This window comes from Phodopus roborovskii, unplaced genomic scaffold (genome assembly GCF_943737965.1).
Source record: "Phodopus roborovskii unplaced genomic scaffold, PHOROB, whole genome shotgun sequence".
Taxonomy (NCBI): Eukaryota; Metazoa; Chordata; class Mammalia; order Rodentia; family Cricetidae; genus Phodopus; species Phodopus roborovskii.
In genome coordinates, this window is record NW_026126623.1 from 5,148,765 (window position 1) to 5,437,122 (window position 288,358).

General features: G+C 38.6%; 1 protein-coding gene across 1 annotated transcript; it reads right to left on the reverse strand.

Annotated features, from left to right (window-relative positions):
* Positions 1-48,908: 48,908 nt before the first annotated feature.
* Mctp2 (multiple C2 and transmembrane domain containing 2) lies at positions 48,909-219,714 on the reverse strand. Its single transcript, XM_051206493.1, has 22 exons — positions 219,183-219,714; positions 203,680-203,748; positions 202,025-202,133; positions 187,761-187,903; positions 186,895-186,971; positions 186,422-186,533; positions 182,506-182,541; positions 172,595-172,759; positions 170,297-170,427; positions 161,309-161,495; positions 158,945-159,038; positions 145,127-145,229; positions 143,444-143,546; positions 121,796-121,897; positions 120,435-120,509; positions 118,540-118,659; positions 89,544-89,666; positions 86,818-86,859; positions 70,071-70,180; positions 58,724-58,833; positions 52,290-52,387; positions 48,909-50,111 (listed from the first exon to the last, which is right to left on the reverse strand). Exons 1-22 carry the CDS (start codon positions 219,645-219,647, stop codon positions 50,043-50,045), a joined length of 2,643 nt encoding a protein of 880 aa, XP_051062450.1. The 5' UTR covers positions 219,648-219,714; the 3' UTR covers positions 48,909-50,042.
* Positions 219,715-288,358: the final 68,644 nt, after the last annotated feature.

The window sequence follows — 288,358 nt, forward strand, 5'->3', positions numbered from 1 at the left end:
CTAGCTTCTCTAGTTTGTGGATTGTAGGCTGGGTATCTTCTGCTTTATGTCTGGTACCTACTTATAAGTGAGTAATACTATATTTGTCTTTCTGGTTCTGGGTTACTTCACTCAGTATGGTTTTTTGGTTATGTTCATTTGCCTGCAAATGTTCCTTTGTCATTGTTTCTTATCATTGAGGAGTACTTCATTGCATAAATATACCAAATTTTCTTTATCCTTTCTTCTAGGTTGTTTGCAAGATCTGGCTATTACAAATAATATTGCTATGAACATATTTGAACAAATATTCCTCCAGATGATATATAGTTTGAGAAAGAAGTCAGAGAAATGTCATCTTTTACAATAGCCATAAATAACATAAAATATCTTGGGTAACTCTGACCAAACAACTGAAAGACCTTTATGACAAGAACTTCAAGTCTTTGAAGAAAGAAATTTAAGAAGATATCAGAAAATTGAAAGATCCCCCATGCATTTGGATAGGAAGGCTCAACAGAGTAAAGATGGCAATTCTACCAAAAGTAATATACAGATTCAGTGCAATCCCAATCAAAATATCAGCACATTTCTTCCCAGACATTGAAAAAACCAATACTCAAGTTCACATGGAAAAACAAAAAACAAAACAAAACAAACAAAACAGGGTAGCGAAAACAACCCTGTACAATAAAGGATCATCTGGGGGGCATCACCATCCCTAACTTAAAGTTCTACTACAGAGCTATAGTAAAGAAAGCAGCTTGGTATTGGCATGAAAACAGACAGGTAAACCAGAGGAATCAAATAAAAGAAACTGATAGCAACTCACATACTTATGAATACCTATTTTTTTGACAAAGAAATTAAAAATATAAAATAAGAAAAACAAAACCTATTCAACAAATGATTCTGGTATGACTGGCTCTCAACATGAAAATAGATTCATATCTATAGCCATGCATAAAACTCAAATCAAAATGGATCAAAGACCCCAATATAAATCTATCTGCACTGAACCTCATAGAGGAGAAAGTAGAAAATACACTTAAATGTATAGGCATGGGAGACCACTTCCTAAATAAAAAAAAAAACTAGTAGCACAGACACTGAGAGCAACAATTAATAAATGGGACTTCCCAACATTGATCAAACTTGCTCCCTACAGAATGGGAAAGATCTTCACCAACCCCACAACTGACAGAGGGCTGACCTCTAAATTATACAAAGAACTCAAGAAAGTAGAATTCAAACTACCAAATAATTCAATTAAAAAATGAGGTATTGATCTAAACAGAGAGTTCTCAGCAGAACAATCTCAAATGGTGGAAAGAAACTCAAGGAAATGTTCAGCATCCTTACAAATCAAAACCATTCTGATATTCCATCTTACACCAAACAGAACAGCTAAGATCAAAAACACCAATAACAGCTTATGTTGAGCTTATGTTGGAGAGGATGTAGAGACAGGGGAGCACTCTTCAATTGGTGGTGGGAGTGGAAACTTGTACAGCTTCTGTGGAAATCAGTATGGTGATTTCTCAGAAAATTAGGGATCAACATACCTCAAGAGCCTGCAATACCACTTTGGGGCATGTACCCAATGTTTAATGTTTAAGCAAGGTCTTTGCTTATTTACCATTTTCATTCCACGCCCCTCTCTAGTTGACAATACTGGCTTCAGAATGCCTGACTGGGCCTTGCTTCTCAGGTCTGTATTTTTCTCTTGGACAAGGACAACCATATAAGAACTGAGCCATGTTGTCTCCAGTAACCATACCAAATGGTCAGCAGGACGAACTGCATAAACTTTTTGGAGAAATGTGGTCACTACTAATGTCATCATCAAACTGTCCCTAAGAAATTCCCTCTGGCTTATAATGACACTGCTTTTGCTAAGAAGGCTAATATGATTTGAATGGTGGTAAGTGGTGATCTATGTAGTTTGTATTTATGGATAAAGTAGTGTCGAGAAAATATTTTGAAATGTATGCTAATGTTTTGCTAATGAGACAAAACAAACACTATGAAGCTTAAGTCATACCATGGCATATCAATATTTCATTGTCCCAGGACTTTAAAAATAATATAAGTGATATTGTAAGTGATATTCATTTTCACCATCTTCAATTTTAAGTTTTTGTTAACTTCTTACAAAAAAAAATTACTTCTGTGCTTCAAACCACATGATGATGTCCATTTAAACACAGCAATTATTTCTCCTCATCCGTAGCCAGCCTTGAAAGGAAAATGGGGCAGAATATGTGAAGCAGAATCAAATATATTTAAAAAGTTCAAGAGGGAGGATGCTAAAAATCATCCTGGTTGCTTGATTCCTACATAAAAAAATGGATTTGTTCTATAACCAATTTGGAGTTCTTTTTAAATTTCTAAAGTATGCAGAATTAAAATTCTATCTGGCACCGTAGATATCTCAGGATCCTATGAATTCAATGTGAGTAAAACCAAAATCCTCTCCTTTAAAATTCCAGGGAAATGAGTGATAGAGGAAGGGAGACATGGAGAGAAGAGAGAGAGAAAACAAAAGGTATGGTTATATGTTATATAATATTTCATTGGGTGATGTAAACAAATATCTATTCACCCCAGGAAAGTAGCACTCAACAGAACAAGAGACATTTCCACCCAAATCTAGCTTGGAAACAAAATAGTTTATTAGGAGTTATAACAAAAAAAAAAAATAAATAAATAAATGAATCAAAGGCAGATAGCACCGCCAAAAAAAAAAAGAAAAAAAAAAAAACAGAAAAAAAAGTTTATTTTGGTGCAGGTTTCATGAATCATGAAAGTTTCAGTCTTCAGTCTTCAACCTACCTTTCAACTTGCAGGTAGCTCCACCAGAGAGACTCTCTTCACTCTCACCCCAGAAATCTGGTGATTATATGCTTTGGATAAGGATATTGTGAATTTTGTAGCTTTCATTAACCATTAACTTCCTATCCCTTGTAAGTTTATTTAGCTTTCTGACACTCAGCTGGAGGGCCAATTTTGATTTCTAGGAAATAGCTATATAATAAAAGAGTTGAAAATTAAATACTGATTTTTGGAATGGCAGAAATTTTCCTCCTTCTAGTAAGAGAGATAATTTGCTGTTGAGTGCCTTCAGTAGTGTATGTAATTGATTGGGTTTCAATCTTCTTCCATCACTGACAGCAGACCTTGTCTCTGTCCTGCTCATAGCCTCCAGTTCCAGCCATTAGAGTACTCCAATGCTGTCCCACTACAAGGACTAACATCCAAGAATCTTCCCACAAGCTCTGTCATAAGACTCCAGAGTTATTAACCACTCTTGTAATCTAATACTCCCTGCCAGTAGCTTCCAACCAATAAGATATAGAAATTAGAATATAAAAGCTCTTGCTGTCTTATTCATTTCTCAAGTTACATAGCAAGATAGAACTCTAGTTCCCACAATGCCTTGCTCATTAATGTGTTTCTTTGGCTGCTCTTTTCTGTCTATTCCAACTTTAACTACCTGTGCTCTTGGCAAAATACCCAATCCTTGCCTTGGAATCTGCTTCTAGGAGAACCAAGCACAAGGCAGTAGTGAATCTAGACAAAGGAACTGAGCAAGGAGCTTTCTGTTTCTTTCATAATAATTACTAACTTTTGACAAAGCAAGTTCTTTAAGTAGAACAGGGCCCCAAACACCTCGGAGGCAGTGATTCAGTGGTAATAGATTTCTCCATGCTTACTTCTTTTAGCCTATTTTTTGAAGTCATAAACATATTGTTCTGAAGAGCTATATGATATTATCCTTCCTCAGACAACACTGTGTATGCTAATCAAGGATTAAGAATAGGACCAGGTTTACAGAAGTGCAAAAGAGGTCTCATTTCTTTTTCTTTCTTTCTTTCACATTCTTCTTTCCCCCTCTCCTCATTCTCTCCTCTCACATTCATACCTCGTTTTCTTTATATCAGTACTACTTTCTGTTTTGTTACCGGTCTAGTTTTTGTCTTCCTGACATTTCTCACAGTTTACTCTCTTTTGGAAACTTTCTTTGACCCAACATCACTGACAAAGGAGCTTCTTCAACATTATGTTTTCTTATTAAATGCCATACTGTGTTTGCCATACTGTGCTTTATTATCTACTGGTGTTCAAAGTCTATCTGCCTAGTTGTTACATCTCCTCACCCAGCAGTTTCTGGTCCATATTAGTGACATATAGTTAATCATATTAAGATAAGACACTCAACATGTCTCTTAAACATATGAATTAACACTTTTCTTGTCACAGCAAGACCAACCATAGCTCTAAGTAGTGTTTCTGTTTCCAACATGCCACAGGTAGATACATAGAGGCTAAATTATCTGGTAATAAGTGGAAGAGAGAGAATTCAGATCTTGATGCTATGATCTGGAGACAGTTTTCATATCATTGGCTGACAGAAAAAAGAGAGTTGGAATTCATTTCCACATGGCTACTTTACTGGGATATACCAGATCTAGGGAGTTAGCCTGAGACTTACGGCTCAAGAACTTATGCATTTAGACCTACCCTGTTCCTTATAATTTTACTTGTTTTAAAAGCAAATGCAATTTTGCTCTCTGTGGACCCAGTTTTAATAAGGCCATTTAAATATTCATAACTCAAATGTAAATTCCCCTGCTATGGCTTTCTGTGATTCACAGACTTCAATGAGTGTCCTCTGCTCTGGGCAGTAAGGACCCAGCGACCTGACCTGACCTGAGTATATCCTGCTTCCTGTATGATCAGACAGTCAGAACAGACTGCAGAGCCAATAGGGTAGAGTAATCTGTCAGTGCTTCCAAAATATTAATTGGATAGTAGTATTTCTGCTCTATAGGCAGCTGGTTCATAACCTCGCTGGGAAAGTACTAAATGGAGATTAAAAAGTGTCTTAATTCTGGGAGAAATGATAATGCCTCAGAATGTCTCAAGAGTTCACTCAGCTGGTCATTTTTTTTTCTCTTAATTTTCCAAAATTCATGTTCACTGAGCATCTGAGCATCATTGGATGGCTCAATAACACAAATCAAACCTGCCATTATCTGGTATTTCTGTTTTCTGTAGGCCTATCAAATACAAATGCTGATTTTAACTCTTAGGCTTTCTTATTTTTCTTTGATAAAAGTGTTCCTTAACTATTTCAGTTTGTGAAAAAAATTATATTAAATTATATATTCTCAGTGTCCAAATGAATATCACTCCCATATATTTTTAATTATCTTTCCTTAGTGAATGGGGGCATGAACTCTCTTGGTGTTCACCCTGCCCTCTGCTCTTTGAGGTAGATTCCCGTATATGTCACACTTGAAATCTAAGGTTCCTGCAGTTTTCCACATTTGTTTGTGTAGGAGGTCATCAGAAGCTGTGATTCTATTTACAAAAAACAATGAAAGTTATAATCTTAAGACACATTATCATATTTTTTGGTTGTGAGCTTAGCCTTTAATGGGTGAGCCATCACTCAAGCCCAAGAAAGAGAATCTCCTTCATGAAATTGATGCAAAATTACTCAGTAAATTACTGGCGAATTCAAGAAGACATCAGAAAAATCATCTACCATGATCAAATAGGATTCATCATAGTGATGCAGGGATGATTCAACATATGAAAATTCATCAATGTAATTCACCCCATAAACAAAATGAAAAATAAAAACCATGTGATCATCTTGCTAGATGCTGAAAAAGCCTTTGACAAAATCCAACAGCCCTTCATGATGAAGGTCTTGGAAAGATCAGGAATAACAGTAACATACCTAAACATGATAAAAGCAATATACAGAAGACCAACAGCCAACATCAAACTAAATGGGGAGAAGCTCAATGCAATTCCTCTAAACTCAGGAACAAGACAAGGCTGCCCATTTTTTCCATATCTCTTCAATATTGTACTTGAAGTTCTAGATAAAGCAATAAGACCACAAAAGGAGATCAAGGGGATACAAATTGGAAAGGAAGAATAAAACTTTCACTATTTGCAGATGATATAATTTACATAAGTGACTTCACTTCAGCAAAGTGGAAGGATACAAGAATATCAAAACAAAACAAAACAAAACAAAACAAACAAAAAAAAAAAAAACGGTAGTCCTATATACAGACAATAAAGGGGCTGAGAAAGAAATCAGAGAAACATTACCCTTTACACAAATAACATAAAATATCTTGGGGTAACACTAACCAAACAAGTGAAGGATCTATAAAATAAGAACTTTGAGTCTTTAAAGAAACAAATTAAAGAAGATACCAGGAAATGGAAAGATCTCCCAGCTAGGACCAGGAGAGCACAACTCTGGACCCTCTCTCTGTTAAGATAAAACCACATGGAAATACTTAGATTGATAGTAATGGGTTAATATTTAAGTCAGAGCTAGCCAATAAGAAATGCTAGTAACAGGCCAATAGCATTACATAAATACAGTGTCTCTGTCTGTTATTTGGGGCTGGAGCGGCTATGGGACCAGGCTGGCGGGAAAACTGCTCATAACAAAATGGTGCCGCATGGACCCAAGAACTTTCACTTAAAACTTAACAAAAGCTAAAAAAAAAAAAAAAAAAAAAAAAAAAAAGGTTTTTAGAAGAAAAAAGAACAGAGACAAGCAAGGCTTCTTAGTAACAGCAATTTTTTTCTTTTTTTGGGGGGGGGAGCTTAGGCTCTGTTTTGCTAGAGACAAGCAGAGATTTGTGCATCTCCTTTAAGGGAGGTTTCCTGATTCATAATTAGCGGCAAAAAACCCACATTTTTAAGAAGTGCTACTAACAATTCAATGATGTGAATGAGTAGCTGGAGAGAGTAGCTGGATATGGTGGCACACGCCTTTCATTCCAGCACTCAGGAGGCAGAGGCAAACAGATCTCTGTGATTTCAAATAAACCTGATGTATGGAATGAATTCCAGGGCAGCCAAAGTTACATGGAAAAAAAAAACTGTCTCAAAAAATAATAAAGTAAAAGTAGATGAAATAATCAAAAAGCCACGTAAAGATGGAAATCACAAAAAGATTCTGGATACTATATGCATTGATGTTATCTTTAAATTGCTCAATTGCTAAGGAAATACACTTAATTATCAGTGCTGCAAAATTATTCCAATTTATATATTTTACAAATGCTTTGAATTCAAAATTTAAGTAGAAGGACAAGTTACTGAGGAAAAGAATTTCTATTTTTGTTTACACAGAAAATGAAACATTGTAGATTCCTTCCAGACTAACATGGTTTGATCAAGCCAGACCCCCTGAAACTCGTCCCAGGTGATCCAACATTCAAAACAGCTGGGACAAGGCACCTTTGCAGACCACTATAGTCAAGATTTCTGCATCTTCTTAGGATCCTCATGACAACATCCCCTACCAGCAGGAAGCAGTTTGGAAAGAACAACACCCAAATTCCCAAATATTGTTTATAAATGTTTATTTTCATTTATATGGGGTTGGTTATAAATGGTTAATGACCACAACCAATCTCTTTAAAAGTAAAAAGGGGATTATGGTATAGATAGGAATATTTGCTTTGGAGTTGATTTTCATTTATTAATATAATTTAAGGTTAATGTGTTATATGTACATTTCTCCTCTTGTTTAGGTATGTTTACATAACTCATTAAAATGTAATGTATAATTTAGTATAGATTGTAGATAATTACCTATAATAGTCAAAACTTATAGTTAGGTGAGTTAGGTTTTCTAGATATATAGATATGTATTTAAGATGGATAGACATTCTTCAAACCTTTCAAAGACCTATAGAATATGGCATTTAAAATGGCTTAGGGTTTCTTGACAGTGAGACATAACTGCTCCTGGCAATACCACCTGATGGGAGATGTCATTATGTATATATGTTTCTTATACTGGTTAATGAATAGAGCACTGTTGGCCAATAAGAAAGGAAGGTAGGAGGGAGTAGGAGACAAGGAGGAAAGAGGAAGTAGGAAGAAAGGGTCAAGATGGAGAGTCTGGAGAAAGCTGAACCGCCGTTCCTCTGCTCTAGTTAAGACCACGTGGAAATACATAGAAATGGGTTAATAATTAAGACAGAGCTAGCCGATAAGAAACAAGTAACCGGGCCAACATCATTGTATCAAATACAGAGTCTCTGTGTATTATTTGGGGCTGGCGCGGAGGCGGGACAAGACTGGTGGCAGGAGGAAAAACCGTACACCTTACAAATGATGCCCACGTGGCTAATAAGAACTTCCACTTAAAATTTAACAAAAGCTTTAAAAAGGGTTTTAGAAACAAAAGAACAGAGACAAGCAAGGTTTCTTGGCAGCAGCATTTTTCTCGGTTGGACTCTGCTTTGCGAGAGACAAGCAGATATTTGCGCGGCTCCTTTAAGGGAAGGTTCCTGACTCAGCATAAGCGGCAAAAAAAAACACACGGCTTTTAAGAAGCACTGCTAACAATTTATTGGTGTGTATGAGAGATGGCAAAGGCAGTGACCACATCTCCAAGCCGGCAGCATCCTTGCTGGATGGCAGCAAGCAGACCAAGGTGGTGACCACAGCTCTCACTGCTGGCGGTAATATAGCCGCCGCCATGTTTGATAAACCGCCACAAAAACAACTATGGATTTCATTTTAGCAATGTTGTTGTTTACCAGAAAAAGACTCATGGCCAAAAAAAGATAAAAATTTACAGTAAAGACAGATTCACATTAAGAAAACCTCTAAAGGTTTACAGTGTGTTCTAAAATATATGTAGGCTTGGGAGAAAAAAAGAAATAAAATGGTTTTAAATAGACAAAGAGGAGCTGGGTTTGGTAGCACACACCTTTAATCCCAGCACTGAGGAGATAGAGGCAAGCAGATCTTGTGATTTCCAAGTAAACCTGGTATGCAGAATGAATTCCAGGACAGATAAAAGTTACACAGAAAAACCCTGTCTCAAAAAATAAAAAGTAAAAAAATACAGAGTAATAATAAAGCCACGTAAAGATGAAAAGCTCAGAGAGAATCTGGTTACTGTATGGTGTTATATTGTCTTTGTATCTTTTGACTGCTGAGGAAATAACAACAACTGTTAAAACAAATGCTGCTGAATCAATTCAATTTATATATTTTAAAAATGCTTTGACTCCAAAATTTAAGTTCAAGGACAAGTTACTGGGGAAAAGGATTTCTATTTTTATTTCCACAGAAAATGAAAATTTGTGGATTCCTTCCAGACTAATGTGGTTTGATCAAGCCAGACCCCCTGAAACAGAGTACCAGGTGATCCTACATTCAAAACAGCTGGACAAAGCAGCCTTGCAGACTACAGCCAGGATTTGTGCATCTTCTTAGAATCCCCCATGACAGCGCCCTTTACCAGCAGGAAGTAGTTTGGAAAGAATGATGCCCAAATTCCCAAATATTATTTATAAATGTTTGTTTTCATTTAAATGGGGTTGGTTATAAATGGTTAGTGATCACAGCCAAATCTTTTTAAAGGTAAAAAGGGGATTATATTATTCATATAGATATGAATACTTTGTTTTGGAATGGATTTTCATTTATTGATACAATTTAAGGTCAATCTTATGATGTGTATATTTCTCCTTTTGTTTAGGTATTGTGTTTATACAGCTCATTTAGAAATGTAATGTATACTTAAATGCAGATTATAGATAATTACCTATAATAGTCAAAACTTATAGTTAAGTTAGTTAGGATTTCTAGACATGTATTTAAGGTGAATAGATATTCTTCAAACCTTCCAAATACCTACAGAATATGGCATTTAAAATGGTTTAGGGTTTTTCTAGACAGTGAGACATGAATACTCCTGGCAACACCGTCTATGTCAGAAAGGAAGATGGACATCAAAGAAACATGTGTGGAGTTGGCTTCCAGTATGGCAAGACTAGCCATTTGTGCAAGATACTGCTCTTGTTGGACTGTTTGACTTTATGCTGTATAAACTGGATATGCAGGACCCACAGAAACGTGACTGTTGATGCAAAATGGACATTTCTACAGAGGTCCTGCTTCATGGAAGTGTCTACCAGTCTGCAGGACACAAAGAAAAGTGACTGACAAACAAGAAGACAGTTTAAAGTTCCCTGCTTTGCTGAAGAGTCTGCCAGACACACTATGGCCTATGGGCTGAAGATAGAAGATTACAAAAGAACTTTGGGTGACCAGGCAGTGAGTTGTCTCTAGAGTTTATATACTATTTCTAGAGTTTCTATACTATATATTTCTAGAGTTTATATACTATCCTTCTGTGGTCTTTGAAGGAGTTGAAGACAGATAGTTTTCCTTAGTTAGGAGTAAAGATAAGTTACATATAGGACTTTAGTCCAACAAATATAGGATAGATGATAGAATAGTTTCTTAAATCTTGCTAAATGTTAATGGACTAAATAGTGTTAACTGTGATTCTTATTTAATAACTGTTGTGTTATATATTTTGCTATGTTAAGGTTAAAACCCTTCTTTTTATTTAGACAGAAAAGAGGAGATGATGGGAGATGCCATTCTATATATATGTTTCTCATACTAGTTAATGAATAAAGCACTGTTGGCCAATAGGAAAGGAAGATAGGAGGGACTAGGAGACAAGGAGGAAAGAGGAAGTAGTAAGGAGGGGTCAAGATGGAGAGTCTGGAGAAAGCAGAATGCCGGCCGGCTCCCCGGTAAGAGAAATACATAGATCAACAGAAATGGGTTAATAATTAAGATAGAGCTAGCCGATAAGAAACTAGCACCTGGCCAACAGAATTATATCTAATACAGAGTCTCTGTGTATTAATTGAGGCTGCTGTGGTGGTGGGACAAGGCCAGCAGCGGGAGGAAAAACCGTACTCCTTACAACCACCTACATCAGAAAGAAAAATGGACATTGAAGAAATGCGTTATGATGTTTGCTTTCAATATGTAAAGACTAGCCATTTGGGCAAGATACTGCTTTTGTCTGGACTGTTTGACTTTATGCTGTATGAACTGGACATGCAGGACCCATAGAAAAATGAGTGCTGATACAAGATGGACATTGCTGCAAGGATCCTGCTTCATGGAAGATTCTGCCAGTCATTCTGCAGGACACAGAGAAAAATGACTGACAAACTGCCAATACAGATGGACAATTTAGTTTTCTGCTTTGCTGAGGAGTTGCCAGACACACTATGGCTTATAGACTGAAGATAAAATTTTACAGAAGAACTTTGGGTGAATGACCAGGTAGTGAGTTATCTCTGTCATTTCTAGCGTTTACATATTATCCTTCTGAGATCTTTGATGGAGCTGAAGACAGATAGTTATGGTTATAGTTTTCCTTAGTTAGGATTAAAGATAAGTTACATATAGGACATTAGACTCACAAAGATAGGATAGATGAAAATATTTTCTTTAAATCTTGCTGTTAATAAAATATTGTTAACTATGGCTCTTGTTTGATAACTGTTTTGTTATATATTTTGCTATGTTAAAGTTAAAGCTTCTCTTATTTTAGACAGAAAAGAGGAGATGATGGGAGATTTCATTCTGTAGATATGATTTTCATATTGGTTCATGAATAAAGCATGGTTGGCCAATAGGAAAGCAAGATAGGCAGGACTAGAAGACAAGGAAGAGAGAGGAAGAAGTATGAAGGAGATTTAACATGTAGGAATAGGAGAGCATGATTCCGGGCCCTCTCTCCAGTAAGATAAGACCACATGGAAATACTTAGATTGATAGAAATGGGTTAATATTTAAGACAGAGCTTGCCAATAAGAAATGCTAATAACAAGCCAAAAAAATTACATCAACACACTGTCACTGTGTGTTATTTGGGGCTGGCGCAGCTATGGGACCAGGCTGGTGGAAAAACTGCCCACAACACTCCCATGCTCTTGGATAGGTGTTAAGAGTAAGGTTTTTCCCGCCGGTCTGGTCCCCCAGATAGATAGGACATCTAAGAAGAATTTGTAGGAAAAGCATTTCCAAGACTAACACTCCAAGGAATGAATCAAACAGAAGGTCCCAGCCTTCTGAGTTATGTAGAAGGTGTGGCAAAGGCCGACACTTAACCAATGAATGTACATCGACTGGAGACAAGCAAGGAAAACCTTTACAATCAGGAAACTCCGTGGGGGGGTGTCTCTCAAAGGCCACCACGTCAAAGGTGGCCTGGACATTACCAGTAACTATGAAGGACAGTCTTCCCCAGGAGAATTAGAAAATCCAGTGCCTATTGAAAAAAAAAAAAAAAACAAAAAAAAAAAAAAAAATAGTGCTCCATATGACAAACTAGCTGTGGAATGTGAATTAAACATGAATGAAAAAAAAATATGTTTTGTCTAACTTCTATAAACAAAGCCTAGATTGATAGTTAAGATGAATAACAGACTGGTTAAGAGCATTGTTGCTCTGGCATATGTCTCCAACAACTTGAAACAGTTTTTTGAGTATTATAACATAAAGCACATAACCGGTATACCGCACAATCCTACAGGACAAGCAGTAGTTGAGAGATCTAATAGTACTTTAAACAAAATGTTCTATAAACAGGCAGGGAGAACAAAGAGACCAAACATAGATTATATAAGGCTTTATTAATATTAAACTTTCTTAAAGATAATGAGAAAGGAAAAACAGCTGCAGAAAGACTGCACAATAGAAAAAACTTCTGAACTAAACCAACAGGTGTACTTCAAGGATGTATTGACCTCAGTATGGAAACCAGGATGTGTGCTACATTGGGGTAGGGCTTTGCCTTTGTATCTACATAAGAAGAAAATCTATGGATACCATCTAAACTGATCAAGATCTGAGGTGAACAAGAGAAACATCTTAATAAAGAGAAATGACAAGTCATCTGCCAAAGTAGTTCCCGTGAATTGTGTGGAGACTTCTCAAAGTGTTTGTTCTTGTCTTTACAGGAAAATAGAAAACACCCATCTTCAAAGAGCCAAAAGACACTGAACATGTAGGTACCTACAGAAGAAAAGATAGCTCTCCAGAAAGAACCATCTAACAAAGAGGAATCTGATATATGGTACCTATATATTAATTGTAGTGAATTATTTCTATACAGGAATCTATTTCTCTTTACTTCCTAGTACTCCATTAGTCCCAGGGCATGTAAACCAATACTGGCTTTGAAGTTATATTTGGCTTTCCTTCCCTAAATTCAAGCACGTAGTTAAGATTAAATTCACGGTTTTGCCTTACATCAAGAAGCCAATTGTTGTAAGGCAGAAAACAAAATCTGGGAACTATCATTTTCCTATATTCGATTTTCACTCTAAAATCCTAATTTTCCTCATAAACACTTTCATGCTTATTTTTGTCTTTCCCAATATGCCTGGCCAGTGTTTCATAACTTTAGTCAAGCATTTCCTGCTACGCAGAGACTAGCTATAAATGTTAGGGCTGGTCCCCTTGAGAAATTTTGCTACTAATTTTTTTTTCCTACAGGATTCCATAATGTAATTGTCATCCCACTTCATCAGGAAGTAATCTTAAGATAATGATGCCCCCTTTCCCTACTATTGCCTTTTATGGATTATATTAATCTGCATAGGGTAGGTTTTAGTTACTTAGGGTTGGGTATAGAAGGTGATGCTCAGACTCAGGTATCTCTTTTAGATAGGTATAAGGTATGATTGGGAAAGGTGTGGTTTATATGAGATATAAGTAGATTAACTCATTTTCTTGTGTATTATATTAGTAATTATTAGTTACATAGAACCTTTCCATTTACAATATTTTGTGCACAATATCCTTATCATATTCTATGTATGTATACCTTTACTTAAGTTCAAGACATTTTGTTAATCAATACAATTTAGGATATTTTTATTATGCTGCATTATACAGTTCTACCTCTGGTCAAGACATTTCTACTCTACCTGTTTTAGAGCTTTATGTACATAGTTATATTGCTAAAGTAATTGACCTTGCTTTACTCAGGGAAATTTCAACCAATTTTATAGCTAGGTTCCTGAGTATTACAGATTATCTTCACCCATGTTTCTTATAACTATGAGATTAGTAAAACATAGACGCTTAATCTTCAAACACTTCACAGACCTGCAGAACATGGTATTTAAATGTTTTAATATTAGTACTCCGTTGACATGAGACTCTATAGCTCCTGACAGCACTGTGCTTTTCCCGAAAATATGTTGGTCACTGATGTCATTCCTTCTGAAGTCTATCCTCTCCTCAGCTAATGGCCTCTTGGGCAAAGAACTGCCCCAACCTTGACCACTGACTTGGATGTGCTGTCCTAACAGGCTTTCAGGAGACAAACAGAAGGTTGCTGAACCTTGCCAAGACAGGGTAAGACAGCCTTTGTACCTCCCTACCCAAAACTGGTTGCACCAATGTTGCTTTGAGAATTTGGGTGACTGTCTAGGTTGCCTGCTGTTTCTGTCCTTGATGCACCATTTGGAAGCTGCCCATCTTTACTTCCTGTCTACCCTAGTATCTTCCTTCCCAGATCTTTGATGAGGTTGAAGATTAGACTATCACAATTATTATTCTCTCTTCCTAGATAGAAATATTAGGTACTAGACTTAAACTTTCTAGCTTAGGACAAATCTATTGTAAATCCCTATTATGCCTTTACCCTAGGACTAGATATGTAGGTTTTAAGTTTGTCTGTTCTTGATTTTCCTTTTCTTAGAGCATACTTGATATTCACTGTCTTTGTATATAGTTTTGTGTCAAGCCTAAATCTTTTCTTTAGACCAAAAGGGGAATTATAGTGAGATGTTAACCCTGCACCTGTCACACTGACCACAACCATTGGAGGTGGGGACAGGGACAGACATGAAGTGGAAGAACTAGGTCTGGGGTCGGGAATCTGGGAGCTCTCACTTGCTTCCTGAATGGAGACAGAGAACATCCGGAAGCATCCTTGGGACTGGAACCTGCTTGCATTCATCTGTCTCTGTTGTAAGCCATTTCTCCCTGAATAAACATACACCTATTCAGCCTATCTTTTTTTCCCTGATCCTTATTTTTTCATGATAGGAAAGGGAGCTTGGGGGAAGTGGAGAGGGAATTAAGAGAAAGAGGAGGGGAGAAGAGGAGGAAAGAGGAGAGCACAAGGGAGCAGGAAGATTAAGTCAGAAAAAGAATAGAGGGGAGCAAGAAAAGAGATACCATAATAGAGTGAGTCATTATAGGTTTAAAGAGAAACCTAGCACTAGGGAAATGTTCAGACATCTGCAACAACACCCAACTAACCGTCTAAGCAGTAGTAGAGAGGCTACCTTAAATGCTCTTCCCCAATAATGAGATTGATAACCATCTTATATGCCATCCTAGAGCCTTCATCTACTAGCTGATGGAAGCAGAAGCAGACACTCACAGCTAATCACTTGGATGAACTCCTGAATACAGTTGCAGAGAGGGAGGAGTGATGGACAAAGGGGTCAAGACCAGGCTGAAGAAACCCATAGAAACAGCTTACCTGAACAAGGGCGAGCTCATAGACCCAAGTCTTGTAGCTGTGAAACCAACATAGGACCAACCCAGACTCCCTGTGTCTGTGTGTGTGTGTGTGTGTGTGTGTGTGTGTGTGTGTTAGTTAGGGGGACTGGGCAACCTAAGGAGTCTCTGGTAGTGGATCAGTATTTATCCCTAGTATATGAATGGACTTTGGGAGCTCATTCCGCATAAAGGGATACTCTCCTAGCCTAGACACATTGGGAGGGCCTAGGCCCTGCTGCAAATGATATGATAGACTTTGAAAATTCCCCATGGAAGGCCTCACACTCCATGGGGAGCAGAAAAGGAATGGGATGGGGTATGGTAAGGGGACAGGGGAGGAGGGAGGTGATGGAACTGGGATTGACACATAAAACAAGCTTGTTTCAAATCTAAATTTAAAACTTTGGGGGGGGGCTTCAAAACAGGGTTTCTCTGAATTGTTTTGGAACCTGTCCTGGAACTAGGTCTGTAGACCAGGCTGGCCTTAAAATCACAGAGATCTGCCTGCCTCTGTCTCCCAAGTGCTGGGATTAAAGGTATGTGCCACCAACGCCTGGCAATTTGAAACATTTTTAAAAGGACCCATGATCATGCACTTTTATTGTGGAGTTGTTATACATATGGACCACCAACATTTTTACTCTGCACCTACAATGGTCAGAAGTTAGTTTTCCTTGCTTTTTGCTTTTGGTTTCACACCTTTTCTGTGCCGGGACTTTGTCTGTTTCCTTCTGTCTTCTTTTTTGCACTGTGACTCACTTTCTATGTAGTCATTCCCAGGTTTTACCTTCTTCCACAAACTGTTCCTAAACCACCACATTCATTTATACAACTGACTAGAAGCTTTTCTTGTAGTGTTCATGAAATAAGGAAGTAGTCATTCCTGGAGGAACAATCTCAGGAATAAGGCTAATCAGTCAGTGAATATCTGAGAATCTAAAGAGAGCTGTTTTTCTAAAAATGCATTGCATGCAGGGAAGACTAACCCATCTGTATAAGTACCTAATCTAGCAGGAGCAAAGAACTGTATCTCTTATTCTAGGACCATCAATGTAACCAACCTGCTACCAAGTCATAGCAGGTTCTTCAAGCTTCTACATTAACAGGCAGAAAAGTGCCACTGCACTGTCTAGAATGACTAAACGGATAGGAAGTGAAATTGGGATGCTGTTGCACAATGGATACAAGAAGAATGTGTCTGTTGCACAGTGGATTGTTTAAGCATCTCTTGTACTACCATGTTCTATGATAAGAACAAATGAAAACCTACAGCAACCCAAATTAGGCGAAATTACTAATATTTAAGAATCATCATGAATTCTGGTGCCAGAGAATCTCCCAGGAATATACAAGGATGGCCCAAGCTAAGAGCCCTAGCAACAGAGGATGCATAGCCTAAACTGGCCATCTCCTGTGACCAGACTGGTGCCTACCTCAATTGTCATCAAAGAGGCTTCATTCAGCAACAGAGGGAAACAAATGCAGACTCACAGTCAAACATTAGGTGGGGTTTGGAACCCTGCAGAAGAGGAGGAGAAAGGATGGTAGGAGCCAGAGAGGTCAAGAAAACTAACAGAACCAACTACCTGGGCTCATCGCAGCTCATAGAAACTGAACTAGCAATCAGGGGTCTTGCATGGGACTGACCAAGTCACTCTGTATATATGTTACAGTTGTGTAGCTTGCACCTCTTGTGGGACTCCTAACAATGCGAACAGGAGCTGTCTCCAACTCTTTTTTTACTGAGGGTTGGAACCCTACGCCCCATACTGGGTCACCTTGCCCAACCTTAATACATGAGGAGGTGTTTTGTCTTACTGCAACTTGATATGCAATGTTTTGTTAATATTCATGGGAGACCTGACCTTTCCTTGCACGGAGAGAGAGGAGTAGATTCATGGATGGGAACAGACTGGGAGTAGGAAAACGACTGGGAGGAGAGGGGGCAGGGAAAACTATGGCTGGGCTGTAAAATAAATAAGCAAATTTGGGTGGAAAAAGGAATCATCATTTGGAAAGGCAGATCTGGTTCCTCCTGTAATAACTATCTTAGAGACTTCACCTGATAACAATGGGACTATCAAAGCATAGCATCAGAAGGTTGTTATTATTTGAGTATGAAAGATGCCTACCTGAAATGGCTTGAGTGCAGAAGTCTTGGTCCCTGGCTGGTAGTGTCATTGAGAAGCCATCTGAGCACAAGAGTAGTAACTTTATCAATAAGTCAACACTGTGATGAGGACATAGTGAATTAGTTGTTAGGAGGCTAGGACTAATTGAAAGTGGATCACTGTAGGGGAAGATAATACCCTGGGTCTCTCTGCCTCTACTTCCCCCCACAGACATCTTTTACCTCCATGACATAAGAAGCCTTGTCTACTACTTGCCCTATGCCATGATGTGCCATATCTTATAGCTAAAATCCAATGGAGCCTGTCTACTACAGACTGAAAACTCTGAAACTATAAATCAAAACAAACATCTCATCTACAAGGCGTGTCTCATGTATTTTGTCACCTCATTTAAAAGCTGAATAACAGAAGCAGTTATAAATGCTAACTGGGGGAGGGCAGGTGACTCAGCAGATAAGAGTGTTTACTGTGCAAGCATAAGGACATGATCTCAAATCCCAGTACCCACCTAAAACGACTTGTGAGTCCATGAATATGTAACAGTTGCACTGGGAAAGTGCAGAGACAGTAGGCTACCAGTCTAGCTCCTAGGCTCAGTGAGAGATGATATCGCAAGTGTATCCTCTTCTGGCCACTAAATGCATGCATACAAACACTCCCATATATAACTCACATAAAAGATAATAAATGCTAACTGTGATCAAAAGATAAATTTTGAAGAGATAGATATGATTCAACAATTAAGAGTACCTGTTTCCCTTCTAGAAGACAGTAGCAGTTCCCAGAGCTTACATGGTGGCTCACAATCATCTGGATCCCAAATTTTAGGGAACCTGACATATCTTTCTGGATCCCTGGGGGCACTGTGTACATGTGTTGCACTTGCATACATATGAGCAAAACACTTAAGCACACAAAATCCAAAAGTTAGGACTTACTAATTATGTGTATCCCTTCCTTGTTCTGCTAGTGAATGTGCCTGTTCATGAATCTGCCACCAGTTTTTTGTTTTCTCCCCTCACTGATTTACCATTATCATAAGAGAGTTTAACAATTGTTAACTTTATATATTAATATTCATCAGGGATTAGCAAATGAAAAATAAAATGGCCTTTCTCTAGGATACTTCATGGTTTGAGAGGAGGCTTGGGATGCCTTTAACCATATGTCCATCCTCACAATTGATCTGGTATCACGGTCAGCATTTATTATTGTCTTTTATGTGAGTGATTCTTTTAGCAGGGTAGCGCTGTAATATGTGAAAGAACAAATTCTAATCCTTAATGGAGAATAGATATGACCTAAACATATTTCTGGGTACCATGTTGACAAGATTTGGACTATTATGATCTTTTTAATATGTTCATTTGACTGTGAGACAGTTGATAGTTATTCAGTCAACACTAATCTTATTTGTTATTATGGCATTTGGTGGGTTGCTTCAATTCCATAATCAACAGACATGAAATACTAGTGACTCCCTAGGTGATCTTTCTTTTAGTGGCTGTAATACTTGGGGATTCTGGTTCAGTCAGGTTCAGTCAGATGCAAACTTCAAAACAGACACCAGGCTTCCTTCAAGGGAGTTCTGCTGGTGAGAGAGAGCAATGTTAACTGTTGGTAAAAGAATCTGTCTCTCCTGAATACCAACCCTCTGAACTCTAATTTCTGACAAATTCCTAAATGTAAGTCTTCTGATGATTTCTCTAGTTACATCCCCAATTATATGTTCTTAACCCAACTTAAAACCCAACTGTGAACTAGAATTATTTCTTTTACATTGGTACCTCCCTCTGTTACCCCTCTACATGTCATACTAGTACCACCTCTACAACATGCAGGGAACGAATCATTCATGGCCCCAGTAGTTCAGTCAATGATATAGTATGAACTAAGTTAGTTTTCTATTTCAGATTCATAAATATGTTCTTGCTATATTTTTGTTTATCCCCAAACTCAAATTGTTTTAACCCATTTTCCCCTGAGGATCACTATTTATACATTTATGTATACTCTCAAAAGCTGAGAAACAAACCAAACAATAGCAAGTAATCCTGAGATCCTAAAATGCTTCTTATATGAGATGCATCTATCAATGTTTCCATATCAAATATTAAAGCAAATCACTTTAATATGCAGATATTAAAAATGATGCATGAAAAATGCATAGTTGATTGTCATTATTATACTTTAAATAATTAGCAAAGAAAATAAGATCACAGCTTTTATTGATGTCTTTAATACCTGGAGTATTAGAAGATATCAGGGATCTGGTTTGGGTTTTGCTATTGTTGTTGCTGTTAGATTATAATGTATTGTTTTGGCTGAAACATACAAAAGGTTTAACCACTTATTTCAGAAAAGGAAGAAGGTTATGGAAACCTCTTTAATATTTCTGATAAAATTTGACAAATGGTAGCTTCATAAAAGTGTGTTGAAATATGGAAACTGAACTTTAAAATCCATTTCTTTTAGATTTTACTAAATAGTTACCCATGCTTGATTCTGTAATATCTTACTGTGTCTTTTAAAAAAATGTTAATTTACTATATTAGAGAAATATGTCAAATCTTGGTATGTTTCCTATATAAACTAAAATGTCATGTTGTATTAACAGCACAAATCTCATCATAAAGATACTCAAATATTCATTATGGAAGATACATGTTTTTTGGGATTCCATTGTCTTTTCAGAGTTACTGTTATTGAGAGTAAAAATACTATTTCCTTTACTGGCCATTTTAGCTGGTAACTTAAATCACAAGTACTTTTCTTAAAATAATTATTCTATTTTCATATGGAACAGAAGTAATATATGTGAACTTCGTGTTTTAGTATCAGAATATCATAATTAATAAGAATAAAATTTATTTTTCTTAAATGTATTTAAGTGACATTGCCTTCTGCTATTTTATTTATTTATCTGCTTATTTTATAATATAAGGAGATAATAAAAGCAATGTCTCATTGGATCTAATTGATGTGTATAACAGTTTTACCTGCCGTTGTTTTGTGAGATTAGTTCAAACATCAACAAAAGGAAATAATCAAGAAATACAGACTGCTCTGGTTAAGCAAGCACTGGGCAAGCATGTGGGTCCAACATCCTCTCCACCTCCGCAGAATTTCCTGGATCTGTTCTGAGCATATTGGACCCACCTAATCACATGAGATCTCCCTGAGTGCCTGCCTGCCTGATCTTTGACCCCCATTCCTGGCCTTTGCCAGAGGTGAGTCTGGGATGAGATCATGCTGAATACTCCCCACACACACCCTTCCCTGGGAAATCCCTGGGTTAGCACCAAATTTCGCTCCCCCCCATATCCTGTCCCTAGATAGTACAATCCTACTACTGTGATCCACAAACCACCCTACCAAGAACCTGCCCTCCCCACACCCTGTGCCTTCCTGGTCCCTCTACTCCACTGCTCTGGTTGAGCACTAGGCCAGAGTGTGGGTCCAACAATCCCTCCACTTCCAGAGAACTTTCTGGATTTGCTCTGAGCATACTAGACCTACCTAGCCACAAGAGACCACACTGAGTCCCTGCCTACCTGAACTTTGACCCCCCATCGCCAGGCCTCTGCAGGAGGAGAGACCTCCTAGAGAGCTTGGACCATCCAAAGTTACAGACATCAAATTCCTGACTCACCTACACCCACAAGGAGAATAGAGGAGAGAGAGAGAGACAGAGAGAGAGAGAGAGAGAAAGAGAGAGAGAGAGAGACTCCATTTGCAACCACTGGAAGAAGCCATGAGATGAGAACATGCCAATACACAAAAACCCCCAAAAATAGACAGACAAGCATGACACTATCAGAATCTAGGGACTCTACATGAAGTAGATCTGAACACACAAAACCAAATGAAGCAGAAGAGAACAACTTAAAAAAATAACTTCATAAAAATGATAGAGGCCCTCAAAGACTATAAGAGAAAAATCCCTTAAAGAAATGGAAGAAAAAACAAACAAAAAATTAGAAGAAATGAACAAATATCTTAAAGAAAGTAAGGAAAGCCAGGAAAACACAATCAAACAGATAAAGGAAACAATTCAAACAGTTCAAGGCTTGAAAACTGAAATAGAGGCAATAAAGAAAACAAACTGAAGGAATGCTAGAAACAGAAAAACTGGGCAAATGGTCAGGAACAATAAATGCAAGCATAACCAACAGAATACAAGAGCTCAAAGAGAAAATCTCAGGCGCTGAAGATAAACTATAAGAAATAGATTCATCGACCAAAGAAAATCTTAAATCCAACAAATCTTTAATGCAAAACATCCAGGAAATGTGGGACCCTGTGAAAATGCCAAACCTAAGAATAATGGACATAGACAAAGGCGAAGAAGCCCAGCTCAAAGGTGTAAAAAACATATTCAACAAAATCATTGAAGAAAACTTTCCCAATCTGAATAAAGACATGCCTATGAAAGTGCAAGAAGTATACTGAACACCAAATAGACTGGACCAAAGAAAAAGATCCCTCAACAAATAATAATCAAAACACCTATTATAAGAAGAATAAAGAAATTATATTGACAGGAACAAAGGAAAAAGGCCAGATAACAGATAAAGGCAGACCTAAAAAAATTACACCTGATTCCTCCATGGAAACTCTGAAGGACAGAAGGTCCTAGATAGATGTTGTACCAGTATTAAGAGTACATGGATGCCAGCCCAGGATACTATACCCAGCAAAACTCTCAATCACTATAGACGGAGAAAACAAGATATTTAATGACAAAGCCAGATTTTCACAATATGTATTTACAAATCCATCCCTTGATTTGAAAGTTCTGGAAGGAAAACTCCAACCCAAGGAAGTTAACTAAGCTCACAAAGACATAGGCAATAGATAATCCCACTTCACCAGAACCCAAGGGTAAAGCAGGGCAAATATCTTCACAATACCACTGCCAACAACAAATCTAAAACACACAAGCATTAACAATCAATGGTCCTTACTTTCCCTCAACATTAATGGTCTTAACTAGCCTATAAAAAGATACAGGCTAACAGAATGGATACGAAGACAGAATCCATCCTTTTGCTGCATACAAGAAACACATCTAAGCTTCAAAGACAGACATTACCTCAGGGTAAATGGTTGGGAAAAGATCTTCCAATCAAATGGACCCAAGAAGCAAGCAGGTGTAGCTATCCTAATATCTAACAAGTTTGACTTCAAACCAAAATCAATCAAAAAAGATGAAGAAGGTCATTTCGTATTCATCACAGGAGAAATCCATCAGCACAAAGTCTCAATTTTGAACATCTATGCCCCAAATACAAAGGCACCCACATTCGTAAAAGAAACGCTACTAAAACTCAAACCTCACATAAAACCTCACACACTCATAGTGGGAGACTTCAACACCCCACTGTTACCACTAGACAAGGCCACCAGACAGAAACTTAACAAAGAAACAAAAGAACTAACTGAAATTATGTCTCAATTGGGTTTAACAGACATCTATAGAGCATTCCAACCAAACACAAAAGAATATACCTTCTTCTCTGTTCTACATGGAACCTTCTCTAAAATCGACCACATAGTAGGCAAAATAACAAACCTCAACAGATTAAAAAAAAATTGGAACAGTCCCCTGTATCTTATTAGACCACCATGCTTTAAAGTTGGAATTAAACAACAACACAAATGGCAGAAACCCTACAAACTCATGGAAACTGAACAATGTGCAATTGCACCATACCCGTGCCTAAGAAAAAATAAAGAAAAAATTAAGGACTTCCTAGAATTCGAGAATGAGGACACAACATACCCAAACTTATGAGACACCTTGAAAGCAGTGTTATGAAAGAAGTTCATTGCACTAAGTGCCCATATGAAGAAAACAGAGGACAGTCACATTGGAGAATTAATAGTACAGTTGAAAGCCTTAGAACAAAAAGAAGCGAACTCACCCTAGAGGAGTAAACACCAGGAAATAATCAATTTAAGGGCGGAAATCAATAAAATAGAAACCAGGAAAACAATACAAAAAAAAAAAATCAATGCAACACAGAGTTGTTTTTTCTAGAAAATCAAGATAGACAAACCTTTATCCATGCTAACGAAAAAGCAGAGAGAGTGAGCAGGCAAATTAACAAAATCAGAAACGAAAAGGGGGACATAACAATGGACACTGATGAAGTCCAGACAATTTTCAAGTCATACTTTGATAACCTGTACTCCACAAAATTTGAAAATTCAAAGGAAATGAACAAATTTCTGGATTACTATCACTAACCAAAATCAAATCAAGAACAGATGGGCACCTTAAATAGACCTATAACCCCTAATAAAAAAGAGGTAGTCATCAAAAGCCTCCCACCCCCCCCCAAAAAAAAAGAAGCCCAGGGCCAGATGGCTTCAGTGCAGAATTCTACCAGAAATTCAAAGAAGAGCTAATACCAATACTCCTCAAATTGTTCCACACAATAGAAGCAGAAGGTTCATTACCAAACTCTTTTTACGAGGCTACAATTATGTTGGTACCCAAGCCACACAAAGACACAACTAAGAAAGAAAACTACAGACCAATATCCCTCATGAACATTGATGCAAAAATACTTAATAAAATACTGGCAAACTTAATCCAAAAACACATCAGAGAAATCATCCACCATGACCAAGTAGGCTTCATCCCTAGGTCTCAAGGATGGTTCAACATATGAAAATCTATCAATGTGATCCACCATATAAACAAACTGAAAAAGAAAAGCCACATGATCATGGTACTAGGTGCTGAAAAAGTCTTTGACAAAATTCAACAACCTTGGAGAGATCAGGGTAATAGTAACATACCTAAACATAATAAGAGCAATATACAGTAAGCCAACAGACAACATCAAACTGAAGGGAGAGAAGCTTAAGGCGATTCCTCTAAAATCAGGAACAAGACAAGGCTGCCCTCTCTCTCCATATCTCAATATTGTACATGAAGTTCTAGCTAAGTTCTAAAAAGTCCATAAAGTCCAAATTATCACCATAAAATAGGAGATATTTATTTTTTCATGTAATCTTTTATTTTAATTTTTATTTATTTATTTATTTTTCTTATTTATATAACATCCCAATGCCTTCAAGATGCCCAAACACTACTATTTAAGAACCTTTGTTATAAGATGTGCCTAGATATGCACCTCTACCTCCATGGTACTTCCAATTCCATGGAAAACTGATGGGAGATGTCATTCTGTAAATGTTTCTCATGCTGGTTAATGAATAAAGCACTGTTGGCCAATAGGAAAGGAAGATAGGCAGGACTGGGAGACAAGGAGGAAAGAGTAAGTAGTAAGGAGAGCCAAGATGGAGAGTCGGGAGAAAGCAGAATGCCGGCCGGCTCCCTGGTAAGAGAAATACATAGATCAGCAGAAATGGGTTAATAATTAAGGCAGAGATAGCCAATAAGAAACAAGTAACTGGGCCAACAGCATTATATCAAATACAGAGTCTCTGTGTATTATTTGGGGCTGGCGCGGCGACAGGACAAGACCATGCGGTGGGAGGAAACCGTACACCTTACAGAAAACTTGGGCACTAATAAATTGGAGTAAGAAGGAACTTGTCATACTGACTCCACTGTGCTCATATATAGAAAGCTAAGTGCATAAATTCTGTCTTCTAACTGTTGAGCATAAATAAATACTATGTTCTCTATAGGTTAATTTTGATATAATTCCTCTACAACTCTTTAATTCATTGGACACTGTTTTTGTCCTATTACAATAACATAATGGTTACCAATAATACATTTATATTGACCCAAGTGGCTTGCACATTGTGATAGCTTTCTTGCTGCCCAGACCCTAAAGCATCAGAGAGAAGAGGTAGAGCAAGTCCTTGTGCTTGTATATGCTCTGCTCTTTCTCCTCCCTCTTACAAATATCCATGGATTCAATAATTGGTTTCTGCCCTATGACCTCACCTAATACTGTCTCCTCTCAAAGGACCAACCTCTAAATACAACATGGGGATTAAATGTCCACACTTGGAGTTCACACTCATACCTTGTCAAAATCATTATAGCGAGCTGTTAATCAGGGTTCTCCAGAGGATAAGGAGTTTGTGTGCATCTCTGTGCCTATGAATAAAAGATCTATTCTGAAATCATTGGCTCACACAGTTTTGAAGACTGACAAATGCAAACTGTGCTTTGTGGACTGAGAGTGAAAGTCCAGGAAAAGTTGATACAGCTTAAGTTCCACAGTCTTCTACTAGTACTATTCCACCTGGTTTCAAGGCAGGAAATATGTTCTGTGATGACCTTCAACTGATCAGGTTAGGACCCCTCTCTCCCTGTTGTGTAATGAGGCCAATGTTTCTGAGTCTACTAATGGAAATGGAAATCTCATCCAAAAGCATCCTCACAGTATACTGGAGAATACTTGACCACCCATCTGTGTCTTAATCAAAATGGTGTAGCATTTATGTCACTTGTCCATCTATTTGTCAGAACTTTGACTGTGACCACAGTTTTAAGTGGCGTCATTGTACACAATATCAGATCATCATGGCGGGCTGTAATATATGGTGACATAGGTAGGCATTGGGGTGATATGTTTAAGCCAAGGAATGCCTGCTTTTGCCAGCAGTATCCAAAGCTAAGAGAATTACATAGAGCCAGTTTTCTATGACAAAAAGAGAAGCTGGGGAGGGAACACAGAGTGGGGGAGGGAGGAAGGAGGACCTGAACTTGAGGACATCATGATTTTGAACAACTACCTCTATGATTTTTGAGGGAATTGATTTCTGTTTTAGTCTATCTAGTGTGCAGCCACTAATTATAGAATGCCTAATAAATGAATATGATTGTATACTACCATGTGGCTTAAAGTTTGCTAATAAATAAGACAAAACCTTTACTTGGGCACAAATTAATAAGCAATCAGGATTTTTCCCAAACGGGTTGGAGAGCAGAGAGAAGGCCCCTGCCTGGCATGTGCTCAGTGACCTGAAGTATGAAAAGAGAGAGACAAAGCTGGGGACTGAGCAAGGAGCCCAGAGAGCAGGGAGGACAGCAGTGATATTGAACAGAACCAGCTGGAGACGCCAACAAAACAGCGTGCCAATCCAGGGCTCGGGGCAGAAGGGTCGGCTATGCTTTAGTAAGCTTCCCTTTTTGACTCAGGTATGTGTCCTGGGGAGCTTTTCAGAACGATATCTAAGAGTCACTCAAAGGGTGCTGATGTTGCCTCCTGTAAAATTAGGAGTAAGAAAGAGGAGAGAAAGGAAAGCCAGAGGGGTGGCGGGAAGAGCCGGCCCTACTATCTCTCTGGAAAGGAAAAGAAAGTGTCAGGTCGCAGCTGGTAAATAAGATGTTACAGCGAAGCTTGAAAAGCCAGGCTCTTTCTCCTTTCTAAAGGCTCTACCTGTGTAACATGAAGGAGCTCAGTGACAGACACATTAAAACACCATTAAACTGTGAAATAGAACACAGTGTGAAAATAGATTTAACCTTCACGGCGTATCGATCTCTCCCCCGCGCCGTGCCCAAGTTCTTGGACAACTGTTTTATAATAGGTTTTACTTATTTTCCTGTTGCTATTCTGACTTCCTCAGAGGAGGGTGTTATTTCTAAAAGCCCCTGACAGCTGAAAGAAGCAGGCTTGCTTCTCAGGGAGCGCCTGGCCTTGGAATGCTCCTGCCAGCTGCTCCATAAACAGAAACCAGTTTTGTGAAAGTGAGGAATGATTTTTGCACTGGCTGCTGGGATGACAGACACCCAAGGATGCAGGGGAGAACCCTGCCAGGTTCTCAGGGAGTGTGGTGGAGAGCAGGTTGCATCCCTGCAACTCTAGCTAATGACAAAGTGGATACATAAGCTTCATGACTGCATTTAGGCACCAAGGGACTGAAGGTACTATCCTCTTCTGGGATGAATCTTAGTTTTCATTTATACTTTCAATGTGGACATATATGTATGTATGTATGTATGTATGTATATTCGTGAAATAGGGAACAAAAGAGGTTGAGTTCTCTATACCAAAACATGTAAGTGAAAATAGTCATCATCAAAAATATGTAGAACATACATGGATAGTGCTATTATGTTACATGTTGAGAGACTTAATAGTCTGAATTGTGAAGGGAGCAGATTACACAAAAACACTTCATGAATGTAATTAACTTCCAGCTGGGTGCTTTTAGGGTGGGTTAAGAAAACTTACTTTATTATGTGAGAAAAAAATCTATTTTCGATAAAAGGCAAAAAAAAAAAAATCTTCCCAGAGTTCATGTTCTGCTAATTGTATAGCGGCTGGGGGGATGTCAAGGTGGCAAAGGTACTTGTGCAGCATGTGTGAGATCTTGTGTGTGAATCACCAGTATCCCCATTGAAAGCACATGCTCAGAACTCCAATATTGTGGGGCAGAGGCAGATGGATCTCCAGAGCTCCCTGGCTAGGCAGCCTAGCAAAGTGGTGAAGATCCTGTTCACTAAGAGACAGGGATGCTCCAGAGATCCACCTGGACAGTGCTAGATAGCTTAAAGGAGTAGAGATGATGAGGGAAAGATTGTGGACTGACCAACAAAGCCCTGGGATAGTCCAGAATCAGAGCCATGAGATTGCCCACCCCAACATCCACCCTATCTGTGAACTATGAGAGCATGTGAAGGGGATGAACCTACCATCCAAAACATCAGGATCTCCAAGATACAGGACTACAGTATATCCAGGGGGGGAGCCCCAGTGGGACCTCATTATCAGTGTTATAGCATAAGCCACAGGCCTCAAACAAGACCAATGACCGCTGGCATTGAACACTTCCAAGAAAAACATGAATGGACTAAAGGGTCAACTGTGTGACTCAATGGGCCACACTACAGCTTCTGCTACAAGATTCTCTCTCTGTGTCTCCCTCTCTCTCTCTGTCGCTCTCTCTCATTTTGTTTTTGGCTCTGTTTTATTTCTTTGTTTTGCTTGGTTTTTCTTTAAATTTGGTTTTGTTTTGGGGGGGATGTTGGTAGGACAGATGTGAGAGGGAGGAGAGATAAGTGGGATCAGAATGCATGATATGACATCTACAAAGAATCAACAAAAGCTTAAAAAATAAAAATAAAAAATATATTTAAAAAAAGAGAGACCCTTTCTCACCATAGAAACAGATGAATCAAGATTTCTGATGTCCTGTTCTGGATTCCACAGATGTTCACATGTTCCACATACATGACACATAACACATCAAAAGAATAAGGTAATATAGATTCAAATTGGGGAATTTGAATACGAAGAATAATATTCATGCTCATGGCAGGTGTTTGTGTGGCTAAACATGGTCCTTACATATAAGGAAATTACTATCTAGTATAAGGGACTGAGAAGAAAAATAAATAAAAATACCTGCATTCAGAAGCATCTAATTACATGTGGCAATGTTATCAAAGAAATCTGTGGGTAATAGAGAGCAGGGTCTGGCATGGCAAATTATTCTTTGTCCAAATTAAAAAGTATCATTCACACTGACAGGCATATAAGTGGTCTTTTTATAAGGAGTGAGTGTTAAGGTGCGGTCAGTGATGGAAGGGTAAGAGAATTCTCAGCATATAATGGCCTGAGGGGTCCTATAACAGGAAGATCTTGCCAGTTTGTGAATAAAAAGGGAACCCAGTCTTGACATGGAACTCCACAGGCAGATGTGTGATGAGAGTGGAGGGCAGGGTCAATGGGAACCACAGATATACCAAGTTAGACAGGCTTCTTTCTAAATCATCCCAACAGGGAAGGGACAGGACAAAAATCCGTTAACAGTAACAAGTGGTTCAGGTTTTCCTTCCCTAGTGTGTAGAGATAGGCCTGGCAGAGATTAAGTGTAGACATGAACAGAATAAAGAGTGAGCCTGATGTGACTTCAGGAGTGTGACTATCTGGGCAGTGGACACTGGAGATAGAAAACAAAGGGTCTTGAAAGGGATGTGGAAACTAGAATTGTTGAGAATGGGGGACAGAGTGGGAGACAAAAGATCTAAAAAAGCTGACATAGCTTCCTTCTTGGTATGAAAACAGGTATTTCTATCACTAGACTAGAAAAAGAACACCAGGAATATACAAAATCATGAAATAAAATAGCATTTATAATTTTAATTATACGTGCTATTTTATTTCATGAAATCTATTTAGGTAATTGGCTAACTTTATCACAAATTATAACAAATCAAAATAAAGAATTAAAATGCTAGCAGACTGTATATGTATATAATTTCATTTTATTTCCCTTTTTGTCATTTTTGGATATCATTTATATTGAACTTACAATTTAAAATACTCTTGATTCTTGGCTTTCTCAATTGGTGCAACATACTATCTTACCACTTTATTTGTTTGTCTCCCTGCTCTCTGTTATCATAGACTCCAACCCCATTAATTACCAGCTCTAATGCCTGTGATGATAATACTATTTGGGGTAACGAGAGATTTATATGTTAATACACTGTGCTATTTTTTTTAATTTGGGTTCAGTGTGTAACCAAGAAATTCAAATACTAAAACCCAAGTTCCAGTGGGATGATGGTGACAGACAGAAAACTCTTGAGACTTGGACCCTGGTAGAAAGTAATTAGGCCATTAGAGGCATCACAGTCAGAGCAGAACATAGTTCTTCAAGGACTAAATGAGCTATTATGCAAAGAGCAGGCTCAGACCCCAGATACCTAGCTTTCTGAAATTTGGTGTGATTCCCAGTTCCAAGGTCTTCAGCCATTAATTATGCCAGGTTATGGAACATCCAGAAGGCACTCAGCAAACCTCTGGGCTGTCTAATCATACAATTTCAGATTCCAAAACTGTGGAAGCAAAATAGATCTCTGTTTAAAATAAATTACTCAACTTTGAATATATTATGGTAGCAAGCAAAAACAAAGTAAAATGCATGAGAAGCCCTAAAGACATCTAATGAATAATGGTCAATATAAAGTGATTTGCAGATTATTCTCTCCCACCACCTTCTCTTATTTTCCCAACATTAGTATCATATATGTGTATGTGTACATATATATATATATATATATATGTGTGTGTGTGTGTGTGTGTGTGTGTGTGTCTGTGTGCATGTGTGAGTATATATACATATAAACACACACATATCCTCTTTTAGCTAGAATATAGGGCTAGGACATAGGACATACTTTTCCCACCTGTTCTTTACCACACTGTTTAAAATACATGCTAAGTACTGGAAAATGAAAGTACTTATAAATGGAAATCATGTGATGAGAAATTGATAAAGACATATTTTGTGATTTTAAAAAGGAAGTTTATGATTTAGTTGTTCATCCATCAAAGAAGCATCTGTTCATTTACTTAGACATTTCTTTTTTCTATTTTTAAAATCAATGAAGGAATGTTTTTTTGTATACATGTTTCTCTTATTGGTTGATGAATAAAACACTGATTGGCCAGCAGCCAGGCAGAAAGTATAGGCGGGGCTAGTAGATGAGAATCCTGGGGAGAGAAAACAGAGAGGTTTCGAGAGACATGCCATGTAACTTCCAGGAAGATAGGAGGCCAGAATTCTTCGGTAAGATAAGGTCATGTAGAAATACATTGCTTAATAGTAATGGGTCATAATTAAGAGAGAGTTAGACAGTAAGAAACTTAAGTCATTGACCAAACAGTTTATAATTAATATAAATCTTTATGTATTTATTTGAGGCTAAATAGCTGAGGGACCTTGCTGGACCGAAATTCTGACTGCATAAATTATTTTTATTTCTCCATTTGAATTATTATTCCCAGTATAGACAGATGCTTCTTATTTTTAAGTTTTATTTTGAAAGCTGAATTTTAAACACTTCTGGATTAGGAAGTACACTTATAAGCAGAATGCCAAAACGCAGGATGCACAAGGAAAACATTTGTTTGCTAAGAAAACCTGTCACAGTCAAAGGATGGTTGACAGTCTGGGAAAAAATATTTGTTACATATATGGCATTTGAAAGGGCTAGTATTCTAAATATACAAAAAGTTACTATAAAACAAAAAGAAAAATTGTCAAATATGAGCAAATACCACAAAGAAAAAGTTTAAAAGAGAAGAAATAGTCATATCCAACAAACATAAATATGTCTTCAGTCTTTTAAACAACCAAAGACTGATAAATTAGTAGAAGTAGGCAGTTTTATATGATCAAATGTGATAATTAGAATTCTGCTGTGGAGAAGGGAAGTCAACACAGTATAAATTATGCAGAAGGAGAGTTTACTGGATCATTTCAGGGATATCTTGGAAGGGTTCTTAGTACAGTGCCAGGCAACACCAAGAACTCCCAACTCAGTCCTTGTCTCTGCTGTTTTGCATCCTACCAGCTGATTCTGTTCACTTGGTAGACAAGATACCAGTGATCCGCTTCTTCCAACCTTTCAAGTTGAATAAAAACCAGACAGCTCTTTTCAAAGTCTGTATGTGAAACTCCTGAAAGGTTGTGTTCTCATTCACATCACTTGCTTATGCTAACCCAATCATAGTCACTGAGAGTTGGCACATGAGGGTAGCTTAGCTTAAGTCAAACATGCCCTGTGGCTATTTGCCACTCTCAATGGTCAGTGATGCTCTTGCTCTTTATAAAAATACAATTTTCAATTCCTGGAGATTTGCCCATCACTCTTCGAAGAGCAGCATTCAGCCCTACCAACCACCCCATGCAGTATCACCCTCATTCACCCTGAGCCCAATTTTAATTAAGATTTTTAATCATGCATCCAATGCAGATGATAAGTATTCTTACTATCACATATGTGGTCATCGTCCTTCCTATCATGAAGGTCACAGTTAAATCTGAAAGGAAGGGGCAAACTAACAAAAGAAAAGCTTGACAATTATTTAGTCACAATTTTATATGACATGGGATCATATTTACTGTTCTATTGCAGTGAAAAAACACCATGAACAAGGCAACTCATAAAGAAAAGCACTAAATTAAGGCTTGCTTACAGTTCCAGATTTGAGTCCATTACTATCATGGTGGCACACATGGCAGTGCTGGATAAGTAATTGAGAGCTACATCCTAATCCACAAGTGGTGGGGGAGAGGGATTAAGGCATGGGCTTTTGAAACTTCAAAGCCACTCCTAATGGCACACGTCTTCCAACCGAGCCACACTCCTATTCCTTCTAATCTTTTCAAGAGTTCTACTCCCTGGTGACTAAGTTTTCAAATATGAGAGCCTATGGGAGCCATTTTTATTCAAATAGCCACACATGGGAACCTTTTAAATGCAGATAAAAGGCACAAGACAATGTATATTTTATGCTTAAATTATTTGAAGCATAGACAACCATATATGAATATGGTTAGCAAAAATATTGATCTTATAATCCTGAGTAGGGATATCTAGTGGGTCTTTGGTGGTCACCTTCTTCCTGCTTTTTCTGTTGGGACATTTCTTATCTTTGAGTTAAGCGGTAGGATCTTGCTGGATTAGGTCATACAGTCAGCTTCTAGATAGAAAGACATGGTGAAGATATGCAGGTTAGAACTAGAACATGAAGTTTGATGCCTAGCTTGAACGGAAAGGAGGCCTGGTGTCTATAGCCAAGTTACATCAAGCGAGAATATAGGAGGGACATCATAATCTTGATTTTGGAGCCTCTTTATGTCCTTTAATTAGGAGTACTAAACCTCCATACTGGGAGTGTCTATGCCTGTTACCAGAGCACTCCTTTCCTCTGTCAAGAGGACTCACCTCTTTCTTACAATATCAAGTTTGCATGATGAACATGGAGCTCTTACATTGCTCCATTCACATGTCACTCCCTCGGTCAAGGAACAACAGTTGAACAAATAGAAAGAAGAGCTTTTATTCTGACACTTGGCTTGATTCAGATTTTATTTTAGAGTATGCAGTTCCCTATAGAAACTATACCTGTTTTATCAGGGCAAGGCAACTAAAGCAAAAATCTTTCATGTAGTGGAAAGCCGGTATGTGAATGTTTAAGTAACTTTCTGAAATTGGATGCCCAAGTTTGTTGCCAATAGTACCTTGAAAACTCAGAGCCTCTGAGATCACTGGGACCAAGTGCAGTTAGAATTATAGGACATGACTGAAGAAGTGGGAGGGGTTGAGCCCAGCTTCTGGACAGGAGTGTCTGAATAGCAGCAGAACTTAAAAGGAAGTAGGGGTAGAGCCCAGTGAAAATGGAAAAACAATTAAAAATATATTGAAAGTAGAAAGAGAAAGAAATCATTCCTAATTAATTCTAGTGCCCTACTCAACCCTAGCTTCTTTGTAATCCTACTGGGAACATCTTTATTGATCCTTGGGTCCTACAGCAGGCTCTCGATGCTTATCTCAGCATAAAAAGAGGCTCTTGTGATGAGCAGTGATTTAATTACATGACAATCACTGCTAACAATGCGTGGCAAATACCAGAAACATATGCATAGCAAGAATGGCATTGATAAATGCATAGGAGTGGCACTGACTATCAGGAAACCTCCTGGCTCACACTCCTGACACTTCTTTCACAGGAAACCCTATCCAGGGTCCTGGATATCTGAAAGCTCACTTCATTGGCTTGTATTTGGGTGTTGATAAGAAATGTGCAAAATTCAAATATATTAGAAACAATCTTTTCTAAAACCTGTGAAGTATATGATTGTTAAAGCTTCCGCAAAGTTGTGATAGAACTTGTCTTGGGTACCCTGGCTTCCTTCAGTGTTCATGTCATGATCAATATGAGATAATTTTGGAAAACAACCATGAAATGCAACCACATTTCACAGTAATATCCTTCCATAACAAAACTTAAAGCTAGTTCACATATGATTTATATAATTCATTTTTATATATAGAGAAATGCAAACATAATTCTAAGTATATGGAAAGTAATAAAATAGTTGCAATCTTCACCACTAGACTAAGGAGGAACAGTTGAAACAGGGCTCTAATTTAAAAGGATATGTCACAAAGTTAATCAGTGTAGCTTGATTTAAAACAATGTAGTAGAAAGTATGGGAATATAGGCTGCAAATTGTACTTAGTTCAGATTTCTTAAAATCTAGTTAACTGATCCTGGTAGCTCTCTGTTTTCTCATGAGAAGCCAATAAATGGCAGAATTATGTGAAAGGGAATATATACACAAAAGTGAAGAGTGTAAATGAGAGAATGCACAGACGAACTCTGGAGAAGGGCAAGGATGGATGGAGCAGACCCGAAGCAGTGCAGAATGGGGAGGAGCAGCAAGTGGCTTTGCCTTTGATGATCCTTGAAAGTCTTAAGCCTGAACTCAGTGATCGATGAAAAGGCAATGGCTAAGACCAGGAAGATTCACCAACAGTTCACATGGAGGCACATAGCTAATGAGACCCTGGTTTATAAAACTATGGGTCACTTCTTTTGAAAATGTCAATGGCATTTTTGAAAAGAGTTGTAGCAGAACTGGAAGGTCAGGTACACAAGTATAATTTGCTTAGCATCACAGCAATGCTGCCCAATTGTGCAAGACCTTGAATAGCTGGCTTAACCACTTTGTCTTAGTTTCTGTTCTTATAAAAAGGGAGGGGTGTAATAATGGTATGATTTGTGTTAAATAATTATTTTTCAATTTAATTAGGATATAACTGGCAAGGAAAAATTATATATAAGTACATATATAGTTTATATTTATGATATTCTAAAGCATATATCATGATGTTTTTGACTATAAATAATTCCTAAAATAATTGCCACAGTTTATCTATGTACCATATAAATGAACTCATATGCCTGTGTGTGTACATAGTGAGATGATGGTACTTAATTTTGACTTTATGAACAAAATCAAATATTCACTTCATTATTGTGAACTTTAAGTACAATATTACACATTAGGCTCTCCATAACTCAATCATGTTATAACTACTAAAAGTTTCTATGCTCATTACTAACATTTCTTATTTCCCAAAACCTCAGCCTCCCTCCACACACACATATCTCTGATTACCACCATTCCATACTCTGAATTTACATTTTCTAAATTCTACATATAAAAGTATTAAAGAAATTTTACCATATTTTTTCTCTGTTTGGCATATTTCACTTAGTTTAACATTCTCCCAATTTATTTGTGTTGTCACAAATGGCATATTTCCATCTTTGTGGTCAAATAATAATCTATGTCTTTATCTGTTTATCTGCAAACGGCAAATGACATTAAAGTTGATAGCATCTTGCTTTTCTTTTCTTCCATTTTGTATGTGTGCAGGTGGCTGACTCCAAGGCCTTGTATGTTATAAGCATCCTTTATCACTGCAATAAACTCACAGCCTCTCTGTACTTGACTATGACCAATGCAGCTGTAAAGAACATGTAAAGTGATAGCTCTCATTTCATACAGTGTCCAGATGGATAGCCAGAAACTGGCTTGCTGGATCCTGTAATGGTGCTACTTTTCCATTCATGACAATTCCACATGCCATTTTCCATAATGACTTCCCATTTTTATACCCTCAGTGATGGGCAAGAGTTCACTTTCCTCTTCATGAAATCAATACTTGAAAGCTTTTGGCTTTTACATAGTACATTTCTGTAAGTATCAACTGATACCTCATGTGGGTATTGATTGCATTTCCCTGATTATTATTGGTGCTTATTAATGATTATTATTGGTATTATTAATGGTTTATGGGAACACAATCAATCATAAAGGGGAGGCATGGAAGCATCCTTATAAGCAGCTGGTTGTCCTAAAATAATTTTATGCCTGTTCATCTAATTTACTATTTACCTCTTCCTCATTCATGAAACAGTTTCTGTAGATATTTTTTATTTATGTATGAGTATATTTTATATAAGAAGTCAGTATGAGTATATTTTAACCCAACTGAAAAATCACAGTCTTTCATTTCTTTCATTTTTTATTGCTGTCAGCAGAACCCATATTTGCATCAGCAGTTCATGAAGGTGCTGTGTGACCTTCCCATCATGTGTCAATAGACTCTACAGAGATGAGCACTGATGTTGTTGGGTCCTGGGATGATAGACACCATAAACTCTGTGGTGGGAGATGCAGAGGGGATCTATCCCTTGAGGCACATATAAGAAATTCCACAAATGTGCCACCAGAAGCTATGGTCACTGAGCTACAAAATGTGACTAAGACATTTCCAGGACTGTCAAGTGGAATCTAAGAGATCTTGGAGTTCTTAGCATCAGAAAGTACTATGTGGAGAAAGGAGATAGAATGAGGCCTTCTTTGAAACCAAGGGAATCTGTAAAGGAGTTGCTTGGATCTGTATAACTGGGTAACCTTGAACTTTGGTTGTAGATACGAAAGAGAGCTGTCTTCCTCTGGGATAACTATGCTTGGTTTGGGGAGCTTGTGATACTATTGGACACTCTTTGGGGGCTGTGAGATTACAATGATAAATTCTCAGTGCCTAATGAGTCAAAGCAAGCAGTATAAACGTTTTGGTTACTAGCAGCTCTGGTCCTATCTTGAAAAGCTGAGGCGGAACTTTAGTAATCTCCTATGGCAGATGCAGGTATCCAGGCTGGTGGTGCTGGTACACAGCCTTCTTGGGGAACAGAATGTTGAATATGCCTTACCCAAGCTCCCTGAGCTAAGCATTAGTGAAGTAGATGAAGGGGAAGAAGCAAGGACAGAGAGCCTTTGATGGCCTGTGAACACTGTAGAAATAGCTTCCCCTGATATGAGACAGCTCAACTTTATTCCAGTGTCCAGGGAATATATAAGATTAGGGTAGTAACCACCCAGGCCCACAGCAGGACCTTGGATTGGCCCACCCTAATATCTTCCCCATCTAGGACCTGTTGGAGCTCCTGAAGGGACTGGTCCTGTGAAATAGTACTGGCATGATCTCCAAGACTCGGGGCAGCCACGGGATATCCCAGAGGGGTTCAGTGATGAGAGTGTACCAAAAACCAGAGTTCATCAACTAGACCATTGGCACATTTCAATGAACAGTAAAGCTTATAGGACAAAAGAGCATACTATATAACACACTAAAGCCCCCAATGCCACCAGGTCAAATAGAGGTGTTGGAGGGTCAAGAAAGAAGGAGTAGTAAACAGGTTTTCTGTTTTTGTTTTTGTTTGGTTTGTTCTTGTTTTTTATTTGTTTGCTCTCTAGAATGCTATATATGTGTGTGGGGGAAAACTGCAGGGGTGACGTGAGGACATAGAGGGACTTGGAAGTGAGCAGAATTGGGATGCGTAGTGCATCAATGCATCCCAATGCATCAATAAAGAAGTTATATTTTAAAAGAGAAAAAATTGGGGTGATAGCTAGGACAAACTCTAATTTGCTTTAGGTGACCATGCTTTGAATAAATTAACTAGAGCACGTTACTTAATTACCATGTGGGCATCAGGAGAAGAGCATGTTCAGGGAATTCTTCATCCTTGAGGTATGTCAAGCATCCTGACCTAGAGACATCCTCCAGATAAGGTCAGGTAAAGACGAGAAAGCCTCTGTTGGGCCAGATGAGGGAGTCCTCCATATTGTGCTGAGCCTGGGAGAGTTGCTAAGCAACAGTAGACTGCAACCTCTGACCAGCATGACTTCCCAACAACCACTCACATAACTCTATTGCTTGGAAGCAACCTCTGACCAGCGTGACTTCCCAACAACCACTCACATAACTCTATTGCTTGGAACACACGGAAATATCTGGAGGTGAATTTGAAGTTTAGGGTCATAATTTAGTAGAGGAAGTATCACTTGCTTCTGATCGGTAGCTTTCAGGGATCCCACTATACTGCTGTCTTTTATTGATTCACAATGAAAATTTATCTATTCTTTTTTTAAAAAAAAAAAACTCTCCATCTCTTTGAGTGGCTTAAACTATCATAAGGCCAAATGATTTATATGCAATGGATACTTATTTTCCACAGTTCTTCAGGTCATGGAGTCTATGATCAAGGTACCTGAGAGTACAGTGTCTTGTGAGGGGTCTCCTCCTCGAGGGCAGCCCTCTTTTCACCCCAACTTTGAATGCTAGGAAAGATAAGCAAAAATTTTCTTACATTTACTAATCTTATTTATCAGAACTGTACTTCATAACCCCATCATGCTAATTCCATAAGAATGAATTTTTAAAAGTATTTGAGAAAGATTTCTTATTTTAATTTAATATATACAAGAAAGTATATACATGTTTATAAATGTTTATGCATATCACAGTTCCAGAGAAAGAACACATTCTGCATGACAATGTCATGAGTCATTTTATCATCCAGTGCTATAGCCTCCACACTAGAAATGAATAAACTGGGGCTCTAGGAAGTTAACCCTGTTGTTCAGTAATAATTAAACGCCATGGGATTAAAGCCTGCACTGGAACCTTTACCTTTCTGGCTCCTGGTCTTTGTGGTCAGCCAAACTCCTAGGAGTAACAGTCAACTACTAATGCATGGCAGCTGTAGATGGGAAAACTCATTTCTATTGCCTCATAAGCCTAATTTGGTATTGACCATCGCTCTGACATTTTCTCCCTTAAATTGCAAAATGCAAAAGATCTATTGTCTGACTCTAGAGAAGACAGTGGATATCAGATAAAATTAGGTGAAAGATGTGAAGTAATAGTGAAATCATAGATCTTTCGACTATTTGGAAAGACATATGAAATTACAAAGCTTAAACTATAATGGAAAGTTTTAAGAATGTGTATGAATTACATCCATAATATTCACACTGGATTATGAATTGCCAAAACCTCTCATGAAAACCAAGGGTTTGGAGAACAGGCATTTATTATTACTAAGAAAGAGATACTATTTGTTTGGAAATCTTCCACAAAATGCCAACAAAATTAACAGATAGAAGTAGACATCTCAACAACTTTGTAAGAAGCCGTTGATGAGAAGGAAGGGAAAAGACTATAAGGAAAAGTCGTCCTTAAAATATCAGTCATTCTAAAACTACCCAAGTCTAAGAGTGTTCTTCCACTCCTACGATGCTCATAAAAGCAAACTCAAATTCCTATGTCCAGCCATACAATGCTGATTATTTAAAATAATTGTATACTTGATGACAACTATGATTCAAAGTCCCCAATGTAAATGACTGTCACTGAGTGGTAATCATCCAGGTGACTATAACAGGACCCTCACACACATAAAACGTGAATTTTGAAGTGGAGTTGGGTAGAGTGTTTGCTGCTCAGGAGTAAGAACCTTGGTTTGAATTCCTAGAATATACATACAACCAGGTATAACAAAAGAAATCTATAGCCTCAGTATTTATGTGATGAGATGAGAGACAAATAGGAAATCCTTGGGTGTTCACAATACTCTAAGTAGTCCACCCTTTCACCTTGGCACCCCCACATGCTTACACACATGGTCACATGATGTGGCATGCCCTTCAGTACACTGCAAATATGTGTTGATTTTATTGGTTGATGAATAAAGCTGCTTTGACCTATGTCAAGACAGTATAGAATGAGACAAGAAATCCAAGCAAAGATATAGAAGGGCGGAGTGTGTGAGATACCAGCAGTCACCAGAGGATTAAGATGACAGAGCATTACCTAAGTCACAGGCCTCATGGTGATTCACAAATTAATAGAAACAAGTTGCTTTATGTGTAAGAGCTAGTTAGTAATAAGCTGGAGCCACTGACCCACTAATTATGATTAATATGAAGCCTCTGAAATATTATTTTATAAGTGACTGCTGGACTGGCAAGTCCAACAGAAAAGCTCTGGCTATGGTCACATATATATACGCACTCGAATGCCATATACAGACACAAATTATGAATCTTGAGATCAGCGAGTGGGGCAGTAGGATGAGGAGGCAGTTACTGAAGCAAGCATAGTCTGTGTGTTTCTTCAAATAAAGAAGATTTAGTGATATCACATCACATTAAAACTCTTTACTGAAATAAAAAAGAGAAAGTGATGGGCTGAAAACTATTCATATTTGTAATGTGGCACTAAGGATAAATAATAGTAAATCCAGTCAAAGAAAGATCTGCTAACCTTATCCAACATCGTTATTAATGACGTTAAAGACAGGTCTTAAGGCACAAATGTGCAGTATATATGTCTACACACATATAGATTTATAGATATGTCTATATTACAGTCTATGATGAGATGGTAGAGAGTCAAAAGAATCCTTAGAAGCTCACAGATCAGTTACCCTGGAGTACATGGTAGAGGGACAGAGACAGACAGACAGACAGACACATACACACAGACACACACACACACACACAGAGAGAGAGAGAGAGAGAGAGAGAGAGAGAGAGAGAGCAGAAAGAATAGGAAATTGATGGGAGAATCTTATCTGACTTTGTGTAGTCACAATATTTGCTGCACTTGAGGATGACAATAATCACATCCAAGGGCTGTGGAGTCTGGGACAACATAGACACTGAGCTGAACTCCCCACACAGAGAACCCGTGCTCTGTCAAACACCCACAGACACTGTCTTCTGTTTGTCATACCAAATCCCACTGCAGAGGCCTCCTGCCTGGACCTGACCTGGGCAACATGAATAAAATGAATGAATCTCAACACCTATGAGCTCACTCAACAATGCAAAGAATATTTCACTTGCTCTTTATAATTCAGTCTTTGGGAGGAAGGGGTTAAATGAACAAAGTAAAACCAGATATTTAGCAGTATTTAGCACATAATAGTCATCACAGGATGGTGGCATGCTTTCTCTGTTATGCAGTTAAGCAAATGTCATGTATGTTTTGTTTTCTGAACCAGTCGTTTTGATGTAATAATGTGAACATGGGAAACAGACAAAATTGTCTCCCAGTGAATTAGAAGAGCTGAAGTCTCGGGATTTGTCGGGTGTAAAGAGTATCATATAATAAAGTAATCCTCAAGAGAAAGAAGCTGGCTGGAATAATGACGCGTTACCTTCTGGCATTGAGTGCCTAGTGAGGTTGAGCTGCGGGTAAGGTTTGAAAGGCAGCAAAAGGCAAATTGAGTATTTCTTCAGAAAATTTAGATTCTTGATATTTCTACTTGTAGTCATGAATTCGTTCTTTTTGGAAATGTGAAAAATTATAAAAACTATGAATATATGTGTAGAAAAAACAGGTGTGTCTTGTATATGTTTATGGGTATGTATGTCTACCAGTTTGTCCTGTGTAATATATTTCTCCCTACAGGAGAAAATGAAAAAGAGCATAGCCTTCCTCAGACACTCAACAAGGTTTATAGCCTTGTTGCTGGACACACTTTGGTGGCTGAAAAGGTGGGGAAGGGGATGGAATGAGTCACACATAAGAGAGATAAAGTCCCCAGAATGCCATGCTATGTGATCATACCTACAACCTATAAAACTGAATGTTTCTGGAACACATCAGATCCTCAAGTTTTATAAGCTAATTTGCACATGTTAAGCAACAGTGAACTCTGTCCCCAGATCAAGAAAGGATTTTTGTGTTCCAGTGCTGGACATGCAACTAAGGGCCTTGGGCCTGCTAAGTGAGTGCTCTGTCATTGAACTACATCATAATCCCCCCCACCTCCACCCCACCCTACCCTACCCCCATTACAGTGTGTAGTGGGTACTTAGCTAGGAGAAGTCACTTTAATAATCCTGACAGTGAATATCTGAAAATGAAAAAATAAATTGTGTTAGCAATGGAACTATATATACAAACACAGGTTAAGATTGTAAGTCCCATGAAGAGCACAGAAAATTAAAATGTATTGAAATGTGTATTTGCATTGGTCACTTGAAAATACATTCAAATAGAAGAGCTAAAACTGGCTCTCCTTTCATGTTCTAAATACTTATGGTTGGTCCCAGTTCAACTGTGAAATGGGGATAACATAATACTATAAATTCTTATAATAAAACTAGAAGTGCAGACATTATGTCTTAAGTGTGCAAATCATCAAATTTTATACAGCAAATAGGTTTATGCAACAAGAACAGAATCCAAACTAATGGAACAATTAATACTCAAGAGCCATAGACTCAGTCAGTTATTACATCCCTGGCATCCCAACTCCACTTTCCAACTTCTGTGCTCTGGAGTGTTTTGCCTGTGTCTTAACTTTATTTAACCAAAACCGTACTTTGTATCTCTATCTTTGAGCCTCCTGGGCTAGCAGTTGAGAAGTGGATTTATACTGTTACATGTAAGAACAGTTCAGTTAATTTCTGCCTATTCCATTTTATAGTTATAATCTACTCAACATAATAAAGGAAAGAGTCTTCCTCATTTATGAAAAAGGAAAGTAGTGGCCCAATCAAATTCCCAGGTAGCTATTTTATATAGTTATGTTTGATAATTTAAATTTTTCTTACCTGATAACTAAAAGTGTAAGTCAATTTTTATGCTTGTTAGCCATTTGGGTAAGCACTTCCCAGGAAACATCTGTTCACATTTTTCTTTTGAGATACTTGACTTTTAGTATTCTCTATCCAAGTCATTTATTAGGCCACATATAAATGTAATATAGGTAATATTATTTGGCATATAATAATATGTAAATAATAGAACATAAAGACCCACTCTTGTATGTATACGTCTTTTCACCCTTATTTTTGAAAAGTTTAATCCTACTCTTCTTTAAAGAAATATTTTATTCCCTTTGAATTAACATTTTGCTTATAGTTTAAGACATTTTTGCTTGTATTATATAGTATAAAATATTTTCTTATGTTTCTTTTGGAATTTTTATTTTGCCTTCCACTTTCATAAATAATAAATCGATATTCGTATATGAGACAAAGAAATCGTTCAATATTTTATCTGCATTAATACTAAGACAACCCAGTACCATTTTACATGAAGATTTTTTTGTATGCATTGAAAAGATATAACCTAAGACAAAGTGTTTACCATGTATATGGGTATCAGCAGCATCCAGGTTTTGACTTCTCTATTTTTCAATTCTTGGGACCATGACATGTTATTTTAGTTACAGTGGGCTTACCAGTTAGCATTAACTTTTATAATATTGACTTATCTATTCTTGAAATCCTGCATTTCCATATAGTCTTTGAATCCATTAATCAATTTCTACATTTTTTATTAGAAGTGCATTCAATATTTTGACATTTACATATACTCAGTTCTCTATTATATGATTCCCTTCATATATCTTCCCTCGTGTTTCTTGTGCAGTGGCGTCTATATCTTCTACCCCAAATCTATGCCCATAGGGGAATTTGATTAATACTTTTTTATTCTAAAGTAGGGAATGAGAATTATACTCTCTTTATATCATGGGTAATTGTTATACTTTTATCTGTGTTATCATATAGGGAACCTTGAATAAAATTAGTGTTTTTCCATCTTAATGTTTAGCAGGAATTCTGACAGTTTTTATATCTATGTTTATTAAATTTAGCACCTCATTGACATTTAATGTATTCTCTGGAATATAAACATTTTATGTCCTGGAACACGCATCATTTCCATGTAAAGAAAGTTCAGCAAGTTCCATGCAAAGAAGAGTATGCTTTAAACCATTGCTCTGGAATTTCAGCTTCTGTTCAATCATCAGTAAGCTGCTCACCATACTTTCAGGAGCTGTTATTTTTAGCTATACTGTTTCTGTAAGTGAGTGGATGTGTTAAGGATGGGTAAACTGTAACAGACCATCTCAGATACCTTAGAATGCTTAACATTGCCACACACCTATTAATGTTTTTGTTGTCGCTACTAATTGGTGAACATAGAGCAAATTTTTTTCTTCACAAGAATCATCATTGAATCTAATCATTGCTTCTCTCTCTCTCTCTTTCTTTCTCTGTCTCTCTCTCTCTCTGTGTATACATGTATGAGAATGCATGTGTTTGGAGGCCACAAGTCCACATTGGGTAACTACTTCTATTGTTGACCCCTACTACAGTTTAGCCACATGTATTTACTGTGTGCGTTGGTAAGCCCAGGTGTGACACACTATAAATGTGGAGGCCTGAGAAGAGATTATAGAAGTTGCTTTTTCTCCTTCTATGATGTATGTCCTAGGATGAATTCATGTCAGCATGCTTGGCAATACACACCTTCATTTGCTGAACTATCTCACTAACTCCATTCATCTTTACTCTTGGAAACAGCATCTCTCAATGAATCTGCTACTCACCCAATTTCTGGAACTGGCTACCCTGTCAACTTCAAGGATCCACCTATCTCTATTTCCAAGCACTAGACTGATAGATGTGGACTACCATACCCTACTCTATTGTGGGAGGTGGGAATCCAAATTCTGGTCCTCATACAGGAGCAGTAGGTGTTTTACCAAATAAGGCAGCTTCATTATTCACACTCGTAACCACCTCATGATTACATGTCTGAATGTGATCTTCACAATTCATTTTCTGAAAGAGCAAGTCTGCACTGTTTGAGTAAGTCCTGATGTGTATTTCTCCTAGAGATGGAGTGTATCTTTGAGCACTTCACATAGTGTTACCTCTTTATTATTCCCATTGGAAACTCTGCAGGCTCCCCAACCTCAACACTGACTCCCATAGTCCTTCCATGGTTCCCACAGATGTTTCTCCTCTACCTGATTCTGTACTTATTTCCACAACAAAAGGCAACACCACTTCCCTAGACTTGGACTATACATTATTAACATTTTATTTCCTTGACTTGAATAGCCATCTTTGACTCTTCTCTCACTTCCCAATCAAGTAAATGCTGATGTCAATTTCTTATCATTTTTTCTTACAATCTCCCAATCATACTTTTATATTTGCTCTCACTGTACAATTGATACGGAAGTCTAGGGTACCACCAGTTTATATTAGGAACACTGCAAATTACTTAGAACTATTCTCTAACCATTCCTAATTGCTAAACCACCCACTGGAAACTAGAACTAGAATGCAAGTTTTATGAAACTTCAATCAGCTGCTTGAAAGTAGTTATTGATTACCTGGCTCTGCCAAGGGATTGTTGCCTATTTGCTTATGTGTATTAATATGTGTTCAATATGTTAACTGCTAAGTTACAAGAAGACAAAAGAAGTATCAAAAAGTCATTTTATAGTACACAAATATTACATTTTCTATTGCCATGTAAATGTAAGAATTTCTCCAAATATAAGGCATTGTATAACTGAATGGTTTGTCATTGACATAGCCAGAAATATATATATATATATATATATATATGTGTGTGTGTGTGTGTGTGTGTGTGTATACATATATATATATATATATATATATATATATATATTATAAAATTTGCTCTCTACTTCATGCAAGTAATTATTGCCCAGGATCTGAACAATAATCTGTCATGATTTAATCCCTTTTTCCAATAGCAACATGTGAAAAGACACAAAAACCAATGCCCTGTGATTGGCTGCTAGGCATGTGATTCTGAGTGGCTTACATGCTGATGTGTCCAGTAGAGAATAGTAGGGTCAAGTCCGTTGGAAACCCTGACCTAAAGCAGACATAGCAAAGATTTTTTTTGATGTTTTGGTGAATCCCCTGGAATCCACTTCTTCAAACCTTCAAATTGCTGGATAATGGTATTTGAAAGTGGGGAATTTGGAAGGTTATTAGGATGAAGCCACTTCACGATGGCAATGGTGGTTTTGTAAGAGATGTGCATTAACACTTTGTAAGTCACCATTTGATGCCCTCAATAGGTTATGCTGCAGTAGGAAGTGGAAACTCATACATCACAAAGACAAAGGCAACATCATCAAAGCAGGAGAATTTCAAATGGTTTGAAGAATAGACTCTACTTAGTCAGACAATTTAAGGGAAGGTATCTCAAGAGAAAGGGATAATATGAATGAAGACTAATCTAGATTAATGTCATTGCTACCATTTCCATGATATGTAAGATACTGTGTGGCCAGTTGACTTACAGAGTGGCAATGGCCATCAGGATGGAAACAATACACATTGACCTTGACTGACTAGATTTAATGGGTTTGGATATGACACAAAAGCAAAAAGAACAAAAACAAGTGTATCCAAGAGGATCCCTGGCCCTCCAGGAAACAAGACTTTAAAATAATTTGCAGTGTTATAAATGTGAGTATGGGGTTAAGATGAACCATGTACACGTCACACAACTATAACATTCCCACTTAATTATCTTGAAGTCCAGTAGTGTGACTATGTAACCACCAAATTTCTACAAAATAATTAAGTGGATTTCACACACTCTGACTAATGTTCCCTGGATGTGATTCAACCTCTGTTCAGAGTATAAATTCACACTGTACATGCTACCTGCCTGTTAGTTACAAAGTAGTTACCATGCAAATCAACATAGACAGTGAGGTACTAATAAAATAATTTACTAACACACAAATATATAATTTATTGAAATATACTCCAATAAAGCAGTGAATGAATTTCTATAGAGAGACAATCATGCCCAACTCAGAGAAACAGATGGAAGTTGTGTTATTGGAAGTATAAGAGAAGTTACTTAGTCTTTTCATCATGGGTCTCTTGTGTTGGTCCATATCTTAGGGGACAAGTGAAGCTCTTGGTACCACCTGCACGCTAGTTTTATAACAATATTCATGTTCCAAAGACTGGCTGGTAAAAAAATCCAGTCTTTCTCTTTCCACAAGCCAGTTCCCAGATAATGTCCTGAGGACTTCTTATTAATTATGAAAGCTCAGCCTATATGTTAGGCTTGTTCCTAACTAGGTCTTACAATTTAAACTAACCCATAATTTTTCATCTATGTTCTGCAATATGGCATTATCTTTCTTCCCTCTTGTGCCTCCCATTTCCTCTCCATGTCTGGCTGATGATGCTGCCTTTTTCTTCCCAGAGTCCTCCCTATTCCTGGAGGTCCCACCTATACCTCCTGCCTAGCTATTAAAGCTTTGTATCACACTAATCATAGCAATTTCACATAATGTATAAATAATCCCATAACGTGGGCCTTTTGTGCATAGCACTTGTGAGTGTTTAGGGGTTAGGCTCCAAATGTCTGTGTAAGACAATTGGGGTCACTAGGGAGCCAGCTCCAGACACTCAAGTCTGGACTGTGGAGATGTGGGAATTTTGCTTTCATTTGGTTCTTCTGTCTTTAGAGCTATCAGACTCACTGCTATGGTACTGCATTGCTTTCATTTTAGTAGAATGCATTTTATTCAATACTGGTCTCAGAATTACCAATCGCCATGCTGGCAAACCCAAACAGGCCAAAGGACTGCTTTCTAGAAGTGTAAATTGTAAATATTCTCAGGAAGAAGAAGAAGAAGAAGTAAATTCTAGAAGTTGCTAAGATCTTGGGATAGGACAAATCTTCCTTTTGTATATTAAATTGTGGAAGAAAGAAAAGGAAATTCATGCTAGTTTTGGTGTTACACATACAAGGAAGGACAATAGTTCTGCCCACAGTATGTAACAGGTGCTTCTTCAAGATGGAATAAAGTATTAAATTATAGTGCTTGTCTTTCTCTGAGATCCTTGGCTAAGATAGACTCTGTAAGAATCAGACCTGTACAACTATAATAATGACATAATTCTTAACATTTCACTTCCAATAAACACTCATTTTCTCACATGCACTGTCAATTTAATCAACTAGCAATTGTCTTCAGTAGAGAGTTTAGGAAAAGTTGGCCCTGTCCTGCTCTCAAATACCAGCTGGCATTTGTGTCCTGAATTTAATGCTGTGAGTTCTATTTGGGCTACAGAGTGAAAAAGTTTCCCTAATGATACCTTCTTGTCAGGAGAATTATTTCATTTAGAAATTCTAAAGCAAAAGAACAGCTATGAAGGATGGGATCCACATTTAAATAAATAAGGGGTTATTTTGCTCCCAAAAGTTTTCATTCCAATTACTGATCAGATCTCACACATCAGCTTAAAGATGTCTGCCTTGGGTCGTTACCAAATGACAGACTGTGATAAACTGGATGACAAGAGCAAGACAATGTGGTATTGTTTACACAGAAGATTGAGTAACTGGTTAGACAAAAGTTCTTGGGTATCTATTGTATGTACAACTAACAGATTTACTGGGGCTTTAAAATCTCTTCAAGGCTCTTTTTCAGCCAGCTTCATTAACTTGAAGTAAATCAAATCAAGCAGAAATCGGGCTCTGCCACAAAGAAACCAGGAAGAATAAGAAACACAAACCTGAGATGATAAAGTTTAGAATATTTGGCATTTTCATAAAAAAATTTGTTAGAAGATTATTAAATGACAATGCAAAAGCAAAGAAAGAAGTAAACACAAGTAAATTCTAGCTTTTCACCTGAGCTTTTCTTTACTATATATATATATATATATATATATATATGTATGTATGTATGTATGTATGTATGCACATTATATATATATGCACATTACAGGTGTGTGTAGATGAAATATAGATTTTTAAAACTTAAATATAATTTTAACACAAAGATATCTGTACATACTTTTTACATGCACAAAATTAATTGATTTGAAATTGGCAAGGTGTGCCATGGAGTTGTTGGGAACTCAAGACTCAGACCCTATGTTCAAAGGACTTTTTAGTGGTTGTTTTGTATGAACAAGGCTTTGAATTAAGCTTTTATTATTTACATCTTATTTTGACTCTCAGAAAGACAAAAGACAAATTTGTACAAACAAAGCCATTTTAACTGTCTGCTCACAACATCAGGTAACTAGAACAATTATATTTCACCAAGAGGCTGTAACTAAGACCCTTCATACTTTTATATTCCCAAGTACTTTCTGATATTATTAGCCAGTCTCCTCTCATCCCACCATTTCTCTGAGGATGTATATCGACATCTCATTTTGGTAATAAACAAAATGTGAAATTGGAAGAAATAACATTTTACAGCAATGAAATACTATCATGAAATCCCTCCTCTTCAAATGAGTGACTCCTTGGGACCTTCAATGACACCCCTTGTCAACAACAGCTGAGATACAATACAAACTGGCATCCAATGCTAACATGTCACCAAAAACAAACATGTCTTGAGTAATCACAGTTTGATTCCAAACTATTTGTATTAATTCTGGAAGTCATTAAATATTCATTTTCTAATGTACATTATCTGGATGGATATAGATGTTGACAAAATATTCTGCAATGAATGGCGGGATTGAGACTGGAAATAACTGCACCTCTGTTGATGACTGCATTTTATGACAGAGCTTTGCAATGGAGCAGAGGCTGACATGATACAGCTCCTGAGATGGCACTGAGCTTGTGACTGTCCTGCTTTGGCCTCTTCATTGCTGGGATTACACATGTGAGCCACCAGCTCCAGATGGAAATTACTGAATCTTAGTGAAATTCTGCTGACGGTACTGAAATAAGTTTAGCATGATCCTGGAATCAAGTGGTTTGGCTGTTCTCAAGGATAGTGTTCAGATACACGGACACCTGGTTTTAATGTCCTACCGACAAATGGATGAGAGACTCTCACGGTCTCAGACTTGATGCCTTTTGCTGGGTTAAATGTCTAGGCATCAGGGATATTCATGCTTGGAGACTTGTGTGCAGGTGTGTGTACATCTGTATATGTGCAGTCAGTGGAGAATGATGAGGGCTGCACAGAGCACCCATTTCAGCACACGTCAGTACCACTGGAGCAGCCAGGACAGAGGTCTGATCAGCTACACATAGGATGCTGTGGTCCTCAGTCAGTGTGATCCCTAGACAGTGTTCCGCTTCTTCCGAAGTGGGCTGTGGCTGCTGCAGAGCTTCAGCTCTGCATACTGCACCTGTGAAAACAAACAGGCGTGATACTGGCAGTTAGGTAACCCTAGCTTACCACAGAGTGTGTTAATGGCTCCCCAAGGACAGGGAGGCAAAGGAAAGAAGGTTCAAAGGTAATGAATCATTTTCTAAACACACAGAGAGGCAGGGAGGGGGGAGGGAGGAGGGGAATTAATTGCAGGAAGGGTTTCAGACGTCATGCATCATTTCTTGAATCCAAAGTATTAAATGTAGATTTTTTTTCTAACGAGATGCATGGGCTTCTATGGGCTTCTACTTAATTCACCACTGCTGCCCAATCTTGATCTTGCTTACACCATCTTTCAACCGTAAATAACCTAATAATTGCTTCTTGGGATTGTTGATCTTATGACACAATAGCTTACTGAGTATTATTCATTTCAAAGTACCTCCAATGATGGGGGAAATTTGGCCTCTTACAGTCATTAACTTTACCTAAGAGGGGGAAAAACATTGAAATGGATACTAGGCCTCAAACTTTTGTAGATGTCATTTAAAATTAATTCCACTTAAAGGGTAATGGCTAGAACATCTGTGATAACCCTGAACACTTGGGGAGTCCCCAGAGGCAAACTGTCATTGTCATTAAAAAGCACCCTGAATGGGAAAGGGAGACTAAAGCTAATGAATGGAGCATATTGTTTCAAATGTTTTGGCATCTGTATCTCTTTGTGAATACACCAAATATACCTGGGTGAACACTCTGAGGGCTGTTGCCAGGACCTTGAAGAGAGGGGATTGATGGGACATTTCTAGTCACAGATGCTATATGAACTCACACTGTAACTCAAGTAATGGTACACTGTAAGCATAATGTTTTCATGTGTAGCTCTGGTAGGCTGGGGGTAGAATGCATGTGTGTTATTGGTCACACATGCTCCCTAATTTTAGCATTTCTGCCAAATCCCCCAAGGATGTTATACCTAGTCCCACATTAGGCTACATGTTGCCAAAACCATATAAACAAAAAGAAAAGCATATCCTTCCCATTTTGTGTTCTGCAAAAGTCCTCCAGGATAACTGTAAATCTTAAATTCACAACAAACAAAGACCAGGTCATTATTTCTTGATTATGTCGTGTTAATACTGGAGAGTACATATATCTTTATAGAATTTATTTAAAGAGTTTGTCATAACGTAAAAGGGTTTTGTTGTTGTTGTTATTTGTAAGCAACACAGAGTCCATTTTAATCTCTGGAATGTGGAATGGAGGGGGGAAAGGACCCTTGAGACCTTTAGCCCCATGTGTCTATAATCCACCTAAAGATGCCTGGAAACCAATTATGCTACATTGGCCCTATGATGAGAATCGATACTTGATTTGGGGTTCCCTCAGACAATAAAAGACTGTGCCTTTGATCATCCTGATGATGCTTCATGCCATGATATCCCCCTTTACCTATTCAGTGGTCACTTTTCTCCATTAGCAGAAATCACTGCCTGCCTGCCTTCCTCTGGCTTTGGTGCAGGTAAGTCTGCAGGGCACTGATGGGGCCATTCTTTGGGACTTTGCACTATTGTTGCCTTTGTTAATCTCTGTGCATCCACAAAATTGAGACGCTGTTGGACTAAGTGAGCATTACCTGTGAAAAATACTTGGGATTGATCGCAAATTTGATTTCCTACAACCTCTTCTTCTGTGTATATCAGAGTAAGCAGGGGCTTTGCCCTCAGCATTCCTAAGTCCTCAGGGGAAAGAGGATAGAGGGCAGGCTGAAGAGATAATTGGAGCAAGAAAGGAATAGAAAGAATAATCCTCTTGTCTCCTCCTTCCACTAAAATGCCTGCCATCTGGAGAATGAAGAAAATAAGCAATGCCCCTCAGCACTGGATCTCATGAAACTCCTCCTAGCTTGTCTCACTCTCTTCAGGGAGGCAAGCAATCAAAAGGGGGACCAACACTGCAGCCCCGTAGCTGCTCAGTATGAGTTCCCGCTTCATTCCTAAGTAGCTCTTTTGCAGGATAATTTCCCCCAATCATTATATACTTTGAATGAAGGGCTGGATCTTCTCCCTACCACCTCCCAGAAAGAACTCTAGGGATTTTCTGACTCCTTATCTCAATTACTCACACAAGCACAGCCATGTGTCCTTCCAAATCTCTAGAGCTGCTAAGAGCTCAGTGCTGGTGCCTCTGTGGGTGGTGAGCAATCATCACCTACCTTCTGAACATCCGAGGGCACCCTGGAGAGAAAGTCCAGGAGCTCGTTATTGTCGATGGAATAAGGATTTCGAAGCTTCTTAGTAAATTTATTTATGCCTGCAAAACAAAAATATGATGTTTTTATTGTTCATATCTATCTATCTATCATCTATCTATTCTCTATCTGCCTGTCTATCATCTATCTTTGAAATCATGCCTGAGTGGGGGGAAAGAGATATTCACAACTGAAAATTAGTGTGAAAACAATTACTGCACTTCCACTCGTGCACATGTTGCTGTCATGTGGCATCATTCACAAGAACCGTTTCCTGAAATGAAGTAGGTCATGCAGTAGAAAGAGGACTCTGCCTTCTTCAGCTGTGAACATCCCAATACAGCCCCAGCCGAAGGGCTGCAGAAACTTGGGCTACTAAAGGGGGACCAATTGTCTCTTTCGGTAGCCACTGACTAAGAGCCTCCTGTGCTATTGAAACGAATGTGCCACATGGGAAAAGGCCTTTACTAGTCCAAACAAGTCACTGTGTGGACACTCTGAACAAAACATAGCTGTGGGGAGAGGAGGGTTGGAGCTTTGGTGGGTAGAGAGAAACTGTAGCAATTGCTCTTCCTCTACTCATTTTCACAGGATCCTCTGCTCTCGCTGCAGAACAGAACTTGACATGTTGATTGTACGTTGCTGGCAGAAACTGTGAAAAGTTATTATTGGAAAATTATCAGACTGTGGTGACTAACTTCATTTGTGGACTGCAACACTGGCACACGTGTTTGTCCAAGCAAGAGTCTGCACTCACTTAAAATGGGGACAGTAGTAATAAGAATAAGGTTCCATGTTCAAGGTGCCAGGTTACCAGGGAGCATCTGTCAATCTTCGGTTGTGCATGTGGAGTTCCTGGGCATGCCCAGAACATGGATTCCTCTGCAAAGATAGATTCCTCCCAACTTTCTTTTGTCTTCTACTCTGCTCCTTAGGGCGCTTTTGCCTTATCCAGATCTCATAAGCTATAGTCTTTTCACCAAATGTCAACCCCCCCCCCTTTTTTTTTTTTTCATGTTGAGTTTTAGAAGCAGAAAGACTAGGTGGCCTTCTGAAGTTTTGCCACAGGGTGCTTGTTTAACAAGGATCATATCTGAAGGCCCTCCTGTCCCAATGATGCTGAATGAATGTTCAGCTTAGTTGTACTCTGAATGGCTCCTACTCAGAAGCCAAGTTCAACAGTCCCCATCACATAAAAGGTTTGATGTTTCCCTTTGTTCATTAAATATGACTTTGCTTTCATCTAAGGAGTCGACTTCCTGCATGGCATTGTACCTGACACAATGACAACCTCCAGTCCTTTCTTTGGGGGGTCAGATTTACATCTGCTTTGCAAATGGGAACCAGCCATTGTTCATGAGTAAATGGTGGCTTGGTGGTTGGCTGGGGAAGGATCTCAGTAATGCTCCCCTTTCCTTCAAGTCAAAGCTGCACTCTGCCTTTCTTCCCTCTACCCCCACAGCAAGCTTCGTGTTTGGAACGAAAATTCCCCCCAGAGTCCCTTTAAACTAAAATACTCTCACTGTGTTATTCTAAAGACATTTAATTGTAGCATGGGCTTTTTGGCAAAAGAAAAACAGACAAGGCAAAATGATGAAGGGAGACAAAGACCTATTGAGAAAAGATGTATCTCCTATTGTTAATTATATATAGTGTGCGCATCTGGAGCCTTTACAACAAACGGCAAGGCAGGGATAATATCACAGCCGATCAAAACACTGAATTCTTAGTCACTGAGAAGATTACAAACCTGCACAGCGGCTCAGACTCACCCATAAAGACAGAAGTAGTCCACAATGCAGTGAGACTGACTATGTTTCAAAAACTTGGAATAAAAATCACAAGGTATTCAGCTTGCACGCCTCAGAGGCATAGCTTATTTCTAAGGCATCTTAGGGTTGACAGTTTCAGGTATTCTGCTAAATTAGCTATTATGTGAGATCAAGTATGAAGAGAACACTATAGACTCCTTGGTCAACTTTAGTGGATAATAGGGCAATAGAAAGGTATAGGTGTACCTGAACTCCCATTTTAGTTTTATAATATAAAACTGTGATTTTAGGAATATCACTTAACCTTCCTGGGCCCAAGATTTCTGAAAATGCAATCTTTTTAAATAAAAACTATCCCTCTGTAGTTTCCAGGGTTGATGATAGAATCATGTTGAGTAATATAGGCAAGGATTTTATAATCTGCAATCACTCAACAATAGAGGATAACTGGAGTCGCCATTGTACATGCCACTTAGGTAGTACCATAAGGACGTAGTGATGAAAGAGGTCTTTGTGCTATTATGCATCTCACATGTACTGTTTTGAAAACACATATCCAAACACAGAAGTTGTAATTTGATCCAGTGAATACTAGTCATAACTTTAGACTTTTTAAAAACTAAAATGATGCAGATAGTTATCTGTTGTTAATATTGTTAGCCAAGACAAGAAGTGTCAATACAAATGCAAATCACTGGGTAGAACATTTGATAATGAAATTATTGGAGAGTGGTCCCAGGCCATACAGCATACAGATCAGTTAATGGTGCTGCTAAGGCCTCCAATAAAGGGAAAAATCACTTGGAGAAATTATGTGTCTGCTTTGCATTTTTGTAACACTGTATCATCCACATGGCATAGAAAGACACTGTCCATCAGTACTTGAGTACATTGTGTACAGTTCCAAGTACATCACTTTGGTTGAGTGTAAGACAGAGAAGCCATGCTTGTCCTGTCAAATCCTGAGTTTCTTTCTTGTAACGATACCATGATCTCAAATGGAAATGCAAGGTGAATGGCATAGTAACTTCTTACAAAAATCTCAAAATGTGACACGAGGAGTATCCATGTATGTATGTATGTATGTATGTATGTATGTGTGTGTATGTATATATGTATGTATTATCTATCTATCTATCTATCTATCTATCTATCTATCTATCTGAGACCAGACTTGATAGATGAGAACATCCATGATAAAGAATTGAATCAAAGGAATCAAGGGAAACATCTCCATAGAAGTGTCTGAGACCAGAACTGATAATGACTACATTGTGTAATGATGGAAGTGTCTGAGACCAGTATCAGTAGATAATGCTGAGAACATCCATGACAAAAAAACAGATTCAAAGGAATTAAGGGAAAAATCTCAAAAGGGGGAAGAAAAGCATGTATTGGACTAAATAGTGGAATTGTGTGCCGTACAGAAATGAAAAGATCACACAGATGAGCAAAGTTCCATAGAGACTTCTAGAAATGTGGGTATCATTCAAGTTAGCAAAGTCTGGTAGAAAAAGCTTCCTAAGGAATTTCAGAATTTCTTTAACATTAATCCTCTGTGGGAATTCCCAAAGTCACTCTCCCAAAATAAAGAAGTGGTAGGTGCCACAGCAGGTCACCTTTATGGAAGACAACTATGAGTATTCAGAGTCAATTGCTTATATTTCCAACTATTTCTTACATTCTGTTTACACCCAGATGCCTACACTACACACTACAGAGCCCAAGAGCAAAGATAGTGTGCCACCTGTCAAAACTTCATGGTGAATTTTTGAGTTCAGCAGTATTTCCCATGAGAATTCTGAAGTTAAGTTTCTATTATAAGTTTATGTCAAAAAATGTCTAAGGTTGACATGCATCTACAAAAAGTGTTTACTGTATAAAATATGAGATATAGTGCATAAAATTTGGTTAATTTTTTCAAAGGGTTTAAGCCATCAGTTCGTTTTTGATCCTAATTCATCTGGTTTATCAATCAACAAAAATTATCAGGTAATGTGTAGAATAAACCATCAAAACCTTAACACAGTTAAAAGGAGCAACAAAAGTTTTAGGCATATACATGTAACTTTTTCTAGGTGACAAGGTGGGATTCTACAGATGATAGAATAATTTAAGGGATATGCAAGCTTATTCTCTGTAATTATGCTAATAACCAATTCACTTAGGGAAAGGAGAGGTCATAATAGAATTGCAGAATATATCTCAAATTGCATTATCTGTTTTGCATGAGAGGAAGCAAGTAACCATGTGTTGATGGTTAAGGATTAGACTCCATTACCAATTAGTAAATTCATCAATAAGCTGTCAACTGTTGTCTAGAGTGTAGAACTAAGGAACCAGAGGGAAAGACTGAGAAGGTATGTTTAGGCCAATGAGAGAAGAATGAACTCCACACTGTTTAAAAATATCAGCCACAAACTAAAAAACAAGTAGAGAAATGTTTTATTAAGTTTATATAAAGAGATATTAGAAAGCTGCTAAGATGCAGAAAGATAAAACACAAGTCAGAGTGATTTGGGAGAGTAAAAAAAGAGGCACTGGTATGCCAAAATAGACAACCAGAAGAGAAGTGCAGTTTCCATATCTGATCTCCATATCTCTGTATTAGACAGTCAGGGGTCAAAAATATTAGAAAAAAAGTCTGTGCAGAACTTAGGCTGACTTTCCTTTTGCCAGTCCCTAAAACCAGATCTTGGCAACTGTTTATCATAGTTTTATATAATTTATATATTAGTGACCTAGGGGATTACTATTGTTATAAAGTAGAGAGGAGTGTGTGCACAGGTTAGAGGCAAATACTATGTCAGTGCATACGGGACTTAATCATGTAAGCGCTAGAAGTAAATGGAAATTGGATCGGAAAATAAATTCACATAAAAATGAAAGAAAAAAGTTACTGGGGAAAAGGATTTCTATTTTTGTTTCCACAGGGGGAAAAATGAAAGAAAAATAAAATTGTTTTTGTTGTGCAATGCAGCTGTGTTTCAAACTTCATACGTGATTCTTATTGATTCCTAATATTTTTTAAGTGAAAACTCCATGAAGATGAAATTAGAATATGTTCTTCCTCTGACTGGCTACAATGGAGAGAGACTTCTTTAAGATTTCATCTCCTTCCTAGGACACAAGGAGAGCATGCCCCCCAGAGTCAACTAAGCATGGCTCATGGGGGACTCACAGAAACTGAAGCAGTAATCATGGAGCCTGCATTAGTCTGCAGTAGGTTCTCTGTATACACGTTACTGTTGTTGGCTTGGTGTTTGGGGTGGGGGTGCTGGCCTCCTGACAGGGAGCAAGAGCTGTTTGTGACTCTTTGACCTGCTTTTGGGACCCTTGCCCTCCTACTGGGTTACTCACCCAGCCTTGATGTGAGTGTTTGTGCCTGATCTTATTGTATTTGGTCATGCCAAATTTATTTGATATCACTGGGAAGCCTGCTCTTTTCTGGTAGGAAATTGGGACTGGCAGTGGTTCTTGGGGAGAGAGGAGGTGAGGAAGGGTCCTGGGAGGAGTGGAGGAAGGAGAAGCTGTGGTCAGTCTGTATGATATGAGAGAATAATAAAAATTTTTAAAAGGCACTTTCACCTCCTAAGTAACAGAGAATGGCCAAGTTACCCTCCCCCATCCATGCTGTTCTGTGTTCTTATGAGTGATTTCATTTCTCTGGTAACTTCTCTCATTTCCTAATGTCCACATGGGTTTTTTCATCAGCATGTTCCTTCCATTGCCACCATTTTGATAGAATTTCTTGAGGCCTCAAAAAAAGATGTAGCTTTTATCTTCATTTCCCGGTTCTCTGCTGCTAATTACAAGGGAACACACCTCAGGACTTCTCTGAGTAACCTGATGCACAAGATCCCACGAAACCATGAGGATGGGGGATTCAGCAACAGGCTTAAGACAGGCTGCTGGCTTCTCCATCAATGACTTGAGTACGCACCTAGTACATTCTCGTTGTCATACCAGTAAAAACATGGACATTCACAAAGATGCTTCCATTTTGTCCAGTTGCTTTCTTAACTATGAAAACTAGTCAGGACATATGTGTCAACTTGACCATTTTTCTTGTTGCATTCTCAAAGTGGCTAAACTTTATGCAGGCAAGCCAAGGCACCTGCAAACAGTAGCTTCCTCCTCTTTCATGCACTGCTTAGGTAGTCCCAGATGCTTCTGGACTTGACTATGAGGTTAGCTTGTTTCTTGCAGTTGAGATGAAGTGTCAGAAACAGTGGGGCAGTGGCCCCATTTTTACTGTCTACAAAGGGCAAGATGCAGGTGTTTGCCCACCATTTGAACCACAGTGTTTCTGGAAAGTTACTAGGCCACAGCCATATATTATTCAAAGCAATTTATGGCCAGGAAAGCCTAAAGGGAAATAGGAAGCCTGATCACAGGTTCATTTGATTGTGATTCTGCACAGGGCTTATAAATATCCATGTTGAGCCCTTATGCAACTGGCCTTTGCAGAAAGGTCCTGGAAGTTTTCATTCCCCAAATGCTTTCCTTAATCTCATGCTTAATTGGTAACAAGAGCACAATTAAAGTTTATGGTTGTACTTTAAAAATGAATCATTTGTTCTTACCTGGAACTGCCTGCTAGCAAAACGATCATGTCAGACTTACCCCAGAGAAGAACAATATACCGGAGAGGGATGAAATACAAAACCACAGTGGCAATGGCCAGAATCAAACAGGCCAGCAGCGAAAGGAAGGGGACCGTCCAGTTAAACATGCTGTGAACAAACCACATAAGTGTCAGTTCATCTGATGCTAAGAAACTGCCAGTCATCCCATCATGGGTATTTCTGGGATAGCTACATACTAGGACCATTTTACAAAGTTCCTTCAAAGCACTATATATATATATATAGATAGATAGATAGATAGATAGATAGATAGATAGATAGATAGATATGTGTGTGTGTGTGTGTGTGTGTGTGTGTGTGTGTGTGTGTGTGTGTGCATGTGTAACTCTCAGAGATAAAACTTGAAGATAAAATTCTCCTAAACTGTGCACACCCAACGGGGCACCTGAGAAATCTCAATGAGGAGACTATCAGTAGACCAGTTTGCACTGAACTTATCAGAAAATCAGTAACACTGGCTTCCTCGAACCATCGGTCTCCAACCAAAACACTGCACCATGACTAAGAATGGCACTCCTGCCATAATGACATAATTCCTCCATCTCTTAAAACTAATCATTCGTGAAGTCATTTCTAAGCTGACATTTCTCTCTCAGACAGTGAACAGACAGTGGCTAGAAAATGTGGAGAAAAGGGAGATTATTATTTCTGGGTTTTTCATGCTCTCATGTGCAAATAGGGCGTTAGAACCTGGGCTACAGAAGTGAATGCAGTGTGAGCCGCACTGAGCAGTTATTAAAACCCGCCTACCTCCTGAGCACCCAGCTGTGCCTAGGCTTTCCTACCTCTTGTTTTCCTGTCACGTATAAAGGATTTGACAATATACCTCCTTGTACTAGGAGGACATAGAACATTTTTCTGTTGTCTTTGTTTGGAGGGAATGATGAGAAATACTGGATCATTTCAGAGGAAGCAAAATAAGCTAGCCCTCGGGCCATTAAGTGTCATATATTATGTTCATGCATTTGGACTGCAGCACTCTTAGTAATTCTGCCATTTAGGTACCAATCACATATTACAGATGATCAAATTGAGGCTGACGTTTGTAAATAATCAATATTCAGGGCTGAGAACGTGACTGAGTAGGTAAACCTTCATGCTATGCAAGCATGAGGACCTGAATTCAGATTCCCAGTCCCAGCATTAGAGAAAAAAAAAAAACACCCACAACAAACAAGAAGAAGGAGACCAAACAGGCACAGCTATATGCTTTACAATTTTACAATCCCACTGGGGAAGGACTAGGGCTTGGTTCCCAGCCTGTCTCAACAGAATAGAGAGCCAGAGAGCAGGACACCTGACATCTTTCTGTCCATGGAATGCCTGTTTCTTTATGAGCACATGCACCCACAATACTCAATGCACATGTGTTTGTATACCATATACACACACCAAAATTTAATTAATATTGACTCCACCAATAATGATGAAATGCAGGTAGCTCATCCTATCTTTCGGATTATTATCAATATTTCTTAAATCCATTCAGAAGTATAATATTTATTATGTGCAACTTGAAGTTCTTCATATTAAGCAAATTTGTATGCTTTTTGGAAAAATCTACAGGGCAACTTTATTAAAGTTTAAGAAAAATCCAGGCAACCACCAGGAGGAGAGATGGAAGGAAATTCACTTTTCTAAGTTCAGCTTGGAATTTAAATAGTGTCTGCTAAATAAAACAGGCATTAGATAATTAATTTGATCACAGGCTCCTAACTCTGAATCTTCATATATCTACGTAGTCCTCAGCCCTCATCAAGAAACTTCTCTTTACAACAGGTAGAGATCATTAAAGAAAGTCACAACCATTCAAAGTTCAGAATTGTTGAGTCCAGTCCCAATGGATACAGCTAGAAAACACTCCCACACTTAAGCCCAGGAAACAGTGAGGACGAGAGAACAGAAAGATTTTAAGAGCCAGAAGAACAGGGAGTTTGCTGTTGAGACAGTGTCTTCTAGTAAAGTCAAAATCTACACTCATGACGTCTCACCTTCATGACTGCCAAAACAGGACATCATCAAGGCCAGCAATGATAGACATGCTAAAGTGGACAAGGGAAATCCCACAGGCCTCAACCTACACAAAGAACTACCAGGGCATTAAGGAATACTGAACACTGAGAGTAGGAGAAACAGTTTTCCCCAGGGGAGAGCACACCAACTGTTTGGTCAAAACCAAATGTTCAACCCTGAAAACATAGACAGACAAGAGACATTATACAAATTGAACAGGTTGTATTTTGGGAGATGTGTGTGTGTGCACGCAACAATTAACAAAAAATGAGGCCATGAATTGGGGGGGTGAATATGTAAAGGTTTTGGATGGAAGAAAGAATAGGAGAGAAATGATATAGCTATAATTTAAAAAATTAAAAAAAGTACTTTAAGAATGAAGGAGCACTACTACAAATGTAAATGGGCCACTGAGCTGAGAAAAAGTCCTAAAAGCCAAATTTTTATAGCTTTTAGATTGACTGTTGACTATCTTATGCTATATATTACCAATGAAGGTTTATTTTTCCCCTTGCCTGTACTCAGTTTAGAAAAAGAATTTATATTTCAGTAGCTAGTTACTTACTTGGCATCTTAAATTTAAGCCTATTTATAAATTTTAAATAAAAATATACATTTTGTTCTTGTTTTCCTTGTCAATTTATAGATTTGGTAAGGCATCCTACTTTTATCTGTTGTTTAGTTTTTGAGACACAGTATCATACTAGACTGGAACTCAATATACAAGATGGCATCCAACTCATGGTGATACTCCTGTCTTATTCTTGCCGACGTTGGTACTGTTCCACCTGTGATGAAGCTCAGAGTGGAAATAAATTAATGAGTAGTCTTACCTAAGGACACAGAGTCACTACATGAATGGTTACCAAAGCAGTTCCTAGCACTTACTTTTCAGAAGATCACCTCACCATTAGTAACAAAGAGATATTTCAATAAAATGTATAATCTAACAAACAGGTGTATCTCTGAGTTTGAGGCCAGCCTGGTCTATAGAACAAGCTCCCACACAGCCATGACTACACAGACAAACCCTGTCTCAAAAACAAAAAACAATAACAACAAAAGTCAGTGGTGGTGGTCGTGCATGGTGTCCTGAATGCCTTTGATTCTCGCACCCAGGAAGCAGAGGCAGGCAGATATCTGTGAATTCAAGGCCAGCCTGGTCTGCAGAGCTAGTTCTAGGACAGGCAAGAATACACAAAGAAACCCTATCTCCAAAACTAAAAACAAACAAACATTGAATTATATTTTGATTCCGCAACATCATATATATTTAGAAAACAATGACACCACACAAAGACTACATATTCCATCCCTAAGCATGGAGATTCAAAAATAGCAAATAAAAATATAGATATCAGTAAATCTATAAAATTATTACTGGATTTGCCCATGTGCAGGAACTATCTCTAATAGATGTTTCTACTGCAATAGACACCAAACAGTTAATGGTAACTAAGTGGGGTAGAGTTTAGAAAAGATGTACAGAATGCAATGGGAGATTATTTCATTGGCCATGTTTGAGTTTTTTAATGGCTACATTGTGAAACTTAAAAAAAAAAAAAAACCTAAGGAAAAGTGAATTTCAAACCATAATTTTGCATACTTTTTAATAATGGAAACAAAATTAGCAGACCACCTTACACGGACCGTCACAATAAGAGATGAACATATGACCTTTGAACCTTTGCAGATTATGTGTTAGTACTGTGAAGTTAAAAAACTATTTTCTGTTCTAATATTCTTTATCCAAAAGTAATACCATAAGTAATGCAGCCAACCTCTTTCTGTTTCAGTCCCATTATATAGATGCAAAACTGACAATCTTCATCGACCTTGCAGTGATATTCAGATGGGTTGATGACTATAAAGCACTTAAAACACAATATGGTGCAGTACTTAATACGTTTTAGCTACTGCATTGTTTTGCTATCATGAAAACATGACATAAATATCAGAAGAAGTCTAATTATATCAGCTATCAGTCTGAAGATAATAAAACATTTTAAAATACATGAATTCCTTTTTTAGGAAGAGATGAAAATCATGGTTCCCTTTCTAGACATAGTATTCTTAAAATAGTAAAATGGTAGAAGAATGATCCTAAAAATTTTTTTGGAAAGAAACTAGGCCATCATTCAGCTCACGTGAAATTAAGAAAATAGTATACTGGCAAAAAATTAAAATTAATATAAAATGCTAGGATTTAACTCAAATCTAAGTCATTATTCTACCATTTTTTAAAAATTTCTCTCAAGGGTTTTAGTTTGTTTCTGTTATCTGAGTGAGGGACAGAAAAAAAAAGCCTAGGATCTCCCTAAAATCAAGAATTAAACAGGATATCATGGCATAAAGCACACATATTTACAGTAAGGATGAGTGAGGAACAGAATAAATGAAAGGTAGAAGAACAGAAAGAAAATCCATGTAAGTGGAAAGGAAGGATTAGATATTATCAGGACCTGGAGTCCAGGAAGACAGGACTGCCATCCGAGGTTAGGTTACCTGTACAGGTTGAAAAGATTTGAGGAAAAAAAAAAGATTCTCAAATATTTGCCCAAGGTGACCTATGGGAAAATCTCTTCCAACAATGACTACAACCAATCCAAGCATCTGAGCACCCCAACACAGCAATCCAAGGAATAAAAGTTCACAGCTCACGCCAAAGGGAACCTGACTCCATGAATAGGAACCAGCAGGAACACCAGAAAACAAATTCTGATCTGAGATAGCCAATTTCAGTTGTTGAGACAAACTTCACATGTTATACAACCATATTTAATACAAAAAGTCATTTAAAAATAACAAGCCATTAAAAAATGAAGTCATTAAAAATCAAGAATAAATAGGGTACTTACAAATCAGAGGTTTAAATCTAAACCTCTTAGAAACATGCTATAATGGGAACATATCAAATGTTAGATGCAAGAGAGAGATCAGAAACAATTCCAGGTAGGTTGAAAGAAAATAAGCAAACATGGATCATGAAACTAACAAAGGAACGTTGGCATAGCTATAACCAGGTAAGTCAGCAAGATAGTAAGATTTCATTAGTAGTAAATAGGTAACTTCTTAATTATTAATAAGGTAATTCATAAAATAACAATTTCAACCTGTAAAAACAAAGAATAGAATAGCAAGGATATAGAAAGCCAAAAGCAACAAAATCTAGAAAGAGATAGTTCCTAATCAGAGAAGGTTGTTTTGACAGATCTCTAAGTACTTATTTGAACAAATCTATCAAAAACCAAAGAGAACATATAATATTTGACTGTAGCAATTTGAATTTAGGAACATTGTGGTATAATACACTCAATCTACTCACTAAGCTTCCATAAAAAAAAGTACGAAAGTAAGCTATTGTTGAGCCAATATCTTCAGAGCATAAAGGAATGAAATGACAATCTAGAAACAAAAAGATGTACAGAAAATTTCCATAGTAACCTAAATTAAGCAACACACTTCTTGGCCAGGGAGGAAATCAAGATAAAAATCAGAAAACAGCGTTAGCTAAATGTAAGTGATTATTGTTACAATTCAAAATGTCTGTCAGGGAATTAAAGCTGTGATTACAGGAAAATGTAGAAGAATCAATCTTTACATTAACAAAAAAGATTGACAGTAAGTGATGTAACTGCCAAGTGGCAGAAAAATAACAATAAATGAAAGTTATAGAAAATTGATGAGGAAATGTAGGCAATGAAAGAGAAACAGGAAGCAGAGACTGATGAAAGCAAACAAGTGTTCCTTCTAAAGACTAATATAAAAGATAAACCTTTGTCAAGAAAGGAAAGAAGGAAAAACAACATCAACTATAGTGGCATATCTAACTAACATGTATAAAAGTAGAACACACAGTAACTAAAAGTGCTTGTTGGACCACATAGGGGCCTGAGTTCAAGTCCCCAGTACCCATGTAAAAAGCTAGGCATAGCTGCATGTGCCTGTAACCCCAGACTTGTGCAAAGACAGGAAGATCCCCAGAGTTTGCTGGCCAACCAGCCTAGCAGAAACAGCAAGCTTGCAGTTCAGTGGCCGGCCCTGTTCAAAGCAATAAGGAGGTGAGACATAGAGGAAGACATAGAATATTCTGCTGTCCTGTGCATATGACATCCCTCTACACATATGCATACAGGACACACATTTATGAACACACAAAAAATACAAAATAGTAGAATATTCAAATTAAGTAAAGTAAACTCTAAGGGTTACAATTTATAGAAACATAAATTCTTACAGAAATATAAATTATAGAAAAAACAGAATATATATATATATATATATATATATATGGAGATGAATAATTAATTTAAAAACCTTAAGGGAAAAAAACTATATCTCATATGCCTCAATAACAAATTCTCTCAATATGAAGAGAATTGACAATTCTCCACCTGCATCAAACACTTCCCGAGAATAGAGGAGGCTAAACACAAGTGGAGCCTTTTATTCATAAAGAGTTTTGAAGAACAGAAAACTAACTGGCCACAGTATTAATTACAGCTGTAAAATCCAAGGCATGTGTGTATTATCATAAAATCCAGCAATAAAGAGGCAAAAAGTAACATATGAGAGCACTGGGACACAAAGCACAGGGGGTTTATTCCAGAGTGGCGAGCTTAGTGTCCTGTCTAAAAATCAACCACAATACTTCAATACATTAGCAAAAAGAAAGGAGTGGGCACATGACTCATCCCCATGAATATGCAGGAAGAAATGTCTGACAAACTCAATTCATGTGGGCAATGAAATCAAGAGACAGGGAGGCACCAACAGAATACTTCTCAACTTTACAAAAACCTAGAGAAGAAGTCCTCCCTAGGGGTGCTCTTTTGGAAGCTTTCACTCTGAGACAGAGGAAGCAATCTCCACCAAACATGTTCTGATCAGAGTTGTCTTGTAGCCAGGAGCAATGCTCCATACCATACTAAAATGCACAGGGACTGGCGTGAGAAGATGAAAAAGTTTCCTATGATAGGCAGATCTTACAGAAAATCCAAAATTCTTTTCGTACAAGAACCGCAGTAACAAAACATACCAAGGTCATTAGAAATGAAGTCAGTGGGGAGAAAAAAAAAACAAAACCAAATAAAACAAAACGTATTTTGCTTCTAAAAAGCAGAAAGGAACAGGTAGAAATAAATCCTTTTTTTTTTTTTAAAAAAAATGTAATTAAAATTATAACAAAAATTTCAAGAACTTGAGAATCAATCTCTCACACACTTAAGTGTCAAAACTCTAAGATAGAAATGAAGATGGTTCAGAAAGATGGAAGAAGCCACCAAATCATGTGACCCTAACATATGAGGGCCAGTGGAAGGTATGAAATGTGTATGTATGCCAAAGGCCAGGGTTCTTCTGGTGGGAGTCTCCTATAGCACACCCAACACTGAATAACCTTGGTCAACACAGCTTTCCCACCTAGAAATCATATAATGAATGAGACATTTTCATAGACTTGTGTCCTTTTCCTGAGTTGGGAGCTCTCCAAATTCTTGTCATGGTGGATGGGAAAAAAATAAACAAACAAAAAACCTTATCATTCTTAACATGAACTCACCACCATGTGAGGATACTATTTTGTAAATTTCAAGGCACTTAGCAAACATGATTAGGACACTACCCAGGAAGGTAAGTGCAGGTCGTTCCTGTGGCCCTACTCCATGCTGTGTTGGGTGAATTCAGGACAAATTCAATGGCTTCAAATGAAGCCCTCGGATCCCTCCTCTCTTAGAAACAAAAACTACTGGCCACATGTTCCTGTAAATGTTTTTATGGCATATTCAACAATATGGTCTCCCTCAGCATTGCATTGTCCTCATGATACCTTGCTAATGCTCTTGTAGGCTTTTGTCCATTACTCTTTGTCCCCTTTAGCATGCTTTTCTCAAGGTAAACCCAAAATAGGCAACTGATATTCTGCTGAATTCACTCTGATTTTAACTGTATTTAACTTGCTTCCTCAACACTCCTTTCAAGTGAGTACAGTCCTACTTTATACATTTACGTGTCTATGTGTCATTTACACACTAGATTTGTAGTTCTCAACCTGTGGGTTGTGACCCCTTTGGGAGTTGAATAACCCCTTAATAGGGGTCACCTAGGACCATCAGATGACATAGATAATTACATTAAAACTCATAATAGTAGCTAAATTACAGTTATGAAGTAGCAAGGAAAATAATTTTATGGTTGGGGGTCACCACAACATGCAAAGCTGTGTTAAAGTGGCGCAGCATTAAGAAGGTTGAGAACCACTGCTCTAGGCCTTCTGCAGGAATGAATCCCTATCTTGCTAGGCTCCTTCAATCCTACCACCTCTTTGTAGCTTTGCCTAGGTGCTCAAGAACATGCAGCTGGGGGTTGGAACCATCTGTAGGAGTGACCAAGACTTTCAATATGCTGTGTATACCTGTTTAAAATTTGCATGTATTAGAAAAAGTAATCAGCTAAGAAAAAGCAGGAAGGATAAAATACTGTTTTTCCCATATATATATATATATATATATATATATATATATATATAAAATTTTTCTGACAGTAGGATGGAAGTCTTGCTCTTAAGAGCTTCATGTAAAATATTCTTTGTTGCCAAAAGCTGGGTAGACGTTTTCCTGGTTTGTAAGCATAGAATTACAATAGAATTCCAAGAGTGTGACACATGACATCCCACTTGAATGGCCTGCAGAGACTTTAAGGTCACTGTAATAATGAATGTAAGAATTAATAGGAGTTAAGCCCATTGAGCCTTCCTGTGTTGCAGCTGGGCACAACAGCGCTCTGTTCATTGCCTGTAAACACATTCTGGGCATGGCCACCACAGCTGTGTTAGGCACAGCTGCCCCTCAAAAACTCTGTAGAGATGGGAGACTGCTTAAGTCACTCAGCCCTCTTCTCCCATCAGACACATTTCCTTTTTACATTATCAGCTACACAACAGCTACATTTGTGTTCTAGAGATATTTAAGAATGGAGGCAGTTGTACCAAACACCATCTTCCTTCCTTGGCCTTGCCCCCACTCTACATCCTCTTATCCTCCTGACTTCCAGTACATTCTTCACTCTTTTTTTTTTTTTCATACTTTTTTTCTGTCTGCTCAAGGCCTTTTGTGATGTGCCTTGCCTTCAAGCATCACCACTTTTCTCCCTATCCCATGTACATATTGCTTCCCCTGTATCTTCTCCAACAGTGGTCTTCAACCTATGAGTTTTGTCCCCCAAAAGACCATTGGAAAGCACAGTTATTTATACTATAGTTCATAACAGTAGCAAAATTACAATTGTGAAGTAGGGATGAAAATAATTTTAAGGTTGGAGGGGGTCACCCCTACATAAAGAACTGTATTAAAGGGTCGCAGCATTAGGAAGGTTAAAAACCACCGTTTCACTGTGCTTAGATTTGAGTCTAAGCACAGGGTGCCCATCTGCTGTCACCTCCATCTCTCATTTGTCAAACTCTCCTCTCCAATTCCCTGAGATTGCCTAGTTGCGTTTTCAGTCTTGCCTTCTAGCTCCCTCTTTTAAGTCACCTTCTGTGCTCATCAAGCTTCCCATAGTAACCTACCTGACTATTATCTACTAAAGCTATACAATTCTATTTGGCTATTACTATTTTTCTCCATTACTGAAAAGACTAGATTCTTGGAGAGTGATAATATTGCTGTATAGCAGTAACAGAAGCAGGTTCAAATCCAAGCTCTAAGGCTTAATTACAGTGATCCTAGGTCATATTAGCAATCCTTACCATGTTCCGTTGGGAATGACTCCATTCAACACTGGGTGATTCTAGAAAAATTTCACTGTATAAACGGCTGCACATAGCACAGTGGTTGGGCAACATACCAAGAGCTGATGATACTGCTATCCATACAGTTACCATGTACACACTGTCATTCTCAGCAAAATGGGTTAATAAAGAATTATCCACTCTCCCCATTATATGTTACTATTCCATATGCTTTGGTTAAATATTTGTAAAGCTAATCTAAGGCATGATTTTTTAATTATGTTAAACCTAGGAAAATATATCAGATAAGGTGCCAACATATGTCAGCATAAATCTTCACACTCTAATTCCTTTCTCTTCAGATATTAGGAATGAAAATTACACTGTGTAAATTTAATAAAAACCTGTGTGATTGAAAGTGTTTCTTTTTCAAATTTTACTATTCTTAATTATGTGCATGTGTACATGTTTGTATGTGTCTGGCTGTAGGTATGTACAAGGGAGTGCAGGTGAGTGATCCACTGAAGCTAGCCATGTCAGATCCCTAGAGATGGAATTAAAAGCAGTTGTTAGCCACCTAATGTGGGTTCTGGGTATTGAGCCTGGCTCCTCTAGAAGAGCTTCAAGTGATCTAAACCATTGAGCTCTCTCTTCAGCCCCTGAACACTGTTTTTATTTAGTTTTAACCAAAGATGCATTCAGCTATTACATGGCTTATGCTTTTAATTGGAGCACTCATTAGGCTGAGGCAGGAGAGCAGCCATGAGTAACAAGCCAAGTTGGACTACATAGTCATTTCCAGCTTGCCTGAGCTACAGAGTAAAGTTCTAATTCAGCCAGAGATACAGAGAGACGATAGCAACACAAACGACTATGCTGTTAATAAGAAGTTATATACTGCAATGATTTTGGACTTCTAACTGAAAATAAACAATATTCAAAAAACACACATATTTATCACATATAACTCCCTGATGTTAACTATCACTTGAGATTTACCTTCATTTTTATGCAGAAATTTTCACTGGATATGTAACACTAGCTCTGCACAGGTCCTCTCTGCATATTATTATGGCTTTCAGTTTATATTTTCTGGGGCTTCCTGAGTTTGCAAATGAGTGGCTCTCTGAATCTTGTGTCTTCACTGGGGTTCTTTTCATTTTGTTGATTCATTCTGTCCAACTTCAATGTGATAGTTTTTGTTTTAGTTTATTATATTTTATTTGTTCTTATCAGAGGTCTGTTCTTTTCATATGGGAGATGGGTGGGAAGGGAGGTGGGCAGGAAGTGGGAGGAGTAGAGAGAGGGGAAGCTGTAATCAGTATACACTAAGTGAGAAAAGAATCTACTTTCAATAACAGGGAAAAATAGTTGTGCTCAGACAATAAGTGTAAACTGAGCCATATCTTCACCCCAGTTCTGAAGTACCCCATATCTGAGGAGCCCAAAGGCAGCCAAAGTCACCCTCAGTTTATGTAATACCATTGTTTTCCTCATCTCTTACAGGACCCCATGCCCTCCTTCCCTCACAATCCTGTGTGTGTCAGGTCTAGTTTATACACCGCTACAAATGGAAAGAACTTACTTCTTAATCCTTTCTCCAAAAGAAGCGACTTCCTCCAAGATGTTCTGGACAGTAGAAACAATATCCTGTACCATATAGATTCTCTCGATTAATCCCTTTTTCTCAGATTCCTGGGAAGCATAAAAAGCAAGATTTATATTAGCTACTTAAAAACAAAACAGTTATTTCAAGAGAACAGCCACATTTTCCTGAAATGTTTATTGATTGCTAGATACAAAGGCCAGTTCACTCTTCTGGTTACTTCTACTTTGGCTGGGAGCCCCATTCACTGGCTTAGGGTCCAGAGATGATAAGAGGTGGTCCTTGGGACTAGAGGCTTCAGGTCCCTGCAGAGAATTCTACAATTGCTTCAGCATGGCCATCCTTAGGTTATCTAAAGTACACCAAAGCCCTCTTCTATGGCAGTGATGCAGATATGCTCCCACAGTAAGAGCCGGTCCCTTTGGAGGTACACACAATTCATTTCTGAGTACTGTGACTTCATATGCAAACTGTTGCATTTTAATCATGTTTCCAACACAATGCAGACATCCAAAAACTTTGTTATCCTTGGGCAACTACAATATATTTTACTGTGCTAAGTAGCTATAACACTGTAAATACAATTTAATAATGGCTCAAATAGAAACTCCTACAGTGGTATTTTTACACTATTTCTTGGCTTGTGCTCTTCCCTACTATTGTAACAATTCAGCCTATTACACTTGCTATATACAACACAGCTCTTTATAAAACTTCCTTATTGAGACTGTTACTTGGATTAGAGTTAAGATAAAACATCATGTAGACAATCAGTAGGAGAATACTCTTAGGATATTCTCTATGCAACAAAAGAAAGAAGAACAAACAAACACATCTTCATCTTCTATGTGTACTTCTTTTAAATAGAGCCATGAATAGAATGAGGAAGCAGGTGCCCCCTATGGTGGCTGCAGGTAATTATACCAACAGGGCAGGTATGTGTCCAATCTAATCACTCATGAAAGTCACCCCTACCCCATCATTTGGTGCAGAAGGAAACATCCAGGTTGTTGCTGCTTCTTGCAATGGTAACTTTGTGAGAGAGTTTCATTCCCACCTTAATTTTGATTTATTTTCCACCTACTGTCATTCTTCAAGTAGTTTGTGCTAAAAATTAGACATGCTGCTTAAGTGAACCTCATTCATACTCAGCAACCCACAAATGCCTATGAATAGGCACAATGGTCAAAACCCATCTCTGTCTGCTACATAAGCCTTGCGTTTACAAAAGAGCATTTCAAGGCTCTGGAGAGCTTGACCCAAAGGGCAAAGGAGCTTCCCCCTTGCAGCAGCATTGACTTTAGGTCAAAACAATTTCTTGGAAAATGACTCAGACTTCCGTGTAGCTCCATTTCCTAAAAAACTTCCCATTTTTATCACTTGAATTTTTTTCCCACTACAAAACAACCAAAACTTTAGGTTCTGATTAGGAAGAAAGTGTTAATTAGTACACCAAACTAATGAAGGATTGTGACAGCATCCTTCCAGTTTTTAAGTGAATTTGACATTTTGCTGTGAGTATTTGGTCTCCAAAATAAGACTCAGACTTGTATTTTTTTTCTTGAATCAGAGTAATCAAAATCCTGTACTTTTTAAATTATGTATCAACTAACTCATTTTGATTATATTAGCCAAATTACAAAATGACTTCATTTTATTTTCATAGCATATTGTTTCAAAACAAAAACATATAGTATGTATACATAAAAGTGAAAACAAGTCTTCATGTTGATTATGTGAATATTTCGAAGTGGCATATGTGGTCATATGTGGAACAAAAACTCAAATGAGCTCAATAAATACACTTTATTTCTGGTTGTACTTTCATCTTTTATCCTTATGTCACAGGATGTACATGTTAAGGACTTTCATTTTCTCATTTATAATATGGTGTTCCTAACCATCTTCAGAGTTGAACTTCATGGCCATTAAATTGACATCTTAATTGACACCACTGTAGATAAAATTAAGAGAGATTTCTCAACAATAACTTAGGTACCCTGAAAACTCACAAGCATGACAGATGGAAGATAGTCTCAGTTCTGTACTACAATAGCAAATTTATACACCAAGGGTATATTTTATACCCCTTCCTTTGGACTTTTTCGGTTAAGCATCTTTAAAGACACTGCTTTACAAGAAATATTCGCTTGTTTGATTATTTCATAGAATTTATTCTGAATGACCAATGGATTTACTATTTTCTCCCGTTTCTAGATATATTTTATGTTCAAATATTTTTATCACAATTTAAACTAAAGCATGGTTATGATGTGCTTGGCCATTCTCTCCCCCATGATATAATATAGCTAGAGGACCCCACCGAGTCGCCAGTCTTTCCAGTCCTTCTTTCTATCAGGACCATGAACTACATAGGAATTTCTATAAAGACCCTATTCTAGCACTGGGTGATTTGGTACAGCAACACCAAGCAATCTAAAATATAGCCAGCATGCCAATGACTACTTTTTGGAGGGTAGGAGTGAGGAGGGAGGGAGGGAAGGAAAGGGAACTGGGATCAGTATGTAAAATAAGAAAAAGGAAAAACAAATGGAAAAATAAACACTGAAGTTCATTATCCAATTTTTAAAAGTGCAGAATTATTCAGTATAATAGTTGAAATATTCCTATATTCAGGCCATTTTCCATCATCCTATCAATGGCATGAATAAAATTCTGAATATTTTCATTATATATTTTCTCTATAACTTCTTAATCCTCCCAATAACCATTCTGCATTGGCAGTTTGGGGATTTTGGGTGTCTTAGAGCAGTCATGGCATGGAAGGCTGATATAACAGGTGGATGGTGAAGCAGAGGAATTGTGTGGTTTTCCACCAGTCCCTGAAACAAGAACAGGCTAGTATTATGTTCTGCCAGTGATCATCCATAGCCTTACCTCTAGGGAAAGTTAGTTCCAGCTCCTTGCAGGAGTCAAGGATGGATAATCTCTGCCTGTCTGCTAAATTTAATCTACTATTTGTCTTTGAGAAGTTTATTATCCACACATGAATTCCAGAGGATACTAGTAAAGGCCATTGAAAAAATCCAGAAACCTAGGTAACTTGCTCCAGATTGTTTTATTGTAAATATTAAATACAATATTTAGCTCTAAAATGGAGACTATTGATAAATGCAAGCTTTGGGGGAAAACGAGATGTGTGATATATCGTTTTCCTCTGAAATTTATTAGTACAGAGAGGGATCAGTTCTTTCTAGAATATTCATTCAGTTGGAGTGCATTTCTTCATTCATTCCCATACCCTCTACAGAATCCCTGCATAAGACATTTGATGTTCATATATGACACAGCATATGCCCAAATGAAGGATGTATTCTCATGTCAAAGATATCTTCTTTTTCTCTGGCTCTGGTGGTCTTTTGACAGTGTTTCTCTGTGTTGATCAAAGCATTGTAGTCTCTAAATTATAGGAAGATGGTATTCGTATTTTCATAGTTGTATATGTGATCAGCATCTTCCCATTGTGCTGTTCACTGGTGGAACTTACTAGACCAGCAGATAAAACTAGCTTGCTCTATCTAACTATACTCTCAAGATCCACAAAATTGCAGCAAGGATGCCTCAAGGCTAAGATGAGTTCTTAATAGAGAAATGGTAGATACAGGGAAGAGCAGGGCCTCGGGTTTGTAATAATGTCAAAGTACTATTCAAAATGACCTGTGAAACTGGTCAGTGCATGACATCAAGCAAGGTTCAAGGTATCATAAATGTATGAAAAAAAATGTCAAATTCAAGTTCTACGGGATTAGAGAAGCCTCCTCAGGATACCCACCCACCCTGACTGTGGTCTATTCTCTTATATTATGCCATACTCAGGCCTCTAGTAACATATTAACATATTTATTCATTTTCTGCACATCAAGAGTTATTTTTAAAGTCAACAATCTGTCAGTGGGCATGTCACAAAGGTATATGCCCATCTGTTTCTAAGAACCTAGAGTCATAAGGCAGTAAGAAATTTGTCTGTGTTTACATACATGTGTCAATGAACTTACACCAGGGCTGGCAACTGCTAAGAAAGTGTTACTCCATAGAAGTGTCATAAGTTTTGGGTGGCCTTTTATTATTATTATTATTAGTTAGTTAGTTAGCTTACACCAGACTCAGTTTTCCATCCCTCCTCTCCTCCCAGTCACTCACTCATCCACCTCTGTTCCCACACACCAATCCACTCCTCCTCCATGCCATATCAAGGTCCAGTAAGACTAAGCACCTCTCCATGTATTAAGGTTGGGCAAGGCAACTCAGTATGAGTAGGGTCTCAAAAGCCAATAAAAGAGGCAGAAATAGCCTTTGTTAGCACTGTTAGGAGTCCCACAAGAGGACTAAGCTACACAACTATAACATATGCAGGAGGCCTTTTTAAAATACCCATTCATTCAACATTTGTTCTTTCTGTCATTGGCTCTCCATGTCTGTGAGTTTCTGTTCTCTCCACTTTCCATAAACTGCTTCATTTTGAGAAACTGGGTCCCCCTAGGTGTTCCTCCCTCACATTTCCCCTGGGATTTTCTTGTGCAGCTTTCATAAGAATGTGTAATATTTGATGCCTTTTGAAAATAATTTTTGGGAAAGTTTCACTCCATTTTCATCTAAGTAACTGATAGGTAATCAGTGATTTTACATCAACAGATGAAAATTTAGATAAAATGTAAAACTCCTAAGATGTGAATTCCATAGGCCTGCACATCCTGGAAACACATTAATCTGTATATTAGCAGACATTTTGCTCCCTTGCTACACTGCAAAATTATATCAAATAAGGTATGTCGATTTTACAGTTTTAAAAGTAGCATCTTCCTATATAATAATGCACACAAAACCATTAGTATTATTTGTATTTTTAGGAAAACAAAAGTATATCTCTGAACAACTGTCTATGGAGTTGGGGACAAGTGGTGCTGGTCTGGTCCTGTCATGAATGAGCTTTGTGTGTACATTAACTGACTTGGATTGCTATGACAGAATACATGAGGTGAGTGATTGACAAAGTAAAGAGGTTATTTGGCTCATAATTCTCATGGCTGCCAGACTCAAATAGCATGGTACCAGTATCTTGGTGAGCTTCTTCTGGTAGTATTACAACATTACAGAGAAACAGAAAAAGGAAATTGACATTTTCAAAGTGGGCCAAGCATGCAGGGTGCTCTCACTTTATAACAATCCTTTTCAGGAACAAACACTCCATTCTGCCAGACAAACACTAATCCTGTCCTTGGGTATGATGCCCAACATCATTACAGCTTGTTACCCTTGCTTCTACACAAGCACATGAGGACCCCAGTCAGAACCCTGAGGTGTCAGGGAGTCACCACAGCTGTGAACACAATGGCATTTACCATGTGAGTCTTAGGTACAGTTGTGAAAACTGAAACTCACATAAGCTTGGCCCTGACTGCAATGGGAGGCAGGGATGAGAAGTCAGTTGCTTTTCTATTGCTGTGATAAAACACCATGACCAAAAGCAACTTGAAGAAGAAAAAAATATGTGTCTTACAGCATACAGCTCTTCATATTGGAAAGTCATAGCAGGAAGTCAAGGCAGAAGCAGACACCATGGAAGGATGCTGCTTATTTACTTGGTTAGCCTGCTTTCTTATACATCTGAGGACTAAAAACGTAAGAATGGCACTATCTACAATGGGCTAGACTATCCCATATCAACCATTCATTAGAACATGCTGCACAGCCTTGCCTACAGGCCAATCTTAAGGGTGTATCCTCTCAATTAAGATGATTCCCTCTTCCCAGATATGTCACATTTGTATAATGTTGACCAAAGCCAACCGGGAAAGAAACTTTATCATATATGTAAATTACCTGGACAGTAATTAACATGAATCCCTTCCCTTCAAGTAGGCAAAAGAGACAAAAGATGAACAGCCTTTTGTCTAGCTTAAAGAACGCTGGGGTGAAGTTAGGTTTCTTAAGAAAGTCTCTTCTGGAACAAGTCTGCTCATGTTGCCCTGATGCTCTGAGAGATCGTCTGGCAGCTGGGTGTGCATCCCGCTGGCTTTATTTACACATCTCAGATTGAACTGGGGAATGTGGTGATAACAGTTTAGCAGACACAACATTGCCTCTGCTGCTGACACCACACTGCCTGGGAAGAGCAAGAGTGATTCATTCAGAAAGACAGACAGCGGCTGCATGCCTCTAGTCTTCTCACCACAGAGGCTCCTGATTCATACAGAGAACTGTGTTTAGAGAAATAGTGATGACTGCTGGCGTGACTGCACAAATGAACAAGATGATTGCAACTGACCGCATGGCCACAGCAGGTCTTCTTTATGATTATAAACCCGTAAAAGGATAGAGGCCTAAGTGAAGTTCTCGTGACTGAGGGTCTGCTGGATGTGCAAGCAGCTGTCATCAATTGCAGAACAGGAAAAAAATTTCAAATTTACAATCCAATTTTACAGTTTCTTTTTGTCTTATGTGTGCATGTGGTATGTGTGTTTGTGTGCATGTTGGCACATGTGTTTATGCATTCGTTGTAAGAGCATATGGAAGCAGAGGTCAGAGGTTGATATCATTGTCTTTATTATTCTCTACCTTACATATTAGTTAGGCTTACTTAATTTCATCCAGGGCCTGCTGCTTTGCTATTTTATTGGCCAGCTTGTTCTTGGGATCCAGTTTCTACCTCCCATGTGCTAGTATCACAAGTGGGCTACTATACCCTTGTGTTGTTTATGTGTGTGCTTGGGATAGGAACTCAGATCCTCATGCTTGAGTAACTAGTGGCTACCCACTGTTCCAGCCTACCAGTTGTCCCTGCTTTTATTTGTTTAATGCACTGTAAGAATGAATGACATTGACAGGAAGACCAAAACGTGGCAAGTTCCAGCTCTTAACTTAAAGGTGCTTATCATGTAAAGAGGAATACAAAATCACCACCTTTTAATTGTGCAATTGTTTATAGAGCACCAGAAGGTGTAGGTCTTTGGCTAAGTTTTAAAGAGAGTCGAATTAAAGATCAATAATGTGCCTGTGGCATAACATAGCTGCTCACTCTTTCAAAGCAAACAAAACACAAGGCGAGCTTTCCTTCCTTAAGGCCTTGTTGTCTACCCCATGTCTCCAGTGAACACAGCTCTGTAGGTGCAACAAAGGGGCTTTGAGCCTCTGGGAAAGAATTAACACCATCAAAATGAATTTACAACTGAGAAATAATTATATAATCAGTATGTTACTTTAAATCTTCCCTGCTTGTTCTGATTTGGAAAATCACTCCTTTCTCCATTAATTATCTAAGCAAAACCAGGGAGATATTCCTGAAAACTGACCCTGTCAGAAAAAAAAATACTTTTGACATGCTTAAAATTTGAGTGGTGTTTGTCAAAGTATGCTTACAAGTCCCACAAGGAGCAAGGCAAAATTTTTATCCCGAGATCCACACAGTAACATCAGCCACCCATATGAAAGATATAAAACTGGGACTATGGACAAGGGAAATGCATTGTTCATTTTAATTCAGTGAATTATAGACGCCCATAATTTGAAAGTTTGAATGATCAATATTAGAAATCGATTGAGTGGTATTTCACATGAAAAAAAAAATCTTAATATCTGTGCTAACAAGGACTAGGAAGCAGTATTTCTGCTACAAGAGATTAAAAAAAGTGTTCCCTGGGAATCCTAGCTTCAGAAACTAGGAACCAACTTCAGAATTTATCCCCATAAGGCACGTTAATGTACAATGGTAGAGTCAGTATCATAGTGTGTGCTATTATAGCCAGGTTTTTGGGGCAGGGGCTAGAAGTCCATGGGCAAATTTGCCTGGAATACATAGCTATGAAAGCCAAAATGATCCTGTCTCAAACCGAGTAGAAGGCGGGACCAACACCCAAAGTTGTTCTCTGATGTTTATAAATGTTTATTGTGATACATCCAGAATCATACTCATATACATGCATGCACAAAGATAGCACAAGACATATTTATTTTTATTTTATATGTATGGTGTTTTTATCCACATGTGTGTCTGTGACCCACATCAGAATCCCCTGAACCAGAGTTCCAGGCATTGCAAGCTACCATGTGGACACTGGGATGGATCCCACTGGGTCCTCTAGAAGAATAACTGGTGCTCTTAACCACTGAGCCAACTTTCCAGCTCAAAAGATTATATTTTAATAAGAGGAGAAGGCAATTCATGCTCTTTCTGGAAAGTGCTCTGTGTCAAGTATATGTTTTCTCTTTGAAAAATGAAAACAGAACTGTTTGAGTTTGGATCAATACTTTTTCTTAGCAGCTCTATTCTGCTTTAAGCATCTGATCTTGACAAAGAGCTCTGCCCTGGTGTTTACCAACATGTGCTTTCACCTTAAAACAGGAGTCTTGTTTGATGTCAATGAAAGGAGGAGAAAAGGGAAGGGCACAATCCCCAACATCCTGAAAAAGACACTTGAAACACACAACTGAAAAGATTAAGCAGTCCTTAATCTTTGGGACTCAAAGGCTGGGGGTAGACTGACTCCATTATAACCTCCCTGGGCCACGTGACAAATAGATGCTGCCACAAGTAAAGAGGACTCATGGTTTCTGCTACAGCAGACAGATGCACAAGGGATGGTTTCTGGCTTCATTGCATGGATCATTTACCTTCCTCTTAGTAGAGGGAGGAGACTATTGGGTAATATATTTGTATTATTAAGAAGAGTAAAAGGTTCGACTGAGAATATGACTCAGTCAGTGAAGTACTAATCATCCTAGTATGATAATGTTGGTTTTGGTCCCCAGAAAGACCCAAAAGGCCAGGCATGATAGCACTCATCCAGAAAGGAGTTAGCAGGGTGAGACAGGAAGACGGATCCCTGAAGCTCATTGGCTGACTCACCTAGATGAATTGATGAGCTTCGGATTTAGTAAGACACCTTGCCTCAGAAAATAAAAGATGGAGAGTGAGTAGAAAGGATATCTGGCATTGCCCTCTGGCCCCCTCACCCATGTGTGCACATACACACAGTAGTAAGTATATAAGACACATACATACAAATATACAAAGCTAAAGGCAAATCATATACACTAAAACTTGACCCAAACATCAGCTCCTATAAGCAGACCTTAATCCCTCAACATCTCCTACCAACTGCCTCAACAGCTTCTTAACTTTGTGCAAGGTGACTCATTCAACACTGGTTTTCGTCAAAGCACCTTTACGTGTGACCATGACCTCTATCGTCACAAGGATTCTGCTACAGAGAAATAAAAATTCAGCAAAAGTTCTACTGTTGCTTCAGTGTGGAATGAATGAATGAATGAATGAATGAATGAACGAATTAACAAATGAATGAATGACATGCCTTTTTCTAAACAGTGTAACACAGTTTACAAATAAGATTTAGGCTAGAGGATCTGGATATGAAACCCACTGTGAATCTGACAAAGAAATCTCACATGGATTAAATGAGGTTTGTTAATTAAAGCACTGGGAAATTAATAGCCAGTAGAGTATTCTGAGTGCTGAATGAGTTAAAGGACACAAAGCCAGCAATGCCTGAACATTATAACATCACTAATATTTCCATGAGTCTGAATATTTAAATGTCTTACCAACTTGTTTTAAATTAGTACTGTAATAGTCACCTCTTCATGCATTACCTACTGTTCCAGTATGAAATCTGATAGCTCTATTTTCTATCAATTGTTTGGAAAACTGCCATTTAACTTATAAATTATCTTAAATGTATCTTGTAAACTTTGTGGATAGCTGGGATACAGGGTGAGGGTGGGCCACATTGAAACAGCAGGTTTTATTGGGGAAGACAAGGGCAACCATTACTACCCTTCCCCCAAAAAGGAGTAGAGGATGTTGATCCTTCCAAGCTGTGATGGTTAGTTTCAAATTCAAAGCAGCACAGCCAGCTTCGTAACTGTTAAGAACAATAAACAAAACTACATCTAATAAACAGAGAAAATATTCTTAAGGAGTGGAGGCAGGACTGGTAGAGATAGGGTAGAAAAGGAGGGGATAGATGGTACTGGAATACATAGTTTACTTGTGTGAGATTGGGAAAGAACTAATTTACTAATAAGAAAACTGGCAAGTGGATTACCAAGATACAATGTCCAGTTTATTCTACCTTACTTCATGGAATGATTTTAGACATTAAGAAAGCAAACAGCTTGATGTAGCACTGACTCCTGAAGAAGCAGATCCTTGGACTCTATGCTTTTAAAGAGTAATGTTACTTAATAGCAGCGTAGAAGACTCGTGGAATTTACAGCCTGGCGTGCCTTGTTTCATATTGTTTGAAAGCACATACCATGAACAACAGTTACAATGGATGTTTTAAAACATCTTCGGGAACCAAGGACACTGCTCAGTGTCATAACAAGCTAGATACCTGAATAATGTCCCAAGGACCAGGTTAACAACATCTTTGGATTATTTCTGAAGGAAATGAAGTCCTAACCCTTTCAAGAAAGGAGATTGGATTTAAAAAAAATAAATAAAGGAAAGGAAATGTACATGAGACAATATGTTAGGGGAGTCTGGGAACTCAGGAATTTGCCCTCTTGTGATTCAAAACATACATACATTGGTCATTAAGAATTGGCTGCAATCCATTCGCCAACTAAAACCTTGAAAGTAACACAGTGTTGTAGAAACCCTTGCAGTAAAATCACCACATCAATAAAAAAACACATTAAATCCAATTATCAGAGCTTAAATCAGAATACCCATTTACATTACTGCTCTGGAAATTTCCACAATCACCTTCTCTGCACCACATCCACTGTATAGGTTGTGCTCGTTCTGAAACTGTGTACACATACATGCACTCACGATTGCATGCCTAAAGATAACTGTTTGAAGAAGCTTGCTGGAGTTTTTCTTTTCTTAACAATACCATACACTAGCACTTATAAATGGAACCATGTCTCTTGTAATTAACCAAAATCACTGATTGGCCTACATGGTGTGTGTGTGTGTGTGTGTGTGTGTGTGTGTGTGTGTGTGTGTGTGTAGTTGCACATATGAACTGCTGCTATTGCCTTTTATTTTCTTAAGAAGACACAAAAGAAAATAAGCTAAACTCTTCCTTCTGGTAGACTGTGAGACAGTCAGACACTTTGTGGCCAACAGTATTCTTAGGTTAAGGGAAGAGAAGATTCACCTCTTTAGGAATTAACCTGGGTGGCTTAAGGCACCTCACCAAAGTACTATGCAGGTGAACTCTGAAAGAAACTTCCAAATGCATGCCTTGTCTGCAGATCAGTTTAGAAGAGGGAAAGGCATCTTAAACTCAGACAGAGACAGCTTAAGACAATGGAGGCATTCTACATTTTCAAAGAGGTATTTTCTAAGCTGAGTGTATGTGTGCATACCACATGCATGTAGGTACCACAGAGACTATAAGAGGGTAGTGGGTCATCTGCAACTGGACTAACATGTGGTTGTGAGCCTCCTGATATGGGTGATGAGAACTGAACTCAGGGCTTCTACTAGAGCAGAAGATATTCTTTACCACTGGCCCATCAGCATGCTAAGTTTTCTAAATGGCAATAGTACAAGCAATGCCCATTCATTATTTGTCATCATAGAATGTCCCTCAATGGATACCTAGACATTTCTTGCTTAAAGAAACATATCCACCATCTTTTTTTTTTTTTAAATCCATAACTGGAATAAAGGGATGGATTTCTTTCCTCATAAACACTGATTGGTATCTGTGACATCATCATTGACCCCGAAAGAAGCTATTTAAGCCCCCTGACAGTCTAGTTATATAGAAACTAACCTATGCCATGGACATCAGAGGAGACTTTCTTCTGATAGCAAGAAGCAAGTTGCTTTCTTATTATTTTTATTACATTCTATTTTGCTTCCTTCTTCTTGATGCTAATCACAAATGCTGGAATAGTCTATGTAAGTGACTGTTGGGCTGGCAGAAGAAAGAAACTCTCTGGAAAGTATTTATACCTTCAGCAATGAAAACAAGATATTATTGTCTTACATGACCTTTCATAAGTATGGGGTACAGCATTTTACACAATCGTTTCTTGGTTCATGCTTCAATTACTGACCTTTACTGTGTAGAAAATTAATGCAATTTTCATTGTAGTCCATCCGTACAAATAAGGTCCACATGAAGGATCCCACATAGGAAATCTAATAAAATAGAAAATGCTAACTGATTGTTGTTGGCTGAACTCAGCCATTATCTGTTTGTTCCGGGGTCCCTAGAAAACTAGACTTGCAACAAGCAATTTCTTACATGGACCATCTGGAATAAGAAAGAAGAATTTTTCTTTCTTCATAGTTTAGTCTGTATGCTTCATTTCTTAAAAGCCCCAAATCTAGTTACCTGGAAGATGTATGTACCATCACAAAAGAAAAGAAGGCACAATTGTGGCATCCATTCTGGTTTCTAACACAGAAGACTACAGTGTGCTGTTAACAATGATAAGGAGACAGAGGCTACAGTGATGTCATTTTATGACCACCTTTATTCTAGACAATAAAAGTATGACAGACCCCAGACCATGCATGCCCTGGTCTACGAGTCAGAGAGAAGCAGAAGATGGGAGTACATTCATCCCCTGAAGAAGCATCCCCAAGGGGCCCAGGCCACCTTTCATCTGTCATCTGTGATGGTGTTTTCTAGGAAGAAGTACTAAAGATAAAGGCATGCCACTCTCAAGACATATTGGTGGAGTCGTGAGTTGCTTCCCTCCCTTCTGCTTTTTTTAAGGAATGGCTGTGTGTTTACAATTTGTAAACGACTCTTCTTGGATCGGTTGTGTTACAGATCCCAGAAGCATGTTCTGTCATGTCTAACATACAGCAGAAGCCATAGGGCTCTGCGAAGATGCCTTGAGGTGGGAGTGACTCAATCACTGCCTGGCCAAGTCTCAGACAAAACATATCATGGTGCTTGGGTCCTGTCCACAGAGAGGAAATGATGCACTGCGACACACGTGGGATATACCCTCAAAATGTTGGACTTGAAGCTTAACAATTGTAGTTTAGTAAATCCCAAAGAGAAGTGTGTTAGTGAGTTTTATATCAACTCAACACAAGCAATAGTCATTTGGGAAAAGGGAACTTCAACTGAGAAAATTCCCCAGTAGACTGGTCAGTGGATAAGTCTATAGGACATTTTCTTGATTGACAGACAGATACAGGAGAGTCTATCTCACTGAATGGGATTCCACCCCTGGGCTGGTAGTCCTAGGTGCTGCAAGAAAACAAGCTGAATAAGCCATGGGGGACAAGCTAGTATGCAACACTCCTCCATGACCTCTGCATCAATTCTCGCCTCTAGGATCCTGCTCTGTTGAGTTCATTCCTTAATTTTTCTCAGTGATAGACTGTGCTGTGAAAGAGTTAACTGAAATAAACCATCTCCTCCCCAAGTTGCTTTTGGTCATGATGTTTTATCGTAGCCATAGAAACCCTAAGACAAGAAGCAAGAGTGACATGATATGGGTGTAGACTAAAAATATGCCAGGCTCCCTAGCAACAGAAAGGTGCGTTTATCAGAAAGATCATAGATAACTTTTTTTTTTTTTTTTTTTTTTTTTTTAGTTTTTTCTTTAGGAGGTTATATAAAAATATAAAACTATGGAAACAAAATACCACAGTTAAGAACAAACTATGAAAAGAACATACTGGAATGCCTGAAATGTCTCAGAACTGAATATACCCTGAAGTGAGTTACAACAGCCCCACTGCCAACCCTTCCCACACAGGACAGGTTGATAGCACTCCTCTGTGTAGGTTCAAACTAGGTCCTGGCCCATCTCTGTGGATGCCACTTTTGGATACATTTTGTAGTCATCCCTGCCCAGAAAGATGTGAAGCATAGCACATATTGCTCCATCTCCAGCACCCCAGACATCTCTGGGAAAAGATCAAATTCTGGGCAAGCTCTAGATTGGACTATGTTGCTTGAAAGGCTATAGGACAATGCACACAAACCATTGCCATCATCAGTGTATCTATGGCTGCTTGCAGGAGACTCTTAAGACCGGGTCTGTTAACAGCTAATATTCACTTATAGAAGGAAGTACTGGAGAGGATAACCGAACCCTCACTCAGGGTTCTAGCCACTCCCCTATACACGCACTTCCCAGTCAGCTGTATGTGATTCTGCTCTAATTTCACACAGCCTTGTTGTCTCTGGAAATCCCAGAGTACATAGACTGTGGAAGGTTAGCCACAGGGGACATCACCCATGAAGGTCTGGGAAAGTTGTCATTTATGCTTGGGTGAGATTTTTTTTTTAGAGGTAAAGCTGCCTTGGGGTCTCCCGGGCCTCTGTAGGTAATCCTGCATCCTTGTACTATACTGAGCTCCATGAACTTGTTAGGGTCACAGGTTTGACCATGGCGAAAGTATGCCTTGGTTTTTCCATGGTATCCTACCATAGGTGAGAAGCCATTTTTCTATCTACCTGGTGGAAGAATTACCATTATGATTTTTCATTCCATGCTTTATGTGCTTTGATTACGGTTATTTGACACAGTATCTCACTCTGTATGGCAGGCTGGTCTCAGGCTCCCAGCAATCCTCCTGACTCAGCCTCACAAGCACTGGGAATACACTTATGAGCCATGATGAATGGATAAATAAATAAATAAATAAATAAATTATCCAGAGATAGATATTGCGGATCAAGCTCTTACCTCTACATCAGTTCAGGCCAAATGGTGATTCTCAAACTGCTCCCGACTTCAATGCTCCTCAGATTACCTCAAACTGCTAGGCTCTCCTCAGTGTGGCTAAAGACTCTAGGCTAGAGACTCTATACCACCCTAGTCTCAATGTCATGGGAAAATGAAACCCTATTCCTGTCTTAAACACCTCTCATGAGTCCTGGGATTAATGGTGCTTGATCCCAAGTTCTGACATCATCTTTGTGTGAGCTCAGTGTGGTCTTGAACCAGGGATCCATCTACCTCTACCTCCCAAGTGGTGAGATTAAAGGTTTGCACCACCACTGCCTGGCTCCTATAGCTTGTGGCTGACTTTGCTTTCTGAATCCTCAGGCAAGCTTTAATAAGTCACAAATAATATATCACTTGAGTTTAAGTGTGTGTGGTGTCCTCAAAAAACAGGGGGAGCTTCCTGCTATGAGAACCAGGCATCTGATGAGAGAGCTGAAATTTGCAGGTGTAACCTCCCCCCTTGCCCCTGCACCTCTGCCAAAAGCTCCTGACTTTCAAGATGAAGAGACAGACTCCTCTATCACCAGTGGTTACTAACTTACTTAATCCATCCTGTATTAATAGAGAAACCTCCATGCTCACGATAATAGAAACACAAAGCAGTGTCAGGACACTTCTGTGAAGATTAATGAAAGGAATTCTTGGGCCCGGGGTGAGTGTAGAAGCTCTGCTCTGCCCCAGGCTTGCCCTGTGCATCTCTTCTGTTTGATTATTCCCCAGTTGAATCATTTATAATAAACCAGTAAAGGGAGGTATTTTACCAAGTTTTTGTGAGCAATTCTAGAAACTTATTAACTCTCTGGAATTGGTTCTGAGAATGCCCAACTTACAGCTGGTAATCAGCAGTATAAATGGCCAGCATTACAAATGGCCTCAGATAAGTTTAAAATAACTACTTGTAATTTTCTTTGGCAAAACATCCCATTGTGTACTGAGATTGTTCTTTCCCTAATATTCAATGTTTGATCATTCAAAAACTACTCGAATAAGTTGATTAATAATTATTCAAAAAAGTTAACATTGCTATCCATTGCTATTGTCTAATCTGGAAAGAAATAGATCCGTTTTGTTTTGTTGAATATACCTTGCTTTATTCCATCATTTCTTTAATAATGATCACCTTCAGACAACACATAAGATTCACTCTGTAATATGTCATTTGCTTCAAATAGGCAAAACCATCTGGTCCCCTCAATTAACTGTAAGGCTCTGGTGTCAAGAACCAGTCTTTGAATTAATGTCTGCTAGGCAGGCATTTATAGTGCACATTTGCTCTCTGGGTTCCCCTTTCTGCCCTTTCCTCTCCCATAAGCCTCGTCCAAGCCACCACCATGTCCTCACACATGTCCAGGCTTTAAAGGACTGGAAGTCCATTAAGCTCAACGCCTCTCATTTGGACCTTCATTTTTTCCCCCATTTTGTTCCAGAAGGTTTGTCTGAAAGTGTAATGACAACAAAAGCAGCAGATTTGAGAGATTCTCCCAGGAGAAGGAAAAGGACAGCTGTACACAGACATATAGCAGAGAACGCTGCCAGCAACAGCTGGGAAAGTGACAGGCTCAGAAGTGGGTGACCACCCCATAGGCAGACGTGAACCTGAAGGAGCTAGCATTTCCCTTGATTTGCTCTTGGCTTATCAGGCTCCCTTTCATCTACAGGGAGAGACTTGCATCCCGATTCTTAGAAAAGGTCACTTATTTGCTCATATTTCATCCTTTCTATCTTATTTTTTTTAATCTTGGAAAAAAATAAATACCACACTATCCATCAAAACAATAAACACATATTATCATTGAAAAATTATCATCATGAGACATGACAGGTAATTGTTACTACTATAATGTACATTAGAGGAAAAGTAGGTATTGTAGCCATTCCATTTTCAATAAGCCAGGTTTTTTTTAATCCATACCATTTCTATAATATTACATGAAGCCAAAAATGTCAAAACAGGCACAACCTGGGGAAACAGCATGGGTGCCAGTAGTTCTTCCTAAGGACCTGTCATTAGTACACCACTCACCTTCTCTTCCTCCTCCTCTTCCTCGTCTATGTCTGTGCTCTCCTGAAAGGGAACCCCATAGCTTGTTAATGAGGTAGGCATCAACTGGGATTGCCCACTGCAAATGCAACACACATTTTTAAGTTTTCCTATGAAACTGAAACATTAGCAAGTTTTAAAACTCATTATATCCTTTTGTAAAAATCATACCTTTAAAGTTCAGAAACACTGTGTCAAGGTTATAAACAATATACATAGTCTACTTTGAACACTGGGTATAATTAAAGCTATTGTGCAAGTGTCCTTTGACAGTATCCAGTTTATCCTTTCCATAAACAGTTTTGTTCTTGTGCGGCAGATAAACCAAATGCTGTTAAGGCTCATTACTAAACTCATCATTACAAGACCACTCCTTTCTCTTTGCTGCCATCACTGAAACATTCTACAATAGAAAATGCACTGGTCCGAATAGAGTCATCATTAAGAATGCTACAGTTTCCCCCTTGGGGCTGCAGGAAGAGAGAAAGGAAGAAAACTGAAAGCTCTGATATTGACTAACAGGTGCATGGCTTTAGAACAGGTGCTGGAGTGCCCCTGTATTGCTACTAGGCTTGTTCAGAGCCATTTAGAAGTCCCATCTGTTTAATAGGAACATTTTACCTCATCATTCAGATACAATGGCACATGCCATACTCCCAGCACTCTGTAGACAGAGGCAGAGGGATGTCTTTGAGTTTGAGTTTGGGATCTGTATATCCAGTTTTCAAGGCAATACAGTGAGACCTAACCTCAAAAAGAGAAGAGAAAAATTACCATCAGTTGCTTCAATCAAATGGGTCCAGGAATAGGAGAAGAGCACTCGGTCTTAGAGAACCAGGAACCTTTTCAACTTGGAGACTTACCTTTTTGCTTACTCACATGAAGGTCAGACTTCCTATTTATTACCATTCCATCAGCTTAAAGCAATTTTCTGCACTATAACTGTTAAAAGAAGTGACTGTGGAGTGACCAGAGTGCTCTATTCTATTCCTCCATATCTCTGAAGTTACATATCAGTGTAACTTTTCTCAGGCTGGTGCCTCCTTACCTCTGTTAAGTCTCATGAGCTCCAGCTGTCAGTCTGTATGACACTCACTGACTGCATAGGGGATTAGCTTATTCACCATCGGCATCATTCACACCTCATAGAAGCCAATAGATACATAGGTATGCAGTAAAGAAAGTTGGGGGGGGGGTTAAACGCATTACATTTGGGAAAGTTAGATGTCATCACTTTCAGACATGACTTCGTGACTTTTGCAGATTGTCCCTGTGACTTTGGACCCATCACTCTGCTGTGCTACACTTTCATCTCACTGGGCATGATGAAATGAAAATGGAAGTTCTTGTCTCATACATCATGGTTGTCTTACCAAGACTAAATTAAGCAGTGAATTTGAACATGTTTTTTAAATCAAAAAGTTCTTAACAATGCAAATTTATATTTGTATCCATAAAAATATATTTATGCACATCTGTATTCACATCTGTATTCACAGCAAATATATGCACTTTTGCACATAGGATAAAGTTCTCATACACATGGTGGCAAAACAAAATCTGGCTGAACACTGCACCAATGTTAGTTGACAGCATTTACTATTACAGATGTTCCCTATTAGAGATGTTTCTCTAACTTATATTCATATAAAATCTAGTCCAAAAATACCATAAACTTTAAATCTACTTCTTGTTATTTGATTTCTCTATCTTACTGATACAAGTTTATGACTACTATTAAATAATAAAAAATACAACAGAACTGTAAAATTTCTTGAGGTTTTTGCCTTTGCCATGTGCTCCTTTTTCTACTTTTCTCTATCCTAAATGACACCAGAAATGTCCTTCAAAATCTATTCATTCAAGTATGATCTTTTAAAATGAGAACATAAAAACCATATGACAATGTTTGCATTTGAATCATGGAAAAAAAGTCTCATGCACAGACAACAGTGCTAGAAAGAAATTTGTCAGACCCTGAAATTTTAGAGTTTTGATTTTTAAAAACCTGTTTCTTAAATTAGAAATGTCAAGGTTTGTTCCTAAAGTGTGTTACCAAATGTAGATTCCTGTTCCCTTAGAGCAGAAAAATACTCTCTGGGCTGGCATGAATGATGAAGGTCAGGAGGGCCAAAGACTAAGCAGACACCAAGGGATTTCTTTCAGAAGTGACCATGTGCCTTTTCACATAAAGGGATTTTGAGGGCTAATGGTAGAAATCATAGCATTTGGGAGTAGAGGGTGGGGTTTATTCCCACCCACTTGCTGAGCACCCTGGAATTGGTAATCCCTGTTTAAACCTCAAGAGGACCGATGGCCTAAGCTAGCCTTCCAGTCAGTGCTATAGTACACTAGAAAAGCCCAAGGAACACGCAAAGATTTTTTTTCCTGTAGTTGTTAGAGGGTAATTCCTAGGAACTCCATCAGAAAATAGTCAGATACACAGATTTCTAGGAAGGAAACAACAGCCAAGATCCAGAGGGTTCCTTCTATATTGAGAACAACAGCTGAGGTGTGGGACTACGAACCACTATAAAAGGAAGATTCCCAAGTACATGTGATAAAACACCTGTTCTGGATACTGTTCTTATCTCCTTCTTCATGCCTCAAAGAGTGGAGTGGAACATGATTTAGTCATGGGAGTAACCCAGTGCTGCTATCCTAGTCCTCACCAGGAAGGTAGAGGAACTCCGGGAATCTTTGCTTACCTGGCTGTCCTGGGTGCTGCTGGCCTTCCCTCTTGTGGGCCTGAGAAAGTTGTACAGAAAGATAAGCAACAATGCCAGAGGGATCATGTAGAGTTCAAAATTCCAGACAGTGACCAAAAACACCTGCCAGGAAAACAAATGAGAGCCTATGACTCTTAGATAGAAACAGGGAAGGAATTTTACATTGGCGATTCATTGACATACTGAGATTAAATTTAGGGATTGTTTAAAAATCAAAGGATTGCAACCACCATAGAAATCAGTGCAGAAGTCCTTAACATACCTAGAAATAGATGAACTATATGATCAAGCTGTACCATTACGGACATATATGCAAAGGTCTGTATTTCCTATTATAAAGACGCATGCTCAACCATGTTCATGGCTGCTCTATTCACAACAGATGAGCCAGGAAAGTACTCTAGATGTCACCTAACTGGTGAATAGATAATGCAAATGTGCTGCTTATACACAAGGGAATTTTGTTCAGCTATAAAGATAAAGGCAGTTAAGAAATGTGCAGGTGAATGAATGTATGGAACCAGAAAATACACCAAGTGACAGAGCCGATCCCAGAAAGTCAAATGGTACATGTTCTCATATGAACCATACTGTCAAATTTTTAGATTTTTGTGTTTAACTTGGAGTACCAGGGAACTGAAAAAGGGCCACAAGTTGAGAGTGTTAGGAAGAATGACTATTAGCACACAAGTGATATTAAAGGAGGCATAACAGAGAGGGAAGTATAAGTAAGGAGACAGATGGGAAGGGAGAGTAAAGAATCAGGTTGAGGGAAAAGATAACTAACACTGAGGATAACAGAAAAATGATACTGTTTGATGCACTATAGAAGATCAATACATACATACATACCTATGTCATACATACAAACATACATACATACAAAGAAATAAAAGTGGAGTTTCCTTATATAAGGGATAGTGTTCCTCCAAGAAACTATAGTTTGCCAAAAAAGTATAGAGCCCTGTGCCAGTTGTAGATACTTCTCCCTAGCTGTTGGCCAGGTATGTCATAGACAATCAAAGTAATACAGTGTGTTGTCGCTGCTCTTGGTTGCTAATCAGAACTTCATGGTAAGACCCTATTGCTCAAGACATCACTTTATGAACAGGACATGGAGAAATAAAGTTGGTATTGAGCAGGAAATGTCATCCCTGATGGCTGGAGTACTCTAATGTGCTATCAGGCTGCTTGGGGAAAAACAAGCATCAACACTTATACCAAGCTGTTAACGCTATAAGCTACAAAATTAACTGGGCTGACAAAATATTCTTATCATACAGTAGTGGCACAATTATTGTAGGGACAACCAAATATATTCTGATTTAAAGAACCTCTCCACAGGAAGAAACATTTGTTTGGAAATATAAATCTAGACAAGAACATATTGTTGGAGAGATCATAGGCTCTAGGGATAAGCCTACTACTATTATTCTGGTAAATGGACAATTCCTAAACTGTCCCTTCTAAATTCATACTTCAGCCACAAATTAGTACAGTTCTCAGACCTCATCAAAGACAGTTCTTTGTTCGGGTGACATTGGTTAATATTGAAACTAACAACTTGTCAAGAGAATAAGGGCTGATGGAGTATTAAGCCACAAATGGATCGTCTATATCACAACCCCTTCTTCCAAAGCTCAGGGGCCATTGCAGAAGACAAAGTGAAAAGACTGTAAGAGCCAGAGATCAGAAGAGACTAGAGTGTAGCAGTGTTTTCTGAGCATGACAGGATTTGCTATGCTGATGACCTCACAAAGGCCCTAGCTAAAGCTAATTGATGGCTTCTGGGGAAAGGAGACTCAGTATCTTTACAGGTATGGCCTCTGGCCCCTGGTAGGTTGACTACACTCCAGTGCATGGACCCACACTTCTGAGAGGCATAAAGCAACACACACTGAACTTGGTTTTGTTGTTGTTGTTGTTTATTTGTTTGTTTTTTAAGTACACAAAATTGGGAGGGAGGAGTAGCTCTGGGAGGAGTTAGGGTGAGGATCAAAATAAATGTATGAAATTCTCAAAGAACTAAAAATGTAACTTCAAAAGGGATTCAATTGAGAAACAGCTCCCAAAAGGTATAGAAGTGTGTGCATGCGCGTACACAATGATCTCTGTCTTAGAGACTGGAACAGAATGAAAAGAATATAGTTAGAATTGGCAGGTCATGATCTGCAACAGTGAGATTATTGTAATATTTCGAAACACTGTTTTTCTGTCACCCCTATTTAATATTGTTGCTTCTGGAGTTTTATGTGTCAGAAATTAGAGAGCAGGCTAGAAGAAGCTGATGTCACAATGAGCCAAAACACAGGCCAAATACTATCTTCAGGAAAAATGATTTGAACTAGGGAGAATGGTTGCCAATGTTTCAAACTACAGGTATGTTACATACATGTATATTTCTAAAATCTCTTTAAGAACCCAAAAGTGAGAAAATTGTGAAAATTAAGAGCTCTTAGGAAATAGTTATTACCTGGATCAATGTAAGCCTCAGAGACATGTGTCCTTTGCTTAGATAAACAAGTACGAGCTTAAGGCCCTATGCTACAGTGGTGGGTAAGACACACAGGCAAGTGACACAGAACATGAGAACACAGGATTTTCCTCTTGGGGAAATTAATTAAAAAAAAAAAAAAAAAAAAACGAGCCATACATTCACACATATTCTAGGAGATGAGCCACTTGATTTGTAAGTATCAGCTTCCGGTGTGTAAAATATAACATCTTCCTGGCCAAAACAATATTATTTTACTGCTGAAGATACTTTTTACCAAAAATTGAAAACTTTACTACTATTCTATATCACTTTTTTTATTTTTGGGTAATCTGTATCCTAAATATTTATTTTTAAAAATCTGGCTATAATTTCATGCAAAACCTCTAAAATTTTAAATATATTCATTTTTACAATTGGCAGGCTTGCTGAGTTTTTTCTTGTTGGTAAAAATAGTATTTTATTTAATTTTTCTGAGGCTTCAAAAATATAATCATAAGATTTATGTCTAAGAAATTTATTCCATTCCTTCCTTCATTGTGATTGTAACTTGGTTTTTCATGTTTAATTTCATTGCTCCTACATAAAAATATTAGGAGAGATATTATTGCCAAATTCCAAACATCAATGAAAAATGCCTGGTTTTTCATTTCACTACCATTAAGCATGATGCTTGCTTTTAGTTTCCACTGTATAAATCATATCATATTAAGAGAATACACAAATCTATTTAGTTTTAATATGAGAAAATTCATAGAGGTATCCACTTTATTACTGTAGATATCCCTCAAATGTCTTAAAAGCACTTCTTTGCATCTGCTTCAAATTAAACAATAAGATTTCCATCCATTCTAATAAGGGTTTATTTCAGGAGTGATATTTATTAAATCAGTAATAGATGGTGGGATACTGATTGTTTTTAGTTTACTTGTTTTTCATTTCTTTGTCATCTTCTGGAGAAGAATTTTATCCCTCTTTTTTAAATACATTTAATAGATATATTTAATATAAACAGATGATTGAAATAATCTTCTATATCTTGGAGAAACTCCTTCACTGGGGCCTACTATTGCACTGAATTCATGAAGACCAAAGGCCAGCTTTACATTGATTCTAATGACATAATGTTTGAGTTTTGTGTTATTTTCAAATTTTGGAATTAGGGTACTGTGACATCACATAAGCATACTTCACAATTTATGATACATTTAAAAGTTTATAAAACTTAATATTTTAAGAAGACAAACAATACACATAGCCCTTCAAGCATTAAGATTTCTTCTTTCATTTTACTGTGTCTTATTACTTTTCTTTTTCAAATAAAAGATACTTCAGGTAGCTGTTCCCTCTGTTAACACCTGTCTGCTATATTTTTCTCATCTCCAAAGCAATATTCTCTTAAATATGGCAAGTACTCAATAGGACCTACAAAGATATTGTTGACATGTGTAAAGATGCATATCTAGATATATGCTTAAAAACCTGTGCAATATGAAAGTATTTTATTCAATAGAAAGTCCTTACTCATCTATGCCTAAACCAAATACATTCATTTTACCTGGTATCCTTTCCCATTCAAATGACTACTCTTAATGTATGTATTTCAGGATTTTATCTGTGCGAACTTTGATTGAACCTATGGCTTATTCTTTCCTTATATGGTGTAACATAACCTCAGTTTTTGTAACTACAACATTCAATATTCTACTACAGGAATCTTATTTCACCCTGAAATGATAAATCTATTTTCTTTTAAGTGATATTTGCATGTATATGATCTTTATTCTTTCTCAATTTTTTATTGGTAGAAATAAGCACCAAATTTAATTTTTTCTCCATAGACACTTTTAGGAACTAAATTTATATACCAACCTACACCTTTCTTTGGGATCTACATTTTTACTTCCATCAGCCACTTCAGCAGGAAACAGTTGTAAGAAAATTATTTCTCAAAACAGTATCTGAAAACATGTGACTATAAATATGTGTCTTCACATCTCTGTGGGGCATGACTTCATACAGATCAAAGGAAGGTTCTTCCATATTCATTTATCTCATTTTCAATTCCAGGGTTTTATTTGGAGAGTTGATACATATTAAAAAAAAAACATAAACTCTAATAATGACTTTTTTCCCCTTTTAGAACTGAGTGTGATGTGGGTCCTTTGAGTATTTGCTCATCTTTGACCCGAGAACTACTTCAATCACAGTGGTGGCACCTGTAATTATACTTCAAAAGTGGCACAGACAAAGTTAAATGCAAAGCAACATTTTAAAATACTTATGCTTCTTCAAAGCAAGGCATACAACATTATCTATCATGGAGTTTACAATGTATTTAAATAGAAACATGAAAGTTTCTATTTAAATATATAGCAGGGTAGACAGATCAGCTGAGGCAAGGAGCAATATTTATATGGATCGAATCGGTATGTAATACTGATCATAAGATGATTCCCACAAGTTAAGGGAAGACAACATGCACACAAATAAAAATTGATTTCTAGTATGTATAACAAGCATTCTCTCTCTCACACACACACACTCTCTCTCTTTCCTTCTCTCCATGTGTCTCTCCCTCCTTTCCTCTATACCTTACTGTGTATCCCTATTTCTCTGTCCATACACAAAAACTAAATATATATATATATATATATATATATATATGTGTGTGTGTGTGTGTGTGTGTGTGTGTGTGTGTGTGTGTGTGTATATATATATATATATATATATATATGATGGATTTGACTCAATTAAGAATTCAACTGGACATTCAAAGAAGAATTAACACTAATACTTCTCTAATTATTCTTCAAAAAGGAAATGAAAGGATCACTTCCTAATTCTTTTTTATGAGGCACACGGTTACCCTGATACCTAAAACACACAAAGACTTAACAAAGGAAGAAAATGACAGACCAATTCCCCTTATGAACATAGATGTAAAAATTATCATGAAATATTTGCAAGTGTATTCCAAAAACACATAAAAAATGATGAACCATGATCAAGTAGGTTTCACCCCAGAGATGTGTTGGCTTACATTTATTGATGCAGAGATGTTGAATCATTCCCACATCTGTTTTAAGAAAGAGAAGAGAAAGACCAGCTAGGGCTTTGCTTATCGGCATTCCCTCCTCTGATTTTTTAAGGAAAGTACCTCACAGGTTTGTGCATCTCTTTGCTTCTGGGGTACCATTACAAGTGTATTTCCTGCATGAATTCATTGTCCATTATTATTTCTGTTCTTATTAGCCAAGCATCTGCAATGGATAATATTGACTTGGACATAAATGAATATAAGGAAAGAAATATCAATACAAACGCAAAAGTCATCCTTGGGCCAGAAAGATGGGTCACAAGCACTCTTATCAAGCCAGATGTTCCAAGTTTCATCTCTAGAACACGCACAGAAGAGAACCAACTTCATAAAATTGTTCTCTCACCTGCACATCGTGTATACACAAAGTGGCAATAAAATAAAAATTCTTGAATCAAAAATAGCCATTATTTATAAAGCTTATTTGGAGTCTTTTTATCTGATAATCTATTATATTTAATACACACAAATATGCAACCATATATCATTAATACATATATAGTACAAATAGTAAAACTTTATGCATGATATATAATATAAACAGATAGGTAGGTAAATAGATAGATGATAGATAGATAGGTAGATAGATAGATATAGATGATAATGAAGAAAAAGAGGCACCAAAAATCAAAACAATAACAGGGATAAAAGGAAGGGGTATCCATCAGCAAGACTGGTTGGCAGTTTTAAGTGGATAGTCAGGGAAGGTTTGACAGAGCAATCCATTAAATGATAGTCAAGACTCTGAAGAAAGCATGTATGCTCACAAATTCCAAAACTGAGAAAAGTTTATTATCTAGTATATCCAAGTGTGTTGAAGCAGAATAAAATGATTAGAAAAAGGAAACATACAAGATCTTCTTAAGGGCTTTGTCAGTGGGCACTAGGATTTGAATTTTATTCTAAGCAAGTAGCCAGGCTATTATTCAAATGACTATAAGGAGGAGAACCGCAGAGACTGCCTTCTACTCAAGGAAGATTAATGTTATGGCTTAATGAGAGCCCTCCTTGCAGAGAACAGATTTGGTTCAGGAGACTTTTGCCATGAGCAAGACTAGGGTAGATTGTAGATTAGGAATATGGTGATGGTACTAGACTAAAAACAATTATGTTCAGACTGTCTAGACAGCATTGTCCAGAGGAAACGTAAAAGCAAAAGTGACTGCTGGGGGAGACATGGAATGGAGCTTGAACAAGTGAACAATGTGTGTATCTATTGGTTGATCAATTAGAAGCACAAATATGGGATCAAAGTAGACACTGGTATGTTGTTTAGAATTCAAGTTAAAACCTAGGGCTATTGACATAATTGTGTGTATTATCACTCTCCAGATACCATCCAACAACATATGGAATAACCTTGCAAGGGAAAAAAATATGGGGAAAGGACCTAGAAGCAAGGCTTGAGATGGTCCAAAGGTAGAGTTTGAAAATACGGAAAAGATAAACACATATGGCAATGTATACACACAAAACTTTACATAAAAATAAAGTATAAATTTATGTAACAATGTAATCTGGACCATATGTAAGTTGGGATGCCTATGATTCAATGTTAAAAAAAAAATCTTAAGTTTGGCTTTGTTACTTCCAGTAATGGTTTGTTACTCACAATAATGTCTTATTCTATTTCCCGAGAAAACAAATCATTTATTTTTACTCTAATGTGAAGGAATAAAATTCCAAATTTAGCTAAAGTTTTCTAAAGATAAAACCCAAATCAAGAATATCTACACTAAATCTAATAATGTATGTCTGATGCTAGTGTGGGGATCTACAAAAACCAATACAAAATCATACCTACATACAGAAAGTTGATGATAACCATTTACCATAATTTTCCATTGGAGAAGCATGTTTAGTAGGCTTGGCTCCCAGCCTATGGCACTATAAGAAGGTGATGGGGCACTGAGAAACGAGGACCTTGCAGAGGTACTGAGGTCATTGGGCTATGTCTCCAGAGGGGATATTGGGATCACAGCTACTTTCTATATCTTAAAAATACACAAGATAAATAGGTCTTCTCCAGACATTCCCACTGTGGCTCCAAAGTAAATGGAACAAGTCAGCGCAGACTGACACCTCTAAATTTGTGAAACTACTCAATAAATGGTCTGAGTCAGTGAATACAAAGGATGCCAAAATGTGGTGCATTTATTCAATGATGCGTTATCCTGTGTCATCTATAAAGAAAAGTGAAATTATAAAATCCCCAGGTAAATAGATAGACTTGAAAATAATCATATAGAGTGAGGTAATCTAGGTCCAGATAGATAAATACATACCTCACACTCATATGTGGATGCTATCTTTAATCTTTGAATGTGTGTATTTAAATTGGCATGATCATAGGAGTCAGGAAATGAGAAAGGAGTCATGGGGTCATTTTCACTGCAGAGGATATAGAACACATGTAACATGGAGGGGAAATGGGGAACAACAGAGCACTGGACTAGCATTAATGTAAAAGTCAGAACAATAAAAAATTTAAAGAAACCAAGATCTAAGGATTCCTTAAAGATGTGCAAAGTGAAAAACAGTGGGTAAAAGTTTGGCATGGTAGGTTTTGCTTACCAAAGAATGATATACACAATCTGCCTACAAAAGGTAAACAGAACCTTTAAGAAGATATTTGTATTGGAAAGTATATACAATGTAGTATAAACAATGTTACAAATCAATTAAAAATGGTAGAAAGGGGGGGAAATACATAACAGAATGACAAAACGTATGAGGAACACAAAAGTTTCCAAACACCCAAAACTCATTAGTGAGAAAAATGCATTTTTTATTATAAGGAAAAATACAATTTTTGACTAAATTTGAATAATACAATTTTGATCAAATTTGAATAATACTTCCTAAACCCCAGTTGATACAATAAAGAAGTCAGATGATGTACAGAGGTTTGTAAGGTTGAGAAAGATAAATTCAACTGGGTGCTGATGATCTATAATGGGATCTGGTTGACACTAGCTAATCAAATAATAATTGTTTGATATCCCAGATAAGATAACATACTCAAGAAATCCTATATCCTAAAACAGTCAGTACAAACTTTAAAAACATAACATCTGAAAATCTATGTAAGAAAGACAAGGGTTCAACTCCCAGAGGTCTTGACTCTAAATTTTTGATGAGAAGTATTGAGAAATTACATTTTTACAAAGCTCTTGAATACTTACTTACAAAGTACACTAGGATCATAAGCCTCAATTTTTCCACATGTCCCCCCAGATGACATGCAGGCCAATATTTATTTAAAAATCTTAGTAATAGCCAAAAGGAAAATAAAACAAATTCTATAATCTAGGATCAATCCAAAGTCTAACTAGAACAGAATAGACAAATAATATAACTCACAAAACTATAAAACAATATGATCATCAAAAGTAATGCTGATTTAATTGCTTCTCAAATCACAGGAGAAGATGTGAAAACCCCATGTGATTTCCTCTATCAAGCCTTCCAAAATTAGGCAATGTTGAATACAGTAGATAGGCTATTAGTGGCAAAACCTCAGCCAACATGAAGGAATGCCACTCAGCACTGAGAATACTTCTAGGAATGGAGGAAGAATAAGGATCCCATTACATTAACTACTTTAAATTAAACCCTCACATTATTTCCCAAATTTGCCTGAAACAAGGAAGCCTTCTCATTTCCTATAGCACATTAACCCATGAAGCCCTGGCCATTTTACAACCACTACAGAACTAAAACTCACTGGCAAGGTTATAGACCAAAATGTCCACATGAATCAAACAGATAAAATGGAAAAAAATCTGGGAATTCCAGTTGAGTGACTCAAGGATTAGTGGGGCCCATGGAGAACTTGTAATACTATCCCTCCCTAGGGGCACATTCTGATCACTATCTAACTATTCATTTAAATTTAAGCCTGCCATTGCCCTAACCATTTAAGAGAGGACAAGATGGATGACTTAGCGATGCACAGAATTTGAAGGTATCTTCACGTCACTAAACAGTATGAAACAAGTTCTTCTTAATAGGCACCACATTCTATGATTTTTATAGCCATCTATAAGTCAGAAGTACAGTGATGGAAAATAGTAAATGGTTGCCAAGGTTAGACTGGGTGTAAAGGGGTAACATGAGAGAGTTCTATGTGACACTGAGATAGATCAGTGTCTTGATTGTTTCTTTCTTTACATACCTACTGTATGAAAAGCTCCTTGAAACTACCTAGCACATGCCAGGAATCAGGAATCAGGCTCATACTGAGAGTCCTACTTCAGAAAACATACATTTGTTACAATATATGATATCATTTACAAAAGTAGGGATCATTGAAACTCTTTACAAAATGTTTTTGTTTATTGACGGTTTTTAGTGAGACTTATTACTTTTTAGTGAGACATTATTTCACAGTGAGAAGTTTGAATTTTAAATGTCATGATATAAACTCATATATTTAAATAAATAATTGATTCAATAGCTATATAATAGTTAGTTGGCTCCCCTACATAGACATACATTTATACCACAGTGGGCCAAATGTATCCCTAACTATTTTCCAGCTTCTGAGTCTGTACCCAGATTATGTAATATGTTACTATTTCCTAAATATTTCATAATATTTCTCCCTGGTTCTCTTTCACAACAAGACCAAGATCATCAGCCAAGTCTTAGTTCTCAGTGTGCTCTATTCCTGTTCATAGCCTTTTACATTTTCCCACTCTGTAAAGTTTTAGACTGAATATATAGAATTCTTAGTTTACTATTCAAGGTCCATTAAATCAACTAATGACCTAAATTTGTATTTTCAATACTTACCCTCTCTCCATATCCTATCCTAGTTCCTAAATCTCAAGCTATATATTTATACAACTTAAATATTGCCCCCTTTATTTTTCTTCTCAGTATTTTTATTTTTATTTATAGTTTATTGATTTTATTGACCCTAAGAATGTTGATTTTCCTTTTTCATCGGTTTGTCTACTTGGAATAAACTATGCTTTTCTACACAATAAGAGGCATGTATACTTTGCATAGTATCATGGTTATTATGCACACATGTATTTTTCATTTCATAATTACAATCTTTGCACTGGATTGATAGATCATAAGGGATTTTCTCTGTATATCATAGAAATATTACCTTATAATTGATAGATACATAACCATTTGCTGAATTGTATCAGGAGAATCCAATGTAAACATTTCAATAAATATAAAGTTAAATTTTACTTGTAGTTACTCAACTGCAGTGGGGACATGGTACAAAGGTTTGGATGGAGCACAGTGGTCTGGCAGAAATCTACACCACAAACAACTATAGCTTTGGATACCATGAATTCAAGAAGTGGAGCTTGAAAAGCTCTAGATTGCATGCACTCCTAATACTACCCCAACATAACTCACAGAAGAATATGTTCCTGCTTTGGAAAGTGGGAACATGGGACATCTGAGAATGGCTAGGTCCAAAGGCACCTCCAATTTTTCCAAATATCAAAAGGCAGTAGAAGCCCCAGGAATGAGTTCAACTTGGACTATAGGAGGGAGGCTTCCTGGAGGTCAGATCAAAGCCTGCATTCTTCAGGAACTTATGAAACTAGTTCCCTTCTGCCAAAAGAAGTCATTTTTTCTTATCACTGCAAAAAGAGACAAATGGCTACTCGTGGTGGTGTCTATTAGCATTCCAAATTGCATACTGGCCTCCAGGCTCCTTCAGTACCACAGGTACTTGTTACACATTTCAAAGTCCATGCTAGCAACCTAGCCCATTTCCCTCCTCCCCTACCCTAAAATCAATAACTCACTAGGCTGCCCTCACCCCCAGCTACTTAATCTCCTTATAACCCTGCTATTTAGCTATTTTCAATACTCTGTGTGTGTGTGTGTGTGTGTGTTGTGTGTCTCCCCCTCCCTCTCTGACTGACACAAACACACACACACACACACACACACACACACACCTATAAGAAAATGCTTCCCCTTAATTATACCATGGAGTAGCCATATTATCACATCACTTTATACAGCTGGTTTCCATGCTAAGTTGGCTTAGAACTCACTGTGTAAACCAACTATCCTAGAATTTACATTGATCTCTCTGTCTTTTCATCCCCGTGGAGATGCAATATTCTGAGAACATCTCCTACATCCTAAGAGAATGGAATTTGAGCTAGATCTCACAGCCAAAGTTAATAATATACCTTGGAGTCACTTAAGCTTAAGACTGTCGTTTACTTAGACTGTTTATTTAACCTGATTTAAGAGAACACTGTATCACTCAACCTTACTTGCTTTGGATTTTAATGTGATCAACATTTGTAACCTAAGGTAATGTGTAGATGCAATCTTAAATTAGAGATCTCCCAGGGCCCTAACCCAGAAAATGCATAGAAAGTTTCAAATACAGAGGAGGAAAGCCACTTCCTAAAATGTACCAGAAAAGTTGAAAGCAGCAAGTTTTGATATTGGTTAATAAACATTGATGTTTTTATGTGAGTTGGCTGGAATCAGTTGAGTCAATGACTTGAGCCCTCATAAAACAGTTAGGTACTTCGGTAAAGTATCCCATTCCTTCTGATAGATCACACAGGGATATACAAAGATATAGATGCAGGTGCAGATCCAGACTCATTCAACTGACACAGGACAGAAGACACAGGAAACATAAGCAGAGAATTCAAATCTGACTAGCTCTTGGTTAAACAAAGCCAAGGGGAAGTGCTTTTATTTCTTTCCTTAACAAGACACCAGTGTGTTATTGGTGACTCAGACTTAATTGCTTAAACATATAATCCCTGCACTTCCCAAGTCCTAGATTACAGGAATATGCCACAGCATATGCTCATTTCTCATTAAAGAGTCTTCCCATGGTCTTTCTCTGAAAATAACATCACTTAGATGTCTGCATGACCATTATGGTCCTTACGTGCTCTACAGTTCTTGCTGCTTTACATTTCACTCATGGCCCAAAACAATCTCCACATCATGAATAAAGGACAGGTAACAGATTTATAAAGCACAAAGCACTAAACAGAACAAAAGAAAAGATATGCATCAAATGTGCCATAACTGTTGGCCTTTTCCCCTATAACAATCTTAATTTCAGACAATACATTTATTACCGACTTTTCTATTGTCATTAAAGAAAGGGACAGAAAACCCTTACACCTCTATGTATTTTTCCTCATAGCTGGGTATCTGAAGAGGTCAAAACTAGTAGTTTCATTGTGTGGACTGATGAGGGTCTGTCTCCTTTTGGAAGCATTATATTGGACTGCTTGGTATCCTCCACAGAAGAGGATGAAAGAGGCACACTCTAATCATAGTCCAGCTGGACAAAACTTGCTGTGAAAGGGTTCTCTGTCCAAAGTCGGAGAGCAACAGACTGTAACTTTGACTATAACTATACTTCCACCATTAACAATCATTGCTTCTTTGTGTTCATAGAATGATCAAAATAAAAACAAGGGGTGGACAGGTCTGGTATTAAGTAAATTAGCAGAACACTGGTATTAAATAAGTAAATTAGCAGAAGACTATCACTAAAGCAAAGGGGTTCCTCTGCTGGGTTACTCCCATTTGAAGTTTTGTTCCTGGAACCAAAAGCTGCAGGACTGTAGGGTGTTTATACCAACCCTGCTCAAAACACATTACCTCTGCTGAAAGCAAATTCAGATGCCTTGATTCCAAGGGCCTCTTCAAAGTGAGTGAGGGATGCTGTATGCACAGCAAAGTAGAATTCCTTTCACAGTCCCACCAAGCATGTCTCAGAGTACTTTTCTTAGAGTACTACAAATTGGTCTAATTGGAAAGCAAATTTGTGCTTGCATCTGAGCCACTCATATCTGCCATTGAAGACAAAGACTTTGCTCAGATTTGGAATTGCCTTTCTAAGATAGGCACTTTTAAGTTTTCAATCTATTCTCATCAGCAAGAGCCCAGGAAATCCCCTTTCAAAGTAGAGATACCCCTATAAAACAGGAAGAAATGCAAATGGTCTCGCAGCACCGGCCCCATACTCCTGTGTATACTCAATCCAGAAATCTTTTTCTCAAGGACAAGAAAGTTCAAGACTAGTCAAAACAGAATAAGCACATATTCAACTGTAACCTAGCAGGCTGAAAATCTGTTGCATCATGTAACAAAAAAAAAAAAAAGGAAAGAAGAAGTACTTTTACTTAGATTTTTACATAAATGAAGAGAGACAATTGATCCTAATTTTACATCTCCTGAGCTCTTTCTAATGTATTACACTAAAGGACAAAAGCACTACTTAAAAATTTTTTTGATTCTTTGCTGATTTCACATCATGCATCCCAATTCCACTCACCTCCCTCAACCCCTTGTGTCCTCCCCTGAAAATAAAATTGAAAAGTAAAACCAAAAATAAAACAAAACCAAAACAAAGTAAGCAAACAATAACAAAAAGATGCCCTAATACCCATCTCATATGAACTGCTAGGGTTTGCGAAGGGGCTGAACCTGCATATCCAAAGCTACAGGATCTCCAGGATACAAGGCAACAGAAGGATATCCAAGAAGAGTCCAAGTGAGGACCCAGAATCGCAGGCATGTTGGAAGCCAGAGGCCTTAAAACCAGACCCATGATGCATTGCAATGAACACTTACAAGTAATGATGTATGGACTAAAGAGTATACTGTGTGATTCAGTGGGCCACACTACAGCTTCCACACCCACCAAGATTTCTTTTTTAAAATATTACATTTAATGGCAAGAACAAAAAATAAATTCCTTTTGTTTTCCAACTAGCTTAGAAACTGAACCTTTGGAAAGGATCACAAAATGAAAATATTTCCAGTGTATCTTTAAAAGCCAAGAGGCAGATGCCCAGGTGGCACCAAAGCCAGGAGATTGTTTATTTTAATAAAGCTATTCTATGTAAAGCCTTAAATTAGGAGTGGCACTGAGACCAGGGAATGCCTAAACCATCACCACCTGCTTGTCCTGAGAAATCAATTAAAGTCCCATTTTCATAGCAGCCACATTTTAACCAATGAAATGCAGACAGCTCTATCTTCCCATTCCCCGAGTTACTCTGTGGGAACATACTGGAAAGCTACATCCTGTCTCACCTCCCCTCCCTGTTCACATCTGTATGAACTCACTGCAGTAAGAGCAGCCCTGGGAGGTGGGTGTGGGGCTGTGTGTTGGGACCAGGAGGGAGAGAGCAAGGTGAGTGGGGTAGCAAAAGGAGGGGGGAATGCCTGCTCCCATCAGCTTCCTATCAAGATACCTTCCTCTTCTGAGTGAACTACACCCTTTCTTCAAAGGTTCTTTCTGCCTCCCCTTTTCTTTTCTTCCCCCACCTTCAAAACAGAATTCTTTGCTGCATTTTCTGAGCAGTAGAAGAGATCCAACTTTGGAAGTTGAAAGCAAGGGCAGAAAAGCCATCACAAGTGTTTTAGTAATTAAACGAATATGCATAATGAACCATATGCCCAAAGGGCCTGTTCTTCATGTGGGCCAGATTTTTGTTTGAATTTTTAATTTTTATATACAGATGAAACATTCAGTGCAATCTACCAGCAGTGTGAGATAACACACGGAAGGAAAATGTGTGAGAAGGGGTCCACCACATAGGAGAAGGGTCCAGAGATCCTAGAGAAGCCCTGCTCTGAAGATTTTGAATCAAATGTGTTTTTCTCCCTCCAGCAATTGTTCCTGTCATCTGCTTAGAGTCTTCAAGACACATATATAATGCACACACTGACAGCTTTATACAGGATGAGTAAAATACTGTGATGTCGACTAAGAAGTGTGAAAAATCCCAAGGGACAAACAAGGATTTCTTTTAAAAAAAACAAAACAACAACAACAACAAAAAAAAAAACAAAAACAAAAAACAAAAAACCTTCCACACCCATCACTCAGTACAATCATGAATCACAGGGAATCCTCCCAGGTCTCTTTCGAATGCTACATAAACATTATAATGTGGGCCTCAGGCCATGTACACAATCTGTATTCATAGTTGGGACTGATCTAAGAGGGTTCCGTACCTCTCGGTGATGCAATGGTACCTAGTGAGGAGAGACCATCCAAAGTGGTACACAGATGGGCCCTCCCTACTCCTACAGCCACACGATTACAAATGTAACTCACACTCACTGTGTTCTCCCAAACACAGCAGCGTTCCCTAAACTGCCACGTGAAAGACTTAGTCAAGCCTTCATTTTAGGGTTTTTTTTTTTTTTTTTTTTTTTTGTCTTGTTTTGTTTTTGGTGTCATTTAGGAATAATCTCATTGTTTCATGGGCTCCTAGGTATACAATATTTAGTAAATACACCTCAAAGCTAGGAGGGGCCTTTGCAGAAATGTCCTTGTATGCTATGTGAAGTTTACAATGAAAGTCTGGACAAAGCTATGAGGTCCTATTTGTGGATGGGTCTTATGAGCATTTTAGAACATGTGTGGCTGTGTGTGTCCTTGTGTGTGCATGCATGCCTATGCATGTGAGTGTATGTTTCAGAGTATAAGCACTTAAGTATAAGTTTATGTACATGTGTATTTATGTATGTGTATTCGCACACACATGCACATGTGAGGACACTCCTGTCTGTGTTTTGGTAAAGGAGAAGGCCCACAGATATTGACCTGTACACTCCCTCCACCCCCACTTATCTAACTCCAATGCCATGCAGCATTCCAGCACTGAGAAGAGATGATGAAAACATATTGTGCCAAAAATCAATGCAGAGCTTTGAACCTGTGTGAAGGCCCCAGGGGACACAGTGGCACTGTCCTTATCACAAGGTAAACTCTAGGGTATTTAAGGAGCAAGTAGAAACCATGCTCTAAGCATCCTCCCTGGTTACTTTCATCCCTCATTAGGGATGTGGGCCTTCTAGCCTCTCAGGGATCTATAGGTCTAGTGGGAAGACAGATACACTTCAACTGCAGCAGAAGACAAAAACCTGCCAAGGAGCATCACCTCTCCTGGTTGTTTAAATCCTTTAAGGATGTGTGTGAGCAATTAGAGAGGGAGTGTAATCTTTGCAGAATGCATTAACACTCCCCGACCTCCCAGACAATAGATCAGACCTCAGACACATAATGCTTCCCTAAGGCTTTTTAGCCAGTGTATTTGATCTCTTAGTCACTCAGGCCCCTGATACTAAAGGTATCATCTACTTCCAAAGCATTATTCTCAGGCAACCATGTGCACCGTGGACACTAGACTTCAATCAAGCAGAAATCTGGATTGTCACTGCAATCAGCAAGATACCTCCCACCCACCCCCATTTTTTCCAAGCTACAATGCCAGTTCTGAAAAAGTAAATGAGATACATGAATATGCATAGGTCATTTGATGGTCACAAGACAGAAATGGGGTTATTCCCCCAAAACACATCACGTTTTTGCTCTTAAAATTAGCTTCATAATAGATCCCTTGAAGAAAACCTCATGCAAGCCATAAACAGGCAGTTATATGCAAAAGACAGCAAAGGGGTGGGAGTGGAGCATCATCAAATTCAGTCCTCACACAGCCAGCTTTTAAATCTCCTATCCTGTGTGCTACTCTGCAGGACAACTGGTCAAGCAGTGACCTATTTCCAGACGACCACGGCCTCTATGACTGCTAATCTCACATTGGAAGCTTGGCTTTCACCATTTATTATAAACATTTTTGAGAATTGCTTACCGCGACATATTTTTAATGGATTAGATTCTGGTCAGCTGCTAACAGAGCAGAGAACTGAATATTCTTCATATGGAGGCTGCAAAATAGGTTTTCAGGGGGTCGGACTTGCCTTCTCCTAGTCTCCCTCATGAGTAATTGAAAGAGCAATTGAAACAGAATATAAGAAATCTGGTTTCTTTCCTGTCTTTCTCTGCCTCTCTCTTTTTTCTTTCCTCCCCTTTTCTATTACAAGACAGTCTGGATCCAAGGGACCAGTAGACAAGCCCTTATTGAGTTTTGAACTTTATCATAAGACTTAGCAGACAGTTTCAAAGAAAGACAATGACAGAAATTCAGATAATTTCCCCAGACCATCACAGCCGGCTGCTGATGACACTTAACTTCTAAAGCCTAAAGCATTTAAACCAAAATAATTACATTTCCTTAAAATCATGTCAGTTCCCTCAGAAAATGTGCAAGGTTTTTGGTTTTTCTTTTTTTCTTTTTTTAAATGACACTGCAAGAAAATAGGAGAGCTGAAATTAGCTTTAGCCTAAGCACATCATTTTAGAGTCAGTGTCTTGAAGCTGAAACCTAAAAAAATTGCAAATGAATATATGTTTTTGCAAAAATAGCAATTTAAAAACTTTTGAACCTTAACCTGCTTCAAAGAAAGAAATCTAGACTCTTTAAGTCATTAACTTTGTCTTTACAGTTCCTAGTACCCACAATGAAACAATGAGAGAGACGGAAATGTTATTATATCTGCTATGCACTTTCTAATTGAGGACAATTGTTTGTGCTATGATTTTACCATTGGATAACATCTTTTAAGAAATCTGTAATTCTAAGCAAATTGAAACTAACCTTAAGTATTCAAGTAAGAAAAGATCCCTTAAAGCAACTGGTTTTAGTATTATAGTTTAAATGTGTATTTTTGTACACACACACACACACACACACACACCACATGCTCATACATACACACACCAACAGAAGTATACACACTCACTCTCACACAAACTCACACACATACATACTCTCTCACACAAACATATACACACGTACACACAGAGAGCAGATTTTCTAAACAATCAATAATGTGTGACTTTACCTTAAAGCTATGTAAAAATAAAATGCAATACAAATGTGCAAGGTATATCTAATCGACACAGAAAATCTGCACTAACCTGACAATAACCTAGATTTTATCCCTTCTGCGTGGAGATAAACAGGCTACATAATATGAGAGAAAATGATTACAAAAACAGAGCAGAAAATTACACAACATGGAAATTAAATTTTTAAATGGATGTAATAATTTCTGTTTACAGATTATTGTATCAAATTAAAAATAAATTGCTGGAATTAAAATCCCCACGTAGTCAAAAGAAAAGTATCTTGGGATTTCCCTCATTTGTGGGTTTCTGTCGCCACCTGCAGGATTTTACGTAAAGCAGACAAGCACCAAGCTACTTGCTCATTTTTTAAATTTTTTTTTTCTGTTTCCTCCAACTTCTCTTTGTGTGGGGGGGGTGGGGGAGGGAGGTAAATGGCCACAAAAAAAATAGTGTTCTTTGGTAGCCGTTACATTTTTGAAAATTTAAAAACCACAATAAAAGGCAAAATTAAACTAGAAAAGATTAATTAAGGAGGGCTCCAGCAGCTCATTTTCAACACCAAAATACATGCTTTATCCTCCTTATCTTACAGAGTAGAATAGGAGGTGGCATATAGAAGTTTACACACACACATACACACACACAAGCACTGTATTCATTTTCCAGGAATAATGTTTGGGAATAACATTCGGGAATAAGTCACAAACTATTTCGGAGCGCTGTACCCAGATTCATCTAGAGTAGTGGGAATATTGTTAATAGCAAATGCATACTTAGTATTCTGATGCTTTAAAAATAAAAAACATATTTTTGAAATATTTTGTAAAAATTATGATTGTAGACCAATGAATGAAGAACAGTATTGTTTGTTGTTTTGTTTTGTTTTGTTTTTCTGGCAGAAGTCAAAGCACAGCACTTTACAAACACATGGATCCCAGGCTACTATAGTGATTGTCATTGTCTACACCATAGCCATCTCTACACTCACAGAATCCTGATGGTGGAGATCCAGTTGCCTTACCAGAAGGGTCAGCCAAATGCCCATGAATCATGATTCAGATTTATGTCTCTGAGAATATTACTTTTCCAAGCAGCAACACCATTAACCATGCAAACTAGTTTTCAATAGGAGGACTTGAGAGGAAAACATGCTGTTTAAAAAACAAAGAAGTCTGTGGCTGCCATATAGATGCAATTCATACCCAGGAACTAAAACCATAGTATCAAAGTGAATGCCAATAAAAGTCACACCTTGTAAAAATGGCCAAGGACTGCGGTTTGGGGGTTGGGAGGCAGCCAGTTACTCTGTCACTGAGAAGTCTAAGGAAGGCCTTGTTTCCACCCCTCTGATGGAACTCAAACACTCCTCCAACTTTTACCTTCTGTGGCTTCATCTTTTCCAGATGCAAACAGCAGCCCTCGCTGTCTCATTCAGTATTGGTTTTGCCAAGAAGTGTATACCATGTCTTCCTTTTCTTTCTTTCTTTCTTTCTTTCTTTCTTTCTTTCTTTCTTTTTCTTTCTTTCTCTTTCTTTCTTTCTTTCTTTCTTTCTTTTTTTCCCAATTTCTTTGACAAGAAGGATGTCTCCATGACAATTAACAGAAACTTTAAAAGAAATTGGATAGAAATAGAAAACTCATTCCAAAGGGCCACAGGGAAAAAATAAGTATGGTTTGTGGTAGTTTGAACATCCCATGGAAACAAAAATAGTTCATAAGCCCTGACCAGGAACATGGCTAAGAGGGCTGTGTACTGAATTTGATTATGGTTTTCCTCATGTCTTTATATGTTTTCTGGCATATGTGAGATATGGACTACTAGGCCAGTGAGAAACACATACAAACAGAAACAAATAAAACACACACACACACACACACACACACACACACACACAGAGAGAGAGAGAGAGAGAGAGAGAGAGAGAGAGAGAGAGATCTGTTATTTTAAAGAGCTAATGACATAACCCCAAGATCCAGGGAGAGGTAACAAAACCTGCCTTTCAAAAGCATAAATCAAAAGGCAGAAGTGCAATCCGACAGTAAACCCTAACCAGACCACAAAGCAGGTTGCTCTCCATAAACATCAGATCAGGCAGCTAGAATGATTACTGGGCTCTCTTGTAACTGTCACCTGTGGTGGGTCTAATTACAGGCTACCCAGGCAAGCACGCCCACATCACACAGCAATAAAAGGCCTTCCGTTTGCCGAGCCCAGCCAGACAATGAGAGCACACGCCACCTGATGCGGAGCCCCAAAAGATCAGCCAGAGAGACTAATAAAAATGACAGCTTAGAAACAAATAACAAAGCTCAGACTGCAACAAAAAGGCAATATCAAATTAGCCAGAGATATAAGCACCAAGCACGGTTCTTCAACAGGTCAAAACCTATGCAGGGAACGGTTGTGGCTGTTTCACACGTGCCCTTCCCTCTCTCTATTTCTAGATATTCTTTTCCATTTTTACATCACTGCAAATGTTTTCACATCCAGGTGTTATGTTAAAGAAACAGACGGAGAGGAGAAAAAACACTCTGTTCTTAAAAAAATAAAATAAAATAAATGCTCCAAGATCCAATGACTGTACTTTCCAGTTTGATGTCTTACCCCAGCCTCCTGTTGCTGGCTTCCTTTCAGCCATTTTGCTACTAATTAGCACTACCCTGGACAGACAGGATCATAAAAATGCATATTAGATAAGATGACAATAGAGTTGTCAGAGTTTCTGCACCAGAGAAGTCACAGGGTAGTGCATCAGAAGAGGACATGGAATAAAAGGGACACATGGGATCCAGTGATCCTAGCATTCTTCTAGGAAGCAAGGTTTAAATTCTTAATGTGTACCCAGCACTATACTCAGCAGTAAGAATTTAGAACTAGACCTTTGCCATTTGAGGCATGGCATGCCATACCATGATCATACATATCGTCACTCTGAATGATTCCTTAAAATAGCAAACAAATGGTGTGTGTGTGTGTGTGTGTGTGTGTGTGTGTGTGTGTGTGTGTGCGTGTGTGTGTGTGCGTGTGTGTGTGTCTTGCTTTTGACATGAAGCATTTGAGCAAGGCAAGTGTGAAGACAGCTATCAAAGCCTTAAGGGTGGTGGTTCATGCTTTGAGATTTGGTGATTATAGGTGCATTAGTAAGTCCCTGGAAGTAGGTGGCTCTTGAACATCCACTACAGCACTTAGCATGGATGTTGGCATCTTTTACCTCACAACATACACTTCACAATGAAATATGGTTAATAAGGCTTTTGCTAGGACATCAATCAATGCCCATTAGTATTTTCAACAATTCCTACCATTATTTGTAGCTTATTTCATTAAAAAAAAAACTGTCCGTGTTTATTATGCTTATTATCAAAGTTGGGTTTCAAGGAGATTTTTATCATGAAACATTTTCATAGTCAAAACATTATCTTTTGTTTTCAAATACCAGGAGAAAGAAAAGTGAAAGAATACAAGCAGAGAGGCAAAGTGTGATGTTTAGGGTTGTCAGCTTGAATCTAGAGTCACCTGGGTGATGGGTCTCTGGGCAGGCCCTGGAGGATTAGTTTGATTGCATTAACTGAGCAGTGAGGAAGAGCCTCCCACTGTGGGTAGCACCATTTCTTGGTGGGATTCTGGTGTGTATAAAGATGAGAAGGTGAACTGAGCCCAGAAGTTTACTGCTGTTTCTTGATTGTAGGTATGATGTGACCAGTTGCTTTAAGCTCCTCATACCTTGACTGCCATACTAGGACAATCATACTAACTAGGAGTTAGTATGAACCCTTTCTCCCATCTGCTGCTTATGTCAAATAGTATTCTCTCACATCAGTAGGAATAGAAAGTAAGAAATAAAGAAATGCGGAGAAGTAAGGAGCAGGAAGGTACAGAGGAAAGGGTACATGGGCTAAGTACACAGGAAGAAAAAGGAAAATACGTGAGGAAATTTGGTGGACCAGTGGTTACATAGCATGAGAAGTTCATTTTTGCCTCTCCATTTGTAACTGTAGTAAACATGCTGGACGACCAGCAGTAATGGGAAGGAAGTATAATAGAAAGTCAGTAAAGAAGGCAGCCAACCATTAGCTAACATATGTTAGAATCCTATCTTTAAGATTTAAGATTCTAAGGAGAGAATCACATTCAATCTCACAATAGGGCATTCCTGGAGATTAGACTGAAGTAACTCAAGCTCATTGGGATCTGAAAGATGCAAGACTTCTACAAGAAAGCTCAGAGAATGGTGTGTGTGTGTGTGTGTGTGTGTGTGTGTGTGTGTGTGCATGCGTGAGTGTGTGCACAGCGCTGCCCACACATCTTGTCCTTGTACATACAACTGATGTTATTTTTAAGTTAAAATAGAAACGGGTGCTCAAAGTTCAGCCCAAGAGAACAGTGAGAACAGGTAACAGTAATGACAGAGTTTGTCATTCTTTTGCTCTCTAGCATAGCTTTGTGAGCATGATATTGTGCACTGCTCTAGGATTAGGATAATAAAGACCTGGTGTTTATGAGTCAAAATCAGCATCTTCTAAAATACCAAATGGCTCAGTCTGCATGTCCTATTATCTGTCTGGCAGCATAATTCAATTTTAAGTGTGAAAACATAAACATGAAAATACGCTAAAATAGTTAATAGTGTCCTTTTACATCTTCCTTGGATAATTTTAATGCAATTACTATAATTTTATTAAATGGCATAATTAGTTAATGCTTGAGAAGTTGTCAATATAAGGTACAATTATGTTGCAAAAAATATAATCACGATGTACAATGATGAATTGTTCTTCTTTGAAAAAGTGTCAGAGGAAAAAAATCTTTACAATGTTTTTGGAAGCATGTTAGATAGTCTTCCATGTTAAAGACATGAGAGATCATTGTATCCATATTAAAACAAATGATATAACAAGAGCTGTAAATTTTATATGCATATTGTGTGTGTGCATGTACATACTGTTAAGATGTCTTAAGAAATTCTCCCCTTCATATAAAATGGTTCAAACATTGTGTTTATTTTCATTTCCTCTTATAAAAACATTGTTCAAATTTAAAGTTCAACTTCTCAGGCAGTGACCATATGATATGAACAGTGGTGGCCAGCAGTAGATATGAAGACAGGCACCAAAAGAGTAATAAAATGTAAGTATTGCTGGTTATGAATGAACTATTGATAGAGTTTAGAACAAAGCTGAATATTTTAGATACTGTGAACCAATATACAGGTCATAAAAAAGCTGAATGGCAACATGTAAGGAACTCAGATGCACATTTAGAACTGTCTTTTCCATCCACAATGAAAGGAAATGAAGCTGAATGTCCCAGAGGGTCATGGTCTCTGTGATAGTTCATAGGCTCTAGAATTACTAGGTGACAAGACTCACCTTGACTATTGGTGGCACCACTTGACTATTGATGGGCTGTATTCCTTGTTTGAATAAAACAGAAGTGAGCTGGGAGCCAGCATTCATCCCTTTCCTGGTTCCTCACAGTCAGACTTGGAGGTCATGTGGCCAACTACCTCTTTAACTCTCAGTCTAATGACTAGTTTGACAGAAAGTAATACCTTCCTACTCTGAGCTGATTACGAACCTCTACTCCTTTCCTGTCAAGGTGTTTTGTTGTAGCAGTAAGTAAAATAACCAACAGTCACCTCAAGGCTTTGCTAAACTGCTATGGCAAACTGCTCAACAGAGTGAACTATTCACCTATTCACTTCCTAAGTGCCCTCTGTTCTCTCTGTCTCTCTGTCTCTGTTTCTCTCTGTCTCTGTCTGTCTATCTGTCTCTGTCTCTCTCTCTCTCTGTGTTTTGTACATATGCTTGTTGTGTGTTGAAATGGCTGGTTCCATTATTACTGTTGAGGTTAAATTCAAAGTAAAAATGTTTTGTATTTCCTAATACATTAGGATCTCAAACTGTAAATGTTAAATAGTGCCTATGACTAAGAAATGGAGAGTTTTATGTTGAACCTTATTTGAAGGGTTTATGAATACCTTAAATTACATATCATATTACAAGGACTGTCAACTCAAGAAAAATTCTTTATTTTTTACCCTCAAAAAGTTTAGAGAAAAAGTCACAGATGTTAAAGTCATAGCTTTATGAAGATGTCCATTGATATATGGTAGATTTAGATTACTTTCTAACAGCAAATGTCTAAGGAAAAATTTAATAAAACTAGGAATCCATCAATGCCCTGCACACTAGCCTCTCTCAGTATAGAAATCGTCTGTCTGAAAGATTGGTGGAAACACACAATGCCATAAAGACAACACTACTTTAGAAGCACCATGGGAACTTTGTTATTAAAAGTAATCTTGTGATGAGGCCATCTCTTTGTAAATGCTATTTTTTAATCATATGGAAAATGTATTTATTCAATAATGTAACTTCATGTCTTGAAATAATGCATAAATCTATACAGCAAAACAAAAAAGAAAAATCACATATTTATAATTGATTCTACAATATACTCCATAATATCACAATGCAAAAGTATTTTTTTGTGCGTGAGTTAATCCTCTATCCAATGATGTGCTGTCATAAGCACACTATGGGGGAAACCCTCAGCAGAAATGCCTGCTTATTTACTGGTTCTATAAGGTAACCTGAAAGCATTTGTTACTGTCCACAATGATTTCCTATTCTATTTCTTCCTTTTGACAACTTGAAACCTTAAAGAAAAGTAGAAATTCTTTTAATGGCCCATTAATTTTACTAGTTGTTTATGCTTTCTCTGAAAACACATTGGAATCATCTAAGACAGAAGAAGAATTTTCTTTGAAATATTCTGCCAAACGAAACACATTGAGGTGAGATACATGATTTTGTATGGTTGACCATTACCCATGTAATGCAAACTTAACTTTATAAAGTATGATTTGTTGTATTGCATTTTACTTGTTTATTTTGGAGCTTGTACTTTAATTAAATACTTATATCAAATATATTTTAAATCAAAATTTAAATCAAAATTTAAATCAAAATATAGTGATTCTTTTTCTCTTTCTCCCCTTAGCCCCCCTAATATCCTTCTCCTTCCAACAACTCTTCGCATGTTCCCCCCTCAAATCGATGGCCTCTTCTTTGATTTGAATTTTTGCAAAAAAAAAAATTCAACAACACACAGCAATTTTTAACATAGCAGGTATCAAGAAGTATCAAGATAGTGTTCTTCCCCTGGCACTGGGGATGCAGCCACCCACACAAGATCAAGGGGATAAGCGCCACAGTGAGTCGGGTTTATGCTAGGCTAATCTAACATGATGAATTCTTGATGTCCCATTATACTCACTGGACTTAATTTTAAACTGAAGCTTCTAACAGGGGAGAATCTAAGCACATACACTCATAGGGATCCCAGGGTGTATATGGCCTGATTCCCTGAAGACTTAACATCAATAGCCACCATATAAACGTAATCCCACAATGTACATGCCTTGTCTCATCTGGAGGAACAAGAAAGAATATGAAATTAGTAGACTATTTTTGGAGCAAACTGAATAAATAGTTTCCTTTCTCCCTGAATGTGCTAACATTAATTCTCATACTGGCAAGAACGGGAAAGTTCTATCAAGGATAGATTGACTAAAATTGTTCTTTTCAGCCCTCTGGTAACCTAACAGTATCTCTCTTCCCCATTTCCAATAGAAGATAAGGACCTTCTAATACAATCTGGATGCTGAATAAATTCTCAGGTTAAAACTATGCTTCAGACAGCCACAAAGCTGTTCTTTCCTGTAATACCAAAGCGAGCGGGTGGAACATAAGGGAAGTGCTAGGTTGATGAGGAAAAAGGAGCAGCATCCTGCCCTAACTAGAGCACAGCAGAACGAATAGTGGGAACCAGTGGTGATATACACATCATCCTTGTGAGGAAAGCCAGACAAGGAGGATGCTGAGCTTCCTTCTCTCAACCTTATTGCATCTTTCTGGATTAGTCTAGTTGAGGAACTACCTTTCTGCTGATAGTCAATCTTTGACAGAGTTCCATATACTCAAAGCTACAGCAACACCCCAGTGGCAGTCCCTATGTACACAGCTCCAACAGAACTCTATGGGCAACTGGTGAGCTCACAGAATACTCTATGAACAAAACATCCCTTCCCCCAAAGAGCTTGATTGCTCAAGATGTAATTTAAACAACATAAGAAGGGTATGGAATGCACACGCACATGAGCTCTCTCTCTCTCTCTCTCTCTCTCTCTCTCTCTCTCTCTCTCACACACACACACACACACACACACACACACACACCCTTCATTCTGTCTTTTAAGTGAATTTCAAGCTAGTCCTTATTTTAAATAGCAGAAACTTTACAGGGATAATTATAATAGTGGTATATAGTAACAGAAAGCACTTAATAAAATCCTGGGTCATCAGCTTTGGGGCAGGAAATATCTGCCTTTCAATGTCTTGGTGTCTCTGAGATCCACAATGGCTATGTTATAAACTTTTGTTATAAACTTTTGCATATGAATGCACCTCAATACTCAGTATAAGTCATACAGTTTATGTATACAGTAATCTCTCATTATACTTGCAGTTCTGGTTCTAAGACTTCTCCCCCTCAAATACCCAACCCCACAGGTGCACAAATACCTCACTTCCAATGTCATCATCAGCACTGTAATATATACATATCTTCTAGAACATTTCTAGATTGCTTATATCATGGAATGAAATGCAAATGAAATTCAGATAGCTGTGATATTGTTTTGTATGAGTAAAGACAAGAGAAACGTCTGTACTTGTTTAGTACGGATGTCATTTTGAAGAGTCAATTTTAGTCGTAGTTGGTTGGGTCTGTGAAATTGGAGTGCATGGGCATACTGAGTCAACTCTACAGTGTGTGTGACTAAATCTTATCTTTTTTCAGTGATGTGTTAAAGGAAATATGCCATTCATGTAAATAGTAGAGCCTGCCACAGTCTCATAGCCCTTGGATCTTTGGGCATTGGGCTTCAATAAATCAGGGAGGATAGGGCAGCAATGGTGTCCATCTGTCTGGAAACCTGTGGTACCAGGGATTATTGCTGCAGTGTCTGACACCCTGGTCCTGGCTCTTCTCTGAGGTGTGCCTAGCAGAGAGAAGACTAGCCCACACAGAGCCAGTGGAGGAGAGGTCCCCTGACAAGGCTCCTTTCCTGTCCAGAAGTGCTCTTTACTGGACAACCTGTTTCCATTCATTTGTTTTAATCTTTTTTCAGATCAGGCCGGCAGCCCATTAATCATTTCTGTCATCCCCTTACTGAATCCAGGGCAACAGATCTGTTTTTCTAAAGTCTTGGAGCCAGAAATCAACTGAAAAGGGGGGGGGGGTGGAAGTGGGAAATCCTCTACCTCTCATGCGGCTGGCCAGAGCGCTGGCTGGAAGCAGCCACCAATTGTGTTGACTTTCCTTTGAGGCACATAATTGTACACAACGACCCATGGAAAGTTTTGAAAGGGAATCTAGGTAGGAAGTAGAGCTGGGGAGGTGCAAGAGGAGCCCAAGATATAAAGCCAGCAGCTGAGGAGGGTGTAAGATATGGAGGTGGCTAAATAAATGCCAGGACAATTGCCCTGAAATGATGCAGAAAAATAAAAGCAAACCAATCAACATGCTACCCAGTGGCAAAGGAAAAGCCTTTTATAGAACTGACATAAATATAGAAAGAACTTTAGGGTCACAACGAAGCACTAATATCTTATGTTTATATTTAAATACACACACACATAAATATATTATAACGGCTTTGTTTATATTTTATTTCTATATCAGTTTGATATCATCATCTAAATTAAAGTTGAGGCTGCAAGGCAGAAGAAAACATGGAGGATGCACTGGCAACAGAAAATAGAATCCAACTTGCCTTGGATCATTACACATATATAGTCTAACTACTGTAATCTCTTAGCTATACAGAAAGTGTATAGAAATTCACCATTAATACCCGGTACAAAATACATAAAAAGCAGGAGGAATCCAGGTATTTACTCCATAGCTGACACTATCAATCTGAGTAAGAACCAATTCCTTTACAAACGAGAGACAATGCACAGAGAAGCCAGGCCAGGCTGTGGTGCCAATTGGGATGTTCTTAAAAGATCTATGGACTCTCAATAACAGACTCAGGAGGTTTGACAATTTCTTAAAGCTCTAACTCCATAATAATTATGCTCATGAGAATGGGCCAATGTTCTGAGAAAAATTCATGTATCTCATACATGCGAGTGTTTCTCAGTTGTGGTATTGAGTCCCATTTTAATTTGCATAGATCAATTGTATGCAAAGCTTGATGTGGATACATTTTCAATATTGAATTTTGTGAATGATTTACTGAAAAACTAAAGTAGAACCAGTTAGTTATAATTTAGTCATACTACTTGCCAGCTGCCACTTTTTATAGACCATGTAAAGACTATATAAATACACTGCAATAAGATCACAGAAGCATACAGAAACATCACAGAAAAAAAGGCTATTTTTAAGCTGAGCAAGAAAGAATATATGGATAGTATTTGAATAATTTAAGGAATTTTTATGGGTAACGTTTACCCAGGTACATTCTTAGAAAGGCTAATGTTATAGTATATTTTAGAGAGATGAGTGGATACAAATAAACAGCAAATAATGTGAACATTATAAACAAAAAAAAAAAAATCTTACCACAAATGCTATTGAACTTCTCAATGTGGATTCCCACTGAAAGCAGCTTTTGAAGAATTGTATTGTATTCCATACTGCCATAGTGAGTCTTTTCACTCTGTCTGCATCTCTTGATAAGATCTGGGTTTTCAAAGATGGAAAACAGAGAGGTGGATTACATTTACATTACCTAGTTGTTCCCTTAGATCAGCTGCCCTGGCTGTTTAAAAATTATGTACAGTGCCAATTAAAAAAGTACAAAGTTTTACTTCTAAAACTATTTCAAAATACTGTCATCCATAGGGAACAAGAATTTCCAAACTGTGCTATGGCTCAGTGTCTGAAAAATAGCTTGGTTTCATAGTGTTCAGTCCAAAATTGAGCTGATGAGAGAGAGCTGTATAGCTACTAGGCATTCAGTGTACACGAGTGTTGTGTGCATGCATGTACATGGTGTGGGTGAGCACAATATTGAGGCAGAATGGGAGTGAGTGTCAAGATCTTATTTGGTATCGTGGCAACTGGAGAGAATAGCATTAGGAAAGCCCTAGGATTACTAGTTAGACTGAAAGGTGTACTCGAAGGAAGGAAAGGCAGCTATGGCTTTTCCAGCTGTCAGCAGGTGTCTCAAACCTTTCTCCCCAAAAGGCATTGTTTTTAGCCCTACAGGTGATGGCCAGAACTCAAGACTTGGTTTAAAGTATTTGTTTCATAAGTAAAAAGTTCAATTTATGACCATCTAGGATAGTACTTGAGGCAGGTCCTGACCCATCCAGAGAATTTTGCCCCAGATTCCCCCTCTACTCTCAAGCCAAAGCCACCCCAGGGGCCAAGTTGTTTTGTAAAGGAAATCTCTTTTCTCCCAGTGGGAGGCACAGTATTTTGATTTGCTTGCAAAGCTGTCATCCTGCCTATCTCCACTTATGTTTTACTTTCAAGTAAACAGAGCAAAAAACAAAATAATAGTAATAATGGTAATAATAATAATAAAGACTTTTACTCGGATTACACACAATGACTATTGCACTCAATGCTATGGTACCAAAACAAAACACTCAGTTACTTCCCTCCAGAAGCCTGCTAAATCCTTTCCCCAGTGCAGGGGCCCAGAAGTTCATGGGAAACAAAAGGAAGATAAGATTGCTTTATATTTAACTGCTTTGTGTCATGCACAGCTGCTCAACCCAGAGGAAGCTGTGGAAGTAATAAACACTTTTAAAGGGGGGACACTTTGTTCTTTGTCACACAACTGAAGAGGGACAATGGGTCCTGACTGAAATCCTGGACTATCTAAAGAGGACAGGGAGGGACACAGAAGAAAGAAATGCAAAGGTCATGGTGTTTCTTTTGGAATATGAAGTTCCTCCCCTTCCCCCTTCATCCTAGATCTTTACCTTTTGTTGAACTGATAAGAATTCAGGGTGATGGGCAGACAGAAAGACAGATAATTCAATATGGGATAAAATGCCTATATGCCCTAAGTTTAGAGAGAGGTTGCAAATAGGTGAATCTGAGGCTAGAAGCTTGCTAGGTCCCTTGGGAAATTCTTTCAGCCATTGAACAGAGAGCCCTTGCCTTCAGCTGTGAAAGGAGAAATCAAAAAATGAAGCAAGTGAAGAGGGTAGACAAAGAAATTTAGGTTGTCTGTGCTCCATGCTCACTTTTAGAGACCGGCTTGGGAAACAGCAGGACACACATCCCCTCTTTTCTCCCATGGATGTTTTACATGTCTCCCCATTGACTTGGCTGAAGCCCCATTTATTTGAGAGAGAGAAGACAAGAAAAAGGAGTAAAAAGATGAGTCTAGATGAAAAAGGAATGGGAGAGGAGAGAAGTGGAAGAGAACTCAGCCATGACCACAAACACTTGGATCCTGGGTGCTGAATGTACTCAAAGGCCAGTTGTTGGCCACCTACCTTTTTGGACAGCTTGCGACTATCTTCCACAAAGCGCTTCTCTTTGGGAGTGAAGGTCCTGATACTTGCTTTAACCTGGAAAAACATGGCTGTTACAAGGACAGCATTCACAGGGACTTCATTCTCTTTCCGAGTCGCTAAGGAGATCACAGAAAATGATACATTTTCACCCACAGGCTATGTGTACGGACCAGAAACTAGTGGGTCCAGTCATGCCTGGCCACTTTCCAGGGCCTCAGAGACTTAAAGTCCCTGGGTAAGTTAGGCTGAACCTAGGGCAGTTTTGTCACCAGTTGGATAAATTCACAGAATTATTTCAAACCAGGACAGACAGCGAGCTTCATTAAATTTTCATGCTAATCTAAATGACAAAAATTTCTCCTCTCATTTTGGACTAAACTTTTAACAATTGCACTTAAAACAGGAATGACAGCTCTCAGTCCATAAGAACATTTCCACAGACAATCTCATTACCTCCAGCGACCTGAAAAAGCAAGTAAATGGGCCATGTTAGCTCGTTTACAGGGGGAAAACTGAGCCCCAGGGGAATTTCCTGACTTTTTCAAACCAGCAGAGTAAGGGAAACTTCAAAACCTGAAACGCAAATCTATCTTCACTGTATCTCTCAACCAACATATTTCTACCTGTGACTGCACCCTTGTCTTGGCTATATAACATAATCTCCATACAAACCCATACACAAGTGCTTCCCAGAAGAAAGCTGCAGACTGGGTCACCTTTCTGGCAACTATACAGATGGCATATTTGAGTGGAAAAGGAAGGGACTAGGGGGAACACACTCACATTGATGACTGTCTCCCAATTTCGGCACTACTAAGAATTTGGGACTCTAGAGATATACAATCATTGATACTCATTGTTTTAGAGACCACACAACTTGCATATAACAGATTAATCAGATAGGCTATATATTATATATAGAATATATATAACATAAAATTTATGTTTATAGGATGGAATATCTGTATGTATAACAAACCATATATTTGTATAATCAGTAGATGACATATACATATGCAAAATACATATATATATATATATATATATATATATACATATGCCATACATATATATATATGGCAAAGAGTACCTTTTCCTTTATTTTTAATTTTTCCTTGACATTTAGACTACTGAGAATTTAAACCTCATCAATCCTGTTAGTTCAACTATTTGAAACCTGGAACATTCAACATGGATTTTATGACTGAGTTATAAACACAATACCATTTATTCTCCAGCTTCAATTCTGAAATATTTAACATTAATCTGAGACCACACAGACTGAACACCATGCGCTTTAGGTACCGAGAGGCTGGGATGTATATCCTGGGGTTACTTACTGGATTATATATGAGCTCCATCTCTAAGTAAATAAGCCCTTTAAAAGCTTGTTCCAAATCTTTATTCTTCAACACATAGCAATTTGGTTGTCCATCTCTAATCTGTTAGGAATAAAAGACAAAGAAATATTAGTAACAATGTTCTGTGTGTTTTAAATGGAAAAATCAGAACTAACTTTGACTAATTTTTTTGGCCTCAGTAAAAAATGTATTTTACAACTCATTTTGTATCTACTAGCATGATTGGATAATTTACTTACAGTTTTTATATTTGTCTTATTTTTACTACTATATCATTGTATATGAAACAAATATTAGTCAAGTACTAAATGCAAGGTTAATCAACTTTTAATTCTAGAGTGGCATTGTAATTGATAGGAAGACAAAGTAACAACCATTGGCTCAAAGTGATGTATTGACATAAACCCAAATTTGGAAGACTACATTTTTCTCATACTCAAATATGATGAACATTCTCCAAAATGTCTGGCCAATATTCCTAAAAATTGTCAAGATCATGGGGGGAAATGACAGGGTAGGAAACTGTTCTGAATCAGAAAAGACTGGGGCTGTAAGATGGTTGAAATTATGTAATGCAATGAACCCTGGGAGAATAAAAAAACTTACATTAATGAAAAACCAGATGAAATTCAATTGAAGCCCCAAGTTTACTTATTGGTAATGTTTTAGTGCTGGCAGCTGCAACATCATCACATAAGAAGCTAACATGGGAAGAAAATAGTCCTCTTTTCTTAGCAGTTTTACTTTAGTTATAAAAAAAAATTCCCTTAAAATATTAAAGAGTCATAAGGAAAAGGATAAAGAAACTAATTTTTATTATGAAGCTATCAGTGGTTCACTGGTATCCCCCCAAAATTCAAATCAATTAAATCAACATCTAGCTGAAATTGAAGTCAAGATCCCAAATCATTCAAGATATACAAAGATATACACATCCACAACGTTGACAGCAACAAGTCCCTCTGAGTTCCATCCAGCATGACATAGCATTTCCTCTCTCCATGCTAGCTGCCTGCAGTTTCCAGCAAACAGGACATCTCAGCAAACACTACCTCCCATGGCATCTCAGAAAGTCTTTGGCTCCCTTGAAATCATGCTAACTATAGAATTCTTTGTTCTGTCTTCAGAGTGAGAGCAGCCATGCTTTTCCTACACAGCAGAATATGTTGGAAACCTCTGGCATGTAGGAAACATTCCACTCTATAGGACCTCAGCACAAGCATTCGATTTGTGACAGTAATGTTTGATAATTCAAGTAACTTGGAAAACTGGAAGGCCAGGAATATGAGCCATATTTTAAATGATTATTGCTGTCACTACAGTCATTCACACAAGTGTTCTTATAAACACTGGTGGAAATGAGTTGACTAAGTCACCGTAGGGAAACAGCAATTCCACTTTACAAGGGAGAGGTCATCTTCCTTCCCAAAGCACCCCGCCTCTCAGATTGAATAGCTTTCATACAGAAAGATGGCTTTCCTGGTCAGCGGCCGAGAGGAAGGGGGTGCCCCATAAAGTCCCGGCTTCCTTCCTCAACGGTGTCCAAACAGGATTTGCAGCTTCCGCTCTGGCATAGAGTCTCACTTAATAAATTGTCGGTGTTAAAGTTGAAAGACATAAATACAAAAACAGCATGTCAATTTGCCAAGCTGACGCGCTTCCAACTTCGCTTTGTTTCAGTGCTCAATTCTTGTAATGTTATCTTAAAATTTCCATGACTTCTTAAGGGCGAGGGAAGGTCAGTAGGAGAACAAGTAGTATCCATATAAAAATATTTCATAGAAGAGGAAGGTTTTCTTTTTCTTTTTTTTTTTTAATTCCGTAAATGATCACTTCCTGTTACTCAATGTCCTAAGTATTGTGTCAGCAAAACTCAGAATCCACATAGGAACACTAAAGGTATCATCAAAGCTAAAGATACAATGAAATATAGTCCTGTTTACTACTTTGATAGCAAATTAAGTTAGAACATAAATTTTAAAAGTTTGAAGATTAAAAAAAGAAAACCCCCATTCCTTTCAAAGATATATAAATATCACAATTCCTTTCCTAGATCAGAAATTAAGTAAAAATTTGACACACATCTCCCTTCATTTTTTTCCTTTGAAACTTTATATTCACAAAAAAAGCCTTAAATAAAAAAAAAAAGTAGTTAATTTTTTATTGTCAAGACTGCATCATAAAGTCTATAACTTTATTTTATAGCTACCAATATGATTTGGTGATATTATTTTATATATGTCCCTTTTTTATTGCTATGTAATATTCAAAATGAAAATCAGCTACAATGTTTTGAACATGTGATATCACAGTAAATATTGACACTAAAACAGAAGAGAACATTCTGGAAAATATTTCTCAGTTCTATTATGTAACTTAACTGTCAACACTTGGACAAAGGATAAAGAGTCAGTCTGAAATGAAATTTGTAGCTGCCCAACTCCCACATGATAGTGTTATACGAAGGCCACACATTCCCATTACACATTTAAGTCTATACTCATGATTTATAGTGCTTTATAGGGAGAATTCAAAATATTATTTCTAATATTAAAATTTTAACAATTCTATTCAATTAGAAAATTCAAATACAGTCTAAAAAACATTTAGAGGTGAAAACCTCTGTGGATTTTTGTCTCTAGTTGTGAGATAGTGAAACCCTAATTTTGATGTCCCTGTCAACCCAGCCAGAAAGCTTATTCTTAAACAACATTAGTGTGAAAAGCTTTTTAAAAGCTGGCTAATAAAAATTTTTGAGTCAGAGGAATATTCTATTCATTATTTTTTAAAACATAAACTGAATGTAACATACTATAGCACATGAGGACACAGAAAAAAAATCCCGCTCACTTTTTTCCAAACAAGAATTATCTTTATTGTGATTCACCATAAAAGTCTTTGATGTAATATGTTACCAAAGTGAATCAAGATCAATACGAAGAAATAAAACCACCAGAGAGCTTAAGGAGAAAAGGCATGCATTTAAGATCAAAATCCCAAGTAAAAAGTCATATTGATCCCATCACTGTTTGACCTTCAAACTAGAAAAGGCAGAACATTTGGATGTAGACTAGCTTCCTGTATCAAATACGATTCTCCACTCCACACACACACACAAAAGAAAATGTGGCTACAGCACTGTACAGCAGCTGAGCCCCAGCTAAGGCACAAACTAAATGACTCCAATAAAATATAACAAGGAGAGACACAAGACTTGCCAAGAGGACAATTAATACACTATCTGATAGCATTTCACATTTTTTAGGTAGCTTAGAATCAGGCGAGGGTCCAATGATATGAGTTATAAACAACAGGAGAAGTTAAGATTTCCAAGAGGCTATGCTTAGCCCGGCATAGAAATCAGCTACCAGGGAGCTGAAGGAGCCCAGATGATCCCCTCCTTGGCCTTTGCCACAACATCTTACTTCTCTTCTCCAAGGCAGTCAAGTCTTGTACCAAAAACAAACCCACAAATGAATTTAAGAAATGACAGGAAGCCTGGTACACTTAGGGCTTCTCACAGCCACTGTTCTTAAATATGAGATATTTCCACAGGAACTTTACAGAGGGTTCTAAAAGTTATGGGAATTTTTGCACACAAAAATTACAAGAAAAAATACAGTGTGAATAGTTTTGGGTAGTGGAGTGGTGGTGGCCTATGCTTTTTATCCCAGCACTCAGAGGCAGAGGCAGGCAGATGTCTGTGAGTTCAAGGCCAGCCTGGCTTACAGAGTGAGTTCCAGGACAGCCTCCAAAGCTACACAGAGAATCCCTGTCTCAGAAAAAAAAGTAGTTTCAGGCAAATACATCTATAATTTGTAATATAAGTTGTTATATCTGTCAATTATAAAAATAGAATATTTCATTCAGCTTAAAGAGTTTCTACACAGAATACCCATTCTGAGGTTACCTTGGATTTTACACTTTACTATCAGATGCATTTTTATGCACCCTGGGTCTGGATAATTTCAGTGTGTTATCTTTCTTATTTATTATTTCTTTATAATAAACTTCTAATTAAAAAAAATAAAAGAAGATAGGCAATAACTGAGGTAGACCCTAGAGGTAAATAAGCTGGATTCATAATTCCGACATTGCTTAAGCCTGACTGGATAACTTTATTTAAATTACCTAGCCCTCTGTTCTTGTTTCTTAATTCTTAAGCTGTAAATAATGTTACTTATCTCTGATATGAAATACATTAACAACAGCCATTCACAATGGGAAGTACATAGGAATTGTTAAGTAGATGGCATATGTTTCGTATCATCTATCTCTTTTTTACTCAACTTGTATGCATAGAAATTATGCATATATACATATACATATACATAAATCTGCTAACATATTGGTAATCTCAGGGTCTCATGTAACCTGGACTAGTGCTATCTCACTATGCTATATCCCCCAACTCCCCACCCAGCTCTTTTTCCTTTGATATTTGAAACAGGATCTTCATAAGTTGCTTAGCTTGGCATTGAGTTCATCCTGTAGGCCAAGACAGGCTTGAATTGCCATTCTTCTGCCTCAGCCCCCCAACTAGCTGAGATTACAGACATGTGCCACCAACCCAGGTTTAAAGTATGTTCTTCCAATTAAATCTGATGAATTATGTGTGATAGCTCTTTAAACTGTCCAGCCTCCAGCAGTTGTAGTCTATGATGACTGTTGATATCATCCATTCATTTCTCAAACTACAGCCCCTTGGTATAATCACTTAGTCATGGAAGGTCACTAATTTTAGTGTTTAATCAAGCCTTGCCAGGTTGGGTTCCTGAAACCCTTAAGTGATTTACATTCTCAGTGAAGAAGATTGTCTTTTTCAATTTCTCCATCCCCAAACATTTTACCTTGGAAAAATGAGCAGGTCTGTGGTTCATAGGCACTTTTATAAGCAAATGAGACTATTTTGTAAAAGCAGACAGACACACTTAGTTCCCATTTCTGATGTTCTGTGTCTGTGTGACTACACAAAACTACTTCATCTGTGCGCATCCCAGCTGCCTCTTTAAAATAGATACCCAGACTATAAATGTGCAAGCTACAGTATATGACATTCTAAACCATTTTTATCCAAGTCAATTCTTTCCAATGGTATTTTAAGGAATCATTTTTTCACATTTGATAATGAAAACTCTTAACCAGATTTGTTAATCCTCTTGCTTAAATTAACTGGATCATTTAAATTTCTAAAACAAGGTGAAGGAATATGACAATTCAGAGTGTGTAAGTGCTAATTGCTTCACATCAGCAATAAGAAATCAATGACAGAGAAGTGCAAAACCTCAGCCAAATTAAATGAGAAGTTCAGTCACTGATTTGCCAACTTGTTCTACATCCTTAACTACTGCATACATAACTAGTTAGACCATTTCCGTGCTATCAGGGTTTCTGTTTTCTGCCAGGTTGACTTGCATTAGATTCAATAATTGAAGAAAATTCAAGCTGGCCACAAACATTTGTTTATAAGCTATAATTCTATTTTCACTGTTGTTCTTTTGTTTTGGTTTTTGAACCATTCCATCTTCTGTCTTTGGTCAGGGTACATAGACTGACATCTGAGGCTCTTAGGAATTTTTTTTTCTATTACTGTTCCTTTTCCATATTTAGGACTTCCCATTAATATTATCAGTTTCTTAACAACTTTATTGAATTTGCTGAGACAAATGTATAGACTGCATTTTGATTATTCTAACCTTGTCCTCTTTTACTTTAACCTCATCTTTTTCCTTCATCTTCCCACAGTCTTTTCCCCACATCTGAATATGATTTGGTTTTGGCTTTGAGACTCAGTGAGTTTACTAAGCATCGAATGTTTGAACATAGGTTTGGAAATAGCCATTGAAGCATGGTAGGCTTATCAGTGGGTACATAACTGAACTCAATCACAGCTCTTCTCAGAATCCATTGTTATCCAATAGTAAAGGATGGAGGGATACAAACACATGGCCCCCTCCCAGATGCCCAATTGACTGTTGACAGATCTAGTAGTCATCGTGTACAGGCCCAGTGAAGACCATTACAACAGCCTTGAAATTATGACTATATTGTCTATGTCACATCTAGAATACAGTATTTCACTATCCTTTTTCCTGTCTTCTGGATCTTTCATTCTTTCTGCTCCCTCTTCCACTTTAATAGAGGTGGCACAAACCCCCTATTTAGGTCTGTATACCCAGCCATCACTTATTCTCAGAATCCTGAGCAACTAGCATCTTTGAATTTACCATGTTTCATTGCAAAGAGAAGTGTCTCTTATTAAGATCAGAAGTAGTATGTTACTGTGGGTATACATATATTTAGAAGGCCTCTTGATACCATGTAAAATCTGATAAGCAGTAATAAATTCAGCTCCAGCTATGAGCTGTAAATTATGAAATGTGCCTTAAATATGACCAGAACATAGTTGGTTACCACCATAACAGTCATGCCACTACTGCAACAGTGGGCACAACTTGTTTGATAGATTGTTATTACAGTCCATAGTGTCCACAGCTATGTAATATCAATAGTCCATAGCAGACTGCATAGTGCTTTCTAGACCATGAAAGCTTGGTAGCATGGAGAAATCTTCTAGCTCCGTTTCTACTTGATACATCTTGCAGGTAAAGTATATGTGGTCTTCAGCAATAAGGTCTTATCAGCTAGCTCGGATGGTAACAAAGAAGAAATAAAAAGAGCTTGCATCTTTCTAAGTGTTTAGTGTTCAGTTCATCTTGAAATTATTATTGTGCTTAGTGGAATGTTTTACCCTAACTCCCAAAGCAGCCAATTGTCCCATAAACACTTACCAAGTCTTCTGTCCTTTACACAGCCACTTTATGCTTCAGATTTAAATGTAAAATGATCTCTAATTAGAGTTCTATCAAGTCATTCACTGAAGTTCTAGGATATTTTCATATAGATCTTAAACATATTATTTTGTTTTATGTTAGTCTTTAGTGTTTTTAATTTTCTACTTAATACAATTATTGATATTGATTTCTAAAATGTATCTTACTGATCATTTATATTCTGTTACTTATTAACTGTGTATGCAGATATCTGAAATTATGTGATCCCATTAAATATGTGATTTCTTAATCAGAAGTACCTAATGGGTTTTTTTTTTTCATAATTTAGGTTTGGCTGTATTTGACATAAAAGCTGTATGATTTCACTTGTTAACTCATACATTTAAACCTGTTTAATTATCTAAAAAATGCTGCAGAGAAGGAAGGCACTATAACTTTCATTTTAAAGGTGAAGGCATAGAAGGAATATTGCGATTTTGCAGTTACGATTCCGAGTCTTTGGGTAGACAGTGGGACTCATGGCAGGGAAGTATCCTTCAGTTACTGTTATGTCTAGATATGGAGTGTTCCTACGAAAGGCTCATGACATAAAACATGTGTTTCCCAGATGATTGAGCTATATTCAAGATTCTGAATTTCACAATCTAACTGGCACAAGTAGATAACAGGGTACATCTTTTCTCTGGCTGCTACCCCCTCCTTCTTTTTCTTCCCATTTGTCTCTTCTCCCCTTCCTCTCCATCCACACAACAGACAGACATGGTAAGAAGCTCTACCTCTTTATACTCCTACCACCATACTGCTTTGTTTAAGAGTGTGAGGGGCCAAGAGAACACGGACTGAAACCTCTGAACCACTAGCCAAAACAAATATTTCTTCCTTTCTTTGTCTATGCCATACATTTTGATCACAGTAACAAAAAGGTTATATGACTGCCAAATGATTTGTCCATAAACAGGAATGAGAGTAAACTTTTTTCAAATACCCCTTCCATATTTAGTGATACTGCAGTGGAACATCCCACCTTTAATACATTGCTATCAACTATACAGAATGCCTCCTAATGCTTCCTTCCTGAAGCATATAATTTTCTTTTTCTTAATTTTTTTCTTGCTATGACTTACTCTGTTCACAATATTCTTGATGCATTTAAATTGTATCAGCATTTATTATCTCCTTAGGACTTGGGGAAAACCTCAGTAAAAAAATCAATGGGTTATTTTCTTCGTGAAAATGGAACAAAATGCACAGAGAAAAGATAAGAATCATTTGAGAACTTAAAAAAACTTTTCATAAGTAATAATTTTCACTAAGTGGCATATTTACTATACGATATTCAAATTCCTCTGTACTTTTAAAGATAATTTTCTTTGCTCTTTTAACATATTCATCATTCAAAGTGTGGAACTTTCTTGTAGTTTCTTTGGAGAGAGTAAACATCATCATAGCACTCAGGTCATCTCACATCTGCTTCTAGAGCCAACTCTCTTGGTTTCTCACACCGAACTGGTGCTAATATTCACAATTGGGTCTTGTTTAGTGTTTCTCATTCTCAGCACATTTTTTTTCTTTATCATCATGGATGGCCTGTCAGTTTCATTAGTATTGGGTGGGAGAGGGTGTACCAGCACCTGGATTTATCATAGCCACCGGGCCACTGTTTGAATAGACTTTCTCATTTTGTGGTTCATTTCCTTTTGCTTCAGAGCTGACAAATAGCTCACAGATTTGCACATGCTTGGCAAGCATTCCGTCACTGTGCTGCTCAACCCACCTTGAGGGTGTTGTTTTTCTTTATCAATGCCTTCTTCATTTTCTTTGTCTCATTTAGTTTTGCAAAACTGCTTAATTTACTTACCTTGATGTGTAGTTACTAAACCACCGAAGTTGCAATTAGACTCTCAGCCCTCATGCATAAGTTTATGTGGTGTTATTGGAAGTTTTAAGTACCCTCTACCTGCAGTCTTGGGATGTGCACTGACTAATTTAGAATTTCTTTTTATTTTTTTTTTCTTTTGGAGCCAGGTGGTGTGATATTTCTTTCTTTCTCCTTTGCTAACATAATATAAAAAGGAGTGTTCAGTACTATGACCATAGTACAATTTCTGCCTTTCTGGACTCTATTGAGGTGTCCTGAACCAACTCAACAGCATTTGAACATGTTCAGTAGCTAGCAAAACAGTGTTTTTCCAGTTTTATACATGCATAGACAAATATCATAAGGATTTTTTTGTCTAAAGTCTTAAAATTACATCATTAATGTTTTCAAAAGTTACCTGATAATCATCTGATAGCTGAAAAGAAGATTCCAGATGTTCTTGCTCTAAATAAGTATGCAGGATGCTCACTATGGCAGAGTTAGAGAAAAGAAGCTTCACAAAGCCAAGTAGCACTACTTTTATTCTGTTTGTGTTTGGAACTTCATGTTTATTCTGCTTCATGGTTCAGTGCTGGCTGGTGATGACAAAACATCAAATTCCTACTGGGCTATAGCTCTAACCCATGATATATTTTATTTAAAGCTGGATGGATTATATCCATTTTTATTCTAATTGTGCAATTTAAAAAAACATTTTCTCTCCAAAAGGGTCATGTTTCTCTTAATCTGAGTGATAATTCATCCTGCTTTGAACTCTTACAACAATCCATTATGTATCATCTACGCGATACGCATCTTATTTACATTAGTACACTGTACTTTCCAGTTTTGTAGAACTGTGTTTTAGACGTCTCAAAGCAGGAGCAAATAAGATTTTACTTTGCCTTAATTTATAAGAGATTTGCCATTTAATAGAAAAGTCCAATGTACTCAAGATCTGCCATTCTGTGTGATGTGCTCAGCCTTGTACTCACAATCTTCTTATTTTAGGAGACTGGAAAATCCCCACCATGCATTCTCATTCTTTCAGCCTAATTGACTTGACATAGTTCCAATCAGACAACATGCCATATATGGTTCATGAAAGCCCCAGACTGTTCACAGTGCCCTGGTCCTAGGAAAGAATGGAGCTAATTGCCTTTTTCTTTTTTTTTTTTTTTAATTAACATGTATGCTTGAGAAATGGGTAACAAGAATTGAATGTTTGTGCTAAAAGATGACTATTGGGGGAGCTTGAGAGATGGTCTAGTGGTTAAGACAACACATTGCTCTTCCAAAAGACCCAAGTTTGGTTACCAGAATCCAAATCAGGCGGCCCACAATTATTTTTAGCTCTAGGGAGATCCTACACCTTTGGTACTTTGGTACTTTGGTGCACATACTTTGCCCCTACATGCATACATACATATGAAAATAACTTCTATTGCCCTTCGTTGGGACTTAAGACTTGCTTATATCCAATAATATCCCAGGTGATGTATCCCTCTCTCCATTTTAGCTACTCCTTACCTCAAGACTGAATATGTTGGTTCATGGGCCAAATCTATACTCCAAAGGCAAATCCCAAAAACATGCTACTCTAAATTGTATTTTGATCATAAACTTGTTAAGACAATATTAAATTTTACCTTTATTTATGATTCCATCTTAATCTTAAAGCAAATAAACAATTATGATTGCCCATGCCTTTTCCCCATTACAGAGGCTTGCACAAAAGAACACTTAATTGAAAATGCAAACGGAGATTGTATGGCATTTACTTGGTACAAGCAATTACAGAAAATTTGTACCATCAAGCTATTCAAGTGAAGCTGTTAGGGATACAGCTCCTCACAGCACATATGCATGTTCCACCAAACACTGCAGCTCGATAAGACAGCATAAGAGGACATCTTCTGACTACAGGGTTGCACTTGCATTTGATGAGTCAAATTAGTCCCAAAATGCATTTAATTGCTCAGGTAATGGATTTGTTTTGATTTGAGTTTATTAGAAAATAATATAAGTATACCTTTTTAATATTAGAAAATAATAAAAGCATCAATATGCAATTTATTAACTTGGACACTCTTGTGTTTGGTGCATGTTTAGAGTTGTAAAAGCCTCTTGGTGGGATTTTTCTTTGATGAATGTGTAGTGGCCTTCTCTAGCTTTTCTAAATATTTTTTTTTGGAAGTCTATTTTGTCATATATGGCTACACCTATTTCTTCTGCACAGATTGAGCAACTAAAGCAATTTGTATTTTTCTCAAATTGTCCCAGTAAATGATTTTGGAGAGCAGCTACATCTTGAAGAGGAAAGTCTAGGCTAGAGAAGAAGCTGGCCTGGTTTTCAGAGCATTGAGTGCACTCAAATTGAAGATTATAAATAGTAAACAAGCCTAATTATTAGGATATTTCAAAACCAAAAAGTGCTTTCTGTCATCCATTCCATTGCCATCATACTGATTAAAGGATAAGAGCAAAATGAAAATGACAAAGTAGTAGTTGTCAAATTAAGGTACATTCTAACAATAATTTGAAATTATCTTGGCTGTATTTCATTAAAGGTTTTTGCATGTCTATGTGTCAGCATTATTAACTATTATGCTTTCATTGAAAACACTTTTAAACAATATATTTGGTAAACAATATATTTTAAACAATATATATGTCTTCCCTTCCCCATGCATTCCTCCTAGACCATTTCCAGCTTCTGATCCACCTAACTCCATGCTGTTTCTTTCTTTCAAAAAACAAACACAATACACACACACACACAAAATCAAAATAAACAAAAGATCAATAAGATTTTTAAAAAGGCCCCAAAAATGCATAATGAAACAAAACTAAATGAATTGCTTTGTGTTGCCTAACTACTCCTAAGAATTGGGCCTGACCTGAAGTATAGTGACTACCCAGTAGCCCTCTATTGGAATAAACTTATTTTCTTCTTGCCAACAGATATCAGTTGCAAATAGCTTCTTAGTTACGGGTGGGATCCTCTGCTCACTTCTCAGCACTGGGCTTGAACTTTTGCAGAGCTTTTGCATGCTACCACAGTTGCTGTGAGTGCAGATGTGCATTAGTCACATTGTGTCTTGAAGACACTGTTTTCTTGGAGTCACCCATCATCTCTTGCTCTTATAATCTTTCTTCCTCCTCTTTTTGTACAGTTTCCTGGACCTTGCGGAAAAGGGTTTGATGAAAATATCCCACTCTGTACATTTCCCAGTTGTGGGTCTTTCTGTTAATTCTCATCTGCTGCAAAGGGATGATCTGATGTGGGTTGAGTGAGGCACTGATCTACAGATATAGTAATACTTATTTGTAGTCATTTTATTGCTATGATCCTTTAGCAGAATAATGGTAGTTTTCCCCTAGGCCCATAATGCCCCAAAGACCTAGCTAGACTCAGGTTCTTAGCTACTTTACTACTGTTAGTTTTGGAGTAGGCCTGAAATCTAATCAGAAAGTGATTTGTTATTTCTGTAACATGTGTGCCACTAAGTATCAGTATATCTTTCAGGCAGGTAACTGCTATAGGTCACAGGTTTTTATTTGGGTGATATTGATGATTAACTTTCTCATTCAGAGTCTTTCAGGAAATCTCCCAGTACTGTGAACACTAGTCATTAGGGGTGAAGCTTATAGTCAGACACCAGGTTGATGTCTCCATTTTCAAAGATAAAAATAAGTGAATTTATCAATAGGACATTACCATCAGGTCATGGTAAGTAATCAATAGCCTGGGTTGTTTGGAGGTTTCGAGAGGGTTGCACTGACCATCAACTCAAAAAAATGGAAGCCATTCCTGACAGTGGAGGTTTTACTTAGTGGCAAAGGATGTCTAGTTGGGGAGGCACTTTCTCCCTATTATTTGGTGACTTCAATTTATATTAATTTCATATCAGTTTATATTTTAGGAAGCTTCTATAATAGGTTTCCACATGGTATTTCAAATGGCATTTTGTATCAGTTGTCTGATGGGGGGGTGTCATTCTGTATATATGTTTCTTTTATTGGTTGATGAATAAAACACTGCTTGGCTAGGTGGGAAGGTTAGACAGGGCTACAAGAGGAAGGAGTCAGAAAGCAGAGAGAGGCTGTGGGTGGAGAAGCCATGTAGAGACCAGGAAGATAGTATTGCCAGGAGTTCTCTGGTAAGACAAGGCCATGTAGAAATACATAGATTAGCAATTATGGGTTAATAATTAAGAGAGAGCTAGTTAGGTAGAAACCCTAGCCAATGGCCAACAGTTTAAAAAATTAATGTAAGTCATTGTGTGCTATTTGTGCCAAGGCAGCTGCAGGACCAGGCTGGAAAAAAAAACTCCAGCAACAGTTGTCCCTCCCTATATCTCCTCTTTTACCTTTCTCTCCAAAACTCTCTATTCAACCCTCCTTTTCAAGTTTCTCCTGTCTGCCCATAGCAATATATTCTATTTATCCATCCTTGGGAGATACTCTCTTCCCCAATCCCTTACTAAGTACCTAACCTCTATGGTTATTCATATTGTAGAAGACATGTTGAAAGCTTCAAAGCCAAGAAACACATACAAGTTAATACATACTTGTCTTACAAGGTCTAGGTTATATAACTCATGATGAATTTTTTTCTAGTTCCACCCATGTTCCTGTGAATTTCATCATTCTTAACAGCTGCATAAAATATCCCTTTTTCTAATAATACCACATTGTCATTCATTATCCATTCATCTGTTGGTCATCTAAGCTGTTTCCAATTGCTGGCTATTATTAATAATAGAACAGCAATGAACATTGTTGAACAAGTGTCTCTAAAGTATAATGTAGAGACCTTTGGCTATATGGGCAGGATTGGGAAAGCTGGAGCTGAAGTAGATCTTTCTAGGGCTTCCTGAGGAACTGCCAAACTGATTTCCATAGTAGCTGTACAAGTTTACAATCCCACCAGCAATAGATGAGTGTTCTACATGCAGCCATTCAGTTGAACAACACCATCTGTTAAAGATGCTGTTTTTTTCTCGTGTGATTTTTTTGGGGGGTGATTTAAAAAATCAGGTATCTGTAATGTATGGACTCATATTTATATTTTCAGTTTAATTCTACTTGTCAATATGTTTGTTGTTTTGCCAATCCCATGCTGTTTTTATTACTATAACTATAGTATAATGGAATATAGGTTAACAACACCTCCAGCAATCTTTCTATTAAGGATTGTTTAAGCTAGTGTGTGAGTGTGTGTGTGTGTGTGTGTGTGTGTGTGTGTGTGTGTGTGTGTTTCAATATGAAGTTGATGAAGATGAAAAATCGTCCTGAAATTTCAATGGACACCATTAAATCTGTAGATTTTTGGTAGAATGGCTGTTTTACACTATTACTCCTACAAGTCCATTAGCATGGGAGCGTGTATCTTCTTGTGCCATTCTCATTTTCCAATGTCTTAAAATTTTTATTCTACAAGACTCTTCCATACTTGATTAGAGTTATTTTTAGATTTTGGACATGTATATCTTTTGAGACTTGATTTGTATCCTAGCATGTGGTTTCAAGAACTTCCTCAAAGAAAGAATATTATTTAGTGTCTGAGTGGTATGTCCTCTTGATGTTTGATGGGTCCATTTGCTCAATGAAATTTTTTAACTCTAGCATTTCTCTATTTAGTTTCCTCGGGATGACTTGTTTATCAGTAAGAGAATGTGTGAGGGTCAATATGAAATTTTAGCTATAGTAGTACTTCTTTTATGAACCTATATTTGGTGCATAAATGTTTACAATTTTATTTATTTTTTTTTTACTTCAGTGTCCTTTCCTAGCTCTGTCATTTAGTTTTGTTTTGAAGTCTATTTTATCATATATTAGAATGGCTATACCTGCTTTCTTCCTGGGACTATTTGATTGGAATATCTTTTCCTTTTCCTATCCTTTTACCCTAAAGTGGTACCTATCCTTGATGGTGAGGTGTGTTCCTTGGGTGGAACAGAAGGAGGGATCCTATTTTTTTTTAATCCAACTTGTTAGTTTTTTTTCTTTCTATTGAGAGAATTGAGGTCATTAATTTTGTTTTCAATGAACTGCTTTTACTGATTCCAATTATTTTTTGTTATGTTGTGGGTTTTTTACAAAGTCTTGATTTACTATTATTAAGTTATTATTCCTTGAGTCTTCTTGGTTATGTTTAACCTATTCAGACTCAAGTTTTCCTACTACGTCCTTCTATAGAGCTTGATTGGTAGACAGAAATTGCTTAAATTTGGTTTTAAAATCATGAACTGTTTCTGTTTTAGCTTTCTTCCCCCAACTCCCTCGATCTGAATGTGATTGATAGTATTGGCATCTGTGGTCTTTCAGTTTGTTCAGGCCCTTCTGGATTTCAGAGTGTCAGTATTCAAGTGAGTTGCTTTTGGATGTTACCCAGTATCATTTATTATCCTTTCTAAATTCTGAACTTCTATTGCTTTGGTTATTAAGTGTCAAGAGTAACTTCTCTTCTGGTTCTGTATACTTGGTGTTCGGTATGTACTTTGTACCTTCATGGGCATGTGCTTTATATTGGGAAATTTTCTTCTATGATTTCTTAAAAAACTGTCCTCTGTGCCTTTGAATGGGGTGCTGCTTCTTCTTCTATCCTATTACTCATGTTTGGTATATATTGCATAGTGTACCAGATCCTCTGGACGTTTCTGTCTACATTATTGGGGGTTTAGTATTTTCTTTGACTGTATGTCCACCTGAAATTCTCTCTTCTATGTCTTATGATCTGTTAGTTAGGTTTACCTATGTGGTTTTTGTCTGACATATTAAGTTTTTCACTTCCAGTTTTACTTCAGTTTTTTTTTTTTTTTGTTTTTGTGATTCTATTTCTGCTTTCATATCTTCAATGGTTCTTATTATTTCATTTAACTATTTCCATTGTCATAGTCTTTAATGAGGCATTTACTCATTTTATTTTTAAGATTCTCCAACATAGTCATGATTTTTATTTTCAGTTCTTGCCTCATGCTTCAGATAAATTGAATTTCTCAGAGCCTATTACAGTGGGGCTCCCAGATTCTGGAGGAGGTACATTGTCTTGGGTGTTCATGCTTGTGTTTTTGCACTGGTATCTAGCTATCTGGGCTTTTGATGTTTGACATATATCTTGGTGTATCTATCTGGTCTTTGTTGAGTAGGTGTACCATTCTTTGGTTGCTATTACCTGTCTGGATCCTAGGCCACTAACAAGGTGCTTTTGTAGATCAGCAGGTGACACAAAGGAATGCAAATGGTCTAGGAGGAAAGGCAGAGAGGGACTGCAGGAAAGCACAAGGTCCTCACCAACAGACAGAGTTCCCAGAGAGTGTAGGTAGGTATCCGTGGTGAAAAGTATTTCTGAGGATCAGCAACTGACACAAAGGAATAGATAAAGTCTGGAAAGGAGGCCCTGTGACTTTTGTTTTGTTCTTAATTGAAGAGAAATTAAGCATATACAAGATGACTCCTTGACCTTGAATCTTTTATTCATATATATACATATATATATTTCACTAGCACCAATGAATATTATAATTTTAATATATGATATTTTGTGTATATATATTGTATATATATATATATATGTAACATGCCTATATTATCTCTATGCATCACATGTAAACCTGATGCGTACAGAAGCCAGAAAAGTGTTTCAGATCCCCTGGGACTGGAGTTTCGGGTGGTTGTGAACCACTGTGTGGGTGCTGGGGATTGAACAGGATCTCTGGGAGAGGAGAGTGCTATCTGAACCATTGAGCCATCTCTCCAGTCCCAATGTATGACCCACTTGAAAAAGCTATAATGAACATGGGCAAGTGGGAAGGAGGAAATAAAATGATTACATTGAAATTATATTTTAAAAAAGAAAGACACAAAAACAAAATGTAAAAAAAGGCTATAGTTGAGTTTAACATAGGCTTTTTTATTCAATAATTTTAAAAGCACCTTGACAGCAGACTTAAGCACTTAATACTGAGCAAAATAAAAAGTTAAAGTACATTCTTTACCCTGGACTGTGCTGAGTAGTATTATGTCAACTTGACATAGCTACACTCACTTGGAAAAAGGGAATCTTAGTTGATAAAATGCCCCCCACCAAGACTGGCTCATGGGCAAACCAGCAGTGCATTTTCTTATTTAATGAGTGATGTGGGCTGGTCCAGCTCAAGGTAGGCAGTGCCATCTCTGGGATGGTAGTCATGGGTGCTATAAGCAAAAAGTCAGAGCAAGCCAGTAAGACATATTTCTCTGGTTGCTAACTCCAGCTTTGTGCTTTGTTTCAGTTCCTCCCCTGACTGCCCTCAGTGATGGGCTGTGATGTGCAGCTGTAAACTGAAATAAACCCTCTCCTCTCCAAGTTACTTTTGTTTTTCATGTTTTATCCTCATACTGTTAGGATCCTTAAGTACAATCCCACCAAATGATGAGTGAAACTTTGGTTTATGACTTAGGTAAAGAAAACATGAATGCACAAAATTATCCCCATTCAATTATGAAAATGTTGTTCATTATAAATTGTATTTAAGTATAAAATACATTTTGATATCTTTGTCTTATGGTCCCTGCATTGAACCCAGGACCTCCTCCATGCTAGGCAAGTGCTCCACCACTGAGTCCTATCTCCAGTTCTCCTCTGACATTAAGCCAGGACCTCTCTATATTGTCCAGGCAATGACTTGTTATGCATCCCAGACAGACCTTAACTTGTGATTCCCCTGCCTTAGCCTCCAAAGTCTCTGGGATTGTGGACCTGTACTACCAGACCAAGCTAAAATAATGCATCACTGGAAATGTTTTAATCCTCTTATAAAATAGCAAGTAAGTACTCCAGACTCCTCTTTGCTAATACTTTCACATAATTGAAAAATAAAAACAGGAATCAGCTCTTCTCCTAAGAAATATAAAAAAATTAAATCTTGAACATTGTCTTTGTAGTTTAATTCTTGGAGATTTAACAGATCTTCTGGTATATTCTCACACTGTGATCCTAGTAGGGGTGCCCTAGAGTCACTGGTTCCATTCAAAACTCATTTTGGATCCCTTCTAAAAGGCAGATCCAATGGCCGTCTACCCTCCCTACTCTCATCCTGAGACCAATGCACCGAGGTCCTCCTTGTTCACACAAGGTGACCATTGTCCTGAACCTAGCTCACTTTAGAGGACTTGCCCACTCATCCACCAGTCACAACCAACACACTACTCCTTCCTTTCAAACACCTGTTTCCTAATGTCTTCTCAGACTTTAATCCATCTCTCCCACAACACCTTATTCCTTTCCTGTGGCATTTGTGACTTTTCCTTTTCTGTGTCGACTGAACAGATGTCTCCCAAGAATTCCTATACTTCTCTGATCAGGTCTCTTGCTAGCCTTAACTGTATATATCACAGTTGTGCAAACACATTCCTAGTCTTCCTATGGTTTGATGCTTAGTGCTCACTATGACTGTCTAGGAAGCTCCCAGGAGTTCTGACTCCAACATGAGGCTGTCTGTGTTAAAGACATGATGCTTACTAACCAGCTGCATTGATGCTTACTAACCAGCTGCAGTACAAGGTCACTTCTGTGCCTCTGTTTCCTAATTCTTAAATGGCCAAGAATAAATGTGAAAGACTAAGTTGCTAGGAAATTAACGATTTAGCACATTAACCACACTGAACTTGTCAGGTATGCAACCCTCAAGAGATATAAACTAAAGAAAAAGAAAATACACCTAAATAGCCATATCTTTAAACAAACCATCCCAAGTATGGTACAGTATTATTTGATAATAGAACAATAAATTAAATAATTATTGGATTATAATTTTCAGTCATAACGAGAGTCATGACATTTAGAAATCATATTTATAATCTACATTCTATTAGAAAATAAATTAATTTGAAAAGGTCAGTTGTTGCAGGTAGACCACCTGATGTCAAGAAGACACAGATCTACTCTAGGATTTGGTCATTTTCCCAATCTATGAGTCAGAGAATTAAAATTAATCTCAATCAAATCAGTTGCATGAACAGCAGCAGCAGAGCCTGCCACTCAGTGCCACACTAGCGTCCCCAAGGCAACTAAGAGGATTACAGTCTTGGCCTGGTTGCTATGTTAGGAAGAGGCTGCTAAATTGGGGGCTTTCTCCTGGTTGTACCACACTCTATTTGTATTTTATTTTTAATTAATGTGTCCTGCTAGCATTTTGTCAGCTTGGTACAAGCTAGTGTCATTTGGGAAGAGGAACTGCAATTGGGAAAAAGCTCCAACCAGATTCTTGATGTGGGAGGAGCCAGCTCACTGGAGACAATGCCAAACCAAGGCTGGTGGTCCTGGATACTGTAAGAAAGCTGGCTGTGGAAGCCATGAGGAGGAAGCCAGTAAGCAGCACTCCTCTGGTGGCTTCTGCTGCATTTCCACCTCCAGGTTCCTGCCTTGAGTTTCTGTCCCCATTTTCCTTAGCAATGGACCAAAATGCATAACTGTAAGCTGAAATAAACACCAATTCCCGTTCCCATGCCCCAAGTTGCTTTTGGCTAAGGTGTTTTAAAACAGCAATAGAAACTAATACACGATGTAAACCTTTAGTTTCCCATCCTTCACTGAGGAAATGTTCAAATCCTTCACAGACCTTGGTGCTAGGCTTTTAGGGTACCCCAAGGCTTGCCACTATCATTCCCTTGTGTCCTTTTCTGTTTTATAGACCACGTGCTCTGTCCCCTGCATAACATCTACACTGGCCACACAGCCATCTCTGGATGTTGATAAAGTCCTTCCTCCTAGCGAACCTTTGAACATAAAATATTCCATGCCTGTCAATTTCCCCAGGGCTTACATTGCTTGGTGTCACCTCCTTGAGTTCCTACTTAAATGTCCCCTTTCCTGTGCACCCCTCATCATGTTACCCTAGAGAACTGACATCGACATCCCTATTTTCTTGGTGTCCTAGTGGTGGGTTTTTTATCACATAATATTGGATATTGACTTTATGTTTGTTATCTTTCTTACCCTTGTCTCATATAAAACATGGTATAAGCTACAAGGGAAGACGGAGATTCCTCTGATCTGCATTAGAGCACAGTTAGCTAAAATTGCTCATCTTAGAGTGAAATTCCATCAGCATTTGTTAAACAAATGAATGAACAATAGACACTGGAACAAGGGCAAAACTGAACTGTGGAGTTCAGTTTGCGTTTAAAGTGGGTATGAAGTAAGGTATGGCTGTCACATAATTTTCTAGTTGGGGAGGGATACTTTTGAAAAAGAGAATCAATTAGTTTAGTTCAGTTGCTGTCTCCATAAGGGAGTCCATCCCCTTTCAGTATCTTTGTCACTGTCTAGGGACATCTTTAGTTTTTACAACAGCAGAGGGAAACAAGTGCAGCTGTCACCAAGAAAAGTCAAGAATATGCTGGGCACCCCGAAATGCATCTAATATACAAGTGCCTGACTCCAAATGTCAACAACCTTAGGATTGGGTGGTCCTGATGCAGCTGGACATCCTGCCTTAGATCTGCTGAGGAAGGAGGGAAGGAGGAACAAAGACAAGAGGAATTGTGGGACTGAATTAAGTAAGCAAACCCAGTAGCTGATATCATGGAGGGGTGAGGGGAGGGGGAAGCGAACACATAAAGAAAAGTTTTATGAACAAAGAAAAAAGGTCAAGGGTTTTAAAATTATGCAAGTGTATTCTCATGCCAATGGATAAAATATACTGAAGATTAAACTTTTAAAAATATAAAAGGGAAGGGAGGGAAGAAGAGGTAGAAGGAAGAGAGAGGAAAGGAGAGGGGAGAGAGAGGAGACCACCCTGCTCACATACACACACGCACACTGAATCGTAAAAGATGGATGTTTTGGCTTTGTACCATCTCTCTTTGGGCTTCTTTTAAAGTGTGTCCCATAATCCTGCTACATGTATTCTTCCAGGAATATCTGACAAAGCTGTAATAAAAAAAATGGGGGGTATCCCAAATTGCCATCTCCTCTCTATGAGCACTGCCGCCTGCCATGGAGGGCTCAGAGCATTTGGCGGGGGCCCGGCTGCAGCAGCCAGCATCTGCTGCCTGCATTCTCTTGGAGGAGCATCAGGGATATGAGAACTTGGGGAGAAATTAACCAAGCGATCAAAAGCAGATGAAAAGATATTAAGAGGTACAGCGTTCCCCTCCCTGCAAACATTATGGGAAGATGAAGTTTGTGGTTAGATGAGGGTGTACAACTCATGACCATGTACAAATAGCTTTGGGGAAAAAAAAGAGTGTGAGGTAAGAAATCAACTATCATGTTATGATGAACCCATAACATGTACAACTGACTGTATGAATGGCTGGAAGGAAAATTGAAATGCTTGCTTCTAACAAGTTCATTTGACATTTATTAGCATCCCATCAAAAGGGAAAAAGTATATATTAATTAATAAATAAATAAAAGGGCAACTGATTGGCCACCTTTACCCTTTACCCTTGTGAAGGCAATCTGGGATGCTTTTTCTATTGCATCTTGTATTTCTTTTTTCTGTTTTTCCATTTTACACTTGATTTTCTAAGAAAGATATTTATCTTCTTTCACAAAAAAAAATTTAAGTCTGAAAGCAGACATAACAACAGACAGAACTTTGGATCTTTAGAACTGAGAATGAAAGCAGTCACCAACAATTAGTCTTTACCAACATGGACAGGGGGGAAGTAAAAAGATTTCAATGTGCTTTCCTCATTAATCAGTGGGACATCTGACCAGAACATGAGATTCCTTAAAACCAGACCGTAAGTATCATGCTGAGATGCAATGAAGTCTGAGAATGTATTGAAAGATTGGCCAAAATGTCGGGTTGATTTAATAAGTATTAGATGGACACAGAAAAGGCTATGTGTACTTGCATCTAAAATATAAATAATAAATACTACTTTCCATTGTAGCACTAAAATTGAAAAAGATAAGATTACTCTAGACCACAGAAACTCTCACTTACAAACGGTTGATTAATGGAGAGGACTTACAGACAGCAAGGGGATGGCAACTTTTCCAAGAAAATCTGGAGCTTTATCTCCATCTTCATCAAACACTGTCACTTCCAGAACATCATGGATGTCTTTAATAGGGCTGAAAGAGGAAATATCAGGTATTATACACAAAAACACACGGGTGACGTCCGCTCCATGAAGATCTGAAAACACTTGCACTAATTAAGTCTGTGTGTCCTCAGAGTATAAAACTACCATTTAATTAAACTCCAAAAATTAAATCAAACTGACTGTATTCCCAAACCTTCCATCATGGAAGATTCAGATGTGCATACGATGAAAGGAGTCAACTTTGTTCCTTTGGCATTTTCTACACATGTGTGCACTCAAGGGTGATACTGTTAAAGAAACAGGATAACAGAAGAGAAAGGAAAGGGATGGCAAAGTTGTTCTGCAATAGGAATAGCAAAAATTACCTTTGAAATTAACAAAGAAAAAATATGAAGGACTGAAGATCTGGTATGTGGTTAAAAGCACTTATTGATCTTGCAAAGGACCAGGTTCAGTTCCCAGCACCCACACTGTAGCTCACTCCTGCCTATAAACACAGTTCCAAGGGATCCCATACTCTTTTCTCACCTCTATGGTCTTCTGAATGCACATGTGGTGAATATAAGCCCACAAAGACATACATACTTACTTACATGTTTACATAAAATTAAGCAAATAAGTATTTCAAACATATTTCTTAAAAAGAAAATGTGCTTAAAATTCATAATTTGATGAGGTACACAGAAAGCCTTTCCTAATTGAAGCATGCAGTACAAAATAACCCACCTACAGCTTTAGAAACAATTTTTCTTTATATTGAACAAAAACCAGGCACAGCTGACAATAAAAAACAAGAGCCATGGCTATTGTCAAAAACCCTTGTATTTGACAGTTGGCTGATGCATCTTCAGCTGACTCACTTATGCCAGACCTTAAGAGGGACTTCCTATGAATATCATCAATTGCACTGGAGGCAAATCCGACTCTTTTCACTCATAAACACAGACTAAGCAGTCAGTTTTGAGGGGGTGAGGCATCATCAACTCACCCAAGTCCAACAGGGGCCTCCTCTTAACAGTGAGGCACCATGAAATCTAAGGCAAACTAGGAAACTAAATATATGCATTTTCCTAAATGCCCAAGTTTGATGAAACACACAGGGCAGTCCAAAGGAGTCAGCCACCCTGACAGAAGGGAATGTCAGGAGCCATTGGGAGTCTTTAAGGAATCAAGGATAATCTGCATTCTCCAGAAGATCCTGACAGAATACAAATCTTCATCATTTAAGTTAGTATCATAACACATAAGTGCTCAGAATTTAAGACAGGACTCCATTTGTAACTTTTCTTAACCCAGAAATAGATTAGTCTGGACATCTAGAAGCTTCCATCTACGCACAGATTAATTTAGTCACTAAAAGATCTACTTTATAAATGTCTCCAAGCAGTCCCTTACAGTTCCAAATGGTCTCTTCTATTATTAAGCCATACTATAAAATGAAAGGATAAAAGGTTTTGGGAAGAAAAAGAACAATAAAATTCACTCTTTGCACATAAAACTTGGAGGAAAATTTCCCCTCAAGAGCCCCCAGCCTGCCCCATACACATCAGGGATAATTGCTCTCCAAGTTAAAGCTGCTCCTTGGGTCCTAGAGCATGACACACTTACAATGTAAAAACTTTGTTCCACTCAGGGTTGAGGCTTTTGTAAATGGTGTGTGTCTGAAGTCGGTCGTTACCCAACTCCAACAGGCAGAAAGGATCGCTCTTCCCTGGAAAGGGAACACAGACAAGCATCAAAGACCAATGACTCTCAAAAAGGACCCTGCAAATTGAGCCAAAGCTGTGTGCTTTCACAATAAATTCATGAGAAGGGAGACAGAGGAGAGAGAAGCTGCTCTCCTGCCAGGATTTCCGGGTCCACATTTGAGAATTTTGGAAATGGGGAAAGCCCAGGAGTTCTCAGTCTTTAACTTCAAGGGATCCAGACTGATGAGCACCTGAATTTTCACTCTGAAAGTCAATGACCATAGAGCTCACAGGTGGGGGTATCAGGTGTCCATGTGGAAGGGTCCTCAATTCCTTGTGTGTCTATAAAAGGAACTCAATAGCAAAATAAAATAACTCAGTTAAAACTCCTCAAAAGACCTTTAAAGGCACACAAAGCATCAAATGTGAAGAGACATTCAACATTAAAGTTCTTCAAGAAAATGCTAATCAAAGCCACAATGTTATATCATCTCACCACAGGTAGAATCCTGTTACCAAACAGGCAACAATAGAGCTGGAGATGTACTGACTGAGAAAGAAGTTAGCACATACAAGGCCCTGTGCTTGATTCCTAGTACTTCAAGAAAACAGAAACAAAGAAAAAACTGAGAAATAACAGAAATATCTGAAAGAAAGGAAGTCTTATATGTTAGTGGGACAATCAGTTAGTAAGACATTATGGAAGAACAGGGTTTCTATAAAACCTACACAGAGATCTACCCTTTACTATAGAGTTCATCACAGCATTCCTCACAAAGTGAAAAATGCAAACAACATAGGTGTCCACCAGCTGGCAAGCACAGGAAGAAAATGTGGTACACAACAGAATAATAGCCAGTCATAGGACGATTAAATAATTAAGAGGATTAAATCATGTCATTTTCAGCAACACAAATGAACCTTAGCCCAATAGGTTATGTAATTTAATCACAGAAAAATAAATACTGCAAGGTCTCATCCATATACAGTATAGATAGGATCATGAAGTAGAGTTGGGCTGGAGAGCTCGCTTATCAGTTACAATCATTAGCTGCTCTTGTGAAAAATTCTGGTTCAATCCCTAGCACCCACATGGCAGCTCACAACCATCTTTAGATTTAGGACATGGGATAACTTCTTCTGGCCTCAACAGGTATCAGGCCAGCAGATGGTGCAAAGACATGCATTCAGGAAAACACCAATACACATAAAAATAAAAACAAATCTCAGAAAAATAAGGAAGAAGCATAGTGAAAGAGTGATTACAAGATGCTAGAGAAGGAGGAGGGAGGGATGATGGAGAGAGATTTGTGCACAAGTACAAGGTTGAGGTTGAACTGAAGGGTGTTCTCTTATATAGTATCATAATGTTGTATTGGATGTTGTAAAAGAGCTATAGAAAAGGATTTTGGATCTTCAAATACAAAGGCATGCTGGATGTATGAAATTATAGACACAGTGCATATGCTTGATTTAATTATGGCACAATGGACACACATACCAAAACACCACACTCTATGATGTTGCTAGCATATGCCAGTTAAAGCAATGTATTGAAACCTCAACATTGCTACCTCCCTAAATTTTCTTTAGGTCAATGTACTCATTTTGTTTGTTTGTTTGTTTGTTGAGACAGGGTTTCTGTGTATTGCTTTTGAGCCTGTCCTAGAACTAGCTCTGTAGAACAGACTGGCCTCGAACTCACAGATTTTTTTTTTTTTTTTTTTTTTTTTTTTTTTTGCCTCTGCCTCCTGAGTGCTTGGATTAAAGGCATGTGTCACCAATGCCTGGCAATAGTTACTATTCTATTATTGGAAATCAATGAAAACACTTATTGCCATGAGGCTTTGAGAAGATAGACTTATGACTAAACCTCTGTCCTAGGTGAATAAATAGATTCTCAGTATGTGGCTCCATAGGCTAAAGTTTGTAGCGTTATGAAACATTAGAAGTATAGTTCAGTAAGTAAGGTTAGAGCTAATTTTTTCAACTTAAAATTTTCATCTCACAGGGCTGGTGGGGATAAAAGTCTGAATTCTATTCTCTAGAACCCAGAAAAACCTGGGCAAAATGGGAGACAGAGGCAAGAAAATTCCAGGAAGGTTCTGGGCCAGCTAGCCTGGAATATAGTGGAAAACACAAAGAGAGACACAAAAATACAGACACACACACAAACATACACCTTGTATAAACAAGGTGTAAGGTGATCATTAATACTCAACACAAAAAATATAGACACATACAAATATGCACCCTGTCTAAACAAGGTGTAAAATGATGATTAATACTCAACACTGTCTTATGACCTTCATACACTACTGTGACATGTGAGTGTAGGTATTTGCACATAGGTACATCATATGGTCACAAGCATGCATGTGGACATGCACAAATATGCACATACTGTCACCTCACCTCTCTTTTTCCATCGTATCTCCCTCTATCCTCCAAAAGAATATACATAAGAAGCAAGGACACCTCAAATCCAAAATCTGCTTGACAGGCTCCAAGTCAAAAGCCATTACCTTTCCCAGAAACTGGCAAAGAGGCCTAAGATTGAATCTCTCAGGGGAAGAAAGAATGGCTACATTAGTGTGGCATTATAGGAGATTTAAAATCAGAAATCCCTCCAACAGATAACATGATAGAGGGATTAAAGAAACAAAAAAAAACCAAAAACAAACAAAAAAAAAAAAAAAAAACCAGAGTCCTCTGAATTCCTGAAGAAGAAAGAAAGTTATAAAACCAGAGTTAAGAAAATATGTACTCTGTCAACCAAAAGCACACATGCAATAGATATCCTTCTCCCTGAGCAAAACCCTCTTTTTCATCAAGATTTTGGACTCAATAGCCATTCTTGCCCCTAAACCCTGACTGTGGCTACTTCTGAGATCATTTCTGGCCTTTAGGCTTTTGAATGGAAGTGTCTTTGACTTGTTCTCTAAGAATGTCCTGCAAGTCAGACCAAACACAGAAGGTGCAAGGAAATGCCACTATTAACACAGGAATCCAATATCACCCAATTTTGCAGACTTGTAGTCAGGTTCCTCTGGTAAGGTCTTCTCTTGAAGAAGTGTAAGAGGAGCCTGCTGGGGTGGCAAGATGGGCTTCCCCTCCATCACTGATGGGGAGGAAGACACCGGCCCTGCCTGACAGGCTCAGGTGCAGCAGCATACCCCCTCCTCAACCTGAGCTGGAACAGCTACTTAACCGTTTGTCAGACCATTAGTAGGTGTCAGCACTGCTCCTCTAGGGACAGCAGCATGACATGCCATCAGCATTGGCTCTGGGGAAAGCACCTGACACTTTTAATGAAAGCCCTGGGGTTGGTACACAGCAGGGCAGAGGCACTACAGTCCCACAGAGGCACAGGTGGGCTCGAGCTGTGCCTAGCTTTCCTGAGCAGCCTTGTGCCTAGCTGTCTTAGCTAATGAGGAGCACGCTCCTCTCCAGAACCCAGGAACTTGAGTTATGTGTCTCCAAGGATCCTACTGCTCCAACTCTCTGAAGATAATTCAGTCAAAGCTCATTAAAATGCTGCATTTATTAATATTACAGCATAAACAGGCAGAGAGAAGAGGAAACAAAGACATGCCTGTGATTATGGAGTAATTTGTGGACACTTTGTACATTAGTTTCTTTCTCTTAGAGGTTTCAGAGGGGAGGGTTATCTAAGATTTACATGATGAATATTTTTATTAAGGACAATGCTCTCTCATAAAAATGGGCCATCCAAACATTTCCCAAGGATAGTAAGAGAATAATGGCAGGCAAACTGAAATTTAGACATCCTGCAGAACATTTTTACCACACCCTATTTTGCTATCAAGCTTCTAACCTAATACCTCCAGTATAAGTAGATGTACATGACCATGTCATAGATATGTTAGTGGCTCATGTTCATGATGAAGTATCATTCAATAATTTTTTGGGGATGCCAATTTAAAATTCTATTTCTTAAATAGTAGCTAGAAACTTTGCATTTTACTAGCTTAACCTTTATTTGGATACTACAGAAAATCAGATCTTGGCATTTTGGGAGTAATATCTGTCCTTGTTGGGGTTTCTATTGTTGCCCTCTAACTCCATGACCAAAAAGCAAGTTGGGGAGGAATGAGTTTATTTAGTTTACACTTTAGTATTGCTGTTCATCACTGAAAGAAGTCAGGACAGGTACTCAAACAGGTAGGACCAAGAGACAGGAGCTAATGTGGAGGCCATGGAGGGGTGTTGCTTACTGGCTTGCTTCCCATGGCTTGCTCAGTTCACCTTCTTATAGAACCCAAGACCACAAGCCCAGGGACAGCACCAAGATAAGCTGGGCCCTTCCACATCTATCACTAACTAAGAAAATGCCTTGCAGCTGGATCTCATTAAGGTATTTCTTTAACTGAGGTTCCTTCCTCTCTGGTGATTCTAGTTTGTGTCAAGTTGACACACAAAACCACCCAGTATAATATCAATCATTTGAAAGCTATTTCCTGAACATCTACTTTATTCCTAGCACTGCCCAGGACATGGATACACAAAGTTAACCATCCTCAAGAACTCTTGCATCCTTAAGAACTCTCCTCAGAGGAAGGGACTTTATAGTAGAAACAAGGGGGTCCTTCCTGAGGTGTTGTGTACAAATTCATCAGGAAGGCATTTATGTGCATACACATACAGTAGGTGTACTCTATCTGATGAGTCTAATGAGCACTAATAATATATGTAATTATACTTGTGATAAATTCATCTGTTTGAATAGAGACAAGCAAACCATTTACACACCATCTCCATTGTAGCAATGTAACAAGATGCAGGTTAGATAATGCATGTGGGAGAATATGTGTGCATAGTTTTATAAAGTCTACACATTTTATGCAAGGGGGTTGAGCATCCTTAAATCCTATGACAATGGAAGAAGTCATTTTTCCTTTTAATTTCACTTCCATGTTCCACCCAACTTTCAAACATACCAGTGTCATCTGAACTTGCCTTGCCCATGAGCAGAAGTCACTCTCCTCGCAGAAGCCAGAATACATCTTTGTGAGTCCATATGGGATCACCACTTCTCTCTCCTCGGTTTTCCAATTTTCTTTGTCTGACTTTCAAGTGATCCAGTCCCACCTCAGCCTAGCCTCCTTCTCCTCCCAAATTCTCCTGCAGGGTCTGTTTTCTAGTCTCACTTGATTTCTCCCAAGCTAAGCAGAGCTCGGCAGGCTTGGAGTTGGGAAATGTTGCCATGCCAGCTCCTTCTCAGCCTCTGCATCTCACTTAATATAACACCTTCTTTAGGACAGAGTCAGGTGTTCTTCAGTGAATTTCACAGCGATCTTTCCAGCAAAATAATACTCCAACATCTGTTGCTAAGGGTTGGAACCAATTCCTACCCCCACTATGCCATCAGGACACCATATGGACTCACACAGAAGAAGCACCTACTGAAATATATCAAGACATGCTGTGAACCCTGCCTCTAAAACCAAAGGAACTTAGTGCTAACTCATTGGATGCCATGCAAGAGCAGGATCCACTGGCATTTGTGGCACCATTAAGTTACAACTGGCAAATCTTCTACATCCTCCCAAACTCTACTTCCACTGGAGTCCACATTGTTTGGCAGACAGTTGAAATGGACAGGCTGCCAAAGGCAGATTTATATAGTTTTTAATGTGTTTTTCAAAAGTCCTCGATTTGGGCTCAGCTGTCCAGGAGGATCTCATGAAAATTAAAAGCATTCAATCACTACGACGAAGCTTCTAGAAATTCCAATTATAGCCATCCCCCTGAAAATAGGGCATCCTTAAGAGGAAAAGTATTGCTATGGATACAGCTCCCAGAGACAGACATTGAAAATAAACCAGAAAATGGCCATGTGGGTTAAAATTCCCAGTGAACAATAACTCAAGGCCTGCTCTTCTGGTAGAAGTGAATTTAAAAAAGAAAGAAAGAAAGAAAAAACCTAAACACAACAAAGTAAAATTACAGAAATGCTTCAAAAGTCAGTATTAAAACATATGACTGAAAGATTTCTACTGTGTCCGGTAAGGTTTCAATGTGGCATTTTAGTCAACAGTTTTGTATGGGGGGGGTGTTTTGATGAGCTCACAAATGTGTTTTATATAGATAAAATTATTATCCAGATTATCAAAATGTAAAATGCAGCAGTCGGACAGCTTAGCCCAAGAACTTCCTTACTGTGAAGCCTTCTTTTTCATTTTTTTTTTTTTAACCAGATAGCAGGAACAGAAATAACAAGAATAAAGCATCCTAAAATGATCACTGTAGATTTTTTTTTAAGTGATTGAAAAGGTAAAGGTGATTGGAATGCTCAATAATTCCAGATTATCTAAAATTAAGGCAGGTTATAAACAACAAGTCAAGAAGTCAGCTACACACTAATAAAGTAAGTGTAATGAAGAATAGGAGAAATCATCTACTAAGTCTAAAATGTATACCAGATATGGTCATTTAGGTTTTAATTTAACTCTAAAATTACTCATGAGAATGGAAAGATTCACAGTGGCCCCAGGGCCACTGTGGGAGAACCAACACCTGGCTCTCTCTCTCTCTCTCTCTCTCTCTCTCTCTCTCTCTCTCTCTCTCTCTCTCTCTCTCAAGTCAACAGAGGGTGTTAACAAAGTAATGGGTGTTCATGTCCACACGTGAGATGTTTAGATGTGCTAAGAGCTCCTCCTAATGGCACAGTCAAGGATCCAGCAAACTAAGTGTCTCTCCTTGATTCAGCAAGGTCCTCCCTGACATGGCACACACCAGCCCCTACATCCGGAATTCTGCATTGGAGGAAGAGGGAGAGGGCACAAGAGAATGACACAGATTACACTGCAGATCCAGTATTCCCAGGGTACTCTCCATACAGTGGAGACATTGAGTGGCAAGTGTCAAAAGTCACCACACTGCTATGATGCCAACTTTGCTCAGGTTGAAGAAAACTTCAAAAATCTGTGGGGGAAGCCAAACTATACTCCCTGGAAAGCAGCAGTGGCATGGAATTAAATGTACTTCAGTGTGGACACATATTTGGGAACCCTTTTATGGCCCCATAGCTTGTATTTATGACAAAATATGCTCAAAAGTCTCAGAGATGAAGTAAAATTCTTGGTGAGAATGTTGAAGGGCAAGTAGATGCCAAAACTGGGTGAAGATTATTCCAGGTATGCCTCCTCCATTGTTTCAGGTAAACTGCCAGGTTCTCCTCCAAACATACAGCGCAGCATAAAGATAGGAGTGCACTACAGGAAGAAAGCAAACACAGCAATGTCCACACTTCATCATTCAACTGCACAACATGGCAAAGACTGGAAAAGAAAATGACCCTGAGTTTCTACCTCTTCTATTTTAGAATATGATTCATGGGCCAACCTAGCGCCATTCACAGGGTTGGCATACTAGGATAAGGCATAGGGAGATATAATCTTGTCTATTTTTTTAAACAAGAGGAATAATTAAGTTGGTGAAAAGAAAGCTTAATTAACAAGAAAGTAAATGTTGTGAGAGAGGAGTCAGGAACAGGTGTTGAATCACCGCCTGTGTGTTATACAAAGGCTATCCATTAATGGCTTCTTACACTGACATATGAATTTGACTCCTTGGATTATATCATCTCACAACCATACTAAGCCTCCCCTCAACAGTTATACCATTGTTGAGTTGAGCATGAAAGACTGCTCCCTATGCTCCGTCACTGATCTCTCTCAAATGTAAGAGAAGTGTTCTTAATAGACAATTCTAGCTGAAAAATGCTTCAGTTTTCAAATGCCTTTCTATGAATGCACTGTACACTTTATTATCATTGTGTACTTTGTGAGACACATTTGCATTGTTCTTTAACTTTATCCATGCATTTGATAAGCCCCTGGACAGATGAGAACACACAGTACTGGGCTCTGCTGGGGCCTCTACTGTCGCTAGGGAACTGGGTGATCTTACCATTTGTTTTCCTATGTCCATGAGGAGAGGTAAAAAAACAAAAGAGGCTTTCTGCCATTCTTTTAAGTCATTAGGATGTAAGTTATTTATTTTTCTCTAAAAAGATGAGTCTTTTCAAAATTTGTCTTTTCAAGCATTACACACAGGTCTGTTCACCATGAATCAAAAATCACAGTCCAATATTTCTTTCATGGATCAAGGCTGTGGCCCAGTTACTAAGGAAATGATGACATCAAACCACATAGCCCATTTCTTTAAAGCACTGGCTACCCTAGGTTCAGAGTTTGAATACACACACACACACACACATACACACACACACACACACGAGAGAGAGAGAGAGAGAGAGAGAGAGAGAGAGAGAGAGAGAGAGAGAGAGAGAGAGAGAGAGGCAATGTTAGCATAGACTTCAGGACAAAAAAAAAATCTCTCGGCAATTTTTGAGATCTGGGACAGATTGCCTTCCTGTTTTTAACATGTGGTCTCATAGCGTAACCAAGGTTGGCTTCAAAGGTGTGACCTTCTGTCATCTTCTCCTTTTCCTGGTGATGAACATTTTTAGCTCTGTTCCATCATGCCTTGCTTTCAGATCTATATGCATTTTAAGTCTTTTCTCTTTGATATAGGGTCTACTATAATCTATGCTTGCTTTGAAACATCTGTCTAATGAAGGGTGGCATGAAGCTTCTTTTCCTGCTGCTCTCACCTGGCCAGTGCTGGGATTACTAGCTTTCACTGTCACAGTGTATGCAGTGCTGGAGATGGATCTCAGAGCTTAATGAAAATTACACAAGCATTTCAGGTCCTGAGTGAAAGGCTGTGGGATAGTTGTACACTGTGTGAGAATGAATTGCTGTGGTTGGTATTAACAAAAAAAAAAAAAAAAAAAAGGATGAATGGCCAATTGCTACACAGTGTTACGTAGATCTTTTGGGGACAGAGGGGATTCTGGGAAGAAGGAGGAGGATGGAGTCATCAGCCAGATGGAGAGGAAACAGGAGGTGTAAGATGAAAGAGAGGAACATGACAGAATGCAGATTAACATAAATGGGTTAATTTAAGTTATATGAGCTAGTTGAGAAAATCCTAAGCTAAAACCCATGCTTTCATAATCAATACAAAGTCTCTGTGTCATTATTTGGGGCTGTTGGCAGGAAAGGAACTCCATCCACATATGCAGCCCAATGTGGGGCTCAAATATCCAAATATAGGGCCCAAGAAAGCTAAGAAAAGTTCTGACAAGGGGCCAAACATGGCTTCCTAGCCCTGTAGTCTCTCAGGTCGGCTGTTATTCAGCATACGGAGATTTACCTATTAGCCACTGCCTGTGGGCTTGAGCCAGCCAGCACCATGCTCAAGCACCATGTGCTAAGCTGAGGCTTAGGACAACTGATGAGGCCATTTAAGATTTATCTCATGTGGTCAGAGACTGCTGCAGGTACTTAGTACAGTAAGGTCCAGACATAGAAAACCTCTAAAAGGCATAGTATGTTAGCCAGGCATTAGTGGCACATGCCTTTAATCCCAGCACTCAGAAGGCAAAGTATATCTGTGAGTTTGAGGTCAGGCTGGTCCACAGAGCTAGTTCCAGGACAGGATCCAAAACAATACAGAGAAATCCTGTCTCAAGAAACCAAAAAGAAAAGAAAAAAAACAATAAAAAATGCATTTAGAAGCTAAAGAAAGAGAAGAAAATGGGTATAGATACTCAAAGAAATCTTGGTTACAGACATGAAAATGAAACAAAAAGACTATAGGACAGGTAATATAGATGCTGATCCCTCAACATGGGGACAGCTCTGAGACTGAATGAAATAATAAATCTTTTTGGCCACTGAAACATGACTTATTACTTATTATTATATGCATATGGCATGGATAGAGGTTTGGCTATACAGTCCAAACAAACTGGTTGGGATAATGTTCTTGTTCATTGTAAAGATTTGTCACTTATAATGGTTTAATAAAATGCTGATTGGCCAGTAGGCAGGTAGGAAATAATATGCCTGAGCAATAGGACAAACAGTTTACAATTAATATAAGTCTCAGTATGTTTATTTGGGACTGAACAAATGCAGAAACAGAGATTGGAAAGAAAGTTCTGCCTACCTGTGGTGCCTAAGGTGGGGCATGAACCTATGACCCTAAGATTAAGAGTTTAACAAATGACTTTTACCTGTTCAAACACAGAAAATAAACAAATAAAAAAATCTTTAACTGACTTGTGTGCACTGCACATTCCATACTTGTGTTAATGCAGACACATATTTTACCTTTAAAAGTTTGTGTGTTTTCAGGGGGGGAAAAAAAGGACCAGACACCAATGAAAACAAATAGCCTCTCAGAATGCCTCTGTTGCAGTTTCTTCAAAATTCTGAATCCAGAACTTCAAAGCTGCTAGCTGAAATGGTCCAGCCTCACAGTCTACTCTAGATAGGACTGCAGATTAGCCCTGTACTTTCCCATTACACAGACACTGAACAAAAATGTTGCAACTAATTTCCCCAGGATTTGGACATCATCCCAATTTCCACAAGGTCACCTAAAGATGCTGTCACTCCCATTCTTTAGAGAACATTGTTAGACATATAGAAAAACTGTTTCATTTTTAAATATCTCCTTTTAAATATCTCTGAGAATATTAACATGATGTATTTTGATCATATGTCTCATTCTACCTCTGCACACAACCACCCTCTTCACCCATACCTTTCTACCTACCTAACTTCTTTTTCTCTACATTGAGTCCAGTGTGTCTTGCCCAGCTAGTATTAGTAGTGGGGCCTGCCCTGGAGTGTGGTAAGCCTACCAGGGCTCACATCATTAAAAAATACTCACACTCTCTCTGTGTCTCACCCAGCAGCTATCGCATACAATAACTTCCCAGCTAGTGCTTGGGTTTTGCACAGGTAAAATTTTCTTTCCTGATCAGCCACAACAAAGGAAGACTTCCTGGCTAATATGGGGCATAAACTACAAACAATTGTTTATTTCTCCAATGCCCCTGGTACTTTTGACAGTGACTGAATCTTCTGATATATATGGTAAAGGGATGCTGTTGTTTGGTTATCTTATTCCATATTATCAGGAGTGCTAACAATAATAATGATTATTATAATAGCAATAACACTTAATTTCCCACTGTATGTCTTTATTGCTGACCTCTTTTAGGTATTGACTTTATCCCTCACTATAATTGGAGTCCATTTCTTTGCCTACAGAAAGTTAACCTGTGCTGGGAACGGAGAGAGGTTCTACCATCTCAGATCTTGGGGTTCAGGGGCAGACTCTGCTACCAGCTTGATTTTGTTGCTCAAAATAAACACAAAGTTCTATTATAATTGTGGGTTTGTCCCCTGAAAGCAGGCACCCAGGAGGGAAAACCTGGGAGCCTAAGAGCTACAGGAAACATAGACTATTAAATTTAATTCTAAAGGCTAAAATTCATATAGTCTAAAGACATGTTTAGCTAATGGCAAGTCACTTTGCCTTAATTTTGATACTTAAAATTCGCTCATTAATAATATACAGGAGAAAACATGAGAGTGTTTAGTCAAAACCTTCAATATTACTGCTCTCTTCACCAATGTGCTGTGATACCATCAGCATTCCAAAATGATCTACTGAATACTTTGAATATTTTTTAAAAAGAAAACTTAATAGTTAATATTTTATAATAAAAAAGGGGGGGTTCACCTTACATTCTGGCATTTATGAAGACTTGTGTTGGAATTACATCCCCATTTGTTTAACTAGCCAAAGTGCTCTCTGCCTAATGCTCAGTGGCCTGAAAGAGCTATCATCCATGGTAATTTCAGCGGCCTCATGGGCATCAGACAACAGGATGGGTAACAATAAAGCAGGTTGCATACACTATTTTCATAGCTGACATCATTGTAAGCAAGGCCTTACAAACAACAAAGCATGGCTCTACTATCCTTAGTTGCTGGGGATCAAAATTCTACGACTGCAAAAAGAGGTTTTAAGAACAATCTGCTCAAATACATAAATACATTCTTGCTTAAGACATTTCCTAAGACAATAACAAGTGCAGACTAAAGAAAAGTTGCATCTAAATACTTAGAAGTAAAACTAATCCATTTTGGAAAATAAATTGATATCACAGAGTATGTTTCAATGATGGCAAAACCATGAATATCAAAGGCACATGTTAAATTTTGTCAAAGACACACATTAGTCTAATGACATGCATAGCAATGCTGTGATGAAATTCATCATACTGCATACTAATCTTAAATAAGTCACACCAAAAAAAAAACACCCCAAAAAGGCACAAATGTAACAGTGGAATATTTTCTCAATCCATAAATAAAAAGAAAGGAGCATGTTTTATTTAATGAGACCATTCACACATACACCTACATTAGTGAATGCTACAGACAGTCATTGAGGGTTGAGAAGATAGCTGGGTCAATAGAGCATTGCTGTGCACATATGAGAACCAGAGTTTAGATCCCCAGAACACAAGTAAAAACTAGGATGCAGTCTTATTTTAAGGGCAGCAGAGACAGAGGATCACTAGTGTAAGCTGCATAGACAGACTAGCTGAAATGGTAAGCTTGGGGATAAACAAGGAACCCTGCCTCAGAATCTAAGGTGGACAGTAATTAAGAATATCATATGTCAACCTCAGGACTGAACACACACACACACACACACACACACACACACACAAGAAGGGGGCATTCACATGTACCTATGTGTAGACAAGTGGCCATGTACATGCAAACACACAGTACATACAAGCACATGTGTAAAAAACATGTTGAGTTTTGTGTCTCTATTAAATTGCTATTTTTTAGTAGGTCATAAAAACACATCTTTAATCTAGTCACTGTGACATTCCTTGGGGTGGAGATAAGTCATTTCATATAAGTACATAGCAGTCCTTCCTTCTATCATCTGTGGTAGAAGTAAACTTCTTAAAATGAAGTTCATACTTTCAATAATTGTTGACAAAGGATGTAATTCAATATTAAAATTCTTGTCAAGCTTAAGCTTCTGGAAACTTGGTCATAGGAATTTTCAGCTTATTAAATCTTAATGCACAACCAGAGAGACGGCTCCCAAGCTAAGAACACTTTCTGCTTTCCTAGAGAACCCAGGTTTGGATCCAGCACCCACATCAGGAAGCTCACACTGCCTTAATCCAGAGTAGATACCACTATCCCTTCACTTGGATCTGGGAAGTGACTGGTCAGACCTCACCATGCCTGGAAGCCTGTGCCTGCTACAGAGCCCACTGTGACACAAGCAAGGTCCATTCAGGCCTCCATCTGAAAGGCCAAGTTCACAAAGTGCCAGTGTCCCTAACTTACAACAGGAAGTGGAAGGAAGTCACAGGGCCTCGACATTGGTCACTAACTCAGTGATGCTCAGACCACCGAGCATTGCCTGTTGAAGAGTGGACTGTAGAGGTCAAGGGCAAAGAGAATATGTGAAGGGGCAGGAGCCCTAGGAGGCGGAGCAGGGCCCAAACTGTAGTTTATGAGTACAAAAGCTGAAACTGCAGGGCTATCAATCCATCAGCATTTTGGAATCCCAAATGAGCTACTACATGAATGCATCTGAGTAACATTATTTCAAAAGAAATAAATGATTCTGTGGAAAATGCGCATTGTGAGGAAACAATTGCTCCCATGTGTGCTTTGCCTCCTATTGCTTTATTCAAAGGGAGCTGATAGTTACTTCTACTTATTAAGTGGCTTGTTTTGCCTGAAGCTCACTTTGAAGAAAGACAATGATAATAAGGAAAGCGAATGAAAGGACTTGTGTTCTGTACCTGAGAAATCAGCTGCCAAGAGGTCTGCAGCCTTCAGAACCTTCACCTGTAGAATGCCAATGTCCTTCACATCCTTCAGTGAGTTCTGGAAGGCCTGAGGAGACAAAGGAGGTGGCACACAAATGAGAATGGCTTACTCATGCTCCTGGCTTGAAGTTTCCCCAGAAGTATGTTCCCTATTTATCTCCCCCTTCCTCATGAAATTCTTAGAAGAGTTGCAAAGCTGTCTTATGTCAGGCACCAGGCCCGTTAGGCATGTATCACAGCCAGATTAGAAGAAAATTGACTGAGAATTAATTAACTGCAGCCTCAAAATAAACAAATTAGAATCACTCCCAATCTGCTTTTAACATCGCCCCCTGGTGCTAGCATAGATAACCCACTGGGAAAATGGGTGGGTGGAATTACATTCATTCTCCCCTGCCTTTTCTCATTAATGCAACTTGTAAATCAACTCTAAAGGCAAATTTAAGCTGGTCTTGTTATTATAAACTTTATGGATGCCATAGGACTAACCCTTCATCCCCTCATAAATGCTTATTACAAAGGGAAAGAAATCAAGGATAGAACTAGAGGCAGTTTCCTGGTCTATGATTCAACCAGTTCCATTCATTAAGTGAACATTTGGGCTTCTAGTACCACCCTGTACTCTTCTTCTCTTTAGTCTTTAATTAACATAATCCATAGATTGAACACATTTACTCATGATTCTGAAGCTGACACAGCAGAATGTACATATCTTTACACAGCATCCTTGAAAACAAATGCATCAGAGATAAGCAGATACCTATTCTCATGCCTACAGAAGACATCTATTGAAAAAAATGTAGCTTCAAAATCTCCAAAATTGTTGCCATCTTCATTAAATACCTAAAAGGGATAAGCAGGTTCTGATGACTTAGGAGACAACAATAAAAGAGCAAAAATTTAATATTAAGTACATTTAGCCTAATCTAACATGTGGCAGTTCTAAGAACTTTTGAAAACGATGGTCTCTATGTATTTGTTCTCTAAACAAACCAACCAGCTAATTTTTGAGCTATATGGAAGCTTTAGAAATGGATATTTCTATAATGTAAAGACAGAAATATGTTCTAAAGACTACTACTCTGCCAGGATGGAGACCATGTACCTCTAATCCAATCCCAATGTTGAGACTGAGGCAGGAGGATTGGGCTCTGAGGCAAGACTGGGCTACACTGTAAGTTCTAGGCCAGCCTAAGCTATGTGTAAAAACCATGTGGTAGTGTATTCTTTCTCTCTCACACATGCTGGCTCACTGAAGAAGCTCGGGATGTCTACTTCCTTATTAGCCTCAAATTCTAAGAAATTATTTAAAGCAGTCATTATGATGTCACAAACATTCTTTCATAAATATGAAGCATGCTTCATCAATTTCACAGTCCACTTGACTTTCAATCCTCATAAATTTCACAGTTCACTGTCCACTTGAAGGAAGTATTCGTCTTCACATCCTGTTTACTTAAATAAAATCTTCAGAGAAGACATCAATAGTGAATTCTGCCCAGATATCTTCAGAATATAGCAAATTGGCAATGCAGACTCTGTGCTGACATGAAATGCAGGTCTAGAATTTTCCCTCATGAAGATTAAGAATTATTCAATTCAATACACCTGCCCAATGAAGACTTCTGGAGGCACTAAACTCTATCCTGAAAACCATGTGACCACAAGATTCATCTTGGTCCTGGTTTCCAGGCCTCTGCTTTCTTCCAAGGAAAGAAATAAAGAACATGTGTTGGTTTATCAAGAGAAGAAGACAAAATAGAAAAACATGATTGAAATAAAGACACCTTAAAGGCGTTCAAGAAACAAATGGACAGATAAATGCTGAGTACACCATTCCATACATGGCAGTACTTAGAGACAGTCATACACTGATGTCACCGTCAAGGTGATACAGAATAAAGTCCTTCACATCAACCTCATGCTTCATCCAGGCACAGTGCCCCATCCTAAACAAACAAACAAAAATCTCTATATATAAAACATGCTGAACATTAATAGTTGCTTAGAAAGTTTCCTCTAATGAAGTTCTTTCCTGTTCAAATATCCACTCACATCCACAGACAGGCTAAACTAGCATTCCTAGAGAATCCTGTAGCAGCTTGCAAACAGCTTTCTGTTTTGAAACAGCAAGGTGAACTCCCAGTCTCCCTTCACTGCCTTGCTAATGCATCAACCCCTGTTGTCTTATTTTATGAGACATGGAATTGAAGTTGCCACCAAGATCTCTGTTGGTTCTTTCTTAAATGCACAGTCATGGTATCACCTTCCAAGTGCAAGTTGGTGGGAGGAGCAAGCAAGGGAGGAAGGGACAATGTGACCAGGCAATGCACTCACATATCTCTGGGAAATCTGCTTTCGTTCGCTGGGATCCTCTAAGGGGCAGACACAGAGGTCAGAGATGGAGACTCCAATACAGGGAGTCACAGTGATCAACATGATGAGAGCCCCTAGGCAGCTCTCCAGAGGTAGCTCCAAGCAGTTGTCTTGCTTCAGCGGCAGTGCTGAGATATCCACTTTACACCTAGAACCATTTCAGGAGATGGAGAAAGCAGGGATTAATTCAAAGCAAAGTGAACCTCCAGAGCCCTGCTTCACAAAAATTTCACCGTCTGGACACAGGTTATTGATTGGGGAAGGTTGCCAGAGCCTCTTTAGTTCAGGGGACTCTCTTGGCCTAATGTTTCTAAATTAAAGATTCACTTTCATTAAAGACAATGAAAAAGAGAAAAGGGCAATAACAGAGTATGGCAAGGGGGTTAAAGTAAGATGCCAGGGCTTTGCCAAATAAGGACCATAAAAGGACAGTACAATCAAGAATGAGGGAGAAGGGTATTGTGAAGTGCACATCGTCCGGGTGAGCTTTTCCTATGACTTCCCCACCCTAAATAAAGGATCAAGAGGAGTCTGCACAGGGAAAAAGTCAGGACTACCGCGTGCAGGTGGAGGGGGGGGAGTGAGATGCAGAAATCATATTCTTCCCAACTGATTAAAGGCAACTGGGAAATTTCTAGTTTCAGAAATATGTTGAGGTGGTTTCCTAATAGGCAGGCTTCCCCAGGTGAGTTTCTAATGGGCAAATGGAGCACGAAGTGTTGATTGATCCCTTCTCTGCAGCATTGCCAGGAAGAGCTGTATCCATCTGCTATAAACTGCAGGGGTTTTGCCGCTTAAGAGCCAATGCTGAGGAGCTGCTGAAAACCTCAAACATTTAAACACAGACTCAAACTCTCCAAAGGGAGACACTTAGGTGCTGAGCTCTTTGTTGTTCGCTTCCACACTGAGCTCCAGCTTTGCCTGAACCACACTGCCTCTAAGTTTAAGGATGCAGGTGGGTGAAGAAGCCAGAAAGCACTGGGGGGGGCAGGCGGAGGCAGGCAATAGAAGCCCTGAGATTTAATTATTTTATACAATTCTCAGAGACTGTACAATTATAAAGATGATGAATATTCAAGACTTTTAGAAAGAACAGAAGCACTGCCTCTCTCAATGAGCTAAAGCAGACTTTATACTAACTTTTCAAGGGACTTTATCTGTTAGCAGAAAACTAGGAGTAGGTAAGCTTACAGTAAGGAAAGCAATGGCAATTTGGAACCATACAGATACACAGACAAAATTAACTGGAACAACTGTGGTCTCCCTTGCAATTAAAAAGGGGGAGTGGGGCAGAAGTAAAGTAAATTACCACTCTATTCCCATTTTTATTATAAGATCAAAATTCACATATTAACAAGGGACTCTAACATTAAGTATAAATAGGATTTTACTTGAAATTTATGTAAAGTAACCCCAATTATAGGAAGGGGTATTGATTATTTTGTGTATATATATATATATATATATATTATTTATATATATTGTTATGTATATATTTACAATGTATAATATATTATATGTGGTATATAAATTATAAACATATGATTTATATCATGTTAATTTATATTATATATTATATATAGTAAAGTCGCAAATATTTCTATTAGATGCAAATTATAATACAAATATGATTTTAGTTTCATACCTTTAATGAAAGTAATATTTTCTATAGCGATAAGAAGCCTTCATAAAATAAAATATTCCTCTGCTCTTAAAAACAGAGGTTACTTGATAGTTTTATTCTATAAGCAATTGTTTAAGTGGAGGACCCAAATGTACTTAATAGAGAAATATCAAGTGTTATGTAACAAATTTTAAAAACTACAAATTTCTATATTATTAATATTACAGGAGTATATATACCTAAGAGTATTATTTTCCATTACTTTAGTTTGGGAGGGGGACACATTTCCCTAAACTAATCAAACTGGAAACTTTTGTCTGTGTATTAATGAGGTTTAAAACTGCCATTGCTCCATGTGATGATCAGTTACCAATTCCTACTTATCTACTAAGATGTAAAATCTGAAGATGTGGAGGAAATTCTTTTTTGGCTTATTGTGAGAGGTGATGCTTCTATTCTTTATTAAGAAAGCAAATTTAAACTCTTCAAGATGTAGGCAACATGTTTAAAAATCAACTAAAGAAACCTTTATTACATAAAATCCAAGACCCTTTTTTGTGTGTGTTTAAACAACTTTATTAATACTTTGAAAACTTCATACATTGTATTTGGAACATTTTCATCCACACTACTGTAATGCATTTGTCTCAGAGAATATACAAAATAATTTTAGTTCATTTTTGTTTGTTTGTTTGCTTGCTTGCAGCTGCTCCTGTGTTTTTTTTCCACCACTAACTGTTGTCGGTAGCTACAGGATTAGCCTGTACCAGACACGATACAAGATCATCCTCTCTACCTGTTACGGGCAAGTCATGGAATTAGCCTGTCAGCCTGTTATGGGCAGCACTCAGGATATTCATTGTAATGTGAGGATCATTATCTTGACTAAAACTAGTCTACTCTCTCCTTATAACCCAAAAACAACAGTACAAAATGTAAACAAATGAGGTTGTTTTCTAACAAAGCTGCCTTTATGCAAAAGCAGGCTTTGACTCCTGGATTCTATTTGTCAATCTTGATGCACATAAATACTATCATTTGGACTCTGGTGAATTACGCCAATGGCAGTATTTTTAATTGCAAGATTTCTTGAAGGGAGTATCAACAGAACAATAAAGGGGTTGGGGGCATTAACATAAGACATTAAGAAAAAAAATTATCTTACTATACCCTATGAAGCTGAGCCCAAAATACCCAATGATCTGTTTGTTAATAAAAGAGATAGAGAAACACTACTTTAAAATTGCTCTGCTGTAAGAAACTCAACCACGCAGAGCTCTATTATAAAAAATCTGAATAATAAGCATCAAAGAAGTACAGCTATCACCAGAGTGACATGCTTTACTCCTTGTGCAAGGTTAGTGACCCTCTCTGAACAACCAGGATATTCAACCCATAGGACCTACGGGGAACCAGAAAACATACATTCTAGCTTCCCATTTTAGCAAAAAGAGCTGACAGGAATATGGGTACAATTCAAAGATTCATCTTGTGGAAATAAAGGCAGGACGGTAACTGATATGTGCACACCTTGGGAGAAGCTACTGTATTCATCGGTATAACATGGGACTCCATGGCATTCTCCAGCTTCATCCAAAGACATTATCATCAGCCTTTTCTCACCTCTCCAGATTCTACCAAACAACGGAGTTCATTTCTGTAAGCACCTGCATGTATTTGTACTGTCTTCCTATGTGTGTCTGCCATGGGAAATATGTGGAGGTCAGAAGGCAAATTCAGCAACTGATCCTACCTTGTTTCAGACAGGATCCCTTTGTTCTTTTTCTGTGAAATACACTAGACTGACTGGATCCCAAGGTCCCTAGGATTCTCCCATCTCCACGTCCACCTTCCTACAGCAGTGCTGGGATTTCAGTTGTTCACACTATGCATGGCTTATTGTGATTTTAAACTCTTCATGTTCACATGGACCACATGGTTCTCTGCACTAATCTCAGCTAAATTTACAAATCTCTACTTATATCACCCTGTTTCCAGAACTCTGCCCATGATTAGCCAGAAACCAAAGTCATATGCACGATTCTGGAATCCACAACCTTCACACCAATGATAGAGACACTGCTGTCTCCTTACAGGCGCCCAAAATTTAATGCATAATGGCAGGAGATTTGCCTCCATTATTTCATAATGAACCCTCACTGCTTTGAAGTCTGCCTAGCACACAAGAGGGCTGGCTCCATACTGATGAATAAAATGAATGCTCAAAGAAACAATTGCCAGTGGGGTAAGAAAAACTACCCCACAATATCAAATGATAAAAGCCTGTCCCTTTGGTTAATTATTTCATAGCCATCAGTCCTCCCAAGTATAGGGGGAAAAAACTGAAGTAAATGGATTTCCTGAGCTTGAGGTTGAGAACTCCACGTCTACTTACCTAAAGGAAACAGAGACTAAATTACTCTTATTATTTTTTTTTCTGCAACAGACATTTAGTAAAGCTTCTCTCTTTCTCTACAGGCTGTTAAAGTGCTGATTTAGCATTGTTTCTGACCTCCCGTTCTTGTCTTTCTCCATTAATCCCACAACATCTTAATGTTTTAATTCAACACATAATTTTACCATATTAGTCAGCCAAACCGGCCCAACTTTGACTTGCCATAGTAGCTTTTAACCTCTTCTTCATTACCATAATTCCATGTCTTATATTACATACTGGTCACCAGCTTTTAGCTTAAATGCAAGGGGCAGGAAAGAGTGCTACAGTTTGAAAAGCTGTAAATCTCAGCCGCTGAGGATGTGGGTGAACAGGAAGAGAACGGGGAATGTGTCAAGCCTGGCTGTAAAAGCAGATCAACGACTTGGGCTGCAATTTGTCCAGAGAAATATTCCAGCCTGGATTGTTCACTGCTTCAAAGCCACTAATAAACTGGTAGGATGTCAGAGCCACTTTAAGACGCCATCTGGGACCAAGGAATGACTGGGAGGCAGATCAAAACAGGAGTGTGCATTCTCAGTCTAAACCTTTGCAAACTAAGTTCAGATTATTTTACGAAAGAGAATCTCTACAATCACCCTGAAATGGGACATATTCATTAAGAAAATGATTTCTTTGAAAAAGCACAGAAATGGAATAATTGATATTCTGTTCTTTGTACTGTTTCATTTCATGAACAACAGAGGCTGGAGGATGGCCGAGCAGGTAAAGTGATTGCTGTTCAAGCAGGAGGACTCCACATCTTCAGCACAAACATAAAAGCTGGGCATAGTGTTCACAACTAACTCTGTGCTGGGGTCCCCATGGTGGGAGGATTCCTGGGGCTTGTTACTTGCTAGTTATATTGTAACACATGCCCACATAGCTGGGACTGATTTCTCTTGGGCTTATGTCTTCCTTTTCTTAAAAGTTCACTCCCCTGCATCAGATCTGATGATTTCTTTTTATGGTTGCTTTGCCAGTAAAAATAAATAAATAAATAAATAAATAAACAAATAAATAAATAAATAAATAAAGCCATGAGTTAGGCATTGTATTCTCAAGGGAGGTTGGCTCTTGCTGAAAGCAAGTCCATCTTTGGGGCTCCATCCACCCCACTTTGAGAGTTACTGAAAGTCAAATAGGACCTGTGGGTGGGTATGCTATGACAGAGGGGAAGTCAGGCTCTAGAAACATCAGAACATACACACAGGGAAGAAGCAATCTAAAGACCACCATTGTGCATGTGAGCCCAGTTCCTATAAGCAAAGGCTACCCTACCCCTGAGTCTTGAATGGTGCTGTTCATCCTCCAGTCAGTAAACATCATTGAACATGCTCACTGTATACACACACACACACATACACACATACACGGTCTATATTTTGAATTTTACTGGATATATTTAATTTACTTGAAATAAATAATTTTAGCTTTAAATTTTATAGAGATCTAGTAATGCTATATAGAAATTTTCCAATATTGTTATCACTAAATTAATGCTTACTGTAGACTATGTCAATGAATATTGCTACTGTTTCTGACCTGAATGTTGGCCATGAACTCCACTACACAGCAAAATAGTCAGACACACAATGGGTTCTTTATCAAAATCACATAAGTAATGATGTTTGTTTCCTATATCAAACTATCTATAATGGGAATCTTCACCAATGAGAACTTCCTTAAAGGGGTTTGAAAGTATTAAATGACTGTGTTCTCCAAAATAAAATGGAAGATGGCTCTCAGGAGACAGTGGTTATCTGTTTACACTACTAGAGACTCTTGGATTTTTGAATAGTTGAAATAAGTATAGCTAAGTCTTAGTGTGAGCAATGCAAAGGAAAATAAACTGTGGGGGACAAAAGAGTTGAAAATTTGGGCTGGTGGGATAGCTCAGTAGATAAGACATTTTTAAAGGCACTTGTTGTCTAAGCCTTATGATCTGAGTTTGAACCTGTGAGCTCATGGTAAAGGAGAGATTCAACTCTCAGAAGTTGTCCTCTGACAGCCACATGAATTATCTAGACATATGCAAGCCTGCACACAAACACTGCTATGCAATTTGTAAAAGTTGAAACTAAAAAAGAAAATCATGAGAACGGTCTTCAAGAAACTTGCCAGAAATAACTGCGTGCTAGCACAATGGTAACTTGCCAGAAATAACTGCATGCTAGCACAATGGTTTGTGCTTTTGCTTTTGTCTATGAGCTATGTGTAGCCCAGGCTGGCCTCAAACTCATGATCCTCCCTGCTTAGCCTCCTGAGTATTAAGATTGCAAAACCCAGGACACCTTGTCCTGCCATCATGTCTTCATTAAACCTGAGAAGGAGTATTCTAAGTGAGCAAGGGTTCTGTCCACCTATATTCACTGCAGTAGCATGCTGTCCAGAGCCAGGTCTCCCAAGAGGTACTTTTGTTATCTTTTGAATTGCCAGAGGGGAAAAAGGAAAAGGATGCCCAAAAAAAGAAACAAAACCCATTTCCAGTCCACAAAGAGGAAGGACAGAATGATGCAAAGACAGGTAGACATCTCAGTTACAACAGGAAATGGCTAAAACAATAAATGAATACCCAAATGACAAAACACAGGCCACACAGGACGTCTTTGGCTTTTTTTTTTTTTTTTTTTTTTTTTTTGTCTTTGTGAAAACACATAACCCTTGTTTGCAAAAGCATTTCCTATTATGTGACGGAAACATGACAATGCAATGATATGAGACAAGCAAGGCATTATTATTTGCGCCTACTAAAATTATATTGGGCCATTCATCACAGGAGGCCCAGTACCTACTGTGCAGATAACACTTTGGGACAGAGAGTTCCATGAGTTTCTTAACTTAGCCTTACTCTCAACTTTCTGATCCTACTGCCCTTAATACAGAAAGGGCTCTGGCATGTCAGAGAGCTGAGGACGTTGAAGCTACTGGGAAAGAGTCAAGATCAGACTAGTGACTGGACATGTAGTGACTCTCAAACATCAGCCCACTCCTGTTGGATCTGGGGCATGTGGCATGATCCAGCTTCCTAGGCTTTGCACCCAGTTAGCCCAATGGACTTGGGAAAGCCACAAGTGCTGCCTAGCAGACAGGCATCAGAGTATGTGTGAGAAGACCTGCAAGGCAAAGGCAATTGTGTTGGGCAGGTACAGAGTGGAAGGCAGAGATGAAGCTGCTGTAGCTTCTGGCTGGCTGTTCCCTTAGTGAGTACCTGGCCACACATAATAGAATGCAAACATCTTGTGCACAGGTATACAACTTTATAGGTAATTGGGGGAAGTTATTGGTGTATCTTGTTACATGTCAGGAAACACCATGTAAAGGACAGCCTTGTTGAGAAACAAGGGAAGAATTCTGAAGGTGCTAACTTCCTCTTGCAACTGCCTCAGGAGGGATTCCATAGAGACAGAAAGAAGGGATACCACTGCATTGCAGGGTCATACACCCTGCACCAAGAGCTGCACAGAGAAAGAGTACTGTCTGAGGGGCTGCTTAGCAGGTCCTGTGACAAGTCTCCCTCAGACCTACTTGCTATTCTCTCTTGCTCTCCCTCACTGTAAAACACATGGGTCAAAGCAGATAAGTTGTTTTAATCTTTAGTTTTGAACAATAAAGCCCTGTCCTTGGCTGGCATCCCAAACATCAAGGTGTATTGGCTATGTAGGAGAGGGGAAAGTGCCTCTCTCCTCCCTCATCGGCACATAGCCTTGAGCTGAGGATCCAGGTTGGAAGTTGACAACCAGTAGCTTCTGGCATCCCTTTAAACATTTGTGCTTTTCATTTAAGATATGTATACAAATTGTGCATCTTGGGGGCAAAACTAAAGAGAATTATTCGATATAAAGAGTAGGATCCTTACAGTCCCACACCCTGGCCAGGGAATTCACTGTCATCAAGCCCAAGGCCACATCACTGGATGACTGACTTGCTCTCCCTAACTTGCAGGACAATGCTGCCTGAGATCAGAGGTAAGGTAAACATCTGCCAGTATTTCCCTTGTGCCCATCATAAGCCAGGCATGGTGCTTGGGATTTTATTGTATTCCTAACTACAATCCTATGAAGAAACTATAATTCTCATGTTTTTAATCTGTTACCCATGGGTAACCACCTCGATTGAGTTGCTTATTTTACACCACCTCCATAGTAAACAACATAATACCTTTAGCTGCTTCAGATTCTAAGATAGTTTGTCACAAAACACATCAAGAACATTGAAACTTTTCTGTCCTGGGGAAGAACTAAATTACACAGTTCAGTGTAAAACTAAAATGAAATCCTGCAAATGTTTCCAGACATGTCTCAATGGTCTGAGACGCACATAGCTTCCTCTGGAGACTTCATGGTGCACACACTGCAGTGGACCCTTTGAATACACAGGGTGCACAACCATAGACTTAACCAACCTTCAATAAAATGTTTGCCTTAAATAGTATGCCCATAGTAACCACATGAAGTCATCAAGGAGTGTAACAGCTACTTACATGGCTTTACATTATATTAGGCATCATTTGTAATCTAGACATGAATCATGTAAGATGAGCAAGCATCCGTGGTGTGGTACCTCAGGTCAAATATGACACATGCCCCATGCCCTCTGACCTTCGAGTATGCTATTACTATCATGAGTTCCTGGAATGTGCTCCCTATAGATGAGAGGGAACAATTCTATTTTCTTATGTTTTAAAGCCTGATTTGAATACTAAATTGCATTTACCAACTAGAAAACCAACTAATACCCCTCCCACATTCAGTGGCTGCCCAGCTTTCTACTTCTCTTCATTAAGGTAGGAGATGGGTGTCCACTCCCAACCCAAACAGACAAGACATTCTTTCAGAGCTAACACTTTACAGTTAGGATCTCCCACCCCAGTAGTAGCAGAGTGACTCACGTGCCCAGTCGCTCCTCGTGTTTTTTGCTGTCCTTTCCCCACACTTCAATGTCCAAAATGCCCATCCTGTCAGAGAAGTAGTGAAAGTCAAACTGTTCCTGCCATTGCGGGTTTGCACTCTTACACAGTGTCTAGAAAACATGCAGTTACAGGGTTTACTTTCTCAGAAGATCGCTCACGGCTATAGCAGTAACACATTCATGTCATGTCTACAGGGTGGGAAGTCACCATGATGGGGTGGGTCCCCTAGCAAAGACACACTTAACTTCTGGAATAAAAGGGACCCTCTTGGACTCGGGATTTAGCAAAATATGACTAATCTTTTAACTGATTCCCAACTGCAGCAGTTTCTCTATCAAGTTAAAAAAAAAAAAACCACACAAACATACAGTGAATATATACAAAGAATCTGCAATGGCCCATTCCTACAGAAGATAGCATTTTTAACTGTTTAGTCAAATGCAAGCAATGTTTGTGTTGGTACATATATCAGACCTGGCATAAGCATCAGAAAAACTAACATTTTGTGGACACATTAAATGAGAACTCTATAACATGATAGCACAGATCTGTCCTCTTTTAAGTCCAAAGATACCAAATCATAATGCTTTGGCAAAGGGAAAACTAGACAATTCCACTTAACCATACTGGAAAATTAATCAGTTATAGAAAATCACACACATGGCCCTGTGTTCTCTAAGCATGAACAAATTGCCTATGGCATGGCTTTGCTGACAGGCTCTTCATTCTTTTCTTTCTTTCATGGAGATTTAAATTGTGAATAGTATTTTAAGCATTGGTGACAGGGCTCTAAATGCACTGATCAACTCTTAAGTCAAGACCAACTACTCCCATGCATAAGAAAGTATGGGCAGCTCACACCTCTGCTGTTATTGTGTCACATAAACACATTTGAGTTGGGTTTTATACCATTTTTTTTAATCATAATCAGTACACAGAATTTAGGTTCCAAGAAGAAAACATGTGTTCGAAATGAAAATCCAATGCAGTGTTTCCCACAGGGAACGTGCTAGACATTGGTCTAACTTTACACTTCACTTCTTACTGAATAGCTAATTGTCCTAGAGACAAATAAGCTTGCCATAAATCCAAAGCCTGACCATGAGTGGCTAAAGACTTCTCATTAGAGGGAAGTGACCATTCCAGTATATTTAATACCAGGCTCTGGCCAAAATGATCTGCTGTGATTATCTGTGTATTTCAGCTCTCATTCACACCCATTTTCCATTTCTTGTGCACACTTGTTTGTTGTGTGCCTGTCTCCCCACTCCTTTACTATGGAGTGAAGGATGCCGAAGGTTGGACTTTTGCACTGAAATTCAGACAGCACCCAGCTTCTTGCCTTCCTGTCTCCTTTCCCAAGTTGTTTACAATTTGGCTGTTTCCTGGATGCCAGGAAAAAAACTTTCAACCACTCTAGCCCCTTTAATTCATAAAATTTGCACAATATTCCTGGCAGTTAAAAAAAAACTTGTTTATAGATTAAAAAAATAATTCCCATGGTTAAAAACGATTGTTTCTTAATTCAATCCATACCAAATTACTAAGATTAATAACTATATGGCATTTAGATTGACAAGATCAGACAATTGGACTTAAAAAAAAGAAAACAGTTAAATACATGATTATTATTTTTTTAGTACTTTATGTGATTTAATTTTGGGGAGGGGAACCAATAACAACAAAACCAAAAACAAAACAAAACAAAACAAACAAACAACAAAAAAAAAAAAAAGGAAGGAAAAAAAAAAACCAGCAAAATCCAGAAATACCAGATATCTAGTTTTGGTGCTAAGACTAACAAGGGAACAGACATACAATTTTGAAAATACTATTACTCATCTACTCATCTACATTTTAATATTATCAAGTAATGAGTTGCTTTATTTTAGAGTAATGAAGAATACTCAGGTACCCTTTTCCTACAATCTTTGAAGTCCACATTGCTTTTTCTCTAACTGAAGACAGGTCATGCATCCAGAACTATGGTTTTAATAAGCTTTCTTTACATTTGAATACATGAAAGTAAATTCTTTACCTCTTGAGGTGGGGGGGAATCGAAAAACAAACAAACAAACAAACAAAAAAGACACTAAGCAATACCTATATCAGTTTAATAAATCTATACAATTATTCTGTTTTCTGGGATGCTACTTAACATGGCTAGGGAGAGGCTAAAAATAAGCTGGCTCCTTTTGAGAAATAAAATGTGAAGACATTTTTCATCTTTATCACTTGGAAAGATAATATCCTCCTTGTCTAATTAACATAACTTACCTTGCTTTTGTATCTCTGATCTCCCAGTTTTAACTGGACAAACATCTCTGACATGTTCCCTCCTGAGACATTCTTCCCTTCCAACAGAGTTATACTTATAATTCCATTCCAGAGTTGGTTCTTTCTCAGGGACTCTGAGAGCCGTAGGTTGCGGATCAAAGAGGACTAAAAGTAAATAAATAAATAAAACAGCATGTAAACATATTGCTTGCTCTTTGAAAGTGAGTCTGGCAGTCACAGGAATCCCAGCCCTCCCTGTTTCAGCCTGAAGTTGTTCCCGGCTTGGGGAAAATACTTAATATTGCTTGGTTTTTTGCAAATCCTTGGTCCCTGTTCTGTGACTTGCTTCCAATCTAGCAAAAGATAGGTGCAAACAACATGTGGATTTGGCTCTGATCTGTACTCGCACTCAGATGAGCTCTTTCATAGAAATCCTTGAACTTGGCCTTGGCTGTTTGACTTGTTGGAAGGGCAGAAGGCACTCTTTGAAGCAGAGCTCTAGGGGAAAAACACTTCTGGATATTTACCAATAATGATTGTGATTTTATCTATCATATTCAAATATATCCTTTCTCTCCCTCATTCTTCAGATTAGTATTTGAAAAGCCCCATGCCACTGTGAGAGGAGCCACAACTTCAAGTGTAGCTTACAATGACTTACCTGGCTAAATAAGTCGTAGGGGTGCGGAGGGCGGGAGGTGGCAGGATAGAAGGAGAGGGAGAAAAAAAAAAAAACACCGGGGCCCCCCGGGCCCAGATGGACTAAATAACCCTTAACTTATTTTTTTCTAAATGATTTTATTAATATACCTTAAAAACCATATAGAAAGAAGACAGGAATCTCTTCTTAAATGATAGAGATGGTGTATGAACTTTTTATAATACTGGTTATATAATTATTAAGCTATCCCCAAAGTAAAAAGAAAACTGGTAGAACTAATCTTCATACACTTCCTCACCACATTCAACATCCCACCCATCTAATGTTATCTCTCCCTTCATCAGTTTGTCTCACTAAAACATTTTAGAAAAAAAATGTCCACATTTTTTTAAATGAAACCAAAATGCCACAATTACACTCAACACAATGAACCATTGTACATTCAGCACTAATCAGCACCCCATGAGGCTTTCATTGCCCTGCCCTCTCAGGGGTCTCTCCCTACTTAGTTGCTTCAGTTGGGATTCCCTCTTGACCCACAGGCTGCATTTAGATGGCAGAGCTCATTTCCAAAATCTGCTTAACAAGAGAACCGAAACAAGTATATACTGTTTCTTTAGAGGACAAACCACCAGTCTGAAGACTGTCAGTGGAACCTAGCATCAGAACAAAGCAATGCACTGCTAACTCTGTGCAGGTATTCCCATCATCTGTTTACTATGTCTTTGTAGTCATTTAGATGCCAATTTGCTCAAACATGCATCATAATTTATCCCAACAAGTAGTACATTGGGCCCATTAATGTTACATGAGCCTACTTGATTCAACTATGTCACTCCACCATTCTCAAGAAATGTTTCCATGTCACAATAAGTATTTCACTGAACACTCTATGATAACCATAAATGAAATTATTTTTAAGGAAGATTTACTCCTGACTTTTATCCATGATGATCATGAGGATTTTCTACACTCACATGTACACACTATGCACACATGCACACATGAGAAAGAGAGAGAGACTAAAAATGCAAATGGGAAAATAATTAAATAGGAGAGAAACTATTCTCCTAGCACACAAAGATTATTTCTTAACCCCCAATTGTCACTTGGTCTTCTATATGATATATTCAATAATAAAAGATACAAAACAGTTTCAGTTGAGTGACTTTGTTAAAATCACATCACAAAAGCAGCACGTAACACAGACATACATCTGTGTGTATTGACATCTACATATGTGCGTACAAACACAGAATATACACTTACACATTTTATAGCTTATTGAGTGCACGGGCTGACATATCTGCCTTTAAAGGAAAAATGAGATTTTGATTCATAAGTCCTGCTGTAATTCCCTCTTCTGTTGTATTTTCCTTCTTAAAAGTTTGACTTCTAACCAACAAACTAAAGCATGACCTGTCCCATGGCCATGCTTCAAAGTTCCGACAGATATATTCCTCCCTCAACACTGCAACTATTTCAAAATCCTTTTTATAAAACAGGGAGTAATGTCCACAGAGGATCAAAGGGCATCCTACAGCCTGGCAATTGCCTGAGAAAAATGGCAGCATGTCCATGAAATATGCCCTAAAATAATTTTGCAGTGCAGTATGTCCTAATTTCAAATTGAATGTTTATCTTGGAAAGACCTCTATCTAACTTGTCCATAAAGCAGTCCCACTTAGCTCTATGAGCTCTGTGAAAATGGAATCCAAAGCTGGTTATTAAGGGGGCTGGAGATGGGTTCCATATGGCAGAACAGCATGGGAGGGCAAGGCTGAGGCCTGCACCAGGCGCAGCTTGGCCAAAGCTCCTGATCTATCCATGGACACTCATTGCATTACACCATAACATCTGGATTATGGCTTGTAATGTCCCTGGGAAATATCCTCTTTCCATCAAAGCCTTTATCTATCTCAGTCAGACTTTGAACATTTTAGTATTTAACTCAGCCATGTTTGATCTGATAGACTTGCTCATTCACTAGCCAAGTTTTCTTTCTTTTTTTATTTTTTAACCCCTCCCTCCTAAAGATAATTATTTATTGCAGAGTTCACAGATAGGAAAGAAAGTAAGACTTTTATTCTACTTATTTGACCTTAAAAAGCTTACAGACCCCACACTCTTCATACTTTTTTTCGGCATTCCTTCTCAAAGAGAAGAGACAGAGCAGGACAGAACCAGGCGTCCCGTGTGTGCTCTACAGTGCAGTCAGGTTAGCAAAACCTATTTTGTTCTTCAAACATCCCCTTTCTCCCCACAATAAATTGGCTCATCTGCACTCACTCAGTTAGCTGAATAGCTCGAGTTTTCATGTCTCTGTCCCTGTCTTTAAGGGGAATTTGTCATCTTAATGCAGCCTGGAATACGATAGGAGAGGAGGAAATGACCCATCAAAGGGGAAGCCCACCCCACCTGAGCTGAAACAAACACCAGCTGATAGAGCAAAGTTTCTGGGTCCTGACCCTAATTCCTCCACAGACAGGAGGGATAAAATATAGTGCATCAGGGTTGTGCTATTTCCCTCCTTCCTCCCCAAGGATCAGAACCTTTTAGTATTTCGATGTGATCCATTCATCTCTCTATGTCTGGGCCCCCACTCCATGTGATCCACATTCATTCTTCTTAGGGAGAAAAAGAAATGATGCCCTTTGAAAGTGCATACATCAATTATGAATAGGAAAATGAAAACAAGGTGTGATACTCAGCTTATTAGCCATGCCGAATTGCATGCAAATGGAGCAAGCCTCCAAAGATCTCTTCACTTCCTAAGTCATGGTAACCCACATGCAGAGCTCAGAAGCAAAGAAGAGAGTCTGTACACTAAGGAACTTCGGCTCACTTCAGGTAAGCTCCAAGAGTCACTTCAGAATCTCAAAAGGTTCTCATCCAAGAATAGAGTCTCAGAGTGAATGTGTTTGTTCAGAGTTTAAGCAGTGGATAGCAGTCTGGTGGCATTCCCTGATGAGTGAAAGATAGGCCATGGAGTTAGGAGCTAGGAGAACAGTCAGTGGCCATCAACAGCAAGGCTACATTCAACTGTTCCCTGCAAGTTTCAGAGTGGAATGTGCTGATGGATAACAGAGAATGAAAGAGGAAAAACAAAAAGGGAAGGGAAAGGAAGGAGAGATAAAAGAAGCCAAGGAGCTGCGGAGATGGTCCAGTGGTTAAGAGCACTTGCTTCATAAGCATGGGGATATGAGTTCCAATCCCCCAGCACAGCACCCACGTAAAAAGACCAGCAGGGCCATGAGTAACCCAAATGATAGCAGCATAGACAGTGGAGACAGCAGAATGACTGGAGCTAAATGACAGCCAATTTGGGTCAAAAGATTAGCCCCAAGCTGAATAAGACACCCTGTCTCAATGGAATAGGGAAAGAGAAATAAAGCATGACAGCCAAAAGTTTCCACAGACTTAAACACAGGTACACACTGCCCACTCACACACATATGATTATAAGACTCATGAATATAAATCTGTACACAGTGAATCAATCAATAAATAATAGAGTAACAAGACAAAGCACTGGTTAAGTATAGTTTTTTATTAATTTTTAAATTTTTCAGTGATGGTAGTGTAAGAATCATGCATTGCTAATACATCCTGGTTTTGACCTATCTAGTACAATCCTAAAGTCCCTGTGACAACACAGGCAGCCAACAGAAGCAAATACATGGGGAAAAAAAGTACAAAAACAAACACCAACCACCACTGTAAGAAAAATGACTAGCAAATCAGAGCTCCAACTCTGGTGCCTGCTTCTTTGCAATGCTGAGAGAAAGCACTCAGTCTATAAAAGGCTTCACTGAAATATTCCTTTCAAGTGTTTTCAACATGTAAAACTACTGCTTCCTGTCAACAGCTTTACTGCACTAAAGCACAAATCCATGCATGCAGGGAGCCAGCTTCTAGAACAGACCAGACCCTCCTCTGAAGCTGCTTACATCATCTGAAGAGGGTCCTAGGTCCTCATAAAAGGACACAAAGAAAACTCTCCACATTTCTCACACATGCACACACATGGAAGGAGAGATCTGTATTTGTAGATGTCCTTGTATCCAAAGTTCCAAGGATATAAACACTGTGTGTATAAATTATATACTGTATTCATTTCATAGTATTTGTTATAAATATTATCACTCATGTTTTCTACTGGAAAATAAATACTAAATTAAGAAAAGATGTAATAAATAGACAAGGACTATAAGTGTCCAACAACTCTAAATTTAGGACAAGGAATATATGTTTTCTATCATTAACAGGGTAAAAGATCACATGATCCATAAGGTTATTTCTTTGCCCCAACCTCTAGGGAACTCAAACATTGTACAGCACTATTTATAATCTAGTATTTTATTTTTATGTCTACCGTCTTAGGCTTTTAGTATGTTCTGGTTTTCTACTTCTTGTCTTAGTTTAAAATACAGCAAACGCTCCCATATTCTTGACCTAAAATGAAGTATGTAGCCCTGGTAGGTGTCCAAGGGACTCTCTGGTGTAGGAGCTATGCTAGTCTGGGTGGGCTGCACTGCCACCTGAGGCCATGGTGACATCTGAGCCCATACTGCTGCATGAGGCCATTCTGGATCCATGATCCTACCACAGTCGGGTCTGTAATGTCTGTTACCGATGGTGCCACCAAAATCCAGATAAACAGGGTCTAGGCTGTACCCTATGGCCATTTTGTGTCCAAGGACTATGCTGCCATGGGCCATGGTGTCATCTGAGCCAGGCTACTGCCAAGGGTCATGTCTGGGTTAGTGGCCTACAGCAGTCAAGGTCTGTGTTTATGTCTATGGTTCCTGATATCATAGACCTGAATGACTACCTGTGGCCATATTGATGTCCAAAGGCTTCACTACTATGGGGACCATGGCAATCTAGTGGATTATACAGCCAACATGGGGTTGGACCCATACTGGTGCTGTGGATCATGTTTGGGTCCATGGCCCAACAGCAGCCAATGTCTAGGCTGATGTCCAAGGTACACGTTGTACAGGAGGTCATAGGAACTATGAATGTTGAAATCCAAGAGCTGGCCATACTAATCCAGCCTTGACTCTCACTGGCCCTGGGATAGCTGGCCCTGCACCTCACTGGTCACTGTAGCAAAAGAGTTGGTACTCCCTCCACCATGGGAGAGTTGACCCCAGTACTTAGGAGGGAATACCTGTCCTTGCAGCAGGGATTTCCTTGACTATGCCCAGGCTCAAATACCAATAAGGCATGGCTAATTCACATAGAGAAATGTGTATGGTGAGACGTGTTGAACCAGACAGTCGATGGCAAGATACCCATTTGGGTAGAAATGGTAGGAAGTTCCTTCTATACACTAACTATGAGCAGACAAAGCAAAAAATTAAACTCAATCATCTTCCTGAATGAGATTTGGTCACAGAACAACTCATTAATGACAGACAATAGACAGACAGACAGACAAGGAGCCCCTTCAAATTCTTCCACTCTCCTCCCTCAGTCTAAGTTCCTATACATCACACAAGCTTGGTGCCAATTTCTCTCCAGTACCAATCCAGCTGGAGCACAGATGATTCGGGGACCGAGAAAGTGTATCCTGCAGAGCTTAGTCTCCATAATAACAGACAGAAACTGCAATAAAGGGGTATAAATCCAAATGGGTGAAAAGCTGGCACTACCAGTCACATAATTTCATAACAGACAATAAAAACATTACACTAGTGTAGGTCCTCTCTTATCTTAGCCAACATATTAATGTCTGAGTCAGAAGGTCAAAAGAAGAAGCCCTGGGTGGGTGGGTACCTCCTGACTAAAATGCATGAAAGGCACAGGAACCCATAGCTAAGGAAACATGTGTTCAGACAGCTTCACAAATCAAATGAGGAGAGCCCTCCACCTCGTGTGTGTGTGTCTGTGTGTGTGTGTGTGTGTGTGTTTGTTGTGTTTGCATGTTGTGTGAACAAATGTGTGTGCTTGGAAGGGAGAATAGGAGGGAAGGAAGAGGGACAGTGGGAAGGGAGGGCAGGAGGGAAGGAAGGAGAATAATAGAGCTACAAGGTATCTAGGTACTGTCACAGATATGTGACCTCCACTTCTAGTCACCTTTCTGTCCCTCCTTGCATTAAGCTGTTGGTGTAGCTGCTGTGATTATTCTTGTGTAGAGCTGTAGCAGGCATCACAATGGACTAAAATGAGTCTTGGAGCAACCCTGGCCACACTGGGTACTGCACAGCAACAGTGTAAAAAGATGTAGATGCCAGTCCAAGATCTATTACATCAAACCCAAAATTCTCCATTAAATGCTCATTTTTAAAAAACTTCCTGGGAGGAAGCTAAGCCTGTCTTAAATGCCATCCTCAAGTATCTACCTCTTTGAAATCTAGGGCAAAGTATCGAAGACACACTTCTTATTTGGGAACATTTGAGGTAACATGAAAATATAAGAGTTATAGAGAAAAAGAAGCAACTGATTAAATAAAGGCATTCTATGAATCACTTTGAGGTTAAAAACCCCTGTTATGCCATAGGTAGCGCAGAAGTATAATTTTCTATATTTATAGCTAAGTAATCTTTATATCAGACACTTCCTAACATTAAAAATAATAAGAACATCTTAAAATAGAAGTTTGTACAAGTGGAGAAATGGTTCAGCAGTTAAGAGCATTGGCTGTTCTTCTAGAGCAGCGGTTCTCAACCTTCCTAATGCTCTGACCCTTTAATACAGTTCCTCACATTGTGGTGACCTGCAACCATAAAATTATTTCATTACTGCTTCATAAATGTAATTTTGCTAATATTGTGAATTGTAATATTAATATCTGATATGCAGGGTATCTGATATGTGACCCCTGTTAAAGTCATTTGACCCCCAAAGGGGTTACACCCTGACCGACAGATTAGGAACCACTGTTCTAGAGGATCCAAGTTCAATATCCAGCTTCTACATGGCAGCTCACAACCATCTGTAACTCCAGTTTCAGGGGATCCAACTCCCTCCCCTAGTCTCCTTAAGCACCAGCCACGTGGTGCACAGATAGACACACAGCAAACATTCATACACATAAAATAACAAAATACTATTTTTAAATGAAAGAAATTCATGGTTTCGAAATATCAAAAGGTAGATGATCAGAGAGTTATCCATGTTTATACTGTGTTAATGGCAGTAGGTGTATAATTCCCCTATGACTCTTTCTTGTAAGTCAAATTATGAGCCATCTCACTTTCCTCCTGAAACTGCATACCTTCCAATGCAAAGGAAGCAGCATCACCATTAAGTGTTCACCAATGTATAATCTTCATGTCTCACATATGAGAATCTCTAGTGCTCATCAAGCTTTAATTGTCTGGAATTTTACTAAATGTATGTACTGGCTTTGGGCATTTATTACATTCCTTAGCCCAGCACACTGAAGTGAAAATTCCAGAAAGAGAAAAAAAGAGCGAGCAATGGCTCAGCCTCAACACATAACTCTGTAGTGTCTATATATAAATACTGCTCTCTGGATCCTCTGTCCCCTTCATAATTTTGATATCTTTATCCAAGCCGTCGACATTTTTCCTACCCCTCTTCTTTCCTTTGGCCATTGTTCCATAACCTCTCCTGTCCTCCCTAGACTCCAATACTCCCCAGGCTCACAATTTCTGTTTCTCGCCTTTATGTTCCCCCACAAACTGCCAGTGCTCTTCCACAGACTGAGGCTCCCTAACTAAAGATGGTTATTGATGTACAGTACCAGTGTTTTAGTGCAGCAGCCGAATCAATAAAGGAGAAAATACTGCTTTGTCAGGTTTCACCAAGGCATTCTGGGAAACTTTACTGCTTTGGGTGGTTACAGCAACTCTTAATACAAAAAGGGAGAGCTGGACTCCCTTCTGTGGTGAGAAATGATGTTCTCCTACCCTCTAGTGACTATAAAGGAATAAAGCAAAGCTGGAGAATGTTTGAGCTTGCAACACACTATTATTAATCATGGCCTCATCTGTTTCTGAACATGGATTCCAGTGCAAGGACCAACTGAGATGGGAGGATGGCCAGAGGCCCTTTCATAATTCTGTTGACATGCTTAAAATGCAGACACACTGTAGTCTATATGGATACACTACAGTCAGTGTGTGCAAACACTATATTCAGTGTGGATACACTGTAGTCAGTATGGATACACTTTAGTCAGTGTGCAAATACACTGTAGTCAGCATGGATACACTTTAGGCAGTGTGTGGATACTATAGTCAGTATGGACATACTCTAATCAGTGTGTGGCCTCAGAACACTGACTCCTATGAATTTCTGAATGCCAGACAGTCTAACCCCCTTGCCCCCATATCTCTCTCTCTCTCTCTCTCTCTCTCTCTCTCTCTCTCTCTCTCTCTCTCTCTCTCTCTCTCTCTCTCTGAAATATTGAGGATTCCTTGTTCTTGATGCAAACTCAACATTGTACAGGGAAGTAGTCAACTGAGGTACAGTTAAAATTTAGGAGTGTGTGTGTGTGTGTATACTTGTGCCTATACAAGTGATTGTCTGCACAACCTCTTTCTATCATAGGTATGGATCAGCCCCCAAATTCAGAAATTAAATTAGACAAAGAGCCTAAAGTACCATATCATGTAACTAGAATTCTGCATCTCTTGATAAAACTGCTAACTTGAGTTAAAAATACAATTTCCACATTTACACCTAATTTATAATTTTGTAATTTATTTCCTTAATAAATTATTAAATTCTGAATGCTTCCGTTGATATGCCCACTTGTATAAATTTTAAACTGCTTCAGCTTACTGATGATGTACAACCCACCAGTACTCCCCATAAAGATAAAATATTATTATTATACACTGAGAAATAATTTTGTTGAAGGAGACGTGGGGGAGACTGATAATGACTATCACATATTCTTCTAGTCTTCATGTCACCCTAAGACTCACATTAGCTTCTCATGGCAAATTACCTCCTGAAGGAACAGCATCTAACCACACCACATTCTAAGTGTTCCAAACTTAGTAAAGTATATAATTCTAACATGCCTGCTACATATAAAATGTCACCACTCAAGCAAGTGCAAGTTCCAACATCTGGCCATGCCCTCACTTAATGAAACTCTAAAGAAAGGGCCTTTCCTTTTGATTCATTGAAACAATAAGAGGTACAGAATGCCAAGACAAATCAAGTCAGAATAATACTAATTTTACATATGTATGGATATACATTAAAAATGTATTTGTGGAAAATACACAGTTTTATTCAGATGATAAGAACAAGTAAATTTACCTTGCTGGCACTTAACCGCTTCCGATTTGACCAACGCTTCATTGTACAGTGAAGATATTAAAAATGAAACAGAGAAACATTGGATCATTTATAATATAATTAAACTATTTTATACTACATAAAATGCAGATTTTACTCAGATTTATCAACTCCCAGATCTGAAAGTTATCCTCTGCTATCACTTACACCTCCCCACATAAAGCTCAGATAAACAAGAAGATAGAAAGAAAGGCAAAACATGCCTAGGTTGCTGTACACATCATTTACTCTGAATTCACAGCAGATCGGCACTGGCAGACACATGTCATTCTATCTCAATTAACATTTTTAAATTAAATAAAATAATACCATTTCATTTTCAAATAAGAGAACTGGGTTTCTCCTACGTGCAATGTTTAGACAGCATTATAAAAATGTTTATAAATTCTTAACTAATATTACTTCATGTTAGGTCATCTATAGTTTTTGTTCACAGAAAACAAAATTTTGTTTACTTTCATAGGTTAAAACTTGACAGTCAAAATAACAGATAAGAATGCATAACTTATGCTATATCAAAATTTACTATTTTGTAAGCTAATTTTAAAACCACTAAAAATTTTAGGATCATCGTTGTGTAATTAAATATATAGTTGATCTAGCAAATGTGTGAAGAAAGAAAAAAGTTTTGAGGCCAACACATTTCACCCCATTATTTTCTGATCCCTTTTTTGTCACACAAACAGTGCTCAATTTCATCTAGAGCTGAAATTTTCTTTCAGGAAAATCCATATCCAGTACGGCAATGCCCTGCTCTGGCTGGCTCACTAGTTAACTGCTTGTTAAAACGTGCTTACATTCAGGATGCTATAATTAAATTATGAACTCTAATCAAGCAGACCACATTTACTGCAATACTCAAGGGGGAAAAAATGTAGGTAAATGACTTTTCTACTTTGCTACTATTTCTCCTCAGTCAATAAGGAAGTAGAAAAAGAATAATGGTCAAGAGAAGTCCACTCACTTTCCACTGGCTAGCCCTTAGGACAGGACAGAAAGAATTTTAGGTTCTCATTAATATTTGTCTTGTGGGAAATGGGGAGGTCGTCATTATGCACCTGACATTGTTACAGGTGCCACAAGTAAGGTTTAAAATAAAATGGTCAGGCATTTTCTCAATAAAAATACCAAGTGCTTCCACTTAATCCAATCACAGAAATTAATGTAACCTTATAGCTTATAGTGTCATAAAGCTATTGAGTCCCTTTTTGTATAAAGACTTGTTTTTTTGTTTTGTTTTGTTTTTGTTTTTGTTTCTGTTTTTGTCTTTCTCTGTAGCCATCATAAAAGATAAACCAGATTAGGATACTTACTTCACTGTAATGCTGCAAGCTACCATATACTAAATATTTCTATCATGCCTGGCACTGTAGTTGATCATGCCAATTTCTATGATTTTATAAAACAGGTATCCCCATTCTTATCTCACACATGAGGGAAACTCCTAGAAAGGTTAACTAACCCTGTAGATTTTACTGAGTCAAATCTAAGCAGTCTAGGAGTCAAACACAGACAGTTTGATGAGAAGTGCACAATTTTAATATATGATATCACTCTTCTCCAAGACAAAGAAAGTACAATTCACTCAGTTCAATCAGGGCAATGCACCATACTTAGATGTACAGCACAGAGATTAGCTGCATATCTTAAGTTGTTTTTATTTATTTATATATTTATTTATTTGTTGTCACGTTGGTTCTAAAGCAACAAAATTTGCCTCACTGATAGCAAGAAGAATGGGTGCAAATCTGAGAATCCAAAGTGGAATTCCTCCACAGTTTACATAATATATAAACCAAACATTCTAATTATATAAATCTACTGTCCTCTAGGTCCGTGGACTTGTTATTTCTACTTAAAACCCCCAAATAAACATGCCTTTTAATATCCACTTAAGCTTAATAAAAAGAACAAATGTTTTCTTCTCTCCAGTGTGCTCAAAGGGACCCTGACAGTTCTATAAGTAAAAGGCTATATATAATAGCTATCTATGGCTTACAAGTTATTCCTCTGTTACTGACCCTTTGGTTCCAATTAGACCAAGTAAGTAAATAGAAGAGGGAAATTACAAAGCAAAGTAAGTGAGATAGGCAGGCTTCCATGTGATATCGCCTTCCCATTATATAAAATAAATCACAAACTTGGCTTCTGCTGGGCAATGCATAAGGAGAACACACAAGGAAGCAGGGATGATGGCAATCTCAACAGAGGAGGTAGTGGGTGGTACTTAAGTACTAAAAGGGGCCAGGCCAAGTTAGATGAAGGCAGTGCATACTCTCAATACTTTGAAAAAAGACACACTTTGAGTTATATCACAAATGCAATTCCAAGCTGCTTCTTACATTATTTGTTCTGTAGTTTGAGATAGATATAAATTGAAAGCAGAGACCCACTACTTTAAATTTCTAAATGCAGCGATCCTGAAATGCCATTGAAGTGCAGTCTGATTATTGAGCAAAACTCAAAAGGTGCAGCTGTTTTCATGGAAAACATCAACTTTACAAAAGTCACCAAATAAAATATTAGATCACATTGGCCGTCAATTGTTTCATCCATCATGAGCACCTGGTTCAGATACTTATTTATATTGCAATGTTAATTTAACCTAGCACCTACCTCAAGTCACCCACCACCTCCTATACACTTAAACAGAGCATCTGAGGGCATAGATTGGGAAGCAACAACAGAACAAAAATGATGGCAAAGAAAAGGCCTGAGTGGAGAGAATTAGAGAAGACAATGCTTGTCTTCATCATAGTAACACTTTCCTTGAGGTCCCAAGTTTGAATGAACACTGTTACCTTAAGTGTAAGTAGATTCTTAGCCTGTTATTCTTTAAGTAAATTAACCTAAAAAAATTCAAATGTGACAAAGCAGCAAATGTTTACTTGACACTCTGACAACTGAAAAATTCAGTTTTTGCTATTCCTATACCTACTACTAGCTAGCTTCTAGATATTTACTAGTAAATTAGTTTTGGTCTTCATTATGAAATTAATTACAACAGAAAGATAAAGCTATAGTTAAAATGAAGAATATTTGCCTCAATTTAGGAAATAATATTAGAAGCCTAATTTCTAAAAATGCTTCATATTGGATTCTATGCAGGTTCAAATGTAACATGTCTATTCTTCCTTCAGTAACTGCTTTAGTTTGCTTTTTAAAAAATATCTTTCAGCAAATTGTAATCAAACACATTGTGTGCTCTTATTTTAATTATTGGAATTAGGATGTGCAATCCATGAATATGAAAATGAGATTATGATTTCCATCAGCATGTTTACTTGTAAGAGCAGACTTTCTATCTTATCTTAACAAAATCAAATGCTTCACTGATGGTGCAGACATCGCCACTCTATAGTGTATTAATGAGAAATTTCCATGTGATGGAATAGGGAACATTAACATTTGCATTTTTCACAAAAGCACACCCAATGGAAAAGGTAGCAGCTAAAAGCAACAGTCAGTGAAGAAGGCAAAGGACTGAGCATATTGCAAGAGGCAGTCGTCACTTCATAATTCATGACATAAACATTCAATCCTGAGAACTCTCTGCATAATGGAATGTATGAATGTTACCCAGAATCAATGGAAACCTTGATGCTTAAGGAAATTCTATTTCAAATGGCTTATCCAGTCAAAACAGTCTGTGCACTTAATAGAGATCCTAACCATACCTTTGTCAGCCAGGCAACTTCTTATACCTCCATCGTCTGCCCAGTGTTTCATGAGAAAGAATGTAGATAAATGCATACTGATACTTGATGCAGTTGTTTGACTTCTCCCCTTAATATTTAGTTGACAGTTATCCTGTCTGCTGGCCAGTCATCAAAGAACCACCACAATGGAGAGGTTAAGTAAAAAGGCTCCCACTTACATGCCTCTTGAAATCACCCTGTTTTACAACTAGGTTCAGATTTAGCACAATCACTCCCATGTCATCTTCTAAACTGTTTGGATCTTCCAATTTTAATATATGTTCAGTAGTCCTGCAAGCAAAAACACAACACGTGATTTTAACACTAATTGGCAATATTACAGGCTTGACAATACATCCGATGCTTAAGGAAAAAGCCTACCATCTAAAATTAGATGGTATGGGGTAGGGGAATATAGAACCATATTTAATAAAAATACATTTTCTGGGGGGAAACCCCTCTAACATTGTCAATTTCAACATTGGTTAACTGATTTCCCTGCTATACCACCTACCAAAATAAACTGTAGAAACATGTTTTAAATTAAATTACGAACCTCAGTATTTTAAAACCCAAAATAAGTACCATTTAATATAAAGATGGATTTCCTCTAAAATTCACTGATAATGATTCAAAGGTAAAAGTAGGATACCTGTTAAGTTCAAGATCCCTGAGAATGACAAAGGCAGAACCCATGAAGTCAGATGTGGTTAAGTCTCGATCGTACACCTAGAAAAAGGGGAGGGTATTAGCATCCAGGACCACCCAAACCAGCTGGCTTTAACAAATGACTAATGTATAGAACAGGCTGGGGCCTTTCAAATCCAACTTTTTCTCCTTACAATAATTTGCACAGTGAAGTTGAATAAAAATAAAGTCAAGCTTATACCGAGAAATATCTCACCTAGTTTGCTAGCCATGCTTGAAACAGTAGGAAAAAAAAAAAACTTTTATTTTAAGGCAATAGTCAAATACAATCAAATATTACACACAGTGGACCCTCCCTATAGTTTAATTGGCCTCTCATTAAAAACTTAACATTTTCCATGGTGAGCAGATCTGCCAATTAAATGGAAATTTGCTAACTATTGTACAGCTATCCCATTCTGCACTCAACATGTACAGTTTAAACCCAGATGTTGGGGTAATTGATTCTTACACCTGGTAGCTTGGAGCTCTATTAAGTATAAAGTTCTTTCTAATGAGAACAGTGTCTACATTTGTCACCACTGCAGGGCCAGTAATAATTCTTCCACACCGAGTGAGTTTAAATAGAGCCAATAAGGACATTATTTACACAGAGCATGGTGACTTTGTAGCATATGTATCTCCCTGATTTGAGGGAAACACAGTTTCATAAAGAGCCTTAAACAATTCCTCCCACAGTATTAATATTTTAACCTAGCCTTGGGGAAAAAATGGAGAGATTAATTGAAGCAAGTTCACATTTAAGGAGAACTACAGAAGAATAAATATTGTGAAGGAGGTAGCTAACTTAAAAGCTGTCGGGATTATTACCTTCACACGAAGCTTTTGGTCAAGGCTGTGTATCGGCAACACAACTATCTCATCCCAAATCGGGTTCAAGTTCTTATATATGACTTTACTTTTGTACAGCGTCTTCCCGTTGAGCTTAAATTTCACATACGGATCACTTGTGCCTTTAAAGGAGAAAGAGAACATGACAGAATTTCAAACACATACACACACAAATCTAATATTTCTACCAAGTCAAGATTCTTCCCACAGTCCCTAGGCCTGCAGCTAGCCAGGGAACACAGGGAGATCTGTGTCTGTCTGTGGAGGGATGCAAAGCCCTAGAGGTATCATGGGGAGGGAGAAATGCTATAACTTAAGGGCAAATGATTAATTCCATTTTGTCTTCTTGTGGTTGAATATGAATGGGCTCCTTGAGCTTTTTGTGTGGTTTCATTGTGGATATGTCACCCTTCAATAACCCACATAATTAAAAAAAAAAAAAATTCAAGTCAGTGTCAGGAATCCCAGGGAGAAGCTTGCCCCTCCTAGGGTCAGCATAAAGTCCATGAAAAGGGAAAACAGCCATTTCCAAATATTTAGCAGATGGCCAATTCAATCAAATCTTATACCTTAAAATATAATCATGACAAATAAGTCAGCCTCTGCAATCACTCATTCAAAAGATGATGTGAGGGACTCAGCCTGGAACCAGGGGCGTAGAGATTAAGTCAACAGAGTGGCCATTCTTTGCGGCCTCTTCGCACCTGCACCAAAGCTGCACACATTGTCCCCACCCAGGACCAGCACATGAGCCAGGCCCTCGGCTGGCCTCAGAGCTGACACAGCTGACCTCCTGGGGTGCTTTGAAATGGATGCCAAAGGGAATGAATAATATCCCTCAAGTTGCAATCTCCCCAACACACACACACACACACACACACACACACACACACACACACACACACACACACACAAACTCACGATAGATCTTTCCACATTTCTTAGATCAATTGAAAAGAAAAAAGCCTACACACATAATGCATGAATTATGCATTGTGCCTATAGGTTACATGAGCATGTATATCATCTAACATGCCAAGGACACACTTGCTCATCCATGTCAGCTGAGTACAGAAAGAGGAGCAAATGAAGAATTAGCAGAAAGATAAGGGAAGCCCTGCTTAAGATAAAACTTGTGACTTGCCGAGTTACAGCATTGTGGTCCATCCTGAAACTCAGCCCTATGTGGATATATGCAAGGAGCCCCTATTGTCTAAATTGGGGCCTCAGATAGGTTGCACAAATATTCAATGAAATGAATTTCTGACATGAAATTCAAGCCAACACCATCTACAAACATTCTATCAAAAAATTAATTCCACTAACTTTGCTGCAAACACACTAAGAACTAACATTCTTTATAGTTTGTCACATAGGCCCCTTCTTATGTTTCCATGTGGCCCCAATAGTTAAAACCACAGAAAGTAAATGCAATACATTCCTGAACTATCTGAGTGGAAGGTGCCATCACTATTGAACAAAGCAGCATACATTATTCAATGTTAATAGCCTTATGAAAGCAGGAATTTTCTGAGCTAACATCCCAACAATACAAGGGCACTCACTGACTTTAAACAAAGAAATCAGAGTGAGCCACAAATATCAGATGTGTCCAATTCTACCATCTTAAGTTTGGCAGCTCAGGAACGGAAGCCCAGCCTTCATTTGAAACACATACCCACACTGAGCAGGTTTCCAGGGCTAGTAAAAAAAAATAAATGCATTCACAGGCACTCGGTGGAATTCTCACTGGTGAGTGAGCATCTGCCCACCCCCATTCAGCAGCTTGAGAGAACACCTCTGGCTGGTCAGGCTTTAACAATCATGGTGATATATATATATAAAAAAGCGGGAGAAACTATAATAAAAAGAGGCCTTTAATTAAATGAAATTGCCACTCTGGGATCAGGGCCTTCATGCTTGTCAGCGTACTCTCAAAATAAACATCTCAAAACTCGGCCTCAGTGGTGTCACTTTCTCACAGGCAAGGCATACTGGGTAATCCCCAAGCATCTTGACAGCTACATAATGTTCAAACTGTTTCACGGGTGAATGGCGGCAGTTGCGTGAAAGAAAATATTAATGTCTGGAATTAATAGAAAAAAGGACCAGGGTTTACAAAGCCAAATAAGGAAAGAGGGTGTCAAGTTAGTCTGGTGTTAATTGTTCGAGAAAACTTGTGAGGCGGGAGTAGTTCATGGTGGTTTTCTCTCTTGGAGCCTAAGTGCCTGACTGTCAGGGAAGTGGCATCTCAACCAGGCAGGTTCTGAAAAGGGGCCAGCAGCTCTGGAATGCGACTCCCAGATTATACAAATGGTGAGCTGACACCTGAATGGGTGGACTTTAACCTTCCTCACTGGGAGCCTGGGATACAAAGAAGCTCTTGTGATATTCGGTGCTTGCAGTGGAGAAGGAATCAGGGGACCGAGAGACCAGGCAGTGTCCAGGCAGAGCCCCAAACTCTGACACTTGGAGCCAGGGCCAGTCAGCTCCCACACTACACAGAACCTCTACATGCACAGACTCAACCAACCATGGGCTCAACGTATTTTTAAATATATAAAATGTGTCCTCACTAAGGGAGTACAGACCCCTGTCCTGGTCATTATCCCACACATAACACAACAATTTACTTACATGGTATTAACATTATGTGGTTCAAAAGATAGGGGAATGCCCATATGTTATATATGATTTTTATGATCATTTACATATAATACCAGATATATATATATATATATATATATATATATATATGTTTATATACTATATTCTATACTACATTCTATATAAAGGATTTACACAATCATGGGTCTTGCAATCACCAGAGGCAGATCCCCATTCAGATCCCAAGGGATGGATGCATCTGCAGTCCTAATCCTTGCAGCACAGAAGCCCACTAACCTACAGATGGTTACTCTCCCTTGACCTGCACCTGTCGATCATGCTACCAGGCCACAAACACTCCTTTCTGGTCTTTTCCAAGTCTTTCTTTGTGCTAGATACCCTGGCTGTTGCCAAGACACAAGACCCTGCTCTTCTGCACCAAACAGTATGTGAACCCCACGACACAGCACAGGGTCCCAGATGGTAATATTCAAAAGCAGTGAGCTCAATACCGTGTGCAGTTCTGCTCAGTAGTTGGTAGGAAAGATAGTTCATAGCTCACATGTCAGTGAGGGCTTAAATCAAGAAGACAGGAGTTCAAATCAACATGGGACCAAACAAGAAAAAAGACTGGGGTCAAAGGAACATGAAGGGAGACTCAAAAAATAACTGGTGTTATAATACCAAACAAACATTTCAGTGAACCCAGAAATTAATGAAGAAAAAAAAAAAGCAAAGAAAGAAAGAGATTACAACAACAGGCTGTTTTGAGTCAGAGACCAATGTGCCTTAAACATACACAATAAAGGGGTAGTTATTATTCTGCAAGAAATGTGGGTGTTTTATTTCCTGTTCCCAGACTTTTTAATTTTGCTTAAGTAATATATGCCCACAAACTTTGAAACACATGAAATGAAACAAAGTCTGTACCCTCTGAGTGGCCCCGAACCCATTTGTCTGGTTTAGTACCCATAAGTAGTTTCTTGGGTGTTTTACAGAGAAGATATGTGCAGGAATCATTTTTAAATGACTGCATTTTCTCAAGTAGTATGCCATAGTGCTGGGGTCACACCAGCAATATGCACCCACTGGTGTCTTTCCAACTGAACACATCTTCGCTGTGTTGTATTAGTGTGGGCAACTGGTTAATATTTTCCCTGCTGTCAACAGTAGTTCAGGCAGCAGACTTATGTAGTTTCCCTGGAATGAAATGCCCTTTCTCCACAAGTTTGTAACACTCAAGTGTGACAGTGGCTTGTTTTGGTTCTAAACCAAATCTTATAAAATTGTTTTCTAAGCTTATCAAACTTAGGTGTGGGTAGGCAGGAGACCTTGCCGCTCTTTCTTGCTGTTCCTTCAGGGGACCCAGTTCGATTCTCAACATCCACTTTGGGCAGCTCAAAGGGGATGCAACAACCACTCTTGGCCCTTCAGGGTACCCACACACATGACATACAGACATATGCACACCTACCCATAAATAAATATAAAAGGAATCTTCTTCAAATGCTTATCAAACTTAGAGTATACAATGTTATTATTTCTTTCTGCATTTCCCTAACACTGAATATTTTAAACCTTTATTTTAATATGTTGGCAGGTGAGGGGGGAAAAAAAACTACTTCTGTCTCTCCCCTTATCTGTAACACGTTCAGGGACTTTCCTGCTGTTGTGACTTCTATTTGTCTTTGTCAATCAGATTCTTGTTCTTATTATGTGGTTATCTTTCAGTGGGCTTTGTTTGTCTTCTGGCTATAACTGTAAGAGATCTTTCCTATGGAAAAGGCTCACCAACTCTATGTCTTGTCAGAATTTAACAAGTTGTCACTGGCAATAAGTTATTTTCTTTTTTATTTAATCAAATTAGCCAAGGTCTGACTTTTGCCTTTGTACTTTTGCATCCTGCATAAAAGCGTTGTCTTTAACTGTAAGATTTTTTTAAGTTAATTCACCCTGTTTCTTCCCATTGATTTTTGTACATTTTCTTTTTTTTTTTTTTTTTTTTTTTTTTTTTTTTTTTACATTATAGTAGTTTCTTTCTTTCTTTTTTCTTTTTTTTTTTTTTTTTTTTTTTTTTTGGTCCATCTGGAGTTATTTTAATATGAAGAGGAAGGAAATGTAGGTTCACTCAGGCAGGAGGAGAGTAAAGTGATCAGAGCCAAGCTTTGCACATATAAATCTGACAGCAGCTTATAATTTAGATGAGGGAGAAGGGGAGAAAGCAAGGACACCTGGGAGCTGGGCTGAAAGCTACAGCAGAGGGCTGAGGGTAGAGGACAAAGCTGAGTTCAGACCCTAAGAACCTCATGCAGGAGGCTAGGGAATTGCTTGCTGCGCCTGTGAGAGGACTCAAGTTCAGATCCCCGGAACCCACGTCTGGGCAGGGTAAGCATGGCATCCTATCTAGCGTTCCTGACTTGGGGCAGAGGCAAGGCAACCCCAGAGGAAGCTAGTCATCTCTATGAGCTCTGGTTCTGATTGAAAGGCCTTACATAAGAAGAAGGAAGGAGAATGAAATAAAGATGATTCCTATCACTGGGGCCTACACACACACACACACACACACACACACACACAGAGAGAGAGAGAGAGAGAGAGAGAGAGAGAGAGAGAGAGAGAGATATCAATAAAAACAAAATAAAAAATATCACTAATAGATACAGGATACAAAGCACAACAATATAAATACAACTTAAAACTTTCAGAGAAGGTATTTTTAAAATCATTTGAATATGGAAAACAATGGCTAGAACATCTACATATGAAATATTAAATCCATCCACATTTGAGTTCCTGAAAGGAAAGGCATATGCCTAAGGGTACCCAACACACCCAGGGATGCTGAAGTTAGTGCAGTACCATCCTGTATCCTGTGAGTGACTATGTAATCTTGAATAATCCACTCAATTGCCTTATACTATCCTATTCTCCTTTGTAATGTGAAAAACTACCATTCTCAAAGAAGTCCCCTGAGAACAAATAAACCAATCTACTTTAATGGTAGCCAGTTCCAGAATTTACGGAGAATTCCTCCTTGTAAGGGCTGCTATTTTTAGCATCATGATTCAGTTAAGTTACAAAAGAGAGAACATATAACCATTTATGTAGTCCTACTACATAATGTCCTAATGTCCATTTACTTTATTTTAATGCCCACTGTAATTCACATGACTAATTTCTCCCTATAAAGTTTCTTTAGTGCTGCCTCTGATGGTATGGAATTTTCTGACACCTTCCTTTTAAGGAGATGGGAAGAAAAAACCCTGTGAGGTTAAATTCATTTTTTCAGGAATTCCATACACTGAGGAAAACATCTTTGAAATGTTCTTAGGTGTTCTAGAAGGAAATGGGTGTATACAAAATTGAAACTTTGAGCCAGGCGTTGGTGGCAAATACCTTTAATCCCAGCACTCGAGAGGTAGAGGCAGGCAAATCTCTGTGAGTTCAAGGCCAGCCTGGTCTACAGAGGCATTTCCAGGACAAACTCCAATATAATACAGAGAAACCATGTCTTGAAAAACAAAAACAAATGAAAAAAAAAACAGTAAAAACAAAATTGAATCTTTGAAATCCCCAGAAATGTGCTCACTTCTGGGCATATATACTAAAACTGAAATCCCCAGGAACATGGGCTTCCTTATCTAAAAGTCCAGAGGTCATTCACTGAGAATTTCAGGGCACTCTGAAAATCTAGCCTGGTAGTATGAGGGTCAAATCAAAGGACAAGACAGTTTCCAGAACAAAACATAAAATGGGAGAGGTATTCTAGTTGTGACACTTGCATAGGAGCCTGCGCCCACAGAATCATAGTGAAGCCATACAGATACAACAATGGCTGTCTGCTCACTGCATCCTTAACAGTCCTGTGCAGAAACCAGAAGGAGTGACTGAGAAAAAGAGGGAGGCATTTCCTTGGTCCTATGAAAATTAGGAATCATTTCCTATGTAGCATATGAGTTCCGAAGAATCCCAAGCCAAAGGTCCTCCTGAATCATTCAATGTAGGGAACACAACTATCTGCTGGTAGGTCCCAGCCCAGGATACTTCTGTAGATGGAGGCTGTCTGCTTCTGAGATCTACTTTCCCATCTTCAAAATCAGAAAAGCTGTGTTTTCCTCAATGGTCTGCTGTCTTTAAAACATGCTTTGCTAATGTACCCACCCTAACTGATGAAAGCAACTCCTCTCCTCTAAGGGAATCATGCATATGCAAAAGCTCCTGAGTTCCCTTGAGCAGGGATTTGCCCTGGTTGGACCTTGAGATATAATGGTCATGTATACAAATACACATGGTTAAAAAATAGAACAAAACACAAATATCCACTTTACTCAACAGTGTTCCAGGAATCAGTTATGGCAGAATTAATCATCTGAAAGTCTCTATTTTACCACTAACCTTTAATTGTTTATGAAGTTTATAAAAACTTGCATGAAATATATAATAGAGTCTATCAATGCTGCGGTAAAGTAGGCACTGAATGTTTCCTGGTGCATTTGGATTCTCTTAGACGTATGACCTCCTATAAGTTTCCTCCAGCCACATCCCATACTTCCTCTGTATCTACCTTCTGAGAATCTGTTCCCCTTACCACTTAGATTCCCTTATCTTTTTTCCATCATTAATCTTCCCCTTTCTTGTTCCATAGCATATGATACAACATACCCTGTCCCTGTCACTTTGTTTGCATAAAAGTTTAAAGAGCTGGAGAGATGATTCAGCGGCTAAGAGCACTTGCTCTGGCAGATGACGTGGCTTCCATTTAGAGCACCTACACAGAGGCTCACAACCATCTATCCCTCCATTTACAAGTGTATCTGACACTTTCTCCGGGGGTCCAGGAAATTCTGCTTTCCTGGGTACCAACCAGTCATACCCAGGGTATACATAATTCATGCATGCAGGCAAAATCTCCATGAATGTAAAACAAAAATACATTTAAATTAAGCAAATTTTTAAATATTCTTTAAGATGCTACTTTCATTTTGCTTTCATAACCTATTGCTAATAAGTGAGATCCATAACACAGCTATTTTGAAAGTCTGTATCATAGACTTTAATATATGGTATGTATATATGAATATAACTATCATAACTCTTTTTATAGTTGAAAGACTTGTCAAAATGTACAGATTCAGTAATTTCAGTAAATTGGTTATTTGGTGAAGATTGGATTGAACTAGCTGGTGTTTGATGGAATGGCCATGCATTCTTTATAGGCAACCAGAAACACACATGAGTGTGAACTTGTGTGCAAATCCTGCATGACCATTCTTGTAACACTAGAAACAAATGCCCAAGTGAAATGAGAAGGCTTGGAGACATAGAAACTCACACACTCAAAAACAGAACACACATGTACAACAGACAATAGAGCAAAATGTGCAGAAGACACCCAGAGCACAGCATGGGACCCATCATATGCCACACTTTGACTGACAATGGACGCAGCTAGCATTAGGATCCATTCCAGGCTCCCTTTCCTTAGTCCCTCATGAGCACTGAGAAAAGATTAAGTGGAAACTGGCTCAACAAAGGGACAAGCATCAAATATCCCAATCAACTCAGGAGTGTATGGAGTCCCGAAGCAAAACCAAGCCACAACTGTCCCCAGACAGAAGCTCTCAGAAATAGGAAGACACAAAGGCATTTTTGGATCAGCATGTCTTGCGTGATCTGTGCAGGGTGAGAATGGGTCCACAGAATCCCAAACTCAGCTGTGTTCATCTGTTTTAACATTTAAAGCTACAACACCTCCGAGAGAGAAAGAAGACTGACACCCTCATCACTGGACACAGTTTGCATCCCAGAAAGCTTTCAGGTTCCCTTGACACAGGCCCATATGTTTTTAATGCTGCTGCACATGCATAGTAAGGATCTCATTGCCATCTGGTGTTCAGAGCAGGTACTACAGTGAGTAGCAAAGCTGGAAGTTTGGAAAATAAAGAGGGTTAATTGGATTGTGGGAATGAAGCAAGACTGTGATGTGCACTACTTGACTCTTGCTCTAAAGAACACATCAACAGAAACCCGACAGAAGTCCAGATGCAAAAGCTGGTATATATTGCACTTGCATGTCTAGTTGTGAAAAGTGGCAGTCTAGTCATTAGGGAAAGTAAGATTTGTCCAAATTCATCTAGAAGTCATTTAAAAAAAAAAAGAAAAACTAAGTTTTTATCTGGGTCCTACATTGAAAAAAATAGAGACAGACAAAAAGTCCAAATGAGAAATGAAAAAAAAAAAAACAAAAACAAATAGACTGAGACGTATGGATTAATGTGAGTGATACAAAGCTATGGGCTTCTGTGGAAGTAGGTAACTTTCAGAATAGGAAGTGAGAAGCAGCAAGATTTTCACAACAGACACTGCAGAAATAAAATGAAAGGTCTGATGACAGGTCATCATGCTATCTGTGAACACTGAGGAAGCAGGAGCCATTCCACACAGAAGAAGGCTTGCAAAGATAAAAACAAATCTGAACAAACACATTTAAATGGCCGAAATTATTGATGCAAACACAGATTTAAGCAAGAAAAAGGATAATATTTTTTCCTCCACCCAATTAACAAAGTTATTCTGTAGTCAGTGTAGATAATAGAAAGTGAGCTGCTTCATTGCTTGTGGTGAGAATAAGCCTTTCTTTGGAGAAGACTGCCAATTTTGTAATAAGAACCCGTCGGATGTTCAGAAGAATGAAGGAAATCGATGCAAATCATTAATTGACTTGTAAAGAAGTTAAGACCAAAGCTGTACACATGCTTTAAGATACAGATGCATTTATGGAAGCATGGTTTGTAATAATAAAAATTGGTGGGGGGCTGCAAGATGGCTGCAATGAGTAAAGATATTTGTCACACAATCCTGGTAACCTAGTGACCTGCAGTAATCACCAGAACTAGCACTTGGAGAGAACTGACTGCCCCAAGCTGTCCTGTAACCTCCACACACATGCTGTGGCATACATGCGTCCACACACATTATGGGAGCATGCACATACCTATGAGTACACACACACACACACACACAATAATAATAATAATAATAATAATAATAATAATAATAATAAGCAACAAAATACACTTTTTCAGGAGGGAGGGAGAGGGAACTGGGATTGATATGTAAAATAAGAAAAAAATAATAATAAAAATACACTTTTTCAAATAACCTAATTGAAACATTGATTCAACCGAGCATGATGTCTCTAAAGTTTCTTTTTTTTTTCTTCTTAAATATTTTGTAATAGAGAATAATACACATGGGAAACAAAAGTAAGTGTCAGAGCATCCCAAAAACCAGGGTTTATTATGCTATAGCAAGGAAAACCCATTTTCTCTAACTTATATCAGCAAAAGGAGATTCATCTTAAAGTTCTAGTGAGGACCTGGTCCATATTGGTCGCTATGTCTTGAGCAGCATTTTCTGAATCAAAATTAAAGTGAAGATTTTAACACCACCACCAATGCAAAAAGTGTCCTTCAAGTGATGCTGCTCATTTTGCAACAGAGTTCCAGAAACACCTGCCTGCCCATCATCACAGCCACACAAGGAGGCTATGTTTGTCTGTAGTTCCAACATGATTATCTTTTTGTTACAAAGAGAAGATAAAATCATGACACTTAGCTTTCGAAGTGGAGCAGATTTAAATTAGAGGTCCTGACCACGGGGACGCTTTTGTGGGAGTCTACCAGCCTTCTAAACTCATGTTTAGTGCAGTCTTGGCACTCTTGGTCTTTAAGTCACCTCTTTCAAAACTGACCTTGGATGAAGTCTGAAGAGGAAGCCATGTCTTCTCTATAAACTAATGTTAATTGCCTATCTATTCCAGATATGAATAATGAGATATTTTGTATTGGAATGCTTCATGAATTTTCAAAAAAAAAAAAATCACATCCCAAAGAAAACCATTAGCCTTCAAAACAGGGGGAGCGATGGTTATGGCCCTATGAATGTCACAATAAATTTCATTTTCCCGTTGCAATACTGAAGAGGAGCCAGGAGAGGGCACCAATAACCCAAGCATTATTTTAAGGCCACTGCTATGGACTTGAGCTAGCCTAACATCCAGGAGAAAATAGCTTTCATGTGGGTGTTGTTCAGTTCCAGGAATTCATGATGTAGGGTATGAGAGGGCAGGAGATAAGAGTCTTCCCGTGGTCAAGAGACTTTGTCTATATTAGAAATGTCAGGACCGTGTGAGTATGGAAGATAAGGCTGTTGGCCTGAGTTCTACCTGTACGCTGTTGACACCAAGTATCTTCTCAGTTACATTCCCTTCTATAGGAAACTGAGTCATGATCCAATTTCCCCTAGGCACCAACCAAATCATGAAGCAGTTGCACTGAAAAACAGATGCTCACGTCATATCACTTAAGCTTTTTCTCAAAGACGCAAAATTCCTGGACCAGGACCACACCAAAATCAAGTCTTATGTGCTCAAAAACAATACAACAGGTGTCATTTTACAGCCCCAAAGTAGGAAAAAATTTGGGATATAAAGTAAGACATGAATGTTGTAAAGATGTAAATACAAGAACAAAGAAAGGCGAGGAGAGGAGAAGGGAGGGGAAGGGAGGGGAGGGGAGGAGAGGAGAGGACAGGGGGGTCAGACAGGGACAAACATCCAATTACTAAGAGGGAAATGGCCATGATGTTTCTCCTAACGGAGTGAGTTCAAGGCCATGCCGGGACAATGCACAGCATCTCAGGCTCATACTACAACAAGCAGAACTGCCTGCCAAAAGAGAAAAAGAAAGAAACCCCTTATTTAGGCACAAAATGGGTCTAGTGTGGTGTGGGAAAAGGGACATGTCAGGAACCCCAAGAAAATAATTGTACACTAGAAAGAGTCCTGCCACTGCAATCTTTGATATGTGCCCAAACTTTTAATGTTATGTAATTAAAGCTCTTGGCCTCATATAACAATGTTCTTACATCCATATTTATTCACATGTGTATAGTCATGTTTACAAGGGATGGAGAGGGAGACTTAGGGACAAAGGGGGAGCAGGAGAGGGAGGAAGAAGAAGAAGAAGAGAGAGAGAGAGAGAGAGAGAGAGAGAGAAACATCAACAGAACATAAGCAACAGATAGGTGGGTTCTGGGTGGCAGCTGCAGACTCCTACTCTTAGAAGGACACCACAAGTTCCTTCCTAAATCTTTCCAAAAAAAAAAAAAAAAAAGGAAGGAAGGAAGGAAGGAAGGAAAAAGAAAAAAGCACCTAACAATTTTGTGTATTTAAAAACTGAAAAAAAAAATTCAAGAAAGTCTCAACATCTTCAAAGGCAGAAGCAAAGGATTCAACATCAGCCCTGGCCAACAGAGGCACTGAAGTGCCGGGGAGGCGTCTCTCCCTAGTTTCCTATGGGTCAAGACTCCTTTAAGCACAGCTTTGTACTTTCTTGATGTTGTCTAAGTTCTCCTAGAACGAGTTTTCACACCAAGGCTCAAAGAAATACCAAAGCATGATTTTTGGTAACCCAATAACTCCAGGTATTAATGCAGTATTTTGTCTTTTTACCAAAATGCTTCCTAGATAGCTCTATTAAAAGTGTGAAATTCAAATCATGATTGCTTAAAAAACACATCTTCTTTATTCAAACATTGGTTTCAGCCACTATGCTATTAAAAGCATGTTTTAGAGGATGAATCCAAAAATCAGATTATAATATTCTAGCCAGAGGTCATTGACTTTAGTATGTGGCTCATTCCAGCCCAATGTCTAGTTTATCATTGTTTTGCTAAATGCAGTTTTAGCAGAACATAGTCATGTTGATTTGCCTATGTATTCTTTTTGTTTTGTTTTTCCTTTTTTTATTTAAATTTGAAACAAACTTGGTTTACATGTCAATCCAAGTTTCCTCTTCCTCTTCTCCTCCCCAGCCTCACTCCCAACCCATTCCATCCCCTTTCTGCTCCCCAGAGAGGGTGAAGCCTTCCATGGGGGAATCTTTAAAGTTAATGGATGTTTCCCACCATATTAACACAAGTTGAATACATGTCACTCATGGGTCATAAAACCTAAAATACCTACTATTGGGCCTTGTATATAAACTGTTGGCCAACCTATATCTAGACAGAAAGCTTCATAAACAAGAATGATTTTATAACAACTCAAAGAAAATGCTGAGCTCTTTGGTAACAGAGAATGATTTATCAAAAATAACTTCTATTAGCAAAACCTACAAAAATGGAATTTTTGACAGATACAAAACACATGTTATTCAAATGACAGAAAAATTGTGATGTTGAATAAAAAATAATAATAGACTTCTTAACAAATAAAATACCCTCTGTTTTGAAAACTACACATGAAAAGAGATATTTTTTTATTAAGAAGAAAGGATATGCCAGGTGGTAGTGGTGCATGCCTTTAACCACAACACTTGGAAGGTAGAGGCAGGAGGATCTTTATTGAGTTCAGGCCAGCCTAGTACAAAAGACAAGAGTTCCAGTACAGTCAGAGATACACAAAAAACAAACCCCATCTTGGGAGGAAAGAAAGAGAGAGAGAGAGAGAGAGAGAGAGAGAGAGAGAGAGAGAGAGGGAGGGAGGGAGGGAGTGAGTTAAGGAAGGAGGAGAATGGGTGTGACCGATGAGCTAGCCATGCTCCAGGCTTCAAGGCAGCAGATAGAAGACATAGAAGCTGACTTACGTACAGTTGAGCACAAGGGCCTAGGTACAGCATTTATATAGCAGAGGACGGATGGACACTCCCTTGTTCACTGAGGTTACACAAGGACCAGCAAAGCATGTGTGGTCAAACAAGAACAGATAGCATGGGCGGTAAGCCAGAAAGAAAGGCCTTAAATGGCAGATGGCAGAAGCTGCTCAAAGTAGAACAGAAAAAAAAAAAAAAAAAAAAAAAAAACCACAACAGGTACTACTTGCTCACCCTGCCATGCTGCATGTATCAACCTGCTTAACTGATGATAGGCCACCATGAAAAAAAAAATTGCATCCATAAGTGGGGATCCAGGAATACAGAAAAGATGAACAAGCTTCTCTGGAGACTCACATATACAAAGGACATGAAGTGACATGGTGGGTTTAAAAGAGAGAGTATATTTGCACAGAAAATCATGGTCTCTCTTGAAGATGTATTGGAAAGTAAAAAGCAAAACTTATTGCACAACAATTCAGGTATCATGGTCTCAATTTAAGTTAACTATATATAGGACTGTAGAGAGACTTGCATAAAAGACAAAGAAAAGACAAATAGACGATGACTGTAAGGGGATCCTATGGGGTCTCAAGACAGGAGGGAAGAAGTTGAAAGGACATTTGCATCAATCAGTGAATCTGATTGCCTCATCTTAGAAAACCATTCACTCTTTTCAATGAAGTGTTAAGACCAAGTGACTATTTTTCTGAACTACTTTCTACATGCCAAATACAAATTATCATGACTATCTCATTCTAAAATAGCCTTATGTATCCTTACTATTTTATAAGGATATCAACATTTAAATAAGTCACAGTCAATGTATATGGAAGAGGCTGCAGCTGGGGGGGTGTAATGTGAGAGGTAAGCTCCTCTCTGAATAGTGTGAGATGGACAATGGCTGACTCAAGCCTTCATACCAAGAAACAGAGAGGATCTTTAAGGCTACTGAGCAAGCATACAACAAACCAGCCTTACCGCAGCGATCCCGGACCACAAGGTTGCGGCCTTCCTTCAGGTGAATGGTGAGGAGGTATGCAAAGGGGCTGGGAAGGTGACTCAAGCAATCATCAGCTTCTCCAAGTGTCTGCACAGATGGAAAAGGCATCTAAGTCAATGAATTTGAACTAAAGCAGAGACACTACTTAATAATCAGGAAAGACAAAAGAAACAGTGGTCAAGTATGAATCTTAGCTATAACCCGCTTTGTTATTGTGGTCATTAACTATATTATCAGCCAATTACTGTATGTTTTCCCCCCATGGGATTTTATCTGAATTTAGAGGGAATCATGAATACAATTTTCCAACAATTATATAAATAGTACATCAAGGTCTGAAACCCCTAAACTCCTCAAATAATTGTGAGATTTCTCATTATAAAACTGTAAACTTGGACTGAAGAGATGACTCAGCAGTTGGGCACTTGCTATGTAATTATGAGGACTGGGGTTCCAGTCTCAGCATCCACATAAGAAGCCAAACATTCTATGCACATCTGCAATTCCAGCTCTAAAAGGGGTGGAGATAAAAGGCTCTTTTTGGTTGACTGGCTTCTAGACTAGCAGAGACACTATATGAGTCTTGGTTTAAGGAGAAATTCTGTCCCAAAGGGACAAGTGGAAAATGGTGAAAGGGGATGTCCATTTCTAACCTCCGCATGCATAAAGGCAACTTCACCCCCACACACAGGTATGCATTCATATATACATATATATACTTACACATGCGCGCGCGTGCGCACCGTGTGCGCATGCACACGCACACACACACACACACACACACACACACACACACACACACAAGGGGGTGGGGAATAAACAAAAAGTAAGGACAGAACATTGGAGAAGAAGTAGTATGATGAAAAGATAGAGGGACTGGCTCTCACCAAGGAGTGCCTCCATATCCACATCAAATGTAAACTGTCTCCCACTTTTTGTATTTATCCCCACCAATACCCATCAACTAGAGTAGACTTCCTCTACAAGGGCTATAATTTCAACTCTCAACGTTAGTCTCACAGTCTTCAAGGCCATCACGCAAACTCTTCACCTGAGTCCCAGTCAGCTCTGTGCTCTCTGGCTTCGGCACCTGTTACTTCCCCTCTTAAGTATCATCCCTTGGTGTCTCGCTTTACCCCTATGCTCCCCCATTCTCTAAGCTCTGTCCCTTTCCTCTCTAGGAATTCATCAACTGTCATGAGCCCCAGTAACAAACCCATGTATTTTTAAGTACCTATGAATTGTCTGAATCCCAGGCAATGTTTGAGCCTGGGTCAGATTTCTAACTTTCTTCAAAGAACAAATGGAATGATTTATTATTCATTCATTAGGCACTCAATCAATTGATCTTGTGGCTGCAGCTGCCCTTGAAAAGCTGCTTTTCAAAGTTTCAGAGGACTTCTAAGGGCTTTGTCCTCCTTTCCTCCCAAACTCAGTTGCAGAGTTACTGTGTATTTTTAGACAAATCTATTCCAGGCTAACCAATCAATAAACCCAAATTAATCTCTTCCAGCTAGAACTTGTAAGACATGTTTCTATAGGCGGGCACCTTTCCATATATTTTAAAGATAAAGAAGCAAAGCAATACAGTCAATGGGAAGTATTTACAAGCTGACATCAGTTTGTACTGAACATCACTCACAGAATCTTCAAAATGCTGAGATGTCATAGAAGCATTCAGATCGTCATTGCCACGTGACTTCTGTAAAAGAAAAGAAAATTCTGCTTTAGGACAGCAAGTGAAAATTGACTTGTTACATTGTTCTGTCTCAACCCTTTGGAAATCTGATATTTGCATACTTGGTGTCAGATATGGGGGAGGCTTTGTTAGCTGTGTGGCAAGAAGAGGTGAACTCAAAGGTGTAGATTGGGCCATGGCCTCTGAGACCTAGGTTATCTATTACAGCATGGATTGGGTACACAAACAGCAAACAAGTTGTTTTAATCCCTATGAAGAAGACCAGGAGGACACATAGCCAAGTCCCTTTTCAAGGGTGGGACGGCCTGACCTGCATCCAGCAAACTAAACTGTGCTGCCCATCCTCAAGAGAAGTCAACACATCCACAAACTAGGAAGCCCTTTACTATGCAATCTGTGAAATCTTCTTTTTCAACCAGACTACTTGGGGCCCGCAACTATCTAATCGTCAGCCCAAAACTGAGAACCAGGAATTCCCATAGAATGACTTTATAGGGTTGCTTGTAGTTCCTAGTATCAATATGCTCCCAGGAAGGGAGGGGGGACAGAATTGGCACATGCCAATAGAAAGTATGACGCTCAGCAGCCTGCCTAGTCTAGTTGTATGTGCACAAATGAGGGAACATCTAGAAAAGGTGAGGATTTTTACAGAGTTGGAAAACAGTATGAGAGGATGACAGCCACAGGGAAACACAGCAGGGATAATAAACAGGAAAGGGCAGTGTTCATGCATCCCTTTCCTGGAAATCGGAGCAAGCTGCAATTTGCCTAGCCCATCAGACTGAATAATTGTATGAACAAAGATAACATGTCTTGCTCTAATGAAAACTGGGTGACTCCAATGTTATCAACCAGTTTTGGGACAAGGAGGGCTATGGAGATTGCTTAGAATACAGACCCCAGGTTTGTAGGCCATGCTTGAAGGAACAGATGACACCAGGCTTCCTATCTACTGGGGATATGTTAAACACCGCTCCTCACTAAGACATACACTCACAAACCTTGAGACAGTTCCAGCACAAGAGCACCATTTTTCATCCTCCACAAGGCTGGGCGAATAGTTACAAACAATCAGGCTCCCTGACCCACCACCGCTGCATTTGGTAACAGCCGGGAGACCATAACATAGAGAAATAGCCTGCATACCAGCAAGCTTCCAGCCAGGAATAACAAATGCCCCAGAGCTCTTGATTCTACTGTTCTCAAACTCTTCTCTGTCTTCACCCACCCTAGGTCCAGTGTCCCCAGAGCATGAAGACATCATGGTCAATTCACACTAGCTCACCTACGAAGAAGGAACAGAAACTTTTCTGGACTTTGAGTTTTCTCTAGGGGCTGATACACTTCATTTATTACACCCACTACCCCTGTAAGTACTATCAGTGTCCCAACACCCCATGTGAGGCTCAGCCTAATGACAGACAAGAATGCAACAACAGGTCCAGTGCCAAGAAAACCTCTCCTTCAGGTTCTTGATCTCACCTTGATTGACTGTTTCTAAAATGACACCCAGGCAAGACAGGTGGGGCCATCAACAATGAGATTCTTACCCAATTTTCTGGATGTTAAAGGATTCCTTGCATGTCTTTTATACTGCATGTTAGCAAGTCTCAATTTCTTCATGATTTACTATGACAAATACTGATCTTAAACACCAAGAACCAACAATAACCAGCACTCTCTGATGCTCTGCAGACTGCAAAGTCTCAATTACCATTTCATTTTATTATATGAATCAATGTTACAGTTGAACAATTCTGTCTGAAGGCAATCCTACAAAGCTACCATGGCTGGGAGCAGAATTCTAGCCTGTTATTCTTTGAGTGTTATGGTATTCTTCTGTCTTCTACTTTTTCTAAATATATTTGGTGTGTGTGTGTGTGTGTGTGTGCGCGCGCAGATGGGTGCATGAATGTATATTACAAGTACACATGTGTACCATGTTACCATGTGCATGCCTTGTGTCTTTGGAGGCTAGAAGAGGGTGTTGGAGGTGCTAGAACTGGAGTTAGGGAAGTTAGTTTGCTGAACCTGGGTCCTCTGCAAGAGCTGTAAGTGTTTTTAACTGTTGAGCCATCTCTCCAGCTCCTTATCCTCCATTTTGAATTGTGCAGATAGCTAAACCACATTATTCTAAAGCATGGCACTCTGTGTATAATCTCCAATGCTAGCCTTACTCTATTTAGTAGATATGCTATTTAAATGATGAAATCAGTCTCCATATGTCCCATAACTTATATACTATTGAGAAATGAATGTCAAGCCTTTATTTAAATACACTGGAAGTTTCCCACTTATAGCAACAGGGAACTTTCATGTGAGCAATGACATTAATTCAACATTATGGCTGGTTTTACTCACAGAAGTCACAGAACTTAAAGTTATGGTTCCCATAGCCACTGTAACTGTCATACACTATATATACACAGGAAGAAAGGAAAATGATTACAGTCTGAAAAGAAAAGCATTCCATATGCACAGGAGGACGAGATACAGCAGCTAGGAGACACATAACTTAGACTACTCTCATGCACTCATACACAGAACCCAGGGAATTACCCACTGGGCAGAATCTGCAACACTCTCTTCTGTAAACATAATAACTAGATCCATGAGTTATGACTATGTGTCTTAGTAAAAGGAGCACAATTAAATTTACAGCCTAAGGACTGGCTCATAGCCCTCTGCCCTTGGATGTTGGTGTTTATGTTCTCAATAAGAATAATTAGGCATGCTGGCTTTGCTAAAATGTATCACAAGTCAACTCAAAGCAAGATTACCCTATTGCTATGAGTGCTGTGACTTTAAAGAGATGTACATTTGAACATCTCTTAATTGGGATTCACAATAATTCTGCCACTTAGAAAACTCCTTCATTCTATCCCACTATGCTAAAATATTCCTCCTCTTCCTCATCCAAGGAAACCACTGATCTATTTTCAACATGCTATGTTATCATTTATAAATTATCTTGTCAAAGAAGCCATACAGTATGTCAACTTATGGCATCTTTTACTTTGCAAAATGCCTTTGAAACCATCTAAGTTCCCATTGTTATCATCTCTCTTAATTGCCAAGTAGTATTCCATCAGGTGAGTGTACAGATTGATAAACTATTGAGCACGAGTTTTAGGATTTTAAATAAATTGTTTTTAAGCACATACTCAGCAAATGATGCATAATTTTGAACATCATATTTGAACATTATAAAATCTAATAAATCTCACCAAAATATAAAGGCATATTATGTCCTATTTAATGTACATAAGGGGGTGTTCATCTCTTAATCAAAGAAATGGTGTCTTTATTTGATTTGGATTTAGAGACACATGGGGTTGCAATCTACTTTAGTGTACTACTGTACATGGGAATCCATAATTTGTGTTCCCTTTAGGTGAGAATCCCCAGATTAAAGAAGTGAAAATTCATTAAAACCCAGAAGGGTGTAGGTAGGTTTGACATGGTCGTGTGTGTGTGTGTGTGTGTGTGTGTGTGTGTGTGTGTGTGTGTGTGTGGTGTGTGTGTGTGTGTGTGTGTGTGTGTGGGTGTGGGTGTGTGTATCATAGAGCCAGAAAAATGGTTCTGCTGGTTACAGTGCTTGCTGATCAAGTGGAAAGACCTGAGTTTGATTAATATGTCCCATGTAAAGAGGTGGGTATACTGGTGCACACTTGAAATAAGCTTCTCTATTGGGTTAGCTCCATGCACTGGGAGACCCTGTCTCAACAATCAAGGTGGTCATCTCTTGAAAAACAACATCTGAGGCTGACCTCTCACTTCTAAACACATGTACAGACATGCATGTATGCTTTCACATACATTAATGAATATACACTCTTGCACATGCAAACACACACACACACTATTGAAATTTTCCTTTTCCATAGACTCACTGTGACCTTGTATGAATGCCACCTTCCATATGGCAGTCAGAGAACCTTGCTATGACATATACTCAGGCACCAAAACAAGGCTTGTCATCCCTGGGTGCCTGATTTCAGTAAAACAAGACACACACACACACACACACACACACCCGGCAGACAAGCTGACAATAAGGGACAACACTCACTGAGGTCGATTATTTCATTTTATAAGTAATCTATGAACACATATGAATGGATATCTGAGTATTAAGTGACATATGATTTAAATTCTATAACCCAACCTAAGTTTTCAATATTATGAATATTTAAGAATAGAGTATCACACGCAAACATCTATGTGAGACATAGAAAGTACTAACATAAGCAACAGGAATTTGAGGGCCAGATGGGCAAGGTAGGCTATTAAGTAGTCACTGTCAACAGTGACAGACTGAAGAAATGGCATCTGACAACTGTGGAAAAGTCAGAGGGTAGGTCCAAAAGCCAGGCAGGTCTACACACCACCTAGTCTTCCTGCACAAACCACCAGAGGCTCATGACCACACTGTCAAAGGTTTATCTTTAGTTTTCTTTCACCCCCAAGAGTGTTTCAAAACCAAAACTGAAGAATACTATCTAACCTAACATTCAACATAGAGTGTGTACGTAGGCATGCCTGTAAGGATCTAAAATTGCACTCAGCAAACTACAGTCCATTACAACATTCAGCTCTCATTCTGTTCTCTTTACTTTCTCATGACTATTTTTAAATTTAGCAAAATAAAACACTTTGGAAATCCAGTGACACAAGATACACTGCCATTAACTTTAAAAACACCATAGTATTTTTTTTTAAAGTAAATAAAAAGAAAATTTTTCTCTTGTTTCTAACACTGTCTTATGTAATTTTACCTACCCAATTAGACCATTTACAAATATCAGGTCAATAAACAGCTAACATCCAATAATGCAAGAGTTTAAAAGTACTATCTAAACAAGAAAAGACAAAAACAAACTGGAATGAAAAGCTAAATATCTAAAACTGGGGGATTTGCTTGGCCCTTTCGTTTGAATTCCAATTCTGCCTCTTCATTTCTGTGTTCTCCATGCTGTAACATCAGAAGTGAGTTGTGGCAAATACCTTTTCGCCCACAAAGTCAAACACAGTTAATATCTGGATGTTTACAGAAAAAAAAAAAAAAAAAAAAAAACTGGTCAATTCCTGATATAAGTGGTTGGCCAGTTCCCAGGAACTTCTTGAACCAGGAGTAATATTTGCAAATGACCTTCCATCTTATTTGCAAGAGATGTGTTAGCAGAACAATTCATCCCTTTATGTTTGCTTATCACTTCATAATTCACAAAACACATTTACTAAGAAGTTCAAAGGTTGTCATCATGTCACCGATTTACAATGAAGAATCCAATCCAGGAGGCCAAATGGTCACTAATAAGAAACAAGAGTTTGGCTCTTAGGGAGATTTTAAGCACTTCACTATTCACTTGACACCACAACTGTGTCAAAAGCACCTATAACAGCCACCATACCAGATGTACTGGGAACAGAAATGTCCAGTAATAAACAAGGATCCAGTTCAAGCCTACCTAGATTCAAATCCCTTAATAAACAAGGATCTGGGTGGGGAACACCTAGACTCACACACACTTGTGTCTCTGAATTTTTTGCTTAAATTTCCAGACATGGAGATATTTCCCAAAGAAGCAAAACAGGATATTTACCTTGTTGGTTTTAGGGGGAAAACAATTCAAAGACTTCTTAATGAGCAATGTCTTTAGGGTGGATACTGTATCAGGTAAGCTCTTTGCAAGCTGATGCGTTCCAATGACATAATGCTGATATAAACTTTAACATAATTCCTTTCAGGAACTAATAATAAAGTGGTATCACTATGCTAGCACATTTGTTATTGTTATACAATAATAATTATTATTATTGTATTATTATTGTTATTGAAGATATATTTGGGAGGCATAGAGCAACACCTTCATTAAAGATGGAAACACTCAACCCTGTTTGGGCTATTAACAGTTATGTGTATATGGAATCACAATATTATATTCCATAAATAAATACAACAGCAAGAATTAAGTAATTTCTCTATGTGTATATATGTTTGATGTGTGTGGGCATTCATGGGTGTGAATATGGATGGCCATGTGCCATGACAAGAATGAGAAGAGCAAGAACAACTTAGGGTATAGGTGCTAACCTTCTACTTCATTTGAGACAGGGCCTCTTGTTGTATTTACACTGTTTGTACCAGCCTAGCTGCCCTGTGCATTTCCAGGGATTTTCCCGTTCATTTCCCATATCCCCCAAAAGAACAGTGGAATTATAGAATTCAAAAGCTATGTGAGGCTTCTTAGTACATTCTGGGAACTGAAATTCAAGTCTTCATGCTGGCTATAAAGTGTGTTTTGTACCTAATGAGCTACCTCCTCTGCCCAAAATTTCTTTTTTTAAAGTGAAGGTGGTCAGCAACCCAAGGCCTTCTGTTAATGTTCACCAGTTGAAAAGGTATTAGAAGGGAGGAGGATAGAGCTTTGGGAAGGGCCATTCTCTGCTACTCATTGGCCAGCAGGTTTCCTCAGAACTCTTGTCCTAGATTAACCATACTTAGCCTAGCCCCATTGTCTGAAGCAGGTGTGGGAATCATGGCCAACACACTGCAGGCTGCTGACTCGTTTCACACTGTCTGTGAATGGTATGGTGTTGAGCCTCGATTTCATTTGCATGTATACTGCACACCTAGGGTACCAGGCCATCACCGAAGTCTAACAGTCATCCTAGAGTAGGAAAGCCTTACAGTCATTTAATATGCACTACTTCTCTGATGCAGCCCCCATTGCTCCCACTTCCTGTCCTCCTGAGCCACAATGCTTGCTTGTTTTTGTGAAATGACCACACACTCCTTGGTAGCTTGGTGTTCTATGACCTTCACAATTGCTGCTTTCATCCCCTAAAAGGTTCCTCCAGATAGGCACACAGCTTGCTATCTTGCCTCCTCTTCATGTGAAGATTGTCTTCTCAGAGATAGGAATATAACTAACTCAGCTTTAGATCCTTTGCCCAGAATATTGACTGTTTAATTCCCAATGCCCTAAAATACTCTAGTAGAAATACTAAATGAAGAGAATTGGTTACTCAGAAGACCCCTAGAACATGACACATATACCAGCCTCACTGATGCCATTCTAAGATTTAAAAAAAAATAGTAACTACCACAGAACTGCAGTATAATGACCTTGAGGTACTTGCTTCCTTTTACAAGCTACAGGTTGTCTCCTCTGCTATATTGCCTCTCTGTGGACACTGAACTAAAAGTTCTATGGTTATAAGGCAGATCTTTTGGAAACATCCAAGCAGGAAAGCATCACTGATTTACCTTATGTGGTATCACCAAATGGCAAATGAACTATGAGGGAAAGGTGTACCTCACAGCAGAATTCATGCGGTGATGTTGAGGAAATAACTCTTCTATTCATGAGCATTTATATTTTAATCACTGCTTTAATCCTTGTGTCTGATGGGATACGGTAGAGGCAGGAAAAAAAAATGACTGTCTTCCCTTTGCAGTTGTCTTGTTTTGGATCTGTCTACTTTCAAAACCACTTCCCAATTTGTATAGACCAGATAATTCTGCACACAAGCCTATAACTCAGATATGCCTGGATTAAACCTGGTTCTAGAACTAGCTGAATAACATTTAACAAGTGGACTTTTTGAAATTAATTTTTAATTTTTTGAAAGTATCATACATGGGTACTATATGTACATCATTTCTACTCCCTCCTCCTTTCCTCAACTCCTCTCATGTCTTTGAACTCTTAATTTCATGATCTCTTCTCTGTTATTGTTACATATGTATATAATATGTATATATATGCTGTGGTAGTTTGAATGGGAATGGTCCCCATAGACGTATATATTTGAATACTTGGTCCCTAGTTAGTAGTACAGTTTAGGAAGGATTGGGAGGTGTGGACTTCTCAGAGGAGGTGTGTCACCAGGGGCAGGGTTCAGGGGTTTCAAAAGCCTATGAATCCTGTCCTAGTTAGTCTAGTTAGCCTAGTGTTCTCTCTCTCTCTCTCTCTCTCTCTCTCTCTCTCTCTCTCTCTCTCACACACACACACACACACACACACACAAAACACATGTCTCCTGTTTGCAAACAAAGATGTAAAATCTCAGCTGTTGTTCCAGTATCGTTCATACCTCTCTGCTGCCATACTCTGCAGTATGGTGGTTATGTACTCTAAACCTCTGCCACTGTGAGCCCCAAGTTAAATGTTACAAACTTCACAGGTCATGTCATTTATTCATGGCAATAGAAAAGTAGCAACGATACGTGTGTATATGTATATACTATTGTGACCATTTAGTGTTGATCATATGTACCTGTGTTTGGGGATTATCAATTGGGGCTAAACCTATCAGGGGGTCCTTCCCTGGACAGGACAGATTCTCCCTATTGTTGCAGCCTTTGATTACATGTAGCTCCTCATCTAGGAGTGGAGTCTAGTAAAATTTCCCTCATCCACATTGGCATGCCAACTGGTGTTGTCATTGTGCAGGCTTTAAACATAACCATATTGTTGAGATTTAGTGGTCATAGGGAAGCTGTCATGTCTAAAGGACAGGGATTGCTAAACTCCTGCTCATGACACTCTTATCCAAGAAACTTTCATACTACCCCATATGTATAGGTCTACAAAACATGTATACACATTAAATATTTGCTAAAATAAATCATGAAGAAATTTATTTTACAACATTTCCTTGAGGTAAATATTTTTACCACTAATAGAAGATGAAAGCAAATTACCTGCTGATTGAAATGGAGATATTTTCTTTTCAAATAAGGAATTAAAACTTGGCTGAATTTTTATGATGTAACAAGAACAGCATCTCCAGTACTTCTCAGAGTTCTTTGATATTCTGTCAGTGCTGAGGATGCTGTATCATGTAAGTGGTTGTTGGAAATTCCTTCCTGTTACCAAGTCAAACTCTGCCTAATATTTCTTTTCAAAACTTATGTTAGCAACTCAAGCACAGAAAATCTTAAAAGTAAATATTCTGGGCTTGAGAGATGGCTCAGTGAGTAAAGCCTGAAGATCTGGGCTTGCGCCCAAGGACACACACAGTAGAAGGAGAGAAGCAGTTCCACAATATCCTCTCATCTCCACACATGCATGCACATATGTAAATAAATAAAGAGTAATTATAAAAATAAAATCTAACATTATAACACAATAAAATACAAAGATTATTAATTCAACACATGCTGAAGAATGATGGTAGTAAACTATAAATATGTGTTTTCTTTAATTAAACAATTATAATTTTATAAGAGCAGAAAACTTTATTGTACAGAGAAATACTATAATTCATATTATACAGTATTATCAGATCTGAGCCAAGCTATTCAAGAAGCATTTGCTAATGTTGTTTGGAATAAGTGCATATGAAGTGCAATGGAACATGTGTATTCAGAACTAAGGCTGCAGGGAAATCCTGTGGTAACATGGATCAGTTCTGCCATAAATATCTTATATTAATTAGCCATTTGACTTTGATTTAATTTTCAGTCTTTACATGGCCAGGAAACTTTCACTGCTGTTCAATTATTTTTATCATCACATTCAGTTAAGTGTTGCTACAGTTAAGAAGCTGGGCTTTAGAATACACGCTATGTACCAAAGAACACCATGTGTCAACACATTCCCAACCCAATGGAGACTCTTAATGGTGACCAGAACATCTCATGGTGTGGCAAATGAAGACTTCATGAACATTTTCATTTATGCATGTACTATCACACATCTATCTTTGTGAATATATGTATGTGTGTATACACACAAACATATCCATCTCTGCCGATGTGCACCAACGCTTGGAGAATAAAAATTACTTTGATAGTCATCTGGAGATTGCAATTTCTCAAGAAGGGAAGACTTCTACACAAGTAATCACATACATAAATGTGTGGGACTGGTGCTTTTCAGTATTCTAAGGCTCTCTGACCAACTCCTTTTTCCCCAGTCTCAGTGGCAAGAACAATGAAGTTACCTCCTGAAAAAGACCAATAGATGCCAACTCAGTCACCTGGGGCTTTTACAACATCATCTCACTGACTAGGTGACTTGACACAGTTGATATCTCATGGTACTGGAGTCTGTATGAAAGTCCAAGGTGTCCAAGGTCAAGGCCCTGGAAAGTTTGCTTCTCAGTGTGTTCATTTACTTCTTGTAGATGACTGTCTTCTCCATATGTAGAGAGAGAAAAACAACAACAAAAAATCCAGAACTTTCCTTTCTTATTAAAATGTCAGTACTATTCCATGAATGACTCCATGCCCACATCCTCATTTAAGCTCAATCAACTCTTAAATGCCATTTCTCCAATGCAGTCATATGGGGGATTAGGAATTCAGCATATGAAGAGAGGGAGGTGGACACACTTCAGTCCTTAGCAATTGGACCCTTCAACCAGCAAAGCCTACACAACCAAAGTGACAATAAGGATGGGTGTAGTTCCTGGGCTGCTCCATCTGAGTGCTAGCTCCTGAAGAAAGTTAATTGTCATTATCAACTTACTAGGAGGCAGAATAATCACGGAAACAAATCTCTGGAACTATCTCTCAGTGGGTTTCTGTATTAACTTAATTAAGAGGATAAGTCTAACTCTAAAGATAAGAAGCATCATTCCACAAGCCAGGGTCCTAGACTAAAGTGAAGAATGACTGGAGCTGAGCCTCACCATTCATCTCGCTCTGCTTCCTGGTTGCAGATTCCGTGTGATGTACTACCTAAGTTCCTTCCAGCAAGACTTGCTTGATGTGACTATAATCTTGAACTGTGAGTGAGGCAATGTAACCCTCCTGATTGCTTCAGGTGTTTTTCTCAGTGTTTTGTCACAGCAACATCTAATATACAGCCTAAATAAGTAAAACATAAAACAAATCAAACAATGTATTAGTTGGAACAGAGAAATCATAAAAAAAGAAGCTAGGTAACTTCAGGTGAGCTCAGGGGAGGACAACCTATCCACAAAACATAAACAAGTCTAGCTTTATCAGACAGCGTCCCATGTAGAAATGAATAATGATGGTCCAGGAAAAATGGTTCAAGTTCTCGTTTGCACTTCTGTCCTCGCTATGGGATGGGTGCTGACATAAATAACACTCATGGAAGCCATCTATGTCTCTCATTGGGACTCACATACAACAACCTTCTAATTTTTGTGTGATTTCTCTCAAACTCTGCCATGAAAATGAACCTAACAATTACCATTCACTATGGTAACTCTGAGATACACATTTTTCCCAACAAATTAGCAATGCTGTTGATTTTGATTTGATTTCTAAGCATCTTGCCTGCAATGAAGAATGGACCCTTTATTGTAAAAAAAAAAAAAAAATAATAATGATAGGGAAGATATACTTGTTAATTCTCCTTGTAAATTAGTTGTTATCTCCACTTGTAACTTAGTTTTATGACTCTGTTTATTAGAAGTCAGTCCTTAGAGTTGAATGGCCACCAGGTAGTTAATGACTTCAAATCAATAACACATTTACACAGAGATAACCATGCCAGGCTCAAATTTGCCTTTGTTTTATCTACCTCCTCTTCCCATAATGATGCCTTTCTCTTTCTACAGATTCCTAGCCAAAGCAGAAAGAAGATATTTTCCAATAGCATGGAAGCACACTGTTATGAAAATGAAGGCAGGATAAGCACATTGGGTGCAAAGATGGGAAAACAGCATAACAGAAGGAAATTTCACCCAGTGTTGACAGTTATAAAGGATTTGCAGAACAGGAGAATACAGGGGAAAGGAAAAGGAATAGATGAGAGATGGAAAAAGGCTTCCCAGAGTGAGAAAGAATAATTTAAACATAACACTTGGGGTCTGAGCTAGTAGACAGATAATGGTGGTGCTGTCAGCAGTATTATATGTGAAGGCCCTTTGGGGACAATGTCTTCCAGTCACATGACTTGAAGCCATGTTTCCCCAGGGCTATCAACACATGTGATTCTGAGGATGAAAACCAGTTTGGTGGAGTCTGACTTTTCCAATCCTCCTCTGCTAAGTGTCTTTTCTGCAGTTTGCTACTGTGGCTGCTCTGAGAATCTGTGTGGATGTTCCTGTCTCTACCTGTCTTGTGTACTCTCACATCCCACTCATACCCTTCACCTTTATCCCTCCCCAACCCCCCCATCTTCTCGTTCTTTGTTCTGACCGTAAGCTGACCCTTTCTCTTTAGCTGCTGACACTGGTGGATCTGCAAAGTGTCTAGATAATCCAGATATGATATCTGAAGTCTTCTGACAAAACTACAGGCTCTGGATGATGTTAACAAGGCAGAACATCTGCAAAGTCTGTCCTTTAGACCACAGAGTTTACCATCTCCCCCTCAGGAAAGATACAAGCCATACACCCAGACCAAGGATGTTGAAAACCTCTGATGTCCCTGTTGTATACCAGGCTGGTCACATGACAACTAGTGCCATCCATATTAGTTCTCCCCCATCCCATGAAAGTTATAGACATCTGTGGACTGTTTAGAAGGAAGACAAACATGAGCCAGATCCAGGAGACAGATAAGTTGATATCAAGATTCCATTGGCACAAATTTGTCAGGATTTCTTTTGTCATTAAATAAAGCCAAATTCATAAATTCAGATTTCAAGTTCTTACCACATTTGGATTAGAACGTAATCCACCTTCACAGACCTCTCTAAACTTGCAGCTAACATCTTATAGAATAGTATACTTAGAATTTTTTTAAAGAAAGATATATTGATTTTATTATCTCAGGAACCTAAAAAAAAAAAAAAAAAAAAAAAAAACCTCATGATAAAAATACTGATAATTCCAATAACTGCTGAGAGAGAGGGAAAATTTATTTTGTCCAGTGTCAAAGCCACTAGCAAGGTGCCCATGCTTCTGTATACAAACCCTCCCCCATACATGCACTTATAAGCAGCCCTAATGGGTCAACAGGTAAATAATGACAAGAACAACAAAAAGATAGAACAAGTCCAGTGGTCAGGCACAGGTGAATGGATAAAGGAAATATGCTCTATATATTCAGTAGAATATTATTCAACATAAAGGAGAACAAACCCATGCCATTTGTAAGAAAATGGGTAAAACTAGTACTGGTCACATATTAAACAAAATAAGCCAGTCTCAGAAAACCACACCTCCTCTCAAACGTGGCATCTAAAAAAAAAAAAAAACTTACAAACTACATTGTGGGTGAGTAGAGAAAAGGATTAGAATCAAGGAGAGTGGGAATGGCTACAAACAAATTACCAGAACACACTATATACTTACAGAAAAAAAAAGTCACCCATGAAGGCCATTTTTAATTTAAATAATAAATGCTATTAACAAATCAATTCTGAAAACCCACAAATATACTCTATTAACCTGGGTCAATTGCCATCAGTGCTTTAAGCATCGATGGAAGATGCCATTCTGTATATATGTTCCTCTTATTGGTTAATGAATAAAGGCCTGATGATGGCCAATAGGAAAGCAAGATAGGTGAAACTAAGAGACAAGGAGGATTCTGGGAGGTGTAGTAGAGAGATCAAGATGTAGGCCATGAGAGGATAAGAGGTCAAGACTCTCTCTCCAGTAAGACCACGTGGAAACATTTAGGTTGTAGGAATGGGTTAATATTTAAGACAGAGCTATCCATTAAGAAACGCTAGTAACAGGCCGACAGCTTAATATCTTATACAGCATCTCTGTGTGTTATTTGGAGCTGACGCAGCAGTGGGTTCAGGCTGGCAGGAAACTGCTTGTAACAAAGCATAGTTGAACATATGCTCTGTATGGTCCCAGAGCAAGGCCTTCAGAAAAGGAAAACTTAGATATTCCTCGCCTAGCCATGCCTACTCTGCAAATCACAGACAACTCATAGAGAAGAGTGAGGAAGAAATGCCTCTTTCTGCATATCAAACACTGGAATCTTAGAGAGTGGAAAGACCCATCTTATACCAAAGGGACCATGAAGATTCAAGCACCGTGTAGACCACAAACTAGACCATCCTCCCCTGGCCCCCAGGATAATGCTGTAGCATTCGTCAGTTTCCAATCACACCCTTTGCAATGCTTAGGGTACCTAGATTGAAATATTTATATATATTCAACAAAGACTACTAAAGGGTTAAATGATCAAAGTATCCATAACTCAAAAATCTTTCTAATTTGAAATTGTTCCCATATGAAAGCCAAGAAATCCACTCAGATTCGGATAAATGCAAAGATATTGAAGACAATTTCAAGATATAATCAACAGGTTTCCTTTCACATACTGACAAAGTTTATTAGATCTACCTTATTAGCATTTTGCAAAATGTAAACATATTTCAAATTTACAAATATTAAATATATAATATTTTACAAACAATATCACCTAAGTCAAAATTAAAATCGCTAAGCCCTTTAATGAGTAACAATGTCCAAAAGGACATGATCCCAGAATCCTCCATTCCCAGAGGCCATTCCCCAAGGAAATCCAGACACACTGTATGATTGACAGATTATCATCTGAACGTAAAACCAGAACCTTTATGGAAGAATCAATTTGGATATAACTCTAAGATTAATCTGGAATACATTAAAAAAAAAAGCAGCCTCTTACTTCAACTTTGGAAGCTATTTTTGCATCATTAATTAAGAATTCCATCAAAAATATCCAAGTTGACTGATTAAAGTGATTGTCCAAATCAGGATCAGGATATAGGAATTTGGTGAATTTCAACTCTTCTTCCAGATCTATGAGCTTTGGCATTACACTGGCCACTTAGACTCCCTGAAATGTTGAAGCTTTGCTAAAACCCACCAATCAATGAACTTTTTATCACTGACTTCTACTATCTTTTTGTGCAGAGAGGTAAAGGAAGTTCTCAAAACAGAGTGTGCACAAGTTTACACAGACCTGACAGCACAGGAAGAAAAGGGTGTCTTTTGGGCTGTGGTTGTCAAAGAGAAACATACACACCACCTTAAAATAATGGAGTGTATGCTTTGTCTACAAAGTCTAGATTAGAAAAAACACAGTGAGCATGCTCTGTCTACAAGTCTGATTGAGCTTGTAATGTAGAGGGGAGTCTCTATTGCTCTCATTTGTTGCCACTCCTCACCTCAGTGTGAAAAATGTAACCTATTGATGGTAAGGGGAGGAGGAAGAAGAGGAAAAAAGAAGGAGGAAGAGGGGAACAAACAAAAGGTTAAAGTTATGTGCCCAATTTCTTTGCCAGGAGAAGAAACAAAGAAACCTTGCCCACCAGGGCTTTTAAAGCCTTAAATGGTCCTAGAAGGTTCTTTGGGGCTAGCTTTTAAATACATAGAGGTCATCCCTAAAACAAATGGGAACACCAGTGCAATCAATAGTGCATTAATTTAAATTCTCGCAAATGACATTCTTTCCATACAGTATAACCGCAAAGTAACTCCTACCCAAATTTCCCAAGGACAATGACTGCACCTTAAAAACATTTTTTTTGAAATGGGACATGCCCAGGCCTCACCTCTGGCTCCTCAGGAGCATCCCCTCCAAGGGGATGTTTGTGCAGATCCAAGCCACTTTGGCTGGATGCCAGCCTCTCTTCCGCAGAAGAGGCATAGATCTCCTCAGAGTCGGTGTCCACCCCATGGATATGGCTTGCTTCCTCCTGGCTCCAGTCCAGTTCTTCCTCAGACTGCTTCAGGGAACTGCTGCTGCTCTTGGGGACGATGCCTGCTGTGGACAGGCTATTGGGTACTGAGGTATAGGATGACTGGGGCCCTGAGTAAGGCCGGCCCTCAGGGTCCAAGGCCTCTGCTTCCAGGAGGTCAGGCACAGAGAGGCTGAGGCGCCTGTCCAAGTGATGCTGCACCCTTAAATCCAAGGGTTTGCTTGGGTTCTTTTTGGCTTTCTTCTTGCTCAGGTTGATTAACAATGGTCTGGTCCGCTGTTTTAATGACCCCCAGACAGATGATTTATCCAGATCCATGACTGCATGAAGAATCAAGAATTCCACCCCTCAAAAGAGTGTGCCTCTAGTGGAAAATAGTCGGTGATTCCTGCAAGACATATCACAAGGAGAGGATATGAGCCTTCTCACGGTGTAAGGGCATACACAAGGGGAATTTATACAGAAAATTTACTCTTGATCCCTTAATGAGAAGCAAAACATCAAGGTCATAATTTCACAGACATCACAAAAAGTATTTTTTTTTATGCAAAAGAATGAGGTCTTTTATATTCCAGTGCACTGGGGTCCGTAGTCTTACTTCACGTGGGGGTAGAGGACTGGGAACCCTGGGTACAGGATTGAGATAGCTTTTTTTTTTTTTTAATTTATTATTTTACATGTCGACCCCAGTTCCCTCTCCCTCCCTCCCTCCCTCTTACCCTCTCTACCCCCTCACATACACCCTGACCACCCTCTCCTCCTATCCCCCCACCCCAATTCCACATGTAGGGCAATGCCATCCAGGTGGGGTCATGTACATCCATGGAGCCCTCACCTAATACCTGTTGGAAACAGAAGCAAACACCCATACCTAAACACTGAGCCCAACTAGAACCCAGATGTAGATGGAGAGGACAAGAACAGGTTGCAAAAACACATAGAGACAGATGACCTGAACAAGGAGGAGCTAACGGCCACTAGACTGATAGCTGGGAATCCAGCATGGGACAGACTCAGGCCCCGCTGTATATGGGTCTCAGCCAGAAGGACTGAGCAGTCTAAGGGACCTCAGACAGTGGAACCAGGATGTAACCCTGGTGCACAAATGGACCTTGTGAACACATCCCCCATGGAGGGATACTGCTTTAATCTAGAGACAGGAGAGAAGTCCTAGTCCCTACTTCAAATGACCTGTCAGATCTTCACAAAAAGTATTTTTAAGAAACAAAATATTTATGTCAGTAGTAATAGAAAAGTAATGAATGGGATTATTGGCTTGAATGAAGCGAGCAGACCCTCAACCATCCCCCTGCTGTAGCAGCCATGACAGGCTGCAGAAAAGACCCAGCATGCTGTAGGTCTCTGACTAAATAACATGTGCTGAACTTCTGACGTTGTCCAAACTTGTAGTCACTAGGAAGCCAGATACCCTCCATGTGGCAAGGAACCAAGGTCCATTTACTTCATGGTACCAGTGAGCACAGCAACCACCCCGGGCAGGCCTATAGGCCATAGCAACCAGTTGACCAATCAACACAGGAAAGGTCGCTGAAGCCTGGAAGTACACCAATCGTGAGACTGTTGCAGACCTCCCCCCCTTCCCAGACACTCCCCTTGCTCTACACCAATATATTTCCTGTCCATGGTCCCTCTAGGTCCTTTTTCCTCCACCTGCCATGTTAAAAGGATGAAGGACCCAAGTTAATCCAGTTAACTTTTTAATTTATTAAGGACTCTGCTTTTGCAGGATCAGGTCTCTTGGTGATCTGGCCATTCAGAATTTAGACACACCATGAACACAAACTTCATAGGAAGATTACTTATTCCTCCACAAGGATAACAAAGCTAAGACATTTGTTATAGCAGTTCCTGAAGCATCTCTTCATCATAAAAAAGGGGGATCTATGTGTACTTCTATAAATGGAAGATCACCAACTATTTGCTGTACTTGGAAAAGTAATAGGTATTTTGGACATTGTGGATTGGCTGGTGTCTGATACAGTTATCTAATAAAATTTTTAAAAAGGAGTTGTTGTGACATCTAAGATGATTAAAAAAAAAGTACCTGCAGCTAAGATCATTGCTATATATGCTCAAATGAAACCCTATGTATATACCAATACACGCTGCAAATGCAACATCTTCCTGTGCAAAGTCAGGTGTGGTGTGTGTGTGTGTGTGTGTGTGTGTGTGTGTGTGTGTGTGTGTGTGGTTTATGTGTGTGAACATGTGTATTGAGGCCAGAGGCTGATGTTGGATGTTTCCTCAGCCACTCAGTGCCTTATTTTTTGAGACAGGGTATCTCACTGAAACTCACCAACGCATCAGCCTGCTAATGAGCTCCAGGTACCCTTCTGCCTTCCTCACCCAGTCCTGGGATGACAGGTAAGTCCCACCCTTTAAATTCTGGGAATCTGAACTCAGTTCCATGCTTGTATAGCCTGTACTCTACTGACTGAGCCACCACACCAAACTCTGTATCTGTTTTGAAGGACAAATGTACTCCTTTGAACATGAATTTCATTTAATAGCTACACTTTCATATTCACTTGAGGGTAAAGAAAACGCCTTTGTCAAAATGAAGAGTCCTGTGACTATCAAGAAGGACTAACAATCCTTCCAGAATGGAACCTTCTACAAAGCAAGCCAAAGAGCCCCATCCTGATGATATGAACTGGACAAGTGTCTCAACTGCAATTGGGAGTGTGGATAAAGACAGCTGCACAGACACATATATAGTCACACTGGAAATGCTATAGTGATTTGAGATGTAACAGATTGGACTAATGTGAAAGCAAATAAAAACCAAATTTAGAGAAATGACCCTATCCTATGTGCCTATTGCTTCCTAATATCTTTTTGATGTGATCACAACACTGTGACCTGCGCTGCACTGATGTTGCCACATCTGGCTGAGGAACAAAGATAAGAGCCTAGGGGTAGGGAAAGCACTTTCTAAAAGCAAGCTTCAGTGCTCCTCTGTCTCCTACCATCTCATATCAAGACAAGGTACTTAAGTAGTGGAAAGAATAGTCAAAACTCTCCATAAATCGAGATTCACATAGCTATTAGCCTGCTGAACAATAGAATATGGACCTCTGTAGCCCATGCCTATTGCTTATCACCACAGGCAAGAGATTAGCTCAGTATGCACTTGGTGTCTCCAGTACTACAGACTAAGTCCATGGGATATGGAGATGGACTCTGGGTTCAAAATCTACTTTGTAGCATATTACCTTTCTGTTTGATCAGAGTTATGTCACCTCATTATATCCCCATTTTCTCAGTTCTCCAGTTGGGATGAGTTTACTCAGTCAAAGGAAATGATATCTCATTAAAATCTTCTGATAAATGTATGGAGGATATTCATGTTAAGACGGGTGCTATAAGGGATCTAGGGTACAAATCACAACTTCCAGAAATTCATCATAGAAATAGAAACAATACAAGACAAGCAAAACATCTGAGAGGAATGATGTATTCAAATTCCATAGTAATTACATTCTTAACATTTAAAAAAAAATGTTATTCTGATCAACAACAAAAAGGCAGAGTAAAGAAAGTCTCCAGTAAGAGGAAGTTTTGACATGCTGCAAGTAAAATACACAAAATAAACCATATCCAAAGCTTAAAATCATATCAAAGCTTACAGGCTAACATCCGTATAAATGAGAAGCTATGTTACACAGGGATGATGCACATATGAATTTACAAAGACTGTAATAAACTACACAAGATCTGTACAATTAAACTCACAAAGTCCCAGCAGAAAAAAGAGGAAATAGGCACAAAATTCAACCCCCTATCTAAGAAGCAATTTTCAATGCACAGGTACTGAAAGAGGGTAAAACAGTCTTCTCAAATGAAGTGACACTAAGCATATGAGCCACACTCCAAGGCAGGTCTCACATTCAGGAGTAGTTGCCAATATAAAACTGATTCCATGATGTTTTGTTTTGGTGTGTGTGTGTGTGTGTGTGTGTGTGTGTGTGTGTGTGTGTGTGTGTGTGCGTGTGTGTGCGCGCGCATGCGCGCGCGCGCATGTACATCCTTTGGGTTTGGTTTGTTTATTTGTTTTGGGGGTTTGTTTGTTTGTTTATTTAGAGCAGCTGTTCTCAACCTGTGTGTCCCAACCCAGAATGAGCCTTTCATAGGGGTCACCTAAGACCACTGGAAAGCACAGATGTTTACAATTCACTTTTTAACGGTACCAAAATTACAGTTATAAAGTCACAACAAAAATAATTTTATGGTTGGATGTTACCACAGCATGAAGAACTGCATTAAAGGGTCATACCATTAGGAAAATTGCAAACCACTAGTTTAGAGAAACAGAAATAGGATGGAGTTGGATGGGTATGGAGTGGGAAGAATATAGGAGGGGTTGAGGAAAATAATCTGATTAAAATATGATAATTTTAAAGAGAAGTTGCAAAAATGGAAAAGGATGCCAGTAACTTCTGAGCAAAAATAATGACCTTGGGTCTGGAGACAGCATAAATGCCAGGAGAAATCTGGAGAAACACAACAGTACAGGGAGGAGGTGGGTGGTGCACTTGAACATGACCTCAGTGGGAGCAGTAGAAAACAAATTGCTCAAGGAATGGAAGAGGCATTAGTGATTTCATACACATAAGAAAAGTGGGGGTGACAGAGGTAGGCAGAGATAAGGTGCACGTTCACACTCCCAGGACTCTCAAAGATGCCCCTGTATTATCTGAAATGAACTCACTGGGGAGGGCATTAAAACAAATTTTGTTGGAAATTTCTACACTAAAACCTAACAATTTGCATGATATTTAAATAATTAAGTTCAATATATCAGATGAACCCGGTTCTCAAGAATCTGCTTTGCAATAGAACTTCCTGGCAATCGCTGTTTAGAATCTAAGTCCTTAAAAGAAATTTGCACTCCCTGGTGGGTAAGTCTATTTGTTTTGAGAAGAAACTATGAGAGGAATTAAGTGCTCAAGTAAAGGAGAGGTTTGAAATCTTTGTATCTATTTTTTTTTTAATCATGCAATAAAGTGGTATTGGCTCTTTAAAAACATATCCCTGAAGAACTAGTTGCATGTGCTGCTGTCATCCATGCAGCTGGACTGCCCTGTGCCAACAAATAATCCTTTCCTTGACATTTGGGTAGGATCAAAGGAGGTTGACAGAAGAGGGTATTAGGGACCATTAGAACTCTGTCAAGAGAAACTCATTGCCTCTGGTAACCATAGGTCTATTCTCCATAGCAATAGCTCTGTCTTGAGGAAATCTCCCAGACGGAATCACCCTCATGTAACTTTCCAAAGTTGACTCCATCAAGCTGCACTCAGATTCACCCAAGTTGTTGGCTCTATTAGCAGAGGATTACCTCTTGATTTCCAGGAGCAGTACACCACTGTGTTCACATAACAGACTGATTTATCTTCCTTGAGGGGCAGTCTTAAGTTCTGTCAACTAAAACTGTTATAAATCTGTATAAAAGTAATGTCCACTCTCTGAGGTAAATGAACAGCTACATTTTTGCTGGCTGACATGGCAAGTATATACATACTTCATAGGAAATGATTCCTGGGTGGTTGTATGTATTCATTTTTTTTCCACTAATAATTGTGAGATTTCACTTGGTACAAATATTCACCCTATTTTGTAGCTTGTTTTTAATGTTGTTATTAATATCTTTTACATAACAAAAGTTCTTAATTGTCGAGGGTTAGCTTTTAGAAATAGGATGACATGTAGTAGATCTTATGCAACTAACTTGGTTTTGTATCTAAGAATCCATTGTCTAACCACAATTCACAAAGGAGATCTCCAGTGTCTCCTTCTAGGGATTTTGTAGTTTTACATTTAGAATTATAGCCTATTTTAACAAAATTTCTACATATAAGATTAGATTTAGGTCAAACTTCATTGTATACATGAATGACAATTTATTCCAATCTTCTTGTTGGGACACTTGTCCTCCTCTAATGAATTACTTATCTCCTCATGTCTCTATGAAACATGTTCTATTTGTGAAGGGAGGTATACTGAACTGTCTGTTCTGTTCCATTGACGCACACACCCATCACGTTCCACTACAATATTGTTCTGATGGCCAGGATAGCATCCAGTCTTAAAATCAGCTTGTGTAACTTCTGTAAATTCACTCTTTTTCAGAATTGCTTAGCTATTCTGCTAAACACATCACTGTTAGACAAACTAAATCCAAGTGTTGTTGCTTAATACAAGACAATAAAAATACAGCAGGATTTTTGTGTAGGTAATAAACTTACTCTAAATATTCATATACAACCACAAAAGATGCAGGCAGTGATGAAGTGAAGATTGCACAAAACAGTGGATTACAGGAAATAGCTCTTCTCTCTGGTGAAGCTGTCACTCTAAATGGCACTTCCAAGTTTCATATTTTGTCTAGTGAAAAGATCTACATCTTCCCACTAGCCCAGCGTGATCACAGAAGTGGCATGAACCTAAGGCATGTCTAGTTCAGAAGGCTCTCAACTGGTGGTGTTCTTCCCTTTCTATCTCATTCCATTTTATCTAGAGACAGGACTATTTGTAATAACTTTCTCAAGAAAAAATTAAAAGCATGCTGCCCATCATTTCCAGTCTGTAACTAGAACCAAATGTACTAAATCACAAGCAAGCAAACACAAAAATATTTGTCAAGAGGAAAGAAAACTCCTTCTGCTTCCTCTGCTTTGTTGAGTGTGGTTAGAGTGCATGTGAGAGGGCAGAGAGGGTAAAAAGAAGGGAAGGAAGGAGGGAGTGAGGGAGGGAGGAGGGAGGGAGGGAGAGGGAACTGGGATCGACATGTAAAATAATAAATTAAATTTAAAAAAAAATGCTTTGGCTCCAAAATTTAAGGTCAAGGACAAGTAACTGGGGAAAAGGATTTCTATTTTTGTTTCCACAGAAAATGAAAAGATGTGGGTTCCTTCCAGACTAATGTGGTTTGATCAAGCCAGACTACCTGACACAGAGTACGAGGTGATCCTACATTCCAAACAGCTGGACAAAGCAGCCCTACAGACTACAGCTAGGATATCTGAATCTTCTTCGAATCCCCCATGACAGCGCCCCTTACCAGCAGGAAGTAGTTTGGAAAGAACAACGCCCAAATTCCCAAATATTGTGTATAAATGTTTGTTTTCATTTAATTGGACTTTGTTATATAAAATAAAAAAAAAAGAACATGACAATGGGAAGGGAAGAATTCTAAAACCCAAATGTCTTTCACTTTGTGTAATCACATAATAAACTCAGCTTGTTACAGTTAAAAAAAAAAAAAAAAAAAAAGAGGAAAGAAAAAAAAATCAATGTGTTCATGTGGGTGTGGTGGTGCATGCCAGCACTTGAGAGACAGAGACAAGTGGAACTCTATAAATTTGAGGCCAGCCTGATCTACAAAGAGAATTCCAGGATAGCCATGTTACAGAGAAATATTATCTTGAAAAACCAACCAACAACCACCACCACCAAAGCTAGTGTGTTCTTAAAGGTATACTGCTAACTGAAGTTTGGTCTCTTTCATGACTAGAAACACATTTCCTACACTATACAGTTTGTACTTCTGAATTAAGGAATGCTAAAAGAAGAAATCCAAGGAGGACTTACATTTGAAGAAAAGCCCAGTGAGATAAACCCACCTATTTGAATATTAAATGTAATCCAACTCTCCTTACCTCAAAGGATATTTGAAGCAAATCCAAATGTTTTATTTTCTCTCAAGTCCTAAGTTCAAAGACTCTTGTCAGAAGTACCCAACAAACTGAAAGTTAAAGATGAATGCTTGCTAGCAGGATAACATGGCTACCACAGTTAATTGGGTATTTACAAATAGAGAGCAGAGTGGATTTCAAATATCTCATAGATAGAAAGATAGATGATAGATAGAAAGATAGATAGATAGATAGATAGATAGATAGATAGATAGATAGAGTCTGGTCATTTTACATTGCATATGAAAATATGACACAATATCCATTCAATATTATAATTACTGTGTACCAATGGAAGAAAAAGATACACTAAAACTCTTTGCAAGAATATACTCATGTTTTTACAAAGCAACAGGCAAGTTTAATCTTTTTGCAAAACAAAATGTTTCTGATCCCTGGTCCCAAACCTCAGCTTTCACTAAATGAGCAGCAAAAAGCACTGTGCCTCTCTAAGGTGTTAAGGCAGGACACTGTCTTCACAGGAAACAGCCCAAGCCAAGGAAACTAACAGTTGGCAGCTAAGTAATTGCCCAAATGGAAACAGAAAAACTTCAACACTAACCTTCCACATGTCTGACTGAGGCTGAGCCACACCAGTAGTGGAATCCAAACCACAAAGAAAGAAGGGGGTGTTCAGAGTGATAATGGCATCTGTTTTTTTCTGTATGAGTTTAACTCAAAGCACTTGTCATAGTTCCCCTGTAGCAATGGGTCTCAACCTATGGGTTGCAACCCTATTGGGGAACGATTGACCCTTCCTCAGGGGTCACATAACAGATATCCTTCATATCAGATATTTAATTATGATTCATAACAGTAGCAAAATTACAGTTATGACATTGCAATGAAAATAATGTTATGGTTGGGGGTCACCACAACACAAGGAACTGTATTAAAAGGTCACAGCAGCAGGAAGGTTGAGAATCACTGCTCTGTGGAATAAATTGTAGGTTTATTTTCACATTGTAGGTGAATGTGAATTCACGTGGCAGAGTTAACAGGCAATGTATTCTAATATATCTTATTTTGACCAAGCAATCTGCATCTTGAATTCTGACAGAGTAGAAAGTCCTACTTAACCATAAAATTTGGGATATTTTTATCCTCACCTGCAGTGTATTTTAGTTGTATGTGGGGTGATTAAGTCTATTTATAAACCTAAAATGTCACTCACAGCCATGTCAAGTATAACAGATTTTCATTCCCAGTTCACTACTCTTCCCTATGTATGTCTCTATCATGTATTTGTTAATTAATTAATTTATTTATTTATTTACTTACTTATTTATTTATTGCCAATATGCTTGCTTGAACCCAATATGATATGATAATTTAAAGTGCTTTGCCAGTATTGAGTAAATACAGAGAGTGGGCTTCATCATGGTTCTCTCATCACCCGTCGTAACAAGGTCTGCTTCGATCCTTTATAACTCAGCCTGCTTTGGGGAGTTTGAAAAGTATTTTGCTTATGATAATGCTGTTGTTTGTCATATACTTCAGATCGGTGCTTTTCTGAGCCTGGACTTCTGAGCTACACTCATGTGGTCAGGTCATGTGTTGCTAGGTGAACTTCTGTTGTTCTTATTTTTATGCTTTCTTTCTTTGGTTTGGGATAGGAATGAAATTTCATTTTTTTACTCCTATAAGTGATCAACTTTCAAAACATCTTTTACTGCAAATGCCCAGCCCACTTCCCAGTGGCCTGTGATAGTCATTGTAAGGCTAAAGTTTCCATATCCAGAGTCTATAATTCTATAATGATTGTCTACACCCGCTTTATACATACAGCAATTCTTGCTGTTGGTTTAAAGTTTAGAAACAAGATAGGTAAGTCAACCACTATTGTAGTTCTTCCAATTTAGCACCTCTGTGTTTGGTGTCCAGTTCCCAAATTAAAACAAATAAATGAATATTCTTATCTACTAGTCACAAATAAGGTTTCTTTCCGTATGCCCTTCTCATAATAGATTAGAATAGTTTGTTTTTATTTAAAGACAAATTAGGCAGGAAGTACAGCATAAAGAACCTACACTCCTCTTCAGACTGCTTTCCTGCAGCCGTTCTCCTCTATCATTTATCGTGTGTGTGTGTGTGTGTGTGTGTGTGTGTGTGTGTGTGTGTGTGTGTGTGTGTGTGTTGTATACATTCATTGAATGTAGCAGTGAGTTTCATATAGCTCATTTCTTTCAAGGATGCTGTGCAGTCTAACTGCACTTCCCACAACCTTCTTCCACACATGTGTGCCCCTCCCCTTTCTCCCTCTTCCTAGGGGTCACTCTGCATCATGCCTGTCTGTGGGTTTGAACAAATATTTCTTGTTTACAAAGCATTATAACAATTTTACAAAATTGTTTCCTTGACCTAAAGATCCTCTATACTCCCTAATCTTCCCTCTCCGCTGCCTCTGCATTTGCAGTCACCAATTGTTTTAAAGGGACTCTAGCATTGTTTCCAGAATGGCAAATCTCAAGTCACATATTCTCCAGTCTCTCCTATTTCACTGAAGCACATTTAAGGTTCCCTTTCTCCACTTTTTTTGCATTTAATAACTCCATTTTATAACTTTGGAGGTAGGTACCACATTTACAAGGCAATATTAGTTGTTTCTATTATTTGCCAATATGACTAAAGCTGCTATAAATATACATGTGTGAATTTGTGTGTGGAAGTAAGTTTGATTCATTTGGGGAAGGGATCACAGGATTATCTGATATCTGTGCAACAACATTGGGCAGTCTTCAACAATCATCAGTTATAGTTTAAATGTGTCCAGAGTAGTCAGTCTTACTCATATTTTGACTGGCAATGCCTGGGTATCACACAGGTTTACCCCCACTCAGTTGCAGTTATAATTCACTGAAGTTACTAGAATATAGGAAACTGCCTTTATGTGTAGAGTCTAATTCCAGTCATCTTGTTGAAATCATTTGAACACTAATAATTCGCCTAGAAACTAAAATCATCTCTAGTTTCCAGGATAGACAGACAACTGTCTTAGTTTCTTTTTCTCTTGCTATGACAAAGAGCCTCCCAACACAGCAACTCAAGGGAAAAGGTGTTTATCTCAGTTCATAGTTCAAGGGTACAGTCTCCTATCATGGAAAAGTCAAGGCAACAGGAGCTTGAAGCATCTGGCCAGATCATATCCACAGCTGCAAGCAGAGATATGAATACCACTGCTGAAGTGACCTTGTCTTCTTTACACCCCTGGAGCACAGTCCCAGGGAATGGTGCTGTGCACTGCTAGTGTGGATCTTCCCACACAGTTAACCAAAACAGCACAATCCCAGAGGCCATATAATCCCACACACATGTTTCTTGGGAGATCTCAGATCCTGTTCAGTTGACAGTTAACACTAACCACACGATCAAATCATTTCCAAGTGGCAATAGTTTTATTTAGCTTTTTATGGGGATAGATTATGTTTTCCCTTTTCACATGAGTAGGACATCTAATCCAATTGTAACAAAAGTTCTGCCAGAAAGCACCTGAATATTTCTCGACTTGTCTCAAGGTACAAAGATAGCCTTAGTTTAGCAATCTAGAAACTAAACAAGTATTGAATTGTCAAAACAGCTTTCCTCCATCTGTTTAGATAACTGTGATTTTTTCTCCTTTCATATGTTAATGCGGTAAATCACACCGATATCCCAGCGTGGAACATTTTATTTCATTCCAAGGTAAATTCAAATTCTCCTTTTATTAGTTAACAATGTTGACCATTGTTAAATTCAGACTGCAAACATTTAACTTAGAATTTGTTCATATAACTTCATATTTAATATAGACTTCTAATCCTCTCTGGGTATTTCAGTTTGAGACTCATCAAAGAAAACATTAATGTAAGACAAGATTTTCTTGAAGTTGGTGGAAGATGGTTCCATTGAGATAAAGGTCATCTTCCCATGCATACACACACACCCACACACACACACAGAGAGAGAGCACATGGCCACCTACCCACAGGCATATATATATATATATATATATATATATATATATATACACACACACACACACACACACACACACATGTAAACACATGTTCATGTCCATCCCTCACACATGCACATATGTACATACAATACATACACACACACACGCATGTAAACCACCATATGCACATATATACACATCAAATACAATACATGCCCACCTCTGACACTTCTACATATATACACATAAACATATACACATATACATGCATAATCACTCCATACACACACAGGTGCATTCCATCCCTCATATATACATATAAAACACACACACATGCCCACCCCCAACATGCACATATATACACATAATACACACAGTTGTGGAATTCCTTAAAGACTCACAGAACCTAACTGTAATGTTGTGTGCATGAAGTTTGGAGGAAAGGCTATTTAACTATTGGCTGAGACTTTCTTTATTGGGTTTAGGTGCTTGTTTTTATTTATCTTGTATTTCTTGAAGATTAATATATTTTATTGGAAAGTATAAGTTGTTATCTAGTGTTTCAAACATATCAGCATAAAACATTCATGTTATTACAGATTCAATCTCTGCCTACTTATGAATGCACTCATGTTATTTTAATATTATTTTTCCTTTGCATAATAAGAATTGATAGAGCCCAAAGATGTTTCTTTAAAAGTTCTTATGAAACAGAAAAATACATTCCACTTGCTATATTTTGAAAATTTTCTTCTATTATTATTTCCAGTTTCATCACCATCTGCTCTTATCTTTCTTACACACTGATGCAAAACTAAGCACCTAAGTGTAAGGGGATGGGAACTAGAGGAATAGCTCAGCAGTTAAGCATATGTAAATCCTTACAGAGGACCTGATTTTGGTTCCTAGGACCTATGTCAGGCACACAGAGAGATATACATATACATACACACACATACACATACACATAGACAGTGTGCAGAATAAGTGGGGTACACTAGAGGAAAAGAAAGAAAGGAGCTTGAGTCTTTAAAGTCTCAAAATTTTCCATAAGTCTACAATAAAATAGATGCTGATTTATTGGTTCATGGATACACAATTACACAAGGAACTGGAAAAAGAAACCTAGGTAATGGGGAATTATAAAACTATAGAAAAAATAAATTGACTTTTAAAAGTTTCTTCAAGTATATTTTGAAAGTTTCCATGTGAACTTTTTTCATATCTTTCATGATTTTGATGCTACTATCAACGATGACCTTGTTCCATTTATTAATGACATACAGAATTGTATACAGAATTTTTGCATTTTAACCTTGCTCTCTTTTTTTCTAACAAGGTATTCAGTAACTGCTCTCAGTATCTGTAGTCATACAATCTCGCCATCTGTGACAAAGCCACAGCTTTCTTTTTCACAGATTCCTAACTTGTTTTACATGTTGATTAATGACAGTAGTGCCGGAGGACTTCATTCAATAGGAGCCAGTAATAGAGAGAAAGCTTTCCAAGTTAAATTACTTAAGTATATAAAAATTTTATAAGGTTTTAAAAACTAAATACTCAACAGGATAAGAAAAGTCCCTCCTACATCTAGTTTAATAAGATTTCTCATAAAGAATGCTAAGATACAAAGAGACTACTTAATTTCTGCACAGGAATTGTTTAATTATCTTTTTTGTTACTGATACCTAACTGGTGTTGAAGATTGAGAATAATTTTTAGGTGGTCTTTGGCTCTTGGAGAGAGTACTGCTCACCAACATGACTGCCTGAACACGAGCTAAACAAAGTCTATGCCCAGTGGACTGGGGAAAGCCAATGGGGCCTCAACCCTACACAAAGAACTATAGGCAATGGAAAAAGGCTAGGAACAGGGATTGAGCATGAAAATTAGTTGTTCAGTCCCAAATAGTCAGCCTGAAAATACCCATCAAGTAACATTATATGGACTGATCAGATTATATTTAGGCATATATATGTATGTTCATATAAATAAATATATATTTATATGAATATATATCCATGCAATAATATTAAAGGGTGAGACCATGAATTCAGAGAACAGAGTAATAGAAGGAAGGTTTAGAGGAAGAAGAGGAGGTAGAGAAATGTTGTGATTATATAATAATCTCAAAAAAAATTTAAAGTACAAAGAAAAATGCACAGAAACTCATATGCATACCATAAACACACACAGAGCATTATAAACATGAAAAAAATCTCCAGTTAGAATGTACTGTTGACATAAATGTTATCCAGAATTAAATAATAATACAATTTAATAAACAATTTGGAAATTTCAATTGTTATGTTAAATGCTAAGATGAAATATAAATGCATACAAACATATACTGAGATTTATCATAAAGTATAATATTCTAATAGAAATAATAAGAATATTAAACATTTTCAAGTTGTTATTTTATATGTCTGCCAATTATTTGCAGGTGGTTGACTCTGTTGCTCATAATCTGTATTCTTATTGAACATTTTTTTCTCTGAGCAATATTAATGATAGAAATTGATAGCACTCAGTTGAAGGAATAAAGAGGAAGATGTCAAGGTTGAGTCCAAGTGATTTCCAATGAGCTAAAGCCACTCACTGAAAAGTCTAGACTTTACAGGGACATCACAGATTTAGTTCTGGCTTCTTTGTGTTTAGTCTATCTAATGGGAGAAGCCAAGCTGGAATCTAGAAACATGACTGTAGAACAAGGAGACAGATCACATCTAAAAATTAACATTGGAGAGATTAGTATTCAGACATTTATTTTTTAAAACTACAGATGAAAATACATAATGATGGCATGAGCCTGAAGGAACTCTAGCTCTTAATGGCCAGTTATGGCAGAATAAATTCACAAAGGAAACTACAAAGATGTAGACAGTAAAAAAAAAAAAAAAAAAGGTGTGGTACCACCTATGACAACAAGAACCTAAAATGGAGATGCCAAAGGAAGGGTGTTTTATAGAGGAAGTGGTCAGTAGCCCCAAGTATTGTGCATAGACAAAGAAGAAATAATCTTGAAAGTATCAGTCTGTCAAAATGAAATGAGTTAAGTAGCCATGCTATGAGTTGTCTTGATGATGTGATTCAGAAAATAATCTGAGTGGAGTAAGGCAAGAAGAGCTTGGAAATGATGGGAAGAGGGGCAATAATTATAAGACACTCAAAAACTGGGCTGAAGAGAATGAGAAATGCAGGTCACTTTGGGAGGCATGATCATGATCAAAGGTAGATAGAAGATGCTTTCCCACTAAAGGCACATACAAGGTTCAATGCAGTGTTCACTCAGCAATCCCTCCTTAACTCAATAGACTCCCCATTCCAATATCCATACAAGCTTTCTTGACTCCCTTACCTAGCCTCATCTGTCTAGCTATTGAGTCGAGCTTTATTTTAACCAAGCATTATCCAGAAATCAATGTAATGGTACTTACCAAGTATAAAAGAAGCGATTCACTTCTTCATGTTATTGCATTGTTGGCCTCATGTAAATCACACAGACACATCACTTAGATACTACATTACAAAGCAATTGCCAAACTTCAGAAACCCCTATTGTACCTAAAGGTTTGCCTTATATGATAGGCAATCTTAATTATTAATGTGACTAGATTTTGAATCACCTAGTAGACACATGTACAGCATGTACGTAAGAATGGTTCTAGGGAATTAGCAGAGAAGACACAGCATGAATGTGGGTAGCAACCTCATTTAGTGGGTGTCCCAGCTGAAAACAAAACAAAACAAAACAAAAACAAAACAGCTGAGTGCCTATATTCAAGTCTTTCTGCTTTATGACAATGGATACAATGTGACCATACACTCATAGTTCTGCTACTGCCATGTCTTCCCCACAGTGCTGGATGATTCTCCCAAACTGTGTGACAAAGTCTGTCCTTCCTGCCTTAAGTGGTGACAGCAATGACAACACCTGGAAAGTGGAAAAAGCACACACTAAAGGTTCTGGTAGGGTTTCCTGCCATAGGAATAGTATGTGAAGACAATAAATATTTTTATAAAACTTTATTCTACCTGAGTTTTTAACTGTTTTAGAATACTAAGTGCAAGTAAAAGTATTTTGGTGGGAGATGTCATTCTGTAAATATGTTTCTGTTATTGGTTGATGAATACAGCCCTGTTGGCCAATAGGAAAGCAAGATAGGCGAGACTAGGAGACAAGGGGGAGTCAGGGAGAGTTAAGAGGAGATTCAACTTGTAGGACCAAGAAAGCAGTACTCTGGACCCTCTCTCCACGGAAATATTTATATTAGTAGAAATGGGTTAATATTTAAGACAGAACTAGCCAATAAGAAATGCTAGTAACAGGCTTTATATCTAATACAACATCTGTGTGTGTTATTTGGGGTTGGCGCGGCTGTGGGACCAGGCTGGCAGGAAAACAACTCGTAACAGTATTTAGCTGGAAGTAAATGGTTTAAGACAAGAGAAGTGTTGGACATATGATACTAAGCCATTTCTAATGTGAAATATGACTATATGTATTTTAAATCATCAAATTATAGTAGTTTTTAATAGAAGCGAAGTATTTCAGGTATATGATTGCATCTATTAAGAGTTGAAAAGATTCCAACTTTAAAAGATCTCACTTTGTCTTTCCCTTGAAGTAGTCTCTTCATAACAGGTCTTTGCAAAATAAATCCTCATCCATGTCTGTCTGAACAAAGCATCAGACACATACCATAAGAGTAATTAAACCTCCTCCAGGCAGGCAGAGGAACCACAATAATTCCAATATAACATAGGAAAATCTATTGCTATCACCCAGAGATTTACAGCCAGCTTCAAACCACACACTCACAGGCAGTCACATCACTATCCTGCAAAGTAATGACAGCAGCATGCTTTTCTCATTTAAAATAGATGGGAGAATCAGTCTGAGAAGCAAAAAAAGAAAAAAAATCCAAATCCAATATTTTGACAGATTTGAGCATGCCATTATAACTTAAAATATTTGGTTAATTTGTTTAGATGTATACACATGTGTAAATTATTAGTTTTATCATCTTCATAAAAAAGTATTTAAGTAGAAGAAACGTAACCTTTCATAAACAAATTCTCTCACAGGCATACACAGCCCCAAATGTACACCACCAAGTGCTACCACTCAATCACAACCTACTCCATCCTGCTACTGAATAGTCTATTCATCCAATAAACACTGTTGATACCTAAGTACTCAGGGTATATTCCAGATTTTAGGGATAAGTCAGAGAACAAAACAGACTTCTTTATTTCACAGAATTTGTGTCCTACTTAGGAGAGGCAAATAATAAGAAAATGCATATTTAATATGTCAGCTGAAGGGAAGGAAAAAAGCAACAGCAAAGGTGCTAGAATGTCTGTGACTAGCCAGGTTGCCAGACTGCCATTTCTGGTCCATGCACTGGGGAAGCATCCACTGTATAAAATACCAGAGCATAAAACAGAAATATATGAGGAAGAGAGAGAAAGTGATCCGAAATTCAGGAGACTTTCATATACAGACAAGCAGAAGGCCAGGGCGGGTTTGAGAGGTGGAGATACTCAAAGCAGGTAAGGGTGGTCAGAGCAGAATCAGACAGGGAAACCAGCGAGAGAGGTGCTCCAAGAATAGGAGAAAGCATATATAGCGGGTCATTAAGAGCCACACTGAAGACCTTGACTATTGTGCAGAACGGGCTGGGGAGCCAGTAGAGCATTAAAAACAGTACCCGGGATTCTTTACTTCTCCCTGTACCCATTGTTCTGCATGCACATTAACAATACTTCCAGATCAGCATATATTCAGGTACTTTTATGTCAGCTTTACAGATCAGGACATTTTGATTTGCTCAGGTTCACAATTGCAGAAGTTGACCCTGAGTCTATGTACCTCAGCATTGCTCAAGAGTGGGTGTTGTCGGCACTGGGGATGGTACTGTCCTACACATTGAAATTATCACCAGTCGTCATTTCCTTGACATCAACAACATCCCTGTCATAGTGACAATCAAAGACAGCAGCCATAACTTTAAAAACGAGATCACCGTATGCACTAGCTTGAGCCACTGGAACTCTCCCCACCCAAACTGTCCCTTTGCTCTGCCTCCATCGCTCTATTCTACCAGCAGGAGAGAAAGTGGGAGGCAGGAATCACTAGGAAGACGTGTGGATGAACAAGCCACTTTAAAGCTCATCTGTTTTCTCCATTTGTTCAAGCTTTTACACTAGGCATTCCCTTACCTCAAACTTCAATATGACAATGTTATTTTCAAATAAGTATTAGAACACAATTGTCTACCCCACAAAGGAGTATAGTAAATGCTAGAATAGTACTTCTCAATCTTGGAGTCATAATCCCTTGTAGTCTCACATATAAGATATCCTGCAAATCAGATATTTATATTATGATTCATAATAGTAGCAAAATTACAGGTATGAAGTATCAATAAAATAATTTTGTGGTTGGGGTTTACCACAAAATGAGGGTATATTAAAATGTCACTGCATTAGAGCTGGGTTTTGGTGGTGGGCACCTTTAATCCCAACACTATGGAGGCAGAGGCAGGTGGATCTCTGTGAGTTTGAAGCTAGCCTGATTTTCAGAGTGAGTTCCAGAACAGGCTACAAAATTATATAAAGAAACTATGACTCAAAAAAAGTCACTGCATTAGAAAGGTTGAGAACCACTGTGCTCCCAGAGAGTCCTTGCAGGATTAAGCACCTACTATTGAATTGGAAATCTAATAAATGGGTCAGGGAAAATATTCAAAGCTAAGAACATTTTATTCAGTACCTTAGGAATATTAAAATGTGGTTGTAATGGAAAAAAATAGCATAAGATACTACACAAGATACTAGAGAATTCTACAGCCAAAACTAATCCTGCACGTCTGAATCTAATAACCCCCACCAAAGCTGCCATGCTCATGGGACAAAGCTTACACAGAACACTGAAAATAAATTATGAACTCTCTGCTTCACATATTTTATGACAATCACCAAAAGCAGGATTCAAGATACATATTTATATTGGTATATGCACAACATCAGTTGGATGTACAATTGAATTTGAATAGAACTGAAGAGCAGAATTTAAAGTCATGCTCGTGTTTAATAAGGCACTTATTAAACAGGAATGACTGCAGACATCCAAGTTATTATGGCAAGTCTATCATGCTATTTGTCTGTATCAATATTTCATCTTAGAACCAAATTTGAAGAGAGCTTGAAAACCAGCAGGATTTGAAAGCAGCATGGCAGGGTCCTGCTGTGAGATTTGTGACTACACTGTGTAAAGTTATGTCACTGTAATTGGTTTAATAAAAAGCTAAATGACCAATTGCTAGGCAGAAGGTATAGGTGGGACTTTTGGACAGAAAGAGCCCTGGGAAGAATAAAGGCAGAGACACAGAGGGAGCAGGAGGAGGGGTAAAATCCATGAGCCATGTGGCAACACATAGATGAATAAAAATGGGTTCATTTAAGTTATAAGAGCTAGTGGGACAAGCCTGTTATAGGCTGAGTTTTATAATTAATAATAAGTCTCTGTGTCTAATTTTGTGAGCTAGCAGCCCAAAGGAAAATTCATCTACAGAGTCTACTCTCATCAGCAGGGGATGTTTCTTGGATGCTTTAGAAAAGTATTGGATATTATATGAAGAAGATACATTGAAGCTGTCAGATCAGTAAGAGGTCCTTATACTAACAGCTTAAATATTGCTAAAGTGGTTCATCAATTCATTATTGTCAGTTGAATACTGACAATCTAGAAAACATACTTCTCTAAAAAAATAATAAAAATAAAGAAAAACTCATCTGGCTATAATAGCTGTACCTGTAATATCCATATTTGATGAACTAAGGCAGGGGAATTGTGGACTTGAGGCCAACCTGAGCTCCATAATAAGACTCTATCTAAAGAGAAAAATTATTACCTAATATTGTAATATTACCTAATATAATAAAAAGACAAAAAAATACAGCTCACACCTATAATGAAATGTAATTCTCTTGAGGCTGACTTGAGCTTGCTATCCTCAGTCAGTGAGCTGATAGTTTTTTTTTTTTTTTTAAATCAGAGTAGTGCCAATTCTGTGCACATAAAGTTTATAATCTAACAGTAAGAATTCAATAGGGAGCAAAATGGGCCTTAATATACATCACAAAGCAGGAATTCCAACAGCTTCCACGAGGCATTAATCACAAAGTCTACACAACAGGAGCCAGTAATAAAAGGAAGAAATATTCTCAACAAAACAATATGATATCAGCGTGTGTGTGTGTGTGTGTGTGTGTTCTAATACATATCACTATGTCCTGAAATAACTATATAGAAAAGAGCAAAGCCAAAACCAAACCAGCAATACAGTGCTGGTGAGACTGCCTAGATACCTAGCAAACTAGAATTCTCGTGCACTGTAAACAGGAACAGAAGCTAACACAGACTCACTGGAAAACTTCAAGAGTTTCATGAGCAATTAAATACCTACCTGTTGAGTGGCCAACAGCCACACTTACCACTGCTTATTGAGGTGAGATGGAGATGTCAATGTAGATTTTTGTATAATTAGTTAAACTTCAAACTTCCTATATATGTGTAAGTTTACTGTATAAGAGTTTTATAATAAACTTGAGCTTTAAATTAAGACCTCAAACAATTTTAAAAGATTTTTTCAAAAAAAAAAAATACAAATGCTGAAAATTCACCAAACAATGCAATCCATGCAAGCCACAGTTCTGGATCTTACACATCCCTCAGAAGCCATAAAGAGTGCCTTCTGTACAGGGTTTCCACAGGACTCCATTGTTCTGGATGAAGACTGAACTCATATATTTCATTTTCTGACTAAATCCTTTCAAAGAGGAAGACACATAAACTTACTTTTACTAACACAGATCAAATGCCAGGAAACTGGCCACTCACCAAAACATACTCTGTTATGATTTTGCCAAAAGACTGACCTCTGACCATCACCGTGGCTGGTGTGCCTGCCCTGCCCAGCAGCAGGCAAAGGTCTGATCAAGATACTGGCAGCCAGTCAACTTGCCATCTGCTAAATACATCAGGCTTCTGACTTCTCTCCATTTCCCACATCCCAGATTTACTAGTTTTCAGAAGGCTGACAGCTCTCAACTGTCTTTTCTCTGCTTGGACTAAGTGCAGAAATGTACCCAGCCTCCTTTTCAGGGAAGCATTAACACCCCACACGTCAGAGCATCGGCTCATGCTTATTTTCATTTTTACATTGAAGAGCATCTTCTGTTTTTAAACTTTAATATGAAAACTGACTCCTTCCTTTGGCAACATTCATCAAGCCTATAGCTGAGTCAAGAACTTGGTCACTGGGATAAAAACAAAACAGAGAGAACAAGACAGTAAACACTGGGTGCAGAAGGTCTGCATCGAAGAAGACAAGACAGAAGAAATATCAACAAGACATTTCTTGTAAACCAAAAACATATTTCCTGTAATCCTGTACAAATGAAGAAACAAACTGCCAGGACAGGAAACAGAATGTGGTTCTCTTACCAAACCCAGGTGTCAGTGAGTCACAGCCACTGGAGCAGATGTGAAGGAGGATGGGGAGTTTTGCCACACCAGACATTGTAACAGGGTCCATGTGCTCAGGATCATCCTGGGTGTCTCTCTCTCTCTCTCTCTCTCTCTCTCTCTCTCTCTCTCTCTCTCTCTCTCTCTCTCTCTCTCTTTTTCTCTCTCCTCCTGGCACTCCACCTACAAATCTTTTAAGATGTTGACCCCATTTTACTGGGAAAGATTCTCATAAAGAAACCAAACGGAAGGTAATATAATGAGGCACACACAAAGTGTCAACCAAGGGGAAATTATGCTCCTAGTGTGAGCTCTTCTTGATTAGATGATTACATTATGAAAAATATTGACCATGCAATGGTCTATCACATTATTTTTTTTTAACAAGGTAAGTGATGAGAAATGGCAGGAGAAAGTTCCTTGCATTTTATAACTTCAGTTCTAATGTTGGAAAAGGTGTACCTTTCTGCAGCCTACTGAGTGCATATGCTTTGTGCCTTCCATTGGTGATTTCCCAGCTTTAATTGATCTCCAAGCATAAGTCTGATGCACCATCTGGTATTCTTAACAAGGAGAAAGCTGTCATATGCTTTAACGGAAAACCAAACGCATGTTAGAGAACCTTCAAGCATACATGAATTATAGTGTTTTGGCCACAAGCTCTATGTTAATGAGTCCCATAAACATAGTATCTACATTGGACATGTGTGTACATGAAATAAGTTGTTTTTAACAGTGCACACAGAAAGTAAGTTCATTACTAAGAAGCAAATATTTTGTAACTTGAGTTACACAAGTGGTGACTTGAGTTTTGTAAGAACCTAAATATGTGCAAGAATATAACTATGGAGAGATGGTTTGGTGGATAAAAGCACTTGCCATTTTTTGCAGATGACCCAGGTACAATTCCCAGTACCCACATGATGGATCACAACCTTCAATAACCCATGTTCCAAAGTACCTGACAACCTCCTCCAGCCTCTGCTGACACTATATACACATGATATACATGCATATATGTAGGCAAAATATGTATGCATATATAAACAAAAATAATACAACATTTTAAGAGCCTGGAAACAATGGTTCAGTTGATCAGTATTCAATAACTCACTTCTTGTATTGGCTCTGTAGAATACAATGACTGTGACCAAATACAACTCAGCGTCCTCCTTCTTTGATAGACACTTTCATAGTTGGGATTCAACTAATAGCCACACACATAGGTCCTTTAATAAATTATTTGACTTGTGAACATACATAATTAAGCCACAAATCTATTATAAGAACCCATATTATTTTGTTCATAGGGAATTACATATACAAGTCTACATATCATTTTGCAAGTAACAGAACACAGACATGTTGAAAGTCATTGAGAAGAGGTATTCCAACTGCATATGTCATTACAGACATTACTGTAGTGGGATATTAACTTTGTCTCCTTCTGTGGCACTGACCACACCCATTGGGGGGTGGAGCCAGGGGCGGAAGTGACCAGTGGAAGGAGATCTGAGGAGGAGCTGGGGGACACTCACTGGCGGGTGGTGAAGAGGAGAGCATCGGGTGGAGCCTGCTGGTGTTAATCTGTCTAGGTTGTAAGTTATTTCTCCCTGAATAAACATCTATTCGTCCTATTTGTTTATCCTGATCCTTATTTAACCTCAATACATTACCACTACAGTTTCCACTTACTACTGGATTTGCATTCACATTTGAAGTTAAAAAATTAGGATTGAGCTAACAAGCTTTTGACCTTGATGAATGAAGCTGCTTCAATCTGTGTCCGATAAAGTCTCAGTCACATCGCAAAAGAAAAGGCACACATTATAAATTGGTAAGTAAAGAGAACAGACTGGGAAACACATGCACAAAATAAAACTGCAATCTTCAAACAATTATTTTCAAATGAAGTTCACTTGGCAAACACAGCACATTAAAGACCACCATAAGAGAGCATATTTCATGATAATTGCACGAGAAGACTATTATAAAGTTTCACTTATCGGTACTTAATAATACTAAAGTATTTGTGTGACTTCAACTAAAAGCCTTTTAAATATAATTTACTTTTAATCTCCTACACTCAATTAAATTATGTCAAATAAGAGGATACACTGATTACAAGCTGGAACTAAATGTGTGAAGACAACAGAGGGGGAGGAAATAAAATATTTAGTTTCCAAAGTTCTTAAATATGTGCCTAATTAATTGACTTATATGCAAAATGGCAATGACTCCCAAAAGCCTTGAAGTAAATGTGGCTTCCCAAACAAGTGTCACACTCAGACTTTTCCCTGCTTTGACAAATACCAGTGGGAAGGGGTTTAGAGGAAAATTTATTTTGTTTCATTAGTTTGGATGTTTCAGTCACATTTGGCTATATCTATTTACTTCGGGCCTTGGTAAGGTAGGACCACAGGGGTGAGGTGGAAGAATGTTGTAGAGAATACCACTGACTCATGGAAGCCATGAAACAGAGAGAGGGGAGGAAGGCCAGTGAAAAGATGTATTTCTCCATGGTCCCTTCTAATGACCCACTTTATATAAGAATACCTCTAACATAAACAGACATGAAGAGATTGAGCCTCTGATGAAGTTCAAGTCCTCGTGATCTGATCATGTGATGATTGGATCCTCCAGCTGGGGACCAAGCCTCAACCCACAAGTCTTTGGTGACATACTTCCTATCTAAGCCTTAAAGTCATTCTATGTTACAGACTTCAAATAGGTTTAGGTAGGATCTTCTGTTCACGTTAAAGTACCATATGAACTTCTGAGTCCATTTACAACAGATATGAGTACCAGTCAAACAAGGCATTATTTAATAACCCATTTCTCTTATTAGCATGATCTAACCAACAGAATTTGTGACAGTTAATAGAGTATCTCTGTAATACAGAAACTTCAACTTTATAAGCCTGGATTCCAAGTTCAGGTCTTGGCAAACATAGCTTGTGGGGTTGGGATACTGGGCCTGTTGTGTTCCTGGCATATATTCACTTATATCTTACATAGTCTAGATCCTATCTACACCAGGTAAGCCCCCTGTGATAAGGGATCATGTCCAGCCCATGGAGCTATCTGGAAGTGGTAGAAAAGAAAGTAAAGACTTACAAGGAGAAATTCTCTATTAGAGGAATGCCCTTGACTGGAATATTGGGACCCAAGTTCCTTCCTCTTTTTGTGTCCCAGCTACTGTGTGGTAATGGCCTCTTGTGCCACATCTCCAGGCCTCTGTAACATAACATCCACCCATAGGCCCCAAAGCAACCACACCAACCATTAACAGAAACCTCTGAGATTGTGACCTTTCTTTTTCATTAGTCTTGTGTATTTTGACAAAGAAAAGAAATACTAACATACATCACAAAGATAATTACATAATAGTCATCAAACTCCTGAAGGCATTTTGAGTAAATTAGAAAACCCCAGTTTTCAAATTAAATAACTAATACATTGAATAGCTTACTCTTGCCACAGCTATTCTGGGATGGCAGAGTTTTTTGTTTGTTTTGTTTTGTTTTCAAAATATGCAGCTGCCACCGGTGTATACATGGGCAGCACTACCTAGACTTGGTGAATTATACAATAAGACAAGACATTGGGATATATATTCAGGAGGACATTTGAAGAGTGACATGTGGGCTGGGGTTCATATTTCATCATGTATATATGTGAAATTGTCCAGAATAACAAAGAAATAAAAAACTGGAGCTGACAACATCGGGCCCATATAGTAGATGCAACCACATTCACTCAGTCGTTTATAGATGAGCATCATTAAAGTTGAGAAGACTTGGTGCAGTATTTGAAAAATAAAATAACAGCATTTGAAACTCTTATTTGCTTGTGGACAGTTTATATCTGTATTCTTAGCCTTTGTATCTGTGGCCAGAAATGAAAGAGAAGGCAGAGAGAGAGCTGGTTCAGAACCCTCAGTCTGGAGATCATGCCAATTTCTCAGTGACAGATGCACCTTATGATAAAGAATTGGTACACAATCCAAAGAGCAGGAATTGTGTAAGCCTGGAGAAAGAATAACAGAGATTGTAGAGACCTCTACGGCTGAACTACCATATTGAAAGAAGCCCTAATAGAACTCCATAAATGAAGAAATTTTGTATTTCCTTATCTCTAGAGAGCTGCAGACATTGCAGTGATTAGAATCCCCAGGAATGTTCCAAGGGTTCAGACACACATGATGCAAAAGAAGGTGTCCTTTCAGAAGGGCAACACTGAAACAGAGGCATTAACACAATCCCAAGATAAAGCAACTGGCTGGACAAAGCAGCCTTATAGACTACAGCCAGGATTTCTGAATCTTCTTCAAATCCCCCATGACAGCGCCCCTTACCAGCAGGAAGTAGTGTGGAAAGAACAACGCCCAAATTCCTAAATATTGTCTATAAATGTTTGTTTTCATTTAAATGGACTTGGTTACATAAAATTTTTTAAAAAGGCAGAAGTAAAAAAGAGAAATAATTTTAAATCAAGAAAAACATATTACTTTTATAAACTTCAAGTTGAACGGAACATAGCAATGTTTTGTCAACAAATACATGAAATCAAAGCTCAAAAAAAAGAAAGAAAAAGCAACTGGCCCCATGGTAAGCAATCAAATTTGAAGAATGGGCTTCTAGAAAAATTGAGAATAGGGATGTCAGAGATCAGCATATTCTTTGCTAATAGTTAACAGAATTTGAAAACAACCATTCAATAAAGGGAGAAGGGTATGGGGTGGGGCTTAGGCTGTCTACTATGTCTGGCCGTCATCATCAAGGTACAAGTGAACACTGAACAGGTTCTTGTTTTGTAACTATAGAACATAAACAAGCTGTGTCGGTTGGCTTTCCATTGCTGTAACACAACACGCAAGGTGAACAACTTAAAAAGGTTTCTTTGGGTTCATGATCTTAGAAGTTTAGTCCATGATCATTTAGACTTTGCTGCTTTGGGTCTATGGGAATACAGTGCATTATCATAGGAATACAAGGAAGAGAAATTCTGCTCACATTGATCCAACCTTAGAAGCAAAGAGAGCTAGGAGGCAGGCAGCAGGGCCTGAATAGCATCTTCAAAAGGACCATGATCCAACCCCACCCCCCTACCCCAAGCACAATATGCCTAACCTAACTAATAGCACCTCCCAATATACCACATAGTGGGAGTCAAACACCTTCAACAGCATCTTTGAGGAACATTCAGGACCTAAACTATATCACATGCCTTTATGAGCAATTTTTGTCTCAGAAAAAGCAGACTCCTATATAAAAGGTCACAGAGCATGAGTCTCAATAGAGTTGTGACAAGTTTCAAACACAACAGAGCACAGATCAAACCTACCCTTTGATGAAAATCTTCAGCCAAACTAGTATAAATTAGAATGTAAGGCTTAACATGCTAGTATGCATTCCATCAACTATATGAAAATTCAAATCACTTAGCATGTATAGATAGCTCATAAAGGGCTAGCTGGGAGGTCAGGCTCCCAGCTGTAGGTCAGGCTACACTTTGAATGCCCATGAGAAACAAAAGCACTCTCCATTTTCACAAGTTTTGTTGAGTTTTTGAATAAGTGGTTTAGAAACCAGCCCAAACAGCTGCAGTCAGAAGCCAGCAACAGAAACAGATGCACAAGGCCAGCTTCCGGTCCCTGACCACCACCTGGCACCAGATACCAGGCCACACCCTGTATTCTCTCTGAAGAGGGAGGAGACAGCATTCAATGAGTTTCCTTGGAGATTCTAGCAAACTTTACTCTTCCCAACCTCTATCTTCAGGGTGTGAGCACCTTTCTGTAGCCCTGAAAACCTGTCCTGGACTAGGAAGTATAAGGGGGTTCCCCAGAACAGACCAAGTATGACTGGGGTGCAGTGCTATGGTAGGAGAAGAAAATACTGGAACCTCCTCCATTCAGAATGACTTTATGTGTCCCCTTATCTTCCCTTCTGTGTATGTTTCACAATGCACCATCAGGCTGTAGACCATGCACAAAGGCATAAGTAAACATGAAAACTCACAGATGCTATGTCTGCTGCTAAGGATACATGATCAAGAAATTATGGAATGCTTTAGAGCTAGCAAAGAGTTAAATCCTTTAGTCTGCAATGAAGCAAATTTAAAAGACAACAGCAGCAGCAATACCCAGAAAAGAATTTGGTTTCCCCTTTAGGCAAAGGCTATTTAAGGAACAGTGTCTCTCTTTTCAAAAAATTAGATCAGGCAGAGAGCATTTTGCCAGCCAGCTTAGAGAAAATATTCAATTTAAAAAAAAATGCACACAGGTGTGATTTAAATAAGGGTTTCAGGCAAGACTGCTGGCACCTCTACAAAAGGATGTTTCCCTTGGGGACATTAATTTCAATAAGTGAGCTCATTTGTCTTAAATGTACTGCGATATTTGCAAACTACCTTGTATGTTGCATCCTTTTCCTTCCTCTGTCCCATTTGTATAATTTGTATTTTCAGAAGTAGATGCAGATGCCTTTCTGTGACCTCAGGTGATAGGTGAGTGGAAGGGATAATCAAACAAGTAACCGAGTAACTCAGTTGAGACAGGGAACCATCATAATTCAGATTCACAGGATCAAATAAACACATTTTTCATCATGTGTGGACAGAGACATCCAGGTAACTTACTTCAGCCGAGACACTGAAAACAATGTTTAGGATGCTTCTAACCTCTGAGGGGAATGAAAGGTCAATGGAAGGTAATGAAAACAAGTATTCTTAAAAAGTGGAATTTCCCCAAACACAAAACAAACAAAAAAATCCTTTTACCTTTCGTGCTGCTAGGTTACTGTACTGAACACATGGCTAAAATTTCAAAATGAATGAGATAAAGACAATTTCACCTGAGCTGTTACATACTTTGAAAATTATTCCTGAGAATGGACTTCCAGGTTCATGGTTCCAAGCCTGACTTTGACTCAACATGAGTTGAGTCAAAAATCACATAGGGCCCTACCAACACAAGCTTCCACACAGTGCAGATTTACATCTTCAGAAGAGAAACTAGAGTCAAGAGAAGATGTATCTTAGTCCATTTTTTTCTTCTTGTTAGAACCAAGTAACTGAGAGTATATTAATTTATGAAGAGTGGAAGCTTATATGGCCTAGAGGCTAAAGTCAAGGAGCATTGAGCCAGCATCTAGTGAGGGCCCTCTTGTTGCATCATAACATATCAGAGAGGTCACTTGGTGACAGTTATCATGCTATCTCCAGTGTAGTTTCTATACAGGTAGTAATGTCATTGTGGGGATCCTCAACTCATGACTTTATCATATCCTAATCACTCTGGAGGTCCTGTCTCCATGAACCATGAACACACATGTTAAGGGATTAACTTTCCAATACATGAAAATGAAAGATACATTCAAGTCAGGACAAGGAGGTAATATGAGCATTGAGTAACTGCCTACTTAAGGAAGAAAGGGTTCTAGACAGAAGAAAAAGTCCACTCCAAGCCCTAAAGCCATATCTGTGCCTCTGGCTTCTAATATCAAAGAGATGAACACATCTGAGACAACCTGGTCTACCTGTCATTAGGACACATATAGAATGAGGGGGGCAGGGATTGGTAGAGATCTCAGTAGTCATCTAAGTGAACTTAGATAGACATGGCTAGACAGAAAGGTTGAGTCTTTTGAGGAGACTGGTGGGATTTATATTTCTTATGGCAATTTTAAAACTTTGGTTCTTTGAGAATTTCATGCATGATACCCAGCACCCATTTCCTCCTCCAACTGTCTGAGAATTTCTACCAAAAACATCCACCTCTCATCTCCGTAACATTAAAAAATAATGAAGCCACATCAGATCCAATTAGTCCTACATCATCCTGGTGTCTATCATGAAGAACACAGGGCAGACAGGTCATCTGCTGAGGAGGGCGATCAGTCCTCTCCTCCAAAACAGTTTGGAACAATTATTTTGTTCACACCAATTTTACCGTTGCATTTCCTTCTTCTTCTTACTATCAGGATCAGGTGTGTTCAACCTGTGGTTTCTTGGCCACTTATATCCCAGGATAGTTATGAATGCATCCCAACACATCTGGAAACCATATGTTTCCATGGCAAAGGATTTTATTCTTGGCCTAAACAAAGACCACTAGGATACTAAGTTGTTCTGAGAGTACAGAGCTGCTCCTTGCTTCACTTTTTCTGTCTTTAAAACCAGCTAGCTTAAGTGCAAACACTCATATCTACCTTTTACCAGGATCCCAGATGTTGTCTAATCTCCTTTTGTAAGACTATGGTGAAGGTTTTTTTGTGTTTGTTTTGTGTTTGTTTGTTTGTTGTGTTCTTTGTTGTTTGTTTATTTCTTTTTTTCAATTGGGATCTATTACTACCCAGAAAATAAGTGCCAATAAAATTATTAAAAGCCGGTATTACCTCAAATGATAATAAAGTATTATGAAAAATAATTAAAAATTAACAGTTAAGTATGGTGCCAGCTGAACCTACTATTAACAACAAAAACCTCCACATGGATTTCTCCTACAGACAGTTATCAAATCTTGTGGTCTTCTTTTTGCATTAAGTCAAAGAAATACCTGGCTGACCAATTCTGAAAATTAGAAAGCTCCCTCATGTCTTTATTAGGGTTTCTATTGCTGTGAATAGATACCATGACCATGGCAACTCTTAAAAGGAGACATTTAATAGGGCTGCTCACCGTTCAGAGGTTTAATCTATTATCATCGTAGCGGGTACAGTAGTGCTGGAGATGTAGCTGAGAGTTCTACATCCAGATTGACAGGTAGCAGGAAGAGAGAATGAGACACCAGGCCTGGCTGGAGTATCTGAGACCTCAAAGCCCACCCCCAGTGACATGCTTCCCCCAACAAGGCCACACCTCCAATAATGATACCTCCTGTGAGTCTATGAGGGTATTTTCATTCAGACTACCACACCCAAATAATATATTTGACATCACCTCTACCCTTAATAGACTGATCTTTCAGGAGAAATTAATTAAAATAATAAAAATGCTAACTTTTTATTTACTAATTGATATTTTTTAGCTACTATTATCTTTAGAAAATACCCTGTCTCTCAGTAAGTGACTTCTAAACAATTCTGTCTTTATGGAGTCCATCATTGCTAAGCCTTGCATCAAACTATTGACTTTTCCCAAACACAATTCATCTTTATAAAAGTGCCAGGCGAAATGCACCTCAAAACTCCAAGTTTCAGAATAAATAATACAGAGACATTGTTTAAATTATTAATGAAATGACAGCTTGAAAATTGTCTCTAGTAAAATGATTACTTTCTAAATAAATGTTCACCAATCATTTAAGGTTGCCATAAATGACAAAATAATGATTTCTCTCATAGGACAAGTATATGGTTTAGATTATTTCATTTATTCAGGGAATACGCCCACCAATCGGTATCAGAACTGGTAGGAAGGTCAGAAGACAACGTTGCAGAGTTATTTCTCTCTTTCCACCTTCAGATGGTTTCCAGGAATCAAACTCTAGCCACAGGCTTGCATGCTTGCTTGGTCAGTTCCTTGACCCACTGCACTATCTCACCAGTCCCTGAACATTTTATTTTGTTTCAAATCTATGAGTGTTCTGAATCTTAAGCACAACAGAACTGGATAAAATCACCCTGGTTTCATGTAGGATGAAATCTAGATTAGAAATACTAAACAAGTTGTCAGCTGGTAAGTGCCAGTGCCATGGTTTCCCCAGTTTGCTCCACCACAGCTCTGAGGTTACACAGCCATTTCTGACTGGAGGAAGTCACCCCATCTGTCTGATGGATAAATAAGGTTCAGTTCTGAAAGAGGAATTTAAAAACTGAAATAGACACTGGGGTCCCAGAATCCAATCAGCACCACAGTAAAAAAATAAAATAAATAACAACAAGCCAAGAAAAAGCCTTACAATATATTATTGAGTAATTATGAGTAACCTAGACATGGTTTAAGGCATGCAGGACAATATGAGGCTGTGTGTAAATACTGTAGCAGTTTATCCAAGGGACTTGAGCATCTCTGGCCTTAACGATCTTGATGCTAAACTCCCATGCATGTAGGGGATGACTGTCATTTGTTGATGATGTAGGTTAGGGAGGCAGGGCTGAGGCAAAAGCAGGGAGTGTGGCACAGCACCAGTTAAACACAGGGAAACAAGTGCAAGGGTAATGAAAGGAGAGAGGTGGGTGTCATGCCTAGTGAGTCCATAAAAGGACTCATATGTTTCTAAACTTGAAACAGACATATCCAGTGTACCTGGATATTCAGAGTCAAGTTAAGAAGGAAGTCTAGATGGAATTATAGGTGATGGAAGCCCTTGCTCCTACTTTAACAGAGGTATAGAGTGAAAGGAATACAAGATTAGGAAATGTTCCATGGGACTCACTATCTAGAACTTATGAGGAAAATGAATCAACTGGCCAGAAAGGACAGCCAGAAAAGTGGGGTGGGGCTGGGAAGCTGATTGAGGATGGGGACATTAAGAGAAAGTGAGCATCCACTTCCGATACTGATACAGTACAGAACCAGTGAGGATGGCCAGTACAGCTTTGGCTCTGGAGCAGGCTGAATAGCTTAGGAAATGTAAATAACAGGATGAGGCAAGCTGGGAAGGCAGAGAAACAAGAGTGGCTGGGTAAGAGCCATCTTGCACAAAAGCTTGGCTTAAAATAGAAGAGAGAAACTCAAATCTCAAACTGTGGAGATGTAATAAATGCCATCAACTGGTTTAGAGGTACTAAGCTTCCTTTTTTAATTAGTCATACACACAATGACATAAAAATCAAATTAACTGTAAGGTGTAAATACTTAAGATTGTGTTTCTGTTCCAAGAACCATAGAGAGAAGACCTATACAGTACAAAATTTTCATTTATGATTTCAGTTTATAGAGTTTTTGTTTGTTTGTTGTTTTGATTTTTTTTTTTAGATCACAGACCCTAGGCCTTCAAGATCTTACAATTACCTTTCTTTTTTAACCTCTATATTATAGTTCTCATGTATTACTTTAATTGCAGGTCATCCTACCTATATCTGAAGACAATGTATGTCATTTAGAATTGTAAGTGCTGGTTAAAAACTTCAGATTTCAAATGGATTGAGGCTTTTTAAAAAATCACTTTCATTACTGTTAGCTGAAATTAATGGACATTTTTTTCACTTATTTTTCTCCTCTCTATCTTATGAGGTACAGTGATGAGTGGTTGATAGTGGCCTAATTAACACTTGTTAAACAGGATTAAAGGTCAAATGGCTAATTAGACATGGTATCATGCCTAGAATCTAGATTTTTTTTTCCAGGTAATTTTCTTTCAATGAAACTTCAGATCAAGGATTGGATGTATACTAAACTTTTGTAAAAAGTTTCACTCAACATGATTAATCATTACAGAAAGTAGAATGAAAGTGAAGTCACAAAGAACCTCTCACATCACTAAGAAAAGCCCACAGCCAAACAGAAAAATCTACACTGGACAAGTAAATAATGAAACCACTTATGATTTTACAATATTGGTAAACTTTGGAAGCATTATTCTAGCCCTAGTCACAAAACTGACTCCATGACATGATTTAGGGATGGGGGGGCATTCTGTATTATTTTTTGTTGTTGTTGTTTTCTTTTTCTTTTTGTATTACTGTTTTTTGGTGGTGGTGGTGGTGGTGGTGGTGGTGGTGGTGGTGGTGGTGTGTGTGTGTGTATACCTGTGTGTGGATGTGCTTACCTTCCTATGTGTCTGGAAGTCAGAGGTCAGTATCAGGACACCTCTTCTATTGCTCTCTACTTTGTGTGTTTGAGTCAGTGCCTTTGAGTCAGTGCCTTTCACTGCATCTGGACTTCACTGCTGTACTAGCTAGGCTCAATGACCAGAAAGAGCTCAGTGTCTGTCAGTCCCTGTCCCCTGGCACTGGGGTTACAAGCATGTGCTGGAGCACTGGGCTCTTAGATGCTGGGGATCCAAACTCTGGCCCCACTTGCTTGCACAGCAGGTATTCTACCTACTGAACATCTTCGCAGGACCACTATTCCTTAATTGTGCTTCACAGTCATCCTTCTTAGAATAGAGTGCAAGTCAATGCAACACTTTTCACTTCAATGATTGCTTAAACTAGATGACAAGCACATTTTTGCTCTTCCCTACACTACCAATCCACACCAAATCACATTTCACAGCACAATGGAGACAGTTTTGAAGGGTCATTTTTATTATCAACTTGTTGAGCTCTGCTGTGGATTTGCTAACAGCTCAGTTATGCTGAATCTCATTAAAAAGCATAAGCCTCCCATGCATTGTTTAAGGCCACTTTTCTTTTCATTTTCTGAGTAATTTCACCTTCCAGGGAATACAGTAAATGTGTCTAAGAAAAAGTCCCTCACTGGGCTAATACAAGGGGAAAGGGACAACCCATGCCCCAGTGGTATTGCGGAAAATAATCTACATTTTGTTTCACAACTAATTCTAATGTTGATTCTTTGGGGACACTGGTTTTACCTTAACTTTTTAGATTTAGACTAAATTAAGGAATTGCATATGAAAATGCCCAGTTCATAACCTTCTGTTCCAAATCCCCATACATGTTCACCATATGAGACTTTAAAGGATTCCATGGTCAGAGGTGAAGACAAGGATATCTTTCTGGGTTTGCTCAAGATGACAAGTGAGAAAATTGAAAGTAAATAAATGCCAGGCCCAGGAGACTGGCCCGGGAGAAACAGTAAGTGGCATAAATTTTGAAGACAGGCTCCTGAATAAACACAGCAGAGACTTCTTAGTTGACTTATCAAACCAGCCATTAAAATATATCCTCAAGTGCTAGGAAGTCACTTAGAAAATCACTATTTGCTTTTTTTTAACCAAATTATTCATATATATATATGTATATATATATGTGTGTGTGTGTGTGTGTATGTGTAATTTTCTTATTTTACATATTGACCCCATTTCCTCTCCATCCCTCCCATGTCCCCTGACCCCCCTCTCATCCCACCCCACCCCCACTCCACAGGGAGGGTGATGCCCTCTAAGAAGGATCATCAAAATCTGTCAAGTCATTTGGAGCAGGGTCTAGTCCCTCCCTCTTGCTCTAAGCTAAAGGAGTATCCCTCCATTGGGAATGTGTTCCCAAAGTCCTTTCGTGATACATCCTGGTTCCACTAATGATATTTGTAATGGAATATCCGCAAAGCCACAACATACAGTACTTGTAATTCTGTGAAGTGATATGTCTATCACAGCTCAATAGCAAACAAACATGAAACACCTGCTTGCTAATGGCTGACTCCTCTCTAAGACAGAGAATACTTTATTTTTCCCACTTTTATTTTTTATTCCTTTTAATATAGGCACTGTGTGTGTGAGTGTGTGTGTGTGTGTGTGTGTGTGTTAAGCATATCCAAAACAACTGTGTGTGCTGGTGTATTGTCTTCATTTTTTATGGAAAACTGAGAGGAACTCCAAACATAGAGGAACTCCAAACATCTGTGCAAGCAGCTGTGATCCAGAAGGCTCTATGACTCAGTATAAAACAGGACTGCAAAAAATTAACCTAGCCAGTGGTATTGCCGTAACAGAAATACCGAAACATAGACTTTACACAAAAATCAAGGATATACTTGGTGTTTTCATAAAACCACCAATTTAAGAGATGCTGGTGACTAAAATATAACCTATCAAATGAGTTATTTTCCCATAGCCAAGATAGAAATGTCCACATATATTATTTGATTGTACTATTCTAAGAGTATGATGTTCATAAAAACATTTCTACCAACACCATACAGGTATGTGGCAGGAAAGTGAATGTAACCTATTTAATATGCTTCATCATTAATTCATTATAAAGTTGGCTTATTCGCAATAAAATTTTTTGTCTCCATCCAAACTATTCCAGAAAACAGCAAGAGTAACCTTCTATCTGTACAGTTTAAGGGCTTAAATAGCACTGAAATTGAATTTCAATAATTAAATTCCTCATTCCTTATAAAGCTATAAATCTATATACTTCTTCCCATTTTAAAGAAATCATGCTTTTCTGTTCTATGCACAGAGTTAATCAACAACAACAACAACAAAAATACAAAGAACTTCTCAAAGCACTGAAACAGAATTTACAACCATAGGTGAGTTTCCTTCACTGACCAGTCATGAAGAGCCTTCAATTCAAAAACTTCCTTAAACTAAGTTCAATCCTGCTTAGATTCCTTTTCCACAAACATTCACTACAACTCAAATGTCATTAATAATAGAAATGGCTAGAAAGGTCTCCATAATTGGCAAGCTCAAAATGAAAGTAGAAGCAGCTTTCATATCCAGCGGGTGTGTTGATGTGAGTGGGCCGAACCTTGACAGCAGGATGTTGACAAGGACAGTACCTACTTTGCACAGAGCTAAGAGCACCAAGCAGAATACTACATGTTTTAGGCAGGAAGGTAAATGAACATGAGCCTAGGCACAGCCCATGGCTCCCCTATCCAACCATTGTCATTGGCAAGTAAACACAGGTAAACTCCTGGGTAACAAAAAGTTCAGTTGACATTGGCTATAGCAGGGAAGAAGGTTCCAGTGACCCATGGCATAGACTGAGCCCAGGAGAGACTCCTCATGTTCAAACAGTCCAGTTCTACCTGGTCCTATTCTGTCCTATGCAGTCCAAATGAAGAATGCTGCAGAACCAGAATAAAGAGAATATGGGTGCAAACCTTTGAAGTGACAATTTGGAGCTTCTATCACTGGTCCTGTACTGTTACATAACATGCCCCAGCCACAAATCAAACACTGGCTCTCTGGGTTTCAGAGAGGGCTTCTTCTAACACCATGCCCACCTTGTAGTATTTCTGTCCAGTAATTCTCTTGCGATGCCTGCTGACATCTATCATAGAATCTATCATAGACGTGATGATCCATAATGATCATCTAGATTACTTAATTTCCCAATCTACTTTCAATCCCAATGATATATGAACTTGATAGGGGGTGAGAGTATTTTCTTGTCCACTTAAATACTTAGAGCATCACTGTTATATTTCAATTAGGCAAATGGATAGATGGACAGAGGGGTAGAAAGACAGAGGGGTGAATGTATACAGGCAACAATTAAATCTACTAGTACCATGACTGAATATTTACCATAAACCCAAGCCTGCCTAGAGACCAGTGTGTGCCATCAACCTAACAGGTATAATAACCATTAAATCTTTTAAAAATCATAGGCTGCAGAAAAAATACATTGCTATATGATATGAAATATGGGTAGGCTTATGCACAGATTTAAGATAATTAGATCAGTAATGATCATTAGCCCTCTCACAGCCCTATTAGATACTCAGGAGAAATTGCACTCGAGTAGTCTGTAAGCAAGGAGCGTGTTTTACCCACTGTACATCCCTTCCATTTTCCAAATCATTTAATTGATGAACACTGCATTCTGCTTACTGCCATTAAAAAAGTGTAGTCAACGGGGGGGGGGGGTGCATGAAGTCCCTGACATCCTTAACAGGGTGAGGTGCACATAACAACAACAGAGACTCTCATCTGAGAGCTGAAGGTTCCTAGGCTGAACATGAGCCCCAAATCTGTAAGCATACACCTTCTCTCCTTCCAGAAAAAATGCCTACAAGTGGATTCAAATGAATCATGTGTACCTCATGCTCTTGCACATGCGCACAGGCACACTCACATGGACATACACACCAAAGTTTATAAAATAGTAATTACTGAATATTCCCTATGCTTATATGAATCATGGTTCACCTATTTCTAAATTTGTCAGTGGTTAAAACAAGTGACTTTTGTCAAGGTCATATCACTTTCGTCCCACAACAACGAAGGAGGTCATTCAGTAGCAAAGCTTGTGGTCAGCTCTCTAGGAGAGTATTTATATGGTTTTCTGTTATAGCAGCATCTGTCAAGTGGTGAGGTGTAGAATGGTGTTTTCCATATTAAAATTGTCTATCTTTCATAAAAGTCACATTGATTTCCCACACCACAATGATTCCATCAGTGTAACTGCCAACTCCATGATGAGGACACTCTTGTGTAATCGCTTAAACTGATCACTTCCAAATGTCATTTTGCAATGTGTCTCAGAGAATCCACATGGAGAAAGCCTGGAATGATTAGTAACATCCCAAGAAAATTTCCCACTGAGATATAATGCTGTAAATGAGTTTTAAATATGAAAGCAATTATTTGGGTCTATTGAGGTAAGCCAACAGGGCATGTGATGGTTCATTAATGCTAAAATAAGCTTCCTCATCATGAGGCTGGAAGACTGTAGTAACTGCAGATACCCCTCATAGTGAGCAAATGACACCTCAGGCATCGAGAACAAGCTCTTTAGGGATATTGTCATATAATCCTCCTAACCCTGTTAGCCGCCTTGATTTCATTGATTGGCAAGTTGAAGCATAGAAAGCTTTAAGCAATTTGCCCCGTGGCATACACTTAATAAGACCCAGGACCAGCCACACAGCTTTGCATTCCTGATCCTGATCCTGCCTTGTCCCTGATGTCCTGGATCCTGGGAGGTGACACTGTTTCATATGGTCTAGCAAAACACCCTACAGTACAGTCCAGGGAGGCTAGGGGAAGGGCAAGTGGGCAGTAATGGACTCTCCCAGCAACCATGACAAGCCTCTCACAATAATTTCCTTCTTCCCATACTGCCCAACAGGGCACATTTCCCCTACTAATGGCACTAAGCAGTTTATATGACTTGAAAGTTTTCTCTGTCCCAAAGATAAGAGCATAGATAATCTCATGAAGAAGAATCCTAATTTCCTACAGAGATATGTTCTCTTCTTTCCCTTGCTCTCTTCTATCCCTATCCTGGGGATTTCGACTGAGGCCTTATGCATACCAAGAAAGTAGTGTAACCCTGAGCTTTCCTCAGTCCATTTTGAACTTTTGTTTTTGTAACAGGGGATTCCTGAAACTAAGATGTCCGGACAGGTCTTGACATTTCAATCCTCCTGCCTCAGCCTCCCACTTCCATGTACCTGGGATCACATGTTTGAGCCTTCAGATTCATCTGAGACAAACTTTTCAGACTCAGAGCTATTTCTATCTTCACATTTGCCCCCCACAGAAACCTGAGACCATGGCAATCAACACATCAATTAGAAGAGTCAGGATATGAGTCCAGCAAAGCCACTGACTCAGTTTAATCTTCCAAGACACTGTCAAGTTTGGATTAAGTGTGCTTGAGTTTTCACCAAGTTATACTGTACTCAGCAAGAAGACACTAAATCCAGCACTTTGGATAGGATACCCATATCTGCCAAACAGCCAATACTTCACATTGAAAGTTGGATGCCTCAAGTTGAGTACATGGACTGAATTTAATTTTTAAGTTTTGTCTCCTAGAAGAGACCTTAGCTGGATGTTGCTGTCATGGTTGTAGTTTTAAAACAATAATTTAATGTCATTGCCAACCCCTGCCTTCTTTTCTGCATGGGTTAGAAAGTGACAAGAGACATACGATAAAACTCTGAAGCTACAGGGGCACTGGGCATTTCCCCCGCCCCAGTCCTCTATATGCTTCTGAATGCTGAGATGACAAACTTGTTCTCTTCCACATGAAAGAGGAACTTAGGCAATATCAATCCTATACTAGGCACCTCCCCTACCTGTCATTACTAATCTTTATAACACAACCATGTAAGTCTTTTCACCACTATTTGATGAGAGAAAATGTTGAGACAGTGAAGTCCACAGCTAGCACCTGCCATAGTTGATAGTTGAACTCTGACTTACCCTGAGTCCAAAACCAAAACTCTCCCCACCAGCATGGTGATGGTAAATTTAGGAGGTGTAGACAGTATGAGCCTCTAAAACCGGCCTCCTAGGGTAGATGTTTCTTAATTTGTCTAGCCCATGCCTATCTCAGAAGGCACCATCTGGAAGATTCATTGAACTGAGGCAAAAATCTGGAGATACTCTTGGCTTACACAGACATAGCTGGACAATTTTTTTTCTGACTTCAGAGAATTTGTTAAAATCTGATATGAAATGTCAGACATTTTAAAGTTGTAAAATGTTAATTAAATCCAAAGATTTTTCTTTCTTTTTTTTTTTCCTTTTTTTTAACTATCCTGTTTCCAATGCAAGTACATTTTTATTTTTTTAAAGTTATGTATATGTATGTTATTTGTGTGCAGATATGTACATATGAATATAGGTGCCTGAGCAGACTGGAGAGCTGAGATCCCTTGGAGCTGGAGCTCCAGGCAATATTAGCTTGAAGTGGCTGCTTGAAGCCGCTCTGGAAACCAAACACCAGTCCCCTGAAAGAACAGTGTGTGCTCTTAACCATTCTCTCTAGCCCCGGAAGGACTTTTTTTAATGACACTTTAATGACAACAAAATGGCCTATTATCTCCCTACCCATTTAACACTGAACACATTTATTTAAAAGGCATGCCTTAGGAAATGGTTATTGTGCAAGGAAGCACGCAATAAACTGTATCTCAGCCCAGACTAATCCTTCTCCATAAAAGGAAAACTACACACTTTCTAGTGCTCACTTCTGAAAGGGATATTTATATATTCATACTCCAGCCAATAGTGGAAAGACATGTGTGAAGGGGATTTTACTATATACCATTTCAAGGCATGCTTTACCATGCATCAAGAAAGCAACCATGCTACCAAATTCTTTATAAACACTAGGTCAGTTGGTGCTCACCCACAGCCACAGGCAGGAAAGGATAATTGCCAGAAGACTGACTTTCTGACTAGTCAGGCTCAGGTTGTCAGTGAAAACCAAGAAAATCTTCTGAACTCCTACAGACATACAGAATTACTAGTTGGTAAAAATTGTATTTAGGAAAAAAAAGTTAACAAAAATATCTAAGTGTTGTGTGTGTGCATGTATTCCCATATTCTTGTGTCTGTGAAGATCAAAGGGCACTATTGGGTGTCTTCCTGTATCATTTATTGTTTAAGACAAGGTCTCTCACTGAACCTGAAGCTCATCATTTGGACTAGGTGGGCTGACTTGTCAGCTGCCAACACCTGCCTTTCTCCACCTCCCCAGCACTGAAAATGTAAACACAGGCCATCACACCTGCCTTTTACATGGGTTCCAGGGACCCACTTGTCCTCATCTGCTTGCACAGTAAGACATCTCCCCATCCCCTCATAACATCACAAAGTGAGTTGGCTTCTTACTGGAATTACTACAAACCACAAACTGTGTCCTTCTCAAAGACACAGCTTGAAGTGTGCGTTGTGGGGCTTTAATTATATCTCACTTCCCACTACACTCTATTAGCTGGAGCATTCAGTGCTGTATCTGGAGAAGTTACACACTATGAGGCCAAAGGACACAGAAAAAGGAAGCTTCTTGAGTTAAAGCTCCGAAGCTTTTCTGGGAATAAGAATAGTGTCCATCCTCTAAGACTGAAACAACTGCAACACCAACCACAGCTAAGCAGTGTAGGTTCTGAAAAGACTCATTTGATAATGTACCCAAATGCTTATGCTTATATAAATAAGCACCCAGATCAAGTCAATGGCAAGGATATTTTCAGAGTTTTGAAATATCAACCTGCATTTGTATTTGAAAGCTTACATCCTCCAACAGAAACCCAGTGAGTGAGTTGATCTTAGCTGAACAATCAGGAATGAAACATGGAGTCTGCTTGCTTCCTTCCACAAAACCACTTGAACAATCAGCTTATAGTATCAGTTTAGGTCAGATTAAGGAGAGGGGACATTGAAAAAAATTCAGCTTTGGGTCCTCACAATCTGGCAAGAAAGTAATTTAGAAATGTGTGTACATGTGTGTGCATGCACAGGCGCACATGCTTTTGTGTGTTTAGTGTAACATCAAGGGAACGCGCTCTCATCTCCACAAGAGTCAGCACATTCTCAAGGGTTTCTCATCAATATGTCATTCTCATCATTCTCTCTCCTGCTTTGATGTGTGTCACCTTGGCATTGAGTCTGAGAAAGAATGGACCAAACAGCCCCTTCCTAATCCAACAAGCAAAGGAAATCCTGAAATTGTAGTTGGAAGGAACCTTGGTGACTTGCAAGTCTTGTGATTAGTCTTGTGAGTCTTGTATGCAATGCAAGTAACACAGAGGGGAGAAACTGAGATAGAGATAATGTGAAATGCAATAATGGAGTAAAATTTAAACAAATATTTGCCTGACACCAACCAACTTGATTATTTGTACCTGTAGGTTTTATAGCCTTCATCTTCAGTCAAATGAGAGTGACTCCTACTAAGTAGGGATTCATCAGAGTGAAGAGACTAAGACAATGCTGTACCAGGTAGAGGCTCAGTGACTTTGGAGAATGAGTACACAGAACACAAAACACACTGGATGATGCTATAGGCTCAACAATCTATACAAAGCAAGTACCTTCTCCCACTAAGTGCCAAGTTGAAACCTGCCATTGAAAAGTATATGTTAACAATGGAACACAAAAGCCATGAAATCAAATAGTGAAATGGTATTCTGGATTCATGATGAAACTAGAAACTGACACTAGGCTGGACCTCAGAGAGGAAGTAGATAATGATGTAATTAAATGTGCCAATCAGTTTGTAAAGACCTGAGCCACGCCTGCTTGTTCAAACTTTTTGGTTGTTGTTTACACATTAAAAGTTCATGAGGTTTAAAGACACTTCATAATGTGCCTTCCTAACCCTCCCATGTCTTATTAAATATTAATAAAGAAAACTTCCTGGGAACCTTACTTTTCATTCTACCAGGGCTTTGCCAGCTCACCTGAGACTTAAGGGAAACAAAGAAATGGTAGACAATCCTACCTGTTCAGACAAGTCCCAAATGCTGAAGGTGACTTCTACCAAAGATTCCTACAGCATTCAAAACACTGGGCTTTGTGAAAGAAAATGAGAATGCAGACATACCAGAGAGATGATAAGGAGGGAAAGAAGATAAGGGGGGAAGATAAGAGAAGGGGAGGCAGATCAAGATCATCACTGGGCAGGGCTTAAGCAAGGGGCAAGAGACATTTGAGCACAGAATGACAAGACATGTAGACAGAGATTTACAGATGTATTCTATCCACAGACTCTATCTCCAACAAATAATGTTGGGGATGAAGATGGAGTCTTCCATCACCTCTGGGATATCACTCAGTCATAGGTTAGCAACAGGGGATACAAGAGCTGACTCTGGAAGTCATGTCCAGAAAGAACATCTAGGAGGCCAAGCTAATTTATTTATATCAAAAGAAGTATATCTTTAACTCAAGCTAAAGCTATTGCAGCAATGATGTTGCTTGTTGTGAATCAAAAAAATACAATGTTCAAGACTGGTACACCAAGAGGTTCTCAATCTAAGACCCCAGCATATTTTACAATGCTTAAAAATAGCCCATCATGGGCCAACTCAAATATGCATTACAAAGGTTTAAAAGGCTTTGTGAGGTTCTGTTGTTGCTCTTTAATGGGACTTGTGTTATCCATTATCCTCTCCATTGTCTCTTGGACAGAGATATCTCATTGTAGCATTTCTCATAACATGGCATTTACAACACATATACACTCAGTATTTTGCTTTGGGACCTCATTGTCAGTTCACAGGTCTCTCATAGATTTTCTTTTTCATTTGTTTACTTTTGTTAACAATGCTGAAAATGAGCTGAGTGACTGAGGCTTACAGTTCCTCAAAAGCATCCATCCAGTGTGCTTTGCAAACTTCCTCCTTGAGTCCCTGCCTAACCACCCCACCTGTGGCTTCCTCCTATGGTCAGCAGCTCTGCTTAGAGGTTGCCCTTCACCAAAAACTACCAGAGCACCTGCCCCTCATCTTGAACAGCACTTGAGGGTCACTCACTGTGAAGTGTCTAGCTCCCCTCCTATGCTATAAGATCTAAAAGGGATGGAGATCTACTTGTTTCAATAACAATTGAAACTGAAACTCTAGTATACGGTATCCGAAGAACAGAATCAAATAAGACCAAATGTTTATTACAGGAACATTTTAGCATGTTTCAAACAGCTTTCTCCTTAACTCTGTGCACCTAAGACAATCTATGCATTCTGCTTTTAAAAGTTGTCTTGAAATGTGTTAGCACCAACAACAAAATGCATTTGATCACATAAAAAAAAATCATGATTTTATAAAATACATGATATATATATAGGAGAAAAAACATTAAGGTTTTTACATGTGAAAACGATGTGAAATTTTTATAGCATCAGAATTTGAAACCTGGCCTTTGACAATCTCCCTGTTCACACCACTGCTTTGGTCAGCTCTGCTTGACTTTTCCTCAAAAAGAATCCCCCTTCCCCAAGTCACATTTCCAGTTTTGGAATGTGATAAATGTCAATTGGAGTAGAGAATTCATCTCATTTCTAGATAAAGGGCAGAAACAAACCTCTTCCCACCTAACTTCAAAGGAAATGGAATGTGTTAGCATCTTTCTCAACCAGAGGGAGGAGCAGTCAAGTATCTTCTAACTTGCCCTCTCCCTATCTTTATTTGTAGGTTCTATTCAATTGGTTGCTCAGTTGTCATAGCAACTGCATTATTCAACCAGGTGATAATTAGTCAATGATTAAGCTATTATGTAAAAACCATTCTTTCAAATCTCCACATTACAGAACTCTTTTCTAGAAAGAAGACTTTTGTATGACCCCATTCTCACTACCTTGGGGTCATACAGTCATTTCAAACACAGAGTTCATGGAACTCATAATTCTCTTCTTCCCAAACTGGTACAATCCTGAGACTAAGATCTCCCTTGTTCTCATTACCCCCAATCACCTGATCACCTTTGTAAATCTACTTATCTTTCAAATATATCCACACCTCCAGAATCCCCCACTTTCTTAAGCCACACAAACAGGCTTAAACACCGAATGACAATAACATAAGTCATTTCACAGTGGCAGAACAAAGGCACCAAAAAGCCAATACTTGTCTAATTGGTCCAGAAAGGATATATTTGTCATAATCTCCTCTTCACCTTCATGATTGCCTAATAATCAGACAAGCAATGAGTGACCACATGCAAAAAGGAATGTGAGAATGAAGTAGGTGATGTTATCAAAATTAGATGTTCTGCCCATCATAAACCCAATGTTTGCAGCTGGAGGAAAAGCAAAGACAGTAGCCTGAAGTTCAAGCTGAAGGGATTATTCTGTACATCCTCACATATACTTATAGCTGTAGTACATATTCTTACTTGATTCTTTGAGGCTATTTTAAGATTAAGTATGAATATTTGTTTTCAAGAAGATAAAGAGAGAGAGAGAGAGACCCACACCTGTAAAAACACAAGGCACAGCTCTTTTATACCTCTTTCAACACACAATGGCTATGCCCATCAAATTATTTTGGTTCATGGCTTGAGAGGATACAGTGGTTGGGAGAGAGGGTTTTAGAAGAGTCTAAATTTAAAAACTTGCCTCATATGTAGGAGGCCACTAGTTCTATCCTGAGCCCAAATTCAGGTCAGATTTTAGCATATCTAAGGAAACCCAACCTCCATAATCACTAGTACCCCTAATTAAACTCACTAGAGACATACATACTATTGCATCATAATATGACTACAGGAAAGGAATTTCCCATGTTACACAACTATATCCATTCACTGCTGTTGAAGTTTGAGTGTGAAATATTACCCATAAATTCATGTGTTTGTACACCTGATCTCCAGCTGATGGCACTATTCTGGGAGTTTGTATAATGCTTAGGAGGCTGCATCTACCTGGAAGAAGTGGGTCGCTGCCTGGGACGGTAGGTCTTATGAATTATACCATCTCTAGTCTGCCTAATTGCCTGTTGATGCTACATTCAACCACCTACTTAGAGTCCCACCGTTTGCCTTCCCTACTATGATCGATTGTATCCTCTCAAACCAAAAAAAAAATTATTTGTCCTTTCTTCAGTTGCTTCTATCAAGTATTACATCACAGTGACAAGAATGTAATTTATGCATTCAAACTTTAAACACCTACAGCAGGAATGAGTCAAATGAACCACCCCCCTCCCAATACGGGAATATGCCCCTAAAGAAAATCTTGGAAACCCAGGATGCTCATAAAATGAAAGAATTCTTTAAACAGTACATCCTAATAGGTTTTTGTGCCTGCCATCCAGCTTTCCTCCTTGATGCCAACACAACACAGTGGCATCCATGAATATTTCTCTGAGACAGAATGAGAAAAGTGTGTCTGAATCCAGAGTGCCTGCTCCTGAGTCCTACCTGAGCTGTTCCATACTTTTGTGAGAACATAGGCAAAGCCTTTTCTTGTTCTCTTCTGAAGTTTCCCCATCCTTGCATCAAAGAATGGCGAACACTGTCTCACCTTGAGGTTAGACTTATGATTAAATGGTAACATTTGTAACACAGTGCATGACATGATGTAAATATGCAATACACATAAACAATACAAGTTCCAATATTTACTATTATGATACCACTTATTTTAAATGTTTAGGGCCTGAAGAATTTGAGATTTGAGATTGCAATCAAGTTTGTACATAAGTTCATTGTATTTCATTTGTACCTAGCATGCAGATGATCTTATATTGGGAAAAAGACAAAGTTGTATGGTGTATAATTTTCTCATTGAAGCATCATGCCAATACCCCAAAGTTTCAGATTTTGGAGCCCTCTGGATTTCTGATCATCAGAATGGAGATGCTTAACCTGTCTTATCGATAGGAATACATCTACGCTATTACTAACTCCCCTCTGTCTCTTGATCAAAAGGCACCTTCTATCTAGTCTGTTTTCTGAAATTCTATAGTGGTTCACAACCTTCTGCATGCCTGAGATCATCTGGCAGGTCTTTCCATAAAAAGCTCCATGCCCAGATACAGAGTTGTTGATACCCAGGGCGTGGGATACGGTCTGAGCTCATACATCTAATGAGTGTCTCAGGGATGCTCATGCTGCCAGTCTGAAAACTGACTAAAGTTCACCATTGCATTAATGAAAGCATCAAGTAACAACAGAGACTCAGGCTTTCTGGAGCTCTCTGCTCAACTACAAAACCCTGCTTAGACTCAGTTACTCTACCAACTCCAAACCCAGTCATCTGAATTTATATACCGACTCACAGAATCTTCATGAAGGCACCATCTACACTGTACTGTGATCAATGAAGCCTCCTCTCAGAGACAAAGAAGGTAGAGAAATAAGCACTTTAAACTATAGAAAACCCTTAGTAAACAGTAACTAAAAGACAGGATACCTGGAAGGTCTTAGAGGTCAAAACTGGGTTATTCACTAGACACAGGTGTTAAGAGTCCCTAACAACCCAGAAGTTGATGCCACCCTATCAGCTACCTCCTCTCTATCCAAGGGTCTGGGAGTCCTTGGCCTCCTGACACTAAATTGCCCTTCACACCATTATGAAAACAGGAGCTTCAATCTCAGGACTCTATGATCCATGTTTCTGGTAGAATCTAAGTATTCTCAGGAGAGTGGAAGCTGGGCTGGGAACAGAAAACATTGCTCTGTAAACACTGATAAATTACCCAATAAGACTGCAGCTAAAAAAGGAGAAATACACAAGTTCTTATCTGTGTCATCCTCACTTAAATAAATATTCACTTCCACACCCTAATTTTGTATTGCTTTTCTTCAAGAGGCTGCCTGTCAGAATTCACAAAACCTCAGACATCACAGCTTCAGTGTCCAGACACATTTGGCCCTTCAGATTTTCTGGAAATTTCTCCAATTCATCATTTGTCCAGCTTGATCTTCACTGGACCACTTTAATGGAATCAAGCATGGGTTTATACACACCTCCTACAGTCTTCCCTGTTATATATACCTCCTACAGACAATTTTAAAGGCTCATAAAGAGGAGTTTAGGATGTCTTGTCGCTTTTTCTGCAAATAGAGAAATTAAACCCATGTGAAGCATGATTTGGGCAGAATATGCTGCCTGATCTTTCTATGCAGGCAAAGCTCTTCCTTATCAGCTAAGTGGCAATACCTCAAAAATAAAGTGTGAACACCTTTGATTTTTGTGTTTAGTTAGCAGCAATTGCAGAAAAGGTTTTAAGAAAGCAAACATTCTCCTTGACAAGAAATAGGACTATATTTCTAGCTTAATTCATTTTAGAAAACATTAACTTTAATTAGAAGGTCACTTTTTCTAACCTATGTGCATTTCCAAATGTGGTTAGCAGACTTGTCATGGATTCTACACAAAAGTGACCTGGGGATCCTAAAGATTCCTTGCCAAATCTGCATAACAAGTATTCCCTTTAAAAAAAATAGCTATCCATCTACTTGTCCCAGGTAGGTCACAGTTTATCAAGACAATCACAATAAAACCACTGTTCACTTTATTCCCTATAGCCTGCTTTAACCCAAGGCAGCAGATTTCATGAACGTGACTGAATTCCAATTTCCAGCCAATCTTTCAGACCTACATTGTCTGATCTTATGACAGCATGGACTATCAAAGTAGCACCCAAGTTCTATTTCTAGGTCAACTTTCTTGTCCAAATTACTGGCTTGTTCTGTGCCTCAGTTTCTCATATGAATGGGGAATTGATATCCACTATGTGCATTTCATGCCATAAGATAAAGTGCCTATGGCCCTTTATATAATTGATCTTCATTGATTCTTCACTTTATTTTAATGACAGTTTCAGTCACTCTTTTCACTATGGCTGATGACATACTCTTCCCAGACTTGTATTTTTCTATGTATAGTCCTTTCTTCCCTGTGCTGACAGTACTGAAGTAAATCATAAATGTGGCCCTGGGCTTTTCTAAATGCCACCTGTCCTTTGCAAGTATTCTAAACCGCACCCCCTTGTCTTAACAACTGTGCTCCAAAAGTCTAGATCAGCCTCGAAAGGCTTGCCCTTAGAGGGTATACCACATTTGTTTAATTGAATAGCTGCTGACCCAGCCAAGGTGTAAATACTAATGGTATCATCATACACACACACACACACACACACACACACACACACACACACACACACACACACACACACTAAATAGCAACTGAATTCTATTACGCCTGGAGAAAGCAGTATCCTGATGGCCCAGAGTTCGTGGAGAAGCTCTTTAACACCTTAAGTGCCTGGGGCTTGTAGCTTCCAGTGTACACAAGGTTCAGCATGCAGATGCAGCTGGGACCTTCAGAGTGCCAAAGAGCTCATCCATTAACAGAGACGACTCAACCCGGGAAATCGTTAAGGCTCCGGATCACCATTTAACAACTGGACAACGTTAGGGGAATAACTGCGGAAACATCTTCTTGCAAATTCACCACAGTGATCATTAGCCTTTGCATTGTTGTGTAATGTGGCTGAGAGCCTGTAACCTATGCTTACACTAAGACTTTCTGCCTTCCTGTAACTGAGCAAAAGCCAGCCAGCACAAAGACTGAAATGTGAGTCTCCACATATTCAGGAACTCAGAGTGCATCAAAGCCCATCCAAGCGAAGGACTGACCTCTGCAAACCCCGGATTCTAGCAGCAACCAGGTGATGATAACTCCACTGCACTAAGGGTGTGTGGCCTTTAAAATGCTAAGAAACTCTGAGGCAGATTGCCTTCTCAAGTTTGTCTGCCTCTGAATCACAAAACATTTCCTGAACCCTGAGTCATCAACCACTGGTTAGGAAAGCCACTAAATCCCATCCTAGACCCCCGAAGTCAGTCATTCCCCACTTGGGCTTTAAAAAAACAGAAGTCCAGTTTCAGCATTCTGCTGTCCAGGACCCTGCTTCCTAGCCCTTTGCATGGCCAGGTGAACCAGCAACCGCCCTCACCTGTCTGAGGCTGAATCCCCAGTCCAGCAGAGCGCGGCGGGCATGCGCACCTCACTTGCTTGCGATCCACCTTTGCTGTTGCTTGTTGTGGTTGTGATCACTGCTCAGGAGAACACCAAGCAGCCCTGATGCCAGGAGACAAGAGAGTCCCAAGGGCCGCGGGACTTCCTCGGCCCCTTCGTGAGCCCCGCCTTAAAGGGGAGGAGGCGGTCGCGTCACCTTGGAGCCGCCTCCCAGCCACCGCGTGGGCTGTAGCGGGTGGTTCTGCCAGGTGTGACAGGAAGGAGCCTGGGCTGTTCTCTGGGCTGGCAGCACATGCAGTCGGGGATTACTCCTCTTATTCGTTTGGGTTGGCTCACCGAACAAGAAGTTGTGTCCTAAAAAGTCAAAAGGAAGAAAAGAGGCTCAATGTGTCTTGCATGCAAACTTGTTACTAAAAACTTTTTCTTCGCTGATTCTCAGAGGTCCTAAAATGCCCCTATTCAGTCCCTAAGGGATCACCAAGCAGAGAATAAATTCCCGTTTAAACTGCCCCAACCCTAGGAAGAGATGCCCAAAGGATTAAACCCGCGAAACCTGTGCCACGTGGATGTGTTGGTGTGTGGCAGTTACTTCTGCTTGGCCTTACCTGCTTCTCCAAAGATAAGCAGCCCTGTGGCCTGGGAGCTGTCCCAAGGAATCAGATCCCTCCTAAAGACACACTCAGGTGCTCTGTAAATCTTGATGCTTTGTTTCTATCTGTTCCTCTCCTGCTTCGGGCTGTATTTTGTTGCTTTGTCAGCCTCCAGCTGGTGAGGGCTCTGTGTATGGGAAGATCGTAGACTTGCCTTTCCTGGAAGCAGCAGTTTTGAAATTAGATACGGGAGTTACAGAAAGGGTAAATTGGTGTGACATAGACAGCTTCTACAGGCTGCTGTGGGCACAGGAGGTCTGTAACTGAGAAGAGTGTAATTGGTATGATCGATGATTGAAGAGCAGTGCTCTGAACTCAGAAAGTCCTTAAATCAAATCCTGGCCCAACAACTAATTGTGACTAGGCAGATCACCCAACTATTAGGATTCCAAGCTTCCCTCCAATAAATCTCAATTTGAATATAGCTGTCTCTCAAGAGTCTGAGAAGTTCTAAAGCCAGTGCCCAGGCCCTATTCACTTAAGAAGGAACTAAAGACCATGAATCCTAGGAAGGAAGTTAGAAGAGGTAAGAAGAGGAGACACTATTCAAATGTAGGAAGAATGGTGAAAGCCACTGCCTTGTCATGAAAAGTCTACTTCTCTCAACTGCTACCACAAAAGATGTCTAGATGCTTGCAGTGGTATACTTGAGATAATTTGCTACATGGAATTACCATAAATTCTGCTCATAGATTCAGAGGGAAAGTTTTATGATACTCTTTGTAAGCAATTAGATTTCTGTAAAGGTCCCTCCTTTAATCAGAAGGATGGACACTACTAGGGAAAATACAGCTGGCAAGTGGATCGAGGTCTGGAGCAAAGGACTAAATTTGGCTTCCACACCTGCCACTATGAAAAGGAGATGAAATTACAATGATACAATAGAAAAACTTAGTTGAGTAAATAGAACAGCCAAAACTGTTTGCACTGACCATAAAAGGCTACCATTTTCAAGATACCATGTACCAGAGTCCACTCCCTTGTTACATTATACACATCTGGCACTTCCATAACAGAATAAATTTTGTCACCGTCTGCATCCTGATAGAAGTTTGTTCCTCAATTGCTTTTCACCTTCTACCAACATTGTTCCTTAACTGATGAGAAGGTGCAATGAAGGAAATGTGAGCGATATCAGAGGCCAAGGGCTTTTCACTACTGGTATGCCTAGAAGAGCCATGACAGCTTTCTCTTAGATATCAAAGGGATTTGAACTCCTAACATTAGCCTTTGCCCCTCCCTCTGGACTTGGGCTGGTTTGATAGCTTGATTGCATGACCAGGTTGGGGAAGAAGACCATGGAGATCCACTGTGGTCCCTCAGGACAAGGAGGAGTCAGATCTCTAACCTCACTGATTACATTGGTTGTTGGCTCTTTCTAAGAAGGATGCTTTTATTCTGGCACCCAGCATTCCACATTCTGGGAGACTATCGATATAACCCAACCCATTTAAATTATTCTGCATCCTTCAATTATGTACATCACACTGGTGAGGTTGCTCCCGTGCAGTATGGCCTATAGGCAGTAAACAACAGATATGAATCAGTAGTTTGGTTATGTATTCAGAGTCATACATGGACCCCATATACATGCATTTTCACTGAACATTTAAAAGACTGTCATGCAACCAGGCATCCGTTGCCTAGTGCATAAAAGTGAGTGTGTCTGGAAGTTGAAATCTCCATTTCAGCAATCATATTTACCACTAGGGCTGTTTCTTGGGAGACTCCAACTGCATACCTTATCGCTGCTATGAATTATGAAGGCCAGAGAGAACAGACTGCCTATTATACCTCATGAGGTTTTACTTTTTTAAAGTAACATCTATTTCATTATTGACTGGAACCCATAAAGTAAGACTTAGTTCACAACCTGTTTAAATTAAGCAATCCAGTATAACAATAGCATATTAAAAATTGATCAGCCCAGACCATTTTAAATGTAGCTGTGAGTGGTAAAGGAGCAAAGCTCAACTAAAGACAACTGAATTCTTTTCAGAGTGAAACCCTCGGAGGAGGAGCAGGTAATATCTATGGACCGATAAAAGACAAACCAAACCTCAGAAGCGTGCACACACACACACACACACACACACACACACACACACACACACACACACACTCCACCAGCCAGATGTATGGATGCACATTTTGTGGTGGGAGGCAGGGTGATATATTACCTTGGACATCTCTGTCTGTAGCTGTTTCACTTTCATAGCTTTAATGATTACAAAACGCTGTGAGTCATTTTCAGCTGTGGTTGGGCTGCGGGAACCACAGAACAGGAACTTCACTGGGACGGGGAGAGGAAGACAAAAGTTTCTTGTGTGGCCTTGCTTACCCTTTTAAGCCATTTGTATTGTTATCTTCAAAGGAACAGTTACTGCCTTTGTAGGCAGCTTTTCTCTACTTCCTTTTATACTTGATTTCTCCCCATTACGTTTACTCTCTAGGGGCACAGTGGATAAGCCCACTTTTACCACGGGCCTTTTGTTTGTTAGACTCTTCTGGCACTTTGATCCAGGCCTTCAGGCAGTCTTCTCATGAGTCTGGGGCTGTGTCTTCATGAGGTGCATATACCTTGGCAGTAACCAGCAGTTCTCTAATTGTACTTAAGACCTGTTCAAAACGAGAAAGCCCATGCCTGGTACAGGAAACATAGCCAACTCCTCTATGCTGGTGTGGTCACAATTATTGAAGGGTATTCTACCAATGCAGCACAATCCCTAACAACAGTCTATAAATACTTGCTCTTATGCTACAGATAAGTGTAGTCCTCACCCCTCATTAAGGTAATTTCTCTTTACAATAGAGTACTACTACACAAAACCACAGCCAACCAAAATTCAAAGTTGTGAAGCCCAGTCCTAGCGGATACATCTATAAAATATTCCCAAAAGAAGGCTCAGGGAACATTGAATAAGAGAGGGCAGGAATATCATAAGAGTCAAAAGATTGCAGTTGCTTAGATATTGTGTCTTCTAGTAATGTCAGAGGCTACACACATGGATACTTACCAACATGACTGCCTAACCATGGGCTGAACAAGGATAACATCAACAGACATGCTAAAGTGGATGAGGAAAAGCTCACAGGGCTACACAAAGAACTGCAGGCAACTAAAGAACACTGAGGGTGGGAGAAATAGTCTTCCTGTTGAAAGGCATACCAATTGGTTGGTTATCCAACACCAAATGGTCACCCTGCAATCATACATAGTAGTAACATTATGCAAACTAAGTAGGTTATATTTGGGAATACATGTGTATATGCATGTGTGTACATAATATAATAATTAATGAAAAAAGGAATGCATTTGAAAAGGAGGAAAAAGAGGTATGTGGGAATGTTTGTAGGGAAGTAGATGAAAGGAGAAATAAGGTTGTATTTTAATTTCAAAGATAAAAATTATAAAAAAGAAAGGAAATTGAAGAGATTAACCATTACATAGGCCTTCAATTGTTTCCTTACCTGAAAACACCTAACTAAAGGGAAAAGTTTATGTTCTATAAAGGGTATATTCTTTTTATAAAGGGTATATTCTTTTTATAAAGGGTATATTCTTTTTATTAAGCTTATTTGCTTATACCTCTTGTTCAGCTACTTTTAAAATAAAGAACAGTAAGGGAATCCCTATCTAATCAAACAGAAAACATACTTGAGATGATTTGGAGAGAAGAGGGTTTCTCAACCAATTCCTGTCAAATGTGACTTACTACATGTGCAACTGCTCACACACACACACACACACACACACACACACACACACCATGCTCACGCATGCACACACACACTTAAGTCATTCCTGACATGTTTCAGTGAAACTAACCCCTCTTTAATGAATTTTCAGAATCTGGTTCCACTTCAGTGGCTCTCCCTGCAAATCCCAGGCTTAGAGTTCAAACTGGGTATGTTTCATCCATACACATTCATTGCTGGAACATGCTCTGCAAACCACAAAATAAGAATGGGATCCAGTTGCATGCTCATGCAGATCTATGCCAGGCCTCTATTACGTCTGTGGCCCCTTCAATGTCTCACTCATTTTTTTTTCAAACTCTCTTCCTTCTCTAGTAACAACAACCTATGACTCCTCTTGAAAGCTCCTCAAATCTCAAGCCCATGCTATTTCACCTGAGCAGCCTGTTTTAGTATATTGCTGAAATGGGATTTTGTTAGTAGACAGGATGGTTCTCTAAGAGTTTGAATTAAAGCCTGAGAACTAGCATTTGAAATGCTGATGGAGATGTTGTCTGTTGCCTGTCCTTATTCCACACGACTGTGAAGTGCCTGTTTAGCCAAGTGTGCTCAGTAGGACCTTGTGTCCTCTGCAGGCAAAAAGTTCCACAGTCGCAAAAATGATGACAATGTAAGGTGAGAGAATAGAGGGTAACACTGTCAGTATCACAAGAAGTGTGGTAGAAGTCAAAGGGAAGAAAATTAAACACGAAAAGGCCAGTGACCAATGAGCAGTATGGAAAAGCAAACAAGACTTTAAATTGCTAAGGTAAAGCAACTAGACTACAAGGAGCAGAACATTGGAGAGTGAAGATTAACAAGATAGACAAACAAGTCAAAGGGAATGGCCTGATTATGTCAGTAGTGATGAAAATGGGCCCAATAAAATCAAAGTTCATACTGAGCGTGGCTGTAATATGTCAGAGAGATAATGGATTGTCCTTCTTAGAGATCACACCTCCTTCAAGGTTTGGCTGTCATTGCCACTTCATGAAATGCTGTAATCCTCTGCTCAGTGAAGCAGTGTATAGTTTACCGCAGTCCTTATCCGACTGTGTTATTCTCTACAGCTGGGGAAACTCATTAGCTCATCTAGAGATAGAGGCAAATGCTCATATTGCAAAGTAGGGTAAACAGTACAAGGAAATATTTATAAGAATCAAAGTTTTGTTTTAACACACAATCCTTGAGCCCCAAGACAAACATTGCAATTATCTCTGTTGTTTAAAAAATAGTGTCTTTGGTTGGTCTTTGTTCCTGTTTCGTACACTGCTGCCCCTTCTTACGGTTTCCCACACTGGGTCCTTAGTGCTCCACCTCTCCAACCGCCTCACACATTCTGTCACCCTCTGAGTTAGGAAAAAGGAAGCTAAATATAAATTATGAGATTCTGTCTCCTCCAACACCCAAAATAAACACCGTATCCTCCCTCCAAAGTTCTCTCACTCTTCCAGCAAGAGTCGATCCTTCTTACTTATGAGGCTCCACAGCAGTATGTACCCTGCAAACTTAAAATGCCTCAATCAAGAGCAACCACTTCCATCTTTGTAAAAGGTTTGTGTTTATGCCTCTGGTGATTTCATTTGTTCCAAAATATACTTCTGGACTAACCAATCCTTTCAAGACAGCATGTAGAAAATAAGGTTTTTCAGCCCTGCATTGGTCCTAGAACTCGGGAGGCAGAGGCAGGCAGATCTCTGTGTTCGAAGCCAGCCTGGCCTATGGAGCTAGTTCCAGGACAGCCTTCAAAGCAATACAGAGAAACCCTGTCTCGAAAAACAAAACAAAACAAACAAACAAAAACATAAAAAGAAAATAATGTTTTTCAAAACTTGATACATATGTTAGGAACATGAAGGTTCTTGTGAACATAGATCACCAAGGAAACCAAGAATTTTAAGCAGGCAGGATTGTCCTCACACAGTACAGGACATAAAACTGTTTTCCACTCAAAACTCTGTGAATGAATCGGAGGTGATCACTAGCCTGATGATGAGCACTATCTGTTGGGTCAGGCCATATTAAGCTCTCACACCAGGACCTGAGGTGACCAGCAGTCTAAATGACTTTTAAATTATCTGTGTAGCCAGGGGCTTCTGACAAAGCTCCCTCAACAAAGACCCCAGGTAGCTCATAGCCCAAATGATCTCTATGCTATCTATATGACTAAGACCACATAAGACCCTTCTTCCTTAATGCTTAAGCCAATACTGGTAGCCTATTTCTAGCACTCATCTTGGAAGAACTGGCAGGTACTTTGAGCTGTTTCAATATAATTATGCCTCCTTGTACACAAGAGATTGATTGTGTTACACTAGGGAAATATTTTCTGAATTGTACTGTGTTTAAATGTGCTGGCAATACGCTGCCTGGTATCAGACTCCAAATGTCTGAGCCAGCCAGCCTAAGTCAGGTTGAACTCAGTTCTCATTCTCACCTCTTTGCAGACTGTTTTCCTTGCCTGCCGTGAAGCCCGCAGGGGTTCACATGCATATATGTGATGTAATTGATATCTATTTCTGTGTAACAACTCCCAACCTCAGTAAATATATATATATACAATCTCAGAGTTTCTATGGGAGCTGATTCTGGAATGTTCTGATGAGTGTCTCTGACTTGGAATATCTCACAAGTTTTCAGGCAAGCTGCCTCAAGTGCTATATTATTGCCGATAACCTAGAGTTTAAAAATCTGCTTCAAAATTCTAAACTCATATACATGGTTGGTGACGTAACATGACTCCAGGTTACATATACCTCTCCAGAGGGAATCCCATGTTTTATGTATAAGATGGAGAAGTATAACCATAACTTTATTACACAGTCTTGTATGTTGCATTCATCACTTCTGCCGTACTTTAATCATTACATTTAAATGGCTAGTTCATTTGATGTTCAAATAGAAGGGGTGTCCTTGAGTACCAGGACAGAATACTGGGGACCAACATAGAAATAGTTATCCAATTAATAGGAGAGATACACAATAAATGTACATGAAATAGATTATCCGCTTAATGTTTGTTGAGCATCCTGAATCTCAGTTTATCATCCTCACCAAATCCAGGTTGGATAAGAAGTGTTCCAACGATTATTTCTCTAGATAATTCTATATCCCTTCCTTTATCCTATTTGGATACCAGTTATAGATGTTAGCAATCTGTTGAACATTACCACTAAGTTGTATAAGAAACTAAGCTGAGAGATCGTCAGTGAGAAAGCCAGTAAGCAGAACTCTTCCATGGCCTCCTTCAGTTCCTGCCTCTAGGACCCTGCTTTGAGTTCCTGCCTTGAATTCCCTTCACAAAAGCTTATAAGCTATAAGGTGAAATAAACCCTTTTGTCCCCATGTCATTTTTGACCATGATTTTCCACAGCAGAAGAAACCCTGACTCAGACTCTTTGGTAGATAACTTGAACTCTGCTGGTGGCTCTGAACTCTAGAGAGTGTTACAGCTCTTTGCTCCGATTTGGATTTTTCAGATGTCTGAGATAATTAGTATTCAAGTACACATTAGAAGCAGTCTCTTCCAGCTTCTCCCAGTCTCTGTCTCTTTTCATATGTATTCATGTCCCTTCCTCTACTCTCCCCAACAACTGAAAGCCACCCTGTCCTGGGGAATTTTCCCTGAGGGTAAAAAAGCCAGCAGGCTCTACTTGGTGTTCACCACTGAAATATCCAACTGTGCTTACTCCAGGCCATAAAGTAAAGGAAATTCAGAACTCATCTCTTTTCCTTTCCTGGGAGCAGAGCATTGTACTACCTGTTGTCTCTTGCAGATGAATGTTACTGTTGTTAAATGTGGAGAGGGACCAACCTAGTTTCCTTTATCTCATCATGGCCAGGAATGGAAGTCTAATCCTATAGGCATTTTACTGGACCTCAACCATGTCTATTGTGATATTAGTTCTAGGTGACAGAAAGACATGACCCAATTTTTTCTTTAAAGTCAAGGGAACTGAATTAGAAGAGAGGATATGGGAGTTCATAATTTAAGTCTTCAGCAAATCAGAGTATCATTGCTCAGGCTGTTTCATGAAGAGATTTAACCACATCAAGACTTTTTAGTAGCTTCACCTAATAATAATAATAATATTGTGAGACTGGATATCTTATTGCTTGCTCTAATGAGAGGGTTTAGGCTCCAAATTCTTGTCATGTTTTCAACACTCAGGGTCTGATGGACATGAAATCACCTCCCATTAAGTCATTGAACTGATCCCATTCCAGACAAAAGAAAAGCAGCCACATCTTTGAAAACCTTTCTGAGAGACAGTCATTCTCCATTAAGACTAAGCCTTTATGGTTCTACTACTTAAATTTTAAAAGCCTTTGCCTTGGTACTGAAAAGTGTCTTTCTACAATCGTAATAACACTTAACTTCTTACAAGTCTCATCAATTTCATTGTTGCCAGTCCTTGAAATACCACACAGGCAAATTTCCACTTCCTGATGACAGCCAGCAAAATTTCTAGGTCACACACAGTTGCTCTTTGAAATATACTGAGAATGTGATGTGTTCTTTTCCCTCAAGATATTTGAACAAGATCTCAATGTGGTTTTTATTATTATGGCCTTGGAAATGAAGCCACTAAGCAACTTTTCCTCCCCAGGTGACTGGCAAACAATCAAAGTTATGATTCATGGTCCAAAGCTCCCTGCTGCATCTTTCCTTTGGAGGGGAAAGATGCAAATATGTTAGCATCAATGTCTCTCTATTCCTGTCCTCAGAAGAATCATGTCTTGACCTAAACTGTCATTGACTGATGCTTATCTTGTCCTTCCCAGATCAAACATCATATCTCTTATCATACAACAGGGACTCAAAATGTCTACAGCCACCCACAGCATGAGCAAAAACAATCTTGGCAATGTCCCTTTCCCCTGAGCTCTATGTATTATTCATCCATGCATTTCAGGAGAGTAATCCTTCAAGTTTTTGGATGATCATTTTTCCCCTGCTTATTTAATATACTTTATAATCTGGATAAAGGTAATTTCAAACATGACTCTATAGTTGCTCAAATTGTTTTAGTTATTTTGACATACGCAGAAAGCCTAGTATACTTATAATAAGAAAAAAAAGCAACCAATAATAGTGAATAAATATGAGCACAGCAAATCTGGCACATGAGCATATTGCCCTTGAACAAGCAGAAATCCTACAGATTAGAGTTGCAATAGCAACACCTGTACTCGAGGAAATGTGTAAAGAGATTTCATATTTTGAATATATCTGAGCCAAAACATATTCTCATTAACTAAATCAATGTATATGACAATGATAACATTGATGCTGAAGCTCGTGCTTGTAAGCTATGCCCTCCTACTCAAATTTTATTGGGGTTTTTTACATCATTTTATTATGAAATCTATACAGCATTTATAAGACTATTAACCTATGTATTTACCACCTATATTCTATTATGTATTTTATTATATGCCAATTCTATCCTCTATCTCTGTTTAATTCTTGACACTTCTCAAAGTAAACAGAAGGTTTCATTGCACATCATCCACCATACCATTAATTAGAATTCAGGTTTATTTTGTGTGTGTATATATACATATATGTGTACATATACAAATATATGATATATAGTTCCTAATCTAAATAAGTTTACTGTTTAATAGATATACACTGGTATAATGCCAAGCTATTAAGACATTGTCTTTACCCTCCAAAATTACTTCATCTATTCCTCTTAAGTCAATATCTATATGTACACATACAGAGAGAGACAGAGACAGAGACAGAGAGAGTCACACTCACAACCCACCATGTGTCAATCTCGTTTCTAATATTTTTTGCCATCACAGTTCAGTTTTGCCTATTCTAGAACTTCATATAAATAGGACAACACCTTTATAGTCTTTTATGTAAGACTGGCTTTTTTCTTTCCTCATTGTGTCCCTTTTTTGCTGATATTCTATTGTATGACTATATCTCAGTTGGTTAGTCATTTCTATTGATAGATATTTGACTTATCACACTGGGAGGTGTTGAATAAAGTTGCTAAAAACATTTTTGAATTGGCCTTTTCCATAGAACTATGTGTTCTTTTGTTGGATTTTAAGGTCACAGGAAGTGATTGTTTTCCCTTCTCTGTCCCCCAACCCCATACATCTACTTTGTACTTTTAAACTGCTAAATAGACACTCTTACACAATGTAGTGGTTTGTATAAGAATGGCTCCATAGGATAATACATTTGAATTCTTGGTCCCCAGTTGGTGGAAGGATTAAGATCCTGGGAAGATTAAGATCACTGGTGATAGGCTTTGAGCTTTCAACCGCCCACACCATTGCTAATTATCTGCCCTCTCTTTCCCTCTCAGCTACTGCTCTATTGTAATGCCAGCCTGCCTGCTGGCCATGTTTCTCAAAAATGATGGACATGTACCCTTCTACCCTCTGGAATTTTAAGCCCTAAATTAAATGATTTCTTTTACAAGTTGCCTTGGTCATGGTATCTTTGTTAGGGTTTGTATTGCTGCAACAAAATACCATGACCAAAAAGCAAGTTGGGAAGGAAAGGGTTTATTTGGTTTATACTTCCACAGCACTGAAGGAAGTCAAGGCAGGAATTCAAACAGGGCAGGATCCTGGAGGTAGGAGTTGGTGCAAAAGTTGTTTATTTACTGGTTTGTTTCCCATGCCTTGCTCAGCCTACTTTCTTATAGAACACAGGGCCACCAGCCCAGACATGGCACCACGGACAGTAGGCTGGGCCCTGCCCCATAGAAAACTAATTAAGGAAATGACCTACAGGTGGATCTTTTGGAGGCATTTTCTCAATTAAGGATCCTTCCTGTATGGTGACTCTAGTTTTTGTCAAGTTGACATAAAACCAGCCATAGCACATGGCATGTCTTCACAGCAATAAAACATAACACACACACACACACACACACACACACACACACCTCTATACACTAGAGTAGTAATTTGCTAAATGAACAATACGAAAGATGATCCATTGTTTTGTTCCCACGTTGATTGTTAACAACAGTAGGAATGTCATTTCTACTGTATACCGCCTCTTCTCCACCCCTGTAATTTCATGAAAAGATCCTGGAATGAACTGAGAGTAGAGACTTGCTTTTCAGTTACTGTGTTGAGCATGGTACTCTCTTTTACCTCCACTTAATTAATAAGTTTCACCAAAATATCCAAAGAGTCAAAATGTCCAAAATTTAAGGCCATTAGTACTGTAAAATCCAAAAACATGCCGATATCAGATGTACTATGATGTACTATTCCACAGTCTCTCCACTTTATGTTATTTTTTTTAGTCCATTTCCTTAAAGTGCTGAGATGCACTACCATCCCTCTAGGGCTGTAGTAGGGGCTCCAAACATCTCCTAACTGTGCTGCTTTGGAAAGCCTCTCTCAGTGAGTTATAAAGGTTTCTAGAGGTATCCTGAGCCATTGCTCAGGACTTGATTCCTATTCTAACACCTTGGTAATTAATAGAAGGGATTTTAGAATATTAATTAAAATAAATAAACAAGATTCTATATTGTCTTCTCTTTGGAGTTTTCTCACAGTTCTAGAGCCCATAGTATTGTCCACCAATTCTCCCAGGATTTGCAGTTACTTGTATCAAAAGTCTAAGAGAGAAAAAAATCCAAGATCTTCACCCAGCAGCACACACTACTGTTGTTCTGAATAAAATGTCTGCAGTCTTCAGTATTTCACAAGGATGTGGGGACAGCATGAACTCCCTGAATAGCTGGGATGAGTGGGTAAAAATCACAAAGCATGTACCACTAATGAGCAAATGATAAACCATCTCTGCCTAGAGCTTCCCAGCATCCTGTAAAGCAAATATGTCTTCAGGCTATGTAGCCACAAAGTTACTGCATTTCCTCCTAAGTGAGAAGTGATTAGAGCTTCAGGGCCTTAATGGACAAGGTCACAGCTGCATCTCACATAAAAACATTGCTGACTTTGCACTGCAAAATTCTTCTGTACCCTTCCAGAAGAACTTCAGTTTAGAGCCTAGCGTTCTCCTTCTTGTACTTATTCTCAAGATTATAAGATTTCTTTCTTCTAATCACCTGCATGTTTGAAATCCAATATCACTTCTACTAGGTGAACTTTCAATACACATACTCCAGGGACAGATGTTTTTATTGCTTTTTCTCATTGCTGTGACAGAATGCCCAGTGAAAGCAACTTGAGGTGGGAGGGGTTTATTTGGGCCAGGAGTGCGAAGGTGCTGTCCAGCATGGCAGGAAAGACTTGACAGAAAGAGCATGAGACAGCTGACCACATCATGTCTGAATTAAGAAAGGGGAAACCAATGAGTGATGCTGCTCAGCTCATGTTTTCCCTTTTCATCCATTCCATGGATTCTGAGCATGAGAACACTCAGTATGTTGGGTATTCTCTACCTAATTAATCCAAACAAGAGTTAAATTGTGTCCTGATGATCTGAACTTTGGTGTTCTTGTATATCTAGAAAGCCCTCTTACCCATGGAGTCATCTGCCCAATCTCTTTACCTTTTATAATATCTTAAGATCTCTTGAAACATTAGTCACAATTAAGAAAAAGGCACTGGTCATTACTATAATTAACTGCCTGTCTTTATTTGAACGCCTCTTTTCCCTTACTGCAATACTTCATGTTCAATGATCCCAAGCAGGAAGACACCATCTGCTTGTTTCTTGTGTTTCCCGGAGCTCTTCTGATCTGTAAGCATGTCTCTGCCATTCCTTATTGTCCATTCCTTCAATGCCTTTGAAGAGGACTGACCACACACCTGGTAAAAACTGTAACTATTAGATTTGCTCTGTCACTTTTTAAAAGTGTGATGACATTTGAAAAATCTAATATTACCCTGAAAAAGCAAATGTCAGAGGAAAGGTACAAGTAAGAGGGCTTCATTGTCACATTTGACTGGGGACACCTTGGCATCCATGTGATACTGTTGGTGATGGCTCCTTTCATCACACTATAGACCCACAAATTATCCTTGAAGGCCTTTGAAACCTAAGAGTTTTGTCAAATGTGTGGGGACACAGAGCGTATAGGTAAGCCTGTTGCTTACTGTGCCCTCTGACAGTTTCTCAAGCTCCTGATTTGGGAACCTGGCTCTTTCTATAGACAATGCCCTTCTCCAAACAGGAAGGGACAAGTGAAACCACCAGCCCTGATAAACAGGGTTTGGTTTGTACCTGCCCAGGCCAGAGCAGGACTAGCAAACATGCAGGCTTCCGGTAATAGGCTAAGGCATGCCTCACCCTCTTACAGCAATCTTCACAAAGTGGAAGAGCAGTTCCTGGGAAAATAACTCATTGTGATCATGGAAACTTCACAGGAAAGACTTGAAATTATGGAGACTGCACAGGGAGGCAGCAACTCCAGCTTCCTCCAAACCTTTAGATCAGCACTGGAGGTTTCACAGAGGTCTCAGCTGTGCCCTTTCCTGAATCAAGAGACTACAATCCAAACTGTCCTCATTCATGTGATGAATTCTAAGGCACATGAACAATAGCTTAAAAATAGAGCTGTCTTGCTATTTTTCCTCTTCAACCATACAACCTCACCACAGGTGGCTCTCCCTTATAAATACTCAGATTTTAAGGAGGAAGCGTGCCTGCTCCCAGCTTACTGTACAAAACAGTAAGCTTAGGAAGGAATAAAAACAAAAGAAAATGCTATGCTTTATTTTCTGGCCCCTTTTAAAAAAGAGAACTAAAGAAACTTTCTTCTAGGAGAGACACTAGAGGAGGCAACTGCCCCCTGTGTTGCAGGTACAGGCAGGAGTAAGAAGGCAGGTATGGCTTGAGGCTTCCTTTCCCCTGCATCAGTACCATGTAGACTGACACTCATGGGTCAGGCTCCTGGATGTAGCAGCACCCTAGGTGTGCTCCTCAGAATTACAAGAGCATGAAAGGTAATTTCCCCAATGCTAACTACAAATAGACTTTTCCTGTTTAAACTTTCAAATGGAGACTAGGAAGGCTTGAATGGACTACCCCCAGTAACTAGATCCTCAAAACAGGTTGACTTAACTAGCATATTCATTGGTTGAATTCAGTTTCAACTCTAGAGGCCAACATGGAGCTCATCATCAATGCACCCTTTTATTGAAAACTGTAAATGTTCAAATCAATATCATTGTGTTAGGGTGTATTTCATGTAAAAGTGTTGCAGCATCTGTCACTCTGACTTAAACATATTGTTGAAGAAGAATCCACTTATAATTAAACATGCATTTTAGCACACACAACATGATGAGGATGAAGTTTTCAAGCAAGAGAACTGAGACAAAGCATGAAGACGTCACTCTTCCAGGTCCTCAAGTGCTTCTGGGCATGCTCTCCCAAGCTTTCTCCCCCTTTATCGTGTATTTTCCAGAGCTTGGGTCAATAAAATCAGCTTTCCTGAGATCTGGTTCAATGCACCTGATGGTTATTGTGAGAGTCATTCTCATGTTCATATGCATTAGGATGCTCAGAACTGTCGCACTATATTTCATTTATTTGAAGAGACCATAATGTGTCTGGTGTTCCACATTTCAGTTCTTTCCAATTTGTGGTAATTATAAAATTCAATGGCATTTAGAAGGACATAGGCTTTCTTTTTTCCTGGGTAAATGAGTGGTATATGATTTTGAGCTCTAGGAATGAAGGACACTGTATTATGTTTAATATAAACAAATAGATCAGTGGTCAGAAGAAATGCAAGAAAGTGGAATAATGGAGTTTTTTGGGGTTTTTGTTTTGTTTTGTTTTGTTTTTTTTTAAATTTCCCCTAGTCTTTGGGAATTGGCACTTAGTCTTTTAGTATTAAACATGATACTTACTACAGCATCCCAGGATGAAAAAGTCCCTTCTAGTCCTAGTTTACTGAGTTTCACGAGTCCAGCAGCAAGTTGGACCTTTGCCAAACACCTTTTTTGTATCTACTATGATTATTACAAATTACTTTTTGTTTTTCACTTGGTTATCATGACCCACTATGTTCTTCAACTTTGGAATGCTAAACTAGGCCCAATTTACAGATTCCATTTGCTTAGCTATATTATTGTTTATAGATTGTTAGGTTGTTTATTGACATTGTGCTTAGAATTTTTGTATCCGTGAGTCCCTGGAATCCCTCTGCCTTACTTTATCACTATAGTAACACCAGCTGTTAGCACAAGTACATTAGTTCCTATTTCTATATAACAATTAATTGCCTAAGTCCCCTGCTCTGAATACTAAAGACCACAAGTGATACATTAACTGTGTTTCTTCTATAGACTTGAAAAGGTCCTCTGCTAATTTTAGCTGTTCCCTTGTAGGACTAGATCATTATTCTCTTGCTAGCCAAGTGTCATACTCATCTCCTAGAGTCTTTCCATACACCTTCTTACCTTCTGCCTCCCATCTTTAAGACAGTTACTAGAACATATCTGTTCCTGATCATCCTTTGGGTCACTTTCAGTTTTTAAACTTTCAGTTTTTAAAAATTAAATGTGTTTAATTATTTTACATCCCAACCTCAGTTTCCCCTCCCTCCTCTCCTCCCATCCTCTCCCCCTCACCTCTCCTCTACCCTACCTTCTTCCCTACCACTCCTCTTTTTCTGTTCAGGAAGGGGCCTCCCATGGTTGTATGGCATATCAAGTTGAGGTAGGACTAAGCTCCTCAGATTAGGCCTGGCTTACCTGGGACAGGCTTCCTGTTAACTGACCTATAGACTTAATTATATTCATTAATTAAGATTAGAATTGGCTTGAACACCTGGGAGGAGGTATGTCTACACCATGTGCTGGTTATTTTTGGAGTCACATTAGAATGTTGCTGGCTATAGAGCTTGCGCCTCTTTGTGTCTTACTCATGTTGGTTCTTCTTTAGGCATGTGTTAGTATTCATCAGTGGTCATTTGGGCTGCTAAGGATGGTCTTCTTTTCTTGAGAAATTTGTCAACTAAAATATTAATTTATTTAATAAATTTAGTCATGGGATTAATTAGTTTATCCTTCCAAGGAATTATGTAGCTAGTATTTACTATTGAATTTATTGATGGGGTTGTCTATAAAGGTCCCCTGATACTCTGAAAGCTTCAGATTCTTGGATATTTGGATCATTGCTTTGAAATTTACCTCTTTCCCTGTACCAGACTGGCTGACATGGTAATAATTCTGTAGTATTCATTTCCTCCAACAAACAAGATGTTAGCTTTCATACCACCAATACCAATACCTGGTGGTATATTCTTACACATTACCAATTCCAGTTGCCAACTTGAAAGACAGTTGTGGTGATATATTATTTATGATCTAGTAAAGCTTACTTGGAGATCAGAATGCAAAGCTAGCCACAACCATAGAGGCCAGACAGTGGTGGTACACACCTTTAATCCCAGCATCGTTATTAGTTAGCCATAGATGATGGGTGGTGGTGGTTCATGATTTTAATCCGAGTACTAGAGAAGCAGATAAGTCAGAAATAGGATCTCAGACCTGGCAATTAGTCTCCAGCCATGTCAAGGACAGTTTTGCCATAGGCTTAGTAGAGGTAAGAGCTCTCTGGTGACTTGTCTGCTTTACTTTTCTGATCTTCAGCTTAGACTCCACTATCTGTCTCTTGGTTTTATTGTCCATAATACGACAGCCTTGATCCGTCCTACATCTCAGCTTCTATGTGCTGACCTTGAGGAACTCCTTCCCAGAAAATTTTGCATCACGATGGCTGGTCTCTCATTAATCATTGTGGGTTCTTTAGCCCCAACTAACCAGCCTTGGTTGTCCTCTAAAGCAAAGAAAGTTTGACTTCCACAAATTCTTAATCCATCCTGTGACATGGACAGCCTTAGCTTTTTAATAAAATTCCACAATTCAAGCATCTATTATCTAATTTTCTCTCAGCATTCTAAGCTTTGAGCTTGTAATGGCTTTTCCAGCATCAAGTTCCAAATGCTTTCATGATCTTCTCCCAAAACTACAAGCTCAAGTCCAACACAGAAAGATCCTATTCTTGCTACTAATTTATATACTAGCTTGTTTTTTGTTGCTATGCTAGACACCAGACCCAAAAGCAACTTGGGAAGAAAATAGAAACCACTGTACAATGCTGCGTACTGGCTTCCTTCCTCTGGCTTTATCAAATACACATGTATGTATGTATGTATGTATGTATAGGCCAGGCCCACCTGCCTGTGGATGGCACCACTCATAATGGGCTGAACCCTACTATATCAATTAGCAATTAATTAAGTGCCTCACAGATATGTTCACAGACCAATTCAGGCATTTCTTTAATTGAGGTGACCTTCAAGGAAATTCTAGGTTTGTATCAAAGTGACAGCTGACAGTAAGTTTGAAAAAGATATTTGCTTTGTTTATTTTTCTCTACTGTTTTTGTTCTTGTTTTCTATTTTACTGATTTGTATTCTAATCTTCATAATTTTCTTTCTTTTGCTTAACTTAAATGAAATTTGCCCTTTTTGTTTCCTAAATTCCTTTTGTTTATTCTTTGACAATTTAATGCATGGACATCTTGAGTTTAAAGCATTTTCTCTCTTATTACCTTCTCTTATCTCCCGCTCTTTAGCTGAAATTCTTCTTCCCAGGAAGCCCCTTCTATTTAACTTCCTCTGCTTATTTTGACTGAGTTCAAATAGAGATTTCTGCATGAACATATAGAACAATCTTTTTTTCTTTATTCAAGTTTACATTTTCCTTTTTAATTGATCTCTTTAGTCCATTTACATTTAATATGCTTACTGACATTATAAATTTAAATCTATTACCTTGCTATTTATCTTCTATTTATACTATTTGAGTTTTGCTGTCTTTTCATTTCTTCATTTTATACCATCTTCAGGATTATTTGTATATGTTGCCATTATTTCATTTCATTTTGTCTGCCCCTCTTTTCATGATGGTTCACTAGCTATGCTATTTGTTCTGTTGTTTTATGCACTACTTTGTGATTTGACTCCAACTTAGCATCAACTGTCAAGGTAAACATCACTTTATTTGTGGCTTGTGATAAGGATATGCTTCTATTTCCCATTCCTTGGGTTTTAAGGGATTGTTCCACAGTGTACTTAATAAAACTGGACAAGAGCAAAGGAGAGATGTGAAGGAAATAAATGAAAGAAGGAATCAAAAGAAGAGGACGGGAGAAAGAATGAAAGGAGGGAGAGGAAGAGAGACTGTAAGGAGTATGGGTTTTTCCTCCTGCTGCCTAGTCTTATCCCACCGCCGCGCCAGCCCCAAATAACACACTGAGACTCTGTATTAGATATAATTCTGTTGGCCCGGTTACTTGTTTCTTATCGGCTAGCTCTGCCTTAATTATTAACCCATTTCTGCTAATCTATGTATTTCTCTTACTGGGGAGCTGGCCGGCATACTGCTTTCTCCCGACTCTCCATCTTGGCTCCTCCTTACTACTTCCTCTTTCCTCCTTGTCTCCTAGTCCCTCCTATCTTCCTTTCCTATTGGCCAACAGTGCTTTATTATTAACCAGTATGAGAAACATATATACATAATGGCATCTCCCATCAAGAGACAGCTCTCCTTCTGACACTGGTGCAAAACTGACATGTAAAACGTAGATTTTTGGAGGTCTGCTGCCATTCCCTAATGTCTAAGAATGACTCACTGTGCCTGAGGTGTTTATACACAAAATATGACACATGCAAAAAGCTCATCTTTGCCTGGGAGCCTTAAATTATTTAACGTAGAAAGCCTAGCTGTTTGAAGAATATCAGTGGAGGGAAAACAATCTTGACTTCAATACTGACTACCATCTTTGCTTCATTGAAAAAGAAGAGCTGGAAACTAGGCAGAGGTTTATAGAGATACTAGTTCCCTGTGAACCCCTGTCTTAGTCACTATTTTCTCTTGCTGTGAAGAGACACCATGACCAAGGCAATTCTTACAAAAGAAAACATTTAACGGGGGCTTGCTTACTGTTTCAGAGGTTTAGTTTATTATCACCATGACGGGGAAGATGGCGTCAGAGAGCATGGCAACAAACAGGCATGTGACGGGAGACATAGCTGTGGTTTTAGGAAGTCTCCAAGCCTGTCCTTAGCGTCACACTTCCTCCAACAAGGCCATAGCTACTCCAGTCCAGCAATACCCACTAATTCTTCTAATCCTTCTCAAAAAGTGCCACTCCCTGATGATTAAACATTCAAATACATAAGCCTATGGGGCTATTCTTATTCAAACCACCATAGCCTTCCTCAGTGCTGAGTCAATCACATGTGTTATCACAATATGTTTGCCAGAGAATTAAATACTTCCTTTGTGGCTACAATGGGGCAACTCTTAGAAGCTCGTGCCTGGTTCCCTCTGTACTTTTCTCTATAAACCAGTCCCCTCTGCTACATTCTCACTGTATCCTTTGATGCAGTAAATTACAGCCAAGGGTATGAATGAATGCATCCTAAGTCCTTTCTACAAAGCACCTGACCTGGTAGCACCCTTGATGCAAAAGTGACTGAGACTGTGACAGGGAGTTCCAGCTTGCTGGCTGGGGCTGCCATGTAGCTCATGCTGTGTGGCACCAAATCACTTCTGTAAAACCTCAAAATTTCTTAATTTAAAATTAAAAATCAGTTGGAAATCTTGAACAGAACATTGCAGAAACATGTGTACAAATGCACATCTAATAAATTACGCATCATTTGCAAATGTGTGGAGTGGGGTTTTCATTAGCTACAATTCCTTTCCTGG

Excerpts from the sequence above, each read along its gene's own strand:
- Mctp2 (XM_051206493.1), bottom strand. The coding sequence starts at position 219,647 with ATGGATCTGGATAAATCATCTGTCTGGGGGTCATTAAAACAGCGGACC. Across the intron at positions 186,534-186,894 it reads AGGGATCTTGAACTTAACAG|GACTACTGAACATATATTAA; the intron begins GTATCCTACTTT and ends TTTTGCTTGCAG. Across the intron at positions 70,181-86,817 it reads AAGAGGAGGAGGAAGAGAAG|GAATCTGAGAAAAAGGGATT; the intron begins GTGAGTGGTGTA and ends TATGCTTCCCAG.